Genomic DNA, 288,358 nt, shown 5'->3' with positions numbered 1-288,358 from the left:
AACTATTCCGTAGAGACGCCACATTCCTTATCAGTAGTCCGTTCTTATCAGCTTTTCACACCCATGAAAGATCTGTTGCTGAGAAAAGAGGCTATTAAGCGAATAAAACTATCTGGAAAATTGAGAGTGATTAGTTTGTAAATAAGTCCTCGATGCCATACCCTGTCAAAAGCTTTCGCGATATCGAGAAATATAGCACCGGTCGGAAGCGGCGGACCAGAATCGAAGAAAGCGGATCATAAAGGTAAGCAACCTTTCTTTATTTGCTTATCTAGAATTTTGAATGATCTGTTTTTTTCTGAATTGAAACGATAGTTTCAGTAAATGTTTTCAACTCTCTAAAAAAAGTTTAATGCACTTTTCCTATGCAATGTCTCATTCATCAAATTGGAGAAGGAAACTTCGCTTCTTCGAAACTTCAAACATCGTATTCGCTGTTTACTATCAACACGAGAAATCCAAAAGAAACCCTGACACGGAATATTCAGATAAGTAACATTCATTTCTCTATACAATATCTTATTCTCTATCAGTAAAGTGCCATTAAATTTCTTTATTTATTATTTTCATAAGATAGTAACATTATACAATAGTTAGTAATAGCAGCAAGTCATGTGGTTCTTTTCTTCGTAACTATTCCGTAGAGACGCCACATTCCTTATCAGTAGTCCGTTCTTATCAGCTTTTCACACCCATGAAAGATCTGTTGCTGAGAAAAGAGGCTATTAAGCGAATAAAATTATCTGGAAAATTGAGAGTGATTAGTTTGTAAATAAGTCCTCGATGCCATACCCTGTCAAAAGCTTTCGCGATATCGAGAAATATAGCACCGGTCGGAAGCGGCGGACCAGAATCGAAGAAAGCGGATCATAAAGGTAAGCAACCTTTCTTTATTTGCTTATCTAGAATTTTGAATGATCTGTTTTTTTCTGAATTGAAACGATAGTTTCAGTAAATGTTTTCAACTCTCTAAAAAAGTTTAATGCACTTTTCCTATGCAATGTCTCATTCATCAAATTGGAGAAGGAAACTTCGCTTCTTCGAAACTTCAAACATCGTATTCGCTGTTTACTATCAACACGAGAAATCCAAAAGAAACCCTGACACGGAATATTCAGATAAGTAACATTCTGTTCTCTATACAATATCTTATTCTCTATCATTAAAGTGCCATTAAATTTCTTTATTTATTATTTTCATAAGATAGTAACATTATACAATAGTTAGTAATAGCAGCAAGTCATGTGGTTCTTTTCTTCGTAACTATTCCGTAGAGACGCCACATTCCTTATCAGTAGTCCGTTCTTATCAGCTTTTCACGCCCATGAAAGATCTGTTGCTGAGAAAAGAGGCTATTAAGCGAATAAAATTATCTGGAAAATTGAGAGTGATTAGTTTGTAAATAAGTCCTCGATGCCATACCCTGTCAAAAGCTTTCGCGATATCGAGAAATATAGCACCGGTCGGAAGCGGCGGACCAGAATTGAAGAAAGCGGATCATAAAGGTAAGCAACCTTTCTTTATTTGCTTATCTAGAATTTTGAATGATCTGTTTTTTTCTGAATTGAAACGATAGTTTCAGTAAATGTTTTCAACTCTCTAAAAAAGTTTAATGCACTTTTCCTATGCAATGTCTCATTCATCAAATTGGAGAAGGAAACTTCGCTTCTTCGAAACTTCAAACATCGTATTCGCTGTTTACTATCAACACGAGAAATCCAAAAGAAACCCTGACACGGAATATTCAGATAAGTAACATTCTGTTCTCTATACAATATCTTATTCTCTATCATTAAAGTGCCATTAAATTTCTTTATTTATTATTTTCATAAGATAGTAACATTATACAATAGTTAGTAATAGCAGCAAGTCATGTGGTTCTTTTCTTCGTAACTATTCCGTAGAGACGCCACATTCCTTATCAGTAGTCCGTTCTTATCAGCTATTCACACCCATGAAATATCTGTTGCTGTGAAAAGAGGCTATTAAGCGAATAAAATTATCTGGAAAATTGAGAGTGATTAGTTTGTAAATAAGTCCTCGATGCCATACCCTGTCAAAAGCTTTCGCGATATCGAGAAATATAGCACCGGTCGGAAGCGGCGGACCAGAATCGAAGAAAGCGGATCATAAAGGTAAGCAACCTTTCTTTATTTGCTTATCTAGAATTTTGAATGATCTGTTCTTTTCTGAATTGAAACGATAGTTTCAGTAAATGTTTTCAACTCTCTAAAAAGTTTAATGCACTTTTCCTATGCAATGTCTCATTCATCAAATTATAGAAGGAAACTTCGCTTCTTCGAAACTTCAAACATCGTATTTAGGCTTTAGCAAGTATGGCGGTGTCATCGGCAAAGAGTGCAAGATGAACAGAATGGTCTTTAGGGATATTTTGTGTATAAATATTAAAAAGGTACGGCGAAAGTGCCGACCCCTGTGGGACACCAGCATTGATTACTCTGGTGGTAGAGTAAGCAGTACCGATTTTGATTCTGAAAGATCTGTTGCTGAGAAAAGAGGCTATTAAGCGAATAAAATTATCTGGAAAATTGAGAGTGATTAGTTTGTAAATAAGTCCTCGATGCCATACCCTGTCAAAAGCTTTCGCGATATCGACAAATATAGCACCGGTCGGAAGCGGCGGACCAGAATCGAAGAAAGCGGATCATAAAGGTAAGCAACCTTTCTTTATTTGCTTATCTAGAATTTTGAATGATCTGTTTTTTTCTGAATTGAAACGATAGTTTCAGTAAATGTTTTCAACTCTCTAAAAAAGTTTAATGCACTTTTCCTATGCAATGTCTCATTCATCAAATTGGAGAAGGAAACTTCGCTTCTTCGAAACTTCAAACATCGTATTCGCTGTTTACTATCAACACGAGAAATCCAAAAGAAACCCTGACACGGAATATTCAGATAAGTAACATTCTGTTCTCTATACAATATCTTATTCTCTATCACTAAAGTGCCATTAAATTTCTTTATTTATTATTTTCATAAGATTGTAACATTATACAATAGTTAGTAATAGCAGCAAGTCATGTGGTTCTTTTCTTCGTAACTATTCCGTAGAGACGCCACATTCCTTATCAGTAGTCCGTTCTTATCAGCTATTCACACCCATGAAAGATCTGTTGCTGTGAAAAGAGGCTATTAAGGGAATAAAATTATCTGGAAAATTGAGAGTGATTAGTTTGTAAATAAGTCCTCGATGCCATACCCTGTCAAAAGCTTTCGCGATATCGAGAAATGTAGCACCGGTCGGAAGCGGCGGACCAGAATCGAAGAAAGCGGATCATAAAGGTAAGCAACTTTCTTTATTTGCTTATCTAGAATTTTGAATGATCTGTTCTTTTCTGAATTGAAACGATAGTTTCAGTAAATGTTTTCAACTCTCTAAAATGTTTAATGCACTTTTCCTATGCAATGTCTCATTCATCAAATTGGAGAAGGAAACTTCGCTTCTTCGAAACTTCAAACATCGTATTTAGGCTTTAGCAAGTATGGCGGTGTCATCGGCAAAGATTGCAAGATGAACAGAAGGGTCTTTAGGGATATCTTGTGTATAAATATTAGAAACGTAAGGCGAAAGTGCCGACCCCTGAGGGACACCAGCATTGATTACTCTGGTGGTAGAGTAAGCAGTACCGATTTTGATTCTGAAAGATCTGTTGCTGAGAAAAGAGGCTATTAAGCGAATAAAATTATCTGGAAAATTGAGAGTGATTAGTTTGTAAATAAGTCCTCGATGCCATACCCTGTCAAAAGCTTTCGCGATATCGAGAAATATAGCACCGGTCGGAAGCGGCGGACCAGAATCGAAGAAAGCGGATCATAAAGGTAAGCAACCTTTCTTTATTTGCTTATCTAGAATTTTGAATGATCTGTTTTTTTCTGAATTGAAACGATAGTATCAGTAAATGTTTTCAACTCTCTAAAAAAAGTTTAATGCACTTTTCCTATGCAATGTCTCATTCATCAAATTGGAGAAGGAAACTTCGCTTCTTCGAAACTTCAAACATCGTATTCGCTGTTTACTATCAACACGAGAAATCCAAAAGAAACCCTGACACGGAATATTCAGATAAGTAACATTCATTTCTCTATACAATATCTTATTCTCTATCACTAAAGTGCCATTAAATTTCTTTATTTATTATTTTCATAAGATAGTAACATTATACAATAGTTAGTAATAGCAGCAAGTCATGTGGTTCTTTTCTTCGTAACTATTCCGTAGAGACGCCACATTCCTTATCAGTAGTCCGTTCTTATCAGCTTTTCACACCCATGAAAGATCTTTTGCTGAGAAAAGAGGCTATTAAGCGAATAAAATTATCTGGAAAATTGAGAGTGATTAGTTTGTAAATAAGTCCTCGATGCCATACCCTGTCAAAAGCTTTCGCGATATCGAGAAATATAGCACCGGTCGGAAGCGGCGGACCAGAATCGAAGAAAGCGGATCATAAAGGTAAGCAACCTTTCTTTATTTGCTTATCTAGAATTTTGAATGATCTGTTTTTTTTCTGAATTGAAACGATAGTTTCAGTAAATGTTTTCAACTCTCTAAAAAAAGTTTAATGCACTTTTCCTATGCAATGTCTCATTCATCAAATTGGAGAAGGAAACTTCGCTTCTTCGAAACTTCAAACATCGTATTCGCTGTTTACTATCAACACGAGAAATCCAAAAGAAACCCTGACACGGAATATTCAGATAAGTAACATTCATTTCTCTATACAATATCTTATTCTCTATCAGTAAAGTGCCATTAAATTTCTTTATTTATTATTTTCATAAGATAGTAACATTATACAATAGTTAGTAATAGCAGCAAGTCATGTGGTTCTTTTCTTCGTAACTATTCCGTAGAGACGCCACATTCCTTATCAGTAGTCCGTTCTTATCAGCTTTTCACACCCATGAAAGATCTGTTGCTGAGAAAAGAGGGTATTAAGCGAATAAAATTATCTGGAAAATTGAGAGTGATTAGTTTGTAAATAAGTCCTCGATGCCATACCCTGTCAAAAGCTTTCGCGATATCGAGAAATATAGCACCGGTCGGAAGCGGCGGACCAGAATCGAAGAAAGCGGATCATAAAGGTAAGCAACCTTTCTTTATTTGCTTATCTAGAATTTTGAATGATCTGTTTTTTTCTGAATTGAAACGATAGTTTCAGTAAATGTTTTCAACTCTCTAAAAAAGTTTAATGCACTTTTCCTATGCAATGTCTCATTCATCAAATTGGAGAAGGAAACTTCGCTTCTTCGAAACTTCAAACATCGTATTCGCTGTTTACTATCAACACGAGAAATCCAAAAGAAACCCTGACACGGAATATTCAGATAAGTAACATTCATTTCTCTATACAATATCTTATTCTCTATCACTAAAGTGCCATTAAATTTCTTTATTTATTATTTTCATAAGATTGTAACATTATACAATAGTTAGTAATAGCAGCAAGTCATGTGGTTCTTTTCTTCGTAACTATTCCGTAGAGACGCCACATTCCTTATCAGTAGTCCGTTCTTATCAGCTTTTCACACCCATGAAAGATCTGTTGCTGAGAAAAGAGGCTATTAAGCGAATAAAATTATCTGGAAAATTGAGAGTGATTAGTTTGTAAATAAGTCCTCGATGCCATACCCTGTCAAAAGCTTTCGCGATATCGAGAAATATAGCACCGGTCGGAAGCGGCGGACCAGAATCGAAGAAAGCGGATCATAAAGGTAAGCAACTTTCTTTATTTGCTTATCTAGAATTTTGAATGATCTGTTCTTTTCTGAATTGAAACGATAGTTTCAGTAAATGTTTTCAACTCTCTAAAAAGTTTAATGCACTTTTCCTATGCAATGTCTCATTCATCAAATTGGAGAAGGAAACTTCGCTTCTTCGAAACTTCAAACATCGTATTTAGGCTTTAGCAAGTATGGCGGTGTCATCGGCAAAGAGTGCAAGATGAACAGAAGGGTCTTTAGGGATATCTTGTGTATAAATATTAAAAAGGTACGGCGAAAGTGCCGACCCCTGTGGGACACCAGCATTGATTACTCTGGTGGTAGAGTAAGCAGTACCGATTTTGATTCTGAAAGATCTGTTGCTGAGAAAAGAGGCTATTAAGCGAATAAAATTATCTGGAAAATTGAGAGTGATTAGTTTGTAAATAAGTCCTCGATGCCATACCCTGTCAAAAGCTTTCGCGATATCGACAAATATAGCACCGGTCGGAAGCGGCGGACCAGAATCGAAGAAAGCGGATCATAAAGGTAAGCAACCTTTCTTTATTTGCTTATCTAGAATTTTGAATGATCTGTTTTTTTCTGAATTGAAACGATAGTTTCAGTAAATGTTTTCAACTCTCTAAAAAAGTTTAATGCACTTTTCCTATGCAATGTCTCATTCATCAAATTGGAGAAGGAAACTTCGCTTCTTCGAAACTTCAAACATCGTATTCGCTGTTTACTATCAACACGAGAAATCCAAAAGAAACCCTGACACGGAATATTCAGATAAGTAACATTCTGTTCTCTATACAATATCTTATTCTCTATCACTAAAGTGCCATTAAATTTCTTTATTTATTATTTTCATAAGATTGTAACATTATACAATAGTTAGTAATAGCAGCAAGTCATGTGGTTCTTTTCTTCGTAACTATTCCGTAGAGACGCCACATTCCTTATCAGTAGTCCGTTCTTATCAGCTGTTCACACCCATGAAAGATCTGTTGCTGAGAAAAGAGGCTATTAAGCGAATAAAATTATCTGGAAAATTGAGAGTGATTAGTTTGTAAATAAGTCCTCGATGCCATACCCTGTCAAAAGCTTTCGCGATATCGAGAAATATAGCACCGGTCGGAAGCGGCGGACCAGAATCGAAGAAAGCGAATCATAAAGGTAAGCAACCTTTCTTTATTTGCTTATCTAGAATTTTGAATGATCTGTTTTTTTCTGAATTGAAACGATAGTTTCAGTAAATGTTTTCAACTCTCTAAAAAAGTTTAATGCACTTTTCCTATGCAATGTCTCATTCATCAAATTGGAGAAGGAAACTTCGCTTCCTCGAAACTTCAAACATCGTATTCGCTGTTTACTATCAACACGAGAAATCCAAAAGAAACCCTGACACGGAATATTCAGATAAGTAACATTCATTTCTCTATACAATATCTTATTCTCTATCACTAAAGTGCCATTAAATTTCTTTATTTATTATTTTCATAAGATAGTAACATTATACAATAGTTAGTAATAGCAGCAAGTCATGTGGTTCTTTTCTTCGTAACTATTCCGTAGAGACGCCACATTCCTTATCAGTAGTCCGTTCTTATCAGCTTTTCACACCCATGAAAGATCTGTTGCTGAGAAAAGAGGCTATTAAGCGAATAAAATTATCTGGAAAATTGAGAGTGATTAGTTTGTAAATAAGTCCTCGATGCCATACCCTGTCAAAAGCTTTCGCGATATCGAGAAATATAGCACCGGTCGGAAGCGGCGGACCAGAATCGAAGAAAGCGGATCATAAAGGTAAGCAACTTTCTTTATTTGCTTATCTAGAATTTTGAATGATCTGTTCTTTTCTGAATTGAAACGATAGTTTCAGTAAATGTTTTCAACTCTCTAAAAAGTTTAATGCACTTTTCCTATGCAATGTCTCATTCATCAAATTGGAGAAGGAAACTTCGCTTCTTCGAAACTTCAAACATCGTATTTAGGCTTTAGCAAGTATGGCGGTGTCATCGGCAAAGAGTGCAAGATGAACAGAAGGGTCTTTAGGGATATCTTGTGTATAAATATTAAAAAGGTACGGCGAAAGTGCCGACCCCTGTGGGACACCAGCATTGATTACTCTGGTGGTAGAGTAAGCAGTACCGATTTTGATTCTGAAAGATCTGTTGCTGAGAAAAGAGGCTATTAAGCGAATAAAATTATCTGGAAAATTGAGAGTGATTAGTTTGTAAATAAGTCCTCGATGCCATACCCTGTCAAAAGCTTTCGCGATATCGACAAATATAGCACCGGTCGGAAGCGGCGGACCAGAATCGAAGAAAGCGGATCATAAAGGTAAGCAACCTTTCTTTATTTGCTTATCTAGAATTTTGAATGATCTGTTTTTTTCTGAATTGAAACGATAGTTTCAGTAAATGTTTTCAACTCTCTAAAAAAGTTTAATGCACTTTTCCTATGCAATGTCTCATTCATCAAATTGGAGAAGGAAACTTCGCTTCTTCGAAACTTCAAACATCGTATTCGCTGTTTACTATCAACACGAGAAATCCAAAAGAAACCCTGACACGGAATATTCAGATAAGTAACATTCTGTTCTCTATACAATATCTTATTCTCTATCACTAAAGTGCCATTAAATTTCTTTATTTATTATTTTCATAAGATTGTAACATTATACAATAGTTAGTAATAGCAGCAAGTCATGTGGTTCTTTTCTTCGTAACTATTCCGTAGAGACGCCACATTCCTTATCAGTAGTCCGTTCTTATCAGCTGTTCACACCCATGAAAGATCTGTTGCTGTGAAAAGAGGCTATTAAGCGAATAAAATTATCTGGAAAATTGAGAGTGATTAGTTTGTAAATAAGTCCTCGATGCCATACCCTGTCAAAAGCTTTCGCGATATCGAGAAATATAGCACCTGTCGGAAGCGGCGGACCAGAATCGAAGAAAGCGGATCATAAAGGTAAGCAACCTTTCTTTATTTGTTTATCTAGAATTTTGAATGATCTGTTTTTTTTCTGAATTGAAACGATAGTTTCAGTAAATGTTTTCAACTCTCTAAAAAAGTTTAATGCACTTTTCCTATGCAATGTCTCATTCATCAAATTGGAGAAGGAAACTTCGCTTCTTCGAAACTTCAAACATCGTATTCGCTGTTTACTATCAACACGAGAAATCCAAAAGAAACCCTGACACGGAATATTCAGATAAGTAACATTCTGTTCTCTATACAATATCTTATTCTCTATCACTAAAGTGCCATTAAATTTCTTTATTTATTATTTTCATAAGATTGTAACATTATACAATAGTTAGTAATAGCAGCAAGTCATGTGGTTCTTTTCTTCGTAACTATTCCGTAGAGACGCCACATTCCTTATCAGTAGTCCGTTCTTATCAGCTATTCACACCCATGAAAGATCTGTTGCTGTGAAAAGAGGCTATTAAGGGAATAAAATTATCTGGAAAATTGAGAGTGATTAGTTTGTAAATAAGTCCTCGATGCCATACCCTGTCAAAAGCTTTCGCGATATCGAGAAATGTAGCACCGGTCGGAAGCGGCGGACCAGAATCGAAGAAAGCGGATCATAAAGGTAAGCAACTTTCTTTATTTGCTTATCTAGAATTTTGAATGATCTGTTCTTTTCTGAATTGAAACGATAGTTTCAGTAAATGTTTTCAACTCTCTAAAATGTTTAATGCACTTTTCCTATGCAATGTCTCATTCATCAAATTGGAGAAGGAAACTTCGCTTCTTCGAAACTTCAAACATCGTATTTAGGCTTTAGCAAGTATGGCGGTGTCATCGGCAAAGATTGCAAGATGAACAGAAGGGTCTTTAGGGATATCTTGTGTATAAATATTAAAAAGGTACGGCGAAAGTGCCGACCCCTGTGGGACACCAGCATTGATTACTCTGGTGGTAGAGTAAGCAGTACCGATTTTGATTCTGAAAGATCTGTTGCTGAGAAAAGAGGCTATTAAGCGAATAAAATTATCTGGAAAATTGAGAGTGATTAGTTTGTAAATAAGTCCTCGATGCCATACCCTGTCAAAAGCTTTCGCGATATCGAGAAATATAGCACCGGTCGGAAGCGGCGGACCAGAATCGAAGAAAGCGGATCATAAAGGTAAGCAACCTTTCTTTATTTGTTTATCTAGAATTTTGAATGATCTGTTTTTTTCTGAATTGAAACGATAGTTTCAGTAAATGTTTTCAACTCTCTAAAAAAGTTTAATGCACTTTTCCTATGCAATGTCTCATTCATCAAATTGGAGAAGGAAACTTCGCTTCTTCGAAACTTCAAACATCGTATTCGCTGTTTACTATCAACACGAGAAATCCAAAAGAAACCCTGACACGGAATATTCAGATAAGTAACATTCTGTTCTCTATACAATATCTTATTCTCTATCACTAAAGTGCCATTAAATTTCTTTATTTATTATTTTCATAAGATTGTAACATTATACAATAGTTAGTAATAGCAGCAAGTCATGTGGTTCTTTTCTTCGTAACTATTCCGTAGAGACGCCACATTCCTTATCAGTAGTCCGTTCTTATCAGCTTTTCACACCCATGAAAGATCTGTTGCTGAGAAAAGAGGCTATTAAGCGAATAAAATTATCTGGAAAATTGAGAGTGATTAGTTTGTAAATAAGTCCTCGATGCCATACCCTGTCAAAAGCTTTCGCGATATCGAGAAATATAGCACCGGTCGGAAGCGGCGGACCAGAATCGAAGAAAGCGGATCATAAAGGTAAGCAACTTTCTTTATTTGCTTATCTAGAATTTTGAATGATCTGTTCTTTTCTGAATTGAAACGATAGTTTCAGTAAATGTTTTCAACTCTCTAAAAAGTTTAATGCACTTTTCCTATGCAATGTCTCATTCATCAAATTGGAGAAGGAAACTTCGCTTCTTCGAAACTTCAAACATCGTATTTAGGCTTTAGCAAGTATGGCGGTGTCATCGGCAAAGAGTGCAAGATGAACAGAAGGGTCTTTAGGGATATCTTGTGTATAAATATTAAAAAGGTACGGCGAAAGTGCCGACCCCTGTGGGACACCAGCATTGATTACTCTGGTGGTAGAGTAAGCAGTACCGATTTTGATTCTGAAAGATCTGTTGCTGAGAAAAGAGGCTATTAAGCGAATAAAATTATCTGGAAAATTGAGAGTGATTAGTTTGTAAATAAGTCCTCGATGCCATACCCTGTCAAAAGCTTTCGCGATATCGACAAATATAGCACCGGTCGGAAGCGGCGGACCAGAATCGAAGAAAGCGGATCATAAAGGTAAGCAACCTTTCTTTATTTGCTTATCTAGAATTTTGAATGATCTGTTTTTTTCTGAATTGAAACGATAGTTTCAGTAAATGTTTTCAACTCTCTAAAAAAGTTTAATGCACTTTTCCTATGCAATGTCTCATTCATCAAATTGGAGAAGGAAACTTCGCTTCTTCGAAACTTCAAACATCGTATTCGCTGTTTACTATCAACACGAGAAATCCAAAAGAAACCCTGACACGGAATATTCAGATAAGTAACATTCTGTTCTCTATACAATATCTTATTCTCTATCACTAAAGTGCCATTAAATTTCTTTATTTATTATTTTCATAAGATTGTAACATTATACAATAGTTAGTAATAGCAGCAAGTCATGTGGTTCTTTTCTTCGTAACTATTCCGTAGAGACGCCACATTCCTTATCAGTAGTCCGTTCTTATCAGCTGTTCACACCCATGAAAGATCTGTTGCTGTGAAAAGAGGCTATTAAGCGAATAAAATTATCTGGAAAATTGAGAGTGATTAGTTTGTAAATAAGTCCTCGATGCCATACCCTGTCAAAAGCTTTCGCGATATCGAGAAATATAGCACCTGTCGGAAGCGGCGGACCAGAATCGAAGAAAGCGGATCATAAAGGTAAGCAACCTTTCTTTATTTGTTTATCTAGAATTTTGAATGATCTGTTTTTTTCTGAATTGAAACGATAGTTTCAGTAAATGTTTTCAACTCTCTAAAAAAGTTTAATGCACTTTTCCTATGCAATGTCTCATTCATCAAATTGGAGAAGGAAACTTCGCTTCTTCGAAACTTCAAACATCGTATTCGCTGTTTACTATCAACACGAGAAATCCAAAAGAAACCCTGACACGGAATATTCAGATAAGTAACATTCTGTTCTCTATACAATATCTTATTCTCTATCACTAAAGTGCCATTAAATTTCTTTATTTATTATTTTCATAAGATTGTAACATTATACAATAGTTAGTAATAGCAGCAAGTCATGTGGTTCTTTTCTTCGTAACTATTCCGTAGAGACGCCACATTCCTTATCAGTAGTCCGTTCTTATCAGCTATTCACACCCATGAAAGATCTGTTGCTGTGAAAAGAGGCTATTAAGGGAATAAAATTATCTGGAAAATTGAGAGTGATTAGTTTGTAAATAAGTCCTCGATGCCATACCCTGTCAAAAGCTTTCGCGATATCGAGAAATGTAGCACCGGTCGGAAGCGGCGGACCAGAATCGAAGAAAGCGGATCATAAAGGTAAGCAACTTTCTTTATTTGCTTATCTAGAATTTTGAATGATCTGTTCTTTTCTGAATTGAAACGATAGTTTCAGTAAATGTTTTCAACTCTCTAAAATGTTTAATGCACTTTTCCTATGCAATATCTCATTCATCAAATTGGAGAAGGAAACTTCGCTTCTTCGAAACTTCAAACATCGTATTTAGGCTTTAGCAAGTATGGCGGTGTCATCGGCAAAGATTGCAAGATGAACAGAAGGGTCTTTAGGGATATCTTGTGTATAAATATTAAAAAGGTACGGCGAAAGTGCCGACCCCTGTGGGACACCAGCATTGATTACTCTGGTGGTAGAGTAAGCAGTACCGATTTTGATTCTGAAAGATCTGTTGCTGAGAAAAGAGGCTATTAAGCGAATAAAATTATCTGGAAAATTGAGAGTGATTAGTTTGTAAATAAGTCCTCGATGCCATACCCTGTCAAAAGCTTTCGCGATATCGAGAAATATAGCACCTGTCGGAAGCGGCGGACCAGAATCGAAGAAAGCGGATCATAAAGGTAAGCAACCTTTCTTTATTTGTTTATCTAGAATTTTGAATGATCTGTTTTTTTCTGAATTGAAACGATAGTTTCAGTAAATGTTTTCAACTCTCTAAAAAAGTTTAATGCACTTTTCCTATGCAATGTCTCATTCATCAAATTGGAGAAGGAAACTTCGCTTCTTCGAAACTTCAAACATCGTATTCGCTGTTTACTATCAACACGAGAAATCCAAAAGAAACCCTGACACGGAATATTCAGATAAGTAACATTCTGTTCTCTATACAATATCTTATTCTCTATCACTAAAGTGCCATTAAATTTCTTTATTTATTATTTTCATAAGATTGTAATATTATACAATAGTTAGTAATAGCAGCAAGTCATGTGGTTCTTTTCTTCGTAACTATTCCGTAGAGACGCCACATTCCTTATCAGTAGTCCGTTCTTATCAGCTATTCACACCCATGAAAGATCTGTTGCTGTGAAAAGAGGCTATTAAGGGAATAAAATTATCTGGAAAATTGAGAGTGATTAGTTTGTAAATAAGTCCTCGATGCCATACCCTGTCAAAAGCTTTCGCGATATCGAGAAATATAGCACCGGTCGGAAGCGGCGGACCAGAATCGAAGAAAGCGGATCATAAAGGTAAGCAACCTTTCTTTATTTGCTTATCTAGAATTTTGAATGATCTGTTTTTTTCTGAATTGAAACGATAGTATCAGTAAATGTTTTCAACTCTCTAAAAAAAGTTTAATGCACTTTTCCTATGCAATGTCTCATTCATCAAATTGGAGAAGGAAACTTCGCTTCTTCGAAACTTCAAACATCGTATTCGCTGTTTACTATCAACACGAGAAATCCAAAAGAAACCCTGACACGGAATATTCAGATAAGTAACATTCATTTCTCTATACAATATCTTATTCTCTATCACTAAAGTGCCATTAAATTTCTTTATTTATTATTTTCATAAGATAGTAACATTATACAATAGTTAGTAATAGCAGCAAGTCATGTGGTTCTTTTCTTCGTAACTATTCCGTAGAGACGCCACATTCCTTATCAGTAGTCCGTTCTTATCAGCTTTTCACACCCATGAAAGATCTTTTGCTGAGAAAAGAGGCTATTAAGCGAATAAAATTATCTGGAAAATTGAGAGTGATTAGTTTGTAAATAAGTCCTCGATGCCATACCCTGTCAAAAGCTTTCGCGATATCGAGAAATATAGCACCGGTCGGAAGCGGCGGACCAGAATCGAAGAAAGCGGATCATAAAGGTAAGCAACCTTTCTTTATTTGCTTATCTAGAATTTTGAATGATCTGTTTTTTTCTGAATTGAAACGATAGTTTCAGTAAATGTTTTCAACTCTCTAAAAAAAGTTTAATGCACTTTTCCTATGCAATGTCTCATTCATCAAATTGGAGAAGGAAACTTCGCTTCTTCGAAACTTCAAACATCGTATTCGCTGTTTACTATCAACACGAGAAATCCAAAAGAAACCCTGACACGGAATATTCAGATAAGTAACATTCATTTCTCTATACAATATCTTATTCTCTATCAGTAAAGTGCCATTAAATTTCTTTATTTATTATTTTCATAAGATAGTAACATTATACAATAGTTAGTAATAGCAGCAAGTCATGTGGTTCTTTTCTTCGTAACTATTCCGTAGAGACGCCACATTCCTTATCAGTAGTCCGTTCTTATCAGCTTTTCACACCCATGAAAGATCTGTTGCTGAGAAAAGAGGCTATTAAGCGAATAAAATTATCTGGAAAATTGAGAGTGATTAGTTTGTAAATAAGTCCTCGATGCCATACCCTGTCAAAAGCTTTCGCGATATCGAGAAATATAGCACCGGTCGGAAGCGGCGGACCAGAATCGAAAAAAGCGGATCATAAAGGTAAGCAACCTTTCTTTATTTGCTTATCTAGAATTTTGAATGATCTGTTTTTTTCTGAATTGAAACGATAGTTTCAGTAAATGTTTTCAACTCTCTAAAAAAGTTTAATGCACTTTTCCTATGCAATGTCTCATTCATCAAATTGGAGAAGGAAACTTCGCTTCTTCGAAACTTCAAACATCGTATTCGCTGTTTACTATCAACACGAGAAATCCAAAAGAAACCCTGACACGGAATATTCAGATAAGTAACATTCATTTCTCTATACAATATCTTATTCTCTATCACTAAAGTGCCATTAAATTTCTTTATTTATTATTTTCATAAGATAGTAACATTATACAATAGTTAGTAATAGCAGCAAGTCATGTGGTTCTTTTCTTCGTAACTATTCCGTAGAGACGCCACATTCCTTATCAGTAGTCCGTTCTTATCAGCTTTTCACACCCATGAAAGATCTGTTGCTGAGAAAAGAGGCTATTAAGCGAATAAAATTATCTGGAAAATTGAGAGTGATTACTTTGTAAATAAGTCCTCGATGCCATACCCTGTCAAAAGCTTTCGCGATATCGAGAAATATAGCACCGGTCGGAAGCGGCGGACCAGAATCGAAGAAAGCGGATCATAAAGGTAAGCAACTTTCTTTATTTGCTTATCTAGAATTTTGAATGATCTGTTCTTTTCTGAATTGAAACGATAGTTTCAGTAAATGTTTTCAACTCTCTAAAAAGTTTAATGCACTTTTCCTATGCAATGTCTCATTCATCAAATTGGAGAAGGAAACTTCGCTTCTTCGAAACTCCAAACATCGTATTTAGGCTTTAGCAAGTATGGCGGTGTCATCGGCAAAGAGTGCAAGATGAACAGAAGGGTCTTTAGGGATATCTTGTGAATAAATATTAAAAAGGTACGGCGAAAGTGCCGACCCCTGTGGGACACCAGCATTGATTACTCTGGTGGTAGAGTAAGCAGTACCGATTTTGATTCCGAAAGATCTGTTGCTGAGAAAAGAGGCTATTAAGCGAATAAAATTATCTGGAAAATTGAGAGTGATTAGTTTGTAAATAAGTCCTCGATGCCATACCCTGTCAAAAGCTTTCGCGATATCGACAAATATAGCACCGGTCGGAAGCGGCGGACCAGAATCGAAGAAAGCGGATCATAAAGGTAAGCAACCTTTCTTTATTTGCTTATCTAGAATTTTGAATGATCTGTTTTTTTCTGAATTGAAACGATAGTTTCAGTAAATGTTTTCAACTCTCTAAAAAAGTTTAATGCACTTTTCCTGTGCAATGTCTCATTCATCAAATTGGAGAAGGAAACTTCGCTTCTTCGAAACTTCAAACATCGTATTCGCTGTTTACTATCAACACGAGAAATCCAAAAGAAACCCTGACACGGAATATTCAGATAAGTAACATTCTGTTCTCTATACAATATCTTATTCTCTATCACTAAAGTGCCATTAAATTTCTTTATTTATTATTTTCATAAGATTGTAACATTATACAATAGTTAGTAATAGCAGCAAGTCATGTGGTTCTTTTCTTCGTAACTATTCCGTAGAGACGCCACATTCCTTATCAGTAGTCCGTTCTTATCAGCTGTTCACACCCATGAAAGATCTGTTGCTGTGAAAAGAGGCTATTAAGCGAATAAAATTATCTGGAAAATTGAGAGTGATTAGTTTGTAAATAAGTCCTCGATGCCATACCCTGTCAAAAGCTTTCGCGATATCGAGAAATATAGCACCTGTCGGAAGCGGCGGACCAGAATCGAAGAAAGCGGATCATAAAGGTAAGCAACCTTTCTTTATTTGTTTATCTAGAATTTTGAATGATCTGTTTTTTTCTGAATTGAAACGATAGTTTCAGTAAATGTTTTCAACTCTCTAAAAAAGTTTAATGCACTTTTCCTATGCAATGTCTCATTCATCAAATTGGAGAAGGAAACTTCGCTTCTTCGAAACTTCAAACATCGTATTCGCTGTTTACTATCAACACGAGAAATCCAAAAGAAACCCTGACACGGAATATTCAGATAAGTAACATTCTGTTCTCTATACAATATCTTATTCTCTATCACTAAAGTGCCATTAAATTTCTTTATTTATTATTTTCATAAGATTGTAACATTATACAATAGTTAGTAATAGCAGCAAGTCATGTGGTTCTTTTCTTCGTAACTATTCCGTAGAGACGCCACATTCCTTATCAGTAGTCCGTTCTTATCAGCTATTCACACCCATGAAAGATCTGTTGCTGTGAAAAGAGGCTATTAAGGGAATAAAATTATCTGGAAAATTGAGAGTGATTAGTTTGTAAATAAGTCCTCGATGCCATACCCTGTCAAAAGCTTTCGCGATATCGAGAAATATAGCACCGGTCGGAAGCGGCGGACCAGAATCGAAGAAAGCGGATCATAAAGGTAAGCAACCTTTCTTTATTTGCTTATCTAGAATTTTGAATGATCTGTTTTTTTCTGAATTGAAACGATAGTATCAGTAAATGTTTTCAACTCTCTAAAAAAAGTTTAATGCACTTTTCCTATGCAATGTCTCATTCATCAAATTGGAGAAGGAAACTTCGCTTCTTCGAAACTTCAAACATCGTATTCGCTGTTTACTATCAACACGAGAAATCCAAAAGAAACCCTGACACGGAATATTCAGATAAGTAACATTCATTTCTCTATACAATATCTTATTCTCTATCACTAAAGTGCCATTAAATTTCTTTATTTATTATTTTCATAAGATAGTAACATTATACAATAGTTAGTAATAGCAGCAAGTCATGTGGTTCTTTTCTTCGTAACTATTCCGTAGAGACGCCACATTCCTTATCAGTAGTCCGTTCTTATCAGCTTTTCACACCCATGAAAGATCTGTTGCTGAGAAAAGAGGCTATTAAGCGAATAAAATTATCTGGAAAATTGAGAGTGATTAGTTTGTAAATAAGTCCTCGATGCCATACCCTGTCAAAAGCTTTCGCGATATCGAGAAATATAGCACCGGTCGGAAGCGGCGGACCAGAATCGAAGAAAGCGGATCATAAAGGTAAGCAACCTTTCTTTATTTGCTTATCTAGAATTTTGAATGATCTGTTTTTTTCTGAATTGAAACGATAGTTTCAGTAAATGTTTTCAACTCTCTAAAAAAGTTTAATGCACTTTTCCTATGCAATGTCTCATTCATCAAATTGGAGAAGGAAACTTCGCTTCTTCGAAACTTCAAACATCGTATTCGCTGTTTACTATCAACACGAGAAATCCAAAAGAAACCCTGACACGGAATATTCAGATAAGTAACATTCATTTCTCTATACAATATCTTATTCTCTATCACTAAAGTGCCATTAAATTTCTTTATTTATTATTTTCATAAGATAGTAACATTATACAATAGTTAGTAATAGCAGCAAGTCATGTGGTTCTTTTCTTCGTAACTATTCCGTAGAGACGCCACATTCCTTATCAGTAGTCCGTTCTTATCAGCTTTTCACACCCATGAAAGATCTGTTGCTGAGAAAAGAGGCTATTAAGCGAATAAAATTATCTGGAAAATTGAGAGTGATTAGTTTGTAAATAAGTCCTCGATGCCATACCCTGTCAAAAGCTTTCGCGATATCGAGAAATATAGCACCGGTCGGAAGCGGCGGACCAGAATCGAAGAAAGCGGATCATAAAGGTAAGCAACTTTCTTTATTTGCTTATCTAGAATTTTGAATGATCTGTTCTTTTCTGAATTGAAACGATAGTTTCAGTAAATGTTTTCAACTCTCTAAAAAGTTTAATGCACTTTTCCTATGCAATGTCTCATTCATCAAATTGGAGAAGGAAACTTCGCTTCTTCGAAACTTCAAACATCGTATTTAGGCTTTAGCAAGTATAGCGGTGTCATCGGCAAAGAGTGCAAGATGAACAGAAGGGTCTTTAGGGATATCTTGTGTATAAATATTAAAAAGGTACGGCGAAAGTGCCGACCCCTGTGGGACACCAGCATTGATTACTCTGGTGGTAGAGTAAGCAGTACCGATTTTGATTCTGAAAGATCTGTTGCTGAGAAAAGAGGCTATTAAGCGAATAAAATTATCTGGAAAATTGAGAGTGATTAGTTTGTAAATAAGTCCTCGATGCCATACCCTGTCAAAAGCTTTCGCGATATCGAGAAATATAGCACCGGTCGGAAGCGGCGGACCAAAATCGAAGAAAGCGGATCATAAAGGTAAGCAACCTTTCTTTATTTGCTTATCTAGAATTTTGAATGATCTGTTTTTTTCTGAATTGAAACGATAGTTTCAGTAAATGTTTTCAACTCTCTAAAAAAGTTTAATGCACTTTTCCTATGCAATGTCTCATTCATCAAATTGGAGAAGGAAGCTTCGCTTCTTCGAAACTTCAAACATCGTATTCGCTGTTTACTATCAACACGAGAAATCCAAAAGAAACCCTGACACGGAATATTCAGATAAGTAACATTCATTTCTCTATACAATATCTTATTCTCTATCACTAAAGTGCCATTAAATTTCTTTATTTATTATTTTCATAAGATAGTAACATTATACAATAGTTAGTAATAGCAGCAAGTCATGTGGTTCTTTTCTTCGTAACTATTCCGTAGAGACGCCACATTCCTTATCAGTAGTCCGTTCTTATCAGCTTTTCACACCCATGAAAGATCTGTTGCTGAGAAAAGAGGCTATTAAGCGAATAAAATTATCTGGAAAATTGAGAGTGATTAGTTTGTAAATAAGTCCTCGATGCCATACCCTGTCAAAAGCTTTCGCGATATCGAGAAATATAGCACCGGTCGGAAGCGGCGGACCAGAATCGAAGAAAGCGGATCATAAAAGTAAGCAACCTTTCTTTATTTGCTTATCTAGAATTTTGAATGATCTGTTCTTTTCTGAATTGAAACGATAGTTTCAGTAAATGTTTTCAACTCTCTAAAAAGTTTAATTCACTTTTCCTATGCAATGTCTCATTCATCAAATTGGAGAAGGAAACTTCGCTTCTTCGAAACTTCAAACATCGTATTCGCTGTTTACTATCAACACGAGAAATCCAAAAGAAACCCTGACACGGAATATTCAGATAAGTAACATTCTGTTATCTATACAATATCTTATTCTCTATCACTAAAGTGCCATTAAATTTCTTTATTTATTATTTTCATAAGATTGTAACATTATACAATAGTTAGTAATAGCAGCAAGTCATGTGGTTCTTTTCTTCGTAACTATTCCGTAGAGACGCCACATTCCTTATCAGTAGTCCGTTCTTATCAGCTGTTCACACCCATGAAAGATCTGTTGCTGTGAAAAGAGGCTATTAAGCGAATAAAATTATCTGGAAAATTGAGAGTGATTAGTTTGTAAATAAGTCCTCGATGCCATACCCTGTCAAAAGCTTTCGCGATATCGAGAAATATAGCACCTGTCGGAAGCGGCGGACCAGAATCGAAGAAAGCGGATCATAAAGGTAAACAACCTTTCTTTATTTGTTTATCTAGAATTTTGAATGATCTGTTTTTTTCTGAATTGAAACGATAGTTTCAGTAAATGTTTTCAACTCTCTAAAAAAGTTTAATGCACTTTTCCTATGCAATGTCTCATTCATCAAATTGGAGAAGGAAACTTCGCTTCTTCGAAACTTCAAACATCGTATTCGCTGTTTACTATCAACACGAGAAATCCAAAAGAAACCCTGACACGGAATATTCAGATAAGTAACATTCTGTTCTCTATACAATATCTTATTCTCTATCATTAAAGTGCCATTAAATTTCTTTATTTATTATTTTCATAAGATTGTAACATTATACAATAGTTAGTAATAGCAGCAAGTCATGTGGTTCTTTTCTTCGTAACTATTCCGTAGAGACGCCACATTCCTTATCAGTAGTCCGTTCTTATCAGCTGTTCACACCCATGAAAGATCTGTTGCTGTGAAAAGAGGCTATTAAGCGAATAAAATTATCTGGAAAATTGAGAGTGATTAGTTTGTAAATAAGTCCTCGATGCCATACCCTGTCAAAAGCTTTCGCGATATCGAGAAATATAGCACCTGTCGGAAGCGGCGGACCAGAATCGAAGAAAGCGGATCATAAAGGTAAACAACCTTTCTTTATTTGCTTATCTAGAATTTTGAATGATCTGTTTTTTTCTGAATTGAAACGATAGTTTCAGTAAATGTTTTCAACTCTCTAAAAAAGTTTAATGCACTTTTCCTATGCAATGTCTCATTCATCAAATTGGAGAAGGAAACTTCGCTTCTTCGAAACTTCAAACATCGTATTCGCTGTTTACTATCAACACGAGAAATCCAAAAGAAACCCTGACACGGAATATTCAGATAAGTAACATTCTGTTCTCTATACAATATCTTATTCTCTATCATTAAAGTGCCATTAAATTTCTTTATTTATTATTTTCATAAGATTGTAACATTATACAATAGTTAGTAATAGCAGCAAGTCATGTGGTTCTTTTCTTCGTAAGTATTCCGTAGAGACGCCACATTCCTTATCAGTAGTCCGTTCTTATCAGCTTTTCACACCCATGAAAGATCTGTTGCTGAGAAAAGAGGCTATTAAGCGAATAAAATTATCTGGAAAATTGAGAGTGATTAGTTTGTAAATAAGTCCTCGATGCCATACCCTGTCAAAAGCTTTCGCGATATCGAGAAATATAGCACCGGTCGGAAGCGGCGGACCAGAATCGAAGAAAGCGGATCATAAAAGTAAGCAACCTTTCTTTATTTGCTTATCTAGAATTTTGAATGATCTGTTCTTTTCTGAATTGAAACGATAGTTTCAGTAAATGTTTTCAACTCTCTAAAAAGTTTAATTCACTTTTCCTATGCAATGTCTCATTCATCAAATTGGAGAAGGAAACTTCGCTTCTTCGAAACTTCAAACATCGTATTCGCTGTTTACTATCAACACGAGAAATCCAAAAGAAACCCTGACACGGAATATTCAGATAAGTAACATTCTGTTATCTATACAATATCTTATTCTCTATCACTAAAGTGCCATTAAATTTCTTTATTTATTATTTTCATAAGATTGTAACATTATACAATAGTTAGTAATAGCAGCAAGTCATGTGGTTCTTTTCTTCGTAACTATTCCGTAGAGACGCCACATTCCTTATCAGTAGTCCGTTCTTATCAGCTGTTCACACCCATGAAAGATCTGTTGCTGTGAAAAGAGGCTATTAAGCGAATAAAATTATCTGGAAAATTGAGAGTGATTAGTTTGTAAATAAGTCCTCGATGCCATACCCTGTCAAAAGCTTTCGCGATATCGAGAAATATAGCACCTGTCGGAAGCGGCGGACCAGAATCGAAGAAAGCGGATCATAAAGGTAAACAACCTTTCTTTATTTGTTTATCTAGAATTTTGAATGATCTGTTTTTTTCTGAATTGAAACGATAGTTTCAGTAAATGTTTTCAACTCTCTAAAAAAGTTTAATGCACTTTTCCTATGCAATGTCTCATTCATCAAATTGGAGAAGGAAACTTCGCTTCTTCGAAACTTCAAACATCGTATTCGCTGTTTACTATCAACACGAGAAATCCAAAAGAAACCCTGACACGGAATATTCAGATAAGTAACATTCTGTTCTCTATACAATATCTTATTCTCTATCACTAAAGTGCCATTAAATTTCTTTATTTCTTATTTTCATAAGATTGTAACATTATACAATAGTTAGTAATAGCAGCAAGTCATGTGGTTCTTTTCTTCGTAACTATTCCGTAGAGACGCCACATTCCTTATCAGTAGTCCGTTCTTATCAGCTTTTCACACCCATGAAAGATCTGTTGCTGAGAAAAGAGGCTATTAAGCGAATAAAATTATCTGGAAAATTGAGAGTGATTAGTTTGTAAATAAGTCCTCGATGCCATACCCTGTCAAAAGCTTTCGCGATATCGAGAAATGTAGCACCGGTCGGAAGCGGCGGACCAGAATCGAAGAAAGCGGATCATAAAGGTAAGCAACTTTCTTTATTTGCTTATCTAGAATTTTGAATGATCTGTTCTTTTCTGAATTGAAACGATAGTTTCAGTAAATGTTTTCAACTCTCTAAAAAGTTTAATGCACTTTTCCTATGCAATGTCTCATTCATCAAATTGGAGAAGGAAACTTCGCTTCTTCGAAACTTCAAACATCGTATTTAGGCTTTAGCAAGTATGGCGGTGTCATCGGCAAAGAGTGCAAGATGAACAGAAGGGTCTTTAGGGATATCTTGTGTATAAATATTAAAAAGGTACGGCGAAAGTGCCGACCCCTGTGGGACACCAGCATTGATTACTCTGGTGGTAGAGTAAGCAGTACCGATTTTGATTCTGAAAGATCTGTTGCTGAGAAAAGAGGCTATTAAGCGAATAAAATTATCTGGAAAATTGAGAGTGATTAGTTTGTAAATAAGTCCTCGATGCCATACCCTGTCAAAAGCTTTCGCGATATCGACAAATATAGCACCGGTCGGAAGCGGCGGGCCAGAATCGAAGAAAGCGGATCATAAAGGTAAGCAACCTTTCTTTATTTGCTTATCTAGAATTTTGAATGATCTGTTTTTTTCTGAATTGAAACGATAGTTTCAGTAAATGTTTTCAACTCTCTAAAAAAGTTTAATGCACTTTTCCTATGCAATGTCTCATTCATCAAATTGGAGAAGGAAACTTCGCTTCTTCGAAACTTCAAACATCGTATTCGCTGTTTACTATCAACACGAGAAATCCAAAAGAAACCCTGACACGGAATATTCAGATAAGTAACATTCTGTTCTCTATACAATATCTTATTCTCTATCACTAAAGTGCCATTAAATTTCTTTATTTATTATTTTCATAAGATTGTAACATTATACAATAGTTAGTAATAGCAGCAAGTCATGTGGTTCTTTTCTTCGTAACTATTCCGTAGAGACGCCACATTCCTTATCAGTAGTCCGTTCTTATCAGCTGTTCACACCCATGAAAGATCTGTTGCTGTGAAAAGAGGCTATTAAGCGAATAAAATTATCTGGAAAATTGAGAGTGATTAGTTTGTAAATAAGTCCTCGATGCCATACCCTGTCAAAAGCTTTCGCGATATCGAGAAATATAGCACCTGTCGGAAGCGGCGGACCAGAATCGAAGAAAGCGGATCATAAAGGTAAGCAACCTTTCTTTATTTGTTTATCTAGAATTTTGAATGATCTGTTTTTTTCTGAATTGAAACGATAGTTTCAGTAAATGTTTTCAACTCTCTAAAAAAGTTTAATGCACTTTTCCTATGCAATGTCTCATTCATCAAATTGGAGAAGGAAACTTCGCTTCTTCGAAACTTCAAACATCGTATTCGCTGTTTACTATCAACACGAGAAATCCAAAAGAAACCCTGACACGGAATATTCAGATAAGTAACATTCTGTTCTCTATACAATATCTTATTCTCTATCACTAAAGTGCCATTAAATTTCTTTATTTATTATTTTCATAAGATTGTAACATTATACAATAGTTAGTAATAGCAGCAAGTCATGTGGTTCTTTTCTTCGTAACTATTCCGTAGAGACGCCACATTCCTTATCAGTAGTCCGTTCTTATCAGCTATTCACACCCATGAAAGATCTGTTGCTGTGAAAAGAGGCTATTAAGGGAATAAAATTATCTGGAAAATTGAGAGTGATTAGTTTGTAAATAAGTCCTCGATGCCATACCCTGTCAAAAGCTTTCGCGATATCGAGAAATGTAGCACCGGTCGGAAGCGGCGGACCAGAATCGAAGAAAGCGGATCATAAAGGTAAGCAACTTTCTTTATTTGCTTATCTAGAATTTTGAATGATCTGTTCTTTTCTGAATTGAAACGATAGTTTCAGTAAATGTTTTCAACTCTCTAAAATGTTTAATGCACTTTTCCTATGCAATGTCTCATTCATCAAATTGGAGAAGGAAACTTCGCTTCTTCGAAACTTCAAACATCGTATTTAGGCTTTAGCAAGTATGGCGGTGTCATCGGCAAAGATTGCAAGATGAACAGAAGGGTCTTTAGGGATATCTTGTGTATAAATATTAGAAACGTAAGGCGAAAGTGCCGACCCCTGAGGGACACCAGCATTGATTACTTTGGTGGTAGAGTAAGCAGTACCGATTTTGATTCTGAAAGATCTGTTGCTGAGAAAAGAGGCTATTAAGCGAATAAAATTATCTGGAAAATTGAGAGTGATTAGTTTGTAAATAAGTCCTCGATGCCATACCCTGTCAAAAGCTTTCGCGATATCGAGAAATATAGCACCGGTCGGAAGCGGCGGACCAGAATCGAAGAAAGCGGATCATAAAGGTAAGCAACCTTTCTTTATTTGCTTATCTAGAATTTTGAATGATCTGTTTTTTTCTGAATTGAAACGATAGTTTCAGTAAATGTTTTCAACTCTCTAAAAAAAGTTTAATGCACTTTTCCTATGCAATGTCTCATTCATCAAATTGGAGAAGGAAACTTCGCTTCTTCGAAACTTCAAACATCGTATTCGCTGTTTACTATCAACACGAGAAATCCAAAAGAAACCCTGACACGGAATATTCAGATAAGTAACATTCATTTCTCTATACAATATCTTATTCTCTATCACTAAAGTGCCATTAAATTTCTTTATTTATTATTTTCATAAGATAGTAACATTATACAATAGTTAGTAATAGCAGCAAGTCATGTGGTTCTTTTCTTCGTAACTATTCCGTACAGACGCCACATTCCTTATCAGTAGTCCGTTCTTATCAGCTGTTCACACCCATGAAAGATCTGTTGCTGTGAAAAGAGGCTATTAAGCGAATAAAATTATCTGGAAAATTGAGAGTGATTAGTTTGTAAATAAGTCCTCGATGCCATACCCTGTCAAAAGCTTTCGCGATATCGAGAAATATAGCACCTGTCGGAAGCGGCGGACCAGAATCGAAGAAAGCGGATCATAAAGGTAAACAACCTTTCTTTATTTGTTTATCTAGAATTTTGAATGATCTGTTTTTTTCTGAATTGAAACGATAGTTTCAGTAAATGTTTTCAACTCTCTAAAAAAGTTTAATGCACTTTTCCTATGCAATGTCTCATTCATCAAATTGGAGAAGGAAACTTCGCTTCTTCGAAACTTCAAACATCGTATTCGCTGTTTACTATCAACACGAGAAATCCAAAAGAAACCCTGACACGGAATATTCAGATAAGTAACATTCTGTTCTCTATACAATATCTTATTCTCTATCACTAAAGTGCCATTAAATTTCTTTATTTCTTATTTTCATAAGATTGTAACATTATACAATAGTTAGTAATAGCAGCAAGTCATGTGGTTCTTTTCTTCGTAACTATTCCGTAGAGACGCCACATTCCTTATCAGTAGTCCGTTCTTATCAGCTTTTCACACCCATGAAAGATCTGTTGCTGAGAAAAGAGGCTATTAAGCGAATAAAATTATCTGGAAAATTGAGAGTGATTAGTTTGTAAATAAGTCCTCGATGCCATACCCTGTCAAAAGCTTTCGCGATATCGAGAAATGTAGCACCGGTCGGAAGCGGCGGACCAGAATCGAAGAAAGCGGATCATAAAGGTAAGCAACTTTCTTTATTTGCTTATCTAGAATTTTGAATGATCTGTTCTTTTCTGAATTGAAACGATAGTTTCAGTAAATGTTTTCAACTCTCTAAAAAGTTTAATGCACTTTTCCTATGCAATGTCTCATTCATCAAATTGGAGAAGGAAACTTCGCTTCTTCGAAACTTCAAACATCGTATTTAGGCTTTAGCAAGTATGGCGGTGTCATCGGCAAAGAGTGCAAGATGAACAGAAGGGTCTTTAGGGATATCTTGTGTATAAATATTAAAAAGGTACGGCGAAAGTGCCGACCCCTGTGGGACACCAGCATTGATTACTCTGGTGGTAGAGTAAGCAGTACCGATTTTGATTCTGAAAGATCTGTTGCTGAGAAAAGAGGCTATTAAGCGAATAAAATTATCTGGAAAATTGAGAGTGATTAGTTTGTAAATAAGTCCTCGATGCCATACCCTGTCAAAAGCTTTTGCGATATCGACAAATATAGCACCGGTCGGAAGCGGCGGGCCAGAATCGAAGAAAGCGGATCATAAAGGTAAGCAACCTTTCTTTATTTGCTTATCTAGAATTTTGAATGATCTGTTTTTTTCTGAATTGAAACGATAGTTTCAGTAAATGTTTTCAACTCTCTAAAAAAGTTTAATGCACTTTTCCTATGCAATGTCTCATTCATCAAATTGGAGAAGGAAACTTCGCTTCTTCGAAACTTCAAACATCGTATTCGCTGTTTACTATCAACACGAGAAATCCAAAAGAAACCCTGACACGGAATATTCAGATAAGTAACATTCTGTTCTCTATACAATATCTTATTCTCTATCACTAAAGTGCCATTAAATTTCTTTATTTATTATTTTCATAAGATTGTAACATTATACAATAGTTAGTAATAGCAGCAAGTCATGTGGTTCTTTTCTTCGTAACTATTCCGTAGAGACGCCACATTCCTTATCAGTAGTCCGTTCTTATCAGCTGTTCACACCCATGAAAGATCTGTTGCTGTGAAAAGAGGCTATTAAGCGAGTAAAATTATCTGGAAAATTGAGAGTGATTAGTTTGTAAATAAGTCCTCGATGCCATACCCTGTCAAAAGCTTTCGCGATATCGAGAAATATAGCACCTGTCGGAAGCGGCGGACCAGAATCGAAGAAAGCGGATCATAAAGGTAAGCAACCTTTCTTTATTTGTTTATCTAGAATTTTGAATGATCTGTTTTTTTCTGAATTGAAACGATAGTTTCAGTAAATGTTTTCAACTCTCTAAAAAAGTTTAATGCACTTTTCCTATGCAATGTCTCATTCATCAAATTGGAGAAGGAAACTTCGCTTCTTCGAAACTTCAAACATCGTATTCGCTGTTTACTATCAACACGAGAAATCCAAAAGAAACCCTGACACGGAATATTCAGATAAGTAACATTCTGTTCTCTATACAATATCTTATTCTCTATCACTAAAGTGCCATTAAATTTCTTTATTTATTATTTTCATAAGATTGTAACATTATACAATAGTTAGTAATAGCAGCAAGTCATGTGGTTCTTTTCTTCGTAACTATTCCGTAGAGACGCCACATTCCTTATCAGTAGTCCGTTCTTATCAGCTATTCACACCCATGAAAGATCTGTTGCTGTGAAAAGAGGCTATTAAGGGAATAAAATTATCTGGAAAATTGAGAGTGATTAGTTTGTAAATAAGTCCTCGATGCCATACCCTGTCAAAAGCTTTCGCGATATCGAGAAATGTAGCACCGGTCGGAAGCGGCGGACCAGAATCGAAGAAAGCGGATCATAAAGGTAAGCAACTTTCTTTATTTGCTTATCTAGAATTTTGAATGATCTGTTCTTTTCTGAATTGAAACGATAGTTTCAGTAAATGTTTTCAACTCTCTAAAATGTTTAATGCACTTTTCCTATGCAATGTCTCATTCATCAAATTGGAGAAGGAAACTTCGCTTCTTCGAAACTTCAAACATCGTATTTAGGCTTTAGCAAGTATGGCGGTGTCATCGGCAAAGATTGCAAGATGAACAGAAGGGTCTTTAGGGATATCTTGTGTATAAATATTAGAAACGTAAGGCGAAAGTGCCGACCCCTGAGGGACACCAGCATTGATTACTCTGGTGGTAGAGTAAGCAGTACCGATTTTGATTCTGAAAGATCTGTTGCTGAGAAAAGAGGCTATTAAGCGAATAAAATTATCTGGAAAATTGAGAGTGATTAGTTTGTAAATAAGTCCTCGATGCCATACCCTGTCAAAAGCTTTCGCGATATCGAGAAATATAGCACCGGTCGGAAGCGGCGGACCAGAATCGAAGAAAGCGGATCATAAAGGTAAGCAACCTTTCTTTATTTGCTTATCTAGAATTTTGAATGATCTGTTTTTTTCTGAATTGAAACGATAGTTTCAGTAAATGTTTTCAACTCTCTAAAAAAAGTTTAATGCACTTTTCCTATGCAATGTCTCATTCATCAAATTGGAGAAGGAAACTTCGCTTCTTCGAAACTTCAAACATCGTATTCGCTGTTTACTATCAACACGAGAAATCCAAAAGAAACCCTGACACGGAATATTCAGATAAGTAACATTCATTTCTCTATACAATATCTTATTCTCTATCACTAAAGTGCCATTAAATTTCTTTATTTATTATTTTCATAAGATAGTAACATTATACAATAGTTAGTAATAGCAGCAAGTCATGTGGTTCTTTTCTTCGTAACTATTCCGTAGAGACGCCACATTCCTTATCAGTAGTCCGTTCTTATCAGCTTTTCACACCCATGAAAGATCTGTTGCTGAGAAAAGAGGCTATTAAGCGAATAAAATTATCTGGAAAATTGAGAGTGATTAGTTTGTAAATAAGTCCTCGATGCCATACCCTGTCAAAAGCTTTCGCGATATCGAGAAATATAGCACCGGTCGGAAGCGGCGGACCAGAATCGAAGAAAGCGGATCATAAAAGTAAGCAACCTTTCTTTATTTGCTTATCTAGAATTTTGAATGATCTGTTCTTTTCTGAATTGAAACGATAGTTTCAGTAAATGTTTTCAACTCTCTAAAAAGTTTAATTCACTTTTCCTATGCAATGTCTCATTCATCAAATTGGAGAAGGAAACTTCGCTTCTTCGAAACTTCAAACATCGTATTCGCTGTTTACTATCAACACGAGAAATCCAAAAGAAACCCTGACACGGAATATTCAGATAAGTAACATTCTGTTCTCTATACAATATCTTATTCTCTATCACTAAAGTGCCATTAAATTTCTTTATTTATTATTTTCATAAGATTGTAACATTATACAATAGTTAGTAATAGCAGCAAGTCATGTGGTTCTTTTCTTCGTAACTATTCCGTAGAGACGCCACATTCCTTATCAGTAGTCCGTTCTTATCAGCTATTCACACCCATGAAATATCTGTTGCTGTGAAAAGAGGCTATTAAGCGAATAAAATTATCTGGAAAATTGAGAGTGATTAGTTTGTAAATAAGTCCTCGATGACATACCCTGTCAAAAGCTTTCGCGATATCGAGAAATATAGCACCGGTCGGAAGCGGCGGACCAGAATCGAAGAAAGCGGATCATAAAGGTAAGCAACCTTTCTTTATTTGCTTATCTAGAATTTTGAATGATCTGTTCTTTTCTGAATTGAAACGATAGTTTCAGTAAATGTTTTCAACTCTCTAAAAAAGTTTAATGCACTTTTCCTATGCAATGTCTCATTCATCAAATTGGAGAAGGAAACTTCGCTTCTTCGAAACTTCAAACATCGTATTCGCTGTTTACTATCAACACGAGAAATCCAAAAGAAACCCTGACACGGAATATTCAGATAAGTAACATTCTGTTCTCTATACAATATCTTATTCTCTATCACTAAAGTGCCATTAAATTTCTTTATTTATTATTTTCATAAGATTGTAACATTATACAATAGTTAGTAATAGCAGCAAGTCATGTGGTTCTTTTCTTCGTAACTATTCCGTAGAGACGCCACATTCCTTATCAGTAGTCCGTTCTTATCAGCTGTTCACACCCATGAAAGATCTGTTGCTGTGAAAAGAGGCTATTAAGCGAATAAAATTATCTGGAAAATTGAGAGTGATTAGTTTGTAAATAAGTCCTCGATGCCATACCCTGTCAAAAGCTTTCGCGATATCGAGAAATATAGCACCTGTCGGAAGCGGCGGACCAGAATCGAAGAAAGCGGATCATAAAGGTAAGCAACCTTTCTTTATTTGTTTATCTAGAATTTTGAATGATCTGTTTTTTTCTGAATTGAAACGATAGTTTCAGTAAATGTTTTCAACTCTCTAAAAAAGTTTAATGCACTTTTCCTATGCAATGTCTCATTCATCAAATTGGAGAAGGAAACTTCGCTTCTTCGAAACTTCAAACATCGTATTCGCTGTTTACTATCAACACGAGAAATCCAAAAGAAACCCTGACACGGAATATTCAGATAAGTAACATTCTGTTCTCTATACAATATCTTATTCTCTATCACTAAAGATCCATTAAATTTCTTTATTTATTATTTTCATAAGATTGTAACATTATACAATAGTTAGTAATAGCAGCAAGTCATGTGGTTCTTTTCTTCGTAACTATTCCGTAGAGACGCCACATTCCTTATCAGTAGTCCGTTCTTATCAGCTATTCACACCCATGAAAGATCTGTTGCTGTGAAAAGAGGCTATTAAGGGAATAAAATTATCTGGAAAATTGAGAGTGATTAGTTTGTAAATAAGTCCTCGATGCCATACCCTGTCAAAAGCTTTCGCGATATCGAGAAATGTAGCACCGGTCGGAAGCGGCGGACCAGAATCGAAGAAAGCGGATCATAAAGGTAAGCAACTTTCTTTATTTGCTTATCTAGAATTTTGAATGATCTGTTCTTTTCTGAATTGAAACGATAGTTTCAGTAAATGTTTTCAACTCTCTAAAATGTTTAATGCACTTTTCCTATGCAATGTCTCATTCATCAAATTGGAGAAGGAAACTTCGCTTCTTCGAAACTTCAAACATCGTATTTAGGCTTTAGCAAGTATGGCGGTGTCATCGGCAAAGATTGCAAGATGAACAGAAGGGTCTTTAGGGATATCTTGTGTATAAATATTAGAAACGTAAGGCGAAAGTGCCGACCCCTGAGGGACACCAGCATTGATTACTCTGGTGGTAGAGTAAGCAGTACCGATTTTGATTCTGAAAGATCTGTTGCTGAGAAAAGAGGCTATTAAGCGAATAAAATTATCTGGAAAATTGAGAGTGATTAGTTTGTAAATAAGTCCTCGATGCCATACCCTGTCAAAAGCTTTCGCGATATCGAGAAATATAGCACCGGTCGGAAGCGGCGGACCAGAATCGAAGAAAGCGGATCATAAAGGTAAGCAACCTTTCTTTATTTGCTTATCTAGAATTTTGAATGATCTGTTTTTTTCTGAATTGAAACGATAGTTTCAGTAAATGTTTTCAACTCTCTAAAAAAAGTTTAATGCACTTTTCCTATGCAATGTCTCATTCATCAAATTGGAGAAGGAAACTTCGCTTCTTCGAAACTTCAAACATCGTATTCGCTGTTTACTATCAACACGAGAAATCCAAAAGAAACCCTGACACGGAATATTCAGATAAGTAACATTCATTTCTCTATACAATATCTTATTCTCTATCACTAAAGTGCCATTAAATTTCTTTATTTATTATTTTCATAAGATAGTAACATTATACAATAGTTAGTAATAGCAGCAAGTCATGTGGTTCTTTTCTTCGTAACTATTCCGTAGAGACGCCACATTCCTTATCAGTAGTCCGTTCTTATCAGCTTTTCACACCCATGAAAGATCTGTTGCTGAGAAAAGAGGCTATTAAGCGAATAAAATTATCTGGAAAATTGAGAGTGATTAGTTTGTAAATAAGTCCTCGATGCCATACCCTGTCAAAAGCTTTCGCGATATCGAGAAATATAGCACCGGTCGGAAGCGGCGGACCAGAATCGAAGAAAGCGGATCATAAAAGTAAGCAACCTTTCTTTATTTGCTTATCTAGAATTTTGAATGATCTGTTCTTTTCTGAATTGAAACGATAGTTTCAGTAAATGTTTTCAACTCTCTAAAAAGTTTAATTCACTTTTCCTATGCAATGTCTCATTCATCAAATTGGAGAAGGAAACTTCGCTTCTTCGAAACTTCAAACATCGTATTCGCTGTTTACTATCAACACGAGAAATCCAAAAGAAACCCTGACACGGAATATTCAGATAAGTAACATTCTGTTCTCTATACAATATCTTATTCTCTATCACTAAAGTGCCATTAAATTTCTTTATTTATTATTTTCATAAGATTGTAACATTATACAATAGTTAGTAATAGCAGCAAGTCATGTGGTTCTTTTCTTCGTAACTATTCCGTAGAGACGCCACATTCCTTATCAGTAGTCCGTTCTTATCAGCTGTTCACACCCATGAAAGATCTGTTGCTGTGAAAAGAGGCTATTAAGCGAATAAAATTATCTGGAAAATTGAGAGTGATTAGTTTGTAAATAAGTCCTCGATGCCATACCCTGTCAAAAGCTTTCGCGATATCGAGAAATATAGCACCTGTCGGAAGCGGCGGACCAGAATCGAAGAAAGCGGATCATAAAGGTAAACAACCTTTCTTTATTTGTTTATCTAGAATTTTGAATGATCTGTTTTTTTCTGAATTGAAACGATAGTTTCAGTAAATGTTTTCAACTCTCTAAAAAAGTTTAATGCACTTTTCCTATGCAATGTCTCATTCATCAAATTGGAGAAGGAAACTTCGCTTCTTCGAAACTTCAAACATCGTATTCGCTGTTTACTATCAACACGAGAAATCCAAAAGAAACCCTGACACGGAATATTCAGATAAGTAACATTCTGTTCTCTATACAATATCTTATTCTCTATCACTAAAGTGCCATTAAATTTCTTTATTTCTTATTTTCATAAGATTGTAACATTATACAATAGTTAGTAATAGCAGCAAGTCATGTGGTTCTTTTCTTCGTAACTATTCCGTAGAGACGCCACATTCCTTATCAGTAGTCCGTTCTTATCAGCTTTTCACACCCATGAAAGATCTGTTGCTGAGAAAAGAGGCTATTAAGCGAATAAAATTATCTGGAAAATTGAGAGTGATTAGTTTGTAAATAAGTCCTCGATGCCATACCCTGTCAAAAGCTTTCGCGATATCGAGAAATGTAGCACCGGTCGGAAGCGGCGGACCAGAATCGAAGAAAGCGGATCATAAAGGTAAGCAACTTTCTTTATTTGCTTATCTAGAATTTTGAATGATCTGTTCTTTTCTGAATTGAAACGATAGTTTCAGTAAATGTTTTCAACTCTCTAAAAAGTTTAATGCACTTTTCCTATGCAATGTCTCATTCATCAAATTGGAGAAGGAAACTTCGCTTCTTCGAAACTTCAAACATCGTATTTAGGCTTTAGCAAGTATGGCGGTGTCATCGGCAAAGAGTGCAAGATGAACAGAAGGGTCTTTAGGGATATCTTGTGTATAAATATTAAAAAGGTACGGCGAAAGTGCCGACCCCTGTGGGACACCAGCATTGATTACTCTGGTGGTAGAGTAAGCAGTACCGATTTTGATTCTGAAAGATCTGTTGCTGAGAAAAGAGGCTATTAAGCGAATAAAATTATCTGGAAAATTGAGAGTGATTAGTTTGTAAATAAGTCCTCGATGCCATACCCTGTCAAAAGCTTTCGCGATATCGACAAATATAGCACCGGTCGGAAGCGGCGGGCCAGAATCGAAGAAAGCGGATCATAAAGGTAAGCAACCTTTCTTTATTTGCTTATCTAGAATTTTGAATGATCTGTTTTTTTCTGAATTGAAACGATAGTTTCAGTAAATGTTTTCAACTCTCTAAAAAAGTTTAATGCACTTTTCCTATGCAATGTCTCATTCATCAAATTGGAGAAGGAAACTTCGCTTCTTCGAAACTTCAAACATCGTATTCGCTGTTTACTATCAACACGAGAAATCCAAAAGAAACCCTGACACGGAATATTCAGATAAGTAACATTCTGTTCTCTATACAATATCTTATTCTCTATCACTAAAGTGCCATTAAATTTCTTTATTTATTATTTTCATAAGATTGTAACATTATACAATAGTTAGTAATAGCAGCAAGTCATGTGGTTCTTTTCTTCGTAACTATTCCGTAGAGACGCCACATTCCTTATCAGTAGTCCGTTCTTATCAGCTGTTCACACCCATGAAAGATCTGTTGCTGTGAAAAGAGGCTATTAAGCGAATAAAATTATCTGGAAAATTGAGAGTGATTAGTTTGTAAATAAGTCCTCGATGCCATACCCTGTCAAAAGCTTTCGCGATATCGAGAAATATAGCACCTGTCGGAAGCGGCGGACCAGAATCGAAGAAAGCGGATCATAAAGGTAAGCAACCTTTCTTTATTTGTTTATCTAGAATTTTGAATGATCTGTTTTTTTCTGAATTGAAACGATAGTTTCAGTAAATGTTTTCAACTCTCTAAAAAAGTTTAATGCACTTTTCCTATGCAATGTCTCATTCATCAAATTGGAGAAGGAAACTTCGCTTCTTCGAAACTTCAAACATCGTATTCGCTGTTTACTATCAACACGAGAAATCCAAAAGAAACCCTGACACGGAATATTCAGATAAGTAACATTCTGTTCTCTATACAATATCTTATTCTCTATCACTAAAGTGCCATTAAATTTCTTTATTTATTATTTTCATAAGATTGTAACATTATACAATAGTTAGTAATAGCAGCAAGTCATGTGGTTCTTTTCTTCGTAACTATTCCGTAGAGACGCCACATTCCTTATCAGTAGTCCGTTCTTATCAGCTATTCACACCCATGAAAGATCTGTTGCTGTGAAAAGAGGCTATTAAGGGAATAAAATTATCTGGAAAATTGAGAGTGATTAGTTTGTAAATAAGTCCTCGATGCCATACCCTGTCAAAAGCTTTCGCGATATCGAGAAATGTAGCACCGGTCGGAAGCGGCGGACCAGAATCGAAGAAAGCGGATCATAAAGGTAAGCAACTTTCTTTATTTGCTTATCTAGAATTTTGAATGATCTGTTCTTTTCTGAATTGAAACGATAGTTTCAGTAAATGTTTTCAACTCTCTAAAATGTTTAATGCACTTTTCCTATGCAATGTCTCATTCATCAAATTGGAGAAGGAAACTTCGCTTCTTCGAAACTTCAAACATCGTATTTAGGCTTTAGCAAGTATGGCGGTGTCATCGGCAAAGATTGCAAGATGAACAGAAGGGTCTTTAGGGATATCTTGTGTATAAATATTAGAAACGTAAGGCGAAAGTGCCGACCCCTGAGGGACACCAGCATTGATTACTCTGGTGGTAGAGTAAGCAGTACCGATTTTGATTCTGAAAGATCTGTTGCTGAGAAAAGAGGCTATTAAGCGAATAAAATTATCTGGAAAATTGAGAGTGATTAGTTTGTAAATAAGTCCTCGATGCCATACCCTGTCAAAAGCTTTCGCGATATCGAGAAATATAGCACCGGTCGGAAGCGGCGGACCAGAATCGAAGAAAGCGGATCATAAAGGTAAGCAACCTTTCTTTATTTGCTTATCTAGAATTTTGAATGATCTGTTTTTTTCTGAATTGAAACGATAGTTTCAGTAAATGTTTTCAACTCTCTAAAAAAAGTTTAATGCACTTTTCCTATGCAATGTCTCATTCATCAAATTGGAGAAGGAAACTTCGCTTCTTCGAAACTTCAAACATCGTATTCGCTGTTTACTATCAACACGAGAAATCCAAAAGAAACCCTGACACGGAATATTCAGATAAGTAACATTCATTTCTCTATACAATATCTTATTCTCTATCACTAAAGTGCCATTAAATTTCTTTATTTATTATTTTCATAAGATAGTAACATTATACAATAGTTAGTAATAGCAGCAAGTCATGTGGTTCTTTTCTTCGTAACTATTCCGTAGAGACGCCACATTCCTTATCAGTAGTCCGTTCTTATCAGCTTTTCACACCCATGAAAGATCTGTTGCTGAGAAAAGAGGCTATTAAGCGAATAAAATTATCTGGAAAATTGAGAGTGATTAGTTTGTAAATAAGTCCTCGATGCCATACCCTGTCAAAAGCTTTCGCGATATCGAGAAATATAGCACCGGTCGGAAGCGGCGGACCAGAATCGAAGAAAGCGGATCATAAAAGTAAGCAACCTTTCTTTATTTGCTTATCTAGAATTTTGAATGATCTGTTCTTTTCTGAATTGAAACGATAGTTTCAGTAAATGTTTTCAACTCTCTAAAAAGTTTAATTCGCTTTTCCTATGCAATGTCTCATTCATCAAATTGGAGAAGGAAACTTCGCTTCTTCGAAACTTCAAACATCGTATTCGCTGTTTACTATCAACACGAGAAATCCAAAAGAAACCCTGACACGGAATATTCAGATAAGTAACATTCTGTTCTCTATACAATATCTTATTCTCTATCACTAAAGTGCCATTAAATTTCTTTATTTATTATTTTCATAAGATTGTAACATTATACAATAGTTAGTAATAGCAGCAAGTCATGTGGTTCTTTTCTTCGTAACTATTCCGTAGAGACGCCACATTCCTTATCAGTAGTCCGTTCTTATCAGCTGTTCACACCCATGAAAGATCTGTTGCTGTGAAAAGAGGCTATTAAGCGAATAAAATTATCTGGAAAATTGAGAGTGATTAGTTTGTAAATAAGTCCTCGATGCCATACCCTGTCAAAAGCTTTCGCGATATCGAGAAATATAGCACCTGTCGGAAGCGGCGGACCAGAATCGAAGAAAGCGGATCATAAAGGTAAACAACCTTTCTTTATTTGTTTATCTAGAATTTTGAATGATCTGTTTTTTTCTGAATTGAAACGATAGTTTCAGTAAATGTTTTCAACTCTCTAAAAAAGTTTAATGCACTTTTCCTATGCAATGTCTCATTCATCAAATTGGAGAAGGAAACTTCGCTTCTTCGAAACTTCAAACATCGTATTCGCTGTTTACTATCAACACGAGAAATCCAAAAGAAACCCTGACACGGAATATTCAGATAAGTAACATTCTGTTCTCTATACAATATCTTATTCTCTATCACTAAAGTGCCATTAAATTTCTTTATTTCTTATTTTCATAAGATTGTAACATTATACAATAGTTAGTAATAGCAGCAAGTCATGTGGTTCTTTTCTTCGTAACTATTCCGTAGAGACGCCACATTCCTTATCAGTAGTCCGTTCTTATCAGCTTTTCACACCCATGAAAGATCTGTTGCTGAGAAAAGAGGCTATTAAGCGAATAAAATTATCTGGAAAATTGAGAGTGATTAGTTTGTAAATAAGTCCTCGATGCCATACCCTGTCAAAAGCTTTCGCGATATCGAGAAATGTAGCACCGGTCGGAAGCGGCGGACCAGAATCGAAGAAAGCGGATCATAAAGGTAAGCAACTTTCTTTATTTGCTTATCTAGAATTTTGAATGATCTGTTCTTTTCTGAATTGAAACGATAGTTTCAGTAAATGTTTTCAACTCTCTAAAAAGTTTAATGCACTTTTCCTATGCAATGTCTCATTCATCAAATTGGAGAAGGAAACTTCGCTTCTTCGAAACTTCAAACATCGTATTTAGGCTTTAGCAAGTATGGCGGTGTCATCGGCAAAGAGTGCAAGATGAACAGAAGGGTCTTTAGGGATATCTTGTGTATAAATATTAAAAAGGTACGGCGAAAGTGCCGACCCCTGTGGGACACCAGCATTGATTACTCTGGTGGTAGAGTAAGCAGTACCGATTTTGATTCTGAAAGATCTGTTGCTGAGAAAAGAGGCTATTAAGCGAATAAAATTATCTGGAAAATTGAGAGTGATTAGTTTGTAAATAAGTCCTCGATGCCATACCCTGTCAAAAGCTTTCGCGATATCGACAAATATAGCACCGGTCGGAAGCGGCGGGCCAGAATCGAAGAAAGCGGATCATAAAGGTAAGCAACCTTTCTTTATTTGCTTATCTAGAATTTTGAATGATCTGTTTTTTTCTGAATTGAAACGATAGTTTCAGTAAATGTTTTCAACTCTCTAAAAAAGTTTAATGCACTTTTCCTATGCAATGTCTCATTCATCAAATTGGAGAAGGAAACTTCGCTTCTTCGAAACTTCAAACATCGTATTCGCTGTTTACTATCAACACGAGAAATCCAAAAGAAACCCTGACACGGAATATTCAGATAAGTAACATTCTGTTCTCTATACAATATCTTATTCTCTATCACTAAAGTGCCATTAAATTTCTTTATTTATTATTTTCATAAGATTGTAACATTATACAATAGTTAGTAATAGCAGCAAGTCATGTGGTTCTTTTCTTCGTAACTATTCCGTAGAGACGCCACATTCCTTATCAGTAGTCCGTTCTTATCAGCTGTTCACACCCATGAAAGATCTGTTGCTGTGAAAAGAGGCTATTAAGCGAATAAAATTATCTGGAAAATTGAGAGTGATTAGTTTGTAAATAAGTCCTCGATGCCATACCCTGTCAAAAGCTTTCGCGATATCGAGAAATATAGCACCTGTCGGAAGCGGCGGACCAGAATCGAAGAAAGCGGATCATAAAGGTAAGCAACCTTTCTTTATTTGTTTATCTAGAATTTTGAATGATCTGTTTTTTTCTGAATTGAAACGATAGTTTCAGTAAATGTTTTCAACTCTCTAAAAAAGTTTAATGCACTTTTCCTATGCAATGTCTCATTCATCAAATTGGAGAAGGAAACTTCGCTTCTTCGAAACTTCAAACATCGTATTCGCTGTTTACTATCAACACGAGAAATCCAAAAGAAACCCTGACACGGAATATTCAGATAAGTAACATTCTGTTCTCTATACAATATCTTATTCTCTATCACTAAAGTGCCATTAAATTTCTTTATTTATTATTTTCATAAGATTGTAACATTATACAATAGTTAGTAATAGCAGCAAGTCATGTGGTTCTTTTCTTCGTAACTATTCCGTAGAGACGCCACATTCCTTATCAGTAGTCCGTTCTTATCAGCTATTCACACCCATGAAAGATCTGTTGCTGTGAAAAGAGGCTATTAAGGGAATAAAATTATCTGGAAAATTGAGAGTGATTAGTTTGTAAATAAGTCCTCGATGCCATACCCTGTCAAAAGCTTTCGCGATATCGAGAAATGTAGCACCGGTCGGAAGCGGCGGACCAGAATCGAAGAAAGCGGATCATAAAGGTAAGCAACTTTCTTTATTTGCTTATCTAGAATTTTGAATGATCTGTTCTTTTCTGAATTGAAACGATAGTTTCAGTAAATGTTTTCAACTCTCTAAAATGTTTAATGCACTTTTCCTATGCAATGTCTCATTCATCAAATTGGAGAAGGAAACTTCGCTTCTTCGAAACTTCAAACATCGTATTTAGGCTTTAGCAAGTATGGCGGTGTCATCGGCAAAGATTGCAAGATGAACAGAAGGGTCTTTAGGGATATCTTGTGTATAAATATTAGAAACGTAAGGCGAAAGTGCCGACCCCTGAGGGACACCAGCATTGATTACTCTGGTGGTAGAGTAAGCAGTACCGATTTTGATTCTGAAAGATCTGTTGCTGAGAAAAGAGGCTATTAAGCGAATAAAATTATCTGGAAAATTGAGAGTGATTAGTTTGTAAATAAGTCCTCGATGCCATACCCTGTCAAAAGCTTTCGCGATATCGACAAATATAGCACCGGTCGGAAGCGGCGGGCCAGAATCGAAGAAAGCGGATCATAAAGGTAAGCAACCTTTCTTTATTTGCTTATCTAGAATTTTGAATGATCTGTTTTTTTCTGAATTGAAACGATAGTTTCAGTAAATGTTTTCAACTCTCTAAAAAAGTTTAATGCACTTTTCCTATGCAATGTCTCATTCATCAAATTGGAGAAGGAAACTTCGCTTCTTCGAAACTTCAAACATCGTATTCGCTGTTTACTATCAACACGAGAAATCCAAAAGAAACCCTGACACGGAATATTCAGATAAGTAACATTCTGTTCTCTATACAATATCTTATTCTCTATCACTAAAGTGCCATTAAATTTCTTTATTTATTATTTTCATAAGATTGTAACATTATACAATAGTTAGTAATAGCAGCAAGTCATGTGGTTCTTTTCTTCGTAACTATTCCGTAGAGACGCCACATTCCTTATCAGTAGTCCGTTCTTATCAGCTGTTCACACCCATGAAAGATCTGTTGCTGTGAAAAGAGGCTATTAAGCGAATAAAATTATCTGGAAAATTGAGAGTGATTAGTTTGTAAATAAGTCCTCGATGCCATACCCTGTCAAAAGCTTTCGCGATATCGAGAAATATAGCACCTGTCGGAAGCGGCGGACCAGAATCGAAGAAAGCGGATCATAAAGGTAAGCAACCTTTCTTTATTTGTTTATCTAGAATTTTGAATGATCTGTTTTTTTCTGAATTGAAACGATAGTTTCAGTAAATGTTTTCAACTCTCTAAAAAAGTTTAATGCACTTTTCCTATGCAATGTCTCATTCATGAAATTGGAGAAGGAAACTTCGCTTCTTCGAAACTTCAAACATCGTATTCGCTGTTTACTATCAACACGAGAAATCCAAAAGAAACCCTGACACGGAATATTCAGATAAGTAACATTCTGTTCTCTATACAATATCTTATTCTCTATCACTAAAGTGCCATTAAATTTCTTTATTTATTATTTTCATAAGATTGTAACATTATACAATAGTTAGTAATAGCAGCAAGTCATGTGGTTCTTTTCTTCGTAACTATTCCGTAGAGACGCCACATTCCTTATCAGTAGTCCGTTCTTATCAGCTATTCACACCCATGAAAGATCTGTTGCTGTGAAAAGAGGCTATTAAGGGAATAAAATTATCTGGAAAATTGAGAGTGATTAGTTTGTAAATAAGTCCTCGATGCCATACCCTGTCAAAAGCTTTCGCGATATCGAGAAATGTAGCACCGGTCGGAAGCGGCGGACCAGAATCGAAGAAAGCGGATCATAAAGGTAAGCAACTTTCTTTATTTGCTTATCTAGAATTTTGAATGATCTGTTCTTTTCTGAATTGAAACGATAGTTTCAGTAAATGTTTTCAACTCTCTAAAATGTTTAATGCACTTTTCCTATGCAATGTCTCATTCATCAAATTGGAGAAGGAAACTTCGCTTCTTCGAAACTTCAAACATCGTATTTAGGCTTTAGCAAGTATGGCGGTGTCATCGGCAAAGATTGCAAGATGAACAGAAGGGTCTTTAGGGATATCTTGTGTATAAATATTAGAAACGTAAGGCGAAAGTGCCGACCCCTGAGGGACACCAGCATTGATTACTCTGGTGGTAGAGTAAGCAGTACCGATTTTGATTCTGAAAGATCTGTTGCTGAGAAAAGAGGCTATTAAGCGAATAAAATTATCTGGAAAATTGAGAGTGATTAGTTTGTAAATAAGTCCTCGATGCCATACCCTGTCAAAAGCTTTCGCGATATCGAGAAATATAGCACCGGTCGGAAGCGGCGGACCAGAATCGAAGAAAGCGGATCATAAAGGTAAGCAACCTTTCTTTATTTGCTTATCTAGAATTTTGAATGATCTGTTTTTTTCTGAATTGAAACGATAGTTTCAGTAAATGTTTTCAACTCTCTAAAAAAAGTTTAATGCACTTTTCCTATGCAATGTCTCATTCATCAAATTGGAGAAGGAAACTTCGCTTCTTCGAAACTTCAAACATCGTATTCGCTGTTTACTATCAACACGAGAAATCCAAAAGAAACCCTGACACGGAATATTCAGATAAGTAACATTCATTTCTCTATACAATATCTTATTCTCTATCACTAAAGTGCCATTAAATTTCTTTATTTATTATTTTCATAAGATAGTAACATTATACAATAGTTAGTAATAGCAGCAAGTCATGTGGTTCTTTTCTTCGTAACTATTCCGTAGAGACGCCACATTCCTTATCAGTAGTCCGTTCTTATCAGCTTTTCACACCCATGAAAGATCTGTTGCTGAGAAAAGAGGCTATTAAGCGAATAAAATTATCTGGAAAATTGAGAGTGATTAGTTTGTAAATAAGTCCTCGATGCCATACCCTGTCAAAAGCTTTCGCGATATCGAGAAATATAGCACCGGTCGGAAGCGGCGGACCAGAATCGAAGAAAGCGGATCATAAAGGTAAGCAACCTTTCTTTATTTGCTTATCTAGAATTTTGAATGATCTGTTTTTTTCTGAATTGAAACGATAGTTTCAGTAAATGTTTTCAACTCTCTAAAAAAAGTTTAATGCACTTTTCCTATGCAATGTCTCATTCATCAAATTGGAGAAGGAAACTTCGCTGCTTCGAAACTTCAAACATCGTATTCGCTGTTTACTATCAACACGAGAAATCCAAAAGAAACCCTGACACGGAATATTCAGATAAGTAACATTCATTTCTCTATACAATATCTTATTCTCTATCACTAAAGCGCCATTAAATTTCTTTATTTATTATTTTCATAAGATAGTAACATTATACAATAGTTAGTAATAGCAGCAAGTCATGTGGTTCTTTTCTTCGTAACTATTCCGTAGAGACGCCACATTCCTTATCAGTAGTCCGTTCTTATCAGCTTTTCACACCCATGAAAGATCTGTTGCTGAGAAAAGAGGCTATTAAGCGAATAAAATTATCTGGAAAATTGAGAGTGATTAGTTTGTAAATAAGTCCTCGATGCCATACCCTGTCAAAAGCTTTCGCGATATCGAGAAATATAGCACCGGTCGGAAGCGGCGGACCAAAATCGAAGAAAGCGGATCATAAAGGTAAGCAACCTTTCTTTATTTGCTTATCTAGAATTTTGAATGATCTGTTTTTTTCTGAATTGAAACGATAGTTTCAGTAAATGTTTTCAACTCTCTAAAAAAGTTTAATGCACTTTTCCTATGCAATGTCTCATTCATCAAATTGGAGAAGGAAACTTCGCTTCTTCGAAACTTCAAACATCGTATTCGCTGTTTACTATCAACACGAGAAATCCAAAAGAAACCCTGACACGGAATATTCAGATAAGTAACATTCTGTTCTCTATACAATATCTTATTCTCTATCATTAAAGTGCCATTAAATTTCTTTATTTATTATTTTCATAAGATAGTAACATTATACAATAGTTAGTAATAGCAGCAAGTCATGTGGTTCTTTTCTTCGTAACTATTCCGTAGAGACGCCACATTCCTTATCAGTAGTCCGTTCTTATCAGCTTTTCACACCCATGAAAGATCTGTTGCTGAGAAAAGAGGCTATTAAGCGAATAAAATTATCTGGAAAATTGAGAGTGATTAGTTTGTAAATAAGTCCTCGATGCCATACCCTGTCAAAAGCTTTCGCGATATCGAGAAATATAGCACCGGTCGGAAGCGGCGGACCAGAATCGAAGAAAGCGGATCATAAAGGTAAGCAACCTTTCTTTATTTGCTTATCTAGAATTTTGAATGATCTGTTTTTTTCTGAATTGAAACGATAGTTTCAGTAAATGTTTTCAACTCTCTAAAAAAGTTTAATGCACTTTTCCTATGCAATGTCTCATTCATCAAATTGGAGAAGGAAACTTCGCTTCTTCGAAACTTCAAACATCGTATTCGCTGTTTACTATCAACACGAGAAATCCAAAAGAAACCCTGACACGGAATATTCAGATAAGTAACATTCTGTTCTCTATACAATATCTTATTCTCTATCACTAAAGTGCCATTAAATTTCTTTATTTATTATTTTCATAAGATTGTAACATTATACAATAGTTAGTAATAGCAGCAAGTCATGTGGTTCTTTTCTTCGTAACTATTCCGTAGAGACGCCACATTCCTTATCAGTAGTCCGTTCTTATCAGCTGTTCACACCCATGAAAGATCTGTTGCTGTGAAAAGAGGCTATTAAGCGAATAAAATTATCTGGAAAATTGAGAGTGATTAGTTTGTAAATAAGTCCTCGATGCCATACCCTGTCAAAAGCTTTCGCGATATCGAGAAATATAGCACCTGTCGGAAGCGGCGGACCAGAATCGAAGAAAGCGGATCATAAAGGTAAGCAATTTTTCTTTATTTGTTTATCTAGAATTTTGAATGATCTGTTTTTTTCTGAATTGAAACGATAGTTTCAGTAAATGTTTTCAACTCTCTAAAAAAGTTTAATGCACTTTTCCTATGCAATGTCTCATTCATCAAATTGGAGAAGGAAACTTCGCTTCTTCGAAACTTCAAACATCGTATTCGCTGTTTACTATCAACACGAGAAATCCAAAAGAAACCTGACACGGAATATTCAGATAAGTAACATTCTGTTCTCTATACAATATCTTATTCTCTATCACTAAAGTGCCATTAAATTTCTTTATTTATTATTTTCATAAGATTGTAACATTATACAATAGTTAGTAATAGCAGCAAGTCATGTGGTTCTTTTCTTCGTAACTATTCCGTAGAGACGCCACATTCCTTATCAGTAGTCCGTTCTTATCAGCTATTCACACCCATGAAAGATCTGTTGCTGTGAAAAGAGGCTATTAAGGGAATAAAATTATCTGGAAAATTGAGAGTGATTAGTTTGTAAATAAGTCCTCGATGCCATACCCTGTCAAAAGCTTTCGCGATATCGAGAAATGTAGCACCGGTCGGAAGCGGCGGACCAGAATCGAAGAAAGCGGATCATAAAGGTAAGCAACTTTCTTTATTTGCTTATCTAGAATTTTGAATGATCTGTTCTTTTCTGAATTGAAACGATAGTTTCAGTAAATGTTTTCAACTCTCTAAAAAGTTTAATGCACTTTTCCTATGCAATGTCTCATTCATCAAATTGGAGAAGGAAACTTCGCTTCTTCGAAACTTCAAACATCGTATTCGCTGTTTACTATCAACACGAGAAATCCAAAAGAAACCCTGACACGGAATATTCAGATAAGTAACATTCTGTTCTCTATACAATATCTTATTCTCTATCACTAAAGTGCCATTAAATTTCTTTATTTATTATTTTCATAAGATTGTAACATTATACAATAGTTAGTAATAGCAGCAAGTCATGTGGTTCTTTTCTTCGTAACTATTCCGTAGAGACGCCACATTCCTTATCAGTAGTCCGTTCTTATCAGCTGTTCACACCCATGAAAGATCTGTTGCTGTGAAAAGAGGCTATTAAGCGAATAAAATTATCTGGAAAATTGAGAGTGATTAGTTTGTAAATAAGTCCTCGATGCCATACCCTGTCAAAAGCTTTCGCGATATCGAGAAATATAGCACCGGTCGGAAGCGGCGGACCAGAATCGAAGAAAGCGGATCATAAAGGTAAGCAACCTTTCTTTATTTGCTTATCTAGAATTTTGAATGATCTGTTTTTTTCTGAATTGAAACGATAGTTTCAGTAAATGTTTTCAACTCTCTAAAAAAAGTTTAATGCACTTTTCCTATGCAATGTCTCATTCATCAAATTGGAGAAGGAAACTTCGCTGCTTCGAAACTTCAAACATCGTATTCGCTGTTTACTATCAACACGAGAAATCCAAAAGAAACCCTGACACGGAATATTCAGATAAGTAACATTCATTTCTCTATACAATATCTTATTCTCTATCACTAAAGTGCCATTAAATTTCTTTATTTATTATTTTCATAAGATAGTAACATTATACAATAGTTAGTAATAGCAGCAAGTCATGTGGTTCTTTTCTTCGTAACTATTCCGTAGAGACGCCACATTCCTTATCAGTAGTCCGTTCTTATTAGCTTTTCACACCCATGAAAGATCTGTTGCTGAGAAAAGAGGCTATTAAGCGAATAAAATTATCTGGAAAATTGAGAGTGATTAGTTTGTAAATAAGTCCTCGATGCCATACCCTGTCAAAAGCTTTCGCGATATCGAGAAATATAGCACCGGTCGGAAGCGGCGGACCAAAATCGAAGAAAGCGGATCATAAAGGTAAGCAACCTTTCTTTATTTGCTTATCTAGAATTTTGAATGATCTGTTTTTTTCTGAATTGAAACGATAGTTTCAGTAAATGTTTTCAACTCTCTAAAAAAGTTTAATGCACTTTTCCTATGCAATGTCTCATTCATCAAATTGGAGAAGGAAACTTCGCTTCTTCGAAACTTCAAACATCGTATTCGCTGTTTACTATCAACACGAGAAATCCAAAAGAAACCCTGACACGGAATATTCAGATAAGTAACATTCTGTTCTCTATACAATATCTTATTCTCTATCATTAAAGTGCCATTAAATTTCTTTATTTATTATTTTCATAAGATAGTAACATTATACAATAGTTAGTAATAGCAGCAAGTCATGTGGTTCTTTTCTTCGTAACTATTCCGTAGAGACGCCACATTCCTTATCAGTAGTCCGTTCTTATCAGCTTTTCACACCCATGAAAGATCTGTTGCTGAGAAAAGAGGCTATTAAGCGAATAAAATTATCTGGAAAATTGAGAGTGATTAGTTTGTAAATAAGTCCTCGATGCCATACCCTGTCAAAAGCTTTCGCGATATCGAGAAATATAGCACCGGTCGGAAGCGGCGGACCAGAATCGAAGAAAGCGGATCATAAAGGTAAGCAACCTTTCTTTATTTGCTTATCTAGAATTTTGAATGATCTGTTTTTTTCTGAATTGAAACGATAGTTTCAGTAAATGTTTTCAACTCTCTAAAAAAGTTTAATGCACTTTTCCTATGCAATGTCTCATTCATCAAATTGGAGAAGGAAACTTCGCTTCTTCGAAACTTCAAACATCGTATTCGCTGTTTACTATCAACACGAGAAATCCAAAAGAAACCCTGACACGGAATATTCAGATAAGTAACATTCTGTTCTCTATACAATATCTTATTCTCTATCACTAAAGTGCCATTAAATTTCTTTATTTATTATTTTCATAAGATTGTAACATTATACAATAGTTAGTAATAGCAGCAAGTCATGTGGTTCTTTTCTTCGTAACTATTCCGTAGAGACGCCACATTCCTTATCAGTAGTCCGTTCTTATCAGCTGTTCACACCCATGAAAGATCTGTTGCTGTGAAAAGAGGCTATTAAGCGAATAAAATTATCTGGAAAATTGAGAGTGATTAGTTTGTAAATAAGTCCTCGATGCCATACCCTGTCAAAAGCTTTCGCGATATCGAGAAATATAGCACCTGTCGGAAGCGGCGGACCAGAATCGAAGAAAGCGGATCATAAAGGTAAGCAATTTTTCTTTATTTGTTTATCTAGAATTTTGAATGATCTGTTTTTTTCTGAATTGAAACGATAGTTTCAGTAAATGTTTTCAACTCTCTAAAAAAGTTTAATGCACTTTTCCTATGCAATGTCTCATTCATCAAATTGGAGAAGGAAACTTCGCTTCTTCGAAACTTCAAACATCGTATTCGCTGTTTACTATCAACACGAGAAATCCAAAAGAAACCCTGACACGGAATATTCAGATAAGTAACATTCTGTTCTCTATACAATATCTTATTCTCTATCACTAAAGTGCCATTAAATTTCTTTATTTATTATTTTCATAAGATTGTAACATTATACAATAGTTAGTAATAGCAGCAAGTCATGTGGTTCTTTTCTTCGTAACTATTCCGTAGAGACGCCACATTCCTTATCAGTAGTCCGTTCTTATCAGCTATTCACACCCATGAAAGATCTGTTGCTGTGAAAAGAGGCTATTAAGGGAATAAAATTATCTGGAAAATTGAGAGTGATTAGTTTGTAAATAAGTCCTCGATGCCATACCCTGTCAAAAGCTTTCGCGATATCGAGAAATGTAGCACCGGTCGGAAGCGGCGGACCAGAATCGAAGAAAGCGGATCATAAAGGTAAGCAACTTTCTTTATTTGCTTATCTAGAATTTTGAATGATCTGTTCTTTTCTGAATTGAAACGATAGTTTCAGTAAATGTTTTCAACTCTCTAAAAAGTTTAATGCACTTTTCCTATGCAATGTCTCATTCATCAAATTGGAGAAGGAAACTTCGCTTCTTCGAAACTTCAAACATCGTATTCGCTGTTTACTATCAACACGAGAAATCCAAAAGAAACCCTGACACGGAATATTCAGATAAGTAACATTCTGTTCTCTATACAATATCTTATTCTCTATCACTAAAGTGCCATTAAATTTCTTTATTTATTATTTTCATAAGATTGTAACATTATACAATAGTTAGTAATAGCAGCAAGTCATGTGGTTCTTTTCTTCGTAACTATTCCGTAGAGACGCCACATTCCTTATCAGTAGTCCGTTCTTATCAGCTGTTCACACCCATGAAAGATCTGTTGCTGTGAAAAGAGGCTATTAAGCGAATAAAATTATCTGGAAAATTGAGAGTGATTAGTTTGTAAATAAGTCCTCGATGCCATACCCTGTCAAAAGCTTTCGCGATATCGAGAAATATAGCACCGGTCGGAAGCGGCGGACCAGAATCGAAGAAAGCGGATCATAAAGGTAAGCAACCTTTCTTTATTTGCTTATCTAGAATTTTGAATGATCTGTTTTTTTCTGAATTGAAACGATAGTTTCAGTAAATGTTTTCAACTCTCTAAAAAAAGTTTAATGCACTTTTCCTATGCAATGTCTCATTCATCAAATTGGAGAAGGAAACTTCGCTTCTTCGAAACTTCAAACATCGTATTCGCTGTTTACTATCAACACGAGAAATCCAAAAGAAACCCTGACACGGAATATTCAGATAAGTAACATTCATTTCTCTATACAATATCTTATTCTCTATCACTAAAGTGCCATTAAATTTCTTTATTTATTATTTTCATAAGATAGTAACATTATACAATAGTTAGTAATAGCAGCAAGTCATGTGGTTCTTTTCTTCGTAACTATTCCGTAGAGACGCCACATTCCTTATCAGTAGTCCGTTCTTATCAGCTTTTCACACCCATGAAAGATCTTTTGCTGAGAAAAGAGGCTATTAAGCGAATAAAATTATCTGGAAAATTGAGAGTGATTAGTTTGTAAATAAGTCCTCGATGCCATACCCTGTCAAAAGCTTTCGCGATATCGAGAAATATAGCACCGGTCGGAAGCGGCGGACCAGAATCGAAGAAAGCGGATCATAAAGGTAAGCAACCTTTCTTTATTTGCTTATCTAGAATTTTGAATGATCTGTTTTTTTCTGAATTGAAACGATAGTTTCAGTAAATGTTTTCAACTCTCTAAAAAAAGTTTAATGCACTTTTCCTATGCAATGTTTCATTCATCAAATTGGAGAAGGAAACTTCGCTTCTTCGAAACTTCAAACATCGTATTCGCTGTTTACTATCAACACGAGAAATCCAAAAGAAACCCTGACACGGAATATTCAGATAAGTAACATTCATTTCTCTATACAATATCTTATTCTCTATCACTAAAGTGCCATTAAATTTCTTTATTTATTATTTTCATAAGATAGTAACATTATACAATAGTTAGTAATAGCAGCAAGTCATGTGGTTCTTTTCTTCGTAACTATTCCGTAGAGACGCCACATTCCTTATCAGTAGTCCGTTCTTATCAGCTTTTCACACCCATGAAAGATCTGTTGCTGAGAAAAGAGGCTATTAAGCGAATAAAATTATCTGGAAAATTGAGAGTGATTAGTTTGTAAATAAGTCCTCGATGCCATACCCTGTCAAAAGCTTTCGCGATATCGAGAAATATAGCACCGGTCGGAAGCGGCGGACCAGAATCGAAGAAAGCGGATCATAAAGGTAAGCAACCTTTCTTTATTTGCTTATCTAGAATTTTGAATGATCTGTTTTTTTCTGAATTGAAACTATAGTTTCAGTAAATGTTTTCAACTCTCTAAAAAAGTTTAATGCACTTTTCCTATGCAATGTCTCATTCATCAAATTGGAGAAGGAAACTTCGCTTCTTCGAAACTTCAAACATCGTATTCGCTGTTTACTATCAACACGAGAAATCCAAAAGAAACCCTGACACGGAATATTCAGATAAGTAACATTCATTTCTCTATACAATATCTTATTCTCTATCACTAAAGTGCCATTAAATTTCTTTATTTATTATTTTCATAAGATAGTAACATTATACAATAGTTAGTAATAGCAGCAAGTCATGTGGTTCTTTTCTTCGTAACTATTCCGTAGAGACGCCACATTCCTTATCAGTAGTCCGTTCTTATCAGCTTTTCACACCCATGAAAGATCTGTTGCTGAGAAAAGAGGCTATTAAGCGAATAAAATTATCTGGAAAATTGAGAGTGATTAGTTTGTAAATAAGTCCTCGATGCCATACCCTGTCAAAAGCTTTCGCGATATCGAGAAATATAGCACCGGTCGGAAGCGGCGGATCAGAATCGAAGAAAGCGGATCATAAAGGTAAGCAACCTTTCTTTATTTGCTTATCTAGAATTTTGAATGATCTGTTTTTTTCTGAATTGAAACGATAGTTTCAGTAAATGTTTTCAACTCTCTAAAAAAAGTTTAATGCACTTTTCCTATGCAATGTCTCATTCATCAAATTGGAGAAGGAAACTTCGCTTCTTCGAAACTTCAAACATCGTATTCGCTGTTTACTATGAACACGAGAAATCCAAAAGAAACCCTGACACGGAATATTCAGATAAGTAACATTCATTTCTCTATACAATATCTTATTCTCTATCACTAAAGTGCCATTAAATTTCTTTATTTATTATTTTCATAAGATAGTAACATTATACAATAGTTAGTAATAGCAGCAAGTCATGTGGTTCTTTTCTTCGTAACTATTCCGTAGAGACGCCACATTCCTTATCAGTAGTCCGTTCTTATCAGCTTTTCACACCCATGAAAGATCTGTTGCTGAGAAAAGAGGCTATTAAGCGAATAAAATTATCTGGAAAATTGAGAGTGATTAGTTTGTAAATAAGTCCTCGATGCCATACCCTGTCAAAAGCTTTCGCGATATCGAGAATATAGCACCGGTCGGAAGCGGCGGACCAAAATCGAAGAAAGCGGATCATAAAGGTAAGCAACCTTTCTTTATTTGCTTATCTAGAATTTTGAATGATCTGTTTTTTTCTGAATTGAAACGATAGTTTCAGCAAATGTTTTCAACTCTCTAAAAAAGTTTAATGCACTTTTCCTATGCAATGTCTCATTCATCAAATTGGAGAAGGAAACTTCGCTTCTTCGAAACTTCAAACATCGTATTCGCTGTTTACTATCAACACGAGAAATCCAAAAGAAACCCTGACACGGAATATTCAGATAAGTAACATTCTGTTCTCTATACAATATCTTATTCTCTATCATTAAAGTGCCATTAAATTTCTTTATTTATTATTTTCATAAGATAGTAACATTATACAATAGTTAGTAATAGCAGCAAGTCATGTGGTTCTTTTCTTCGTAACTATTCCGTAGAGACGCCACATTCCTTATCAGTAGTCCGTTCTTATCAGCTTTTCACACCCATGAAAGATCTGTTGCTGAGAAAAGAGGCTATTAAGCGAATAAAATTATCTGGAAAATTGAGAGTGATTAGTTTGTAAATAAGTCCTCGATGCCATACCCTGTCAAAAGCTTTCGCGATATCGAGAAATATAGCACCGGTCGGAAGCGGCGGACCAGAATCGAAGAAAGCGGATCATAAAGGTAAGCAACCTTTCTTTATTTGCTTATCTAGAATTTTGAATGATCTGTTTTTTTCTGAATTGAAACGATAGTTTCAGTAAATGTTTTCAACTCTCTAAAAAAGTTTAATGCACTTTTCCTATGCAATGTCTCATTCATCAAATTGGAGAAGGAAACTTCGCTTCTTCGAAACTTCAAACATCGTATTCGCTGTTTACTATCAACACGAGAAATCCAAAAGAAACCCTGACACGGAATATTCAGATAAGTAACATTCATTTCTCTATACAATATCTTATTCTCTATCACTAAAGTGCCATTAAATTTCTTTATTTATTATTTTCATAAGATAGTAACATTATACAATAGTTAGTAATAGCAGCAAGTCATGTGGTTCTTTTCTTCGTAACTATTCCGTAGAGACGCCACATTCCTTATCAGTAGTCCGTTCTTATCAGCTTTTCACACCCATGAAAGATCTGTTGCTGAGAAAAGAGGCTATTAAGCGAATAAAATTATCTGGAAAATTGAGAGTGATTAGTTTGTAAATAAGTCCTCGATGCCATACCCTGTCAAAAGCTTTCGCGATATCGAGAAATATAGCACCGGTCGGAAGCGGCGGATCAGAATCGAAGAAAGCGGATCATAAAGGTAAGCAACCTTTCTTTATTTGCTTATCTAGAATTTTGAATGATCTGTTTTTTTCTGAATTGAAACGATAGTTTCAGTAAATGTTTTCAACTCTCTAAAAAAAGTTTAATGCACTTTTCCTATGCAATGTCTCATTCATCAAATTGGAGAAGGAAACTTCGCTTCTTCGAAACTTCAAACATCGTATTCGCTGTTTACTATCAACACGAGAAATCCAAAAGAAACCCTGACACGGAATATTCAGATAAGTAACATTCATTTCTCTATACAATATCTTATTCTCTATCACTAAAGTGCCATTAAATTTCTTTATTTATTATTTTCATAAGATAGTAACATTATACAATAGTTAGTAATAGCAGCAAGTCATGTGGTTCTTTTCTTCGTAACTATTCCGTAGAGACGCCACATTCCTTATCAGTAGTCCGTTCTTATCAGCTTTTCACACCCATGAAAGATCTGTTGCTGAGAAAAGAGGCTATTAAGCGAATAAAATTATCTGGAAAATTGAGAGTGATTAGTTTGTAAATAAGTCCTCGATGCCATACCCTGTCAAAAGCTTTCGCGATATCGAGAATATAGCACCGGTCGGAAGCGGCGGACCAAATCGAAGAAAGCGGATCATAAAGGTAAGCAACCTTTCTTTATTTGCTTATCTAGAATTTTGAATGATCTGTTTTTTTCTGAATTGAAACGATAGTTTCAGCAAATGTTTTCAACTCTCTAAAAAAGTTTAATGCACTTTTCCTATGCAATGTCTCATTCATCAAATTGGAGAAGGAAACTTCGCTTCTTCGAAACTTCAAACATCGTATTCGCTGTTTACTATCAACACGAGAAATCCAAAAGAAACCCTGACACGGAATATTCAGATAAGTAACATTCTGTTCTCTATACAATATCTTATTCTCTATCATTAAAGTGCCATTAAATTTCTTTATTTATTATTTTCATAAGATAGTAACATTATACAATAGTTAGTAATAGCAGCAAGTCATGTGGTTCTTTTCTTCGTAACTATTCCGTAGAGACGCCACATTCCTTATCAGTAGTCCGTTCTTATCAGCTTTTCACACCCATGAAAGATCTGTTGCTGAGAAAAGAGGCTATTAAGCGAATAAAATTATCTGGAAAATTGAGAGTGATTAGTTTGTAAATAAGTCCTCGATGCCATACCCTGTCAAAAGCTTTCGCGATATCGAGAAATATAGCACCGGTCGGAAGCGGCGGACCAGAATCGAAGAAAGCGGATCATAAAGGTAAGCAACCTTTCTTTATTTGCTTATCTAGAATTTTGAATGATCTGTTCTTTTCTGAATTGAAACGATAGTTTCAGTAAATGTTTTCAACTCTCTAAAAAGTTTAATTCACTTTTCCTATGCAATGTCTCATTCATCAAATTGGAGAAGGAAACTTCGCTTCTTCGAAACTTCAAACATCGTATTCGCTGTTTACTATCAACACGAGAAATCCAAAAGAAACCCTGACACGGAATATTCAGATAAGTAACATTCTGTTCTCTATACAATATCTTATTCTCTATCACTAAAGTGCCATTAAATTTCTTTATTTATTATTTTCATAAGATTGTAACATTATACAATAGTTAGTAATAGCAGCAAGTCATGTGGTTCTTTTCTTCGTAACTATTCCGTAGAGACGCCACATTCCTTATCAGTAGTCCGTTCTTATCAGCTGTTCACACCCATGAAAGATCTGTTGCTGTGAAAAGAGGCTATTAAGCGAATAAAATTATCTGGAAAATTGAGAGTGATTAGTTTGTAAATAAGTCCTCGATGCCATACCCTGTCAAAAGCTTTCGCGATATCGAGAAATGTAGCACCGGTCGGAAGCGGCGGACCAGAATCGAAGAAAGCGGATCATAAAGGTAAGCAACTTTCTTTATTTGCTTATCTAGAATTTTGAATGATCTGTTCTTTTCTGAATTGAAACGATAGTTTCAGTAAATGTTTTCAACTCTCTAAAAAAGTTTAATGCACTTTTCCTATGCAATGTCTCATTCATCAAATTGGAGAAGGAAACTTCGCTTCTTCGAAACTTCAAACATCGTATTCGCTGTTTACTATCAACACGAGAAATCCAAAAGAAACCCTGACACGGAATATTCAGATAAGTAACATTCTGTTCTCTATACAATATCTTATTCTCTATCACTAAAGTGCCATTAAATTTCTTTATTTATTATTTTCATAAGATTGTAACATTATACAATAGTTAGTAATAGCAGCAAGTCATGTGGTTCTTTTCTTCGTAACTATTCCGTAGAGACGCCACATTCCTTATCAGTAGTCCGTTCTTATCAGCTGTTCACACCCATGATAGATCTGTTGCTGTGAAAAGAGGCTATTAAGCGAATAAAATTATCTGGAAAATTGAGAGTGATTAGTTTGTAAATAAGTCCTCGATGCCATACCCTGTCAAAAGCTTTCGCGATATCGAGAAATATAGCACCTGTCGGAAGCGGCGGACCAGAATCGAAGAAAGCGGATCATAAAGGTAAGCAACCTTTCTTTATTTGTTTATCTAGAATTTTGAATGATCTGTTTTTTTCTGAATTGAAACGATAGTTTCAGTAAATGTTTTCAACTCTCTAAAAAAGTTTAATGCACTTTTCCTATGCAATGTCTCATTCATCAAATTGGAGAAGGAAACTTCGCTTCTTCGAAACTTCAAACATCGTATTCGCTGTTTACTATCAACACGAGAAATCCAAAAGAAACCCTGACACGGAATATTCAGATAAGTAACATTCTGTTCTCTATACAATATCTTATTCTCTATCACTAAAGTGCCATTAAATTTCTTTATTTATTATTTTCATAAGATTGTAACATTATACAATAGTTAGTAATAGCAGCAAGTCATGTGGTTCTTTTCTTCGTAACTATTCCGTAGAGACGCCACATTCCTTATCAGTAGTCCGTTCTTATCAGCTATTCACACCCATGAAAGATTTGTTGCTGTGAAAAGACGCTATTAAGGGAATAAAATTATCTGGAAAATTGAGAGTGATTAGTTTGTAAATAAGTCCTCGATGCCATACCCTGTCAAAAGCTTTCGCGATATCGAGAAATATAGCACCGGTCGGAAGCGGCGGACCAAAATCGAAGAAAGCGGATCATAAAGGTAAGCAACTTTCTTTATTTGCTTATCTAGAATTTTGAATGATCTGTTCTTTTCTGAATTGAAACGATAGTTTCAGTAAATGTTTTCAACTCTCTAAAATGTTTAATGCACTTTTCCTATGGAATGTCTCATTCATCAAATTGGAGAAGGAAACTTCGCTTCTTCGAAACTTCAAACATCGTATTTAGGCTTTAGCAAGTATGGCGGTGTCATCGGCAAAGATTGCAAGATGAACAGAAGGGTCTTTAGGGATATCTTGTGTATAAATATTAGAAACGTAAGGCGAAAGTGCCGACCCCTGAGGGACACCAGCATTGATTACTCTGGTGGTAGAGTAAGCAGTACCGATTTTGATTCTGAAAGATCTGTTGCTGAGAAAAGAGGCTATTAAGCGAATAAAATTATCTGGAAAATTGAGAGTGATTAGTTTGTAAATAAGTCCTCGATGCCATACCCTGTCAAAAGCTTTCGCGATATCGAGAAATATAGCACCGGTCGGAAGCGGCGGACCAGAATCGGAGAAAGCGGATCATAAAGGTAAGCAACCTTTCTTTATTTGCTTATCTAGAATTTTGAATGATCTGTTTTTTTCTGAATTGAAACGATAGTTTCAGTAAATGTTTTCAACTCTCTAAAAAAAGTTTAATGCACTTTTCCTATGCAATGTCTCATTCATCAAATTGGAGAAGGAAACTTCGCTTCTTCGAAACTTCAAACATCGTATTCGCTGTTTACTATCAACACGAGAAATCCAAAAGAAACCCTGACACGGAATATTCAGATAAGTAACATTCATTTCTCTACACAATATCTTATTCTCTATCACTAAAGTGCCATTAAATTTCTTTATTTATTATTTTCATAAGATAGTAACATTATACAATAGTTAGTAATAGCAGCAAGTCATGTGGTTCTTTTCTTCGTAACTATTCCGTAGAGACGCCACATTCCTTATCAGTAGTCCGTTCTTATCAGCTTTTCACACCCATGAAAGATCTGTTGCTGAGAAAAGAGGCTATTAAGCGAATAAAATTATCTGGAAAATTGAGAGTGATTAGTTTGTAAATAAGTCCTCGATGCCATACCCTGTCAAAAGCTTTCGCGATATCGAGAAATATAGCACCGGTCGGAAGCGGCGGACCAGAATCGAAGAAAGCGGATCATAAAGGTAAGCAACCTTTCTTTATTTGCTTATCTAGAATTTTGAATGATCTGTTTTTTCTGAATTGAAACGATAGTTTCAGTAAATGTTTTCAACTCTCTAAAAAAAGTTTAATGCACTTTTCCTATGCAATGTCTCATTCATCAAATTGGAGAAGGAAACTTCGCTTCTTCGAAACTTCAAACATCGTATTCGCTGTTTACTATCAACACGAGAAATCCAAAAGAAACCCTGACACGGAATATTCAGATAAGTAACATTCATTTCTCTATACAATATCTTATTCTCTATCACTAAAGTGCCATTAAATTTCTTTATTTATTATTTTCATAAGATAGTAACATTATACAATAGTTAGTAATAGCAGCAAGTCATGTGGTTCTTTTCTTCGTAACTATTCCGTAGAGACGCCACATTCCTTATCAGTAGTCCGTTCTTATCAGCTTTTCACACCCATGAAAGATCTGTTGCTGAGAAAAGAGGCTATTAAGCGAATAAAATTATCTGGAAAATTGAGAGTGATTAGTTTGTAAATAAGTCCTCGATGCCATACCCTGTCAAAAGCTTTCGCGATATCGAGAAATATAGCACCGGTCGGAAGCGGCGGACCAAAATCGAAGAAAGCGGATCATAAAGGTAAGCAACCTTTCTTTATTTGCTTATCTAGAATTTTGAATGATCTGTTCTTTTCTGAATTGAAACGATAGTTTCAGTAAATGTTTTCAACTCTCTAAAAAGTTTAATTCACTTTTCCTATGCAATGTCTCATTCATCAAATTGGAGAAGGAAACTTCGCTTCTTCGAAACTTCAAACATCGTATTCGCTGTTTACTATCAACACGAGAAATCCAAAAGAAACCCTGACACGGAATATTCAGATAAGTAACATTCTGTTCTCTATACAATATCTTATTCTCTATCACTAAAGTGCCATTAAATTTCTTTATTTATTATTTTCATAAGATTGTAACATTATACAATAGTTAGTAATAGCAGCAAGTCATGTGGTTCTTTTCTTCGTAACTATTCCGTAGAGACGCCACATTCCTTATCAGTAGTCCGTTCTTATCAGCTGTTCACACCCATGAAAGATCTGTTGCTGTGAAAAGAGGCTATTAAGCGAATAAAATTATCTGGAAAATTGAGAGTGATTAGTTTGTAAATAAGTCCTCGATGCCATACCCTGTCAAAAGCTTTCGCGATATCGAGAAATATAGCACCTGTCGGAAGCGGCGGACCAGAATCGAAGAAAGCGTATCATAAAGGTAAGCAACCTTTCTTTATTTGTTTATCTAGAATTTTGAATGATCTGTTTTTTTCTGAATTGAAACGATAGTTTCAGTAAATGTTTTCAACTCTCTAAAAAAGTTTAATGCACTTTTCCTATGCAATGTCTCATTCATCAAATTGGAGAAGGAAACTTCGCTTCTTCGAAACTTCAAACATCGTATTCGCTGTTTACTATCAACACGAGAAATCCAAAAGAAACCCTGACACGGAATATTCAGATAAGTAACATTCTGTTCTCTATACAATATCTTATTCTCTATCACTAAAGTGCCATTAAATTTCTTTATTTATTATTTTCATAAGATTGTAACATTATACAATAGTTAGTAATAGCAGCAAGTCATGTGGTTCTTTTCTTCGTAACTATTCCGTAGAGACGCCACATTCCTTATCAGTAGTCCGTTCTTATCAGCTATTCACACCCATGAAAGATCTGTTGCTGTGAAAAGAGGCTATTAAGGGAATAAAATTATCTGGAAAATTGAGAGTGATTAGTTTGTAAATAAGTCGTCGATGCCATACCCTGACAAAAGCTTTCGCGATATCGAGAAATGTAGCACCGGTCGGAAGCGGCGGACCAGAATCGAAGAAAGCGGATCATAAAGGTAAGCAACTTTCTTTATTTGCTTATCTAGAATTTTGAATGATCTGTTCTTTTCTGAATTGAAACGATAGTTTCAGTAAATGTTTTCAACTCTCTAAAAAGTTTAATGCAGTTTTCCTATGCAATGTCTCATTCATCAAATTGGAGAAGGAAACTTCGCTTCTTCGAAACTTCAAACATCGTATTTAGGCTTTAGCAAGTATGGCGGTGTCATCGGCAAAGAGTGCAAGATGAACAGAAGGGTCTTTAGGGATATCTTGTGTATAAATATTAAAAAGGTACGGCGAAAGTGCCGACCCCTGTGGGACACCAGCATTGATTACTCTGGTGGTAGAGTAAGCAGTACCGATTTTGATTCTGAAAGATCTGTTGCTGAGAAAAGAGGCTATTAAGCGAATAAAATTATCTGGAAAATTGAGAGTGATTAGTTTGTAAATAAGTCCTCGATGCCATACCCTGTCAAAAGCTTTCGCGTTATCGACAAATATAGCACCGGTCGGAAGCGGCGGACCAGAATCGAAGAAAGCGGATCATAAAGGTAAGCAACCTTTCTTTATTTGCTTATCTAGAATTTTGAATGATCTGTTTTTTTCTGAATTGAAACGATAGTTTCAGTAAATGTTTTCAACTCTCTAAAAAAGTTTAATGCACTTTTCCTATGCAATGTCTCATTCATCAAATTGGAGAAGGAAACTTCGCTTCTTCGAAACTTCAAACATCGTATTCGCTGTTTACTATCAACACGAGAAATCCAAAAGAAACCCTGACACGGAATATTCAGATAAGTAACATTCTGTTCTCTATACAATATCTTATTCTCTATCACTAAAGTGCCATTAAATTTCTTTATTTATTATTTTCATAAGATTGTAACATTATACAATAGTTAGTAATAGCAGCAAGTCATGTGGTTCTTTTCTTCGTAACTATTCCGTAGAGACGCCGCATTCCTTATCAGTAGTCCGTTCTTATCAGCTGTTCACACCCATGAAAGATCTGTTGCTGTGAAAAGAGGCTATTAAGCGAATAAAATTATCTGGAAAATTGAGAGTGATTAGTTTGTAAATAAGTCCTCGATGCCATACCCTGTCAAAAGCTTTCGCGATATCGAGAAATATAGCACCTGTCGGAAGCGGCGGACCAGAATCGAAGAAAGCGGATCATAAAGGTAAGCAACCTTTCTTTATTTGTTTATCTAGAATTTTGAATGATCTGTTTTTTTCTGAATTGAAACGATAGTTTCAGTAAATGTTTTCAACTCTCTAAAAAAGTTTAATGCACTTTTCCTATGCAATGTCTCATTCATCAAATTGGAGAAGGAAACTTCGCTTCTTCGAAACTTCAAACATCGTATTTAGGCTTTAGCAAGTATGGCGGTGTCATCGGCAAAGATTGCAAGATGAACAGAAGGGTTTTTAGGGATATCTTGTGTATAAATATTAGAAACGTAAGGCGAAAGTGCCGACCCCTGAGGGACACCAGCATTGATTACTCTGGTGGTAGAGTAAGCAGTACCGATTTTGATTCTGAAAGATCTGTTGCTGAGAAAAGAGGCTATTAAGCGAATAAAATTATCTGGAAAATTGAGAGTGATTAGTTTGTAAATAAGTCCTCGATGCCATACCCTGTCAAAAGCTTTCGCGATATCGAGAAATATAGCACCGGTCGGAAGCGGCGGACCAGAATCGAAGAAAGCGGATCATAAAGGTAAGCAACCTTTCTTTATTTGCTTATCTAGAATTTTGAATGATCTGTTTTTTTCTGAATTGAAACGATAGTTTCAGTAAATGTTTTCAACTCTCTAAAAAAAGTTTAATGCACTTTTCCTATGCAATGTCTCATTCATCAAATTGGAGAAGGAAACTTCGCTTCTTCGAAACTTCAAACATCGTATTCGCTGTTTACTATCAACACGAGAAATCCAAAAGAAACCCTGACACGGAATATTCAGATAAGTAACATTCATTTCTCTATACAATATCTTATTCTCTATCACTAAAGTGCCATTAAATTTCTTTATTTATTATTTTCATAAGATAGTAACATTATACAATAGTTAGTAATAGCAGCAAGTCAAGTGGTTCTTTTCTTCGTAACTATTCCGTAGAGACGCCACATTCCTTATCAGTAGTCCGTTCTTATCAGCTTTTCACACCCATGAAAGATCTGTTGCTGAGGAAAGAGGCTATTAAGCGAATAAAATTATCTGGAAAATTGAGAGTGATTAGTTTGTAAATAAGTCCTCGATGCCATACCCTGTCAAAAGCTTTCGCGATATCGAGAAATATAGCACCGGTCGGAAGCGGCGGACCAGAATCGAAGAAAGCGGATCATAAAGGTAAGCAACCTTTCTTTATTTGCTTATCTAGAATTTTGAATGATCTGTTTTTTTCTGAATTGAAACGATAGTTTCAGTAAATGTTTTCAACTCTCTAAAAAAGTTTAATGCACTTTTCCTATGCAATGTCTCATTCATCAAATTGGAGAAGGAAACTTCGCTTCTTCGAAACTTCAAACATCGTATTCGCTGTTTACTATCAACACGAGAAATCCAAAAGAAACCCTGACACGGAATATTCAGATAAGTAACATTCATTTCTCTATACAATATCTTATTCTCTATCACTAAAGTGCCATTAAATTTCTTTATTTATTATTTTCATAAGATAGTAACATTATACAATAGTTAGTAATAGCAGCAAGTCATGTGGTTCTTTTCTTCGTAACTATTCCGTAGAGACGCCACATTCCTTATCAGTAGTCCGTTCTTATCAGCTTTTCACACCCATGAAAGATCTGTTGCTGAGAAAAGAGGCTATTAAGCGAATAAAATTATCTGGAAAATTGAGAGTGATTAGTTTGTAAATAAGTCCTCGATGCCATACCCTGTCAAAAGCTTTCGCGATATCGAGAAATATAGCACCGGTCGGAAGCGGCGGACCAGAATCGAAGAAAGCGGATCATAAAGGTAAGCAACTTTCTTTATTTGCTTATCTAGAATTTTGAATGACCTGTTCTTTTCTGAATTGAAACGATAGTTTCAGTAAATGTTTTCAACTCTCTAAAAAGTTTAATGCACTTTTCCTATGCAATGTCTCATTCATCAAATTGGAGAAGGAAACTTCGCTTCTTCGAAACTTCAAACATCGTATTTAGGCTTTAGCAAGTATGGCGGTGTCATCGGCAAAGAGTGCAAGATGAACAGAAGGGTCTTTAGGGATATCTTGTGTATAAATATTAAAAAGGTACGGCGAAAGTGCCGACCCCTGTGGGACACCAGCATTGATTACTCTGGTGGTAGAGTAAGCAGTACCGATTTTGATTCTGAAAGATCTGTTGCTGAGAAAAGAGGCTATTAAGCGAATAAAATTATCTGGAAAATTGAGAGTGATTAGTTTGTAAATAAGTCCTCGATGCCATACCCTGTCAAAAGCTTTCGCGATATCGACAAATATAGCACCGGTCGGAAGCGGCGGACCAGAATCGAAGAAAGCGGATCATAAAGGTAAGCAACCTTTCTTTATTTGCTTATCTAGAATTTTGAATGATCTGTTTTTTTCTGAATTGAAACGATAGTTTCAGTAAATGTTTTCAACTCTCTAAAAAGTTTAATGCACTTTTCCTATGCAATGTCTCATTCATCAAATTGGAGAAGGAAACTTCGCTTCTTCGAAACTTCAAACATCGTATTCGCTGTTTACTATCAACACGAGAAATCCAAAAGAAACCCTGACACGGAATATTCAGATAAGTAACATTCTGTTCTCTATACAATATCTTATTCTCTATCACTAAAGTGCCATTAAATTTCTTTATTTATTATTTTCATAAGATTGTAACATTATACAATAGTTAGTAATAGCAGCAAGTCATGTGGTTCTTTTCTTCGTAACTATTCCGTAGAGACGCCACATTCCTTATCAGTAGTCCGTTCTTATCAGCTGTTCACACCCATGAAAGATCTGTTGCTGTGAAAAGAGGCTATTAAGCGAATAAAATTATCTGGAAAATTGAGAGTGATTAGTTTGTAAATAAGTCCTCGATGCCATACCCTGTCAAAAGCTTTCGCGATATCGAGAAATATAGCACCTGTCGGAAGCGGCGGACCAGAATCGAAGAAAGCGGATCATAAAGGTAAGCAACCTTTCTTTATTTGTTTATCTAGAATTTTGAATGATCTGTTTTTTTCTGAATTGAAACGATAGTTTCAGTAAATGTTTTCAACTCTCTAAAAAAGTTTAATGCACTTTTCCTATGCAATGTCTCATTCATCAAATTGGAGAAGGAAACTTCGCTTCTTCGAAACTTCAAACATCGTATTCGCTGTTTACTATCAACACGAGAAATCCAAAAGAAACCCTGACACGGAATATTCAGATAAGTAACATTCTGTTCTCTATACAATATCTTATTCTCTATCACTAAAGTGCCATTAAATTTCTTTATTTATTATTTTCATAAGATTGTAACATTATACAATAGTTAGTAATAGCAGCAACTCATGTGGTTCTTTTCTTCGTAACTATTCCGTAGAGACGCCACATTCCTTATCAGTAGTCCGTTCTTATCAGCTATTCACACCCATGAAAGATCTGTTGCTGTGAAAAGAGGCTATTAAGGGAATAAAATTATCTGGAAAATTGAGAGTGATTAGTTTGTAAATAAGTCCTCGATGCCATACCCTGTCAAAAGCTTTCGCGATATCGAGAAATGTAGCACCGGTCGGAAGCGGCGGACCAGAATCGAAGAAAGCGGATCATAAAGGTAAGCAACTTTCTTTATTTGCTTATCTAGAATTTTGAATGATCTGTTCTTTTCTGAATTGAAACGATAGTTTCAGTAAATGTTTTCAACTCTCTAAAATGTTTAATGCACTTTTCCTATGCAATGTCTCATTCATCAAATTGGAGAAGGAAACTTCGCTTCTTCGAAACTTCAAACATCGTATTTAGGCTTTAGCAAGTATGGCGGTGTCATCGGCAAAGATTGCAAGATGAACAGAAGGGTCTTTAGGGATATCTTGTGTATAAATATTAGAAACGTAAGGCGAAAGTGCCGACCCCTGAGGGACACCAGCATTGATTACTCTGGTGGTAGAGTAAGCAGTACCGATTTTGATTCTGAAAGATCTGTTGCTGAGAAAAGAGGCTATTAAGCGAATAAAATTATCTGGAAAATTGAGAGTGATTAGTTTGTAAATAAGTCCTCGATGCCATACCCTGTCAAAAGCTTTCGCGATATCGAGAAATATAGCACCGGTCGGAAGCGGCGGACCAGAATCGAAGAAAGCGGATCATAAAGGTAAGCAACCTTTCTTTATTTGCTTATCTAGAATTTTGAATGATCTGTTTTTTTCTGAATTGAAACGATAGTTTCAGTAAATGTTTTCAACTCTCTAAAAAAAGTTTAATGCACTTTTCCTATGCAATGTCTCATTCATCAAATTGGAGAAGGAAACTTCGCTTCTTCGAAACTTCAAACATCGTATTCGCTGTTTACTATCAACACGAGAAATCCAAAAGAAACCCTGACACGGAATATTCAGATAAGTAACATTCATTTCTCTATACAATATCTTATTCTCTATCACTAAAGTGCCATTAAATTTCTTTATTTATTATTTTCATAAGATAGTAACATTATACAATAGTTAGTAATAGCAGCAAGTCATGTGGTTCTTTTCTTCGTAACTATTCCGTAGAGACGCCACATTCCTTATCAGTAGTCCGTTCTTATCAGCTTTTCACACCCATGAAAGATCTGTTGCTGAGAAAAGAGGCTATTAAGCGAATAAAATTATCTGGAAAATTGAGAGTGATTAGTTTGTAAATAAGTCCTCGATGCCATACCCTGTCAAAAGCTTTCGCGATATCGAGAAATATAGCACCGGTCGGAAGCGGCGGACCAGAATCGAAGAAAGCGGATCATAAAGGTAAGCAACCTTTCTTTATTTGCTTATCTAGAATTTTGAATGATCTGTTTTTTTCTGAATTGAAACGATAGTTTCAGTAAATGTTTTCAACTCTCTAAAAAAGTTTAATGCACTTTTCCTATGCAATGTCTCATTCATCAAATTGGAGAAGGAAACTTCGCTTCTTCGAAACTTCAAACATCGTATTCGCTGTTTACTATCAACACGAGAAATCCAAAAGAAACCCTGACACGGAATATTCAGATAAGTAACATTCATTTCTCTATACAATATCTTATTCTCTATCACTAAAGTGCCATTAAATTTCTTTATTTATTATTTTCATAAGATAGTAACATTATACAATAGTTAGTAATAGCAGCAAGTCATGTGGTTCTTTTCTTCGTAACTATTCCGTAGAGACGCCACATTCCTTATCAGTAGTCCGTTCTTATCAGCTTTTCACACCCATGAAAGATCTGTTGCTGAGAAAAGAGGCTATTAAGCGAATAAAATTATCTGGAAAATTGAGAGTGATTAGTTTGTAAATAAGTCCTCGATGCCATACCCTGTCAAAAGCTTTCGCGATATCGAGAAATATAGCACCGGTCGGAAGCGGCGGACCAGAATCGAAGAAAGCGGATCATAAAGGTAAGCAACTTTCTTTATTTGCTTATCTAGAATTTTGAATGATCTGTTCTTTTCTGAATTGAAACGATAGTTTCAGTAAATGTTTTCAACTCTCTAAAAAGTTTAATTCACTTTTCCTATGCAATGTCTCATTCATCAAATTGGAGAAGGAAACTTCGCTTCTTCGAAACTTCAAACATCGTATTCGCTGTTTACTATCAACACGAGAAATCCAAAAGAAACCCTGACACGGAATATTCAGATAAGTAACATTCTGTTCTCTATACAATATCTTATTCTCTATCACTAAAGTGCCATTAAATTTCTTTATTTATTATTTTCATAAGATAGTAACATTATACAATAGTTAGTAATAGCAGCAAGTCATGTGGTTCTTTTCTTCGTAACTATTCCGTAGAGACGCCACATTCCTTATCAGTAGTCCGTTCTTATCAGCTTTTCACACCCATGAAAGATCTGTTGCTGAGAAAAGAGGCTATTAAGCGAATAAAATTATCTGGAAAATTGAGAGTGATTAGTTTGTAAATAAGTCCTCGATGCCATACCCTGTCAAAAGCTTTCGCGATATCGAGAAATATAGCACCGGTCGGAAGCGGCGGACCAGAATCGAAGAAAGCGGATCATAAAGGTAAGCAACCTTTCTTTATTTGCTTATCTAGAATTTTGAATGATCTGTTTTTTTCTGAATTGAAACGATAGTTTCAGTAAATGTTTTCAACTCTCTAAAAAAGTTTAATGCACTTTTCCTATGCAATGTCTCATTCATCAAATTGGAGAAGGAAACTTCGCTTCTTCGAAACTTCAAACATCGTATTCGCTGTTTACTATCAACACGAGAAATCCAAAAGAAACCCTGACACGGAATATTCAGATAAGTAACATTCATTTCTCTATACAATATCTTATTCTCTATCACTAAAGTGCCATTAAATTTCTTTATTTATTATTTTCATAAGATAGTAACATTATACAATAGTTAGTAATAGCAGCAAGTCATGTGGTTCTTTTCTTCGTAACTATTCCGTAGAGACGCCACATTCCTTATCAGTAGTCCGTTCTTATCAGCTTTTCACACCCATGAAAGATCTGTTGCTGAGAAAAGAGGCTATTAAGCGAATAAAATTATCTGGAAAATTGAGAGTGATTAGTTTGTAAATAAGTCCTCGATGCCATACCCTGTCAAAAGCTTTCGCGATATCGAGAAATATAGCACCGGTCGGAAGCGGCGGACCAGAATCGAAGAAAGCGGATCATAAAGGTAAGCAACTTTCTTTATTTGCTTATCTAGAATTTTGAATGACCTGTTCTTTTCTGAATTGAAACGATAGTTTCAGTAAATGTTTTCAACTCTCTAAAAAGTTTAATGCACTTTTCCTATGCAATGTCTCATTCATCAAATTGGAGAAGGAAACTTCGCTTCTTCGAAACTTCAAACATCGTATTCGCTGTTTACTATCAACACGAGAAATCCAAAAGAAACCCTGACACGGAATATTCAGATAAGTAACATTCTGTTCTCTATACAATATCTTATTCTCTATCACTAAAGTGCCATTAAATTTCTTTATTTATTATTTTCATAAGATTGTAACATTATACAATAGTTAGTAATAGCAGCAAGTCATGTGGTTCTTTTCTTCGTAACTATTCCGTAGAGACGCCACATTCCTTATCAGTAGTCCGTTCTTATCAGCTATTCACACCCATGAAAGATCTGTTGCTGTGAAAAGAGGCTATTAAGGGAATAAAATTATCTGGAAAATTGAGAGTGATTAGTTTGTAAATAAGTCGTCGATGCCATACCCTGACAAAAGCTTTCGCGATATCGAGAAATGTAGCACCGGTCGGAAGCGGCGGACCAGAATCGAAGAAAGCGGATCATAAAGGTAAGCAACTTTCTTTATTTGCTTATCTAGAATTTTGAATGATCTGTTCTTTTCTGAATTGAAACGATAGTTTCAGTAAATGTTTTCAACTCTCTAAAAAGTTTAATGCAGTTTTCCTATGCAATGTCTCATTCATCAAATTGGAGAAGGAAACTTCGCTTCTTCGAAACTTCAAACATCGTATTTAGGCTTTAGCAAGTATGGCGGTGTCATCGGCAAAGAGTGCAAGATGAACAGAAGGGTCTTTAGGGATATCTTGTGTATAAATATTAAAAAGGTACGGCGAAAGTGCCGACCCCTGTGGGACACCAGCATTGATTACTCTGGTGGTAGAGTAAGCAGTACCGATTTTGATTCTGAAAGATCTGTTGCTGAGAAAAGAGGCTATTAAGCGAATAAAATTATCTGGAAAATTGAGAGTGATTAGTTTGTAAATAAGTCCTCGATGCCATACCCTGTCAAAAGCTTTCGCGTTATCGACAAATATAGCACCGGTCGGAAGCGGCGGACCAGAATCGAAGAAAGCGGATCATAAAGGTAAGCAACCTTTCTTTATTTGCTTATCTAGAATTTTGAATGATCTGTTTTTTTCTGAATTGAAACGATAGTTTCAGTAAATGTTTTCAACTCTCTAAAAAAGTTTAATGCACTTTTCCTATGCAATGTCTCATTCATCAAATTGGAGAAGGAAACTTCGCTTCTTCGAAACTTCAAACATCGTATTCGCTGTTTACTATCAACACGAGAAATCCAAAAGAAACCCTGACACGGAATATTCAGATAAGTAACATTCTGTTCTCTATACAATATCTTATTCTCTATCACTAAAGTGCCATTAAATTTCTTTATTTATTATTTTCATAAGATTGTAACATTATACAATAGTTAGTAATAGCAGCAAGTCATGTGGTTCTTTTCTTCGTAACTATTCCGTAGAGACGCCGCATTCCTTATCAGTAGTCCGTTCTTATCAGCTGTTCACACCCATGAAAGATCTGTTGCTGTGAAAAGAGGCTATTAAGCGAATAAAATTATCTGGAAAATTGAGAGTGATTAGTTTGTAAATAAGTCCTCGATGCCATACCCTGTCAAAAGCTTTCGCGATATCGAGAAATATAGCACCTGTCGGAAGCGGCGGACCAGAATCGAAGAAAGCGGATCATAAAGGTAAGCAACCTTTCTTTATTTGTTTATCTAGAATTTTGAATGATCTGTTTTTTTCTGAATTGAAACGATAGTTTCAGTAAATGTTTTCAACTCTCTAAAAAAGTTTAATGCACTTTTCCTATGCAATGTCTCATTCATCAAATTGGAGAAGGAAACTTCGCTTCTTCGAAACTTCAAACATCGTATTTAGGCTTTAGCAAGTATGGCGGTGTCATCGGCAAAGATTGCAAGATGAACAGAAGGGTTTTTAGGGATATCTTGTGTATAAATATTAGAAACGTAAGGCGAAAGTGCCGACCCCTGAGGGACACCAGCATTGATTACTCTGGTGGTAGAGTAAGCAGTACCGATTTTGATTCTGAAAGATCTGTTGCTGAGAAAAGAGGCTATTAAGCGAATAAAATTATCTGGAAAATTGAGAGTGATTAGTTTGTAAATAAGTCCTCGATGCCATACCCTGTCAAAAGCTTTCGCGATATCGAGAAATATAGCACCGGTCGGAAGCGGCGGACCAGAATCGAAGAAAGCGGATCATAAAGGTAAGCAACCTTTCTTTATTTGCTTATCTAGAATTTTGAATGATCTGTTTTTTTCTGAATTGAAACGATAGTTTCAGTAAATGTTTTCAACTCTCTAAAAAAAGTTTAATGCACTTTTCCTATGCAATGTCTCATTCATCAAATTGGAGAAGGAAACTTCGCTTCTTCGAAACTTCAAACATCGTATTCGCTGTTTACTATCAACACGAGAAATCCAAAAGAAACCCTGACACGGAATATTCAGATAAGTAACATTCATTTCTCTATACAATATCTTATTCTCTATCACTAAAGTGCCATTAAATTTCTTTATTTATTATTTTCATAAGATAGTAACATTATACAATAGTTAGTAATAGCAGCAAGTCAAGTGGTTCTTTTCTTCGTAACTATTCCGTAGAGACGCCACATTCCTTATCAGTAGTCCGTTCTTATCAGCTTTTCACACCCATGAAAGATCTGTTGCTGAGGAAAGAGGCTATTAAGCGAATAAAATTATCTGGAAAATTGAGAGTGATTAGTTTGTAAATAAGTCCTCGATGCCATACCCTGTCAAAAGCTTTCGCGATATCGAGAAATATAGCACCGGTCGGAAGCGGCGGACCAGAATCGAAGAAAGCGGATCATAAAGGTAAGCAACCTTTCTTTATTTGCTTATCTAGAATTTTGAATGATCTGTTTTTTTCTGAATTGAAACGATAGTTTCAGTAAATGTTTTCAACTCTCTAAAAAAGTTTAATGCACTTTTCCTATGCAATGTCTCATTCATCAAATTGGAGAAGGAAACTTCGCTTCTTCGAAACTTCAAACATCGTATTCGCTGTTTACTATCAACACGAGAAATCCAAAAGAAACCCTGACACGGAATATTCAGATAAGTAACATTCATTTCTCTATACAATATCTTATTCTCTATCACTAAAGTGCCATTAAATTTCTTTATTTATTATTTTCATAAGATAGTAACATTATACAATAGTTAGTAATAGCAGCAAGTCATGTGGTTCTTTTCTTCGTAACTATTCCGTAGAGACGCCACATTCCTTATCAGTAGTCCGTTCTTATCAGCTTTTCACACCCATGAAAGATCTGTTGCTGAGAAAAGAGGCTATTAAGCGAATAAAATTATCTGGAAAATTGAGAGTGATTAGTTTGTAAATAAGTCCTCGATGCCATACCCTGTCAAAAGCTTTCGCGATATCGAGAAATATAGCACCGGTCGGAAGCGGCGGACCAGAATCGAAGAAAGCGGATCATAAAGGTAAGCAACTTTCTTTATTTGCTTATCTAGAATTTTGAATGACCTGTTCTTTTCTGAATTGAAACGATAGTTTCAGTAAATGTTTTCAACTCTCTAAAAAGTTTAATGCACTTTTCCTATGCAATGTCTCATTCATCAAATTGGAGAAGGAAACTTCGCTTCTTCGAAACTTCAAACATCGTATTTAGGCTTTAGCAAGTATGGCGGTGTCATCGGCAAAGAGTGCAAGATGAACAGAAGGGTCTTTAGGGATATCTTGTGTATAAATATTAAAAAGGTACGGCGAAAGTGCCGACCCCTGTGGGACACCAGCATTGATTACTCTGGTGGTAGAGTAAGCAGTACCGATTTTGATTCTGAAAGATCTGTTGCTGAGAAAAGAGGCTATTAAGCGAATAAAATTATCTGGAAAATTGAGAGTGATTAGTTTGTAAATAAGTCCTCGATGCCATACCCTGTCAAAAGCTTTCGCGATATCGACAAATATAGCACCGGTCGGAAGCGGCGGACCAGAATCGAAGAAAGCGGATCATAAAGGTAAGCAACCTTTCTTTATTTGCTTATCTAGAATTTTGAATGATCTGTTTTTTTCTGAATTGAAACGATAGTTTCAGTAAATGTTTTCAACTCTCTAAAAAGTTTAATGCACTTTTCCTATGCAATGTCTCATTCATCAAATTGGAGAAGGAAACTTCGCTTCTTCGAAACTTCAAACATCGTATTCGCTGTTTACTATCAACACGAGAAATCCAAAAGAAACCCTGACACGGAATATTCAGATAAGTAACATTCTGTTCTCTATACAATATCTTATTCTCTATCACTAAAGTGCCATTAAATTTCTTTATTTCTTATTTTCATAAGATTGTAACATTATACAATAGTTAGTAATAGCAGCAAGTCATGTGGTTCTTTTCTTCGTAACTATTCCGTAGAGACGCCACATTCCTTATCAGTAGTCCGTTCTTATCAGCTGTTCACACCCATGAAAGATCTGTTGCTGTGAAAAGAGGCTATTAAGCGAATAAAATTATCTGGAAAATTGAGAGTGATTAGTTTGTAAATAAGTCCTCGATGCCATACCCTGTCAAAAGCTTTCGCGATATCGAGAAATATAGCACCTGTCGGAAGCGGCGGACCAGAATCGAAGAAAGCGGATCATAAAGGTAAGCAACCTTTCTTTATTTGTTTATCTAGAATTTTGAATGATCTGTTTTTTTCTGAATTGAAACGATAGTTTCAGTAAATGTTTTCAACTCTCTAAAAAAGTTTAATGCACTTTTCCTATGCAATGTCTCATTCATCAAATTGGAGAAGGAAACTTCGCTTCTTCGAAACTTCAAACATCGTATTCGCTGTTTACTATCAACACGAGAAATCCAAAAGAAACCCTGACACGGAATATTCAGATAAGTAACATTCTGTTCTCTATACAATATCTTATTCTCTATCACTAAAGTGCCATTAAATTTCTTTATTTATTATTTTCATAAGATTGTAACATTATACAATAGTTAGTAATAGCAGCAAGTCATGTGGTTCTTTTCTTCGTAACTATTCCGTAGAGACGCCACATTCCTTATCAGTAGTCCGTTCTTATCAGCTATTCACACCCATGAAAGATCTGTTGCTGTGAAAAGAGGCTATTAAGGGAATAAAATTATCTGGAAAATTGAGAGTGATTAGTTTGTAAATAAGTCCTCGATGCCATACCCTGTCAAAAGCTTTCGCGATATCGAGAAATGTAGCACCGGTCGGAAGCGGCGGACCAGAATCGAAGAAAGCGGATCATAAAGGTAAGCAACTTTCTTTATTTGCTTATCTAGAATTTTGAATGATCTGTTCTTTTCTGAATTGAAACGATAGTTTCAGTAAATGTTTTCAACTCTCTAAAATGTTTAATGCACTTTTCCTATGCAATGTCTCATTCATCAAATTGGAGAAGGAAACTTCGCTTCTTCGAAACTTCAAACATCGTATTTAGGCTTTAGCAAGTATGGCGGTGTCATCGGCAAAGATTGCAAGATGAACAGAAGGGTCTTTAGGGATATCTTGTGTATAAATATTAGAAACGTAAGGCGAAAGTGCCGACCCCTGAGGGACACCAGCATTGATTACTCTGGTGGTAGAGTAAGCAGTACCGATTTTGATTCTGAAAGATCTGTTGCTGAGAAAAGAGGCTATTAAGCGAATAAAATTATCTGGAAAATTGAGAGTGATTAGTTTGTAAATAAGTCCTCGATGCCATACCCTGTCAAAAGCTTTCGCGATATCGAGAAATATAGCACCGGTCGGAAGCGGCGGACCAGAATCGAAGAAAGCGGATCATAAAGGTAAGCAACCTTTCTTTATTTGCTTATCTAGAATTTTGAATGATCTGTTTTTTTCTGAATTGAAACGATAGTTTCAGTAAATGTTTTCAACTCTCTAAAAAAAGTTTAATGCACTTTTCCTATGCAATGTCTCATTCATCAAATTGGAGAAGGAAACTTCGCTTCTTCGAAACTTCAAACATCGTATTCGCTGTTTACTATCAACACGAGAAATCCAAAAGAAACCCTGACACGGAATATTCAGATAAGTAACATTCATTTCTCTATACAATATCTTATTCTCTATCACTAAAGTGCCATTAAATTTCTTTATTTATTATTTTCATAAGATAGTAACATTATACAATAGTTAGTAATAGCAGCAAGTCATGTGGTTCTTTTCTTCGTAACTATTCCGTAGAGACGCCACATTCCTTATCAGTAGTCCGTTCTTATCAGCTTTTCACACCCATGAAAGATCTGTTGCTGAGAAAAGAGGCTATTAAGCGAATAAAATTATCTGGAAAATTGAGAGTGATTAGTTTGTAAATAAGTCCTCGATGCCATACCCTGTCAAAAGCTTTCGCGATATCGAGAAATATAGCACCGGTCGGTAGCGGCGGACCAGAATCGAAGAAAGCGGATCATAAAGGTAAGCAACCTTTCTTTATTTGCTTATCTAGAATTTTGAATGATCTGTTTTTTTCTGAATTGAAACGATAGTTTCAGTAAATGTTTTCAACTCTCTAAAAAAGTTTAATGCACTTTTCCTATGCAATGTCTCATTCATCAAATTGGAGAAGGAAACTTCGCTTCTTCGAAACTTCAAACATCGTATTCGCTGTTTACTATCAACACGAGAAATCCAAAAGAAACCCTGACACGGAATATTCAGATAAGTAACATTCATTTCTCTATACAATATCTTATTCTCTATCACTAAAGTGCCATTAAATTTCTTTATTTATTATTTTCATAAGATAGTAACATTATACAATAGTTAGTAATAGCAGCAAGTCATGTGGTTCTTTTCTTCGTAACTATTCCGTAGAGACGCCACATTCCTTATCAGTAGTCCGTTCTTATCAGCTTTTCACACCCATGAAAGATCTGTTGCTGAGAAAAGAGGCTATTAAGCGAATAAAATTATCTGGAAAATTGAGAGTGATTAGTTTGTAAATAAGTCCTCGATGCCATACCCTGTCAAAAGCTTTCGCGATATCGAGAAATATAGCACCGGTCGGAAGCGGCGGACCAGAATCGAAGAAAGCGGATCATAAAGGTAAGCAACTTTCTTTATTTGCTTATCTAGAATTTTGAATGATCTGTTCTTTTCTGAATTGAAACGATAGTTTCAGTAAATGTTTTCAACTCTCTAAAAAGTTTAATTCACTTTTCCTATGCAATGTCTCATTCATCAAATTGGAGAAGGAAACTTCGCTTCTTCGAAACTTCAAACATCGTATTCGCTGTTTACTATCAACACGAGAAATCCAAAAGAAACCCTGACACGGAATATTCAGATAAGTAACATTCTGTTCTCTATACAATATCTTATTCTCTATCACTAAAGTGCCATTAAATTTCTTTATTTATTATTTTCATAAGATAGTAACATTATACAATAGTTAGTAATAGCAGCAAGTCATGTGGTTCTTTTCTTCGTAACTATTCCGTAGAGACGCCACATTCCTTATCAGTAGTCCGTTCTTATCAGCTTTTCACACCCATGAAAGATCTGTTGCTGAGAAAAGAGGCTATTAAGCGAATAAAATTATCTGGAAAATTGAGAGTGATTAGTTTGTAAATAAGTCCTCGATGCCATACCCTGTCAAAAGCTTTCGCGATATCGAGAAATATAGCACCGGTCGGAAGCGGCGGACCAGAATCGAAGAAAGCGGATCATAAAGGTAAGCAACCTTTCTTTATTTGCTTATCTAGAATTTTGAATGATCTGTTTTTTTCTGAATTGAAACGATAGTTTCAGTAAATGTTTTCAACTCTCTAAAAAAGTTTAATGCACTTTTCCTATGCAATGTCTCATTCATCAAATTGGAGAAGGAAACTTCGCTTCTTCGAAACTTCAAACATCGTATTCGCTGTTTACTATCAACACGAGAAATCCAAAAGAAACCCTGACACGGAATATTCAGATAAGTAACATTCATTTCTCTATACAATATCTTATTCTCTATCACTAAAGTGCCATTAAATTTCTTTATTTATTATTTTCATAAGATAGTAACATTATACAATAGTTAGTAATAGCAGCAAGTCATGTGGTTCTTTTCTTCGTAACTATTCCGTAGAGACGCCACATTCCTTATCAGTAGTCCGTTCTTATCAGCTTTTCACACCCATGAAAGATCTGTTGCTGAGAAAAGAGGCTATTAAGCGAATAAAATTATCTGGAAAATTGAGAGTGATTAGTTTGTAAATAAGTCCTCGATGCCATACCCTGTCAAAAGCTTTCGCGATATCGAGAAATATAGCACCGGTCGGAAGCGGCGGACCAGAATCGAAGAAAGCGGATCATAAAGGTAAGCAACTTTCTTTATTTGCTTATCTAGAATTTTGAATGACCTGTTCTTTTCTGAATTGAAACGATAGTTTCAGTAAATGTTTTCAACTCTCTAAAAAGTTTAATGCACTTTTCCTATGCAATGTCTCATTCATCAAATTGGAGAAGGAAACTTCGCTTCTTCGAAACTTCAAACATCGTATTCGCTGTTTACTATCAACACGAGAAATCCAAAAGAAACCCTGACACGGAATATTCAGATAAGTAACATTCTGTTCTCTATACAATATCTTATTCTCTATCACTAAAGTGCCATTAAATTTCTTTATTTATTATTTTCATAAGATTGTAACATTATACAATAGTTAGTAATAGCAGCAAGTCATGTGGTTCTTTTCTTCGTAACTATTCCGTAGAGACGCCACATTCCTTATCAGTAGTCCGTTCTTATCAGCTATTCACACCCATGAAAGATCTGTTGCTGTGAAAAGAGGCTATTAAGGGAATAAAATTATCTGGAAAATTGAGAGTGATTAGTTTGTAAATAAGTCCTCGATGCCATACCCTGTCAAAAGCTTTCGCGATATCGAGAAATGTAGCACCGGTCGGAAGCTGCGGACCAGAATCGAAGAAAGCGGATCATAAAGGTAAGCAACTTTCTTTATTTGCTTATCTAGAATTTTGAATGATCTGTTCTTTTCTGAATTGAAACGATAGTTTCAGTAAATGTTTTCAACTCTCTAAAATGTTTAATGCACTTTTCCTATGCAATGTCTCATTCATCAAATTGGAGAAGGAAACTTCGCTTCTTCGAAACTTCAAACATCGTATTTAGGCTTTAGCAAGTATGGCGGTGTCATCGGCAAAGATTGCAAGATGAACAGAAGGGTCTTTAGGGATATCTTGTGTATAAATATTAGAAACGTAAGGCGAAAGTGCCGACCCCTGAGGGACACCAGCATTGATTACTCTGGTGGTAGAGTAAGCAGTACCGATTTTGATTCTGAAAGATCTGTTGCTGAGAAAAGAGGCTATTAAGCGAATAAAATTATCTGGAAAATTGAGAGTGATTAGTTTGTAAATAAGTCCTCGATGCCATACCCTGTCAAAAGCTTTCGCGATATCGAGAAATATAGCACCGGTCGGAAGCGGCGGACCAGAATCGAAGAAAGCGGATCATAAAAGTAAGCAACCTTTCTTTATTTGCTTATCTAGAATTTTGAATGATCTGTTTTTTTCTGAATTGAAACGATAGTTTCAGTAAATGTTTTCAACTCTCTAAAAAAAGTTTAATGCACTTTTCCTATGCAATGTCTCATTCATCAAATTGGAGAAGGAAACTTCGCTTCTTCGAAACTTCAAACATCGTATTCGCTGTTTACTATCAACACGAGAAATCCAAAAGAAACCCTGACACGGAATATTCAGATAAGTAACATTCATTTCTCTATACAATATCTTATTCTCTATCACTAAAGTGCCATTAAATTTCTTTATTTATTATTTTCATAAGATAGTAACATTATACAATAGTTAGTAATAGCAGCAAGTCATGTGGTTCTTTTCTTCGTAACTATTCCGTAGAGACGCCACATTCCTTATCAGTAGTCCGTTCTTATCAGCTTTTCACACCCATGAAAGATCTGTTGCTGAGAAAAGAGGCTATTAAGCGAATAAAATTATCTGGAAAATTGAGAGTGATTAGTTTGTAAATAAGTCCTCGATGCCATACCCTGTCAAAAGCTTTCGCGATATCGAGAAATATAGCACCGGTCGGAAGCGGCGGACCAGAATCGAAGAAAGCGGATCATAAAGGTAAGCAACCTTTCTTTATTTGCTTATCTAGAATTTTGAATGATCTGTTTTTTTCTGAATTGAAACGATAGTTTCAGTAAATGTTTTCAACTCTCTAAAAAAAGTTTAATGGACTTTTCCTATGCAATGTCTCATTCATCAAATTGGAGAAGGAAACTTCGCTTCTTCGAAACTTCAAACATCGTATTCGCTGTTTACTATCAACACGAGAAATCCAAAAGAAACCCTGACACGGAATATTCAGATAAGTAACATTCATTTCTCTATACAATATCTTATTCTCTATCACTAAAGTGCCATTAAATTTCTTTATTTATTATTTTCATAAGATAGTAACATTATACAATAGTTAGTAATAGCAGCAAGTCATGTGGTTCTTTTCTTCGTAACTATTCCGTAGAGACGCCACATTCCTTATCAGTAGTCCGTTCTTATCAGCTTTTCACACCCATGAAAGATCTGTTGCTGAGAAAAGAGGCTATTAAGCGAATAAAATTATCTGGAAAATTGAGAGTGATTAGTTTGTAAATAAGTCCTCGATGCCATACCCTGTCAAAAGCTTTCGCGATATCGAGAAATATAGCACCGGTCGGAAGCGGCGGACCAGAATCGAAGAAAGCGGATCATAAAGGTAAGCAACTTTCTTTATTTGCTTATCTAGAATTTTGAATGATCTGTTCTTTTCTGAATTGAAACGATAGTTTCAGTAAATGTTTTCAACTCTCTAAAAAGTTTAATTCACTTTTCCTATGCAATGTCTCATTCATCAAATTGGAGAAGGAAACTTCGCTTCTTCGAAACTTCAAACATCGTATTCGCTGTTTACTATCAACACGAGAAATCCAAAAGAAACCCTGACACGGAATATTCAGATAAGTAACATTCTGTTCTCTATACAATATCTTATTCTCTATCACTAAAGTGCCATTAAATTTCTTTATTTATTATTTTCATAAGATAGTAACATTATACAATAGTTAGTAATAGCAGCAAGTCATGTGGTTCTTTTCTTCGTAACTATTCCGTAGAGACGCCACATTCCTTATCAGTAGTCCGTTCTTATCAGCTTTTCACACCCATGAAAGATCTGTTGCTGAGAAAAGAGGCTATTAAGCGAATAAAATTATCTGGAAAATTGAGAGTGATTAGTTTGTAAATAAGTCCTCGATGCCATACCCTGTCAAAAGCTTTCGCGATATCGAGAAATATAGCACCGGTCGGAAGCGGCGGACCAGAATCGAAGAAAGCGGATCATAAAGGTAAGCAACCTTTCTTTATTTGCTTATCTAGAATTTTGAATGATCTGTTTTTTTCTGAATTGAAACGATAGTTTCAGTAAATGTTTTCAACTCTCTAAAAAAGTTTAATGCACTTTTCCTATGCAATGTCTCATTCATCAAATTGGAGAAGGAAACTTCGCTTCTTCGAAACTTCAAACATCGTATTCGCTGTTTACTATCAACACGAGAAATCCAAAAGAAACCCTGACACGGAATATTCAGATAAGTAACATTCATTTCTCTATACAATATCTTATTCTCTATCACTAAAGTGCCATTAAATTTCTTTATTTATTATTTTCATAAGAGAGTAACATTATACAATAGTTAGTAATAGCAGCAAGTCATGTGGTTCTTTTCTTCGTAACTATTCCGTAGAGACGCCACATTCCTTATCAGTAGTCCGTTCTTATCAGCTTTTCACACCCATGAAAGATCTGTTGCTGAGAAAAGAGGCTATTAAGCGAATAAAATTATCTGGAAAATTGAGAGTGATTAGTTTGTAAATAAGTCCTCGATGCCATACCCTGTCAAAAGCTTTCGCGATATCGAGAAATATAGCACCGGTCGGAAGCGGCGGACCAGAATCGAAGAAAGCGGATCATAAAGGTAAGCAACTTTCTTTATTTGCTTATCTAGAATTTTGAATGACCTGTTCTTTTCTGAATTGAAACGATAGTTTCAGTAAATGTTTTCAACTCTCTAAAAAGTTTAATGCACTTTTCCTATGCAATGTCTCATTCATCAAATTGGAGAAGGAAACTTCGCTTCTTCGAAACTTCAAACATCGTATTCGCTGTTTACTATCAACACGAGAAATCCAAAAGAAACCCTGACACGGAATATTCAGATAAGTAACATTCTGTTCTCTATACAATATCTTATTCTCTATCACTAAAGTGCCATTAAATTTCTTTATTTATTATTTTCATAAGATTGTAACATTATACAATAGTTAGTAATAGCAGCAAGTCATGTGGTTCTTTTCTTCGTAACTATTCCGTAGAGACGCCACATTCCTTATCAGTAGTCCGTTCTTATCAGCTATTCACACCCATGAAAGATCTGTTGCTGTGAAAAGAGGCTATTAAGGGAATAAAATTATCTGGAAAATTGAGAGTGATTAGTTTGTAAATAAGTCCTCGATGCCATACCCTGTCAAAAGCTTTCGCGATATCGAGAAATGTAGCACCGGTCGGAAGCTGCGGACCAGAATCGAAGAAAGCGGATCATAAAGGTAAGCAACTTTCTTTATTTGCTTATCTAGAATTTTGAATGATCTGTTCTTTTCTGAATTGAAACGATAGTTTCAGTAAATGTTTTCAACTCTCTAAAATGTTTAATGCACTTTTCCTATGCAATGTCTCATTCATCAAATTGGAGAAGGAAACTTCGCTTCTTCGAAACTTCAAACATCGTATTTAGGCTTTAGCAAGTATGGCGGTGTCATCGGCAAAGATTGCAAGATGAACAGAAGGGTCTTTAGGGATATCTTGTGTATAAATATTAGAAACGTAAGGCGAAAGTGCCGACCCCTGAGGGACACCAGCATTGATTACTCTGGTGGTAGAGTAAGCAGTACCGATTTTGATTCTGAAAGATCTGTTGCTGAGAAAAGAGGCTATTAAGCGAATAAAATTATCTGGAAAATTGAGAGTGATTAGTTTGTAAATAAGTCCTCGATGCCATACCCTGTCAAAAGCTTTCGCGATATCGAGAAATATAGCACCGGTCGGAAGCGGCGGACCAGAATCGAAGAAAGCGGATCATAAAAGTAAGCAACCTTTCTTTATTTGCTTATCTAGAATTTTGAATGATCTGTTTTTTTCTGAATTGAAACGATAGTTTCAGTAAATGTTTTCAACTCTCTAAAAAAAGTTTAATGCACTTTTCCTATGCAATGTCTCATTCATCAAATTGGAGAAGGAAACTTCGCTTCTTCGAAACTTCAAACATCGTATTCGCTGTTTACTATCAACACGAGAAATCCAAAAGAAACCCTGACACGGAATATTCAGATAAGTAACATTCATTTCTCTATACAATATCTTATTCTCTATCACTAAAGTGCCATTAAATTTCTTTATTTATTATTTTCATAAGATAGTAACATTATACAATAGTTAGTAATAGCAGCAAGTCATGTGGTTCTTTTCTTCGTAACTATTCCGTAGAGACGCCACATTCCTTATCAGTAGTCCGTTCTTATCAGCTTTTCACACCCATGAAAGATCTGTTGCTGAGAAAAGAGGCTATTAAGCGAATAAAATTATCTGGAAAATTGAGAGTGATTAGTTTGTAAATAAGTCCTCGATGCCATACCCTGTCAAAAGCTTTCGCGATATCGAGAAATATAGCACCGGTCGGAAGCGGCGGACCAGAATCGAAGAAAGCGGATCATAAAGGTAAGCAACCTTTCTTTATTTGCTTATCTAGAATTTTGAATGATCTGTTTTTTTCTGAATTGAAACGATAGTTTCAGTAAATGTTTTCAACTCTCTAAAAAAAGTTTAATGGACTTTTCCTATGCAATGTCTCATTCATCAAATTGGAGAAGGAAACTTCGCTTCTTCGAAACTTCAAACATCGTATTCGCTGTTTACTATCAACACGAGAAATCCAAAAGAAACCCTGACACGGAATATTCAGATAAGTAACATTCATTTCTCTATACAATATCTTATTCTCTATCACTAAAGTGCCATTAAATTTCTTTATTTATTATTTTCATAAGATAGTAACATTATACAATAGTTAGTAATAGCAGCAAGTCATGTGGTTCTTTTCTTCGTAACTATTCCGTAGAGACGCCACATTCCTTATCAGTAGTCCGTTCTTATCAGCTTTTCACACCCATGAAAGATCTGTTGCTGAGAAAAGAGGCTATTAAGCGAATAAAATTATCTGGAAAATTGAGAGTGATTAGTTTGTAAATAAGTCCTCGATGCCATACCCTGTCAAAAGCTTTCGCGATATCGAGAAATATAGCACCGGTCGGAAGCGGCGGACCAGAATCGAAGAAAGCGGATCATAAAGGTAAGCAACCTTTCTTTATTTGCTTATCTAGAATTTTGAATGATCTGTTTTTTTCTGAATTGAAACGATAGTTTCAGTAAATGTTTTCAACTCTCTAAAAAAGTTTAATGCACTTTTCCTATGCAATGTCTCATTCATCAAATTGGAGAAGGAAACTTCGCTTCTTCGAAACTTCAAACATCGTATTCGCTGTTTACTATCAACACGAGAAATCCAAAAGAAACCCTGACACGGAATATTCAGATAAGTAACATTCTGTTCTCTATACAATATCTTATTCTCTATCATTAAAGTGCCATTAAATTTCTTTATTTATTATTTTCATAAGATAGTAACATTATACAATAGTTAGTAATAGCAGCAAGTCATGTGGTTCTTTTCTTCGTAACTATTCCGTAGAGACGCCACATTCCTTATCAGTAGTCCGTTCTTATCAGCTTTTCACACCCATGAAAGATCTGTTGCTGAGAAAAGAGGCTATTAAGCGAATAAAATTATCTGGAAAATTGAGAGTGATTAGTTTGTAAATAAGTCCTCGATGCCATACCCTGTCAAAAGCTTTCGCGATATCGAGAAATATAGCACCGGTCGGAAGCGGCGGACCAGAATCGAAGAAAGCGGATCATAAAGGTAAGCAACCTTTCTTTATTTGCTTATCTAGAATTTTGAATGATCTGTTCTTTTCTGAATTGAAACGATAGTTTCAGTAAATGTTTTCAACTCTCTAAAAAGTTTAATGCACTTTTCCTATGCAATGTCTCATTCATCAAATTGGAGAAGGAAACTTCGCTTCTTCGAAACTTCAAACATCGTATTTAGGCTTTAGCAAGTATGGCGGTGTCATCGGCAAAGAGTGCAAGATGAACAGAAGGGTCTTTAGGGATATCTTGTGTATAAATATTAAAAAGGTACGGCGAAAGTGCCGACCCCTGTGGGACACCAGCATTGATTACTCTGGTGGTAGAGTAAGCAGTACCGATTTTGATTCTGAAAGATCTGTTGCTGAGAAAAGAGGCTATTAAGCGAATAAAATTATCTGGAAAATTGAGAGTGATTAGTTTGTAAATAAGTCCTCGATGCCATACCCTGTCAAAACCTTTCGCGATATCGACAAATATAGCACCGGTCGGAAGCGGCGGACCAGAATCGAAGAAAGCGGATCATAAAGGTAAGCAACCTTTCTTTATTTGCTTATCTAGAATTTTGAATGATCTGTTTTTTTCTGAATTGAAACGATAGTTTCAGTAAATGTTTTCAACTCTCTAAAAGAAGTTTAATGCACTTTTCCTATGCAATGTCTCATTCATCAAATTGGAGAAGGAAACTTCGCTTCTTCGAAACTTCAAACATCGTATTCGCTGTTTACTATCAACACGAGAAATCCAAAAGAAACCCTGACACGGAATATTCAGATAAGTAACATTCATTTCTCTATACAATATCTTATTCTCTATCACTAAAGTGCCATTAAATTTCTTTATTTATTATTTTCATAAGATTGTAACATTATACAATAGTTAGTAATAGCAGCAAGTCATGTGGTTCTTTTCTTCGTAACTATTCCGTAGAGACGCCACATTCCTTATCAGTAGTCCGTTCTTATCAGCTATTCACACCCATGAAAGATCTGTTGCTGTGAAAAGAGGCTATTAAGCGAATAAAATTATCTGGAAAATTGAGAGTGATTAGTTTGTAAATAAGTCCTCGATGCCATACCCTGTCAAAAGCTTTCGCGATATCGAGAAATGTAGCACCGGTCGGAAGCGGCGGACCAGAATCGAAGAAAGCGGATCATAAAGGTAAGCAACCTTTCTTTATTTGCTTATCTAGAATTTTGAATGATCTGTTTTTTTCTGAATTGAAACGATAGTTTCAGTAAATGTTTTCAACTCTCTAAAAAAGTTTAATGCACTTTTCCTATGCAATGTCTCATTCATCAAATTGGAGAAGGAAACTTCGCTTCTTCGAAACTTCAAACATCGTATTCGCTGTTTACTATCAACACGAGAAATCCAAAAGAAACCCTGACACGGAATATTCAGATAAGTAACATTCATTTCTCTATACAATATCTTATTCTCTATCACTAAAGTGCCATTAAATTTCTTTATTTATTATTTTCATAAGATAGTAACATTATACAATAGTTAGTAATAGCAGCAAGTCATGTGGTTCTTTTCTTCGTAACTATTCCGTAGAGACGCCACATTCCTTATCAGTAGTCCGTTCTTATCAGCTTTTCACACCCATGAAAGATCTGTTGCTGAGAAAAGAGGCTATTAAGCGAATAAAATTATCTGGAAAATTGAGAGTGATTAGTTTGTAAATAAGTCCTCGATGCCATACCCTGTCAAAAGCTTTCGCGATATCGAGAAATATAGCACCGGTCGGAAGCGGCGGACCAGAATCGAAGAAAGCGGATCATAAAGGTAAGCAACCTTTCTTTATTTGCTTATCTAGAATTTTGAATGATCTGTTTTTTTCTGAATTGAAACGATAGTTTCAGTAAATGTTTTCAACTCTCTAAAAAAAGTTTAATGCACTTTTCCTATGCAATGTCTCATTCATCAAATTGGAGAAGGAAACTTCGCTTCTTCGAAACTTCAAACATCGTATTCGCTGTTTACTATCAACACGAGAAATCCAAAAGAAACCCTGACACGGAATATTCAGATAAGTAACATTCATTTCTCTATACAATATCTTATTCTCTATCACTAAAGTGCCATTAAATTTCTTTATTTATTATTTTCATAAGATAGTAACATTATACAATAGTTAGTAATAGCAGCAAGTCATGTGGTTCTTTTCTTCGTAACTATTCCGTAGAGACGCCACATTCCTTATCAGTAGTCCGTTCTTATCAGCTTTTCACACCCATGAAAGATCTGTTGCTGAGAAAAGAGGCTATTAAGCGAATAAAATTATCTGGAAAATTGAGAGTGATTAGTTTGTAAATAAGTCCTCGATGCCATACCCTGTCAAAAGCTTTCGCGATATCGAGAAATATAGCACCGGTCGGAAGCGGCGGACCAGAATCGAAGAAAGCGGATCATAAAGGTAAGCAACCTTTCTTTATTTGCTTATCTAGAATTTTGAATGATCTGTTCTTTTCTGAATTGAAACGATAGTTTCAGTAAATGTTTTCAACTCTCTAAAAAGTTTAATGCACTTTTCCTATGCAATGTCTCATTCATCAAATTGGAGAAGGAAACTTCGCTTCTTCGAAACTTCAAACATCGTATTTAGGCTTTAGCAAGTATGGCGGTGTCATCGGCAAAGAGTGCAAGATGAACAGAAGGGTCTTTAGGGATATCTTGTGTATAAATATTAAAAAGGTACGGCGAAAGTGCCGACCCCTGTGGGACACCAGCATTGATTACTCTGGTGGTAGAGTAAGCAGTACCGATTTTGATTCTGAAAGATCTGTTGCTGAGAAAAGAGGCTATTAAGCGAATAAAATTATCTGGAAAATTGAGAGTGATTAGTTTGTAAATAAGTCCTCGATGCCATACCCTGTCAAAACCTTTCGCGATATCGACAAATATAGCACCGGTCGGAAGCGGCGGACCAGAATCGAAGAAAGCGGATCATAAAGGTAAGCAACCTTTCTTTATTTGCTTATCTAGAATTTTGAATGATCTGTTTTTTTCTGAATTGAAACGATAGTTTCAGTAAATGTTTTCAACTCTCTAAAAGAAGTTTAATGCACTTTTCCTATGCAATGTCTCATTCATCAAATTGGAGAAGGAAACTTCGCTTCTTCGAAACTTCAAACATCGTATTCGCTGTTTACTATCAACACGAGAAATCCAAAAGAAACCCTGACACGGAATATTCAGATAAGTAACATTCATTTCTCTATACAATATCTTATTCTCTATCACTAAAGTGCCATTAAATTTCTTTATTTATTATTTTCATAAGATTGTAACATTATACAATAGTTAGTAATAGCAGCAAGTCATGTGGTTCTTTTCTTCGTAACTATTCCGTAGAGACGCCACATTCCTTATCAGTAGTCCGTTCTTATCAGCTATTCACACCCATGAAAGATCTGTTGCTGTGAAAAGAGGCTATTAAGCGAATAAAATTATCTGGAAAATTGAGAGTGATTAGTTTGTAAATAAGTCCTCGATGCCATACCCTGTCAAAAGCTTTCGCGATATCGAGAAATGTAGCACCGGTCGGAAGCGGCGGACCAGAATCGAAGAAAGCGGATCATAAAGGTAAGCAACCTTTCTTTATTTGCTTATCTAGAATTTTGAATGATCTGTTTTTTTCTGAATTGAAACGATAGTTTCAGTAAATGTTTTCAACTCTCTAAAAAAGTTTAATGCACTTTTCCTATGCAATGTCTCATTCATCAAATTGGAGAAGGAAACTTCGCTTCTTCGAAACTTCAAACATCGTATTCGCTGTTTACTATCAACACGAGAAATCCAAAAGAAACCCTGACACGGAATATTCAGATAAGTAACATTCATTTCTCTATACAATATCTTATTCTCTATCACTAAAGTGCCATTAAATTTCTTTATTTATTATTTTCATAAGATAGTAACATTATACAATAGTTAGTAATAGCAGCAAGTCATGTGGTTCTTTTCTTCGTAACTATTCCGTAGAGACGCCACATTCCTTATCAGTAGTCCGTTCTTATCAGCTTTTCACACCCATGAAAGATCTGTTGCTGAGAAAAGAGGCTATTAAGCGAATAAAATTATCTGGAAAATTGAGAGTGATTAGTTTGTAAATAAGTCCTCGATGCCATACCCTGTCAAAAGCTTTCGCGATATCGAGAAATATAGCACCGGTCGGAAGCGGCGGACCAGAATCGAAGAAAGCGGATCATAAAGGTAAGCAACCTTTCTTTATTTGCTTATCTAGAATTTTGAATGATCTGTTTTTTTCTGAATTGAAACGATAGTTTCAGTAAATGTTTTCAACTCTCTAAAAAAAGTTTAATGCACTTTTCCTATGCAATGTCTCATTCATCAAATTGGAGAAGGAAACTTCGCTTCTTCGAAACTTCAAACATCGTATTCGCTGTTTACTATCAACACGAGAAATCCAAAAGAAACCCTGACACGGAATATTCAGATAAGTAACATTCATTTCTCTATACAATATCTTATTCTCTATCACTAAAGTGCCATTAAATTTCTTTATTTATTATTTTCATAAGATAGTAACATTATACAATAGTTAGTAATAGCAGCAAGTCATGTGGTTCTTTTCTTCGTAACTATTCCGTAGAGACGCCACATTCCTTATCAGTAGTCCGTTCTTATCAGCTTTTCACACCCATGAAAGATCTGTTGCTGAGAAAAGAGGCTATTAAGCGAATAAAATTATCTGGAAAATTGAGAGTGATTAGTTTGTAAATAAGTCCTCGATGCCATACCCTGTCAAAAGCTTTCGCGATATAGAGAAATATAGCACCGGTCGGAAGCGGCGGACCAGAATCGAAGAAAGCGGATCATAAAGGTAAGCAACCTTTCTTTATTTGCTTATCTAGAATTTTGAATGATCTGTTTTTTTCTGAATTGAAACGATAGTTTCAGTAAATGTTTTCAACTCTCTAAAAAAGTTTAATGCACTTTTCCTATGCAATGTCTCATTCATCAAATTGGAGAAGGAAACTTCGCTTCTTCGAAACTTCAAACATCGTATTCGCTGTTTACTATCAACACGAGAAATCCAAAAGAAACCCTGACACGGAATATTCAGATAAGTAACATTCTGTTCTCTATACAATATCTTATTCTCTATCATTAAAGTGCCATTAAATTTCTTTATTTATTATTTTCATAAGATAGTAACATTATACAATAGTTAGTAATAGCAGCAAGTCATGTGGTTCTTTTCTTCGTAACTATTCCGTAGAGACGCCACATTCCTTATCAGTAGTCCGTTCTTATCAGCTTTTCACACCCATGAAAGATCTGTTGCTGAGAAAAGAGGCTATTAAGCGAATAAAATTATCTGGAAAATTGAGAGTGATTAGTTTGTAAATAAGTCCTCGATGCCATACCCTGTCAAAAGCTTTCGCGATATCGAGAAATATAGCACCGGTCGGAAGCGGCGGACCAGAATCGAAGAAAGCGGATCATAAAGGTAAGCAACCTTTCTTTATTTGCTTATCTAGAATTTTGAATGATCTGTTTTTTTCTGAATTGAAACGATAGTTTCAGTAAATGTTTTCAACTCTCTAAAAAAGTTTAATGCACTTTTCCTATGCAATGTCTCATTCATCAAATTGGAGAAGGAAACTTCGCTTCTTCGAAACTTCAAACATCGTATTCGCTGTTTACTATCAACACGAGAAATCCAAAAGAAACCCTGACACGGAATATTCAGATAAGTAACATTCTGTTCTCTATACAATATCTTATTCTCTATCACTAAAGTGCCATTAAATTTCTTTATTTATTATTTTCATAAGATTGTAACATTATACAATAGTTAGTAATAGCAGCAAGTCATGTGGTTCTTTTCTTCGTAACTATTCCGTAGAGACGCCACATTCCTTATCAGTAGTCCGTTCTTATCAGCTATTCACACCCATGAAAGATCTGTTGCTGTGAAAAGAGGCTATTAAGCGAATAAAATTATCTGGAAAATTGAGAGTGATTAGTTTGTAAATAAGTCCTCGATGCCATACCCTGTCAAAAGCTTTCGCGATATCGAGAAATATAGCACCGGTCGGAAGCGGCGGACCAGAATCGAAGAAAGCGGATCATAAAGGTAAGCAACCTTTCTTTATTTGCTTATCTAGAATTTTGAATGATCTGTTTTTTTCTGAATTGAAACGATAGTTTCAGTAAATGTTTTCAACTCTCTAAAAAAAGTTTAATGCACTTTTCCTATGCAATGTCTCATTCATCAAATTGGAGAAGGAAACTTCGCTTCTTCGAAACTTCAAACATCGTATTCGCTGTTTACTATCAACACGAGAAATCCAAAAGAAACCCTGACACGGAATATTCAGATAAGTAACATTCATTTCTCTATACAATATCTTATTCTCTATCACTAAAGTGCCATTAAATTTCTTTATTTATTATTTTCATAAGATAGTAACATTATACAATAGTTAGTAATAGCAGCAAGTCATGTGGTTCTTTTCTTCGTAACTATTCCGTAGAGACGCCACATTCCTTATCAGTAGTCCGTTCTTATCAGCTATTCACACCCATGAAAGATCTGTTGCTGTGAAAAGAGGCTATTAAGCGAATAAAATTATCTGGAAAATTGAGAGTGATTAGTTTGTAAATAAGTCCTCGATGCCATACCCTGTCAAAAGCTTTCGCGATATCGAGAAATATAGCACCGGTCGGAAGCGGCGGACCAGAATCGAAGAAAGCGGATCATAAAGGTAAGCAACCTTTCTTTATTTGCTTATCTAGAATTTTGAATGATCTGTTCTTTTCTGAATTGAAACGATAGTTTCAGTAAATGTTTTCAACTCTCTAAAAAGTTTAATGCACTTTTCCTATGCAATGTCTCATTCATCAAATTGGAGAAGGAAACTTCGCTTCTTCGAAACTTCAAACATCGTATTTAGGCTTTAGCAAGTATGGCGGTGTCATCGGCAAAGAGTGCAAGATGAACAGAAGGGTCTTTAGGGATATCTTGTGTATAAATATTAAAAAGGTACGGCGAAAGTGCCGACCCCTGTGGGACACCAGCATTGATTACTCTGGTGGTAGAGTAAGCAGTACCGATTTTGATTCTGAAAGATCTGTTCCTGAGAAAAGAGGCTATTAAGCGAATAAAATTATCTGGAAAATTGAGAGTGATTAGTTTGTAAATAAGTCCTCGATGCCATACCCTGTCAAAAGCTTTCGCGATATCGACAAATATAGCACCGGTCGGAAGCGGCGGACCAGAATCGAAGAAAGCGGATCATAAAGGTAAGCAACCTTTCTTTATTTGCTTATCTAGAATTTTGAATGATCTGTTTTTTTCTGAATTGAAACGATAGTTTCAGTAAATGTTTTCAACTCTCTAAAAAAGTTTAATGCACTTTTCCTATGCAATGTCTCATTCATCAAATTGGAGAAGGAAACTTCGCTTCTTCGAAACTTCAAACATCGTATTCGCTGTTTACTATCAACACGAGAAATCCAAAAGAAACCCTGACACGGAATATTCAGATAAGTAACATTCATTTCTCTATACAATATCTTATTCTCTATCACTAAAGTGCCATTAAATTTCTTTATTTATTATTTTCATAAGATAGTAACATTATACAATAGTTAGTAATAGCAGCAAGTCATGTGGTTCTTTTCTTCGTAACTATTCCGTAGAGACGCCACATTCCTTATCAGTAGTCCGTTCTTATCAGCTTTTCACACCCATGAAAGATCTGTTGCTGAGAAAAGAGGCTATTAAGCGAATAAAATTATCTGGAAAATTGAGAGTGATTAGTTTGTAAATAAGTCCTCGATGCCATACCCTGTCAAAAGCTTTCGCGATATCGAGAAGTATAGCACCGGTCGGAAGCGGCGGACCAGAATCGAAGAAAGCGGATCATAAAGGTAAGCAACCTTTCTTTATTTGCTTATCTAGAATTTTGAATGATCTGTTTTTTTCTGAATTGAAACGATAGTTTCAGTAAATGTTTTCAACTCTCTAAAAAAAGTTTAATGCACTTTTCCTATGCAATGTCTCATTCATCAAATTGGAGAAGGAAACTTCGCTTCTTCGAAACTTCAAACATCGTATTCGCTGTTTACTATCAACACGAGAAATCCAAAAGAAACCCTGACACGGAATATTCAGATAAGTAACATTCATTTCTCTATACAATATCTTATTCTCTATCACTAAAGTGCCATTAAATTTCTTTATTTATTATTTTCATAAGATAGTAACATTATACAATAGTTAGTAATAGCAGCAAGTCATGTGGTTCTTTTCTTCGTAACTATTCCGTAGAGACGCCACATTCCTTATCAGTAGTCCGTTCTTATCAGCTTTTCACACCCATGAAAGATCTGTTGCTGAGAAAAGAGGCTATTAAGCGAATAAAATTATCTGGAAAATTGAGAGTGATTAGTTTGTAAATAAGTCCTCGATGCCATACCCTGTCAAAAGCTTTCGCGATATCGAGAAATATAGCACCGGTCGGAAGCGGCGGACCAGAATCGAAGAAAGCGGATCATAAAGGTAAGCAACCTTTCTTTATTTGCTTATCTAGAATTTTGAATGATCTGTTTTTTTCTGAATTGAAACGATAGTTTCAGTAAATGTTTTCAACTCTCTAAAAAAGTTTAATGCACTTTTCCTATGCAATGTCTCATTCATCAAATTGGAGAAGGAAACTTCGCTTCTTCGAAACTTCAAACATCGTATTCGCTGTTTACTATCAACACGAAAAATCCAAAAGAAACCCTGACACGGAATATTCAGATAAGTAACATTCTGTTCTCTATACAATATCTTATTCTCTATCATTAAAGTGCCATTAAATTTCTTTATTTATTATTTTCATAAGATAGTAACATTATACAATAGTTAGTAATAGCAGCAAGTCATGTGGTTCTTTTCTTCGTAACTATTCCGTAGAGACGCCACATTCCTTATCAGTAGTCCGTTCTTATCAGCTTTTCACACCCATGAAAGATCTGTTGCTGAGAAAAGAGGCTATTAAGCGAATAAAATTATCTGGAAAATTGAGAGTGATTAGTTTGTAAATAAGTCCTCGATGCCATACCCTGTCAAAAGCTTTCGCGATATCGAGAAATATAGCACCGGTCGGAAGCGGCGGACCAGAATCGAAGAAAGCGGATCATAAAGGTAAGCAACCTTTCTTTATTTGCTTATCTAGAATTTTGAATGATCTGTTTTTTTCTGAATTGAAACGATAGTTTCAGTAAATGTTTTCAACTCTCTAAAAAAGTTTAATGCACTTTTCCTATGCAATGTCTCATTCATCAAATTGGAGAAGGAAACTTCGCTTCTTCGAAACTTCAAACATCGTATTCGCTGTTTACTATCAACACGAGAAATCCAAAAGAAACCCTGACACGGAATATTCAGATAAGTAACATTCTGTTCTCTATACAATATCTTATTCTCTATCACTAAAGTGCCATTAAATTTCTTTATTTATTATTTTCATAAGATTGTAACATTATACAATAGTTAGTAATAGCAGCAAGTCATGTGGTTCTTTTCTTCGTAACTATTCCGTAGAGACGCCACATTCCTTATCAGTAGTCCGTTCTTATCAGCTATTCACACCCATGAAAGATCTGTTGCTGTGAAAAGAGGCTATTAAGCGAATAAAATTATCTGGAAAATTGAGAGTGATTAGTTTGTAAATAAGTCCTCGATGCCATACCCTGTCAAAAGCTTTCGCGATATCGAGAAATATAGCACCGGTCGGAAGCGGCGGACCAGAATCGAAGAAAGCGGATCATAAAGGTAAGCAACCTTTCTTTATTTGCTTATCTAGAATTTTGAATGATCTGTTCTTTTCTGAATTGAAACGATAGTTTCAGTAAATGTTTTCAACTCTCTAAAAAGTTTAATGCACTTTTCCTATGCAATGTCTCATTCATCAAATTGGAGAAGGAAACTTCGCTTCTTCGAAACTTCAAACATCGTATTTAGGCTTTAGCAAGTATGGCGGTGTCATCGGCAAAGAGTGCAAGATGAACAGAAGGGTCTTTAGGGATATCTTGTGTATAAATATTAAAAAGGTACGGCGAAAGTGCCGACCCCTGTGGGACACCAGCATTGATTACTCTGGTGGTAGAGTAAGCAGTACCGATTTTGATTCTGAAAGATCTGTTCCTGAGAAAAGAGGCTATTAAGCGAATAAAATTATCTGGAAAATTGAGAGTGATTAGTTTGTAAATAAGTCCTCGATGCCATACCCTGTCAAAAGCTTTCGCGATATCGACAAATATAGCACCGGTCGGAAGCGGCGGACCAGAATCGAAGAAAGCGGATCATAAAGGTAAGCAACCTTTCTTTATTTGCTTATCTAGAATTTTGAATGATCTGTTTTTTTCTGAATTGAAACGATAGTTTCAGTAAATGTTTTCAACTCTCTAAAAAAGTTTAATGCACTTTTCCTATGCAATGTCTCATTCATCAAATTGGAGAAGGAAACTTCGCTTCTTCGAAACTTCAAACATCGTATTCGCTGTTTACTATCAACACGAGAAATCCAAAAGAAACCCTGACACGGAATATTCAGATAAGTAACATTCTGTTCTCTATACAATATCTTATTCTCTATCACTAAAGTGCCATTAAATTTCTTTATTTATTATTTTCATAAGATTGTAACATTATACAATAGTTAGTAATAGCAGCAAGTCATGTGGTTCTTTTCTTCGTAACTATTCCGTAGAGACGCCACATTCCTTATCAGTAGTCCGTTCTTATCAGCTATTCACACCCATGAAAGATGTTGCTGTGAAAAGAGGCAATTAAGCGAATAAAATTATCTGGAAAATTGAGAGTGATTAGTTTGTAAATAAGTCCTCGATGCCATACCCTGTCAAAAGCTTTCGCGATATCGAGAAATATAGCACCGGTCGGAAGCGGCGGACCAGAATCGAAGAAAGCGGATCATAAAGGTAAGCAACCTTTCTTTATTTGCTTATCTAGAATTTTGAATGATCTGTTCTTTTCTGAATTGAAACGATAGTTTCAGTAAATGTTTTCAACTCTCTAAAAAAGTTTAATGCACTTTTCCTATGCAATGTCTCATTCATCAAATTGGAGAAGGAAACTTCGCTTCTTCGAAACTTCAAACATCGTATTCGCTGTTTACTATCAACACGAGAAATCCAAAAGAAACCCTGACACGGAATATTCAGATAAGTAACATTCTGTTCTCTATACAATATCTTATTCTCTATCACTAAAGTGCCATTAAATTTCTTTATTTATTATTTTCATAAGATAGTAACATTATACAATAGTTAGTAATAGCAGCAAGTCATGTGGTTCTTTTCTTCGTAACTATTCCGTAGAGACGCCACATTCCTTATCAGTAGTCCGTTCTTATCAGCTTTTCACACCCATGAAAGATCTGTTGCTGAGAAAAGAGGCTATTAAGCGAATAAAATTATCTGGAAAATTGAGAGTGATTAGTTTGTAAATAAGTCCTCGATGCCATACCCTGTCAAAAGCTTTCGCGATATCGAGAAATATAGCACCGGTCGGAAGCGGCGGACCAGAATCGAAGAAAGCGGATCATAAAGGTAAGCAACCTTTCTTTATTTGCTTATCTAGAATTTTGAATGATCTGTTTTTTTCTGAATTGAAACGATAGTTTCAGTAAATGTTTTCAACTCTCTAAAAAAGTTTAATGCACTTTTCCTATGCAATGTCTCATTCATCAAATTGGAGAAGGAAACTTCGCTTCTTCGAAACTTCAAACATCGTATTCGCTGTTTACTATCAACACGAGAAATCCAAAAGAAACCCTGACACGGAATATTCAGATAAGTAACATTCTGTTCTCTATACAATATCTTATTCTCTATCATTAAAGTGCCATTAAATTTCTTTATTTATTATTTTCATAAGATAGTAACATTATACAATAGTTAGTAATAGCAGCAAGTCATGTGGTTCTTTTCTTCGTAACTATTCCGTAGAGACGCCACATTCCTTATCAGTAGTCCGTTCTTATCAGCTTTTCACACCCATGAAAGATCTGTTGCTGAGAAAAGAGGCTATTAAGCGAATAAAATTATCTGGAAAATTGAGAGTGATTAGTTTGTAAATAAGTCCTCGATGCCATACCCTGTCAAAAGCTTTCGCGATATCGAGAAATATAGCACCGGTCGGAAGCGGCGGACCAGAATCGAAGAAAGCGGATCATAAAGGTAAGCAACCTTTCTTTATTTGCTTATCTAGAATTTTGAATGATCTGTTTTTTTCTGAATTGAAACGATAGTTTCAGTAAATGTTTTCAACTCTCTAAAAAAGTTTAATGCACTTTTCCTATGCAATGTCTCATTCATCAAATTGGAGAAGGAAACTTCGCTTCTTCGAAACTTCAAACATCGTATTCGCTGTTTACTATCAACACGAGAAATCCAAAAGAAACCCTGACACGGAATATTCAGATAAGTAACATTCTGTTCTCTATACAATATCTTATTCTCTATCACTAAAGTGCCATTAAATTTCTTTATTTATTATTTTCATAAGATTGTAACATTATACAATAGTTAGTAATAGCAGCAAGTCATGTGGTTCTTTTCTTCGTAACTATTCCGTAGAGACGCCACATTCCTTATCAGTAGTCCGTTCTTATCAGCTATTCACACCCATGAAAGATCTGTTGCTGTGAAAAGAGGGTATTAAGCGAATAAAATTATCTGGAAAATTGAGAGTGATTAGTTTGTAAATAAGTCCTCGATGCCATACCCTGTCAAAAGCTTTCGCGATATCGAGAAATATAGCACCGGTCGGAAGCGGCGGACCAGAATCGAAGAAAGCGGATCATAAAGGTAAGCAACCTTTCTTTATTTGCTTATCTAGAATTTTGAATGATCTGTTCTTTTCTGAATTGAAACGATAGTTTCAGTAAATGTTTTCAACTCTCTAAAAAGTTTAATGCACTTTTCCTATGCAATGTCTCATTCATCAAATTGGAGAAGGAAACTTCGCTTCTTCGAAACTTCAAACATCGTATTTAGGCTTTAGCAAGTATGGCGGTGTCATCGGCAAAGAGTGCAAGATGAACAGAAGGGTCTTTAGGGATATCTTGTGTATAAATATTAAAAAGGTACGGCGAAAGTGCCGACCCCTGTGGGACACCAGCATTGATTACTCTGGTGGTAGAGTAAGCAGTACCGATTTTGATTCTGAAAGATCTGTTGCTGAGAAAAGAGGCTATTAAGCGAATAAAATTATCTGGAAAATTGAGAGTGATTAGTTTGTAAATAAGTCCTCGATGCCATACCCTGTCAAAAGCTTTCGCGATATCGACAAATATAGCACCGGTCGGAAGCGGCGGACCAGAATCGAAGAAAGCGGATCATAAAGGTAAGCAACCTTTCTTTATTTGCTTATCTAGAATTTTGAATGATCTGTTTTTTTCTGAATTGAAACGATAGTTTCAGTAAATGTTTTCAACTCTCTAAAAAAGTTTAATGCACTTTTCCTATGCAATGTCTCATTCATCAAATTGGAGAAGGAAACTTCGCTTCTTCGAAACTTCAAACATCGTATTCGCTGTTTACTATCAACACGAGAAATCCAAAAGAAACCCTGACACGGAATATTCAGATAAGTAACATTCTGTTCTCTATACAATATCTTATTCTCTATCACTAAAGTGCCATTAAATTTCTTTATTTATTATTTTCATAAGATTGTAACATTATACAATAGTTAGTAATAGCAGCAAGTCATGTGGTTCTTTTCTTCGTAACTATTCCGTAGAGACGCCACATTCCTTATCAGTAGTCCGTTCTTATCAGCTATTCACACCCATGAAAGATGTTGCTGTGAAAAGAGGCAATTAAGCGAATAAAATTATCTGGAAAATTGAGAGTGATTAGTTTGTAAATAAGTCCTCGATGCCATACCCTGTCAAAAGCTTTCGCGATATCGAGAAATATAGCACCGGTCGGAAGCGGCGGACCAGAATCGAAGAAAGCGGATCATAAAGGTAAGCAACCTTTCTTTATTTGCTTATCTAGAATTTTGAATGATCTGTTCTTTTCTGAATTGAAACGATAGTTTCAGTAAATGTTTTCAACTCTCTAAAAAAGTTTAATGCACTTTTCCTATGCAATGTCTCATTCATCAAATTGGAGAAGGAAACTTCGCTTCTTCGAAACTTCAAACATCGTATTCGCTGTTTACTATCAACACGAGAAATCCAAAAGAAACCCTGACACGGAATATTCAGATAAGTAACATTCTGTTCTCTATACAATATCTTATTCTCTATCACTAAAGTGCCATTAAATTTCTTTATTTATTATTTTCATAAGATAGTAACATTATACAATAGTTAGTAATAGCAGCAAGTCATGTGGTTCTTTTCTTCGTAACTATTCCGTAGAGACGCCACATTCCTTATCAGTAGTCCGTTCTTATCAGCTTTTCACACCCATGAAAGATCTGTTGCTGAGAAAAGAGGCTATTAAGCGAATAAAATTATCTGGAAAATTGAGAGTGATTAGTTTGTAAATAAGTCCTCGATGCCATACCCTGTCAAAAGCTTTCGCGATATCGAGAAATATAGCACCGGTCGGAAGCGGCGGACCAGAATCGAAGAAAGCGGATCATAAAGGTAAGCAACCTTTCTTTATTTGCTTATCTAGAATTTTGAATGATCTGTTCTTTTGTGAATTGAAACGATAGTTTCAGTAAATGTTTTCAACTCTCTAAAAAAGTTTAATGCACTTTTCCTATGCAATGTCTCATTCATCAAATTGGAGAAGGAAACTTCGCTTCTTCGAAACTTCAAACATCGTATTCGCTGTTTACTATCAACACGAGAAATCCAAAAGAAACCCTGACACGGAATATTCAGATAAGTAACATTCTGTTCTCTATACAATATCTTATTCTCTATCACTAAAGTGCCATTAAATTTCTTTATTTATTATTTTCATAAGATTGTAACATTATACAATAGTTAGTAATAGCAGCAAGTCATGTGGTTCTTTTCTTCGTAACTATTCCGTAGAGACGCCACATTCCTTATCAGTAGTCCGTTCTTATCAGCTATTCACACCCATGAAAGATCTGTTGCTGTGAAAAGAGGCTATTAAGCGAATAAAATTATCTGGAAAATTGAGAGTGATTAGTTTGTAAATAAGTCCTCGATGCCATACCCTGTCAAAAGCTTTCGCGATATCGAGAAATATAGCACCTGTCGGAAGCGGCGGACCAGAATCGAAGAAAGCGGATCATAAAGGTAAGCAACCTTTCTTTATTTGCTTATCTAGAATTTTGAATGATCTGTTCTTTTCTGAATTGAAACGATAGTTTCAGTAAATGTTTTCAACTCTCTAAAAAGTTTAATGCACTTTTCCTATGCAATGTCTCATTCATCAAATTGGAGAAGGAAACTTCGCTTCTTCGAAACTTCAAACATCGTATTCGCTGTTTACTATCAACACGAGAAATCCAAAAGAAACCCTGACACGGAATATTCAGATAAGTAACATTCTGTTCTCTATACAATATCTTATTCTCTATCACTAAAGTGCCATTAAATTTCTTTATTTATTATTTTCATAAGATTGTAACATTATACAATAGTTAGTAATAGCAGCAAGTCATGTGGTTCTTTTCTTCGTAACTATTCCGTAGAGACGCCACATTCCTTATCAGTAGTCCGTTCTTATCAGCTATTCACACCCATGAAAGATCTGTTGCTGTGAAAAGAGGCTATTAAGGGAATAAAATTATCTGGAAAATTGAGAGTGATTAGTTTGTAAATAAGTCCTCGATGCCATACCCTGTCAAAAGCTTTCGCGATATCGAGAAATGTAGCACCGGTCGGAAGCGCCGGACCAGAATCGAAGAAAGCGGATCATAAAGGTAAGCAACTTTCTTTATTTGCTTATCTAGAATTTTGAATGATCTGTTCTTTTCTGAATTGAAACGATAGTTTCAGTAAATGTTTTCAACTCTCTAAAATGTTTAATGCACTTTTCCTATGCAATGTCTCATTCATCAAATTGGAGAAGGAAACTTCGCTTCTTCGAAACTTCAAACATCGTATTTAGGCTTTAGCAAGTATGGCGGTGTCATCGGCAAAGATTGCAAGATGAACAGAAGGGTCTTTAGGGATATCTTGTGTATAAATATTAGAAACGTAAGGCGAAAGTGCCGACCCCTGAGGGACACCAGCATTGATTACTCTGGTGGTAGAGTAAGCAGTACCGATTTTGATTCTGAAAGATCTGTTGCTGAGAAAAGAGGCTATTAAGCGAATAAAATTATCTGGAAAATTGAGAGTGATTAGTTTGTAAATAAGTCCTCGATGCCATACCCTGTCAAAAGCTTTCGCGATATCGAGAATTATAGCACCGGTCGGAAGCGGCGGACCAGAATCGAAGAAAGCGGATCATAAAGGTAAGCAACCTTTCTTTATTTGCTTATCTAGAATTTTGAATGATCTGTTTTTTTCTGAATTGAAACGACAGTTTCAGTAAATGTTTTCAACTCTCTAAAAAAAGTTTAATGCACTTTTCCTATGCAATGTCTCATTCATCAAATTGGAGAAGGAAACTTCGCTTCTTCGAAACTTCAAACATCGTATTCGCTGTTTACTATCAACACGAGAAATCCAAAAGAAACCCTGACACGGAATATTCAGATAAGTAACATTCATTTCTCTATACAATATCTTATTCTCTATCACTAAAGTGCCATTAAATTTCTTTATTTATTATTTTCATAAGATAGTAACATTATACAATAGTTAGTAATAGCAGCAAGTCATGTGGTTCTTTTCTTCGTAACTATTCCGTAGAGACGCCACATTCCTTATCAGTAGTCCGTTCTTATCAGCTTTTCACACCCATGAAAGATCTGTTGCTGAGAAAAGAGGCTATTAAGCGAATAAAATTATCTGGAAAATTGAGAGTGATTAGTTTGTAAATAAGTCCTCGATGCCATACCCTGTCAAAAGCTTTCGCGATATCGAGAAATATAGCACCGGTCGGAAGCGGCGGACCAGAATCGAAGAAAGCGGATCATAAAGGTAAGCAACCTTTCTTTATTTGCTTATCTAGAATTTTGAATGATCTGTTTTTTTCTGAATTGAAACGATAGTTTCAGTAAATGTTTTCAACTCTCTAAAAAAGTTTAATGCACTTTTCCTATGCAATGTCTCATTCATCAAATTGGAGAAGGAAACTTCGCTTCTTCGAAACTTCAAACATCGTATTCGCTGTTTACTATCAACACGAGAAATCCAAAAGAAACCCTGACACGGAATATTCAGATAAGTAACATTCTGTTCTCTATACAATATCTTATTCTCTATCACTAAAGTGCCATTAAATTTCTTTATTTATTATTTTCATAAGATTGTAACATTATACAATAGTTAGTAATAGCAGCAAGTCATGTGGTTCTTTTCTTCGTAACTATTCCGTAGAGACGCCACATTCCTTATCAGTAGTCCGTTCTTATCAGCTGTTCACACCCATGAAAGATCTGTTGCTGTGAAAAGAGGCTATTAAGCGAATAAAATTATCTGGAAAATTGAGAGTGATTAGTTTGTAAATAAGTCCTCGATGCCATACCCTGTCAAAAGCTTTCGCGATATCGAGAAATATAGCACCGGTCGGAAGCGGCGGACCAGAATCGAAGAAAGCGGATCATAAAGGTAAGCAACCTTTCTTTATTTGCTTATCTAGAATTTTGAATGATCTGTTCTTTTCTGAATTGAAACGATAGTTTCAGTAAATGTTTTCAACTCTCTAAAAAGTTTAATGCACTTTTCCTATGCAATGTCTCATTCATCAAATTGGAGAAGGAAACTTCGCTTCTTCGAAACTTCAAACATCGTATTCGCTGTTTACTATCAACACGAGAAATCCAAAAGAAACCCTGACACGGAATATTCAGATAAGTAACATTCTGTTCTCTATACAATATCTTATTCTCTATCACTAAAGTGCCATTAAATTTCTTTATTTATTATTTTCATAAGATTGTAACATTATACAATAGTTAGTAATAGCAGCAAGTCATGTGGTTCTTTTCTTCGTAACTATTCCGTAGAGACGCCACATTCCTTATCAGTAGTCCGTTCTTATCAGCTGTTCACACCCATGAAAGATCTGTTGCTGTGAAAAGAGGCTATTAAGCGAATAAAATTATCTGGAAAATTGAGAGTGATTAGTTTGTAAATAAGTCCTCGATGCCATACCCTGTCAAAAGCTTTCGCGATATCGAGAAATATAGCACCGGTCGGAAGCGGCGGACCAGAATCGAAGAAAGCGGATCATAAAGGTAAGCAACCTTTCTTTATTTGCTTATCTAGAATTTTGAATGATCTGTTCTTTTCTGAATTGAAACGATAGTTTCAGTAAATGTTTTCAACTCTCTAAAAAGTTTAATGCACTTTTCCTATGCAATGTCTCATTCATCAAATTGGAGAAGGAAACTTCGCTTCTTCGAAACTTCAAACATCGTATTCGCTGTTTACTATCAACACGAGAAATCCAAAAGAAACCCTGACACGGAATATTCAGATAAGTAACATTCATTTCTCTATACAATATCTTATTCTCTATCACTAAAGTGCCATTAAATTTCTTTATTTATTATTTTCATAAGATAGTAACATTATACAATAGTTAGTAATAGCAGCAAGTCATGTGGTTCTTTTCTTCGTAACTATTCCGTAGAGACGCCACTTATCAGTAGTCCGTTCTTATCAGCTTTTCACACCCATGAAAGATCTGTTGCTGAGAAAAGAGGCTATTAAGCGAATAAAATTATCTGGAAAATTGAGAGTGATTAGTTTGTAAATAAGTCCTCGATGCCATACCCTGTCAAAAGCTTTCGCGATATCGAGAAATATAGCACCGGTCGGAAGCGGCGGACCAGAATCGAAGAAAGCGGATCATAAAGGTAAGCAACCTTTCTTTATTTGCTTATCTAGAATTTTGAATGATCTGTTTTTTTCTGAATTGAAACGATAGTTTCAGTAAATGTTTTCAACTCTCTAAAAAAGTTTAATGCACTTTTCCTATGCAATGTCTCATTCATCAAATTGGAGAAGGAAACTTCGCTTCTTCGAAACTTCAAACATCGTATTCGCTGTTTACTATCAACACGAGAAATCCAAAAGAAACCCTGACACGGAATATTCAGATAAGTAACATTCTGTTCTCTATACAATATCTTATTCTCTATCACTAAAGTGCCATTAAATTTCTTTATTTATTATTTTCATAAGATTGTAACATTATACAATAGTTAGTAATAGCAGCAAGTCATGTGGTTCTTTTCTTCGTAACTATTCCGTAGAGACGCCACATTCCTTATCAGTAGTCCCTTCTTATCAGCTATTCACACCCATGAAAGATCTGTTGCTGTGAAAAGAGGCTATTAAGCGAATAAAATTATCTGGAAAATTGAGAGTGATTAGTTTGTAAATAAGTCCTCGATGCCATACCCTGTCAAAAGCTTTCGCGATATCGAGAAATATAGCACCTGTCGGAAGCGGCGGACCAGAATCGAAGAAAGCGGATCATAAAGGTAAGCAACCTTTCTTTATTTGCTTATCTAGAATTTTGAATGATCTGTTTTTTTCTGAATTGAAACGATAGTTTCAGTAAATGTTTTCAACTCTCTAAAAAAGTTTAATGCACTTTTCCTATGCAATGTCTCATTCATCAAATTGGAGAAGGAAACTTCGCTTCTTCGAAACTTCAAACATCGTATTCGCTGTTTACTATCAACACGAGAAATCCAAAAGAAACCCTGACACGGAATATTCAGATAAGTAACATTCTGTTCTCTATACAATATCTTATTCTCTATCACTAAAGTGCCATTAAATTTCTTTATTTATTATTTTCATAAGATTGTAACATTATACAATAGTTAGTAATAGCAGCAAGTCATGTGGTTCTTTTCTTCGTAACTATTCCGTAGAGACGCCACATTCCTTATCAGTAGTCCGTTCTTATCAGCTGTTCACACCCATGAAAGATCTGTTGCTGTGAAAAGAGGCTATTAAGCGAATAAAATTATCTGGAAAATTGAGAGTGATTAGTTTGTAAATAAGTCCTCGATGCCATACCCTGTCAAAAGCTTTCGCGATATCGAGAAATATAGCACCGGTCGGAAGCGGCGGACCAGAATCGAAGAAAGCGGATCATAAAGGTAAGCAACCTTTCTTTATTTGCTTATCTAGAATTTTGAATGATCTGTTCTTTTCTGAATTGAAACGATAGTTTCAGTAAATGTTTTCAACTCTCTAAAAAGTTTAATGCACTTTTCCTATGCAATGTCTCATTCATCAAATTGGAGAAGGAAACTTCGCTTCTTCGAAACTTCAAACATCGTATTCGCTGTTTACTATCAACACGAGAAATCCAAAAGAAACCCTGACACGGAATATTCAGATAAGTAACATTCTGTTCTCTATACAATATCTTATTCTCTATCACTAAAGTGCCATTAAATTTCTTTATTTATTATTTTCATAAGATTGTAACATTATACAATAGTTAGTAATAGCAGCAAGTCATGTGGTTCTTTTCTTCGTAACTATTCCGTAGAGACGCCACATTCCTTATCAGTAGTCCGTTCTTATCAGCTGTTCACACCCATGAAAGATCTGTTGCTGTGAAAAGAGGCTATTAAGCGAATAAAATTATCTGGAAAATTGAGAGTGATTAGTTTGTAAATAAGTCCTCGATGCCATACCCTGTCAAAAGCTTTCGCGATATCGAGAAATATAGCACCGGTCGGAAGCGGCGGACCAGAATCGAAGAAAGCGGATCATAAAGGTAAGCAACCTTTCTTTATTTGCTTATCTAGAATTTTGAATGATCTGTTCTTTTCTGAATTGAAACGATAGTTTCAGTAAATGTTTTCAACTCTCTAAAAAGTTTAATGCACTTTTCCTATGCAATGTCTCATTCATCAAATTGGAGAAGGAAACTTCGCTTCTTCGAAACTTCAAACATCGTATTCGCTGTTTACTATCAACACGAGAAATCCAAAAGAAACCCTGACACGGAATATTCAGATAAGTAACATTCATTTCTCTATACAATATCTTATTCTCTATCACTAAAGTGCCATTAAATTTCTTTATTTATTATTTTCATAAGATAGTAACATTATACAATAGTTAGTAATAGCAGCAAGTCATGTGGTTCTTTTCTTCGTAACTATTCCGTAGAGACGCCACATTCCTTATCAGTAGTCCGTTCTTATCAGCTTTTCACACCCATGAAAGATCTGTTGCTGAGAAAAGAGGCTATTAAGCGAATAAAATTATCTGGAAAATTGAGAGTGATTAGTTTGTAAATAAGTCCTCGATGCCATACCCTGTCAAAAGCTTTCGCGATATCGAGAAATATAGCACCGGTCGGAAGCGGCGGACCAGAATCGAAGAAAGCGGATCATAAAGGAAAGCAACCTTTCTTTATTTGCTTATCTAGAATTTTGAATGATCTGTTTTTTTCTGAATTGAAACGATAGTTTCAGTAAATGTTTTCAACTCTCTAAAAATGTTTAATGCACTTTTCCTATGCAATGTCTCATTCATCAAATTGGAGAAGGAAACTTCGCTTCTTCGAAACTTCAAACATCGTATTCGCTGTTTACTATCAACACGAGAAATCCAAAAGAAATTCTGACACGGAATATTCAGATAAGTAACATTCTGTTCTCTATACAATATCTTATTCTCTATCACTAAAGTGCCATTAAATTTCTTTATTTATTATTTTCATAAGATTGTAACATTATACAATAGTTAGTAATAGCAGCAAGTCATGTGGTTCTTTTCTTCGTAACTATTCCGTAGAGACGCCACATTCCTTATCAGTAGTCCGTTCTTATCAGCTGTTCACACCCATGAAAGATCTGTTGCTGTGAAAAGAGGCTATTAAGCGAATAAAATTATCTGGAAAATTGAGAGTGATTAGTTTGTAAATAAGTCCTCGATGCCATACCCTGTCAAAAGCTTTCGCGATATCGAGAAATATAGCACCGGTCGGAAGCGGCGGACCAGAATCGAAGAAAGCGGATCATAAAGGTAAGCAACCTTTCTTTATTTGCTTATCTAGAATTTTGAATGATCTGTTCTTTTCTGAATTGAAACGATAGTTTCAGTAAATGTTTTCAACTCTCTAAAAAGTTTAATGCACTTTTCCTATGCAATGTCTCATTCATCAAATTGGAGAAGGAAACTTCGCTTCTTCGAAACTTCAAACATCGTATTCGCTGTTTACTATCAACACGAGAAATCCAAAAGAAACCCTGACACGGAATATTCAGATAAGTAACATTCTGTTCTCTATACAATATCTTATTCTCTATCACTAAAGTGCCATTAAATTTCTTTATTTATTATTTTCATAAGATTGTAACATTATACAATAGTTAGTAATAGCAGCAAGTCATGTGGTTCTTTTCTTCGTAACTATTCCGTAGAGACGCCACATTCCTTATCAGTAGTCCCTTCTTATCAGCTATTCACACCCATGAAAGATCTGTTGCTGTGAAAAGAGGCTATTAAGCGAATAAAATTATCTGGAAAATTGAGAGTGATTAGTTTGTAAATAAGTCCTCGATGCCATACCCTGTCAAAAGCTTTCGCGATATCGAGAAATATAGCACCTGTCGGAAGCGGCGGACCAGAATCGAAGAAAGCGGATCATAAAGGTAAGCAACCTTTCTTTATTTGTTTATCTAGAATTTTGAATGATCTGTTTTTTTCTGAATTGAAACGATAGTTTCAGTAAATGTTTTCAACTCTCTAAAAAAGTTTAATGCACTTTTCCTATGCAATGTCTCATTCATCAAATTGGAGAAGGAAACTTCGCTTCTTCGAAACTTCAAACATCGTATTCGCTGTTTACTATCAACACGAGAAATCCAAAAGAAACCCTGACACGGAATATTCAGATAAGTAACATTCTGTTCTCTATACAATATCTTATTCTCTATCACTAAAGTGCCATTAAATTTCTTTATTTATTATTTTCATAAGATTGTAACATTATACAATAGTTAGTAATAGCAGCAAGTCATGTGGTTCTTTTCTTCGTAACTATTCCGTAGAGACGCCACATTCCTTATCAGTAGTCCGTTCTTATCAGCTATTCACACCCATGAAAGATCTGTTGCTGTGAAAAGAGGCTATTAAGGGAATAAAATTATCTGGAAAATTGAGAGTGATTAGTTTGTAAATAAGTCCTCGATGCCATACCCTGTCAATAGCTTTCGCGATATCGAGAAATGTAGCACCGGTCGGAAGCGGCGGACCAGAATCGAAGAAAGCGGATCATAAAGGTAAGCAACTTTCTTTATTTGCTTATCTAGAATTTTGAATGATCTGTTCTTTTCTGAATTGAAACGATAGTTTCAGTAAATGTTTTCAACTCTCTAAAATGTTTAATGCACTTTTCCTATGCAATGTCTCATTCATCAAATTGGAGAAGGAAACTTCGCTTCTTCGAAACTTCAAACATCGTATTTAGGCTTTAGCAAGTATGGCGGTGTCATCGGCAAAGATTGCAAGATGAACAGAAGGGTCTTTAGGGATATCTTGTGTATAAATATTAGAAACGTAAGGCGAAAGTGCCGACCCCTGAGGGACACCAGCATTGATTACTCTGGTGGTAGAGTAAGCAGTACCCATTTTGATTCTGAAAGATCTGTTGCTGAGAAAAGAGGCTATTAAGCGAATAAAATTATCTGGAAAATTGAGAGTGATTAGTTTGTAAATAAGTCCTCGATGCCATACCCTGTCAAAAGCTTTCGCGATATCGAGAAATATAACACCGGTCGGAAGCGGCGGACCAGAATCGAAGAAAGCGGATCATAAAGGTAAGCAACCTTTCTTTATTTGCTTATCTAGAATTTTGAATGATCTGTTTTTTTCTGAATTGAAACGATAGTTTCAGTAAATGTTTTCAACTCTCTAAAAAAAGTTTAATGCACTTTTCCTATGCAATGTCTCATTCATCAAATTGGAGAAGGAAACTTCGCTTCTTCGAAACTTCAAACATCGTATTCGCTGTTTACTATCAACACGAGAAATCCAAAAGAAACCCTGACACGGAATATTCAGATAAGTAACATTCATTTCTCTATACAATATCTTATTCTCTATCACTAAAGTGCCATTAAATTTCTTTATTTATTATTTTCATAAGATAGTAACATTATACAATAGTTAGTAATAGCAGCAAGTCATGTGGTTCTTTTCTTCGTAACTATTCCGTAGAGACGCCACATTCCTTATCAGTAGTCCGTTCTTATCAGCTTTTCACACCCATGAAAGATCTGTTGCTGAGAAAAGAGGCTATTAAGCGAATAAAATTATCTGGAAAATTGAGAGTGATTAGTTTGTAAATAAGTCCTCGATGCCATACCCTGTCAAAAGCTTTCGCGATATCGAGAAATATAGCACCTGTCGGAAGCGGCGGACCAGAATCGAAGAAAGCGGATCATAAAGGTAAGCAACCTTTCTTTATTTGCTTATCTAGAATTTTGAATGATCTGTTCTTTTCTGAATTGAAACGATAGTTTCAGTAAATGTTTTCAACTCTCTAAAAAGTTTAATGCACTTTTCCTATGCAATGTCTCATTCATCAAATTGGAGAAGGAAACTTCGCTTCTTCGAAACTTCAAACATCGTATTCGCTGTTTACTATCAACACGAGAAATCCAAAAGAAACCCTGACACGGAATATTCAGATAAGTAACATTCTGTTCTCTATACAATATCTTATTCTCTATCACTAAAGTGCCATTAAATTTCTTTATTTATTATTTTCATAAGATTGTAACATTATACAATAGTTAGTAATAGCAGCAAGTCATGTGGTTCTTTTCTTCGTAACTATTCCGTAGAGACGCCACATTCCTTATCAGTAGTCCCTTCTTATCAGCTATTCACACCCATGAAAGATCTGTTGCTGTGAAAAGAGGCTATTAAGCGAATAAAATTATCTGGAAAATTGAGAGTGATTAGTTTGTAAATAAGTCCTCGATGCCATACCCTGTCAAAAGCTTTCGCGATATCGAGAAATATAGCACCTGTCGGAAGCGGCGGACCAGAATCGAAGAAAGCGGATCATAAAGGTAAGCAACCTTTCTTTATTTGTTTATCTAGAATTTTGAATGATCTGTTTTTTTCTGAATTGAAACGATAGTTTCAGTAAATGTTTTCAACTCTCTAAAAAAGTTTAATGCACTTTTCCTATGCAATGTCTCATTCATCAAATTGGAGAAGGAAACTTCGCTTCTTCGAAACTTCAAACATCGTATTCGCTGTTTACTATCAACACGAGAAATCCAAAAGAAACCCTGACACGGAATATTCAGATAAGTAACATTCTGTTCTCTATACAATATCTTATTCTCTATCACTAAAGTGCCATTAAATTTCTTTATTTATTATTTTCATAAGATTGTAACATTATACAATAGTTAGTAATAGCAGCAAGTCATGTGGTTCTTTTCTTCGTAACTATTCCGTAGAGACGCCACATTCCTTATCAGTAGTCCGTTCTTATCAGCTATTCACACCCATGAAAGATCTGTTGCTGTGAAAAGAGGCTATTAAGGGAATAAAATTATCTGGAAAATTGAGAGTGATTAGTTTGTAAATAAGTCCTCGATGCCATACCCTGTCAAAAGCTTTCGCGATATCGAGAAATGTAGCACCGGTCGGAAGCGGCGGACCAGAATCGAAGAAAGCGGATCATAAAGGTAAGCAACTTTCTTTATTTGCTTATCTAGAATTTTGAATGATCTGTTCTTTTCTGAATTGAAACGATAGTTTCAGTAAATGTTTTCAACTCTCTAAAATGTTTAATGCACTTTTCCTATGCAATGTCTCATTCATCAAATTGGAGAAGGAAACTTCGCTTCTTCGAAACTTCAAACATCGTATTTAGGCTTTAGCAAGTATGGCGGTGTCATCGGCAAAGATTGCAAGATGAACAGAAGGGTCTTTAGGGATATCTTGTGTATAAATATTAGAAACGTAAGGCGAAAGTGCCGACCCCTGAGGGACACCAGCATTGATTACTCTGGTGGTAGAGTAAGCAGTACCGATTTTGATTCTGAAAGATCTGTTGCTGAGAAAAGAGGCTATTAAGCGAATAAAATTATCTGGAAAATTGAGAGTGATTAGTTTGTAAATAAGTCCTCGATGCCATACCCTGTCAAAAGCTTTCGCGATATCGAGAAATATAGCACCGGTCGGAAGCGGCGGACCAGAATCGAAGAAAGCGGATCATAAAGGTAAGCAACCTTTCTTTATTTGCTTATCTAGAATTTTGAATGATCTGTTTTTTTCTGAATTGAAACGATAGTTTCAGTAAATGTTTTCAACTCTCTAAAAAAAGTTTAATGCACTTTTCCTATGCAATGTCTCATTCATCAAATTGGAGAAGGAAACTTCGCTTCTTCGAAACTTCAAACATCGTATTCGCTGTTTACTATCAACACGAGAAATCCAAAAGAAACCCTGACACGGAATATTCAGATAAGTAACATTCATTTCTCTATACAATATCTTATTCTCTATCACTAAAGTGCCATTAAATTTCTTTATTTATTATTTTCATAAGATAGTAACATTATACAATAGTTAGTAATAGCAGCAAGTCATGTTGTTCTTTTCTTCGTAACTATTCCGTAGAGACGCCACATTCCTTATCAGTAGTCCGTTCTTATCAGCTTTTCACACCCATGAAAGATCTGTTGCTGAGAAAAGAGGCTATTAAGCGAATAAAATTATCTGGAAAATTGAGAGTGATTAGTTTGTAAATAAGTCCTCGATGCCATACCCTGTCAAAAGCTTTCGCGATATCGAGAAATATAGCACCGGTCGGAAGCGGCGGACCAGAATCGAAGAAAGCGGATCATAAAGGTAAGCAACCTTTCTTTATTTGCTTATCTAGAATTTTGAATGATCTGTTTTTTTCTGAATTGAAACGATAGTTTCAGTAAATGTTTTCAACTCTCTAAAAAAGTTTAATGCACTTTTCCTATGCAATGTCTCATTCATCAAATTGGAGAAGGAAACTTCGCTTCTTCGAAACTTCAAACATCGTATTCGCTGTTTACTATCAACACGAGAAATCCAAAAGAAACCCTGACACGGAATATTCAGATAAGTAACATTCTGTTCTCTATACAATATCTTATTCTCTATCACTAAAGTGCCATTAAATTTCTTTATTTATTATTTTCATAAGATTGTAACATTATACAATAGTTAGTAATAGCAGCAAGTCATGTGGTTCTTTTCTTCGTAACTATTCCGTAGAGACGCCACATTCCTTATCAGTAGTCCGTTCTTATCAGCTGTTCACACCCATGAAAGATCTGTTGCTGTGAAAAGAGGCTATTAAGCGAATAAAATTATCTGGAAAATTGAGAGTGATTAGTTTGTAAATAAGTCCTCGATGCCATACCCTGTCAAAAGCTTTCGCGATATCGAGAAATATAGCACCGGTCGGAAGCGGCGGACCAGAATCGAAGAAAGCGGATCATAAAGGTAAGCAACCTTTCTTTATTTGCTTATCTAGAATTTTGAATGATCTGTTCTTTTCTGAATTGAAACGATAGTTTCAGTAAATGTTTTCAACTCTCTAAAAAGTTTAATGCACTTTTCCTATGCAATGTCTCATTCATCAAATTGGAGAAGGAAACTTCGCTTCTTCGAAACTTCAAACATCGTATTCGCAGTTTACTATCAACACGAGAAATCCAAAAGAAACCCTGACACGGAATATTCAGATAAGTAACATTCTGTTCTCTATACAATATCTTATTCTCTATCACTAAAGTGCCATTAAATTTCTTTATTTATTATTTTCATAAGATTGTAACATTATACAATAGTTAGTAATAGCAGCAAGTCATGTGGTTCTTTTCTTCGTAACTATTCCGTAGAGACGCCACATTCCTTATCAGTAGTCCCTTCTTATCAGCTATTCACACCCATGAAAGATCTGTTGCTGTGAAAAGAGGCTATTAAGCGAATAAAATTATCTGGAAAATTGAGAGTGATTAGTTTGTAAATAAGTCCTCGATGCCATACCCTGTCAAAAGCTTTCGCGATATCGAGAAATATAGCACCTGTCGGAAGCGGCGGACCAGAATCGAAGAAAGCGGATCATAAAGGTAAGCAACCTTTCTTTATTTGTTTATCTAGAATTTTGAATGATCTGTTTTTTTCTGAATTGAAACGATAGTTTCAGTAAATGTTTTCAACTCTCTAAAAAAGTTTAATGCACTTTTCCTATGCAATGTCTCATTCATCAAATTGGAGAAGGAAACTTCGCTTCTTCGAAACTTCAAACATCGTATTCGCTGTTTACTATCAACACGAGAAATCCAAAAGAAACCCTGACACGGAATATTCAGATAAGTAACATTCTGTTCTCTATACAATATCTTATTCTCTATCACTAAAGTGCCATTAAATTTCTTTATTTATTATTTTCATAAGATTGTAACATTATACAATAGTTAGTAATAGCAGCAAGTCATGTGGTTCTTTTCTTCGTAACTATTCCGTAGAGACGCCACATTCCTTATCAGTAGTCCGTTCTTATCAGCTATTCACACCCATGAAAGATCTGTTGCTGTGAAAAGAGGCTATTAAGGGAATAAAATTATCTGGAAAATTGAGAGTGATTAGTTTGTAAATAAGTCCTCGATGCCATACCCTGTCAAAAGCTTTCGCGATATCGAGAAATGTAGCACCGGTCGGAAGCGGCGGACCAGAATCGAAGAAAGCGGATCATAAAGGTAAGCAACTTTCTTTATTTGCTTATCTAGAATTTTGAATGATCTGTTCTTTTCTGAATTGAAACGATAGTTTCAGTAAATGTTTTCAACTCTCTAAAATGTTTAATGCACTTTTCCTATGCAATGTCTCATTCATCAAATTGGAGAAGGAAACTTCGCTTCTTCGAAACTTCAAACATCGTATTTAGGCTTTAGCAAGTATGGCGGTGTCATCGGCAAAGATTGCAAGATGAACAGAAGGGTCTTTAGGGATATCTTGTGTATAAATATTAGAAACGTAAGGCGAAAGTGCCGACCCCTGAGGGACACCAGCATTGATTACTCTGGTGGTAGAGTAAGCAGTACCCATTTTGATTCTGAAAGATCTGTTGCTGAGAAAAGAGGCTATTAAGCGAATAAAATTATCTGGAAAATTGAGAGTGATTAGTTTGTAAATAAGTCCTCGATGCCATACCCTGTCAAAAGCTTTCGCGATATCGAGAAATATAGCACCGGTCGGAAGCGGCGGACCAGAATCGACGAAAGCGGATCATAAAGGTAAGCAACCTTTCTTTATTTGCTTATCTAGAATTTTGAATGATCTGTTTTTTTCTGAATTGAAACGATAGTTTCAGTAAATGTTTTCAACTCTCTAAAAAAAGTTTAATGCACTTTTCCTATGCAATGTCTCATTCATCAAATTGGAGAAGGAAACTTCGCTTCTTCGAAACTTCAAACATCGTATTCGCTGTTTACTATCAACACGAGAAATCCAAAAGAAACCCTGACACGGAATATTCAGATAAGTAACATTCATTTCTCTATACAATATCTTATTCTCTATCACTAAAGTGCCATTAAATTTCTTTATTTATTATTTTCATAAGATAGTAACATTATACAATAGTTAGTAATAGCAGCAAGTCATGTGGTTCTTTTCTTCGTAACTATTCCGTAGAGACGCCACATTCCTTATCAGTAGTCCGTTCTTATCAGCTTTTCACACCCATGAAAGATCTGTTGCTGAGAAAAGAGGCTATTAAGCGAATAAAATTATCTGGAAAATTGAGAGTGATTAGTTTGTAAATAAGTCCTCGATGCCATACCCTGTCAAAAGCTTTCGCGATATCGAGAAATATAGCACCTGTCGGAAGCGGCGGACCAGAATCGAAGAAAGCGGATCATAAAGGTAAGCAACCTTTCTTTATTTGCTTATCTAGAATTTTGAATGATCTGTTCTTTTCTGAATTGAAACGATAGTTTCAGTAAATGTTTTCAACTCTCTAAAAAGTTTAATGCACTTTTCCTATGCAATGTCTCATTCATCAAATTGGAGAAGGAAACTTCGCTTCTTCGAAACTTCAAACATCGTATTCGCTGTTTACTATCAACACGAGAAATCCAAAAGAAACCCTGACACGGAATATTCAGATAAGTAACATTCTGTTCTCTATACAATATCTTATTCTCTATCACTAAAGTGCCATTAAATTTCTTTATTTATTATTTTCATAAGATTGTAACATTATACAATAGTTAGTAATAGCAGCAAGTCATGTGGTTCTTTTCTTCGTAACTATTCCGTAGAGACGCCACATTCCTTATGAGTAGTCCCTTCTTATCAGCTATTCACACCCATGAAAGATCTGTTGCTGTGAAAAGAGGCTATTAAGCGAATAAAATTATCTGGAAAATTGAGAGTGATTAGTTTGTAAATAAGTCCTCGATGCCATACCCTGTCAAAAGCTTTCGCGATATCGAGAAATATAGCACCTGTCGGAAGCGGCGGACCAGAATCGAAGAAAGCGGATCATAAAGGTAAGCAACCTTTCTTTATTTGTTTATCTAGAATTTTGAATGATCTGTTTTTTTCTGAATTGAAACGATAGTTTCAGTAAATGTTTTCAACTCTCTAAAAAAGTTTAATGCACTTTTCCTATGCAATGTCTCATTCATCAAATTGGAGAAGGAAACTTCGCTTCTTCGAAACTTCAAACATCGTATTCGCTGTTTACTATCAACACGAGAAATCCAAAAGAAACCCTGACACGGAATATTCAGATAAGTAACATTCTGTTCTCTATACAATATCTTATTCTCTATCACTAAAGTGCCATTAAATTTCTTTATTTATTATTTTCATAAGATTGTAACATTATACAATAGTTAGTAATAGCAGCAAGTCATGTGGTTCTTTTCTTCGTAACTATTCCGTAGAGACGCCACATTCCTTATCAGTAGTCCGTTCTTATCAGCTATTCACACCCATGAAAGATCTGTTGCTGTGAAAAGAGGCTATTAAGGGAATAAAATTATCTGGAAAATTGAGAGTGATTAGTTTGTAAATAAGTCCTCGATGCCATACCCTGTCAAAAGCTTTCGCGATATCGAGAAATGTAGCACCGGTCGGAAGCGGCGGACCAGAATCGAAGAAAGCGGATCATAAAGGTAAGCAACTTTCTTTATTTGCTTATCTAGAATTTTGAATGATCTGTTCTTTTCTGAATTGAAACGATAGTTTCAGTAAATGTTTTCAACTCTCTAAAATGTTTAATGCACTTTTCCTATGCAATGTCTCATTCATCAAATTGGAGAAGGAAACTTCGCTTCTTCGAAACTTCAAACATCGTATTTAGGCTTTAGCAAGTATGGCGGTGTCATCGGCAAAGATTGCAAGATGAACAGAAGGGTCTTTAGGGATATCTTGTGTATAAATATTAGAAACGTAAGGCGAAAGTGCCGACCCCTGAGGGACACCAGCATTGATTACTCTGGTGGTAGAGTAAGCAGTACCGATTTTGATTCTGAAAGATCTGTTGCTGAGAAAAGAGGCTATTAAGCGAATAAAATTATCTGGAAAATTGAGAGTGATTAGTTTGTAAATAAGTCCTCGATGCCATACCCTGTCAAAAGCTTTCGCGATATCGAGAAATATAGCACCGGTCGGAAGCGGCGGACCAGAATCGAAGAAAGCGGATCATAAAGGTAAGCAACCTTTCTTTATTTGCTTATCTAGAATTTTGAATGATCTGTTTTTTTCTGAATTGAAACGATAGTTTCAGTAAATGTTTTCAACTCTCTAAAAAAAGTTTAATGCACTTTTCCTATGCAATGTCTCATTCATCAAATTGGAGAAGGAAACTTCGCTTCTTCGAAACTTCAAACATCGTATTCGCTGTTTACTATCAACACGAGAAATCCAAAAGAAACCCTGACACGGAATATTCAGATAAGTAACATTCATTTCTCTATACAATATCTTATTCTCTATCACTAAAGTGCCATTAAATTTCTTTATTTATTATTTTCATAAGATAGTAACATTATACAATAGTTAGTAATAGCAGCAAGTCATGTGGTTCTTTTCTTCGTAACTATTCCGTAGAGACGCCACATTCCTTATCAGTAGTCCGTTCTTATCAGCTTTTCACACCCATGAAAGATCTGTTGCTGAGAAAAGAGGCTATTAAGCGAATAAAATTATCTAGAAAATTGAGAGTGATTAGTTTGTAAATAAGTCCTCGATGCCATACCCTGTCAAAAGCTTTCGCGATATCGAGAAATATAGCACCGGTCGGAAGCGGCGGACCAGAATCGAAGAAAGCGGATCATAAAGGTAAGCAACCTTTCTTTATTTGCTTATCTAGAATTTTGAATGATCTGTTTTTTTCTGAATTGAAACGATAGTTTCAGTAAATGTTTTCAACTCTCTAAAAAAGTTTAATGCACTTTTCCTATGCAATGTCTCATTCATCAAATTGGAGAAGGAAACTTCGCTTCTTCGAAACTTCAAACATCGTATTCGCTGTTTACTATCAACACGAGAAATCCAAAAGAAACCCTGACACGGAATATTCAGATAAGTAACATTCTGTTCTCTATACAATATCTTATTCTCTATCACTAAAGTGCCATTAAATTTCTTTATTTATTATTTTCATAAGATTGTAACATTATACAATAGTTAGTAATAGCAGCAAGTCATGTGGTTCTTTTCTTCGTAACTATTCCGTAGAGACGCCACATTCCTTATCAGTAGTCCGTTCTTATCAGCTGTTCACACCCATGAAAGATCTGTTGCTGTGAAAAGAGGCTATTAAGCGAATAAAATTATCTGGAAAATTGAGAGTGATTAGTTTGTAAATAAGTCCTCGATGCCATACCCTGTCAAAAGCTTTCGCGATATCGAGAAATATAGCACCGGTCGGAAGCGGCGGACCAGAATCGAAGAAAGCGGATCATAAAGGTAAGCAACCTTTCTTTATTTGCTTATCTAGAATTTTGAATGATCTGTTTTTTTCTGAATTGAAACGATAGTTTCAGTAAATGTTTTCAACTCTCTAAAAAAGTTTAATGCACTTTTCCTATGCAATGTCTCATTCATCAAATTGGAGAAGGAAACTTCGCTTCTTCGAAACTTCAAACATCGTATTCGCTGTTTACTATCAACACGAGAAATCCAAAAGAAACCCTGACACGGAATATTCAGATAAGTAACATTCTGTTCTCTATACAATATCTTATTCTCTATCACTAAAGTGCCATTAAATTTCTTTATTTATTATTTTCATAAGATTGTAACATTATACAATAGTTAGTAATAGCAGCAAGTCATGTGGTTCTTTTCTTCGTAACTATTCCGTAGAGACGCCACATTCCTTATCAGTAGTCCGTTCTTATCAGCTGTTCACACCCATGAAAGATCTGTTGCTGTGAAAAGAGGCTATTAAGCGAATAAAATTATCTGGAAAATTGAGAGTGATTAGTTTGTAAATAAGTCCTCGATGCCATACCCTGTCAAAAGCTTTCGCGATATCGAGAAATATAGCACCGGTCGGAAGCGGCGGACCAGAATCGAAGAAAGCGGATCATAAAGGTAAGCAACCTTTCTTTATTTGCTTATCTAGAATTTTGAATGATCTGTTCTTTTCTGAATTGAAACGATAGTTTCAGTAAATGTTTTCAACTCTCTAAAAAGTTTAATGCACTTTTCCTATGCAATGTCTCATTCATCAAATTGGAGAAGGAAACTTCGCTTCTTCGAAACTTCAAACATCGTATTCGCTGTTTACTATCAACACGAGAAATCCAAAAGAAACCCTGACACGGAATATTCAGATAAGTAACATTCTGTTCTCTATACAATATCTTATTCTCTATCACTAAAGTGCCATTAAATTTCTTTATTTATTATTTTCATAAGATTGTAACATTATACAATAGTTAGTAATAGCAGCAAGTCATGTGGTTCTTTTCTTCGTAACTATTCCGTAGAGACGCCACATTCCTTATCAGTAGTCCCTTCTTATCAGCTATTCACACCCATGAAAGATCTGTTGCTGTGAAAAGAGGCTATTAAGCGAATAAAATTATCTGGAAAATTGAGAGTGATTAGTTTGTAAATAAGTCCTCGATGCCATACCCTGTCAAAAGCTTTCGCGATATCGAGAAATATAGCACCTGTCGGAAGCGGCGGACCAGAATCGAAGAAAGCGGATCATAAAGGTAGGCAACCTTTCTTTATTTGTTTATCTAGAATTTTGAATGATCTGTTTTTTTCTGAATTGAAACGATAGTTTCAGTAAATGTTTTCAACTCTCTAAAAAAGTTTAATGCACTTTTCCTATGCAATGTCTCATTCATCAAATTGGAGAAGGAAACTTCGCTTCTTCGAAACTTCAAACATCGTATTCGCTGTTTACTATCAACACGAGAAATCCAAAAGAAACCCTGACACGGAATATTCAGATAAGTAACATTCTGTTCTCTATACAATATCTTATTCTCTATCACTAAAGTGCCATTAAATTTCTTTATTTATTATTTTCATAAGATTGTAACATTATACAATAGTTAGTAATAGCAGCAAGTCATGTGGTTCTTTTCTTCGTAACTATTCCGTAGAGACGCCACATTCCTTATCAGTAGTCCGTTCTTATCAGCTATTCACACCCATGAAAGATCTGTTGCTGTGAAAAAAGGCTATTAAGGGAACAAAATTATCTGGAAAATTGAGAGTGATTAGTTTGTAAATAAGTCCTCGATGCCATACCCTGTCAAAAGCTTTCGCGATATCGAGAAATGTAGCACCGGTCGGAAGCGGCGGACCAGAATCGAAGAAAGCGGATCATAAAGGTAAGCAACTTTCTTTATTTGCTTATCTAGAATTTTGAATGATCTGTTCTTTTCTGAATTGAAACGATAGTTTCAGTAAATGTTTTCAACTCTCTAAAATGTTTAATGCACTTTTCCTATGCAATGTCTCATTCATCAAATTGGAGAAGGAAACTTCGCTTCTTCGAAACTTCAAACATCGTATTTAGGCTTTAGCAAGTATGGCGGTGTCATCGGCAAAGATTGCAAGATGAACAGAAGGGTCTTTAGGGATATCTTGTGTATAAATATTAGAAACGTAAGGCGAAAGTGCCGACCCCTGAGGGACACCAGCATTGATTACTCTGGTGGTAGAGTAAGCAGTACCCATTTTGATTCTGAAAGATCTGTTGCTGAGAAAAGAGGCTATTAAGCGAATAAAATTATCTGGAAAATTGAGAGTGATTAGTTTGTAAATAAGTCCTCGATGCCATACCCTGTCAAAAGCTTTCGCGATATCGAGAAATATAGCACCGGTCGGAAGCGGCGGACCAGAATCGACGAAAGCGGATCATAAAGGTAAGCAACCTTTCTTTATTTGCTTATCTAGAATTTTGAATGATCTGTTTTTTTCTGAATTGAAACGATAGTTTCAGTAAATGTTTTCAACTCTCTAAAAAAAGTTTAATGCACTTTTCCTATGCAATGTCTCATTCATCAAATTGGAGAAGGAAACTTCGCTTCTTCGAAACTTCAAACATCGTATTCGCTGTTTACTATCAACACGAGAAATCCAAAAGAAACCCTGACACGGAATATTCAGATAAGTAACATTCATTTCTCTATACAATATCTTATTCTCTATCACTAAAGTGCCATTAAATTCCTTTATTTATTATTTTCATAAGATAGTAACATTATACAATAGTTAGTAATAGCAGCAAGTCATGTGGTTCTTTTCTTCGTAACTATTCCGTAGAGACGCCACATTCCTTATCAGTAGTCCGTTCTTATCAGCTTTTCACACCCATGAAAGATCTGTTGCTGAGAAAAGAGGCTATTAAGCGAATAAAATTATCTGGAAAATTGAGAGTGATTAGTTTGTAAATAAGTCCTCGATGCCATACCCTGTCAAAAGCTTTCGCGATATCGAGAAATATAGCACCGGTCGGAAGCGGCGGACCAGAATCGATGAAAGCGGATCATAAAGGTAAGCAACCTTTCTTTATTTGCTTATCTAGAATTTTGAATGATCTGTTTTTTTCTGAATTGAAAAGATAGTTTCAGTAAATGTTTTCAACTCTCTAAAAAAAGTTTAATGCACTTTTCCTATGCAATGTCTCATTCATCAAATTGGAGAAGGAAACTTCGCTTCTTCGAAACTTCAAACATCGTATTCGCTGTTTACTATCAACACGAGAAATCCAAAAGAAACCCTGACACGGAATATTCAGATAAGTAACATTCTGTTCTCTATACAATATCTTATTCTCTATCACTAAAGTGCCATTAAATTTCTTTATTTATTATTTTCATAAGATTGTAACATTATACAATAGTTAGTAATAGCAGCAAGTCATGTGGTTCTTTTCTTCGTAACTATTCCGTAGAGACGCCACATTCCTTATCAGTAGTCCGTTCTTATCAGCTATTCACACCCATGAAAGATCTGTTGCTGTGAAAAGAGGCTATTAAGGGAATTAAATTATCTGGAAAATTGAGAGTGATTAGTTTGTAAATAAGTCCTCGATGCCATACCCTGTCAAAAGCTTTCGCGATATCGAGAAATGTAGCACCGGTCGGAAGCGGCGGACCAGAATCGAAGAAAGCGGATCATAAAGGTAAGCAACTTTCTTTATTTGCTTATCTAGAATTTTGAATGATCTGTTCTTTTCTGAATTGAAACGATAGTTTCAGTAAATGTTTTCAACTCTCTAAAATGTTTAATGCACTTTTTCTATGCAATGTCTCATTCATCAAATTGGAGAAGGAAACTTCGCTTCTTCGAAACTTCAAACATCGTATTTAGGCTTTAGCAAGTATGGCGGTGTCATCGGCAAAGATTGCAAGATGAACAGAAGGGTCTTTAGGGATATCTTGTGTATAAATATTAGAAACGTAAGGCGAAAGTGCCGACCCCTGAGGGACACCAGCATTGATTACTCTGGTGGTAGAGTAAGCAGTACCGATTTGATTCTGAAAGATCTGTTGCTGAGAAAAGAGGCTATTAAGCGAATAAAATTATCTGGAAAATTGAGAGTGATTAGTTTGTAAATAAGTCCTCGATGCCATACCCTGTCAAAAGCTTTCGCGATATCGAGAAATATAGCACCGGTCGGAAGCGGCGGACCAGAATCGAAGAAAGCGGATCATAAAGGTAAGCAACCTTTCTTTATTTGCTTATCTAGAATTTTGAATGATCTGTTTTTTTCTGAATTGAAACGATAGTTTCAGTAAATGTTTTCAACTCTCTAAAAAAAGTTTAATGCACTTTTCCTATGCAATGTCTCATTCATCAAATTGGAGAAGGAAACTTCGCTTCTTCGAAACTTCAAACATCGTATTCGCTGTTTACTATCAACACGAGAAATCCAAAAGAAACCCTGACACGGAATATTCAGATAAGTAACATTCATTTCTCTATACAATATCTTATTCTCTATCACTAAAGTGCCATTAAATTTCTTTATTTATTATTTTCATAAGATAGTAACATTATACAATAGTTAGTAATAGCAGCAAGTCATGTGGTTCTTTTCTTCGTAACTATTCCGTAGAGACGCCACATTCCTTATCAGTAGTCCGTTCTTATCAGCTTTTCACACCCATGAAAGATCTGTTGCTGAGAAAAGAGGCTATTAAGCGAATAAAATTATCTGGAAAATTGAGAGTGATTAGTTTGTAAATAAGTCCTCGATGCCATACCCTGTCAAAAGCTTTCGCGATATCGAGAAATATAGCACCGGTCGGAAGCGGCGGACCAGAATCGAAGAAAGCGGATCATAAAGGTAAGCAACCTTTCTTTATTTGCTTATCTAGAATTTTGAATGATCTGTTTTTTCTGAATTCAAACGATAGTTTCAGTAAATGTTTTCAACTCTCTAAAAAAGTTTAATGCACTTTTCCTATGCAATGTCTCATTCATCAAATTGGAGAAGGAAACTTCGCTTCTTCGAAACTTCAAACATCGTATTCGCTGTTTACTATCAACACGAGAAATCCAAAAGAAACCCTGACACGGAATATTCAGATAAGTAACATTCTGTTCTCTATACAATATCTTATTCTCTATCATTAAAGTGCCATTAAATTTCTTTATTTATTATTTTCATAAGATAGTAACATTATACAATAGTTAGTAATAGCAGCAAGTCATGTGGTTCTTTTCTTCGTAACTATTCCGTAGAGACGCCACATTCCTTATCAGTAGTCCGTTCTTATCAGCTTTTCACACCCATGAAAGATCTGTTGCTGAGAAAAGAGGCTATTAAGCGAATAAAATTATCTGGAAAATTGAGAGTGATTAGTTCGTAAATAAGTCCTCGATGCCATACCCTGTCAAAAGCTTTCGCGATATCGAGAAATATAGCACCGGTCGGAAGCGGCGGACCAGAATCGAAGAAAGCGGATCATAAAGGTAAGCAACCTTTCTTTATTTGCTTATCTAGAATTTTGAATGATCTGTTTTTTTCTGAATTGAAACGATAGTTTCAGTAAATGTTTTCAACTCTCTAAAAAAGTTTAATGCACTTTTCCTATGCAATGTCTCATTCATCAAATTGGAGAAGGAAGCTTCGCTTCTTCGAAACTTCTAACATCGTATTCGCTGTTTACTATCAACACGAGAAATCCAAAAGAAACCCTGACACGGAATATTCAGATAAGTAACATTCTGTTCTCTATACAATATCTTATTCTCTATCACTAAAGTGCCATTAAATTTCTTTATTTATTATTTTCATAAGATTGTAACATTATACAATAGTTAGTAATAGCAGCAAGTCATGTGGTTCTTTTCTTCGTAACTATTCCGTAGAGACGCCACATTCCTTATCAGTAGTCCGTTCTTATCAGCTATTCACACCCATGAAAGATCTGTTGCTGTGAAAAGAGGCTACTAAGCGAATAAAATTATCTGGAAAATTGAGAGTGATTAGTTTGTAAATAAGTCCTCGATGCCATACCCTGTCAAAAGCTTTCGCGATATCGAGAAATATAGCACCGGTCGGAAGCGGCGGACCAGAATCGAAGAAAGCGGATCATAAAGGTAAGCAACCTTTCTTTATTTGCTTATCTAGAATTTTGAATGATCTGTTCTTTTCTGAATTGAAACGATAGTTTCAGTAAATGTTTTCAACTCTCTAAAAAGTTTAATGCACTTTTCCTATGCAATGTCTCATTCATCAAATTGGAGAAGGAAACTTCGCTTCTTCGAAACTTCAAACATCGTATTTAGGCTTTAGCAAGTATGGCGGTGTCATCGGCAAAGAGTGCAAGATGAACAGAAGGGTCTTTAGGGATATCTTGTGTATAAATATTAAAAAGGTACGGCGAAAGTGCCGACCCCTGTGGGACACCAGCATTGATTACTCTGGTGGTAGAGTAAGCAGTACCGATTTTGATTCTGAAAGATCTGTTGCTGAGAAAAGAGGCTATTAAGCGAATAAAATTATCTGGAAAATTGAGAGTGATTAGTTTGTAAATAAGTCCTCGATGCCATACCCTGTCAAAAGCTTTCGCGATATCGACAAATATAGCACCGGTCGGAAGCGGCGGACCAGAATCGAAGAAAGCGGATCATAAAGGTAAGCAACCTTTCTTTATTTGCTTATCTAGAATTTTGAATGATCTGTTTTTTTCTGAATTGAAACGATAGTTTCAGTAAATGTTTTCAACTCTCTAAAAAAGTTTAATGCACTTTTCCTATGCAATGTCTCATTCATCAAATTGGAGAAGGAAACTTCGCTTCTTCGAAACTTCTAACATCGTATTCGCTGTTTACTATCAACACGAGAAATCCAAAAGAAACCCTGACACGGAATATTCAGATAAGTAACATTCTGTTCTCTATACAATATCTTATTCTCTATCACTAAAGTGCCATTAAATTTCTTTATTTATTATTTTCATAAGATTGTAACATTATACAATAGTTAGTAATAGCAGCAAGTCATGTGGTTCTTTTCTTCGTAACTATTCCGTAGAGACGCCACATTCCTTATCAGTAGTCCGTTCTTATCAGCTATTCACACCCATGAAAGATCTGTTGCTGTGAAAAGAGGCTATTAAGCGAAAAAAATTATCTGGAAAATTGAGAGTGATTAGTTTGTAAATAAGTCCTCGATGCCATACCCTGTCAAAAGCTTTCGCGATATCGAGAAATATAGCACCGGTCGGAAGCGGCGGACCAGAATCGAAGAAAGCGGATAATAAAGGTAAGCAACCTTTCTTTATTTGCTTATCTAGAATTTTGAATGATCTGTTCTTTTCTGAATTGAAACGATAGTTTCAGTAAATGTTTTCAACTCTCTAAAAAAGTTTAATGCACTTTTCCTATGCAATGTCTCATTCATCAAATTGGAGAAGGAAACTTCGCTTCTTCGAAACTTCAAACATCGTATTCGCTGTTTACTATCAACACGAGAAATCCAAAAGAAACCCTGACACGGAATATTCAGATAAGTAACATTCTGTTCTCTATACAATATCTTATTCTCTATCACTAAAGTGCCATTAAATTTCTTTATTTATTATTTTCATAAGATTGTAACATTATACAATAGTTAGTAATAGCAGCAAGTCATGTGGTTCTTTTCTTCGTAACTATTCCGTAGAGACGCCACATTCCTTATCAGTAGTCCGTTCTTATCAGCTATTCACACCCATGAAAGATCTGTTGCTGTGAAAAGAGGCTATTAAGCGAATAAAATTATCTGGAAAATTGAGAGTGATTAGTTTGTAAATAAGTCCTCGATGCCATACCCTGTCAAAAGCTTTCGCGATATCGAGAAATATAGCACCGGTCGGAAGCGGCGGACCAGAATCGAAGAAAGCGGATCATAAAGGTAAGCAACCTTTCTTTATTTGCTTATCTAGAATTTTGAATGATCTGTTCTTTTCTGAATTGAAACGATAGTTTCAGTAAATGTTTTCAACTCTCTAAAAAGTTTAATGCACTTTTCCTATGCAATGTCTCATTCATCAAATTGGAGAAGGAAACTTCGCTTCTTCGAAACTTCAAACGTATTTAGGCTTTAGCAAGTATGGCGGTGTCATCGGCAAAGAGTGCAAGATGAACAGAAGGGTCTTTAGGGATATCTTGTGTATAAATATTAAAAAGGTACGGCGAAAGTGCCGACCCCTGTGGGACACCAGCATTGATTACTCTGGTGGTAGAGTAAGCAGTACCGATTTTGATTCTGAAAGATCTGTTCCTGAGAAAAGAGGCTATTAAGCGAATAAAATTATCTGGAAAATTGAGATTGATTAGTTTGTAAATAAGTCCTCGATGCCATACCCTGTCAAAAGCTTTCGCGATATCGAGAAATATAGCACCGGTCGGAAGCGGCGGACCAGAATCGAAGAAAGCGGATCATAAAGGTAAGCAACCTTTCTTTATTTGCTTATCTAGAATTTTGAATGATCTGTTTTTTCTGAATTGAAACGATAGTTTCAGTAAATGTTTTCAACTCTCTAAAAAAGTTTAATGCACTTTTCCTATGCAATGTCTCATTCATCAAATTGGAGAAGGAAACTTCGCTTCTTCGAAACTTCAAACATCGTATTCGCTGTTTACTATCAACACGAGAAATCCAAAAGAAACCCTGACACGGAATATTCAGATAAGTAACATTCTGTTCTCTATACAATATCTTATTCTCTATCACTAAAGTGCCATTAAATTTCTTTATTTATTATTTTCATAAGATTGTAACATTATACAATAGTTAGTAATAGCAGCAAGTCATGTGGTTCTTTTCTTCGTAACTATTCCGTAGAGACGCCACATTCCTTATCAGTAGTCCGTTCTTATCAGCTATTCACACCCATGAAAGATCTGTTGCTGTGAAAAGAGGTATTAAGCGAATAAAATTATCTGGAAAATTGAGAGTGATTAGTTTGTAAATAAGTCCTCGATGCCATACCCTGTCAAAAGCTTTCGCGATATCGAGAAATATAGCACCGGTCGGAAGCGGCGGACCAGAATCGAAGAAAGCGGATCATAAAGGTAAGCAACCTTTCTTTATTTGCTTATCTAGAATTTTGAATGATCTGTTCTTTTCTGAATTGAAACGATAGTTTCAGTAAATGTTTTCAACTCTCTAAAAAGTTTAATGCACTTTTCCTATGCAATGTCTCATTCATCAAATTGGAGAAGGAAACTTCGCTTCTTCGAAACTTCAAATATCGTATTTAGGCTTTAGCAAGTATGGCGGTGTCATCGGCAAAGAGTGCAAGATGAACAGAAGGGTATTTAGGGATATCTTGTGTATAAATATTAAAAAGGTACGGCGAAAGTGCCGACCCCTGTGGGACACCAGCATTGATTACTCTGGTGGTAGAGTAAGCAGTACCGATTTTGATTCTGAAAGATCTGTTGCTGAGAAAAGAGGCTATTAAGCGAATAAAATTATCTGGAAAATTGAGAGTGATTAGTTTGTAAATAAGTCCTCGATGCCATACCCTGTCAAAAGCTTTCGCGATATCGAGAAATATAGCACCGGTCGGAAGCGGCGGACCAGAATCGAAGAAAGCGGATCATAAAGGTAAGCAACCTTTCTTTATTTGCTTATCTAGAATTTTGAATGATCTGTTTTTTTCTGAATTGAAACGATAGTTTCAGTAAATGTTTTCAACTCTCTAAAAAAGTTTAATGCACTTTTCCTATGCAATGTCTCATTCATCAAATTGGAGAAGGAAACTTCGCTTCTTCGAAACTTCAAACATCGTATTCGCTGTTTACTATCAACACGAGAAATCCAAAAGAAACCCTGACACGGAATATTCAGATAAGTAACATTCTGTTCTCTATACAATATCTTATTCTCTATCACTAAAGTGCCATTAAATTTCTTTATTTATTATTTTCATAAGATTGTAACATTATACAATAGTTAGTAATAGCAGCAAGTCATGTGGTTCTTTTCTTCGTAACTATTCCGTAGAGACGCCACATTCCTTATCAGTAGTCCGTTCTTATCAGCTATTCACACCCATGAAAGATCTGTTGCTGTGAAATGAGGCAATTAACCGAATAAAATTATCTGGAAAATTGAGAGTGATTAGTTTGTAAATAAGTCCTCGATGCCATACCCTGTCAAAAGCTTTCGCGATATCGAGAAATATAGCACCGGTCGGAAGCGGCGGACCAGAATCGAAGAAAGCGGATCATAAAGGTAAGCAACCTTTCTTTATTTGCTTATCTAGAATTTTGAATGATCTGTTCTTTTCTGAATTGAAACGATAGTTTCAGTAAATGTTTTCAACTCTCTAAAAAAGTTTAATGCACTTTTCCTATGCAATGTCTCATTCATCAAATTGGAGAAGGAAACTTCGCTTCTTCGAAACTTCAAACATCGTATTCGCTGTTTACTATCAACACGAGAAATCCAAAAGAAACCCTGACACGGAATATTCAGATAAGTAACATTCTGTTCTCTATACAATATCTTATTCTCTATCACTAAAGTGCCATTAAATTTCTTTATTTATTATTTTCATAAGATTGTAACATTATACAATAGTTAGTAATAGCAGCAAGTCATGTGGTTCTTTTCTTCGTAACTATTCCGTAGAGACGCCACATTCCTTATCAGTAGTCCGTTCTTATCAGCTATTCACACCCATGAAAGATCTGTTGCTGTGAAAAGAGGCTATTAAGCGAATAAAATTATCTGGAAAATTGAGAGTGATTAGTTTGTAAATAAGTCCTCGATGCCATACCCTGTCAAAAGCTTTCGCGATATCGAGAAATATAGCACCTGTCGGAAGCGGCGGACCAGAATCGAAGAAAGCGGATCATAAAGGTAAGCAACCTTTCTTTATTTGCTTATCTACAATTTTGAATGATCTGTTCTTTTCTGAATTGAAACGATAGTTTCAGTAAATGTTTTCAACTCTCTAAAAAAGTTTAATACACTTTTCCTATGCAATGTCTCATTCATCAAATTGGAGAAGGAAACTTCGCTTCTTCGAAACTTCAAACATCGTATTCGCTGTTTACTATCAACACGAGAAATCCAAAAGAAACCCTGACACGGAATATTCAGATAAGTAACATTCTGTTCTCTATACAATATCTTATTCTCTATCACTAAAGTGCCATTAAATTTCTTTATTTATTATTTTCATAAGATTGTAACATTATACAATAGTTAGTAATAGCAGCAAGTCATGTGGTTCTTTTCTTCGTAACTATTCCGTAGAGACGCCACATTCCTTATCAGTAGTCCGTTCTTATCAGCTATTCACACCCATGAAAGATCTGTTGCTGTGAAAAGAGGCAATTAACCGAATAAAATTATCTGGAAAATTGAGAGTGATTAGTTTGTAAATAAGTCCTCGATGCCATACCCTGTCAAAAGCTTTCGCGATATCGAGAAATATAGCACCGGTCGGAAGCGGCGGACCAGAATCGAAGAAAGCGGATCATAAAGGTAAGCAACCTTTCTTTATTTGCTTATCTAGAATTTTGAATGATCTGTTCTTTTCTGAATTGAAACGATAGTTTCAGTAAATGTTTTCAACTCTCTAAAAAAGTTTAATGCACTTTTCCTATGCAATGTCTCATTCATCAAATTGGAGAAGGAAACTTCGCTTCTTCGAAACTTCAAACATCGTATTCGCTGTTTACTATCAACACGAGAAATCCAAAAGAAACCCTGACACGGAATATTCAGATAAGTAACATTCTGTTCTCTATACAATATCTTATTCTCTATCACTAAAGTGCCATTAAATTTCTTTATTTATTATTTTCATAAGATTGTAACATTATACAATAGTTAGTAATAGCAGCAAGTCATGTGGTTCTTTTCTTCGTAACTATTCCGTAGAGACGCCACATTCCTTATCAGTAGTCCGTTCTTATCAGCTATTCACACCCATGAAAGATCTGTTGCTGTGAAAAGAGGCTATTAAGCGAATAAAATTATCTGGAAAATTGAGAGTGATTAGTTTGTAAATAAGTCCTCGATGCCATACCCTGTCAAAAGCTTTCGCGATATCGAGAAATATAGCACCTGTCGGAAGCGGCGGACCAGAATCGAAGAAAGCGGATCATAAAGGTAAGCAACCTTTCTTTATTTGCTTATCTACAATTTTGAATGATCTGTTCTTTTCTGAATTGAAACGATAGTTTCAGTAAATGTTTTCAACTCTCTAAAAAAGTTTAATACACTTTTCCTATGCAATGTCTCATTCATCAAATTGGAGAAGGAAACTTCGCTTCTTCGAAACTTCAAACATCGTATTCGCTGTTTACTATCAACACGAGAAATCCAAAAGAAACCCTGACACGGAATATTCAGATAAGTAACATTCTGTTCTCTATACAATATCTTATTCTCTATCACTAAAGTGCCATTAAATTTCTTTATTTATTATTTTCATAAGATTGTAACATTATACAATAGTTAGTAATAGCAGCAAGTCATGTGGTTCTTTTCTTCGTAACTATTCCGTAGAGACGCCACATTCCTTATCAGTAGTCCGTTCTTATCAGCTATTCACACCCATGAAAGATCTGTTGCTGTGAAAAGAGGCTATTAAGGGAATAAAATTATCTGGAAAATTGAGAGTGATTAGCTTGTAAAAAAGTCCTCGATGCCATACCCTGTCAAAAGCTTTCGCGATATCGAGAAATGTAGCACCGGTCGGAAGCGGCGGACCAGAATCGAAGAAAGCGGATCATAAAGGTAAGCAACTTTCTTTATTTGCTTATCTAGAATTTTGAATGATCTGTTCTTTTCTGAATTGAAACGATAGTTTCAGTAAATGTTTTCAACTCTCTAAAATGTTTAATGCACTTTTCCTATGCAATGTCTCATTCATCAAATTGGAGAAGGAAACTTCGTTCTTCGAAACTTCAAACATCGTATTTAGGCTTTAGCAAGTATGGCGGTGTCATCGGCAAAGATTGCAAGATGAACAGAAGGGTCTTTAGGGATATCTTGTGTATAAATATTAGAAACGTAAGGCGAAAGTGCCGACCCCTGAGGGACACCAGCATTGATTACTCTGGTGGTAGAGTAAGCAGTACCGATTTTGATTCTGAAAGATCTGTTGCTGAGAAAAGAGGCTATTAAGCGAATAAAATTATCTGGAAAATTGAGATTGATTAGTTTGTAAATAAGTCCTCGATGCCATACCCTGTCAAAAGCTTTCGCGATATCGAGAAATATAGCACCGGTCGGAAGCAGCGGACCAGAATCGAAGAAAGCGGATCATAAAGGTAAGCAACCTTTCTTTATTTGCTTATCTAGAATTTTGAATGATCTGTTTTTTTCTGAATTGAAACGATAGTTTCAGTAAATGTTTTCAACTCTCTAAAAAAGTTTAATGCACTTTTCCTATGCAATGTCTCATTCATCAAATTGGAGAAGGAAACTTCGCTTCTTCGAAACTTCAAATATCGTATTCGCTGTTTACTATCAACACGAGAAATCCAAAAGAAACCCTGACACGGAATATTCAGATAAGTAACATTCTGTTCTCTATACAATATCTTATTCTCTATCACTAAAGTGCCATTAAATTTCTTTATTTATTATTTTCATAAAATTGTAACATTATACAATAGTTATTAATAGCAGCAAGTCATGTGGTTCTTTTCTTCGTAACTATTCCGTAGAGACGCCACATTCCTTATCAGTAGTCCGTTCTTATCAGCTATTCACACCCACGAAAGATCTGTTGCTGTGAAAAGAGGCAATTAAGCGAATAAAATTATCTGGAAAATTGAGAGTGATTAGTTTGTAAATAAGTCCTCGATGCCATACCCTGTCAAAAGCTTTCGCGATATCGAGAAATATAGCACCGGTCGGAAGCGGCGGACCAGAATCGAAGAAAGCGGATCATAAAGGTAAGCAACCTTTCTTTATTTGCTTATCTAGAATTTTTAATGATCTGTTCTTTTCTGAATTGAAACGATAGTTTCAGTAAATGTTTTCAACTCTCTAAAAAAGTTTAATGCACTTTTCCTATGCAATGTCTCATTCATCAAATTGGAGAAGGAAACTTCGCTTCTTCGAAACTTCAAACATCGTATTCGCTGTTTACTATCAACACGAGAAATCCAAAAGAAACCCTGACACGGAATATTCAGATAAGTAACATTCTGTTCTCTATACAATATCTTATTCTCTATCACTAAAGTGCCATTAAATTTCTTTATTTATTATTTTCATAAGATTGTAACATTATACAATAGTTAGTAATAGCAGCAAGTCATGTGGTTCTTTTCTTCGTAACTATTCCGTAGAGACGCCACATTCCTTATCAGTAGTCCGTTCTTATCAGCTATTCACACCCATGAAAGATCTGTTGCTGTGAAAAGAGGCTATTAAGCGAATAAAATTATCTGGAAAATTGAGAGTGATTAGTTTGTAAATAAGTCCTCGATGCCATACCCTGTCAAAAGCTTTCGCGATATCGAGAAATATAGCACCTGTCGGAAGCGGCGGACCAGAATCGAAGAAAGCGGATCATAAAGGTAAGCAACCTTTCTTTATTTGCTTATCTACAATTTTGAATGATCTGTTCTTTTCTGAATTGAAACGATAGTTTCAGTAAATGTTTTCAACTCTCTAAAAAAGTTTAATACACTTTTCCTATGCAATGTCTCATTCATCAAATTGGAGAAGGAAACTTCGCTTCTTCGAAACTTCAAACATCGTATTCGCTGTTTACTATCAACACGAGAAATCCAAAAGAAACCCTGACACGGAATATTCAGATAAGTAACATTCTGTTCTCTATACAATATCTTATTCTCTATCACTAAAGTGCCATTAAATTTCTTTATTTATTATTTTCATAAGATTGTAACATTATACAATAGTTAGTAATAGCAGCAAGTCATGTGGTTCTTTTCTTCGTAACTATTCCGTAGAGACGCCACATTCCTTATCAGTAGTCCGTTCTTATCAGCTATTCACACCCATGAAAGATCTGTTGCTGTGAAAAGAGGCAATTAACCGAATAAAATTATCTGGAAAATTGAGAGTGATTAGTTTGTAAATAAGTCCTCGATGCCATACCCTGTCAAAAGCTTTCGCGATATCGAGAAATATAGCACCGGTCGGAAGCGGCGGACCAGAATCGAAGAAAGCGGATCATAAAGGTAAGCAACCTTTCTTTATTTGCTTATCTAGAATTTTGAATGATCTGTTCTTTTCTGAATTGAAACGATAGTTTCAGTAAATGTTTTCAACTCTCTAAAAAAGTTTAATGCACTTTTCCTATGCAATGTCTCATTCATCAAATTGGAGAAGGAAACTTCGCTTCTTCGAAACTTCAAACATCGTATTCGCTGTTTACTATCAACACGAGAAATCCAAAAGAAACCCTGACACGGAATATTCAGATAAGTAACATTCTGTTCTCTATACAATATCTTATTCTCTATCACTAAAGTGCCATTAAATTTCTTTATTTATTATTTTCATAAGATTGTAACATTATACAATAGTTAGTAATAGCAGCAAGTCATGTGGTTCTTTTCTTCGTAACTATTCCGTAGAGACGCCACATTCCTTATCAGTAGTCCGTTCTTATCAGCTATTCACACCCATGAAAGATCTGTTGCTGTGAAAAGAGGCTATTAAGCGAATAAAATTATCTGGAAAATTGAGAGTGATTAGTTTGTAAATAAGTCCTCGATGCCATACCCTGTCAAAAGCTTTCGCGATATCGAGAAATATAGCACCTGTCGGAAGCGGCGGACCAGAATCGAAGAAAGCGGATCATAAAGGTAAGCAACCTTTCTTTATTTGCTTATCTACAATTTTGAATGATCTGTTCTTTTCTGAATTGAAACGATAGTTTCAGTAAATGTTTTCAACTCTCTAAAAAAGTTTAATACACTTTTCCTATGCAATGTCTCATTCATCAAATTGGAGAAGGAAACTTCGCTTCTTCGAAACTTCAAACATCGTATTCGCTGTTTACTATCAACACGAGAAATCCAAAAGAAACCCTGACACGGAATATTCAGATAAGTAACATTCTGTTCTCTATACAATATCTTATTCTCTATCACTAAAGTGCCATTAAATTTCTTTATTTATTATTTTCATAAGATTGTAACATTATACAATAGTTAGTAATAGCAGCAAGTCATGTGGTTCTTTTCTTCGTAACTATTCCGTAGAGACGCCACATTCCTTATCAGTAGTCCGTTCTTATCAGCTATTCACACCCATGAAAGATCTGTTGCTGTGAAAAGAGGCTATTAAGGGAATAAAATTATCTGGAAAATTGAGAGTGATTAGCTTGTAAAAAAGTCCTCGATGCCATACCCTGTCAAAAGCTTTCGCGATATCGAGAAATGTAGCACCGGTCGGAAGCGGCGGACCAGAATCGAAGAAAGCGGATCATAAAGGTAAGCAACTTTCTTTATTTGCTTATCTAGAATTTTGAATGATCTGTTCTTTTCTGAATTGAAACTATAGTTTCAGTAAATGTTTTCAACTCTCTAAAAAAGTTTAATGCACTTTTCCTATGCAATGTCTCATTCATCAAATTGGAGAAGGAAACTTCGCTTCTTCGAAACTTCAAACATCGTATTCGCTGTTTACTATCAACACGAGAAATCCAAAAGAAACCCTGACACGGAATATTCAGATAAGTAACATTCTGTTCTCTATACAATATCTTATTCTCTATCACTAAAGTGCCATTAAATTTCTTTATTTATTATTTTCATAAGATTGTAACATTATACAATAGTTAGTAATAGCAGCAAGTCATGTGGTTCTTTTCTTCGTAACTATTCCGTAGAGACGCCACATTCCTTATCAGTAGTCCGTTCTTATCAGCTATTCACACCCATGAAAGATCTGTTGCTGTGAAAAGAGGCAATTAACCGAATAAAATTATCTGGAAAATTGAGAGTGATTAGTTTGTAAATAAGTCCTCGATGCCATACCCTGTCAAAAGCTTTCGCGATATCGAGAAATATAGCACCGGTCGGAAGCGGCGGACCAGAATCGAAGAAAGCGGATCATAAAGGTAAGCAACCTTTCTTTATTTGCTTATCTAGAATTTTGAATGATCTGTTCTTTTCTGAATTGAAACGATAGTTTCAGTAAATGTTTTCAACTCTCTAAAAAAGTTTAATGCACTTTTCCTATGCAATGTCTCATTCATCAAATTGGAGAAGGAAACTTCGCTTCTTCGAAACTTCAAACATCGTATTCGCTGTTTACTATCAACACGAGAAATCCAAAAGAAACCCTGACACGGAATATTCAGATAAGTAACATTCTGTTCTCTATACAATATCTTATTCTCTATCACTAAAGTGCCATTAAATTTCTTTATTTATTATTTTCATAAGATTGTAACATTATACAATAGTTAGTAATAGCAGCAAGTCATGTGGTTCTTTTCTTCGTAACTATTCCGTAGAGACGCCACATTCCTTATCAGTAGTCCGTTCTTATCAGCTATTCACACCCATGAAAGATCTGTTGCTGTGAAAAGAGGCAATTAACCGAATAAAATTATCTGGAAAATTGAGAGTGATTAGTTTGTAAATAAGTCCTCGATGCCATACCCTGTCAAAAGCTTTCGCGATATCGAGAAATATAGCACCGGTCGGAAGCGGCGGACCAGAATCGAAGAAAGCGGATCATAAAGGTAAGCAACCTTTCTTTATTTGCTTATCTAGAATTTTGAATGATCTGTTCTTTTCTGAATTGAAACGATAGTTTCAGTAAATGTTTTCAACTCTCTAAAAAAGTTTAATGCACTTTTCCTATGCAATGTCTCATTCATCAAATTGGAGAAGGAAACTTCGCTTCTTCGAAACTTCAAACATCGTATTCGCTGTTTACTATCAACACGAGAAATCCAAAAGAAACCCTGACACGGAATATTCAGATAAGTAACATTCTGTTCTCTATACAATATCTTATTCTCTATCACTAAAGTGCCATTAAATTTCTTTATTTATTATTTTCATAAGATTGTAACATTATACAATAGTTAGTAATAGCAGCAAGTCATGTGGTTCTTTTCTTCGTAACTATTCCGTAGAGACGCCACATTCCTTATCAGTAGTCCGTTCTTATCAGCTATTCACACCCATGAAAGATCTGTTGCTGTGAAAAGAGGCTATTAAGCGAATAAAATTATCTGGAAAATTGAGAGTGATTAGTTTGTAAATAAGTCCTCGATGCCATACCCTGTCAAAAGCTTTCGCGATATCGAGAAATATAGCACCTGTCGGAAGCGGCGGACCAGAATCGAAGAAAGCGGATCATAAAGGTAAGCAACCTTTCTTTATTTGCTTATCTACAATTTTGAATGATCTGTTCTTTTCTGAATTGAAACGATAGTTTCAGTAAATGTTTTCAACTCTCTAAAAAAGTTTAATACACTTTTCCTATGCAATGTCTCATTCATCAAATTGGAGAAGGAAACTTCGCTTCTTCGAAACTTCAAACATCGTATTCGCTGTTTACTATCAACACGAGAAATCCAAAAGAAACCCTGACACGGAATATTCAGATAAGTAACATTCTGTTCTCTATACAATATCTTATTCTCTATCACTAAAGTGCCATTAAATTTCTTTATTTATTATTTTCATAAGATTGTAACATTATACAATAGTTAGTAATAGCAGCAAGTCATGTGGTTCTTTTCTTCGTAACTATTCCGTAGAGACGCCACATTCCTTATCAGTAGTCCGTTCTTATCAGCTATTCACACCCATGAAAGATCTGTTGCTGTGAAAAGAGGCTATTAAGGGAATAAAATTATCTGGAAAATTGAGAGTGATTAGCTTGTAAAAAAGTCCTCGATGCCATACCCTGTCAAAAGCTTTCGCGATATCGAGAAATGTAGCACCGGTCGGAAGCGGCGGACCAGAATCGAAGAAAGCGGATCATAAAGGTAAGCAACTTTCTTTATTTGCTTATCTAGAATTTTGAATGATCTGTTCTTTTCTGAATTGAAACTATAGTTTCAGTAAATGTTTTCAACTCTCTAAAAAAGTTTAATGCACTTTTCCTATGCAATGTCTCATTCATCAAATTGGAGAAGGAAACTTCGCTTCTTCGAAACTTCAAACATCGTATTCGCTGTTTACTATCAACACGAGAAATCCAAAAGAAACCCTGACACGGAATATTCAGATAAGTAACATTCTGTTCTCTATACAATATCTTATTCTCTATCACTAAAGTGCCATTAAATTTCTTTATTTATTATTTTCATAAGATTGTAACATTATACAATAGTTAGTAATAGCAGCAAGTCATGTGGTTCTTTTCTTCGTAACTATTCCGTAGAGACGCCACATTCCTTATCAGTAGTCCGTTCTTATCAGCTATTCACACCCATGAAAGATCTGTTGCTGTGAAAAGAGGCAATTAACCGAATAAAATTATCTGGAAAATTGAGAGTGATTAGTTTGTAAATAAGTCCTCGATGCCATACCCTGTCAAAAGCTTTCGCGATATCGAGAAATATAGCACCGGTCGGAAGCGGCGGACCAGAATCGAAGAAAGCGGATCATAAAGGTAAGCAACCTTTCTTTATTTGCTTATCTAGAATTTTGAATGATCTGTTCTTTTCTGAATTGAAACGATAGTTTCAGTAAATGTTTTCAACTCTCTAAAAAAGTTTAATGCACTTTTCCTATGCAATGTCTCATTCATCAAATTGGAGAAGGAAACTTCGCTTCTTCGAAACTTCAAACATCGTATTCGCTGTTTACTATCAACACGAGAAATCCAAAAGAAACCCTGACACGGAATATTCAGATAAGTAACATTCTGTTCTCTATACAATATCTTATTCTCTATCACTAAAGTGCCATTAAATTTCTTTATTTATTATTTTCATAAGATTGTAACATTATACAATAGTTAGTAATAGCAGCAAGTCATGTGGTTCTTTTCTTCGTAACTATTCCGTAGAGACGCCACATTCCTTATCAGTAGTCCGTTCTTATCAGCTATTCACACCCATGAAAGATCTGTTGCTGTGAAAAGAGGCAATTAACCGAATAAAATTATCTGGAAAATTGAGAGTGATTAGTTTGTAAATAAGTCCTCGATGCCATACCCTGTCAAAAGCTTTCGCGATATCGAGAAATATAGCACCGGTCGGAAGCGGCGGACCAGAATCGAAGAAAGCGGATCATAAAGGTAAGCAACCTTTCTTTATTTGCTTATCTAGAATTTTGAATGATCTGTTCTTTTCTGAATTGAAACGATAGTTTCAGTAAATGTTTTCAACTCTCTAAAAAAGTTTAATGCACTTTTCCTATGCAATGTCTCATTCATCAAATTGGAGAAGGAAACTTCGCTTCTTCGAAACTTCAAACATCGTATTCGCTGTTTACTATCAACACGAGAAATCCAAAAGAAACCCTGACACGGAATATTCAGATAAGTAACATTCTGTTCTCTATACAATATCTTATTCTCTATCACTAAAGTGCCATTAAATTTCTTTATTTATTATTTTCATAAGATTGTAACATTATACAATAGTTAGTAATAGCAGCAAGTCATGTGGTTCTTTTCTTCGTAACTATTCCGTAGAGACGCCACATTCCTTATCAGTAGTCCGTTCTTATCAGCTATTCACACCCATGAAAGATCTGTTGCTGTGAAAAGAGGCTATTAAGCGAATAAAATTATCTGGAAAATTGAGAGTGATTAGTTTGTAAATAAGTCCTCGATGCCATACCCTGTCAAAAGCTTTCGCGATATCGAGAAATATAGCACCTGTCGGAAGCGGCGGACCAGAATCGAAGAAAGCGGATCATAAAGGTAAGCAACCTTTCTTTATTTGCTTATCTACAATTTTGAATGATCTGTTCTTTTCTGAATTGAAACGATAGTTTCAGTAAATGTTTTCAACTCTCTAAAAAAGTTTAATACACTTTTCCTATGCAATGTCTCATTCATCAAATTGGAGAAGGAAACTTCGCTTCTTCGAAACTTCAAACATCGTATTCGCTGTTTACTATCAACACGAGAAATCCAAAAGAAACCCTGACACGGAATATTCAGATAAGTAACATTCTGTTCTCTATACAATATCTTATTCTCTATCACTAAAGTGTCATTAAATTTCTTTATTTATTATTTTCATAAGATTGTAACATTATACAATAGTTAGTAATAGCAGCAAGTCATGTGGTTCTTTTCTTCGTAACTATTCCGTAGAGACGCCACATTCCTTATCAGTAGTCCGTTCTTATCAGCTATTCACACCCATGAAAGATCTGTTGCTGTGAAAAGAGGCTATTAAGGGAATAAAATTATCTGGAAAATTGAGAGTGATTAGCTTGTAAAAAAGTCCTCGATGCCATACCCTGTCAAAAGCTTTCGCGATATCGAGAAATGTAGCACCGGTCGGAAGCGGCGGACCAGAATCGAAGAAAGCGGATCATAAAGGTAAGCAACTTTCTTTATTTGCTTATCTAGAATTTTGAATGATCTGTTCTTTTCTGAATTGAAACGATAGTTTCAGTAAATGTTTTCAACTCTCTAAAATGTTTAATGCACTTTTCCTATGCAATGTCTCATTCATCAAATTGGAGAAGGAAACTTCGTTCTTCGAAACTTCAAACATCGTATTTAGGCTTTAGCAAGTATGGCGGTGTCATCGGCAAAGATTGCAAGATGAACAGAAGGGTCTTTAGGGATATCTTGTGTATAAATATTAGAAACGTAAGGCGAAAGTGCCGACCCCTGAGGGACACCAGCATTGATTACTCTGGTGGTAGAGTAAGCAGTACCGATTTTGATTCTGAAAGATCTGTTGCTGAGAAAAGAGGCTATTAAGCGAATAAAATTATCTGGAAAATTGAGAGTGATTAGTTTGTAAATAAGTCCTCGATGCCATACCCTGTCAAAAGCTTTCGCGATATCGAGAAATATAGCACCGGTCGGAAGCAGCGGACCAGAATCGAAGAAAGCGGATCATAAAGGTAAGCAACCTTTCTTTATTTGCTTATCTAGAATTTTGAATGATCTGTTTTTTTCTGAATTGAAACGATAGTTTCAGTAAATGTTTTCAACTCTCTAAAAACGTTTAATGCACTTTTCCTATGCAATGTCTCATTCATCAAATTGGAGAAGGAAACTTCGCTTCTTCGAAACTTCAAATATCGTATTCGCTGTTTACTATCAACACGAGAAATCCAAAAGAAACCCTGACACGGAATATTCAGATAAGTAACATTCTGTTCTCTATACAATATCTTATTCTCTATCACTAAAGTGCCATTAAATTTCTTTATTTATTATTTTCATAAAATTGTAACATTATACAATAGTTAGTAATAGCAGCAAGTCATGTGGTTCTTTTCTTCGTAACTATTCCGTAGAGACGCCACATTCCTTATCAGTAGTCCGTTCTTATCAGCTATTCACACCCACGAAAGATCTGTTGCTGTGAAAAGAGGCAATTAAGCGAATAAAATTATCTGGAAAATTGAGAGTGATTAGTTTGTAAATAAGTCCTCGATGCCATACCCTGTCAAAAGCTTTCGCGATATCGAGAAATATAGCACCGGTCGGAAGCGGCGGACCAGAATCGAAGAAAGCGGATCATAAAGGTAAGCAACCTTTCTTTATTTGCTTATCTAGAATTTTTAATGATCTGTTCTTTTCTGAATTGAAACGATAGTTTCAGTAAATGTTTTCAACTCTCTAAAAAAGTTTAATGCACTTTTCCTATGCAATGTCTCATTCATCAAATTGGAGAAGGAAACTTCGCTTCTTCGAAACTTCAAACATCGTATTCGCTGTTTACTATCAACACGAGAAATCCAAAAGAAACCCTGACACGGAATATTCAGATAAGTAACATTCTGTTCTCTATACAATATCTTATTCTCTATCACTAAAGTGCCATTAAATTTCTTTATTTATTATTTTCATAAGATTGTAACATTATACAATAGTTAGTAATAGCAGCAAGTCATGTGGTTCTTTTCTTCGTAACTATTCCGTAGAGACGCCACATTCCTTATCAGTAGTCCGTTCTTATCAGCTATTCACACCCATGAAAGATCTGTTGCTGTGAAAAGAGGCTATTAAGCGAATAAAATTATCTGGAAAATTGAGAGTGATTAGTTTGTAAATAAGTCCTCGATGCCATACCCTGTCAAAAGCTTTCGCGATATCGAGAAATATAGCACCTGTCGGAAGCGGCGGACCAGAATCGAAGAAAGCGGATCATAAAGGTAAGCAACCTTTCTTTATTTGCTTATCTAGAATTTTGAATGATCTGTTCTTTTCTGAATTGAAACGATAGTTTCAGTAAATGTTTTCAACTCTCTAAAAAGTTTAATGCACTTTTCCTATGCAATGTCTCATTCATCAAATTGGAGAAGGAAACTTCGCTTCTTCGAAACTTCAAATATCGTATTTAGGCTTTAGCAAGTATGGCGGTGTCATCGGCAAAGAGTGCAAGATGAACAGAAGGGTATTTAGGGATATCTTGTGTATAAATATTAAAAAGGTACGGCGAAAGTGCCGACCCCTGTGGGACACCAGCATTGATTACTCTGGTGGTAGAGTAAGCAGTACCGATTTTGATTCTGAAAGATCTGTTGCTGAGAAAAGAGGCTATTAAGCGAATAAAATTATCTGGAAAATTGAGAGTGATTAGTTTGTAAATAAGTCCTCGATGCCATACCCTGTCAAAAGCTTTCGCGATATCGAGAAATATAGCACCGGTCGGAAGCGGCGGACCAGAATCGAAGAAAGCGGATCATAAAGGTAAGCAACCTTTCTTTATTTGCTTATCTAGAATTTTGAATGATCTGTTTTTTTCTGAATTGAAACGATAGTTTCAGTAAATGTTTTCAACTCTCTAAAAAAGTTTAATGCACTTTTCCTATGCAATGTCTCATTCATCAAATTGGAGAAGGAAACTTCGCTTCTTCGAAACTTCAAACATCGTATTCGCTGTTTACTATCAACACGAGAAATCCAAAAGAAACCCTGACACGGAATATTCAGATAAGTAACATTCTGTTCTCTATACAATATCTTATTCTCTATCACTAAAGTGCCATTAAATTTCTTTATTTATTATTTTCATAAGATTGTAACATTATACAATAGTTAGTAATAGCAGCAAGTCATGTGGTTCTTTTCTTCGTAACTATTCCGTAGAGACGCCACATTCCTTATCAGTAGTCCGTTCTTATCAGCTATTCACACCCATGAAAGATCTGTTGCTGTGAAAAGAGGCAATTAACCGAATAAAATTATCTGGAAAATTGAGAGTGATTAGTTTGTAAATAAGTCCTCGATGCCATACCCTGTCAAAAGCTTTCGCGATATCGAGAAATATAGCACCGGTCGGAAGCGGCGGACCAGAATCGAAGAAAGCGGATCATAAAGGTAAGCAACCTTTCTTTATTTGCTTATCTAGAATTTTGAATGATCTGTTCTTTTCTGAATTGAAACGATAGTTTCAGTAAATGTTTTCAACTCTCTAAAAAAGTTTAATGCACTTTTCCTATGCAATGTCTCATTCATCAAATTGGAGAAGGAAACTTCGCTTCTTCGAAACTTCAAACATCGTATTCGCTGTTTACTATCAACACGAGAAATCCAAAAGAAACCCTGACACGGAATATTCAGATAAGTAACATTCTGTTCTCTATACAATATCTTATTCTCTATCACTAAAGTGCCATTAAATTTCTTTATTTATTATTTTCATAAGATTGTAACATTATACAATAGTTAGTAATAGCAGCAAGTCATGTGGTTCTTTTCTTCGTAACTATTCCGTAGAGACGCCACATTCCTTATCAGTAGTCCGTTCTTATCAGCTATTCACACCCATGAAAGATCTGTTGCTGTGAAAAGAGGCTATTAAGCGAATAAAATTATCTGGAAAATTGAGAGTGATTAGTTTGTAAATAAGTCCTCGATGCCATACCCTGTCAAAAGCTTTCGCGATATCGAGAAACATAGCACCTGTCGGAAGCGGCGGACCAGAATCGAAGAAAGCGGATCATAAAGGTAAGCAACCTTTCTTTATTTGCTTATCTACAATTTTGAATGATCTGTTCTTTTCTGAATTGAAACGATAGTTTCAGTAAATGTTTTCAACTCTCTAAAAAAGTTTAATACACTTTTCCTAAGCAATGTCTCATTCATCAAATTGGAGAAGGAAACTTCGTTCTTCGAAACTTCAAACATCGTATTTAGGCTTTAGCAAGTATGGCGGTGTCATCGGCAAAGATTGCAAGATGAACAGAAGGGTCTTTAGGGATATCTTGTGTATAAATATTAGAAACGTAAGGCGAAAGTGCCGACCCCTGAGGGACACCAGCATTGATTACTCTGGTGGTAGAGTAAGCAGTACCGATTTTGATTCTGAAAGATCTGTTGCTGAGAAAAGAGGCTATTAAGCGAATAAAATTATCTGGAAAATTGAGAGTGATTAGTTTGTAAATAAGTCCTCGATGCCATACCCTGTCAAAAGCTTTCGCGATATCGAGAAATATAGCACCGGTCGGAAGCAGCGGACCAGAATCGAAGAAAGCGGATCATAAAGGTAAGCAACCTTTCTTTATTTGCTTATCTAGAATTTTGAATGATCTGTTTTTTTCTGAATTGAAACGATAGTTTCAGTAAATGTTTTCAACTCTCTAAAAAAGTTTAATGCACTTTTCCTATGCAATGTCTCATTCATCAAATTGGAGAAGGAAACTTCGCTTCTTCGAAACTTCAAATATCGTATTCGCTGTTTACTATCAACACGAGAAATCCAAAAGAAACCCTGACACGGAATATTCAGATAAGTAACATTCTGTTCTCTATACAATATCTTATTCTCTATCACTAAAGTGCCATTAAATTTCTTTATTTATTATTTTCATAAAATTGTAACATTATACAATAGTTAGTAATAGCAGCAAGTCATGTGGTTCTTTTCTTCGTAACTATTCCGTAGAGACGCCACATTCCTTATCAGTAGTCCGTTCTTATCAGCTATTCACACCCACGAAAGATCTGTTGCTGTGAAAAGAGGCAATTAAGCGAATAAAATTATCTGGAAAATTGAGAGTGATTAGTTTGTAAATAAGTCCTCGATGCCATACCCTGTCAAAAGCTTTCGCGATATCGAGAAATATAGCACCGGTCGGAAGCGGCGGACCAGAATCGAAGAAAGCGGATCATAAAGGTAAGCAACCTTTCTTTATTTGCTTATCTAGAATTTTTAATGATCTGTTCTTTTCTGAATTGAAACGATAGTTTCAGTAAATGTTTTCAACTCTCTAAAAAGGTTTAATGCACTTTTCCTATGCAATGTCTCATTCATCAAATTGGAGAAGGAAACTTCGCTTCTTCGAAACTTCAAACATCGTATTCGCTGTTTACTATCAACACGAGAAATCCAAAAGAAACCCTGACACGGAATATTCAGATAAGTAACATTCTGTTCTCTATACAATATCTTATTCTCTATCACTAAAGTGCCATTAAATTTCTTTATTTATTATTTTCATAAGATTGTAACATTATACAATAGTTAGTAATAGCAGCAAGTCATGTGGTTCTTTTCTTCGTAACTATTCCGTAGAGACGCCACATTCCTTATCAGTAGTCCGTTCTTATCAGCTATTCACACCCATGAAAGATCTGTTGCTGTGAAAAGAGGCTATTAAGCGAATAAAATTATCTGGAAAATTGAGAGTGATTAGTTTGTAAATAAGTCCTCGATGCCATACCCTGTCAAAAGCTTTCGCGATATCGAGAAATATAGCACCTGTCGGAAGCGGCGGACCAGAATCGAAGAAAGCGGATCATAAAGGTAAGCAACCTTTCTTTATTTGCTTATCTAGAATTTTGAATGATCTGTTCTTTTCTGAATTGAAACGATAGTTTCAGTAAATGTTTTCAACTCTCTAAAAAGTTTAATGCACTTTTCCTATGCAATGTCTCATTCATCAAATTGGAGAAGGAAACTTCGCTTCTTCGAAACTTCAAATATCGTATTTAGGCTTTAGCAAGTATGGCGGTGTCATCGGCAAAGAGTGCAAGATGAACAGAAGGGTATTTAGGGATATCTTGTGTATAAATATTAAAAAGGTACGGCGAAAGTGCCGACCCCTGTGGGACACCAGCATTGATTACTCTGGTGGTAGAGTAAGCAGTACCGATTTTGATTCTGAAAGATCTGTTGCTGAGAAAAGAGGCTATTAAGCGAATAAAATTATCTGGAAAATTGAGAGTGATTAGTTTGTAAATAAGTCCTCGATGCCATACCCTGTCAAAAGCTTTCGCGATATCGAGAAATATAGCACCGGTCGGAAGCGGCGGACCAGAATCGAAGAAAGCGGATCATAAAGGTAAGCAACCTTTCTTTATTTGCTTATCTAGAATTTTTAATGATCTGTTCTTTTCTGAATTGAAACGATAGTTTCAGTAAATGTTTTCAACTCTCTAAAAAAGTTTAATGCACTTTTCCTATGCAATGTCTCATTCATCAAATTGGAGAAGGAAACTTCGCTTCTTCGAAACTTCAAACATCGTATTCGCTGTTTACTATCAACACGAGAAATCCAAAAGAAACCCTGACACGGAATATTCAGATAAGTAACATTCTGTTCTCTATACAATATCTTATTCTCTATCACTAAAGTGCCATTAAATTTCTTTATTTATTATTTTCATAAGATTGTAACATTATACAATAGTTAGTAATAGCAGCAAGTCATGTGGTTCTTTTCTTCGTAACTATTCCGTAGAGACGCCACATTCCTTATCAGTAGTCCGTTCTTATCAGCTATTCACACCCATGAAAGATCTGTTGCTGTGAAAAGAGGATATTAAGCGAATAAAATTATCTGGAAAATTGAGAGTGATTAGTTTGTAAATAAGTCCTCGATGCCATACCCTGTCAAAAGCTTTCGCGATATCGAGAAATATAGCACCTGTCGGAAGCGGCGGACCAGAATCGAAGAAAGCGGATCATAAAGGTAAGCAACCTTTCTTTATTTGCTTATCTACAATTTTGAATGATCTGTTCTTTTCTGAATTGAAACGATAGTTTCAGTAAATGTTTTCAACTCTCTAAAAAAGTTTAATACACTTTTCCTATGCAATGTCTCATTCATCAAATTGGAGAAGGAAACTTCGCTTCTTCGAAACTTCAAACATCGTATTCGCTGTTTACTATCAACACGAGAAATCCAAAAGAAACCCTGACACGGAATATTCAGATAAGTAACATTCTGTTCTCTATACAATATCTTATTCTCTATCACTAAAGTGCCATTAAATTTCTTTATTTATTATTTTCATAAGATTGTAACATTATACAATAGTTAGTAATAGCAGCAAGTCATGTGGTTCTTTTCTTCGTAACTATTCCGTAGAGACGCCACATTCCTTATCAGTAGTCCGTTCTTATCAGCTATTCACACCCATGAAAGATCTGTTGCTGTGAAAAGAGGCAATTAACCGAATAAAATTATCTGGAAAATTGAGAGTGATTAGATTGTAAATAAGTCCTCGATGCCATACCCTGTCAAAAGCTTTCGCGATATCGAGAAATATAGCACCGGTCGGAAGCGGCGGACCAGAATCGAAGAAAGCGGATCATAAAGGTAAGCAACCTTTCTTTATTTGCTTATCTAGAATTTTGAATGATCTGTTCTTTTCTGAATTGAAACGATAGTTTCAGTAAATGTTTTCAACTCTCTAAAAAAGTTTAATGCACTTTTCCTATGCAATGTCTCATTCATCAAATTGGAGAAGGAAACTTCGCTTCTTCGAAACTTCAAACATCGTATTCGCTGTTTACTATCAACACGAGAAATCCAAAAGAAACCCTGACACGGAATATTCAGATAAGTAACATTCTGTTCTCTATACAATATCTTATTCTCTATCACTAAAGTGCCATTAAATTTCTTTATTTATTATTTTCATAAGATTGTAACATTATACAATAGTTAGTAATAGCAGCAAGTCATGTGGTTCTTTTCTTCGTAACTATTCCGTAGAGACGCCACATTCCTTATCAGTAGTCCGTTCTTATCAGCTATTCACACCCATGAAAGATCTGTTGCTGTGAAAAGAGGCTATTAAGCGAATAAAATTATCTGGAAAATTGAGAGTGATTAGTTTGTAAATAAGTCCTCGATGCCATACCCTGTCAAAAGCTTTCGCGATATCGAGAAATATAGCACCTGTCGGAAGCGGCGGACCAGAATCGAAGAAAGCGGATCATAAAGGTAAGCAACCTTTCTTTATTTGCTTATCTACAATTTTGAATGATCTGTTCTTTTCTGAATTGAAACGATAGTTTCAGTAAATGTTTTCAACTCTCTAAAAAAGTTTAATACACTTTTCCTATGCAATGTCTCATTCATCAAATTGGAGAAGGAAACTTCGCTTCTTCGAAACTTCAAACATCGTATTCGCTGTTTACTATCAACACGAGAAATCCAAAAGAAACCCTGACACGGAATATTCAGATAAGTAACATTCTGTTCTCTATACAATATCTTATTCTCTATCACTAAAGTGCCATTAAATTTCTTTATTTATTATTTTCATAAGATTGTAACATTATACAATAGTTAGTAATAGCAGCAAGTCATGTGGTTCTTTTCTTCGTAACTATTCCGTAGAGACGCCACATTCCTTATCAGTAGTCCGTTCTTATCAGCTATTCACACCCATGAAAGATCTGTTGCTGTGAAAAGAGGCTATTAAGGGAATAAAATTATCTGGAAAATTGAGAGTGATTAGCTTGTAAAAAAGTCCTCGATGCCATACCCTGTCAAAAGCTTTCGCGATATCGAGAAATGTAGCACCGGTCGGAAGCGGCGGACCAGAATCGAAGAAAGCGGATCATAAAGGTAAGCAACTTTCTTTATTTGCTTATCTAGAATTTTGAATGATCTGTTCTTTTCTGAATTGAAACGATAGTTTCAGTAAATGTTTTCAACTCTCTAAAATGTTTAATGCACTTTTCCTATGCAATGTCTCATTCATCAAATTGGAGAAGGAAACTTCGTTCTTCGAAACTTCAAACATCGTATTTAGGCTTTAGCAAGTATGGCGGTGTCATCGGCAAAGATTGCAAGATGAACAGAAGGGTCTTTAGGGATATCTTGTGTATAAATATTAGAAACGTAAGGCGAAAGTGCCGACCCCTGAGGGACACCAGCATTGATTACTCTGGTGGTAGAGTAAGCAGTACCGATTTTGATTCTGAAAGATCTGTTGCTGAGAAAAGAGGCTATTAAGCGAATAAAATTATCTGGAAAATTGAGAGTGATTAGTTTGTAAATAAGTCCTCGATGCCATACCCTGTCAAAAGCTTTCGCGATATCGAGAAATATAGCACCGGTCGGAAGCAGCGGACCAGAATCGAAGAAAGCGGATCATAAAGGTAAGCAACCTTTCTTTATTTGCTTATCTAGAATTTTGAATGATCTGTTTTTTTCTGAATTGAAACGATAGTTTCAGTAAATGTTTTCAACTCTCTAAAAAAGTTTAATGCACTTTTCCTATGCAATGTCTCATTCATCAAATTGGAGAAGGAAACTTCGCTTCTTCGAAACTTCAAATATCGTATTCGCTGTTTACTATCAACACGAGAAATCCAAAAGAAACCCTGACACGGAATATTCAGATAAGTAACATTCTGTTCTCTATACAATATCTTATTCTCTATCACTAAAGTGCCATTAAATTTCTTTATTTATTATTTTCATAAAATTGTAACATTATACAATAGTTAGTAATAGCAGCAAGTCATGTGGTTCTTTTCTTCGTAACTATTCCGTAGAGACGCCACATTCCTTATCAGTAGTCCGTTCTTATCAGCTATTCACACCCACGAAAGATCTGTTGCTGTGAAAAGAGGCAATTAAGCGAATAAAATTATCTGGAAAATTGAGAGTGATTAGTTTGTAAATAAGTCCTCGATGCCATACCCTGTCAAAAGCTTTCGCGATATCGAGAAATATAGCACCGGTCGGAAGCGGCGGACCAGAATCGAAGAAAGCGGATCATAAAGGTAAGCAACCTTTCTTTATTTGCTTATCTAGAATTTTTAATGATCTGTTCTTTTCTGAATTGAAACGATAGTTTCAGTAAATGTTTTCAACTCTCTAAAAAAGTTTAATGCACTTTTCCTATGCAATGTCTCATTCATCAAATTGGAGAAGGAAACTTCGCTTCTTCGAAACTTCAAACATCGTATTCGCTGTTTACTATCAACACGAGAAATCCAAAAGAAACCCTGACACGGAATATTCAGATAAGTAACATTCTGTTCTCTATACAATATCTTATTCTCTATCACTAAAGTGCCATTAAATTTCTTTATTTATTATTTTCATAAGATTGTAACATTATACAATAGTTAGTAATAGCAGCAAGTCATGTGGTTCTTTTCTTCGTAACTATTCCGTAGAGACGCCACATTCCTTATCAGTAGTCCGTTCTTATCAGCTATTCACACCCATGAAAGATCTGTTGCTGTGAAAAGAGGCTATTAAGCGAATAAAATTATCTGGAAAATTGAGAGTGATTAGTTTGTAAATAAGTCCTCGATGCCATACCCTGTCAAAAGCTTTCGCGATATCGAGAAATATAGCACCTGTCGGAAGCGGCGGACCAGAATCGAAGAAAGCGGATCATAAAGGTAAGCAACCTTTCTTTATTTGCTTATCTAGAATTTTGAATGATCTGTTCTTTTCTGAATTGAAACGATAGTTTCAGTAAATGTTTTCAACTCTCTAAAAAGTTTAATGCACTTTTCCTATGCAATGTCTCATTCATCAAATTGGAGAAGGAAACTTCGCTTCTTCGAAACTTCAAATATCGTATTTAGGCTTTAGCAAGTATGGCGGTGTCATCGGCAAAGAGTGCAAGATGAACAGAAGGGTATTTAGGGATATCTTGTGTATAAATATTAAAAAGGTACGGCGAAAGTGCCGACCCCTGTGGGACACCAGCATTGATTACTCTGGTGGTAGAGTAAGCAGTACCGATTTTGATTCTGAAAGATCTGTTGCTGAGAAAAGAGGCTATTAAGCGAATAAAATTATCTGGAAAATTGAGAGTGATTAGTTTGTAAATAAGTCCTCGATGCCATACCCTGTCAAAAGCTTTCGCGATATCGAGAAATATACCACCGGTCGGAAGCGGCGGACCAGAATCGAAGAAAGCGGATCATAAAGGTAAGCAACCTTTCTTTATTTGCTTATCTAGAATTTTGAATGATCTGTTTTTTTCTGAATTGAAACGATAGTTTCAGTAAATGTTTTCAACTCTCTAAAAATGTTTAATGCACTTTTCCTATGCAATGTCTCATTCATCAAATTGGAGAAGGAAACTTCGCTTCTTCGAAACTTCAAACATCGTATTCGCTGTTTACTATCAACACGAGAAATCCAAAAGAAACCCTGACACGGAATATTCAGATAAGTAACATTCTGTTCTCTATACAATATCTTATTCTCTATCACTAAAGTGCCATTAAATTTCTTTATTTATTATTTTCATAAGATTGTAACATTATACAATAGTTAGTAATAGCAGCAAGTCATGTGGTTCTTTTCTTCGTAACTATTCCGTAGAGACGCCACATTCCTTATCAGTAGTCCGTTCTTATCAGCTATTCACACCCATGAAAGATCTGTTGCTGTGAAAAGAGGCAATTAACCGAATAAAATTATCTGGAAAATTGAGAGTGATTAGTTTGTAAATAAGTCCTCGATGCCATACCCTGTCAAAAGCTTTCGCGATATCGAGAAATATAGCACCGGTCGGAAGCGGCGGACCAGAATCGAAGAAAGCGGATCATAAAGGTAAGCAACCTTTCTTTATTTGCTTATCTAGAATTTTGAATGATCTGTTCTTTTCTGAATTGAAACGATAGTTTCAGTAAATGTTTTCAACTCTCTAAAAAAGTTTAATGCACTTTTCCTATGCAATGTCTCATTCATCAAATTGGAGAAGGAAACTTCGCTTCTTCGAAACTTCAAACATCGTATTCGCTGTTTACTATCAACACGAGAAATCCAAAAGAAACCCTGACACGGAATATTCAGATAAGTAACATTCTGTTCTCTATACAATATCTTATTCTCTATCACTAAAGTGCCATTAAATTTCTTTATTTATTATTTTCATAAGATTGTAACATTATACAATAGTTAGTAATAGCAGCAAGTCATGTGGTTCTTTTCTTCGTAACTATTCCGTAGAGACGCCACATTCCTTATCAGTAGTCCGTTCTTATCAGCTATTCACACCCATGAAAGATCTGTTGCTGTGAAAAGAGGCTATTAAGCGAATAAAATTATCTGGAAAATTGAGAGTGATTAGTTTGTAAATAAGTCCTCGATGCCATACCCTGTCAAAAGCTTTCGCGATATCGAGAAACATAGCACCTGTCGGAAGCGGCGGACCAGAATCGAAGAAAGCGGATCATAAAGGTAAGCAACCTTTCTTTATTTGCTTATCTACAATTTTGAATGATCTGTTCTTTTCTGAATTGAAACGATAGTTTCAGTAAATGTTTTCAACTCTCTAAAAAAGTTTAATACACTTTTCCTAAGCAATGTCTCATTCATCAAATTGGAGAAGGAAACTTCGTTCTTCGAAACTTCAAACATCGTATTTAGGCTGTAGCAAGTATGGCGGTGTCATCGGCAAAGATTGCAAGATGAACAGAAGGGTCTTTAGGGATATCTTGTGTATAAATATTAGAAACGTAAGGCGAAAGTGCCGACCCCTGAGGGACACCAGCATTGATTACTCTGGTGGTAGAGTAAGCAGTACCGATTTTGATTCTGAAAGATCTGTTGCTGAGAAAAGAGGCTATTAAGCGAATAAAATTATCTGGAAAATTGAGAGTGATTAGTTTGTAAATAAGTCCTCGATGCCATACCCTGTCAAAAGCTTTCGCGATATCGAGAAATATAGCACCGGTCGGAAGCAGCGGACCAGAATCGAAGAAAGCGGATCATAAAGGTAAGCAACCTTTCTTTATTTGCTTATCTAGAATTTTGAATGATCTGTTTTTTTCTGAATTGAAACGATAGTTTCAGTAAATGTTTTCAACTCTCTAAAAAAGTTTAATGCACTTTTCCTATGCAATGTCTCATTCATCAAATTGGAGAAGGAAACTTCGCTTCTTCGAAACTTCAAATATCGTATTCGCTGTTTACTATCAACACGAGAAATCCAAAAGAAACCCTGACACGGAATATTCAGATAAGTAACATTCTGTTCTCTATACAATATCTTATTCTCTATCACTAAAGTGCCATTAAATTTCTTTATTTATTATTTTCATAAAATTGTAACATTATACAATAGTTAGTAATAGCAGCAAGTCATGTGGTTCTTTTCTTCGTAACTATTCCGTAGAGACGCCACATTCCTTATCAGTAGTCCGTTCTTATCAGCTATTCACACCCACGAAAGATCTGTTGCTGTGAAAAGAGGCAATTAAGCGAATAAAATTATCTGGAAAATTGAGAGTGATTAGTTTGTAAATAAGTCCTCGATGCCATACCCTGTCAAAAGCTTTCGCGATATCGAGAAATATAGCACCGGTCGGAAGCGGCGGACCAGAATCGAAGAAAGCGGATCATAAAGGTAAGCAACCTTTCTTTATTTGCTTATCTAGAATTTTTAATGATCTGTTCTTTTCTGAATTGAAACGATAGTTTCAGTAAATGTTTTCAACTCTCTAAAAAAGTTTAATGCACTTTTCCTATGCAATGTCTCATTCATCAAATTGGAGAAGGAAACTTCGCTTCTTCGAAACTTCAAACATCGTATTCGCTGTTTACTATCAACACGAGAAATCCAAAAGAAACCCTGACACGGAATATTCAGATAAGTAACATTCTGTTCTCTATACAATATCTTATTCTCTATCACTAAAGTGCCATTAAATTTCTTTATTTATTATTTTCATAAGATTGTAACATTATACAATAGTTAGTAATAGCAGCAAGTCATGTGGTTCTTTTCTTCGTAACTATTCCGTAGAGACGCCACATTCCTTATCAGTAGTCCGTTCTTATCAGCTATTCACACCCATGAAAGATCTGTTGCTGTGAAAAGAGGCTATTAAGCGAATAAAATTATCTGGAAAATTGAGAGTGATTAGTTTGTAAATAAGTCCTCGATGCCATACCCTGTCAAAAGCTTTCGCGATATCGAGAAATATAGCACCTGTCGGAAGCGGCGGACCAGAATCGAAGAAAGCGGATCATAAAGGTAAGCAACCTTTCTTTATTTGCTTATCTAGAATTTTGAATGATCTGTTCTTTTCTGAATTGAAACGATAGTTTCAGTAAATGTTTTCAACTCTCTAAAAAGTTTAATGCACTTTTCCTATGCAATGTCTCATTCATCAAATTGGAGAAGGAAACTTCGCTTCTTCGAAACTTGAAATATCGTATTTAGGCTTTAGCAAGTATGGCGGTGTCATCGGCAAAGAGTGCAAGATGAACAGAAGGGTATTTAGGGATATCTTGTGTATAAATATTAAAAAGGTACGGCGAAAGTGCCGACCCCTGTGGGACACCAGCATTGATTACTCTGGTGGTAGAGTAAGCAGTACCGATTTTGATTCTGAAAGATCTGTTGCTGAGAAAAGAGGCTATTAAGCGAATAAAATTATCTGGAAAATTGAGAGTGATTAGTTTGTAAATAAGTCCTCGATGCCATACCCTGTCAAAAGCTTTCGCGATATCGAGAAATATAGCACCGGTCGGAAGCGGCGGACCAGAATCGAAGAAAGCGGATCATAAAGGTAAGCAACCTTTCTTTATTTGCTTATCTAGAATTTTGAATGATCTGTTTTTTTCTGAATTGAAACGATAGTTTCAGTAAATGTTTTCAACTCTAAAAAAGTTTAATGCACTTTTCCTATGCAATGTCTCATTCATCAAATTGGAGAAGGAAACTTCGCTTCTTCGAAACTTCAAACATCGTATTCGCTGTTTACTATCAACACGAGAAATCCAAAAGAAACCCTGACACGGAATATTCAGATAAGTAACATTCTGTTCTCTATACAATATCTTATTCTCTATCACTAAAGTGCCATTAAATTTCTTTATTTATTATTTTCATAAGATTGTAACATTATACAATAGTTAGTAATAGCAGCAAGTCATGTGGTTCTTTTCTTCGTAACTATTCCGTAGAGACGCCACATTCCTTATCAGTAGTCCGTTCTTATCAGCTATTCACACCCATGAAAGATCTGTTGCTGTGAAAAGAGGCTATTAAGCGAATAAAATTATCTGGAAAATTGAGAGTGATTAGTTTGTAAATAAGTCCTCGATGCCATACCCTGTCAAAAGCTTTCGCGATATCGAGAAATATAGCACCTGTCGGAAGCGGCGGACCAGAATCGAAGAAAGCGGATCATAAAGGTAAGCAACCTTTCTTTATTTGCTTATCTAGAATTTTGAATGATCTGTTCTTTTCTGAATTGAAACGATAGTTTCAGTAAATGTTTTCAACTCTCTAAAAAGTTTAATGCACTTTTCCTATGCAATGTCTCATTCATCAAATTGGAGAAGGAAACTTCGCTTCTTCGAAACTTCAAATATCGTATTTAGGCTTTAGCAAGTATGGCGGTGTCATCGGCAAAGAGTGCAAGATGAACAGAAGGGTATTTAGGGATATCTTGTGTATAAATATTAAAAAGGTACGGCGAAAGTGCCGACCCCTGTGGGACACCAGCATTGATTACTCTGGTGGTAGAGTAAGCAGTACCGATTTTGATTCTGAAAGATCTGTTGCTGAGAAAAGAGGCTATTAAGCGAATAAAATTATCTGGAAAATTGAGAGTGATTAGTTTGTAAATAAGTCCTCGATGCCATACCCTGTCAAAAGCTTTCGCGATATCGAGAAATATAGCACCGGTCGGAAGCGGCGGACCAGAATCGAAGAAAGCGGATCATAAAGGTAAGCAACCTTTCTTTATTTGCTTATCTAGAATTTTGAATGATCTGTTTTTTTCTGAATTGAAACGATAGTTTCAGTAAATGTTTTCAACTCTAAAAAAGTTTAATGCACTTTTCCTATGCAATGTCTCATTCATCAAATTGGAGAAGGAAACTTCGCTTCTTCGAAACTTCAAACATCGTATTCGCTGTTTACTATCAACACGAGAAATCCAAAAGAAACCCTGACACGGAATATTCAGATAAGTAACATTCTGTTCTCTATACAATATCTTATTCTCTATCACTAAAGTGCCATTAAATTTCTTTATTTATTATTTTCATAAGATTGTAACATTATACAATAGTTAGTAATAGCAGCAAGTCATGTGGTTCTTTTCTTCGTAACTATTCCGTAGAGACGCCACATTCCTTATCAGTAGTCCGTTCTTATCAGCTATTCACACCCATGAAAGATCTGTTGCTGTGAAAAGAGGCAATTAACCGAATAAAATTATCTGGAAAATTGAGAGTGATTAGTTTGTAAATAAGTCCTCGATGCCATACCCTGTCAAAAGCTTTCGCGATATCGAGAAATATAGCACCGGTCGGAAGCGGCGGACCAGAATCGAAGAAAGCGGATCATAAAGGTAAGCAACCTTTCTTTATTTGCTTATCTAGAATTTTGAATGATCTGTTCTTTTCTGAATTGAAACGATAGTTTCAGTAAATGTTTTCAACTCTCTAAAAAAGTTTAATGCACTTTTCCTATGCAATGTCTCATTCATCAAATTGGAGAAGGAAACTTCGCTTCTTCGAAACTTCAAACATCGTATTCGCTGTTTACTATCAACACGAGAAATCCAAAAGAAACCCTGACACGGAATATTCAGATAAGTAACATTCTGTTCTCTATACAATATCTTATTCTCTATCACTAAAGTGCCATTAAATTTCTTTATTTATTATTTTCATAAGATTGTAACATTATACAATAGTTAGTAATAGCAGCAAGTCATGTGGTTCTTTTCTTCGTAACTATTCCGTAGAGACGCCACATTCCTTATCAGTAGTCCGTTCTTATCAGCTATTCACACCCATGAAAGATCTGTTGCTGAGAAAAGAGGCTATTAAGCGAATAAAATTATCTGGAAAATTGAGAGTGATTAGTTTGTAAATAAGTCCTCGATGCCATACCCTGTCAAAAGCTTTCGCGATATCGAGAAATATAGCACCGGTCGGAAGCGGCGGACCAGAATCGAAGAAAGCGGATCATAAAGGTAAGCAACCTTTCTTTATTTGCTTATCTAGAATTTTGAATGATCTGTTTTTTTCTGAATTGAAACGATAGTTTCAGTAAATGTTTTCAACTCTCTAAAAAAGTTTAATGCACTTTTCCTATGCAATGTCTCATTCATCAAATTGGAGAAGGAAACTTCGCTTCTTCGAAACTTCAAATATCGTATTCGCTGTTTACTATCAACACGAGAAATCCAAAAGAAACCCTGACACGGAATATTCAGATAAGTAACATTCTGTTCTCTATACAATATCTTATTCTCTATCACTAAAGTGCCATTAAATTTCTTTATTTATTATTTTCATAAAATTGTAACATTATACAATAGTTAGTAATAGCAGCAAGTCATGTGGTTCTTTTCTTCGTAACTATTGAGTAGAGACGCCACATTCCTTATCAGTAGTCCGTTCTTATCAGCTATTCACACCCACGAAAGATCTGTTGCTGTGAAAAGAGGCAATTAAGCGAATAAAATTATCTGGAAAATTGAGAGTGATTAGTTTGTAAATAAGTCCTCGATGCCATACCCTGTCAAAAGCTTTCGCGATATCGAGAAATATAGCACCGGTCGGAAGCGGCGGACCAGAATCGAAGAAAGCGGATCATAAAGGTAAGCAACCTTTCTTTATTTGCTTATCTAGAATTTTGAATGATCTGTTCTTTTCTGAATTGAAACGATAGTTTCAGTAAATGTTTTCAACTCTCTAAAAAAGTTTAATGCACTTTTCCTATGCAATGTCTCATTCATCAAATTGGAGAAGGAAACTTCGCTTCTTCGAAACTTCAAACATCGTATTCGCTGTTTACTATCAACACGAGAAATCCAAAAGAAACCCTGACACGGAATATTCAGATAAGTAACATTCTGTTCTCTATACAATATCTTATTCTCTATCACTAAAGTGCCATTAAATTTCTTTATTTATTATTTTCATAAGATTGTAACATTATACAATAGTTAGTAATAGCAGCAAGTCATGTGGTTCTTTTCTTCGTAACTATTCCGTAGAGACGCCACATTCCTTATCAGTAGTCCGTTCTTATCAGCTATTCACACCCATGAAAGATCTGTTGCTGTGAAAAGAGGCTATTAAGCGAATAAAATTATCTGGAAAATTGAGAGTGATTAGTTTGTAAATAAGTCCTCGATGCCATACCCTGTCAAAAGCTTTCGCGATATCGAGAAATATAGCACCTGTCGGAAGCGGCGGACCAGAATCGAAGAAAGCGGATCATAAAGGTAAGCAACCTTTCTTTATTTGCTTATCTACAATTTTGAATGATCTGTTCTTTTCTGAATTGAAACGATAGTTTCAGTAAATGTTTTCAACTCTCTAATAAAGTTTAATGCACTTTTCCTATGCAATGTCTCATTCATCAAATTGGAGAAGGAAACTTCGCTTCTTCGAAACTTCAAACATCGTATTCGCTGTTTACTATCAACACGAGAAATCCAAAAGAAACCCTGACACGGAATATTCAGATAAGTAACATTCTGTTCTCTATACAATATCTTATTCTCTATCACTAAAGTGCCATTAAATTTCTTTATTTATTATTTTCATAAGATTGTAACATTATACAATAGTTAGTAATAGCAGCAAGTCATGTGGTTCTTTTCTTCGTAACTATTCCGTAGAGACGCCACATTCCTTATCAGTAGTCCGTTCTTATCAGCTATTCACACCCATGAAAGATCTGTTGCTGTGAAAAGAGGCTATTAAGGGAATAAAATTATCTGGAAAATTGAGAGTGATTAGTTTGTAAAAAAGTCCTCGATGCCATACCCTGTCAAAAGCTTTAGCGATATCGAGAAATGTAGCACCGGTCGGAAGCGGCGGACCAGAATCGAAGAAAGCGGATCATAAAGGTAAGCAACTTTCTTTATTTGCTTATCTAGAATTTTGAATGATCTGTTCTTTTCTGAATTGAAACGATAGTTTCAGTAAATGTTTTCAACTCTCTAAAATGTTTAATGCACTTTTCCTATGCAATGTCTCATTCATCAAATTGGAGAAGGAAACTTCGCTTCTTCGAAACTTCAAACATCGTATTTAGGCTTTAGCAAGTATGGCGGTGTCATCGGCAAAGATTGCAAGATGAACAGAAGGGTCTTTAGGGATATCTTGTGTATAAATATTAGAAACGTAAGGCGAAAGTGCCGACCCCTGAGGGACACCAGCATTGATTACTCTGGTGGTAGAGTAAGCAGTACCGATTTTGATTCTGAAAGATCTGTTGCTGAGAAAAGAGGCTATTAAGCGAATAAAATTATCTGGAAAATTGAGAGTGATTAGTTTGTAAATAAGTCCTCGATGCCATACCCTGTCAAAAGCTTTCGCGATATCGAGAAATATAGCACCGGTCGGAAGCGGCGGACCACAATCGAAGAAAGCGGATCATAAAGGTAAGCAACCTTTCTTTATTTGCTTATCTAGAATTTTGAATGATCTGTTTTTTTCTGAATTGAAACGATAGTTTCAGTAAATGTTTTCAACTCTCTAAAAAGTTTAATGCACTTTTCCTATGCAATGTCTCATTCATCAAATTGGAGAAGGAAACTTCGCTTCTTCGAAACTTCAAACATCGTATTCGCTGTTTACTATCAACACGAGAAATCCAAAAGAAACCCTGACACGGAATATTCAGATAAGTAACATTCTGTTCTCTATACAATATCTTATTCTCTATCACTAAAGTGCCATTAAATTTCTTTATTTATTATTTTCATAAGATTGTAACATTATACAATAGTTAGTAATAGCAGCAAGTCATGTGGTTCTTTTCTTCGTAACTATTCCGTAGAGACGCCACATTCCTTATCAGTAGTCCGTTCTTATCAGCTATTCACACCCACGAAAGATCTGTTGCTGTGAAAAGAGGCAATTAAGCGAATAAAATTATCTGGAAAATTGAGAGTGATTAGTTTGTAAATAAGTCCTCGATGCCATACCCTGTCAAAAGCTTTCGCGATATCGAGAAATATAGCACCGGTCGGAAGCGGCGGACCAGAATCGAAGAAAGCGGATCATAAAGGTAAGCAACCTTTCTTTATTTGCTTATCTAGAATTTTGAATGATCTGTTCTTTTCTAAATTGAAACGATAGTTTCAGTAAATGTTTTCAACTCTCTAAAAAAGTTTAATGCACTTTTCCTATGCAATGTCTCATTCATCAAATTGGAGAAGGAAACTTCGCTTCTTCGAAACTTCAAACATCGTATTCGCTGTTTACTATCAACACGAGAAATCCAAAAGAAACCCTGACACGGAATATTCAGATAAGTAACATTCTGTTCTCTATACAATATCTTATTCTCTATCACTAAAGTGCCATTAAATTTCTTTATTTATTATTTTCATAAGATTGTAACATTATACAATAGTTAGTAATAGCAGCAAGTCATGTGGTTCTTTTCTTCGTAACTATTCCGTAGAGACGCCACATTCCTTATCAGTAGTCCGTTCTTATCAGCTATTCACACCCATGAAAGATCTGTTGCTGTGAAAAGAGGCTATTAAGCGAATAAAATTTTCTGGAAAATTGAGAGTGATTAGTTTGTAAATAAGTCCTCGATGCCATACCCTGTCAAAAGCTTTCGCGATATCGAGAAATATAGCACCTGTCGGAAGCGGCGGACCAGAATCGAAGAAAGCGGATCATAAAGGTAAGCAACCTTTCTTTATTTGCTTATCTAGAATTTTGAATGATCTGTTCTTTTGTGAGTTGAAACGATAGTTTCAGTAAATGTTTTCAACTCTCTAAAAAAGTTTAATGCACTTTTCCTATGCAATGTCTCATTCATCAAATTGGAGAAGGAAACTTCGCTTCTTCGAAACTTCAAACATCGTATTCGCTGTTTACTATCAACACGAGAAATCCAAAAGAAACCCTGACACGGAATATTCAGATAAGTAACATTCTGTTCTCTATACAATAACTTATTCTCTATCACTAAAGTGCCATTAAATTTCTTTATTTATTATTTTCATAAGATTGTAACATTATACAATAGTTAGTAATAGCAGCAAGTCATGTGGTTCTTTTCTTCGTAACTATTCCGTAGAGACGCCACATTCCTTATCAGTAGTCCGTTCTTATCAGCTATTCACACCCATGAAAGATCTGTTGCTGTGAAAAGAGGCTATTAAGGGAATAAAATTATCTGGAAAATTGAGAGTGATTAGTTTGTAAATAAGTCCTCGATGCCATACCCTGTCAAAAGCTTTCGCGATATCGAGAAATGTAGCACCGGTCGGAAGCGGCGGACCAGAATCGAAGAAAGCGGATCATAAAGGTAAGCAACTTTCTTTATTTGCTTATCTAGAATTTTGAATGATCTGTTCTTTTCTGAATTGAAACGATAGTTTCAGTAAATGTTTTCAACTCTCTAAAATGTTTAATGCACTTTTCCTATGCAATGTCTCATTCATCAAATTGGAGAAGGAAACTTCGCTTCTTCGAAACTTCAAACATCGTATTTAGGCTTTAGCAAGTATGGCGGTGTCATCGGCAAAGATTGCAAGATGAACAGAAGGGTCTTTAGGGATATCTTGTGTATAAATATTAGAAACGTAAGGCGAAAGTGCCGACCCCTGAGGGACACCAGCATTGATTACTCTGGTGGTAGAGTAAGCAGTACCGATTTTGATTCTGAAAGATCTGTTGCTGAGAAAAGAGGCTATTAAGCGAATAAAATTATCTGGAAAATTGAGAGTGATTAGTTTGTAAATAAGTCCTCGATGCCATACCCTGTCTAAAGCTTTCGCGATATCGAGAAATATAGCACCCGTCGGAAGCGGCGGACCAGAATCGAAGAAAGCGGATCATAAAGGTAAGCAACCTTTCTTTATTTGCTTATCTACAATTTTGAATGATCTGTTCTTTTGTGAATTGAAACGATAGTTTCAGTAAATGTTTTCAACTCTCTAAAAAAGTTTAATGCACTTTTCCTATGCAATGTCTCATTCATCAAATTGGAGAAGGAAACTTCGCTTCTTCGAAACTTCAAACATCGTATTCGCTGTTTACTATCAACACGAGAAATCCAAAAGAAACCCTGACACGGAATATTCAGATAAGTAACATTCTGTTCTCTATACAATATCTTATTCTCTATCACTAAAGTGCCATTAAATTTCTTTATTTATTATTTTCATAAGATTGTAACATTATACAATAGTTAGTAATAGCAGCAAGTCATGTGGTTCTTTTCTTCGTATCTATTCCGTAGAGACGCCACATTCCTTATCAGTAGTCCGTTCTTATCAGCTATTCACACCCATGAAAGATCTGTTGCTGTGAAAAGAGGCTATTAAGGGAATAAAATTATCTGGAAAATTGAGAGTGATTAGTTTGTAAAAAAGTCCTCGATGCCATACCCTGTCAAAAGCTTTCGCGATATCGAGAAATGTAGCACCGGTCGGAAGCGGCGGACCAGAATCGAAGAAAGCGGATCATAAAGGTAAGCAACTTTCTTTATTTGCTTATCTAGAATTTTGAATGATCTGTTCTTTTCTGAATTGAAACGATAGTTTCAGTAAATGTTTTCAACTCTCTAAAATGTTTAATGCACTTTTCCTATGCAATGTCTCATTCATCAAATTGGAGAAGGAAACTTCGCTTCTTCGAAACTTCAAACATCGTATTTAGGCTTTAGCAAGTATGGCGGTGTCATCGGCAAAGATTGCAAGATGAACAGAAGGGTCTTTAGGGATATCTTGTGTATAAATATTAGAAACGTAAGGCGAAAGTGCCGACCCCTGAGGGACACCAGCATTGATTACTCTGGTGGTAGAGTAAGCAGTACCGATTTTGATTCTGAAAGATCTGTTGCTGAGAAAAGAGGCTATTAAGCGAATAAAATTATCTGGAAAATTGAGAGTGATTAGTTTGTAAATAAGTCCTCGATGCCATACCCTGTCAAAAGCTTTCGCGATATCGAGAAATATAGCACCGGTCGGAAGCGGCGGACCAGAATCGAAGAAAGCGGATCATAAAGGTAAGCAACCTTTCTTTATTTGCTTATCTAGAATTTTGAATGATCTGTTTTTTTCTGAATTGAAACGATAGTTTCAGTAAATGTTTTCAACTCTCTAAAAAAGTTTAATGCACTTTTCCTATGCAATGTCTCATTCATCAAATTGGAGAAGGAAACTTCGCTTCTTCGAAACTTCAAACATCGTATTCGCTGTTTACTATCAACACGAGAAATCCAAAAGAAACCCTGACACGGAATATTCAGATAAGTAACATTCTGTTCTCTATACAATATCTTATTCTCTATCACTAAAGTGCCATTAAATTTCTTTATTTATTATTTTCATAAGATTGTAACATTATACAATAGTTAGTAATAGCAGCAAGTCATGTGGTTCTTTTCTTCGTAACTATTCCGTAGAGACGCCACATTCCTTATCAGTAGTACGTTCTTATCAGCTATTCACACCCACGAAAGATCTGTTGCTGTGAAAAGAGGCAATTAAGCGAATAAAATTATCTGGAAAATTGAGAGTGATTAGTTTGTAAATAAGTCCTCGATGCCATACCCTGTCAAAAGCTTTCGCGATATCGAGAAATATAGCACCGGTCGGAAGCGGCGGACCAGAATCGAAGAAAGCGGATCATAAAGGTAAGCAACCTTTCTTTATTTGCTTATCTAGAATTTTGAATGATCTGTTCTTTTCTGAATTGAAACGATAGTTTCAGTAAATGTTTTCAACTCTCTAAAAAAGTTTAATGCACTTTTCCTATGCAATGTCTCATTCATCAAATTGGAGAAGGAAACTTCGCTTCTTCGAAACTTCAAACATCGTATTCGCTGTTTACTATCAACACGAGAAATCCAAAAGAAACCCTGACACGGAATATTCAGATAAGTAACATTCTGTTCTCTATACAATATCTTATTCTCTATCACTAAAGTGCCATTAAATTTATTTATTATTTTCATAAGATTGTAACATTATACAATAGTTAGTAATAGCAGCAAGTCATGTGGTTCTTTTCTTCGTAACTATTCCGTAGAGACGCCACATTCCTTATCAGTAGTCCGTTCTTATCAGCTATTCACACCCACGAAAGATCTGTTGCTGTGAAAAGAGGCAATTAAGCGAATAAAATTATCTGGAAAATTGAGAGTGATTAGTTTGTAAATAAGTCCTCGATGCCATACCCTGTCAAAAGCTTTCGCGATATCGAGAAATATAGCACCGGTCGGAAGCGGCGGACCAGAATCGAAGAAAGCGGATCATAAAGGTAAGCAACCTTTCTTTATTTGCTTATCTAGAATTTTGAATGATCTGTTCTTTTCTGAATTGAAACGATAGTTTCAGTAAATGTTTTCAACTCTCTAAAAAAGTTTAATGCACTTTTCCTATGCAATGTCTCATTCATCAAATTGGAGAAGGAAACTTCGCTTCTTCGAAACTTCAAACATCGTATTCGCTGTTTACTATCAACACGAGAAATCCAAAAGAAACCCTGACACGGAATATTCAGATAAGTAACATTCTGTTCTCTATACAATATCTTATTCTCTATCACTAAAGTGCCATTAAATTTCTTTATTTATTATTTTCATAAGATTGTAACATTATACAATAGTTAGTAATAGCAGCAAGTCATGTGGTTCTTTTCTTCGTAACTATTCCGTAGAGACGCCACATTCCTTATCAGTAGTCCGTTCTTATCAGCTATTCACACCCATGAAAGATCTGTTGCTGTGAAAAGAGGCTATTAAGCGAATAAAATTTTCTGGAAAATTGAGAGTGATTAGTTTGTAAATAAGTCCTCGATGCCATACCCTGTCAAAAGCTTTCGCGATATCGAGAAATATAGCACCTGTCGGAAGCGGCGGACCAGAATCGAAGAAAGCGGATCATAAAGGTAAGCAACCTTTCTTTATTTGCTTATCTAGAATTTTGAATGATCTGTTCTTTTGTGAGTTGAAACGATAGTTTCAGTAAATGTTTTCAACTCTCTAAAAAAGTTTAATGCACTTTTCCTATGCAATGTCTCATTCATCAAATTGGAGAAGGAAACTTCGCTTCTTCGAAACTTCAAACATCGTATTCGCTGTTTACTATCAACACGAGAAATCCAAAAGAAACCCTGACACGGAATATTCAGATAAGTAACATTCTGTTCTCTATACAATATCTTATTCTCTATCACTAAAGTGCCATTAAATTTCTTTATTTATTATTTTCATAAGATTGTAACATTATACAATAGTTAGTAATAGCAGCAAGTCATGTGGTTCTTTTCTTCGTAACTATTCCGTAGAGACGCCACATTCCTTATCAGTAGTCCGTTCTTATCAGCTATTCACACCCATGAAAGATCTGTTGCTGTGAAAAGAGGCTATTAAGGGAATAAAATTATCTGGAAAATTGAGAGTGATTAGTTTGTAAATAAGTCCTCGATGCCATACCCTGTCAAAAGCTTTCGCGATATCGAGAAATGTAGCACCGGTCGGAAGCGGCGGACCAGAATCGAAGAAAGCGGATCATAAAGGTAAGCAACTTTCTTTATTTGCTTATCTAGAATTTTGAATGATCTGTTCTTTTCTGAATTGAAACGATAGTTTCAGTAAATGTTTTCAACTCTCTAAAATGTTTAATGCACTTTTCCTATGCAATGTCTCATTCATCAAATTGGAGAAGGAAACTTCGCTTCTTCGAAACTTCAAACATCGTATTTAGGCTTTAGCAAGTATGGCGGTGTCATCGGCAAAGATTGCAAGATGAACAGAAGGGTCTTTAGGGATATCTTGTGTATAAATATTAGAAACGTAAGGCGAAAGTGCCGACCCCTGAGGGACACCAGCATTGATTACTCTGGTGGTAGAGTAAGCAGTACCGATTTTGATTCTGAAAGATCTGTTGCTGAGAAAAGAGGCTATTAAGCGAATAAAATTATCTGGAAAATTGAGAGTGATTAGTTTGTAAATAAGTCCTCGATGCCATACCCTGTCAAAAGCTTTCGCGATATCGAGAAATATAGCACCCGTCGGAAGCGGCGGACCAGAATCGAAGAAAGCGGATCATAAAGGTAAGCAACCTTTCTTTATTTGCTTATCTACAATTTTGAATGATCTGTTCTTTTGTGAATTGAAACGATAGTTTCAGTAAATGTTTTCAACTCTCTAAAAAAGTTTAATGCACTTTTCCTATGCAATGTCTCATTCATCAAATTGGAGAAGGAAACTTCGCTTCTTCGAAACTTCAAACATCGTATTCGCTGTTTACTATCAACACGAGAAATCCAAAAGAAACCCTGACACGGAATATTCAGATAAGTAACATTCTGTTCTCTATACAATATCTTATTCTCTATCACTAAAGTGCCATTAAATTTCTTTATTTATTATTTTCATAAGATTGTAACATTATACAATAGTTAGTAATAGCAGCAAGTCATGTGGTTCTTTTCTTCGTAACTATTCCGTAGAGACGCCACATTCCTTATCAGTAGTCCGTTCTTATCAGCTATTCACACCCATGAAAGATGTGTTGCTGTGAAAAGAGGCTATTAAGGGAATAAAATTATCTGGAAAATTGAGAGTGATTAGTTTGTAAAAAAGTCCTCGATGCCATACCCTGTCAAAAGCTTTCGCGATATCGAGAAATGTAGCACCGGTCGGAAGCGGCGGACCAGAATCGAAGAAAGCGGATCATAAAGGTAAGCAACTTTCTTTATTTGCTTATCTAGAATTTTGAATGATGTGTTCTTTTCTGAATTGAAACGATAGTTTCAGTAAATGTTTTCAACTCTCTAAAATGTTTAATGCACTTTTCCTATGCAATGTCTCATTCATCAAATTGGAGAAGGAAACTTCGCTTCTTCGAAACTTCAAACATCGTATTTAGGCTTTAGCAAGTATGGCGGTGTCATCGGCAAAGATTGCAAGATGAACAGAAGGGTCTTTAGGGATATCTTGTGTATAAATATTAGAAACGTAAGGCGAAAGTGCCGACCCCTGAGGGACACCAGCATTGATTACTCTGGTGGTAGAGTAAGCAGTACCGATTTTGATTCTGAAAGATCTGTTGCTGAGAAAAGAGGCTATTAAGCGAATAAAATTATCTGGAAAACTGAGAGTGATTAGTTTGTAAATAAGTCCTCGATGCCATACCCAGTCAAAAGCTTTCGCGATATCGAGAAATATAGCACCGGTCGGAAGCGGCGGACCAGAATCGAAGAAAGCGGATCATAAAGGTAAGCAACCTTTCTTTATTTGCTTATCTAGAATTTTGAATGATCTGTTCTTTTCTGAATTGAAACGATAGTTTCAGTAAATGTTTTCAACTCTCTAAAAAAGTTTAATGCACTTTTCCTATGCAATGTCTCATTCATCAAATTGGAGAAGGAAACTTCGCTTCTTCGAAACTTCAAACATCGTATTCGCTGTTTACTATCAACACGAGAAATCCAAAAGAAACCCTGACACGGAATATTCAGATAAGTAACATTCTGTTCTCTATACAATATCTTATTCTCTATCACTAAAGTGCCATTAAATTTCTTTATTTATTATTTTCATAAGATTGTAACATTATACAATAGTAAGTAATAGCAGCAAGTCATGTGGTTCTTTTCTTCGTAACTATTCCGTAGAGACGCCACATTCCTTATCAGTAGTCCGTTCTTATCAGCTATTCACACCCACGAAAGATCTGTTGCTGTGAAAAGAGGCAATTAAGCGAATAAAATTATCTGGAAAATTGAGAGTGATTAGTTTGTAAATAAGTCCTCGATGCCATACCCTGTCAAAAGCTTTCGCGATATCGAGAAATATAGCACCGGTCGGAAGCGGCGGACCAGAATCGAAGAAAGCGGATCATAAAGGTAAGCAACCTTTCTTTATTTGCTTATCTAGAATTTTGAATGATCTGTTCTTTTCTGAATTGAAACGATAGTTTCAGTAAATGTTTTCAACTCTCTAAAAAAGTTTAATGCACTTTTCCTATGCAATGTCTCATTCATCAAATTGGAGAAGGAAACTTCGCTTCTTCGAAACTTCAAACATCGTATTCGCTGTTTACTATCAACACGAGAAATCCAAAAGAAACCCTGACACGGAATATTCAGATAAGTAACATTCTGTTCTCTATACAATATCTTATTCTCTATCACTAAAGTGCCATTAAATTTCTTTATTTATTATTTTCATAAGATTGTAACATTATACAATAGTTAGTAATAGCAGCAAGTCATGTGGTTCTTTTCTTCGTAACTATTCCGTAGAGACGCCACATTCCTTATCAGTAGTCCGTTCTTATCAGCTATTCACACCCATGAAAGATCTGTTGCTGTGAAAAGAGGCTATTAAGCGAATAAAATTATCTGGAAAATTGAGAGTGATTAGTTTGTAAATAAGTCCTCGATGCCATACCCTGTCAAAAGCTTTCGCGATATCGAGAAATATAGCACCTGTCGGAAGCGGCGGACCAGAATCGAAGAAAGCGGATCATAAAGGTAAGCAACCTTTCTTTATTTGCTTATCTAGAATTTTGAATGATCTGTTCTTTTGTGAGTTGAAACGATAGTTTCAGTAAATGTTTTCAACTCTCTAAAAAAGTTTAATGCACTTTTCCTATGCAATGTCTCATTCATCAAATTGGAGAAGGAAACTTCGCTTCTTCGAAACTTCAAACATCGTATTCGCTGTTTACTATCAACACGAGAAATCCAAAAGAAACCCTGACACGGAATATTCAGATAAGTAACATTCTGTTCTCTATACAATATCTTATTCTCTATCACTAAAGTGCCATTAAATTTCTTTATTTATTATTTTCATAAGATTGTAACATTATACAATAGTTAGTAATAGCAGCAAGTCATGTGGTTCTTTTCTTCGTAACTATTCCGTAGAGACGCCACATTCCTTATCAGTAGTCCGTTCTTATCAGCTATTCACACCCATGAAAGATCTGTTGCTGTGAAAAGAGGCTATTAAGGGAATAAAATTATCTGGAAAATTGAGAGTGATTAGTTTGTAAATAAGTCCTCGATGCCATACCCTGTCAAAAGCTTTCGCGATATCGAGAAATGTAGCACCGGTCGGAAGCGGCGGACCAGAATCGAAGAAAGCGGATCATAAAGGTAAGCAACTTTCTTTATTTGCTTATCTAGAATTTTGAATGATCTGTTCTTTTCTGAATTGAAACGATAGTTTCAGTAAATGTTTTCAACTCTCTAAAATGTTTAATGCACTTTTCCTATGCAATGTCTCATTCATCAAATTGGAGAAGGAAACTTCGCTTCTTCGAAACTTCAAACATCGTATTCGCTGTTTACTATCAACACGAGAAATCCAAAAGAAACCCTGACACGGAATATTCAGATAAGTAACATTCTGTTCTCTATACAATATCTTATTCTCTATCACTAAAGTGCCATTAAATTTCTTTATTTATTATTTTCATAAGATTGTAACATTATACAATAGTTAGTAATAGCAGCAAGTCATGTGGTTCTTTTCTTCGTAACTATTCCGTAGAGACGCCACATTCCTTATCAGTAGTCCGTTCTTATCAGCTATTCACACCCATGAAAGATCTGTTGCTGTGAAAAGAGGCTATTAAGGGAATAAAATTATCTGGAAAATTGAGAGTGATTAGTTTGTAAATAAGTCCTCGATGCCATACCCTGTCAAAAGCTTTCGCGATATCGAGAAATGTAGCACCGGTCGGAAGCGGCGGACCAGAATCGAAGAAAGCGGATCATAAAGGTAAGCAACTTTCTTTATTTGCTTATCTAGAATTTTGAATGATCTGTTCTTTTCTGAATTGAAACGATAGTTTCAGTAAATGTTTTCAACTCTCTAAAATGTTTAATGCACTTTTCCTATGCAATGTCTCATTCATCAAATTGGAGAAGGAAACTTCGCTTCTTCGAAACTTCAAACATCGTATTTAGGCTTTAGCAAGTATGGCGGTGTCATCGGCAAAGATTGCAAGATGAACAGAAGGGTCTTTAGGGATATCTTGTGTATAAATATTAGAAACGTAAGGCGAAAGTGCCGACCCCTGAGGGACACCAGCATTGATTACTCTGGTGGTAGAGTAAGCAGTACCGATTTTGATTCTGAAAGATCTGTTGCTGAGAAAAGAGGCTATTAAGCGAATAAAATTATCTGGAAAATTGAGAGTGATTAGTTTGTAAATAAGTCCTCGATGCCATACCCTGTCAAAAGCTTTCGCGATATCGAGAAATATAGCACCCGTCGGAAGCGGCGGACCAGAATCGAAGAAAGCGGATCATAAAGGTAAGCAACCTTTCTTTATTTGCTTATCTAGAATTTTGAATGATCTGTTTTTTTCTGAATTGAAACGATAGTTTCAGTAAATGTTTTCAACTCTCTAAAAAAAGTTTAATGCACTTTTCCTATGCAATGTCTCATTCATCAAATTGGAGAAGGAAACTTCGCTTCTTCGAAACTTCAAACATCGTATTCCCTGTTTACTATCAACACGAGAAATCCAAAAGAAACCCTGACACGGAATATTCAGATAAGTAACATTCATTTCTCTATACAATATCTTATTCTCTATCACTAAAGTGCCATTAAATTTCTTTATTTATTATTTTCATAAGATAGTAACATTATACAATAGTTAGTAATAGCAGCAAGTCATGTGGTTCTTTTCTTCGTAACTATTCCGTAGAGACGCCACATTCCTTATCAGTAGTCCGTTCTTATCAGCTTTTCACACCCATGAAAGATCTGTTGCTGAGAAAAGAGGCTATTAAGCGAATAAAATTATCTGGAAAATTGAGAGTGATTAGTTTGTCAATAAGTCCTCGATGCCATACCCTGTCAAAAGCTTTCGCGATATCGAGAAATATAGCACCGGTCGGAAGCGGCGGACCAGAATCGAAGAAAGCGGATCATAAAGGTAAGCAACCTTTCTTTATTTGCTTATCTAGAATTTTGAATGTTCTGTTTTTTTCTGAATTGAAACGATAGTTTCAGTAAATGTTTTCAACTCTCTAAAAAAGTTTAATGCACTTTTCCTATGCAATGTCTCATTCATCAAATTGGAGAAGGAAACTTCGCTTCTTCGAAACTTCAAACATCGTATTCGCTGTTTACTATCAACACGAGAAATCCAAAAGAAACCCTGACACGGAATATTCAGATAAGTAACATTCTGTTCTCTATACAATATCTTATTCTCTATCATTAAAGTGCCATTAAATTTCTTTATTTATTATTTTCATAAGATAGTAACATTATACAATAGTTAGTAATAGCAGCAAGTCATGTGGTTCTTTTCTTCGTAACTATTCCGTAGAGACGCCACATTCCTTATCAGTAGTCCGTTCTTATCAGCTATTCACACCCACGAAAGATCTGTTGCTGTGAAAAGAGGCAATTAAGCGAATAAAATTATCTGGAAAATTGAGAGTGATTAGTTTGTAAATAAGTCCTCGATGCCATACCCTGTCAAAAGCTTTCGCGATATCGAGAAATATAGCACCGGTCGGAAGCGGCGGACCAGAATCGAAGAAAGCGGATCATAAAGGTAAGCAACCTTTCTTTATTTGCTTATCTAGAATTTTGAATGATCTGTTCTTTTCTGAATTGAAACGATAGTTTCAGTAAATGTTTTCAACTCTCTAAAAAAGTTTAATGCACTTTTCCTATGCAATGTCTCATTCATCAAATTGGAGAAGGAAACTTCGCTTCTTCGAAACTTCAAACATCGTATTCGCTGTTTACTATCAACACGAGAAATCCAAAAGAAACCCTGACACGGAATATTCAGATAAGTAACATTCTGTTCTCTATACAATATCTTATTCTCTATCACTAAAGTGCCATTAAATTTCTTTATTTATTATTTTCATAAAATTGTAACATTATACAATAGTTAGTAATAGCAGCAAGTCATGTGGTTCTTTTCTTCGTAACTATTCCGTAGAGACGCCACATTCCTTATCAGTAGTCCGTTCTTATCAGCTATTCACACCCATGAAAGATCTGTTGCTGTGAAAAGAGGCTATTAAGCGAATAAAATTATCTGGAAAATTGAGAGTGATTAGTTTGTAAATAAGTCCTCGATGCCATACCCTGTCAAAAGCTTTCGCGATATCGAGAAATATAGCACCTGTCGGAAGCGGCGGACCAGAATCGAAGAAAGCGGATCATAAAGGTAAGCAACCTTTCTTTATTTGCTTATCTAGAATTTTGAATGATCTGTTCTTTTGTGAGTTGAAACGATAGTTTCAGTAAATGTTTTCAACTCTCTAAAAAAGTTTAATGCACTTTTCCTATGCAATGTCTCATTCATCAAATTGGAGAAGGAAACTTCGCTTCTTCGAAACTTCAAACATCGTATTCGCTGTTTACTATCAACACGAGAAATCCAAAAGAAACCCTGACACGGAATATTCAGATAAGTAACATTCTGTTCTCTATACAATATCTTATTCTCTATCACTAAAGTGCCATTAAATTTCTTTATTTATTATTTTCATAAGATTGTAACATTATACAATAGTTAGTAATAGCAGCAAGTCATGTGGTTCTTTTCTTCGTAACTATTCCGTAGAGACGCCACATTCCTTATCAGTAGTCCGTTCTTATCAGCTATTCACACCCATGAAAGATCTGTTGCTGTGAAAAGAGGCTATTAAGGGAATAAAATTATCTGGAAAATTGAGAGTGATTAGTTTGTAAATAAGTCCTCGATGCCATACCCTGTCAAAAGCTTTCGCGATATCGAGAAATGTAGCACCGGTCGGAAGCGGCGGACCAGAATCGAAGAAAGCGGATCATAAAGGTAAGCAACTTTCTTTATTTGCTTATCTAGAATTTTGAATGATCTGTTCTTTTCTGAATTGAAACGATAGTTTCAGTAAATGTTTTCAACTCTCTAAAATGTTTAATGCACTTTTCCTATGCAATGTCTCATTCATCAAATTGGAGAAGGAAACTTCGCTTCTTCGAAACTTCAAACATCGTATTTAGGCTTTAGCAAGTATGGCGGTGTCATCGGCAAAGATTGCAAGATGAACAGAAGGGTCTTTAGGGATATCTTGTGTATAAATATTAGAAACGTAAGGCGAAAGTGCCGACCCCTGAGGGACACCAGCATTGATTACTCTGGTGGTAGAGTAAGCAGTACCGATTTTGATTCTGAAAGATCTGTTGCTGAGAAAAGAGGCTATTAAGCGAATAAAATTATCTGGAAAATTGAGAGTGATTAGTTTGTAAATAAGTCCTCGATGCCATACCCTGTCAAAAGCTTTCGCGATATCGAGAAATATAGCACCCGTCGGAAGCGGCGGACCAGAATCGAAGAAAGCGGATCATAAAGGTAAGCAACCTTTCTTTATTTGCTTATCTAGAATTTTGAATGATCTGTTTTTTTCTGAATTGAAACGATAGTTTCAGTAAATGTTTTCAACTCTCTAAAAACGTTTAATGCACTTTTCCTATGCAATGTCTCATTCATCAAATTGGAGAAGGAAACTTCGCTTCTTCGAAACTTCAAACATCGTATTCGCTGTTTACTATCAACACGAGAAATCCAAAAGAAACCCTGACACGGAATATTCAAATAAGTAACATTCTGTTCTCTATACAATATCTTATTCTCTATCACTAAAGTGCCATTAAATTTCTTTATTTATTATTTTCATAAGATTGTAACATTATACAATAGTTAGTAATAGCAGCAAGTCATGTGGTTCTTTTCTTCGTAACTATTCCGTAGAGACGCCACATTCCTTATCAGTAGTCCGTTCTTATCAGCTATTCACACCCATGAAAGATCTGTTGCTGTGAAAAGAGGCTATTAAGGGAATAAAATTATCTGGAAAATTGAGAGTGATTAGTTTGTAAATAAGTCCCCGATGCCATACCCTGTCAAAAGCTTTCGCGATATCGAGAAATATAGCACCGGTCGGAAGCGGCGGACCAGAATCGAAGAAAGCGGATCATAAAGGTAAGCAACCTTTCTTTATTTGCTTATCTAGAATTTTGAATGATCTGTTCTTTTCTGAATTGAAACGATAGTTTCAGTAAATGTTTTCAACTCTCTAAAAAGTTTAATGCACTTTTCCTATGCAATGTCTCATTCATCAAATTGGAGAAGGAAACTTCGCTTCTTCGAAACTTCAAACATCGTATTTAGGCTTTAGCAAGTATGGCGGTGTCATCGGCAAAGAGTGCAAGATGAACAGAAGGGTCTTTAGGGATATCTTGTGTATAAATATTAGAAACGTAAGGCGAAAGTGCCGACCCCTGAGGGACACCAGCATTGATTACTCTGGTGGTAGAGTAAGCAGTACCGATTTTGATTCTGAAAGATCTGTTGCTGAGAAAAGAGGCTATTAAGCGAATAAAATTATCTGGAAAATTGAGAGTGATTAGTTTGTAAATAAGTCCTCGATGCCATACCCTGTCAAAAGCTTTCGCGATATCGAGAAATATAGCACCCGTCGGAAGCGGCGGACCAGAATCGAAGAAAGCGGATCATAAAGGTAAGCAACCTTTCTTTATTTGCTTATCTAGAATTTTGAATGATCTGTTTTTTTCTGAATTGAAACGATAGTTTCAGTAAATGTTTTCAACTCTCTAAAAAAGTTTAATGCACTTTTCCTATGCAATGTCTCATTCATCAAATTGGAGAAGGAAACTTCGCTTCTTCGAAACTTCAAACATCGTATTCGCTGTTTACTATCAACACGAGAAATCCAAAAGAAACCCTGACACGGAATATTCAGATAAGTAACATTCTGTTCTCTATACAATATCTTATTCTCTATCATTAAAGTGCCATTAAATTTCTTTATTTATTATTTTCATAAGATAGTAACATTATACAATAGTTAGTAATAGCAGCAAGTCATGTGGTTCTTTTCTTCGTAACTATTCCGTAGAGACGCCACATTCCTTATCAGTAGTCCGTTCTTATCAGCTTTTCACACCCATGAAAGATCTGTTGCTGAGAAAAGAGGCTATTAAGCGAATAAAATTATCTGGAAAATTGAGAGTGATTAGTTTGTAAATAAGTCCTCGATGCCATACCCTGTCAAAAGCTTTCGCGATATCGAGAAATATAGCACCGGTCGGAAGCGGCGGACCAGAATCGAAGAAAGCGGATCATAAAGGTAAGCAACCTTTCTTTATTTGCTTATCTAGAATTTTGAATGATCTGTTTTTTTCTGAATTGAAACGATAGTTTCAGTAAATGTTTTCAACTCTCTAAAAAAGTTTAATGCACTTTTCCTATGCAATGTCTCATTCATCAAATTGGAGAAGGAAACTTCGCTTCTTCGAAACTTCAAACATCGTATTCGCTGTTTACTATCAACACGAGAAATCCAAAAGAAACCCTGACACGGAATATTCAGATAAGTAACATTCTGTTCTCTATACAATATCTTATTCTCTATCATTAAAGTGCCATTAAATTTCTTTATTTATTATTTTCATAAGATAGTAACATTATACAATAGTTAGTAATAGCAGCAAGTCATGTGGTTCTTTTCTTCGTAACTATTCCGTAGAGACGCCACATTCCTTATCAGTAGTCCGTTCTTATCAGCTATTCACACCCACGAAAGATCTATTGCTGTGAAAAGAGGCAATTAAGCGAATAAAATTATCTGGAAAATTGAGAGTGATTAGTTTGTAAATAAGTCCTCGATGCCATACCCTGTCAAAAGCTTTCGCGATATCGAGAAATATAGCACCGGTCGGAAGCGGCGGACCAGAATCGAAGAAAGCGGATCATAAAGGTAAGCAACCTTTCTTTATTTGCTTATCTAGAATTTTGAATGATCTGTTCTTTTCTGAATTGAAACGATAGTTTCAGTAAATGATTTCAACTCTCTAAAAAGTTTAATGCACTTTTCCTATGCAATGTCTCATTCATCAAATTGGAGAAGGAAACTTCGCTTCTTCGAAACTTCAAACATCGTATTTAGGCTTTAGCATGTATGGCGGTGTCATCGGCAAAGAGTGCAAGATGAACAGAAGGGTCTTTAGGGATATCTTGTGTATAAATATTAAAAAGGTACGGCGAAAGTGCCGACCCCTGTGGGACACCAGCATTGATTACTCTGGTGGTAGAGTAAGCAGTACCGATTTTGATTCTGAAAGATCTGTTGCTGAGAAAAGAGGCTATTAAGCGAATAAAATTATCTGGAAAATTGAGAGTGATTAGTTTGTAAATAAGTCCTCGATGCCATACCCTGTCAAAAGCTTTCGCGATATCGAGAAATATAGCACCGGTCGGAAGCGGCGGACCAGAATCGAAGAAAGCGGATCATAAAGGTAAGCAACCTTTCTTTATTTGCTTATCTAGAATTTTGAATGATCTGTTTTTTTCTGAATTGAAACGATAGTTTCAGTAAATGTTTTCAACTCTCTAAAAAAGTTTAATGCACTTTTCCTATGCAATGTCTCATTCATCAAATTGGAGAAGGAAACTTCGCTTCTTCGAAACTTCAAACATCGTATTCGCTGTTTACTATCAACACGAGAAATCCAAAAGAAACCCTGACACGGAATATTCAGATAAGTAACATTCTGTTCTCTATACAATATCTTATTCTCTATCATTAAAGTGCCATTAAATTTCTTTATTTATTATTTTCATAAGATAGTAACATTATACAATAGTTAGTAATAGCAGCAAGTCATGTGGTTCTTTTCTTCGTAACTATTCCGTAGAGACGCCACATTCCTTATCAGTAGTCCGTTCTTATCAGCTATTCACACCCACGAAAGATCTATTGCTGTGAAAAGAGGCAATTAAGCGAATAAAATTATCTGGAAAATTGAGAGTGATTAGTTTGTAAATAAGTCCTCGATGCCATACCCTGTCAAAAGCTTTCGCGATATCGAGAAATATAGCACCGGTCGGAAGCGGCGGACCAGAATCGAAGAAAGCGGATCATAAAGGTAAGCAACCTTTCTTTATTTGCTTATCTAGAATTTTGAATGATCTGTTCTTTTCTGAATTGAAACGATAGTTTCAGTAAATGTTTTCAACTCTCTAAAAAAGTTTAATGCACTTTTCCTATGCAATGTCTCATTCATCAAATTGGAGAAGGAAACTTCGCTTCTTCGAAACTTCAAACATCGTATTCGCTGTTTACTATCAACACGAGAAATCCAAAAGAAACCCTGACACGGAATATTCAGATAAGTAACATTCTGTTCTCTATACAATATCTTATTCTCTATCACTAAAGTGCCATTAAATTTCTTTATTTATTATTTTCATAAGATTGTAACATTATACAATAGTTAGTAATAGCAGCAAGTCATGTGGTTCTTTTCTTCGTAACTATTCCGTAGAGACGCCACATTCCTTATCAGTAGTCCGTTCTTATCAGCTATTCACACCCATGAAAGATGTGTTGCTGTGAAAAGAGGCTATTAAGCGAATAAAATTATCTGGAAAATTGAGAGTGATTAGTTTGTAAATAAGTCCTCGATGCCATACCCTGTCAAAAGCTTTCGCGATATCGAGAAATATAGCAGCCGTCGGAAGCGGCGGACCAGAATCGAAGAAAGCGGATCATAAAGGTAAGCAACCTTTCTTTATTTGCTTATCTAGAATTTTGAATGATCTGTTTTTTTCTGAATTGAAACGATAGTTTCAGTAAATGTTTTCAACTCTCTAAAAAAGTTTAATGCACTTTTCCTATGCAATGTCTCATTCATCAAATTGGAGAAGGAAACTTCGCTTCTTCGAAACTTCAAACATCGTATTCGCTGTTTACTATCAACACGAGAAATCCAAAAGAAACCCTGACACGGAATATTCAGATAAGTAACATTCTGTTCTCTATACAATATCTTATTCTCTATCATTAAAGTGCCATTAAATTTCTTTATTTATTATTTTCATAAGATAGTAACATTATACAATAGTTAGTAATAGCAGCAAGTCATGTGGTTCTTTTCTTCGTAACTATTCCGTAGAGACGCCACATTCCTTATCAGTAGTCCGTTCTTATCAGCTTTTCGCACCCATGAAAGATCTGTTTCTGAGAAAAGAGGCTATTAAGCGAATAAAATTATCTGGAAAATTGAGAGTGATTAGTTTGTAAATAAGTCCTCGATGCCATACCCTGTCAAAAGCTTTCGCGATATCGAGAAATATAGCACCGGTCGGAAGCGGCGGACCAGAATCGAAGAAAGCGGATCATAAAGGTAAGCAACCTTTCTTTATTTGCTTATCTAGAATTTTGAATGATCTGTTTTTTTCTGTATTGAAACGATAGTTTCAGTAAATGTTTTCAACTCTCTAAAAAAGTTTAATGCACTTTTCCTATGCAATGTCTCATTCATCAAATTGGAGAAGGAAACTTCGCTTCTTCGAAACTTCAAACATCGTATTCGCTGTTTACTATCAACACGAGAAATCCAAAAGAAACCCTGACACGGAATATTCAGATAAGTAACATTCTGTTCTCTATACAATATCTTATTCTCTATCACTAAAGTGCCATTAAATTTCTTTATTTATTATTTTCATAAGATTGTAACATTATACAATAGTTAGTAATAGCAGCAAGTCATGTGGTTCTTTTCTTCGTAACTATTCCGTAGAGACGCCACATTCCTTATCAGTAGTCCGTTCTTATCAGCTATTCACACCCATGAAAGATCTGTTGCTGTGAAAAGAGGCTATTAAGCGAATAAAATTATCTGGAAAATTGAGAGTGATTAGTTTGTAAATAAGTCCTCGATGCCATACCCTGTCAAAAGCTTTCGCGATATCGAGAAATATAGCACCGGTCGGAAGCGGCGGACCAGAATCGAAGAAAGCGGATCATAAAGGTAAGCAACCTTTCTTTATTTGCTTATCTAGAATTTTGAATGATCTGTTCTTTTCTGAATTGAAACGATAGTTTCAGTAAATGTTTTCAACTCTCTAAAAAGTTTAATGCACTTTTCCTATGCAATGTCTCATTCATCAAATTGGAGAAGGAAACTTCGCTTCTTCGAAACTTCAAACATCGTATTTAGGCTTTAGCAAGTATGGCGGTGTCATCGGCAAAGAGTGCAAGATGAACAGAAGGGTCTTTAGGGATATCTTGTGTATAAATATTAAAAAGGTACGGCGAAAGTGCCGACCCCTGTGGGACACCAGCATTGATTACTCTGGTGGTAGAGTAAGCAGTACCGATTTTGATTCTGAAAGATCTGTTCCTGAGAAAAGAGGCTATTAAGCGAATAAAATTATCTGGAAAATTGAGAGTGATTAGTTTGTAAATAAGTCCTCGATGCCATACCCTGTCAAAAGCTTTCGCGATATCGAGAAATATAGCAGCCGTCGGAAGCGGCGGACCAGAATCGAAGAAAGCGGATCATAAAGGTAAGCAACCTTTCTTTATTTGCTTATCTAGAATTTTGAATGATCTGTTTTTTTCTGAATTGAAACGATAGTTTCAGTAAATGTTTTCAACTCTCTAAAAAAGTTTAATGCACTTTTCCTATGCAATGTCTCATTCATCAAATTGGAGAAGGAAACTTCGCTTCTTCGAAACTTCAAACATCGTATTCGCTGTTTACTATCAACACGAGAAATCCAAAAGAAACCCTGACACGGAATATTCAGATAAGTAACATTCTGTTCTCTATACAATATCTTATTCTCTATCATTAAAGTGCCATTAAATTTCTTTATTTATTATTTTCATAAGATAGTAACATTATACAATAGTTAGTAATAGCAGCAAGTCATGTGGTTCTTTTCTTCGTAACTATTCCGTAGAGACGCCACATTCCTTATCAGTAGTCCGTTCTTATCAGCTTTTCGCACCCATGAAAGATCTGTTTCTGAGAAAAGAGGCTATTAAGCGAATAAAATTATCTGGAAAATTGAGAGTGATTAGTTTGTAAATAAGTCCTCGATGCCATACCCTGTCAAAAGCTTTCGCGATATCGAGAAATATAGCACCCGTCGGAAGCGGCGGACCAGAATCGAAGAAAGCGGATCATAAAGGTAAGCAACCTTTCTTTATTTGCTTATCTAGAATTTTGAATGATCTGTTTTTTTCTGAATTGAAACGATAGTTTCAGTAAATGTTTTCAACTCTCTAAAAAAAGTTTAATGCACTTTTCCTATGCAATGTCTCATTCATCAAATTGGAGAAGGAAACTTCGCTTCTTCGAAACTTCAAACATCGTATTCCCTGTTTACTATCAACACGAGAAATCCAAAAGAAACCCTGACACGGAATATTCAGATAAGTAACATTCATTTCTCTATACAATATCTTATTCTCTATCACTAAAGTGCCATTAAATTTCTTTATTTATTATTTTCATAAGATAGTAACATTATACAATAGTTAGTAATAGCAGCAAGTCATGTGGTTCTTTTCTTCGTAACTATTCCGTAGAGACGCCACATTCCTTATCAGTAGTCCGTTCTTATCAGCTTTTCACACCCATGAAAGATCTGTTGCTGAGAAAAGAGGCTATTAAGCGAATAAAATTATCTGGAAAATTGAGAGTGATTAGTTTGTCAATAAGTCCTCGATGCCATACCCTGTCAAAAGCTTTCGCGATATCGAGAAATATAGCACCGGTCGGAAGCGGCGGACCAGAATCGAAGAAAGCGGATCATAAAGGTAAGCAACCTTTCTTTATTTGCTTATCTAGAATTTTGAATGTTCTGTTTTTTTCTGAATTGAAACGATAGTTTCAGTAAATGTTTTCAACTCTCTAAAAAAGTTTAATGCACTTTTCCTATGCAATGTCTCATTCATCAAATTGGAGAAGGAAACTTCGCTTCTTCGAAACTTCAAACATCGTATTCGCTGTTTACTATCAACACGAGAAATCCAAAAGAAACCCTGACACGGAATATTCAGATAAGTAACATTCTGTTCTCTATACAATATCTTATTCTCTATCATTAAAGTGCCATTAAATTTCTTTATTTATTATTTTCATAAGATAGTAACATTATACAATAGTTAGTAATAGCAGCAAGTCATGTGGTTCTTTTCTTCGTAACTATTCCGTAGAGACGCCACATTCCTTATCAGTAGTCCGTTCTTATCAGCTATTCACACCCACGAAAGATCTGTTGCTGTGAAAAGAGGCAATTAAGCGAATAAAATTATCTGGAAAATTGAGAGTGATTAGTTTGTAAATAAGTCCTCGATGCCATACCCTGTCAAAAGCTTTCGCGATATCGAGAAATATAGCACCGGTCGGAAGCGGCGGACCAGAATCGAAGAAAGCGGATCATAAAGGTAAGCAACCTTTCTTTATTTGCTTATCTAGAATTTTGAATGATCTGTTCTTTTCTGAATTGAAACGATAGTTTCAGTAAATGTTTTCAACTCTCTAAAAAAGTTTAATGCACTTTTCCTATGCAATGTCTCATTCATCAAATTGGAGAAGGAAACTTCGCTTCTTCGAAACTTCAAACATCGTATTCGCTGTTTACTATCAACACGAGAAATCCAAAAGAAACCCTGACACGGAATATTCAGATAAGTAACATTCTGTTCTCTATACAATATCTTATTCTCTATCATTAAAGTGCCATTAAATTTCTTTATTTATTATTTTCATAAGATAGTAACATTATACAATAGTTAGTAATAGCAGCAAGTCATGTGGTTCTTTTCTTCGTAACTATTCCGTAGAGACGCCACATTCCTTATCAGTAGTCCGTTCTTATCAGCTTTTCGCACCCATGAAAGATCTGTTTCTGAGAAAAGAGGCTATTAAGCGAATAAAATTATCTGGAAAATTGAGAGTGATTAGTTTGTAAATAAGTCCTCGATGCCATACCCTGTCAAAAGCTTTCGCGATATCGAGAAATATAGCACCGGTCGGAAGCGGCGGACCAGAATCGAAGAAAGCGGATCATAAAGGTAAGCAACCTTTCTTTATTTGCTTATCTAGAATTTTGAATGATCTGTTTTTTTCTGTATTGAAACGATAGTTTCAGTAAATGTTTTCAACTCTCTAAAAAAGTTTAATGCACTTTTCCTATGCAATGTCTCATTCATCAAATTGGAGAAGGAAACTTCGCTTCTTCGAAACTTCAAACATCGTATTCGCTGTTTACTATCAACACGAGAAATCCAAAAGAAACCCTGACACGGAATATTCAGATAAGTAACATTCTGTTCTCTATACAATATCTTATTCTCTATCACTAAAGTGCCATTAAATTTCTTTATTTATTATTTTCATAAGATTGTAACATTATACAATAGTTAGTAATAGCAGCAAGTCATGTGGTTCTTTTCTTCGTAACTATTCCGTAGAGACGCCACATTCCTTATCAGTAGTCCGTTCTTATCAGCTATTCACACCCATGAAAGATCTGTTGCTGTGAAAAGAGGCTATTAAGCGAATAAAATTATCTGGAAAATTGAGAGTGATTAGTTTGTAAATAAGTCCTCGATGCCATACCCTGTCAAAAGCTTTCGCGATATCGAGAAATATAGCACCGGTCGGAAGCGGCGGACCAGAATCGAAGAAAGCGGATCATAAAGGTAAGCAACCTTTCTTTATTTGCTTATCTAGAATTTTGAATGATCTGTTCTTTTCTGAATTGAAACGATAGTTTCAGTAAATGTTTTCAACTCTCTAAAAAGTTTAATGCACTTTTCCTATGCAATGTCTCATTCATCAAATTGGAGAAGGAAACTTCGCTTCTTCGAAACTTCAAACATCGTATTTAGGCTTTAGCAAGTATGGCGGTGTCATCGGCAAAGAGTGCAAGATGAACAGAAGGGTCTTTAGGGATATCTTGTGTATAAATATTAAAAAGGTACGGCGAAAGTGCCGACCCCTGTGGGACACCAGCATTGATTACTCTGGTGGTAGAGTAAGCAGTACCGATTTTGATTCTGAAAGATCTGTTCCTGAGAAAAGAGGCTATTAAGCGAATAAAATTATCTGGAAAATTGAGAGTGATTAGTTTGTAAATAAGTCCTCGATGCCATACCCTGTCAAAAGCTTTCGCGATATCGAGAAATATAGCAGCCGTCGGAAGCGGCGGACCAGAATCGAAGAAAGCGGATCATAAAGGTAAGCAACCTTTCTTTATTTGCTTATCTAGAATTTTGAATGATCTGTTTTTTTCTGAATTGAAACGATAGTTTCAGTAAATGTTTTCAACTCTCTAAAAAAGTTTAATGCACTTTTCCTATGCAATGTCTCATTCATCAAATTGGAGAAGGAAACTTCGCTTCTTCGAAACTTCAAACATCGTATTCGCTGTTTACTATCAACACGAGAAATCCAAAAGAAACCCTGACACGGAATATTCAGATAAGTAACATTCTGTTCTCTATACAATATCTTATTCTCTATCATTAAAGTGCCATTAAATTTCTTTATTTATTATTTTCATAAGATAGTAACATTATACAATAGTTAGTAATAGCAGCAAGTCATGTGGTTCTTTTCTTCGTAACTATTCCGTAGAGACGCCACATTCCTTATCAGTAGTCCGTTCTTATCAGCTTTTCGCACCCATGAAAGATCTGTTTCTGAGAAAAGAGGCTATTAAGCGAATAAAATTATCTGGAAAATTGAGAGTGATTAGTTTGTAAATAAGTCCTCGATGCCATACCCTGTCAAAAGCTTTCGCGATATCGAGAAATATAGCACCGGTCGGAAGCGGCGGACCAGAATCGAAGAAAGCGGATCATAAAGGTAAGCAACCTTTCTTTATTTGCTTATCTAGAATTTTGAATGATCTGTTTTTTTCTGTATTGAAACGATAGTTTCAGTAAATGTTTTCAACTCTCTAAAAAAGTTTAATGCACTTTTCCTATGCAATGTCTCATTCATCAAATTGGAGAAGGAAACTTCGCTTCTTCGAAACTTCAAACATCGTATTCGCTGTTTACTATCAACACGAGAAATCCAAAAGAAACCCTGACACGGAATATTCAGATAAGTAACATTCTGTTCTCTATACAATATCTTATTCTCTATCACTAAAGTGCCATTAAATTTCTTTATTTATTATTTTCATAAGATTGTAACATTATACAATAGTTAGTAATAGCAGCAAGTCATGTGGTTCTTTTCTTCGTAACTATTCCGTAGAGACGCCACATTCCTTATCAGTAGTCCGTTCTTATCAGCTATTCACACCCATGAAAGATCTGTTGCTGTGAAAAGAGGCTATTAAGCGAATAAAATTATCTGGAAAATTGAGAGTGATTAGTTTGTAAATAAGTCCTCGATGCCATACCCTGTCAAAAGCTTTCGCGATATCGAGAAATATAGCACCGGTCGGAAGCGGCGGACCAGAATCGAAGAAAGCGGATCATAAAGGTAAGCAACCTTTCTTTATTTGCTTATCTAGAATTTTGAATGATCTGTTCTTTTCTGAATTGAAACGATAGTTTCAGTAAATGTTTTCAACTCTCTAAAAAAGTTTAATGCACTTTTCCTATGCAATGTCTCATTCATCAAATTGGAGAAGGAAACTTCGCTTCTTCGAAACTTCAAACATCGTATTCGCTGTTTACTATCAACACGAGAAATCCAAAAGAAACCCTGACACGGAATATTCAGATAAGTAACATTCTGTTCTCTATACAATATCTTATTCTCTATCACTAAAGTGCCATTAAATTTCTTTATTTATTATTTTCATAAGATTGTAACATTATACAATAGTTAGTAATAGTAGCAAGTCATGTGGTTCTTTTCTTCGTAACTATTCCGTAGAGACGCCACATTCCTTATCAGTAGTCCGTTCTTATCAGCTATTCACACCCATGAAAGATCTGTTGCTGTGAAAAGAGGCTATTAAGCGAATAAAATTATCTGGAAAATTGAGAGTGATTAGTTTGTAAATAAGTCCTCGATGCCATACCCTGTCAAAAGCTTTCGCGATATCGAGAAATATAGCACCGGTCGGAAGCGGCGGACCAGAATCGAAGAAAGCGGATCATAAAGGTAAGCAACCTTTCTTTATTTGCTTATCTAGAATTTTGAATGATCTGTTCTTTTCTGAATTGAAACGATAGTTTCAGTAAATGTTTTCAACTCTCTAAAAAAGTTTAATGCACTTTTCCTATGCAATGTCTCATTCATCAAATTGGAGAAGGAAACTTCGCTTCTTCGAAACTTCAAACATCGTATTCGCTGTTTACTATCAACACGAGAAATCCAAAAGAAACCCTGACACGGAATATTCAGATAAGTAACATTCTGTTCTCTATACAATATCTTATTCTCTATCACTAAAGTGCCATTAAATTTCTTTATTTATTATTTTCAACGGATTGTAACATTATACAATAGTTAGTAATAGCAGCAAGTCATGTGGTTCTTTTCTTCGTAACTATTCCGTAGAGACGCCACATTCCTTATCAGTAGTCCGTTCTTATCAGCTATTCACACCCATGAAAGATCTGTTGCTGTGAAAAGAGGCTATTATAGGAATAAAATTATCTGGAAAATTGAGAGTGATTAGTTTGTAAATAAGTCCTCGATGCCATACCCTGTCAAAAGCTTTCGCGATATCGAGAAATATAGCACCTGTCGGAAGCGGCGGACCAGAATCGAAGAAAGCGGATCATAAACGTAAGCAACCTTTCTTTATTTGCTTATCTAGAATTTTGAATGATCTATTTTTTCTGAATTGAAACGATAGTTTCAGTAAATGTTTTCAACTCTCTAAAAAAGTTTAATGCACTTTTCCTATGCAATGTCTCATTCATCAAATTGGAGAAGGAAACTTCGCTTCTTCGAAACTTCAAACATCGTATTCGCTGTTTACTATCAACACGAGAAATCCAAAAGAAACCCTGACACGGAATATTCAGATAAGTAACATTCTGTTCTCTATACAATATCTTATTCTCTATCACTAAAGTGCCATTAAATTTCTTTATTTATTATTTTCATAAGATTGTAACATTATACAATAGTTAGTAATAGTAGCAAGTCATGTGGTTCTTTTCTTCGTAACTATTCCGTAGAGACGCCACATTCCTTATCAGTAGTCCGTTCTTATCAGCTATTCACACCCATGAAAGATCTGTTGCTGTGAAAAGAGGCTATTAAGCGAATAAAATTATCTGGAAAATTGAGAGTGATTAGTTTGTAAATAAGTCCTCGATGCCATACCCTGTCAAAAGCTTTCGCGATATCGAGAAATATAGCACCGGTCGGAAGCGGCGGACCAGAATCGAAGAAAGCGGATCATAAAGGTAAGCAACCTTTCTTTATTTGCTTATCTAGAATTTTGAATGATCTGTTCTTTTCTGAATTGAAACGATAGTTTCAGTAAATGTTTTCAACTCTCTAAAATAGTTTAATGCACTTTTCCTATGCAATGTCTCATTCATCAAATTGGAGAAGGAAACTTCGCTTCTTCGAAACTTCAAACATCGTATTCGCTGTTTACTATCAACACGAGAAATCCAAAAGAAACCCTGACACGGAATATTCAGATAAGTAACATTCTGTTCTCTATACAATATCTTATTCTCTATCACTAAAGTGCCATTAAATTTCTTCACTTATTATTTTCATAAGATTGTAACATTATACAATAGTTAGTAATAGCAGCAAGTCATGTGGTTCTTTTCTTCGTAACTATTCCGTAGAGACGCCACATTCCTTATCAGTAGTCCGTTCTTATCAGCTATTCACACCCATGAAAGATCTGTTGCTGTGAAAAGAGGCTATTAAGCGAATAAAATTATCTGGAAAATTGAGAGTGATTAGTTTGTAAATAAGTCCTCGATGCCATACCCTGTCAAAAGCTTTCGCGATATCGAGAAATATAGCACCTGTCGGAAGCGGCGGACCAGAATCGAAGAAAGCGGATCATAAAGGTAAGCAACCTTTCTTTATTTGCTTATCTAGAATTTTGAATGATCTGTTCTTTTGTGAGTTGAAACGATAGATTCAGTAAATGTTTTCAACTCTCTAAAAAAGTTTAATGCACTTTTCCTATGCAATGTCTCATTCATCAAATTGGAGAAGGAAACTTCGCTTCTTCGAAACTTCAATTATCGTATTCGCTGTTTACTATCAACACGAGAAATCCAAAAGAAACCCTGACACGGAATATTCAGATAAGTAACATTCTGTTCTCTATACAATATCTTATTCTCTATCACTAAAGTGCCATTAAATTTCTTTATTTATTATTTTCATAAGATTGTAACATTATACAATAGTTAGTAATAGCAGCAAGTCATGTGGTTCTTTTCTTCGTAACTATTCCGTAGAGACGCCACATTCCTTATCAGTAGTCCGTTCTTATCAGCTATTCACACCCATGAAAGATCTGTTGCTGTGAAAAGAGGCTATTAAGCGAATAAAATTATCTGGAAAATTGAGAGTGATTAGTTTGTAAATAAGTCCTCGATGCCATACCCTGTCAAAAGCTTTCGCGATATCGAGAAATATAGCACCTGTCGGAAGCGGCGGACCAGAATCGAAGAAAGCGGATCATAAAGGTAAGCAACCTTTCTTTATTTGCTTATCTAGAATTTTGAATGATCTGTTCTTTTGTGAGTTGAAACGATAGTTTCAGTAAATGTTTTCAACTCTCTAAAAAAGTTTAATGCACTTTTCCTATGCAATGTCTCATTCATCAAATTGGAGAAGGAAACTTCGCTTCTTCGAAACTTCAATTATCGTATTCGCTGTTTACTATCAACACGAGAAATCCAAAAGAAACCCTGACACGGAATATTCAGATAAGTAACATTCTGTTCTCTATACAATATCTTATTCTCTATCACTAAAGTGCCATTAAATTTCTTTATTTATTATTTTCATAAGATTGTAACATTATACAATAGTTAGTAATAGCAGCAAGTCATGTGGTTCTTTTCTTCGTAACTATTCCGTAGAGACGCCACATTCCTTATCAGTAGTCCGTTCTTATCAGCTATTCACACCCATGAAAGATCTGTTGCTGTGAAAAGAGGCTATTAAGCGAATAAAATTATCTGGAAAATTGAGAGTGATTAGTTTGTAAATAAGTCCTCGATGCCATACCCTGTCAAAAGCTTTCGCGATATCGAGAAATATAGCACCTGTCGGAAGCGGCGGACCAGAATCGAAGAAAGCGGATCATAAAGGTAAGCAACCTTTCTTTATTTGCTTATCTAGAATTTTGAATGATCTGTTCTTTTGTGAGTTGAAACGATAGTTTCAGTAAATGTTTTCAACTCTCTAAAAAAGTTTAATGCACTTTTCCTATGCAATGTCTCATTCATCAAATTGGAGAAGGAAACTTCGCTTCTTCGAAACTTCAAACATCGTATTCGCTGTTTACTATCAACACGAGAAATCCAAAAGAAACCCTGACACGGAATATTCAGATAAGTAACATTCTGTTCTCTATACAATATCTTATTCTCTATCACTAAAGTGCCATTAAATTTCTTTATTTATTATTTTCATAAGATTGTAACATTATACAATAGTTAGTAATAGCAGCAAGTCATGTGGTTCTTTTCTTCGTAACTATTCCGTAGAGACGCCACATTCCTTATCAGTAGTCCGTTCTTATCAGCTATTCACACCCATGAAAGATCTGTTGCTGTGAAAAGAGGCTATTATAGGAATAAAATTATCTGGAAAATTGAGAGTGATTAGTTTGTAAATAAGTCCTCGATGCCATACCCTGTCAAAAGCTTTCGCGATATCGAGAAATATAGCACCTGTCGGAAGCGGCGGACCAGAATCGAAGAAAGCGGATCATAAAGGTAAGCAACCTTTCTTTATTTGCTTATCTAGAATTTTGAATGATCTGTTCTTTTGTGAGTTGAAACGATAGTTTCAGTAAATGTTTTCAACTCTCTAAAAAAGTTTAATGCACTTTTCCTATGCAATGTCTCATTCATCAAATTGGAGAAGGAAACTTCGCTTCTTCGAAACTTCAATTATCGTATTCGCTGTTTACTATCAACACGAGAAATCCAAAAGAAACCCTGACACGGAATATTCAGATAAGTAACATTCTGTTCTCTATACAATATCTTATTCTCTATCACTAAAGTGCCATTAAATTTCTTTATTTATTATTTTCATAAGATTGTAACATTATACAATAGTTAGTAATAGCAGCAAGTCATGTGGTTCTTTTCTTCGTAACTATTCCGTAGAGACGCCACATTCCTTATCAGTAGTCCGTTCTTATCAGCTATTCACACCCATGAAAGATCTGTTGCTGTGAAAAGAGGCTATTAAGCGAATAAAATTATCTGGAAAATTGAGAGTGATTAGTTTGTAAATAAGTCCTCGATGCCATACCCTGTCAAAAGCTTTCGCGATATCGAGAAATATAGCACCTGTCGGAAGCGGCGGACCAGAATCGAAGAAAGCGGATCATAAAGGTAAGCAACCTTTCTTTATTTGCTTATCTAGAATTTTGAATGATCTGTTCTTTTGTGAGTTGAAACGATAGTTTCAGTAAATGTTTTCAACTCTCTAAAAAAGTTTAATGCACTTTTCCTATGCAATGTCTCATTCATCAAATTGGAGAAGGAAACTTCGCTTCTTCGAAACTTCAAACATCGTATTCGCTGTTTACTATCAACACGAGAAATCCAAAAGAAACCCTGACACGGAATATTCAGATAAGTAACATTCTGTTCTCTATACAATATCTTATTCTCTATCACTAAAGTGCCATTAAATTTCTTTATTTATTATTTTCATAAGATTGTAACATTATACAATAGTTAGTAATAGCAGCAAGTCATGTGGTTCTTTTCTTCGTAACTATTCCGTAGAGACGCCACATTCCTTATCAGTAGTCCGTTCTTATCAGCTATTCACACCCATGAAAGATCTGTTGCTGTGAAAAGAGGCTATTATAGGAATAAAATTATCTGGAAAATTGAGAGTGATTAGTTTGTAAATAAGTCCTCGATGCCATACCCTGTCAAAAGCTTTCGCGATATCGAGAAATATAGCACCTGTCGGAAGCGGCGGACCAGAATCGAAGAAAGCGGATCATAAACGTAAGCAACCTTTCTTTATTTGCTTATCTAGAATTTTGAATGATCTATTTTTTCTGAATTGAAACGATAGTTTCAGTAAATGTTTTCAACTCTCTAAAAAAGTTTAATGCACTTTTCCTATGCAATGTCTCATTCATCAAATTGGAGAAGGAAACTTCGCTTCTTCGAAACTTCAAACATCGTATTCGCTGTTTACTATCAACACGAGAAATCCAAAAGAAACCCTGACACGGAATATTCAGATAAGTAACATTCTGTTCTCTATACAATATCTTATTCTCTATCACTAAAGTGCCATTAAATTTCTTTATTTATTATTTTCATAAGATTGTAACATTATACAATAGTTAGTAATAGCAGCAAGTCATGTGGTTCTTTTCTTCGTAACTATTCCGTAGAGACGCCACATTCCTTATCAGTAGTCCGTTCTTATCAGCTATTCACACCCATGAAAGATCTGTTGCTGTGAAAAGAGGCTATTAAGCGAATAAAATTATCTGGAAAATTGAGAGTGATTAGTTTGTAAATAAGTCCTCGATGCCATACCCTGTCAAAAGCTTTCGCGATATCGAGAAATATAGCACCTGTCGGAAGCGGCGGACCAGAATCGAAGAAAGCGGATCATAAAGGTAAGCAACCTTTCTTTATTTGCTTATCTAGAATTTTGAATGATCTGTTCTTTTGTGAGTTGAAACGATAGTTTCAGTAAATGTTTTCAACTCTCTAAAAAAGTTTAATGCACTTTTCCTATGCAATGTCTCATTCATCAAATTGGAGAAGGAAACTTCGCTTCTTCGAAACTTCAAACATCGTATTCGCTGTTTACTATCAACACGAGAAATCCAAAAGAAACCCTGACACGGAATATTCAGATAAGTAACATTCTGTTCTCTATACAATATCTTATTCTCTATCACTAAAGTGCCATTAAATTTCTTTATTTATTATTTTCAACGGATTGTAACATTATACAATAGTTAGTAATAGCAGCAAGTCATGTGGTTCTTTTCTTCGTAACTATTCCGTAGAGACGCCACATTCCTTATCAGTAGTCCGTTCTTATCAGCTATTCACACCCATGAAAGATCTGTTGCTGTGAAAAGAGGCTATTATAGGAATAAAATTATCTGGAAAATTGAGAGTGATTAGTTTGTAAATAAGTCCTCGATGCCATACCCTGTCAAAAGCTTTCGCGATATCGAGAAATATAGCACCTGTCGGAAGCGGCGGACCAGAATCGAAGAAAGCGGATCATAAATGTAAGCAACCTTTCTTTATTTGCTTATCTAGAATTTTGAATGATCTATTTTTTCTGAATTGAAACGATAGTTTCAGTAAATGTTTTCAACTCTCTAAAAAAGTTTAATGCACTTTTCCTATGCAATGTCTCATTCATCAAATTGGAGAAGGAAACTTCGCTTCTTCGAAACTTCAAACATCGTATTCGCTGTTTACTATCAACACGAGAAATCCAAAAGAAACCCTGACACGGAATATTCAGATAAGTAACATTCTGTTCTCTATACAATATCTTATTCTCTATCACTAAAGTGCCATTAAATTTCTTCACTTATTATTTTCATAAGATTGTAACATTATACAATAGTTAGTAATAGCAGCAAGTCATGTGGTTCTTTTCTTCGTAACTATTCCGTAGAGACGCCACATTCCTTATCAGTAGTCCGTTCTTATCAGCTATTCACACCCATGAAAGATCTGTTGCTGTGAAAAGAGGCTATTATGCGAATAAAATTATCTGGAAAATTGAGAGTGATTAGTTTGTAAATAAGTCCTCGATGCCATACCCTGTCAAAAGCTTTCGCGATATCGAGAAATATAGCACCTGTCGGAAGCGGCGGACCAGAATCGAAGAAAGCGGATCATAAAGGTAAGCAACCTTTCTTTATTTGCTTATCTAGAATTTTGAATGATCTGTTCTTTTGTGAGTTGAAACGATAGATTCAGTAAATGTTTTCAACTCTCTAAAAAAGTTTAATGCACTTTTCCTATGCAATGTCTCATTCATCAAATTGGAGAAGGAAACTTCGCTTCTTCGAAACTTCAATTATCGTATTCGCTGTTTACTATCAACACGAGAAATCCAAAAGAAACCCTGACACGGAATATTCAGATAAGTAACATTCTGTTCTCTATACAATATCTTATTCTCTATCACTAAAGTGCCATTAAATTTCTTTATTTATTATTTTCATAAGATTGTAACATTATACAATAGTTAGTAATAGCAGCAAGTCATGTGGTTCTTTTCTTCGTAACTATTCCGTAGAGACGCCACATTCCTTATCAGTAGTCCGTTCTTATCAGCTATTCACACCCATGAAAGATCTGTTGCTGTGAAAAGAGGCTATTAAGCGAATAAAATTATCTGGAAAATTGAGAGTGATTAGTTTGTAAATAAGTCCTCGATGCCATACCCTGTCAAAAGCTTTCGCGATATCGAGAAATATAGCACCTGTCGGAAGCGGCGGACCAGAATCGAAGAAAGCGGATCATAAAGGTAAGCAACCTTTCTTTATTTGCTTATCTAGAATTTTGAATGATCTGTTCTTTTGTGAGTTGAAACGATAGTTTCAGTAAATGTTTTCAACTCTCTAAAAAAGTTTAATGCACTTTTCCTATGCAATGTCTCATTCATCAAATTGGAGAAGGAAACTTCGCTTCTTCGAAACTTCAAACATCGTATTCGCTGTTTACTATCAACACGAGAAATCCAAAAGAAACCCTGACACGGAATATTCAGATAAGTAACATTCTGTTCTCTATACAATATCTTATTCTCTATCACTAAAGTGCCATTAAATTTCTTTATTTATTATTTTCATAAGATTGTAACATTATACAATAGTTAGTAATAGCAGCAAGTCATGTGGTTCTTTTCTTCGTAACTATTCCGTAGAGACGCCACATTCCTTATCAGTAGTCCGTTCTTATCAGCTATTCACACCCATGAAAGATCTGTTGCTGTGAAAAGAGGCTATTAAGCGAATAAAATTATCTGGAAAATTGAGAGTGATTAGTTTGTAAATAAGTCCTCGATGCCATACCCTGTCAAAAGCTTTCGCGATATCGAGAAATATAGCACCTGTCGGAAGCGGCGGACCAGAATCGAAGAAAGCGGATCATAAAGGTAAGCAACCTTTCTTTATTTGCTTATCTAGAATTTTGAATGATCTGTTTTTTTCTGAATTGAAACGATAGTTTCAGTAAATGTTTTCAACTCTCTAAAAAAGTTTAATGCACTTTTCCTATGCAATGTCTCATTCATCAAATTGGAGAAGGAAACTTCGCTTCTTCGAAACTTCAAACATCGTATTCGCTGTTTACTATCAACACGAGAAATCCAAAAGAAACCCTGACACGGAATATTCAGATAAGTAACATTCTGTTGTCTATACAATATCTTATTCTCTATCACTAAAGTGCCATTAAATTTCTTTATTTATTATTTTCATAAGATTGTAACATTATACAATAGTTAGTAATAGCAGCAAGTCATGTGGTTCTTTTCTTCGTAACTATTCCGTAGAGACGCCACATTCCTTATCAGTAGTCCGTTCTTATCAGCTATTCACACCCATGAAAGATCTGTTGCTGTGAAAAGAGGCTATTAAGCGAATAAAATTATCTGGAAAATTGAGAGTGATTAGTTTGTAAATAAGTCCTCGATGCCATACCCTGTCAAAAGCTTTCGCGATATCGAGAAATATAGCACCTGTCGGAAGCGGCGGACCAGAATCGAAGAAAGCGGATCATAAACGTAAGCAACCTTTCTTTATTTGCTTATCTAGAATTTTGAATGATCTGTTCTTTTGTGAGTTGAAACGATAGATTCAGTAAATGTTTTCAACTCTCTAAAAAAGTTTAATGCACTTTTCCTATGCAATGTCTCATTCATCAAATTGGAGAAGGAAACTTCGCTTCTTCGAAACTTCAAACATCGTATTCGCTGTTTACTATCAACACGAGAAATCCAAAAGAAACCCTGACACGGAATATTCAGATAAGTAACATTCTGTTCTCTATACAATATCTTATTATCTATCACTAAAGTGCCATTAAATTTCTTTATTTATTATTTTCATAAGATTGTAACATTATACAATAGTTAGTAATAGCAGCAAGTCATGTGGTTCTTTTCTTCGTAACTATTCCGTAGAGACGCCACATTCCTTATCAGTAGTCCGTTCTTATCAGCTATTCACACCCATGAAAGATCTGTTGCTGTGAAAAGAGGCTATTAAGCGAATAAAATTATCTGGAAAATTGAGAGTGATTAGTTTGTAAATAAGTCCTCGATGCCATACCCTGTCAAAAGCTTTCGCGATATCGAGAAATATAGCACCTGTCGGAAGCGGCGGACCAGAATCGATGAAAGCGGATCATAAAGGTAAGCAACCTTTCTTTATTTGCTTATCTAGAATTTTGAATGATCTGTTTTTTTCTGAATTGAAACGATAGTTTCAGTAAATGTTTTCAACTCTCTAAAAAAGTTTAATGCACTTTTCCTATGCAATGTCTCATTCATCAAATTGGAGAAGGAAACTTCGCTTCTTCGAAACTTCAAACATCGTATTCGCTGTTTACTATCAACACGAGAAATCCAAAAGAAACCCTGACACGGAATATTCAGATAAGTAACATTCTGTTCTCTATACAATATCTTATTCTCTATCACTAAAGTGCCATTAAATTTCTTTATTTATTATTTTCATAAGATTGTAACATTATACAATAGTTAGTAATAGCAGCAAGTCATGTGGTTCTTTTCTTCGTAACTATTCCGTAGAGACGCCACATTCCTTATCAGTAGTCCGTTCTTATCAGCTATTCACACCCATGAAAGATCTGTTGCTGTGAAAAGAGGCTATTAAGCGAATAAAATTATCTGGAAAATTGAGAGTGATTAGTTTGTAAATAAGTCCTCGATGCCATACCCTGTCAAAAGCTTTCGCGATATCGAGAAATATAGCACCTGTCGGTAGCGGCGGACCAGAATCGAAGAAAGCGGATCATAAAGGTAAGCAACCTTTCTTTATTTGCTTATCTAGAATTTTGAATGATCTGTTCTTTTGTGAGTTGAAACGATAGTTTCAGTAAATGTTTTCAACTCTCTAAAAAAGTTTAATGCACTTTTCCTATGCAATGTCTCATTCATCAAATTGGAGAAGGAAACTTCGCTTCTTCGAAACTTCAATTATCGTATTCGCTGTTTACTATCAACACGAGAAATCCAAAAGAAACCCTGACACGGAATATTCAGATAAGTAACATTCTGTTCTCTATACAATATCTTATTCTCTATCACTAAAGTGCCATTAAATTTCTTTATTTATTATTTTCATAAGATTGTAACATTATACAATAGTTAGTAATAGCAGCAAGTCATGTGGTTCTTTTCTTCGTAACTATTCCGTAGAGACGCCACATTCCTTATCAGTAGTCCGTTCTTATCAGCTATTCACACCCATGAAAGATCTGTTGCTGTGAAAAGAGGCTATTAAGCGAATAAAATTATCTGGAAAATTGAGAGTGATTAGTTTGTAAATAAGTCCTCGATGCCATACCCTGTCAAAAGCTTTCGCGATATCGAGAAATATAGCACCTGTCGGAAGCGGCGGACCAGAATCGAAGAAAGCGGATCATAAAGGTAAGCAACCTTTCTTTATTTGCTTATCTAGAATTTTGAATGATCTGTTCTTTTGTGAGTTGAAACGATAGTTTCAGTAAATGTTTTCAACTCTCTAAAAAAGTTTAATGCACTTTTCCTATGCAATGTCTCATTCATCAAATTGGAGAAGGAAACTTCGCTTCTTCGAAACTTCAAACATCGTATTCGCTGTTTACTATCAACACGAGAAATCCAAAAGAAACCCTGACACGGAATATTCAGATAAGTAACATTCTGTTCTCTATACAATATCTTATTCTCTATCACTAAAGTGCCATTAAATTTCTTTATTTATTATTTTCATAAGATTGTAACATTATACAATAGTTAGTAATAGCAGCAAGTCATGTGGTTCTTTTCTTCGTAACTATTCCGTAGAGACGCCACATTCCTTATCAGTAGTCCGTTCTTATCAGCTATTCACACCCATGAAAGATCTGTTGCTGTGAAAAGAGGCTATTATAGGAATAAAATTATCTGGAAAATTGAGAGTGATTAGTTTGTAAATAAGTCCTCGATGCCATACCCTGTCAAAAGCTTTCGCGATATCGAGAAATATAGCACCTGTCGGAAGCGGCGGACCAGAATCGAAGAAAGCGGATCATAAACGTAAGCAACCTTTCTTTATTTGCTTATCTAGAATTTTGAATGATCTATTTTTTCTGAATTGAAACGATAGTTTCAGTAAATGTTTTCAACTCTCTAAAAAAGTTTAATGCACTTTTCCTATGCAATGTCTCATTCATCAAATTGGAGAAGGAAACTTCGCTTCTTCGAAACTTCAAACATCGTATTCGCTGTTTACTATCAACACGAGAAATCCAAAAGAAACCCTGACACGGAATATTCAGATAAGTAACTTTCTGTTCTCTATACAATATCTTATTCTCTATCACTAAAGTGCCATTAAATTTCTTTATTTATTATTTTCATAAGATTGTAACATTATACAATAGTTAGTAATAGCAGCAAGTCATGTGGTTCTTTTCTTCGTAACTATTCCGTAGAGACGCCACATTCCTTATCAGTAGTCCGTTCTTATCAGCTATTCACACCCATGAAAGATCTGTTGCTGTGAAAAGAGGCTATTAAGCGAATAAAATTATCTGGAAAATTGAGAGTGATTAGTTTGTAAATAAGTCCTCGATGCCATACCCTGTCAAAAGCTTTCGCGATATCGAGAAATATAGCACCTGTCGGTAGCGGCGGACCAGAATCGAAGAAAGCGGATCATAAAGGTAAGCAACCTTTCTTTATTTGCTTATCTAGAATTTTGAATGATCTGTTCTTTTGTGAGTTGAAACGATAGTTTCAGTAAATGTTTTCAACTCTCTAAAAAAGTTTAATGCACTTTTCCTATGCAATGTCTCATTCATCAAATTGGAGAAGGAAACTTCGCTTCTTCGAAACTTCAATTATCGTATTCGCTGTTTACTATCAACACGAGAAATCCAAAAGAAACCCTGACACGGAATATTCAGATAAGTAACATTCTGTTCTCTATACAATATCTTATTCTCTATCACTAAAGTGCCATTAAATTTCTTTATTTATTATTTTCATAAGATTGTAACATTATACAATAGTTAGTAATAGCAGCAAGTCATGTGGTTCTTTTCTTCGTAACTATTCCGTAGAGACGCCACATTCCTTATCAGTAGTCCGTTCTTATCAGCTATTCACACCCATGAAAGATCTGTTGCTGTGAAAAGAGGCTATTAAGCGAATAAAATTATCTGGAAAATTGAGAGTGATTAGTTTGTAAATAAGTCCTCGATGCCATACCCTGTCAAAAGCTTTCGCGATATCGAGAAATATAGCACCTGTCGGAAGCGGCGGACCAGAATCGAAGAAAGCGGATCATAAAGGTAAGCAACCTTTCTTTATTTGCTTATCTAGAATTTTGAATGATCTGTTCTTTTGTGAGTTGAAACGATAGTTTCAGTAAATGTTTTCAACTCTCTAAAAAAGTTTAATGCACTTTTCCTATGCAATGTCTCATTCATCAAATTGGAGAAGGAAACTTCGCTTCTTCGAAACTTCAAACATCGTATTCGCTGTTTACTATCAACACGAGAAATCCAAAAGAAACCCTGACACGGAATATTCAGATAAGTAACATTCTGTTCTCTATACAATATCTTATTCTCTATCACTAAAGTGCCATTAAATTTCTTTATTTATTATTTTCATAAGATTGTAACATTATACAATAGTTAGTAATAGCAGCAAGTCATGTGGTTCTTTTCTTCGTAACTATTCCGTAGAGACGCCACATTCCTTATCAGTAGTCCGTTCTTATCAGCTATTCACACCTATGAAAGATCTGTTGCTGTGAAAAGAGGCTATTATAGGAATAAAATTATCTGGAAAATTGAGAGTGATTAGTTTGTAAATAAGTCCTCGATGCCATACCCTGTCAAAAGCTTTCGCGATATCGAGAAATATAGCACCTGTCGGAAGCGGCGGACCAGAATCGAAGAAAGCGGATCATAAAGGTAAGCAACCTTTCTTTATTTGCTTATCTAGAATTTTGAATGATCTGTTCTTTTGTGAGTTGAAACGATAGTTTCAGTAAATGTTTTCAACTCTCTAAAAAAGTTTAATGCACTTTTCCTATGCAATGTCTCATTCATCAAATTGGAGAAGGAAACTTCGCTTCTTCGAAACTTCAATTATCGTATTCGCTGTTTACTATCAACACGAGAAATCCAAAAGAAACCCTGACACGGAATATTCAGATAAGTAACATTCTGTTCTCTATACAATATCTTATTCTCTATCACTAAAGTGCCATTAAATTTCTTTATTTATTATTTTCATAAGATTGTAACATTATACAATAGTTAGTAATAGCAGCAAGTCATGTGGTTCTTTTCTTCGTAACTATTCCGTAGAGACGCCACATTCCTTATCAGTAGTCCGTTCTTATCAGCTATTCACACCCATGAAAGATCTGTTGCTGTGAAAAGAGGCTATTAAGCGAATAAAATTATCTGGAAAATTGAGAGTGATTAGTTTGTAAATAAGTCCTCGATGCCATACCCTGTCAAAAGCTTTCGCGATATCGAGAAATATAGCACCTGTCGGAAGCGGCGGACCAGAATCGAAGAAAGCGGATCATAAAGGTAAGCAACCTTTCTTTATTTGCTTATCTAGAATTTTGAATGATCTGTTCTTTTGTGAGTTGAAACGATAGTTTCAGTAAATGTTTTCAACTCTCTAAAAAAGTTTAATGCACTTTTCCTATGCAATGTCTCATTCATCAAATTGGAGAAGGAAACTTCGCTTCTTCGAAACTTCAAACATCGTATTCGCTGTTTACTATCAACACGAGAAATCCAAAAGAAACCCTGACACGGAATATTCAGATAAGTAACATTCTGTTCTCTATACAATATCTTATTCTCTATCACTAAAGTGCCATTAAATTTCTTTATTTATTATTTTCATAAGATTGTAACATTATACAATAGTTAGTAATAGCAGCAAGTCATGTGGTTCTTTTCTTCGTAACTATTCCGTAGAGACGCCACATTCCTTATCAGTAGTCCGTTCTTATCAGCTATTCACACCCATGAAAGATCTGTTGCTGTGAAAAGAGGCTATTATAGGAATAAAATTATCTGGAAAATTGAGAGTGATTAGTTTGTAAATAAGTCCTCGATGCCATACCCTGTCAAAAGCTTTCGCGATATCGAGAAATATAGCACCTGTCGGAAGCGGCGGACCAGAATCGAAGAAAGCGGATCATAAACGTAAGCAACCTTTCTTTATTTGCTTATCTAGAATTTTGAATGATCTATTTTTTCTGAATTGAAACGATAGTTTCAGTAAATGTTTTCAACTCTCTAAAAAAGTTTAATGCACTTTTCCTATGCAATGTCTCATTCATCAAATTGGAGAAGGAAACTTCGCTTCTTCGAAACTTCAAACATCGTATTCGCTGTTTACTATCAACACGAGAAATCCAAAAGAAACCCTGACACGGAATATTCAGATAAGTAACATTCTGTTCTCTATACAATATCTTATTCTCTATCACTAAAGTGCCATTAAATTTCTTTATTTATTATTTTCATAAGATTGTAACATTATACAATAGTTAGTAATAGCAGCAAGTCATGTGGTTCTTTTCTTCGTAACTATTCCGTAGAGACGCCACATTCCTTATCAGTAGTCCGTTCTTATCAGCTATTCACACCCATGAAAGATCTGTTGCAGTGAAAAGAGGCTATTAAGCGAATAAAATTATCTGGAAAATTGAGAGTGATTAGTTTGTAAATAAGTCCTCGATGCCATACCCTGTCAAAAGCTTTCGCGATATCGAGAAATATAGCACCTGTCGGAAGCGGCGGACCAGAATCGAAGAAAGCGGATCATAAAGGTAAGCAACCTTTCTTTATTTGCTTATCTAGAATTTTGAATGATCTGTTTTTTTCTGAATTGAAACGATAGTTTCAGTAAATGTTTTCAACTCTCTAAAAAAGTTTAATGCACTTTTCCTATGCAATGTCTCATTCATCAAATTGGAGAAGGAAACTTCGCTTCTTCGAAACTTCAAACATCGTATTCGCTGTTTACTATCAACACGAGAAATCCAAAAGAAACCCTGACACGGAATATTCAGATAAGTAACATTCTGTTCTCTATACAATATCTTATTCTCTATCACTAAAGTGCCATTAAATTTCTTCACTTATTATTTTCATAAGATTGTAACATTATACAATAGTTAGTAATAGCAGCAAGTCATGTGGTTCTTTTCTTCGTAACTATTCCGTAGAGACGCCACATTCCTTATCAGTAGTCCGTTCTTATCAGCTATTCACACCCATGAAAGATCTGTTGCTGTGAAAAGAGGCTATTAAGCGAATAAAATTATCTGGAAAATTGAGAGTGATTAGTTTGTAAATAAGTCCTCGATGCCATACCTTGTCAAAAGCTTTCGCGATATCGAGAAATATAGCACCTGTCGGAAGCGGCGGACCAGAATCGAAGAAAGCGGATCATAAAGGTAAGCAACCTTTCTTTATTTGCTTATCTAGAATTTTGAATGATCTGTTCTTTTGTGAGTTGAAACGATAGATTCAGTAAATGTTTTCAACTCTCTAAAAAAGTTTAATGCACTTTTCCTATGCAATGTCTCATTCATCAAATTGGAGAAGGAAACTTCGCTTCTTCGAAACTTCAAACATCGTATTCGCTGTTTACTATCAACACGAGAAATCCAAAAGAAACCCTGACACGGAATATTCAGATAAGTAACATTCTGTTCTCTATACAATATCTTATTCTCTATCACTAAAGTGCCATTAAATTTCTTTATTTATTATTTTCATAAGATTGTAACATTATACAATAGTTAGTAATAGCAGCAAGTCATGTGGTTCTTTTCTTCGTAACTATTCCGTAGAGACGCCACATTCCTTATCAGTAGTCCGTTCTTATCAGCTATTCACACCCATGAAAGATCTGTTGCTGTGAAAAGAGGCTATTAAGCGAATAAAATTATCTGGAAAATTGAGAGTGATTAGTTTGTAAATAAGTCCTCGATGCCATACCCTGTCAAAAGCTTTCGCGATATCGAGAAATATAGCACCGGTCGGAAGCGGCGGACCAGAATCGAAGAAAGCGGATCATAAAGGTAAGCAACCTTTCTTTATTTGCTTATCTAGAATTTTGACTGATCTGTTCTTTTCTGAATTGAAACGATAGTTTCAGTAAATGTTTTCAACTCTCTAAAAAAGTTTAATGCACTTTTCCTATGCAATGTCTCATTCATCAAATTGGAGAAGGAAACTTCGCTTCTTCGAAACTTCAATTATCGTATTCGCTGTTTACTATCAACACGAGAAATCCAAAAGAAACCCTGACACGGAATATTCAGATAAGTAACATTCTGTTCTCTATACAATATCTTATTCTCTATCACTAAAGTGCCATTAAATTTCTTCACTTATTATTTTCATAAGATTGTAACATTATACAATAGTTAGTAATAGCAGCAAGTCATGTGGTTCTTTTCTTCGTAACTATTCCGTAGAGACGCCACATTCCTTATCAGTAGTCCGTTCTTATCAGCTATTCACACCCATGAAAGATCTGTTGCTGTGAAAAGAGGCTATTAAGGGAATAAAATTATCTGGAAAATTGAGAGTGATTAGTTTGTAAATAAGTCCTCGATGCCATACCCTGTCAAAAGCTTTCGCGATATCGAGAAATGTAGCACCGGTCGGAAGCGGCGGACCAGAATCGAAGAAAGCGGATCATAAAGGTAAGCAACTTTCTTTATTTGCTTATCTAGAAATTTGAATGATCTGTTCTTTTCTGAATTGAAACGATAGTTTCAGTAAATGTTTTCAACTCTCTAAAATGTTTAATGCACTTTTCCTATGCAATGTCTCATTCATCAAATTGGAGAAGGAAACTTCGCTTCTTCGAAACTTCAAACATCGTATTTAGGCTTTAGCAAGTATGGCGGTGTCATCGGCAAAGATTGCAAGATGAACAGAAGGGTCTTTAGGGATATCTTGTGTATAAATATTAGAAACGTAAGGCGAAAGTGCCGACCCCTGAGGGACACCAGCATTGATTACTCTGGTGGTAGAGTAAGCAGTACCGATTTTGATTCTGAAAGATCTGTTGCTGAGAAAAGAGGCTATTAAGCGAATAAAATTATCTGGAAATTTGAGAGTGATTAGTTTGTAAATATGTCCTCGATGCCATACCCTGTCAAAAGCTTTCGCGATATCGAGAAATATAGCACCGGTCGGAAGCGGCGGACCAGAATCGAAGAAAGCGGATCATAAAGGTAAGCAACCTTTCTTTATTTGCTTATCTAGAATTTTGAATGATCTGTTCTTTTCTGAAATGAAACGATAGTTTCAGTAAATGTTTTCAACTCTCTAAAAAAGTTTAATGCACTTTTCCTATGCAATGTCTCATTCATCAAATTGGAGAAGGAAACTTCGCTTCTTCCAAACTTCAAACATCGTATTCGCTGTTTACTATCAACACGAGAAATCCAAAAGAAACCCTGACACGGAATATTCAGATAAGTAACATTCTGTTCTCTATACAATATCTTATTCTCTATCACTAAAGTGCCATTAAATTTCTTTATTTATTATTTTCATAAGATTGTAACATTATACAATAGTTAGTAATAGCAGCAAGTCATGTGGTTCTTTTCTTCGTAACTATTCCGTAGAGACGCCACATTCCTTATCAGTAGTCCGTTCTTATCAGCTATTCACACCCATGAAAGATCTGTTGCTGTGAAAAGAGGCTATTAAGCGAATAAAATTATCTGGAAAATTGAGAGTGATTAGTTTGTAAATAAGTCCTCGATGCCATACCCTGTCAAAAGCTTTCGCGATATCGAGAAATATAGCACCTGTCGGAAGCGGCGGACCAGAATCGAAGAAAGCGGATCATAAAGGTAAGCAACCTTTCTTTATTTGCTTATCTAGAATTTTGAATGATCTGTTCTTTTGTGAATTGAAACGATAGTTTCAGTAAATGTTTTCAACTCTCTAAAAAAGTTTAATGCACTTTTCCTATGCAATGTCTCATTCATCAAATTGGAGAAGGAAACTTCGCTTCTTCGAAACTTCAAACATCGTATTCGCTGTTTACTATCAACACGAGAATTCCAAAAGAAACCCTGACACGGAATATTCAGATAAGTAACATTCTGTTCTCTACACAATATCTTATTCTCTATCACTAAAGTGCCATTAAATTTCTTTATTTATTATTTTCATAAGATTGTAACATTATACAATAGTTAGTAATAGCAGCAAGTCATGTGGTTCTTTTCTTCGTAACTATTCCGTAGAGACGCCACATTCCTTATCAGTAGTCCGTTCTTATCAGCTATTCACACCCATGAAAGATCTGTTGCTGTGAAAAGAGGCAATTAAGCGAATAAAATTATCTGGAAAATTGAGAGTGATTAGTTTGTAAATAAGTCCTCGATGCCATACCCTGTCAAAAGCTTTCGCGATATCGAGAAATATAGCACCGGTCGGAAGCGGCAGACCAGAATCGAAGAAAGCGGATCATAAAGGTAAGCAACCTTTCTTTATTTGCTTATCTAGAATTTTGAATGATCTGTTCTTTTCTGAATTGAAACGATAGTTTCAGTAAATGTTTTCAACTCTCTAAAATGTTTAATGCACTTTTCCTATGCAATGTCTCATTCATCAAATTGGAGAAGGAAACTTCGCTTCTTCGAAACTTCAAACATCGTATTTAGGCTTTAGCAAGTATGGCGGTGTCATCGGCAAAGATTGCAAGATGAACAGAAGGGTCTTTAGGGATATCTTGTATATAAATATTAGAAACGTAAGGCGAAAGTGCCGACCCCTGAGGGACACCAGCATTGATTACTCTGGTGGTAGAGTAAGCAGTACCGATTTTGATTCTGAAAGATCTGTTGCTGAGAAAAGAGGCTATTAAGCGAATAAAATTATCTGGAAAATTGAGAGTGATTAGTTTGTAAATATGTCCTCGATGCCATACCCTGTCAAAAGCTTTCGCGATATCGAGAAATATAGCACCGGTCGGAAGCGGCGGACCAGAATCGAAGAAAGCGGATCATAAAGGTAAGCAACCTTTCTTTATTTGCTTATCTAGAATTTTGAATGATCTGTTCTTTTCTGAATTGAAACGATAGTTTCAGTAAATGTTTTCAACTCTCTAAAAAAGTTTAATGCACTTTTCCTATGCAATGTCTCATTCATCAAATTGGAGAAGGAAACTTCGCTTCTTCGAAACTTCAAACATCGTATTCGCTGTTTACTATCAACACGAGAAATCCAAAAGAAACCCTGACACGGAATATTCAGATAAGTAACATTCTGTTCTCTATACAATATCTTATTCTCTATCACTAAAGTGCCATTAAATTTCTTTATTTATTATTTTCATAAGATTGTAACATTATACAATAGTTAGTAATAGCAGCAAGTCATGTGGTTCTTTTCTTCGTAACTATTCCGTAGAGACGCCACATTCCTTATCAGTAGTCCGTTCTTATCAGCTATTCACACCCATGAAAGATCTGTTGCTGTGAAAAGAGGCTATTAAGCGAATAAAATTATCTGGAAAATTGAGAGTGATTAGTTTGTAAATAAGTCCTCGATGCCATACCCTGTCAAAAGCTTTCGCGATATCGAGAAATATAGCACCGGTCGGAAGCGGCGGACCAGAATCGAAGAAAGCGGATCATAAAGGTAAGCAACCTTTCTTTATTTGCTTATCTAGAATTTTGAATGATCTGTTCTTTTCTGAATTGAAACGATAGTTTCAGTAAATGTTTTCAACTCTCTAAAAAAGTTTAATGCACTTTTCCTATGCAATGTCTCATTCATCAAATTGGAGAAGGAAACTTCGCTTCTTCGAAACTTCAAACATCGTATTCGCTGTTTACTATCAACACGAGAAATCCAAAAGAAACCCTGACACGGAATATTCAGATAAGTAACATTCTGTTCTCTATACAATATCTTATTCTCTATCACTAAAGTGCCATTAAATTTCTTTATTTATTATTTTCATAAGATTGTAACATTATACAATAGTTAGTAATAGCAGCAAGTCATGTGGTTCTTTTCTTCGTAACTATTCCGTAGAGACGCCACATTCCTTATCAGTAGTCCGTTCTTATCAGCTATTCACACCCATGAAAGATCTGTTGCTGTGAAAAGAGGCTATTAAGCGAATAAAATTATCTGGAAAATTGAGAGTGATTAGTTTGTAAATAAGTCCTCGATGCCATACCCTGTCAAAAGCTTTCGCGATATCGAGAAATATAGCACCGGTCGGAAGCGGCGGACCAGAATCGAAGAAAGCGGATCATAAAGGTAAGCAACCTTTCTTTATTTGCTTATCTAGAATTTTGAATGATCTGTTCTTTTCTGAATTGAAACGATAGTTTCAGTAAATGTTTTCAACTCTCTAAAAAAGTTTAATGCACTTTTCCTATGCAATGTCTCATTCATCAAATTGGAGAAGGAAACTTCGCTTCTTCGAAACTTCAAACATCGTATTCGCTGTTTACTATCAACACGAGAAATCCAAAAGAAACCCTGACACGGAATATTCAGATAAGTAACATTCTGTTCTCTATACAATATCTTATTCTCTATCACTAAAGTGCCATTAAATTTCTTCACTTATTATTTTCATAAGATTGTAACATTATACAATAGTTAGTAATAGCAGCAAGTCATGTGGTTCTTTTCTTCGTAACTATTCCGTAGAGACGCCACATTCCTTATCAGTAGTCCGTTCTTATCAGCTATTCACACCCATGAAAGATCTGTTGCTGTGAAAAGAGGCTATTAAGCGAATAAAATTATCTGGAAAATTGAGAGTGATTAGTTTGTAAATAAGTCCTCGATGCCATACCCTGTCAAAAGCTTTCGCGATATCGAGAAATATAGCACCTGTCGGAAGCGGCGGACCAGAATCGAAGAAAGCGGATCATAAAGGTAAGCAACCTTTCTTTATTTGCTTATCTAGAATTTTGAATGATCTGTTCTTTTGTGAGTTGAAACGATAGATTCAGTAAATGTTTTCAACTCTCTAAAAAAGTTTAATGCACTTTTCCTATGCAATGTCTCATTCATCAAATTGGAGAAGGAAACTTCGCTTCTTCGAAACTTCAATTATCGTATTCGCTGTTTACTATCAACACGAGAAATCCAAAAGAAACCCTGACACGGAATATTCAGATAAGTAACATTCTGTTCTCTATACAATATCTTATTCTCTATCACTAAAGTGCCATTAAATTTCTTTATTTATTATTTTCATAAGATTGTAACATTATACAATAGTTAGTAATAGCAGCAAGTCATGTGGTTCTTTTCTTCGTAACTATTCCGTAGAGACGCCACATTCCTTATCAGTAGTCCGTTCTTATCAGCTATTCACACCCATGAAAGATCTGTTGCTGTGAAAAGAGGCTATTAAGGGAATAAAATTATCTGGAAAATTGAGAGTGATTAGTTTGTAAATAAGTCCTCGATGCCATACCCTGTCAAAAGCTTTCGCGATATCGAGAAATGTAGCACCGGTCGGAAGCGGCGGACCAGAATCGAAGAAAGCGGATCATAAAGGTAAGCAACTTTCTTTATTTGCTTATCTAGAAATTTGAATGATCTGTTCTTTTCTGAATTGAAACGATAGTTTCAGTAAATGTTTTCAACTCTCTAAAATGTTTAATGCACTTTTCCTATGCAATGTCTCATTCATCAAATTGGAGAAGGAAACTTCGCTTCTTCGAAACTTCAAACATCGTATTTAGGCTTTAGCAAGTATGGCGGTGTCATCGGCAAAGATTGCAAGATGAACAGAAGGGTCTTTAGGGATATCTTGTGTATAAATATTAGAAACGTAAGGCGAAAGTGCCGACCCCTGAGGGACACCAGCATTGATTACTCTGGTGGTAGAGTAAGCAGTACCGATTTTGATTCTGAAAGATCTGTTGCTGAGAAAAGAGGCTATTAAGCGAATAAAATTATCTGGAAATTTGAGAGTGATTAGTTTGTAAATATGTCCTCGATGCCATACCCTGTCAAAAGCTTTCGCGATATCGAGAAATATAGCACCGGTCGGAAGCGGCGGACCAGAATCGAAGAAAGCGGATCATAAAGGTAAGCAACCTTTCTTTATTTGCTTATCTAGAATTTTGAATGATCTGTTCTTTTCTGAATTGAAACGATAGTTTCAGTAAATGTTTTCAACTCTCTAAAAAAGTTTAATGCACTTTTCCTATGCAATGTCTCATTCATCAAATTGGAGAAGGAAACTTCGCTTCTTCGAAACTTCAAACATCGTATTCGCTGTTTACTATCAACACGAGAAATCCAAAAGAAACCCTGACACGGAATATTCAGATAAGTAACATTCTGTTCTCTATACAATATCTTATTCTCTATCACTAAAGTGCCATTAAATTTCTTTATTTATTATTTTCATAAGATTGTAACATTATACAATAGTTAGTAATAGCAGCAAGTCATGTGGTTCTTTTCTTCGTAACTATTCCGTAGAGACGCCACATTCCTTATCAGTAGTCCGTTCTTATCAGCTATTCACACCCATGAAAGATCTGTTGCTGTGAAAAGAGGCTATTAAGCGAATAAAATTATCTGGAAAATTGAGAGTGATTAGTTTGTAAATAAGTCCTCGATGCCATACCCTGTCAAAAGCTTTCGCGATATCGAGAAATATAGCACCTGTCGGAAGCGGCGGACCAGAATCGAAGAAAGCGGATCATAAAGGTAAGCAACCTTTCTTTATTTGCTTATCTAGAATTTTGAATGATCTGTTCTTTTGTGAATTGAAACGATAGTTTCAGTAAATGTTTTCAACTCTCTAAAAAAGTTTAATGCACTTTTCCTATGCAATGTCTCATTCATCAAATTGGAGAAGGAAACTTCGCTTCTTCGAAACTTCAAACATCGTATTCGCTGTTTACTATCAACACGAGAATTCCAAAAGAAACCCTGACACGGAATATTCAGATAAGTAACATTCTGTTCTCTACACAATATCTTATTCTCTATCACTAAAGTGCCATTAAATTTCTTTATTTATTATTTTCATAAGATTGTAACATTATACAATAGTTAGTAATAGCAGCAAGTCATGTGGTTCTTTTCTTCGTAACTATTCCGTAGAGACGCCACATTCCTTATCAGTAGTCCGTTCTTATCAGCTATTCACACCCATGAAAGATCTGTTGCTGTGAAAAGAGGCAATTAAGCGAATAAAATTATCTGGAAAATTGAGAGTGATTAGTTTGTAAATAAGTCCTCGATGCCATACCCTGTCAAAAGCTTTCGCGATATCGAGAAATATAGCACCGGTCGGAAGCGGCAGACCAGAATCGAAGAAAGCGGATCATAAAGGTAAGCAACCTTTCTTTATTTGCTTATCTAGAATTTTGAATGATCTGTTTTTTTCTGAATTGAAACGATAGTTTCAGTAAATGTTTTCAACTCTCTAAAAAAAGTTTAAAGCACTTTTCCTATGCAATGTCTCATTCATCAAATTGGAGAAGGAAACTTCGCTTCTTCGAAACTTCAAACATCGTATTCGCTGTTTACTATCAACACGAGAAATCCAAAAGAAACCCTGACATGGAATATTCAGATAAGTAACATTCATTTCTCTATACAATATCTTATTCTCTATCACTAAAGTGCCATTAAATTTCTTTATTTATTATTTTCATAAGATAGTAACATTATACAATAGTTAGTAATAGCAGCAAGTCATGTGGTTCTTTCCTTCGTAACTATTCCGTAGAGACGCCACATTCCTTATCAGTAGTCCGTTCTTATCAGCTTTTCACACCCATGAAAGATCTGTTGCTGAGAAAAGAGGCTATTAAGCGAATAAAATTATCTGGAAAATTGAGAGTGATTAGTTTGTAAATAAGTCCTCGATGCCATACCCTGTCAAAAGCTTTCGCGATATCGAGAAATATAGCACCTGTCGGAAGCGGCGGACCAGAATCGAAGAAAGCGGATCATAAAGGTAAGCAACCTTTCTTTATTTGCTTATCTAGAATTATGAATGATCTGTTCTTTTGTGAGTTGAAACGATAGTTTCAGTAAACGTTTTCAACTCTCTAAAAAAGTTTAATGCACTTTTCCTATGCAATGTCTGATTCATCAAATTGGAGAAGGAAACTTCGCTTCTTCGAAACTTCAATTATCGTATTCGCTGTTTACTATCAACACGAGAAATCCAAAAGAAACCCTGACACGGAATATTCAGATAAGTAACATTCTGTTCTCTATACAATATCTTATTCTCTATCACTAAAGTGCCATTAAATTTCTTTATTTATTATTTTCATAAGATTGTAACATTATACAATAGTTAGTAATAGCAGCAAGTCATGTGGTTCTTTTCTTCGTAACTATTCCGTAGAGACGCCACATTCCTTATCAGTAGTCCGTTCTTATCAGCTATTCACACCCATGAAAGATCTGTTGCTGTGAAAAGAGGCTATTAAGGGAATAAAATTATCTGGAAAATTTAGAGTGATTAGTTTGTAAATAAGTCCTCGATGCCATACCCTGTCAAAAGCTTTCGCGATATCGAGAAATGTAGCACCGGTCGGAAGCGGCGGACCAGAATCGAAGAAAGCGGATCATAAAGGTAAGCAACTTTCTTTATTTGCTTATCTAGAATTTTGAATGATCTGTTCTTTTCTGAATTGAAACGATAGTTTCAGTAAATGTTTTCAACTCTCTAAAATGTTTAATGCACTTTTCCTATGCAATGTCTCATTCATCAAATTGGAGAAGGAAACTTCGCTTCTTCGAAACTTCAAATATCGTATTTAGGCTTTAGCAAGTATGGCGGTGTCATCGGCAAAGATTGCAAGATGAACAGAAGGGTCTTTAGGGATATCTTGTGTATAAATATTAGAAACGTAAGGCGAAAGTGCCGACCCCTGAGGGACACCAGCATTGATTACTCTGGTGGTAGAGTAAGCAGTACCGATTTTGATTCTGAAAGATCTGTTGCTGAGAAAAGAGGCTATTAAGCGAATAAAATTATCTGGAAAATTGAGAGTGATTAGTTTGTAAATAAGTCCTCGATGCCATACCCTGTCAAAAGCTTTCGCGATATCGAGAAATATAGCACCGGTCGGAAGCGGCGGACCAGAATCGAAGAAAGCGGATCATAAAGGTAAGCAACCTTTCTTTATTTGCTTATCTAGAATTTTGAATGATCTGTTCTTTTGTGAGTTGAAACGATAGTTTCAGTAAACGTTTTCAACTCTCTAAAAAAGTTTAATGCACTTTTCCTATGCAATGTCTGATTCATCAAATTGGAGAAGGAAACTTCGCTTCTTCGAAACTTCAATTATCGTATTCGCTGTTTACTATCAACACGAGAAATCCAAAAGAAACCCTGACACGGAATATTCAGATAAGTAACATTCTGTTCTCTATACAATATCTTATTCTCTATCACTAAAGTGCCATTAAATTTCTTTATTTATTATTTTCATAAGATTGTAACATTATACAATAGTTAGTAATAGCAGCAAGTCATGTGGTTCTTTTCTTCGTAACTATTCCGTAGAGACGCCACATTCCTTATCAGTAGTCCGTTCTTATCAGCTATTCACACCCATGAAAGATCTGTTGCTGTGAAAAGAGGCTATTAAGGGAATAAAATTATCTGGAAAATTGAGAGTGATTAGTTTGTAAATAAGTCCTCGATGCCATACCCTGTCAAAAGCTTTCGCGATATCGAGAAATGTAGCACCGGTCGGAAGCGGCGGACCAGAATCGAAGAAAGCGGATCATAAAGGTAAGCAACTTTCTTTATTTGCTTATCTAGAATTTTGAATGATCTGTTCTTTTCTGAATTGAAACGATAGTTTCAGTAAATGTTTTCAACTCTCTAAAATGTTTAATGCACTTTTCCTATGCAATGTCTCATTCATCAAATTGGAGAAGGAAACTTCGCTTCTTCGAAACTTCAAATATCGTATTTAGGCTTTAGCAAGTATGGCGGTGTCATCGGCAAAGATTGCAAGATGAACAGAAGGGTCTTTAGGGATATCTTGTGTATAAATATTAGAAACGTAAGGCGAAAGTGCCGACCCCTGAGGGACACCAGCATTGATTACTCTGGTAGTAGAGTAAGCAGTACCGATTTTGATTCTGAAAGATCTGTTGCTGAGAAAAGAGGCTATTAAGCGAATAAAATTATCTGGAAAATTGAGAGTGATTAGTTTGTAAATAAGTCCTCGATGCCATACCCTGTCAAAAGCTTTCGCGATATCGAGAAATATAGCACCGGTCGGAAGCGGCGGACCAGAATCGAAGAAAGCGGATCATAAAGGTAAGCAACCTTTCTTTATTTGCTTATCTAGAATTTTGAATGATCTGTTCTTTTCTGAATTGAAACGATAGTTTCAGTAAATGTTTTCAACTCTCTAAAAAAGTTTAATGCACTTTTCCTATGCAATGTCTCATTCATCAAATTGGAGAAGGAAACTGCGCTTCTTCGAAACTTCAAACATCGTATTCGCTGTTTACTATCAACACGAGAAATCCAAAAGAAACCCTGACACGGAATATTCAGATAAGTAACATTCTGTTCTCTATACAATATCTTATTCTCTATCACTAAAGTGCCATTAAATTTCTTTATTTATTATTTTCATAAGATTGTAACATTATACAATAGTTAGTAATAGCAGCAAGTCATGTGGTTCTTTTCTTCGTAACTATTCCGTAGAGACGCCACATTCCTTATCAGTAGTCCGTTCTTATCAGCTATTCACACCCATGAAAGATCTGTTGCTGTGAAAAGAGGCTATTAAGCGAATAAAATTATCTGGAAAATTGAGAGTGATTAGTTTGTAAATAAGTCCTCGATGCCATACCCTGTCAAAAGCTTTCGCGATATCGAGAAATATAGCACCGGTCGGAAGCGGCGGACCAGAATCGAAGAAAGCGGATCATAAAGGTAAGCAACCTTTCTTTATTTGCTTATCTAGAATTTTGAATGATCTGTTCTTTTCTGAATTGAAACGATAGTTTCAGTAAATGTTTTCAACTCTCTAAAAAAGTTTAATGCACTTTTCCTATGCAATGTCTCATTCATCAAATTGGAGAAGGAAACTTCGCTTCTTCGAAACTTCAAACATCGTATTCGCTGTTTACTATCAACACGAGAAATCCAAAAGAAACCCTGACACGGAATATTCAGATAAGTAACATTCTGTTCTCTATACAATATCTTATTCTCTATCACTAAAGTGCCATTAAATTTCTTTATTTATTATTTTCATAAGATTGTAACATTATACAATAGTTAGTAATAGCAGCAAGTCATGTGGTTCTTTTCTTCGTAACTATTCCGTAGAGACGCCACATTCCTTATCAGTAGTCCGTTCTTATCAGCTATTCACACCCATGAAAGATCTGTTGCTGTGAAAAGAGGCTATTAAGCGAATAAAATTATCTGGAAAATTGAGAGTGATTAGTTTGTAAATAAGTCCTCGATGCCATACCCTGTCAAAAGCTTTCGCGATATCGAGAAATATAGCACCGGTCGGAAGCGGCGGACCAGAATCGAAGAAAGCGGATCATAAAGGTAAGCAACCTTTCTTTATTTGCTTATCTAGAATTTTGAATGATCTGTTCTTTTCTGAATTGAAACGATAGTTTCAGTAAATGTTTTCAACTCTCTAAAAAAGTTTAATGCACTTTTCCTATGCAATGTCTCATTCATCAAATTGGAGAAGGAAACTTCGCTTCTTCGAAACTTCAAACATCGTATTCGCTGTTTACTATCAACACGAGAAATCCAAAAGAAACCCTGACACGGAATATTCAGATAAGTAACATTCTGTTCTCTATACAATATCTTATTCTCTATCACTAAAGTGCCATTAAATTTCTTCACTTATTATTTTCATAAGATTGTAACATTATACAATAGTTAGTAATAGCAGCAAGTCATGTGGTTCTTTTCTTCGTAACTATTCCGTAGAGACGCCACATTCCTTATCAGTAGTCCGTTCTTATCAGCTATTCACACCCATGAAAGATCTGTTGCTGTGAAAAGAGGCTATTAAGCGAATAAAATTATCTGGAAAATTGAGAGTGATTAGTTTGTAAATAAGTCCTCGATGCCATACCCTGTCAAAAGCTTTCGCGATATCGAGAAATATAGCACCTGTCGGAAGCGGCGGACCAGAATCGAAGAAAGCGGATCATAAAGGTAAGCAACCTTTCTTTATTTGCTTATCTAGAATTTTGAATGATCTGTTCTTTTGTGAGTTGAAACGATAGATTCAGTAAATGTTTTCAACTCTCTAAAAAAGTTTAATGCACTTTTCCTATGCAATGTCTCATTCATCAAATTGGAGAAGGAAACTTCGCTTCTTCGAAACTTCAATTATCGTATTCGCTGTTTACTATCAACACGAGAAATCCAAAAGAAACCCTGACACGGAATATTCAGATAAGTAACATTCTGTTCTCTATACAATATCTTATTCTCTATCACTAAAGTGCCATTAAATTTCTTTATTTATTATTTTCATAAGATTGTAACATTATACAATAGTTAGTAATAGCAGCAAGTCATGTGGTTCTTTTCTTCGTAACTATTCCGTAGAGACGCCACATTCCTTATCAGTAGTCCGTTCTTATCAGCTATTCACACCCATGAAAGATCTGTTGCTGTGAAAAGAGGCTATTAAGGGAATAAAATTATCTGGAAAATTGAGAGTGATTAGTTTGTAAATAAGTCCTCGATGCCATACCCTGTCAAAAGCTTTCGCGATATCGAGAAATGTAGCACCGGTCGGAAGCGGCGGACCAGAATCGAAGAAAGCGGATCATAAAGGTAAGCAACTTTCTTTATTTGCTTATCTAGAAATTTGAATGATCTGTTCTTTTCTGAATTGAAACGATAGTTTCAGTAAATGTTTTCAACTCTCTAAAATGTTTAATGCACTTTTCCTATGCAATGTCTCATTCATCAAATTGGAGAAGGAAACTTCGCTTCTTCGAAACTTCAAACATCGTATTTAGGCTTTAGCAAGTATGGCGGTGTCATCGGCAAAGATTGCAAGATGAACAGAAGGGTCTTTAGGGATATCTTGTGTATAAATATTAGAAACGTAAGGCGAAAGTGCCGACCCCTGAGGGACACCAGCATTGATTACTCTGGTGGTAGAGTAAGCAGTACCGATTTTGATTCTGAAAGATCTGTTGCTGAGAAAAGAGGCTATTAAGCGAATAAAATTATCTGGAAATTTGAGAGTGATTAGTTTGTAAATATGTCCTCGATGCCATACCCTGTCAAAAGCTTTCGCGATATCGAGAAATATAGCACCGGTCGGAAGCGGCGGACCAGAATCGAAGAAAGCGGATCATAAAGGTAAGCAACCTTTCTTTATTTGCTTATCTAGAATTTTGAATGATCTGTTCTTTTCTGAATTGAAACGATAGTTTCAGTAAATGTTTTCAACTCTCTAAAAAAGTTTAATGCACTTTTCCTATGCAATGTCTCATTCATCAAATTGGAGAAGGAAACTTCGCTTCTTCGAAACTTCAAACATCGTATTCGCTGTTTACTATCAACACGAGAAATCCAAAAGAAACCCTGACACGGAATATTCAGATAAGTAACATTCTGTTCTCTATACAATATCTTATTCTCTATCACTAAAGTGCCATTAAATTTCTTTATTTATTATTTTCATAAGATTGTAACATTATACAATAGTTAGTAATAGCAGCAAGTCATGTGGTTCTTTTCTTCGTAACTATTCCGTAGAGACGCCACATTCCTTATCAGTAGTCCGTTCTTATCAGCTATTCACACCCATGAAAGATCTGTTGCTGTGAAAAGAGGCTATTAAGCGAATAAAATTATCTGGAAAATTGAGAGTGATTAGTTTGTAAATAAGTCCTCGATGCCATACCCTGTCAAAAGCTTTCGCGATATCGAGAAATATAGCACCTGTCGGAAGCGGCGGACCAGAATCGAAGAAAGCGGATCATAAAGGTAAGCAACCTTTCTTTATTTGCTTATCTAGAATTTTGAATGATCTGTTCTTTTGTGAATTGAAACGATAGTTTCAGTAAATGTTTTCAACTCTCTAAAAAAGTTTAATGCACTTTTCCTATGCAATGTCTCATTCATCAAATTGGAGAAGGAAACTTCGCTTCTTCGAAACTTCAAACATCGTATTCGCTGTTTACTATCAACACGAGAATTCCAAAAGAAACCCTGACACGGAATATTCAGATAAGTAACATTCTGTTCTCTACACAATATCTTATTCTCTATCACTAAAGTGCCATTAAATTTCTTTATTTATTATTTTCATAAGATTGTAACATTATACAATAGTTAGTAATAGCAGCAAGTCATGTGGTTCTTTTCTTCGTAACTATTCCGTAGAGACGCCACATTCCTTATCAGTAGTCCGTTCTTATCAGCTATTCACACCCATGAAAGATCTGTTGCTGTGAAAAGAGGCAATTAAGCGAATAAAATTATCTGGAAAATTGAGAGTGATTAGTTTGTAAATAAGTCCTCGATGCCATACCCTGTCAAAAGCTTTCGCGATATCGAGAAATATAGCACCGGTCGGAAGCGGCAGACCAGAATCGAAGAAAGCGGATCATAAAGGTAAGCAACCTTTCTTTATTTGCTTATCTAGAATTTTGAATGATCTGTTTTTTTCTGAATTGAAACGATAGTTTCAGTAAATGTTTTCAACTCTCTAAAAAAAGTTTAAAGCACTTTTCCTATGCAATGTCTCATTCATCAAATTGGAGAAGGAAACTTCGCTTCTTCGAAACTTCAAACATCGTATTCGCTGTTTACTATCAACACGAGAAATCCAAAAGAAACCCTGACATGGAATATTCAGATAAGTAACATTCATTTCTCTATACAATATCTTATTCTCTATCACTAAAGTGCCATTAAATTTCTTTATTTATTATTTTCATAAGATAGTAACATTATACAATAGTTAGTAATAGCAGCAAGTCATGTGGTTCTTTCCTTCGTAACTATTCCGTAGAGACGCCACATTCCTTATCAGTAGTCCGTTCTTATCAGCTTTTCACACCCATGAAAGATCTGTTGCTGAGAAAAGAGGCTATTAAGCGAATAAAATTATCTGGAAAATTGAGAGTGATTAGTTTGTAAATAAGTCCTCGATGCCATACCCTGTCAAAAGCTTTCGCGATATCGAGAAATATAGCACCTGTCGGAAGCGGCGGACCAGAATCGAAGAAAGCGGATCATAAAGGTAAGCAACCTTTCTTTATTTGCTTATCTAGAATTATGAATGATCTGTTCTTTTGTGAGTTGAAACGATAGTTTCAGTAAACGTTTTCAACTCTCTAAAAAAGTTTAATGCACTTTTCCTATGCAATGTCTGATTCATCAAATTGGAGAAGGAAACTTCGCTTCTTCGAAACTTCAATTATCGTATTCGCTGTTTACTATCAACACGAGAAATCCAAAAGAAACCCTGACACGGAATATTCAGATAAGTAACATTCTGTTCTCTATACAATATCTTATTCTCTATCACTAAAGTGCCATTAAATTTCTTTATTTATTATTTTCATAAGATTGTAACATTATACAATAGTTAGTAATAGCAGCAAGTCATGTGGTTCTTTTCTTCGTAACTATTCCGTAGAGACGCCACATTCCTTATCAGTAGTCCGTTCTTATCAGCTATTCACACCCATGAAAGATCTGTTGCTGTGAAAAGAGGCTATTAAGGGAATAAAATTATCTGGAAAATTTAGAGTGATTAGTTTGTAAATAAGTCCTCGATGCCATACCCTGTCAAAAGCTTTCGCGATATCGAGAAATGTAGCACCGGTCGGAAGCGGCGGACCAGAATCGAAGAAAGCGGATCATAAAGGTAAGCAACTTTCTTTATTTGCTTATCTAGAATTTTGAATGATCTGTTCTTTTCTGAATTGAAACGATAGTTTCAGTAAATGTTTTCAACTCTCTAAAATGTTTAATGCACTTTTCCTATGCAATGTCTCATTCATCAAATTGGAGAAGGAAACTTCGCTTCTTCGAAACTTCAAATATCGTATTTAGGCTTTAGCAAGTATGGCGGTGTCATCGGCAAAGATTGCAAGATGAACAGAAGGGTCTTTAGGGATATCTTGTGTATAAATATTAGAAACGTAAGGCGAAAGTGCCGACCCCTGAGGGACACCAGCATTGATTACTCTGGTGGTAGAGTAAGCAGTACCGATTTTGATTCTGAAAGATCTGTTGCTGAGAAAAGAGGCTATTAAGCGAATAAAATTATCTGGAAAATTGAGAGTGATTAGTTTGTAAATAAGTCCTCGATGCCATACCCTGTCAAAAGCTTTCGCGATATCGAGAAATATAGCACCGGTCGGAAGCGGCGGACCAGAATCGAAGAAAGCGGATCATAAAGGTAAGCAACCTTTCTTTATTTGCTTATCTAGAATTTTGAATGATCTGTTCTTTTCTGAATTGAAACGATAGTTTCAGTAAATGTTTTCAACTCTCTAAAAAAGTTTAATGCACTTTTCCTATGCAATGTCTCATTCATCAAATTGGAGAAGGAAACTTCGCTTCTTCGAAACTTCAAACATCGTATTCGCTGTTTACTATCAACACGAGAAATCCAAAAGAAACCCTGACACGGAATATTCAGATAAGTAACATTCTGTTCTCTATACAATATCTTATTCTCTATCACTAAAGTGCCATTAAATTTCTTTATTTATTATTTTCATAAGATTGTAACATTATACAATAGTTAGTAATAGCAGCAAGTCATGTGGTTCTTTTCTTCGTAACTATTCCGTAGAGACGCCACATTCCTTATCAGTAGTCCGTTCTTATCAGCTATTCACACCCATGAAAGATCTGTTGCTGTGAAAAGAGGCTATTAAGGGAATAAAATTATCTGGAAAATTGAGAGTGATTAGTTTGTAAATAAGTCCTCGATGCCATACCCTGTCAAAAGCTTTCGCGATATCGAGAAATGTAGCACCGGTCGGAAGCGGCGGACCAGAATCGAAGAAAGCGGATCATAAAGGTAAGCAACTTTCTTTATTTGCTTATCTAGAATTTTGAATGATCTGTTCTTTTCTGAATTGAAACGATAGTTTCAGTAAATGTTTTCAACTCTCTAAAATGTTTAATGCACTTTTCCTATGCAATGTCTCATTCATCAAATTGGAGAAGGAAACTTCGCTTCTTCGAAACTTCAAATATCGTATTTAGGCTTTAGCAAGTATGGCGGTGTCATCGGCAAAGATTGCAAGATGAACAGAAGGGTCTTTAGGGATATCTTGTGTATAAATATTAGAAACGTAAGGCGAAAGTGCCGACCCCTGAGGGACACCAGCATTGATTACTCTGGTGGTAGAGTAAGCAGTACCGATTTTGATTCTGAAAGATCTGTTGCTGAGAAAAGAGGCTATTAAGCGAATAAAATTATCTGGAAAATTGAGAGTGATTAGTTTGTAAATAAGTCCTCGATGCCATACCCTGTCAAAAGCTTTCGCGATATCGAGAAATATAGCACCGGTCGGAAGCGGCGGACCAGAATCGAAGAAAGCGGATCATAAAGGTAAGCAACCTTTCTTTATTTGCTTATCTAGAATTTTGAATGATCTGTTCTTTTCTGAATTGAAACGATAGTTTCAGTAAATGTTTTCAACTCTCTAAAAAAGTTTAATGCACTTTTCCTATGCAATGTCTCATTCATCAAATTGGAGAAGGAAACTGCGCTTCTTCGAAACTTCAAACATCGTATTCGCTGTTTACTATCAACACGAGAAATCCAAAAGAAACCCTGACACGGAATATTCAGATAAGTAACATTCTGTTCTCTATACAATATCTTATTCTCTATCACTAAAGTGCCATTAAATTTCTTTATTTATTATTTTCATAAGATTGTAACATTATACAATAGTTAGTAATAGCAGCAAGTCATGTGGTTCTTTTCTTCGTAACTATTTTGTAGAGACGCCACATTCCTTATCAGTAGTCCGTTCTTATCAGCTATTCACACCCATGAAAGATCTGTTGCTGTGAAAAGAGGCTATTAAGCGAATAAAATTATCTGGAAAATTGAGAGTGATTAGTTTGTAAATAAGTCCTCGATGCCATACCCTGTCAAAAGCTTTCGCGATATCGAGAAATGTAGCACCGGTCGGAAGCGGCGGACCAGAATCGAAGAAAGCGGATCATAAAGGTAAGCAACTTTCTTTATTTGCTTATCTAGAATTTTGAATGATCTGTTCTTTTCTGAATTGAAACGATAGTTTCAGTAAATGTTTTCAACTCTCTAAAATGTTTAATGCACTTTTCCTATGCAATGTCTCATTCATCAAATTGGAGAAGGAAACTTCGCTTCTTCGAAACTTCAAACATCGTATTTAGGCTTTAGCAAGTATGGCGGTGTCATCGGCAAAGATTGCAAGATGAAAAGAAGGGTCTTTAGGGATATCTTGTGTATAAATATTAGAAACGTAAGGCGAAAGTGCCGACCCCTGAGGGACAACAGCATTGATTACTCTGGTGGTAGAGTAAGCAGTACCGATTTTGATTCTGAAAGATCTGTTGCTGAGAAAAGAGGCTATTAAGCGAATAAAATTATCTGGAAAATTGAGAGTGATTAGTTTGTAAATAAGTCCTCGATGCCATACCCTGTCAAAAGCTTTCGCGATATCGAGAAATATAGCACCGGTCGGAAGCGGCGGACCAGAATCGAAGAAGCGGATCATAAAGGTAAGCAACCTTTCTTTATTTGCTTATCTAGAATTTTGAATGATCTGTTTTTTTCTGAATTGAAACGATAGTTTCAGTAAATGTTTTCAACTCTCTAAAAAAAGTTTAAAGCACTTTTCCTATGCAATGTCTCATTCATCAAATTGGAGAAGGAAACTTCGCTTCTTCGAAACTTCAAACATCGTATTCGCTGTTTACTATCAACACGAGAAATCCAAAAGAAACCCTGACATGGAATATTCAGATAAGTAACATTCATTTCTCTATACAATATCTTATTCTCTATCACTAAAGTGCCATTAAATTTCTTTATTTATTATTTTCATAAGATAGTAACATTATACAATAGTTAGTAATAGCAGCAAGTCATGTGGTTCTTTCCTTCGTAACTATTCCGTAGAGACGCCACATTCCTTATCAGTAGTCCGTTCTTATCAGCTTTTCACACCCATGAAAGATCTGTTGCTGAGAAAAGAGGCTATTAAGCGAATAAAATTATCTGGAAAATTGAGAGTGATTAGTTTGTAAATAAGTCCTCGATGCCATACCCTGTCAAAAGCTTTCGCGATATCGAGAAATATAGCACCGGTCGGAAGCGGCGGACCAGAATCGAAGAAAGCGGATCATAAAGGTAAGCAACCTTTCTTTATTTGCTTATCTAGAATTTTGAATGATCTGTTTTTTTCTGAATTGAAACGATAGTTTCAGTAAATGTTTTCAACTCTCTAAAAAAGCTTAATGCACTTTTCCTATGCAATGTCTCATTCATCAAATTGGAGAAGGAAACTTCGCTTCTTCGAAACTTCAAACATCGTATTCGCTGTTTACTATCAACACGAGAAATCCAAAAGAAACCCTGACACGGAATATTCAGATAAGTAACATTCTGCTCTCTATACAATATCTTATTCTCTATCATTAAAGTGCCATTAAATTTCTTTATTTATTATTTTCATAAGATAGTAACATTATACAATAGTTAGTAATAGCAGCAAGTCATGTGGTTCTTTTCTTCGTAACTATTCCGTAGAGACGCCACATTCCTTATCAGTAGTCCGTTCTTATCAGCTTTTCACACCCATGAAAGATCTGTTGCTGAGAAAAGAGGCTATTAAGCGAATAAAATTATCTGGAAAATTGAGAGTGATTAGTTTGTAAATAAGTCCTCGATGCCATACCCTGTCAAAAGCTTTCGCGATATCGAGAAATATAGCACCGGTCGGAAGCGGCGGACCAGAATCGAAGAAAGCGGATCATAAAGGTAAGCAACCTTTCTTTATTTGCTTATCTAGAATTTTGAATGATCTGTTTTTTTCTGAATTGAAACGATAGTTTCAGTAAATGTTTTCAACTCTCTAAAAAAGTTTAATGCACTTTTCCTATGCAATGTCTCATTCATCAAATTGGAGAAGGAAACTTCGCTTCTTCGAAACTTCAAACATCGTATTCGCTGTTTACTATCAACACGAGAAATCCAAAAGAAACCCTGACACGGAATATTCAGATAAGTAACATTCTGTTCTCTATACAATATCTTATTCTCTATCACTAAAGTGCCATTAAATTTCTTTATTTATTATTTTCATAAGATTGTAACATTATACAATAGTTAGTAATAGCAGCAAGTCATGTGGTTCTTTTCTTCGTAACTATTCCGTAGAGACGCCACATTCCTTATCAGTAGTCCGTTCTTATCAGCTATTCACACCCACGAAAGATCTGTTGCTGTGAAAAGAGGCAATTAAGCGAATAAAATTATCTGGAAAATTGAGAGTGATTAGTTTGTAAATAAGTCCTCGATGCCATACCCTGTCAAAAGCTTTCCCGATATCGAGAAATATAGCACCGGTCGGAAGCGGCGGACCAGAATCGAAGAAAGCGGATCATAAAGGTAAGCAACCTTTGTTTATTTGCTTATCTAGAATTTTGAATGATCTGTTCTTTTCTGAATTGAAACGATAGTTTCAGTAAATGTTTTCAACTCTCTAAAATGTTTAATGCACTTTTCCTATGCAATGTCTCATTCATCAAATTGGAGAAGGAAACTTCGCTTCTTCGAAACTTCAAATATCGTATTTAGGCTTTAGCAAGTATGGCGGTGTCATCGGCAAAGATTGCAAGATGAACAGAAGGGTCTTTAGGGATATCTTGTGTATAAATATTAGAAACGTAAGGCGAAAGTGCCGACCCCTGAGGGACACCAGCATTGATTACTCTGGTGGTAGAGTAAGCAGTACCGATTTTGATTCTGAAAGATCTGTTGCTGAGAAAAGAGGCTATTATGCGAATAAAATTATCTGGAAAATTGAGAGTGATTAGTTTGTAAATAAGTCCTCGATGCCATACCCTGTCAAAAGCTTTCGCGATATCGAGAAATGTAGCACCGGTCGGAAGCGGCGGACCAGAATCGAAGAAAGCGGATCATAAAGGTAAGCAACTTTCTTTATTTGCTTATCTAGAATTTTGAATGATCTGTTCTTTTCTGAATTGAAACGATAGTTTCAGTAAATGTTTTCAACTCTCTAAAATGTTTAATGCACTTTTCCTATGCAATGTCTCATTCATCAAATTGGAGAAGGAAACTTCGCTTCTTCGAAACTTCAAACATCGTATTCGCTGTTTACTATCAACACGAGAAATCCAAAAGAAACCCTGACACGGAATATTCAGATAAGTAACATTCTGCTCTCTATACAATATCTTATTCTCTATCATTAAAGTGCCATTAAATTTCTTTATTTATTATTTTCATAAGATAGTAACATTATACAATAGTTAGTAATAGCAGCAAGTCATGTGGTTCTTTTCTTCGTAACTATTCCGTAGAGACGCCACATTCCTTATCAGTAGTCCGTTCTTATCAGCTTTTCACACCCATGAAAGATCTGTTGCTGAGAAAAGAGGCTATTAAGCGAATAAAATTATCTGGAAAATTGAGAGTGATTAGTTTGTAAATAAGTCCTCGATGCCATACCCTGTCAAAAGCTTTCGCGATATCGAGAAATATAGCACCGGTCGGAAGCGGCGGACCAGAATCGAAGAAAGCGGATCATAAAGGTAAGCAACCTTTCTTTATTTGCTTATCTAGAATTTTGAATGATCTGTTTTTTTCTGAATTGAAACGATAGTTTCAGTAAATGTTTTCAACTCTCTAAAAAAGTTTAATGCACTTTTCCTATGCAATGTCTCATTCATCAAATTGGAGAAGGAAACTTCGCTTCTTCGAAACTTCAAACATCGTATTCGCTGTTTACTATCAACACGAGAAATCCAAAAGAAACCCTGACACGGAATATTCAGATAAGTAACATTCTGTTCTCTATACAATATCTTATTCTCTATCACTAAAGTGCCATTAAATTTCTTTATTTATTATTTTCATAAGATTGTAACATTATACAATAGTTAGTAATAGCAGCAAGTCATGTGGTTCTTTTCTTCGTAACTATTCCGTAGAGACGCCACATTCCTTATCAGTAGTCCGTTCTTATCAGCTATTCACACCCACGAAAGATCTGTTGCTGTGAAAAGAGGCAATTAAGCGAATAAAATTATCTGGAAAATTGAGAGTGATTAGTTTGTAAATAAGTCCTCGATGCCATACCCTGTCAAAAGCTTTCCCGATATCGAGAAATATAGCACCGGTCGGAAGCGGCGGACCAGAATCGAAGAAAGCGGATCATAAAGGTAAGCAACCTTTGTTTATTTGCTTATCTAGAATTTTGAATGATCTGTTCTTTTCTGAATTGAAACGATAGTTTCAGTAAATGTTTTCAACTCTCTAAAATGTTTAATGCACTTTTCCTATGCAATGTCTCATTCATCAAATTGGAGAAGGAAACTTCGCTTCTTCGAAACTTCAAATATCGTATTTAGGCTTTAGCAAGTATGGCGGTGTCATCGGCAAAGATTGCAAGATGAACAGAAGGGTCTTTAGGGATATCTTGTGTATAAATATTAGAAACGTAAGGCGAAAGTGCCGACCCCTGAGGGACACCAGCATTGATTACTCTGGTGGTAGAGTAAGCAGTACCGATTTTGATTCTGAAAGATCTGTTGCTGAGAAAAGAGGCTATTATGCGAATAAAATTATCTGGAAAATTGAGAGTGATTAGTTTGTAAATAAGTCCTCGATGCCATACCCTGTCAAAAGCTTTCGCGATATCGAGAAATATAGCACCGGTCGGAAGCGGCGGACCAGAATCGAAGAAAGCGGATCATAAAGGTAAGCAACCTTTCTTTATTTGCTTATCTAGAATTTTGAATGATCTGTTCTTTTCTGAATTGAAACGATAGTTTCAGTAAATGTTTTCAACTCTCTAAAAAAGTTTAATGCACTTTTCCTATGCAATGTCTCATTCATCAAATTGGAGAAGGAAACTTCGCTTCTTCGAAACTTCAAACATCGTATTCGCTGTTTACTATCAACACGAGAAATCCAAAAGAAACCCTGACACGGAATATTCAGATAAGTAACATTCTGTTCTCTATACAATATCTTATTCTCTATCACTAAAGTGCCATTAAATTTCTTTATTTATTATTTTCATAAGATTGTAACATTATACAATAGTTAGTAATAGCAGCAAGTCATGTGGTTCTTTTCTTCGTAACTATTCCGTAGAGACGCCACATTCCTTATGAGTAGTCCGTTCTTATCAGCTATTCACACCCATGAAAGATCTGTTGCTGTGAAAAGAGGCTATTAAGGGAATAAAATTATCTGGAAAATTGAGAGTGATTAGTTTGTAAATAAGTCCTCGATGCCATACCCTGTCAAAAGCTTTCGCGATATCGAGAAATGTAGCACCGGTCGGAAGCGGCGGACCAGAATCGAAGAAAGCGGATCATAAAGGTAAGCAACTTTCTTTATTTGCTTATCTAGAATTTTGAATGATCTGTTCTTTTCTGAATTGAAACGATAGTTTCAGTAAATGTTTTCAACTCTCTAAAATGTTTAATGCACTTTTCCTATGCAATGTCTCATTCATCAAATTGAAGAAGGAAACTTCGCTTCTTCGAAACTTCAAACATCGTATTTAGGCTTTAGCAAGTATGGCGGTGTCATCGGCAAAGATTGCAAGATGAACAGAAGAGTCTTTAGGGATATCTTGTGTATAAATATTAGAAACGTAAGGCGAAAGTGCCGACCCCTGAGGGACAACAGCATTGATTACTCTGGTGGTAGAGTAAGCAGTACCGATTTTGATTCTGAAAGATCTGTTGCTGAGAAAAGAGGCTATTAAGCGAATAAAATTATCTGGAAAATTGAGAGTGATTAGTTTGTAAATAAGTCATCGATGCCATACCCTGTCAAAAGCTTTCGCGATATCGAGAAATATAGCACCGGTCGGAAGCGGCGGACCAGAATCGAAGAAAGCGGATCATAAAGGTAAGCAACCTTTCTTTATTTGCTTATCTAGAATTTTGAATGATCTGTTTTTTTCTGAATTGAAACGATAGTTTCAGTAAATGTTTTCAACTCTCTAAAAAAAGTTTAAAGCACTTTTCCTATGCAATGTCTCATTCATCAAATTGGAGAAGGAAACTTCGCTTCTTCGAAACTTCAAACATCGTATTCGCTGTTTACTATCAACACGAGAAATCCAAAAGAAACCCTGACACGGAATATTCAGATAAGTAACATTCATTTCTCTATACAATATCTTATTCTCTATCACTAAAGTGCCATTAAATTTCTTTATTTATTATTTTCATAAGATAGTAACATTATACAATAGTTAGTAATAGCAGCAAGTCATGTGGTTCTTTCCTTCGTAACTATTCCGTAGAGACGCCACATTCCTTATCAGTAGTCCGTTCTTATCAGCTTTTCACACCCATGAAAGATCTGTTGCTGAGAAAAGAGGCTATTAAGCGAATAAAATTATCTGGAAAATTGAGAGTGATTAGTTTGTAAATAAGTCCTCGATGCCATACCCTGTCAAAAGCTTTCGCGATATCGAGAAATATAGCACCGGTCGGAAGCGGCGGACCAGAATCGAAGAAAGCGGATCATAAAGGTAAGCAACCTTTCTTTATTTGCTTATCTAGAATTTTGAATGATCTGTTTTTTTCTGAATTGAAACGATAGTTTCAGTAAATGTTTTCAACTCTCTAAAAAAGTTTAATGCACTTTTCCTATGCAATGTCTCATTCATCAAATTGGAGAAGGAAACTTCGCTTCTTCGAAACTTCAAACATCGTATTCGCTGTTTACTATCAACACGAGAAATCCAAAAGAAACCCTGACACGGAATATTCAGATAAGTAACATTCTGTTCTCTATACAATATCTTATTCTCTATCACTAAAGTGCCATTAAATTTCTTTATTTATTATTTTCATAAGATTGTAACATTATACAATAGTTAGTAATAGCAGCAAGTCATGTGGTTCTTTTCTTCGTAACTATTCCGTAGAGACGCCACATTCCTTATCAGTAGTCCGTTCTTATCAGCTATTCACACCCACGAAAGATCTGTTGCTGTGAAAAGAGGCAATTAAGCGAATAAAATTATCTGGAAAATTGAGAGTGATTAGTTTGTAAATAAGTCCTCGATGCCATACCCTGTCAAAAGCTTTCCCGATATCGAGAAATATAGCACCGGTCGGAAGCGGCGGACCAGAATCGAAGAAAGCGGATCATAAAGGTAAGCAACCTTTGTTTATTTGCTTATCTAGAATTTTGAATGATCTGTTCTTTTCTGAATTGAAACGATAGTTTCAGTAAATGTTTTCAACTCTCTAAAAAAGTTTAATGCACTTTTCCTATGCAATGTCTCATTCATCAAATTGGAGAAGGAAACTGCGCTTCTTCGAAACTTCAAACATCGTATTCGCTGTTTACTATCAACACGAGAAATCCAAAAGAAACCCTGACACGGAATATTCAGATAAGTAACATTCTGTTCTCTATACAATATCTTATTCTCTATCACTAAAGTGCCATTAAATTTCTTTATTTATTATTTTCATAAGATTGTAACATTATACAATAGTTAGTAATAGCAGCAAGTCATGTGGTTCTTTTCTTCGTAACTATTTTGTAGAGACGCCACATTCCTTATCAGTAGTCCGTTCTTATCAGCTATTCACACCCATGAAAGATCTGTTGCTGTGAAAAGAGGCTATTAAGCGAATAAAATTATCTGGAAAATTGAGAGTGATTAGTTTGTAAATAAGTCCTCGATGCCATACCCTGTCAAAAGCTTTCGCGATATCGAGAAATGTAGCACCGGTCGGAAGCGGCGGACCAGAATCGAAGAAAGCGGATCATAAAGGTAAGCAACTTTCTTTATTTGCTTATCTAGAATTTTGAATGATCTGTTCTTTTCTGAATTGAAACGATAGTTTCAGTAAATGTTTTCAACTCTCTAAAATGTTTAATGCACTTTTCCTATGCAATGTCTCATTCATCAAATTGGAGAAGGAAACTTCGCTTCTTCGAAACTTCAAACATCGTATTTAGGCTTTAGCAAGTATGGCGGTGTCATCGGCAAAGATTGCAAGATGAAAAGAAGGGTCTTTAGGGATATCTTGTGTATAAATATTAGAAACGTAAGGCGAAAGTGCCGACCCCTGAGGGACAACAGCATTGATTACTCTGGTGGTAGAGTAAGCAGTACCGATTTTGATTCTGAAAGATCTGTTGCTGAGAAAAGAGGCTATTAAGCGAATAAAATTATCTGGAAAATTGAGAGTGATTAGTTTGTAAATAAGTCCTCGATGCCATACCCTGTCAAAAGCTTTCGCGATATCGAGAAATATAGCACCGGTCGGAAGCGGCGGACCAGAATCGAAGAAGCGGATCATAAAGGTAAGCAACCTTTCTTTATTTGCTTATCTAGAATTTTGAATGATCTGTTTTTTTCTGAATTGAAACGATAGTTTCAGTAAATGTTTTCAACTCTCTAAAAAAGTTTAATGCACTTTTCCTATGCAATGTCTCATTCATCAAATTGGAGAAGGAAACTTCGCTTCTTCGAAACTTCAAACATCGTATTCGCTGTTTACTATCAACACGAGAAATCCAAAAGAAACCCTGACACGGAATATTCAGATAAGTAACATTCTGTTCTCTATACAATATCTTATTCTCTATCACTAAAGTGCCATTAAATTTCTTTATTTATTATTTTCATAAGATTGTAACATTATACAATAGTTAGTAATAGCAGCAAGTCATGTGGTTCTTTTCTTCGTAACTATTCCGTAGAGACGCCACATTCCTTATGAGTAGTCCGTTCTTATCAGCTATTCACACCCATGAAAGATCTGTTGCTGTGAAAAGAGGCTATTAAGGGAATAAAATTATCTGGAAAATTGAGAGTGATTAGTTTGTAAATAAGTCCTCGATGCCATACCCTGTCAAAAGCTTTCGCGATATCGAGAAATGTAGCACCGGTCGGAAGCGGCGGACCAGAATCGAAGAAAGCGGATCATAAAGGTAAGCAACTTTCTTTATTTGCTTATCTAGAATTTTGAATGATCTGTTCTTTTCTGAATTGAAACGATAGTTTCAGTAAATGTTTTCAACTCTCTAAAATGTTTAATGCACTTTTCCTATGCAATGTCTCATTCATCAAATTGAAGAAGGAAACTTCGCTTCTTCGAAACTTCAAACATCGTATTTAGGCTTTAGCAAGTATGGCGGTGTCATCGGCAAAGATTGCAAGATGAACAGAAGAGTCTTTAGGGATATCTTGTGTATAAATATTAGAAACGTAAGGCGAAAGTGCCGACCCCTGAGGGACAACAGCATTGATTACTCTGGTGGTAGAGTAAGCAGTACCGATTTTGATTCTGAAAGATCTGTTGCTGAGAAAAGAGGCTATTAAGCGAATAAAATTATCTGGAAAATTGAGAGTGATTAGTTTGTAAATAAGTCATCGATGCCATACCCTGTCAAAAGCTTTCGCGATATCGAGAAATATAGCACCGGTCGGAAGCGGCGGACCAGAATCGAAGAAAGCGGATCATAAAGGTAAGCAACCTTTCTTTATTTGCTTATCTAGAATTTTGAATGATCTGTTTTTTTCTGAATTGAAACGATAGTTTCAGTAAATGTTTTCAACTCTCTAAAAAAAGTTTAAAGCACTTTTCCTATGCAATGTCTCATTCATCAAATTGGAGAAGGAAACTTCGCTTCTTCGAAACTTCAAACATCGTATTCGCTGTTTACTATCAACACGAGAAATCCAAAAGAAACCCTGACACGGAATATTCAGATAAGTAACATTCATTTCTCTATACAATATCTTATTCTCTATCACTAAAGTGCCATTAAATTTCTTTATTTATTATTTTCATAAGATAGTAACATTATACAATAGTTAGTAATAGCAGCAAGTCATGTGGTTCTTTCCTTCGTAACTATTCCGTAGAGACGCCACATTCCTTATCAGTAGTCCGTTCTTATCAGCTTTTCACACCCATGAAAGATCTGTTGCTGAGAAAAGAGGCTATTAAGCGAATAAAATTATCTGGAAAATTGAGAGTGATTAGTTTGTAAATAAGTCCTCGATGCCATACCCTGTCAAAAGCTTTCGCGATATCGAGAAATATAGCACCGGTCGGAAGCGGCGGACCAGAATCGAAGAAAGCGGATCATAAAGGTAAGCAACCTTTCTTTATTTGCTTATCTAGAATTTTGAATGATCTGTTTTTTTCTGAATTGAAACGATAGTTTCAGTAAATGTTTTCAACTCTCTAAAAAAGTTTAATGCACTTTTCCTATGCAATGTCTCATTCATCAAATTGGAGAAGGAAACTTCGCTTCTTCGAAACTTCAAACATCGTATTCGCTGTTTACTATCAACACGAGAAATCCAAAAGAAACCCTGACACGGAATATTCAGATAAGTAACATTCTGTTCTCTATACAATATCTTATTCTCTATCACTAAAGTGCCATTAAATTTCTTTATTTATTATTTTCATAAGATTGTAACATTATACAATAGTTAGTAATAGCAGCAAGTCATGTGGTTCTTTTCTTCGTAACTATTCCGTAGAGACGCCACATTCCTTATCAGTAGTCCGTTCTTATCAGCTATTCACACCCACGAAAGATCTGTTGCTGTGAAAAGAGGCAATTAAGCGAATAAAATTATCTGGAAAATTGAGAGTGATTAGTTTGTAAATAAGTCCTCGATGCCATACCCTGTCAAAAGCTTTCCCGATATCGAGAAATATAGCACCGGTCGGAAGCGGCGGACCAGAATCGAAGAAAGCGGATCATAAAGGTAAGCAACCTTTGTTTATTTGCTTATCTAGAATTTTGAATGATCTGTTCTTTTCTGAATTGAAACGATAGTTTCAGTAAATGTTTTCAACTCTCTAAAAAAGTTTAATGCACTTTTCCTATGCAATGTCTCATTCATCAAATTGGAGAAGGAAACTGCGCTTCTTCGAAACTTCAAACATCGTATTCGCTGTTTACTATCAACACGAGAAATCCAAAAGAAACCCTGACACGGAATATTCAGATAAGTAACATTCTGTTCTCTATACAATATCTTATTCTCTATCACTAAAGTGCCATTAAATTTCTTTATTTATTATTTTCATAAGATTGTAACATTATACAATAGTTAGTAATAGCAGCAAGTCATGTGGTTCTTTTCTTCGTAACTATTTTGTAGAGACGCCACATTCCTTATCAGTAGTCCGTTCTTATCAGCTATTCACACCCATGAAAGATCTGTTGCTGTGAAAAGAGGCTATTAAGCGAATAAAATTATCTGGAAAATTGAGAGTGATTAGTTTGTAAATAAGTCCTCGATGCCATACCATGTCAAAAGCTTTCGCGATATCGAGAAATATAGCACCTGTCGGAAGCGGCGGACCAGAATCGAAGAAAGCGGATCATAAAGGTAAGCAACCTTTCTTTATTTGCTTATCTAGAATTTTGAATGATCTGTTCTTTTCTGAATTGAAACGATAGTTTCAGTAAATGTTTTCAACTCTCTAAAATGTTTAATGCACTTTTCCTATGCAATGTCTCATTCATCAAATTGGAGAAGGAAACTTCGCTTCTTCGAAACTTCAAATATCGTATTTAGGCTTTAGCAAGTATGGCGGTGTCATCGGCAAAGATTGCAAGATGAACAGAAGGGTCTTTAGGGATATCTTGTGTATAAATATTAGAAACGTAAGGCGAAAGTGCCGACCCCTGAGGGACACCAGCATTGATTACTCTGGTGGTAGAGTAAGCAGTACCGATTTTGATTCTGAAAGATCTGTTGCTGAGAAAAGAGGCTATTAAGCGAATAAAATTATCTGGAAAATTGAGAGTGATTAATTTGTAAATAAGTCCTCGATGCCATACCCTGTCAAAAGCTTTCGCGATATCGAGAAATATAGCACCGGTCGGAAGCGGCGGACCAGAATCGAAGAAAGCGGATCATAAAGGTAAGCAACCTTTCTTTATTTGCTTATCTAGAATTTTGAATGATCTGTTCTTTTCTGAATTGAAACGATAGTTTCAGTAAATGTTTTCAACTCTCTAAAAAAGTTTAATGCACTTTTCCTATGCAATGTCTCATTCATCAAATTGGAGAAGGAAACTTCGCTTCTTCGAAACTTCAAACATCGTATTCGCTGTTTACTATCAACACGAGAAATCCAAAAGAAACCCTGACACGGAATATTCAGATAAGTAACATTCTGTTCTCTATACAATATCTTATTCTCTATCACTAAAGTGCCATTAAATTTCTTTATTTATTATTTTCATAAGATTGTAACATTATACAATAGTTAGTAATAGCAGCAAGTCATGTGGTTCTTTTCTTCGTAACTATTCCGTAGAGACGCCACATTCCTTATCAGTAGTCCGTTCTTATCAGCTATTCACACCCATGAAAGATCTGTTGCTGTGAAAAGAGGCTATTAAGGGAATAAAATTATCTGGAAAATTGAGAGTGATTAGTTTGTAAATAAGTCCTCGATGCCATACCCTGTCAAAAGCTTTCGCGATATCGAGAAATGTAGCACCGGTCGGAAGCGGCGGACCAGAATCGAAGAAAGCGGATCATAAAGGTAAGCAACTTTCTTTATTTGCTTATCTAGAATTTTGAATGATCTGTTCTTTTCTGAATTGAAACGATAGTTTCAGTAAATGTTTTCAACTCTCTAAAATGTTTAATGCACTTTTGCTATGCAATGTCTCATTCATCAAATTGGAGAAGGAAACTTCGCTTCTTCGAAACTTCAAACATCGTATTTAGGCTTTAGCAAGTATGGCGGTGTCATCGGCAAAGATTGCAAGATGAACAGAAGGGTCTTTAGGGATATCTTGTGTATAAATATTAGAAACGTAAGGCGAAAGTGCCGACCCCTGAGGGACAACAGCATTGATTACTCTGGTGGTAGAGTAAGCAGTACCGATTTTGATTCTGAAAGATCTGTTGCTGAGAAAAGAGGCTATTAAGCGAATAAAATTATCTGGAAAATTGAGAGTGATTAGTTTGTAAATAAGTCCTCGATGCCATACCCTGTCAAAAGCTTTCGCGATATCGAGAAATATAGCACCGGTCGGAAGCGGCGGACCAGAATCGAAGAAAGCGGATCATAAAGGTAAGCAACCTTTCTTTATTTGCTTATCTAGAATTTTGAATGATCTGTTTTTTTCTGAATTGAAACGATAGTTTCAGTAAATGTTTTCAACTCTCTAAAAAAAGTTTAAAGCACTTTTCCTATGCAATGTCTCATTCATCAAATTGGAGAAGGAAACTTCGCTTCTTCGAAACTTCAAACATCGTATTCGCTGTTTACTATCAACACGAGAAATCCAAAAGAAACCCTGACACGGAATATTCAGATAAGTAACATTCATTTCTCTATACAATATCTTATTCTCTATCACTAAAGTGCCATTAAATTTCTTTATTTATTATTTTCATAAGATAGTAACATTATACAATAGTTAGTAATAGCAGCAAGTCATGTGGTTCTTTCCTTCGTAACTATTCCGTAGAGACGCCACATTCCTTATCAGTAGTCCGTTCTTATCAGCTTTTCACACCCATGAAAGATCTGTTGCTGAGAAAAGAGGCTATTAAGCGAATAAAATTATCTGGAAAATTGAGAGTGATTAGTTTGTAAATAAGTCCTCGATGCCATACCCTGTCAAAAGCTTTCGCGATATCGAGAAATATAGCACCGGTCCGAAGCGGCGGACCAGAATCGAAGAAAGCGGATCATAAAGGTAAGCAACCTTTCTTTATTTGCTTATCTAGAATTTTGAATGATCTGTTTTTTTCTGAATTGAAACGATAGTTTCAGTAAATGTTTTCAACTCTCTAAAAAAGTTTAATGCACTTTTCCTATGCAATGTCTCATTCATCAAATTGGAGAAGGAAACTTCGCTTCTTCGAAACTTCAAACATCGTATTCGCTGTTTACTATCAACACGAGAAATCCAAAAGAAACCCTGACACGGAATATTCAGATAAGTAACATTCTGTTCTCTATACAATATCTTATTCTCTATCATTAAAGTGCCATTAAATTTCTTTATTTATTATTTTCATAAGATAGTAACATTATACAATAGTTAGTAATAGCAGCAAGTCATGTGGTTCTTTTCTTCGTAACTATTCCGTAGAGACGCCACATTCCTTATCAGTAGTCCGTTCTTATCAGCTTTTCACACCCATGAAAGATCTGTTGCTGAGAAAAGAGGCTATTAAGCGAATAAAATTATCTGGAAAATTGAGAGTGATTAGTTTGTAAATAAGTCCTCGATGCCATACCCTGTCAAAAGCTTTCGCGATATCGAGAAATATAGCACCGGTCGGAAGCGGCGGACCAGAATCGAAGAAAGCGGATCATAAAGGTAAGCAACCTTTCTTTATTTGCTTATCTAGAATTTTGAATGATCTGTTTTTTTCTGAATTGAAACGATAGTTTCAGTAAATGTTTTCAACTCTCTAAAAAAGTTTAATGCACTTTTCCTATGCAATGTCTCATTCATCAAATTGGAGAAGGAAACTTCGCTTCTTCGAAACTTCAAACATCGTATTCGCTGTTTACTATCAACACGAGAAATCCAAAAGAAACCCTGACACGGAATATTCAGATAAGTAACATTCTGTTCTCTATACAATATCTTATTCTCTATCACTAAAGTGCCATTAAATTTCTTTATTTATTATTTTCATAAGATTGTAACATTATACAATAGTTAGTAATAGCAGCAAGTCATGTGGTTCTTTTCTTCGTAACTATTCCGTAGAGACGCCACATTCCTTATCAGTAGTCCGTTCTTATCAGCTATTCACACCCACGAAAGATCTGTTGCTGTGAAAAGAGGCAATTAAGCGAATAAAATTATCTGGAAAATTGAGAGTGATTAGTTTGTAAATAAGTCCTCGATGCCATACCCTGTCAAAAGCTTTCCCGATATCGAGAAATATAGCACCGGTCGGAAGCGGCGGACCAGAATCGAAGAAAGCGGATCATAAAGGTAAGCAACCTTTGTTTATTTGCTTATCTAGAATTTTGAATGATCTGTTCTTTTCTGAATTGAAACGATAGTTTCAGTAAATGTTTTCAACTCTCTAAAAAAGTTTAATGCACTTTTCCTATGCAATGTCTCATTCATCAAATTGGAGAAGGAAACTGCGCTTCTTCGAAACTTCAAACATCGTATTCGCTGTTTACTATCAACACGAGAAATCCAAAAGAAACCCTGACACGGAATATTCAGATAAGTAACATTCTGTTCTCTATACAATATCTTATTCTCTATCACTAAAGTGCCATTAAATTTCTTTATTTATTATTTTCATAAGATTGTAACATTATACAATAGTTAGTAATAGCAGCAAGTCATGTAGTTCTTTTCTTCGTAACTATTTTGTAGAGACGCCACATTCCTTATCAGTAGTCCGTTCTTATCAGCTATTCACACCCATGAAAGATCTGTTGCTGTGAAAAGAGGCTATTAAGCGAATAAAATTATCTGGAAAATTGAGAGTGATTAGTTTGTAAATAAGTCCTCGATGCCATACCATGTCAAAAGCTTTCGCGATATCGAGAAATATAGCACCTGTCGGAAGCGGCGGACCAGAATCGAAGAAAGCGGATCATAAAGGTAAGCAACCTTTCTTTATTTGCTTATCTAGAATTTTGAATGATCTGTTCTTTTGTGAGTTGAAACGATAGTTTCAGTAAATGTTTTCAACTCTCTAAAAAAGTTTAATGCACTTTTCCTATGCAATGTCTCATTCATCAAATTGGAGAAGGAAACTTCGCTTCTTCGAAACTTCAAACATCGTATTCGCTGTTTACTATCAACACGAGAAATCCAAAAGAAACCCTGACACGGAATATTCAGATAAGTAACATTCTGTTCTCTATACAATATCTTATTCTCTATCACTAAAGTGCCATTAAATTTCTTTATTTATTATTTTCATAAGATTGTAACATTATACAATAGTTCGTAATAGCAGCAAGTCATGTGGTTCTTTTCTTCGTAACTATTCCGTAGAGACGCCACATTCCTTATCAGTAGTCCGTTCTTATCAGCTATTCACACCCACGAAAGATCTGTTGCTGTGAAAAGAGGCAATTAAGCGAATAAAATTATCTGGAAAATTGAGAGTGATTAGTTTGTAAATAAGTCCTCGATGCCATACCTTGTCAAAAGCTTTCCCGATATCGAGAAATATAGCACCGGTCGGAAGCGGCGGACCAGAATCGAAGAAAGCGGATCATAAAGGTAAGCAACCTTTGTTTATTTGCTTATCTAGAATTTTGAATGATCTGTTCTTTTCTGAATTGAAACGATAGTTTCAGTAAATGTTTTCAACTCTCTAAAAAAGTTTAATGCACTTTTCCTATGCAATGTCTCATTCATCAAATTGGAGAAGGAAACTGCGCTTCTTCGAAACTTCAAACATCGTATTCGCTGTTTACTATCAACACGAGAAATCCAAAAGAAACCCTGACACGGAATATTCAGATAAGTAACATTCTGTTCTCTATACAATATCTTATTCTCTATCACTAAAGTGCCATTAAATTTCTTTATTTATTATTTTCATAAGATTGTAACATTATACAATAGTTAGTAATAGCAGCAAGTCATGTAGTTCTTTTCTTCGTAACTATTTTGTAGAGACGCCACATTCCTTATCAGTAGTCCGTTCTTATCAGCTATTCACACCCATGAAAGATCTGTTGCTGTGAAAAGAGGCTATTAAGCGAATAAAATTATCTGGAAAATTGAGAGTGATTAGTTTGTAAATAAGTCCTCGATGCCATACCCTGTCAAAAGCTTTCGCGATATCGAAAAATGTAGCACCGGTCGGAAGCGGCGGACCAGAATCGAAGAAAGCGGATCATAAAGGTAAGCAACTTTCTTTATTTGCTTATCTAGAATTTTGAATGATCTGTTCTTTTGTGAGTTGAAACGATAGTTTCAGTAAATGTTTTCAACTCTCTAAAAAAGTTTAATGCACTTTTCCTATGCAATGTCTCATTCATCAAATTGGAGAAGGAAACTTCGCTTCTTCGAAACTTCAAACATCGTATTCGCTGTTTACTATCAACACGAGAAATCCAAAAGAAACCCTGACACGGAATATTCAGATAAGTAACATTCTGTTCTCTATACAATATCTTATTCTCTATCACTAAAGTGCCATTAAATTTCTTTATTTATTATTTTCATAAGATTGTAACATTATACAATAGTTAGTAATAGCAGCAAGTCATGTGGTTCTTTTCTTCGTAACTATTCCGTAGAGACGCCACATTCCTTATCAGTAGTCCGTTCTTATCAGCTATTCACACCCACGAAAGATCTGTTGCTGTGAAAAGAGGCAATTAAGCGAATAAAATTATTTGGAAAATTGAGAGTGATTAGTTTGTAAATAAGTCCTCGATGCCATACCTTGTCAAAAGCTTTCCCGATATCGAGAAATATAGCACCGGTCGGAAGCGGCGGACCAGAATCGAAGAAAGCGGATCATAAAGGTAAGCAACCTTTGTTTATTTGCTTATCTAGAATTTTGAATGATCTGTTCTTTTCTGAATTGAAACGATAGTTTCAGTAAATGTTTTCAACTCTCTAAAAAAGTTTAATGCACTTTTCCTATGCAATGTCTCATTCATCAAATTGGAGAAGGAAACTGCGCTTCTTCGAAACTTCAAACATCGTATTCGCTGTTTACTATCAACACGAGAAATCCAAAAGAAACCCTGACACGGAATATTCAGATAAGTAACATTCTGTTCTCTATACAATATCTTATTCTCTATCACTAAAGTGCCATTAAATTTCTTTATTTATTATTTTCATAAGATTGTAACATTATACAATAGTTAGTAATAGCAGCAAGTCATGTAGTTCTTTTCTTCGTAACTATTTTGTAGAGACGCCACATTCCTTATCAGTAGTCCGTTCTTATCAGCTATTCACACCCATGAAAGATCTGTTGCTGTGAAAAGAGGCTATTAAGCGAATAAAATTATCTGGAAAATTGAGAGTGATTAGTTTGTAAATAAGTCCTCGATGCCATACCATGTCAAAAGCTTTCGCGATATCGAGAAATATAGCACCTGTCGGAAGCGGCGGACCAGAATCGAAGAAAGCGGATCATAAAGGTAAGCAACCTTTCTTTATTTGCTTATCTAGAATTTTGAATGATCTGTTCTTTTGTGAGTTGAAACGATAGTTTCAGTAAATGTTTTCAACTCTCTAAAAAAGTTTAATGCACTTTTCCTATGCAATGTCTCATTCATCAAATTGGAGAAGGAAACTTCGCTTCTTTGAAACTTCAAACATCGTATTCGCTGTTTACTATCAACACGAGAAATCCAAAAGAAACCCTGACACGGAATATTCAGATAAGTAACATTCTGTTCTCTATACAATATCTTATTCTCTATCACTAAAGTGCCATTAAATTTCTTTATTTATTATTTTCATAAGATTGTAACATTATACAATAGTTAGTAATAGCAGCAAGTCATGTGGTTCTTTTCTTCGTAACTATTCCGTAGAGACGCCACATTCCTTATCAGTAGTCCGTTCTTATCAGCTATTCACACCCATGAAAGATCTGTTGCTGTGAAAAGAGGCTATTAAGGGAATAAAATTATCTGGAAAATTGAGAGTGATTAGTTTGTAAATAAGTCCTCGATGCCATACCCTGTCAAAAGCTTTCGCGATATCGAAAAATGTAGCACCGGTCGGAAGCGGCGGACCAGAATCGAAGAAAGCGGATCATAAAGGTAAGCAACTTTCTTTATTTGCTTATCTAGAATTTTGAATGATCTGTTCTTTTCTGAATTGAAACGATAGTTTCAGTAAATGTTTTCAACTCTCTAAAATGTTTAATGCACTTTTCCTATGCAATGTCTCATTCATCAAATTGGAGAAGGAAACTTCGCTTCTTCGAAACTTCAAACATCGTATTTAGGCTTTAGCAAGTATGGCGGTGTCATCGGCAAAGATTGCAAGATGAACAGAAGGGTCTTTAGGGATATCTTGTGTATAAATATTAGAAACGTAAGGCGAAAGTGCCGACCCCTGAGGGACACCAGCATTGATTACTCTGGTGGTAGAGTAAGCAGTACCGATTTTGATTCTGAAAGATCTGTTGCTGAGAAAAGAGGCTATTAAGCGAATAAAATTATCTGAAAAATTGAGAGTGATTAGTTTGTAAATAAGTCCTCGATGCCATACCCTGTCAAAAGCTTTCGCGATATCGAGAAATATAGCACCGGTCGGAAGCGGCGGACCAGAATCGAAGAAAGCGGATCATAAAGGTAAGCAACCTTTCTTTATTTGCTTATCTAGAATTTTGAATGATCTGTATTTTTCTGAATTGAAACGATAGTTTCAGTAAATGTTTTCAACTCTCTAAAAAAGTTTAATGCACTTTTCCTATGCAATGTCTCATTCATCAAATTGGAGAAGGAAACTTCGCTTCTTCGAAACTTCAAACATCGTATTCGCTGTTTACTATCAACACGAGAAATCCAAAAGAAACCCTGACACGGAATATTCAGATAAGTAACATTCATTTCTCTATACAATATCTTATTCTCTATCACTAAAGTGCCATTAAATTTCTTTATTTATTATTTTCATAAGATAGTAACATTATACAATAGTTAGTAATAGCAGCAAGTCATGTGGTTCTTTTCTTCGTAACTATTCCGTAGAGACGCCACATTCCTTATCAGTAGTCCGTTCTTATCAGCTTTTCACACCCATGAAAGATCTGTTGCTGAGAAAAGAGGCTATTAAGCGAATAAAATTATCTGAAAAATTGAGAGTGATTAGTTTGTAAATAAGTCCTCGATGCCATACCCTGTCAAAAGCTTTCGCGATATCGAGAAATATAGCACCGGTCGGAAGCGGCGGACCAGAATCGAAGAAAGCGGATCATAAAGGTAAGCAACCTTTCTTTATTTGCTTATCTAGAATTTTGAATGATCTGTATTTTTCTGAATTGAAACGATAGTTTCAGTAAATGTTTTCAACTCTCTAAAAAAGTTTAATGCACTTTTCCTATGCAATGTCTCATTCATCAAATTGGAGAAGGAAACTTCGCTTCTTCGAAACTTCAAACATCGTATTCGCTGTTTACTATCAACACGAGAAATCCAAAAGAAACCCTGACACGGAATATTCAGATAAGTAACATTCTGTTCTCTATACAATATCTTATTCTCTATCACTAAAGTGCCATTAAATTTCTTTATTTATTATTTTCATAAGATTGTAACATTATACAATAGTTAGTAATAGCAGCAAGTCATGTAGTTCTTTTCTTCGTAACTATTTTGTAGAGACGCCACATTCCTTATCAGTAGTCCGTTCTTATCAGCTATTCACACCCATGAAAGATCTGTTGCTGTGAAAAGAGGCTATTAAGCGAATAAAATTATCTGGAAAATTGAGAGTGATTAGTTTGTAAATAAGTCCTCGATGCCATACCATGTCAAAAGCTTTCGCGATATCGAGAAATATAGCACCTGTCGGAAGCGGCGGACCAGAATCGAAGAAAGCGGATCATAAAGGTAAGCAACCTTTCTTTATTTGCTTATCTAGAATTTTGAATGATCTGTTCTTTTGTGAGTTGAAACGATAGTTTCAGTAAATGTTTTCAACTCTCTAAAAAAGTTTAATGCACTTTTCCTATGCAATGTCTCATTCATCAAATTGGAGAAGGAAACTTCGCTTCTTCGAAACTTCAAACATCGTATTCGCTGTTTACTATCAACACGAGAAATCCAAAAGAAACCCTGACACGGAATATTCAGATAAGTAACATTCTGTTCTCTATACAATATCTTATTCTCTATCACTAAAGTGCCATTAAATTTCTTTATTTATTATTTTCATAAGATTGTAACATTATACAATAGTTCGTAATAGCAGCAAGTCATGTGGTTCTTTTCTTCGTAACTATTCCGTAGAGACGCCACATTCCTTATCAGTAGTCCGTTCTTATCAGCTATTCACACCCACGAAAGATCTGTTGCTGTGAAAAGAGGCAATTAAGCGAATAAAATTATCTGGAAAATTGAGAGTGATTAGTTTGTAAATAAGTCCTCGATGCCATACCTTGTCAAAAGCTTTCCCGATATCGAGAAATATAGCACCGGTCGGAAGCGGCGGACCAGAATCGAAGAAAGCGGATCATAAAGGTAAGCAACCTTTGTTTATTTGCTTATCTAGAATTTTGAATGATCTGTTCTTTTCTGAATTGAAACGATAGTTTCAGTAAATGTTTTCAACTCTCTAAAAAAGTTTAATGCACTTTTCCTATGCAATGTCTCATTCATCAAATTGGAGAAGGAAACTGCGCTTCTTCGAAACTTCAAACATCGTATTCGCTGTTTACTATCAACACGAGAAATCCAAAAGAAACCCTGACACGGAATATTCAGATAAGTAACATTCTGTTCTCTATACAATATCTTATTCTCTATCACTAAAGTGCCATTAAATTTCTTTATTTATTATTTTCATAAGATTGTAACATTATACAATAGTTAGTAATAGCAGCAAGTCATGTAGTTCTTTTCTTCGTAACTATTTTGTAGAGACGCCACATTCCTTATCAGTAGTCCGTTCTTATCAGCTATTCACACCCATGAAAGATCTGTTGCTGTGAAAAGAGGCTATTAAGCGAATAAAATTATCTGGAAAATTGAGAGTGATTAGTTTGTAAATAAGTCCTCGATGCCATACCCTGTCAAAAGCTTTCGCGATATCGAAAAATGTAGCACCGGTCGGAAGCGGCGGACCAGAATCGAAGAAAGCGGATCATAAAGGTAAGCAACTTTCTTTATTTGCTTATCTAGAATTTTGAATGATCTGTTCTTTTGTGAGTTGAAACGATAGTTTCAGTAAATGTTTTCAACTCTCTAAAAAAGTTTAATGCACTTTTCCTATGCAATGTCTCATTCATCAAATTGGAGAAGGAAACTTCGCTTCTTCGAAACTTCAAACATCGTATTCGCTGTTTACTATCAACACGAGAAATCCAAAAGAAACCCTGACACGGAATATTCAGATAAGTAACATTCTGTTCTCTATACAATATCTTATTCTCTATCACTAAAGTGCCATTAAATTTCTTTATTTATTATTTTCATAAGATTGTAACATTATACAATAGTTAGTAATAGCAGCAAGTCATGTGGTTCTTTTCTTCGTAACTATTCCGTAGAGACGCCACATTCCTTATCAGTAGTCCGTTCTTATCAGCTATTCACACCCACGAAAGATCTGTTGCTGTGAAAAGAGGCAATTAAGCGAATAAAATTATTTGGAAAATTGAGAGTGATTAGTTTGTAAATAAGTCCTCGATGCCATACCTTGTCAAAAGCTTTCCCGATATCGAGAAATATAGCACCGGTCGGAAGCGGCGGACCAGAATCGAAGAAAGCGGATCATAAAGGTAAGCAACCTTTGTTTATTTGCTTATCTAGAATTTTGAATGATCTGTTCTTTTCTGAATTGAAACGATAGTTTCAGTAAATGTTTTCAACTGTCTAAAAAAGTTTAATGCACTTTTCCTATGCAATGTCTCATTCATCAAATTGGAGAAGGAAACTGCGCTTCTTCGAAACTTCAAACATCGTATTCGCTGTTTACTATCAACACGAGAAATCCAAAAGAAACCCTGACACGGAATATTCAGATAAGTAACATTCTGTTCTCTATACAATATCTTATTCTCTATCACTAAAGTGCCATTAAATTTCTTTATTTATTATTTTCATAAGATTGTAACATTATACAATAGTTAGTAATAGCAGCAAGTCATGTAGTTCTTTTCTTCGTAACTATTTTGTAGAGACGCCACATTCCTTATCAGTAGTCCGTTCTTATCAGCTATTCACACCCATGAAAGATCTGTTGCTGTGAAAAGAGGCTATTAAGCGAATAAAATTATCTGGAAAATTGAGAGTGATTAGTTTGTAAATAAGTCCTCGATGCCATACCATGTCAAAAGCTTTCGCGATATCGAGAAATATAGCACCTGTCGGAAGCGGCGGACCAGAATCGAAGAAAGCGGATCATAAAGGTAAGCAACCTTTCTTTATTTGCTTATCTAGAATTTTGAATGATCTGTTCTTTTGTGAGTTGAAACGATAGTTTCAGTAAATGTTTTCAACTCTCTAAAAAAGTTTAATGCACTTTTCCTATGCAATGTCTCATTCATCAAATTGGAGAAGGAAACTTCGCTTCTTTGAAACTTCAAACATCGTATTCGCTGTTTACTATCAACACGAGAAATCCAAAAGAAACCCTGACACGGAATATTCAGATAAGTAACATTCTGTTCTCTATACAATATCTTATTCTCTATCACTAAAGTGCCATTAAATTTCTTTATTTATTATTTTCATAAGATTGTAACATTATACAATAGTTAGTAATAGCAGCAAGTCATGTGGTTCTTTTCTTCGTAACTATTCCGTAGAGACGCCACATTCCTTATCAGTAGTCCGTTCTTATCAGCTATTCACACCCATGAAAGATCTGTTGCTGTGAAAAGAGGCTATTAAGGGAATAAAATTATCTGGAAAATTGAGAGTGATTAGTTTGTAAATAAGTCCTCGATGCCATACCCTGTCAAAAGCTTTCGCGATATCGAAAAATGTAGCACCGGTCGGAAGCGGCGGACCAGAATCGAAGAAAGCGGATCATAAAGGTAAGCAACTTTCTTTATTTGCTTATCTAGAATTTTGAATGATCTGTTCTTTTCTGAATTGAAACGATAGTTTCAGTAAATGTTTTCAACTCTCTAAAATGTTTAATGCACTTTTCCTATGCAATGTCTCATTCATCAAATTGGAGAAGGAAACTTCGCTTCTTCGAAACTTCAAACATCGTATTTAGGCTTTAGCAAGTATGGCGGTGTCATCGGCAAAGATTGCAAGATGAACAGAAGGGTCTTTAGGGATATCTTGTGTATAAATATTAGAAACGTAAGGCGAAAGTGCCGACCCCTGAGGGACACCAGCATTGATTACTCTGGTGGTAGAGTAAGCAGTACCGATTTTGATTCTGAAAGATCTGTTGCTGAGAAAAGAGGCTATTAAGCGAATAAAATTATCTGAAAAATTGAGAGTGATTAGTTTGTAAATAAGTCCTCGATGCCATACCCTGTCAAAAGCTTTCGCGATATCGAGAAATATAGCACCGGTCGGAAGCGGCGGACCAGAATCGAAGAAAGCGGATCATAAAGGTAAGCAACCTTTCTTTATTTGCTTATCTAGAATTTTGAATGATCTGTATTTTTCTGAATTGAAACGATAGTTTCAGTAAATGTTTTCAACTCTCTAAAAAAGTTTAATGCACTTTTCCTATGCAATGTCTCATTCATCAAATTGGAGAAGGAAACTTCGCTTCTTCGAAACTTCAAACATCGTATTCGCTGTTTACTATCAACACGAGAAATCCAAAAGAAACCCTGACACGGAATATTCAGATAAGTAACATTCATTTCTCTATACAATATCTTATTCTCTATCACTAAAGTGCCATTAAATTTCTTTATTTATTATTTTCATAAGATAGTAACATTATACAATAGTTAGTAATAGCAGCAAGTCATGTGGTTCTTTTCTTCGTAACTATTCCGTAGAGACGCCACATTCCTTATCAGTAGTCCGTTCTTATCAGCTTTTCACACCCATGAAAGATCTGTTGCTGAGAAAAGAGGCTATTAAGCGAATAAAATTATCTGAAAAATTGAGAGTGATTAGTTTGTAAATAAGTCCTCGATGCCATACCCTGTCAAAAGCTTTCGCGATATCGAGAAATATAGCACCGGTCGGAAGCGGCGGACCAGAATCGAAGAAAGCGGATCATAAAGGTAAGCAACCTTTCTTTATTTGCTTATCTAGAATTTTGAATGATCTGTATTTTTCTGAATTGAAACGATAGTTTCAGTAAATGTTTTCAACTCTCTAAAAAAGTTTAATGCACTTTTCCTATGCAATGTCTCATTCATCAAATTGGAGAAGGAAACTTCGCTTCTTCGAAACTTCAAACATCGTATTCGCTGTTTACTATCAACACGAGAAATCCAAAAGAAACCCTGACACGGAATATTCAGATAAGTAACATTCTGTTCTCTATACAATATCTTATTCTCTATCATTAAAGTGCCATTAAATTTCTTTATTTATTATTTTCATAAGATAGTAACATTATACTATAGTTAGTAATAGCAGCAAGTCATGTGGTTCTTTTCTTCGTAACTATTCCGTAGAGACGCCACATTCCTTATCAGTAGTCCGTTCTTATCAGCTTTTCACACCCATGAAAGATCTGTTGCTGAGAAAAGAGGCTATTAAGCGAATAAAATTATCTGGAAAATTGAGAGTGATTAGTTTGTAAATAAGTCCTCGATGCCATACCCTGTCAAAAGCTTTCGCGATATCGAGAAATATAGCACCGATCGGAAGCGGCGGACCAGAATCGAAGAAAGCGGATCATAAAGGTAAGCAACCTTTCTTTATTTGCTTATCTAGAATTTTGAATGATCTGTTTTTTTCTGAATTGAAACGATAGTTTCAGTAAATGTTTTCAACTCTCTAAAAAAGTTTAATGCACTTTTCCTATGCAATGTCTCATTCATCAAATTGGAGAAGGAAACTTCGCTTCTTCGAAACTTCAAACATCGTATTCGCTGTTTACTATCAACACGAGAAATCCAAAAGAAACCCTGACACGGAATATTCAGATAAGTAACATTCTGTTCTCTATACAATATCTTATTCTCTATCATTAAAGTGCCATTAAATTTCTTTATTTATTATTTTCATAAGATTGTAACATTATACAATAGTTAGTAATAGCAGCAAGTCATGTGGTTCTTTTCTTCGTAACTATTCCGTAGAGACGCCACATTCCTTATCAGTAGTCCGTTCTTATCAGCTATTCACACCCATGAAAGATCTGTTGCTGTGAAAAGAGGCTATTAACGGAATAAAATTATCTGGAAAATTGAGAGTGATTAGTTTGTAAATAAGTCCTCGATGCCATACCCTGTCAAAAGCTTTCGCGATATCGAGAAATGTAGCACCGGTCGGAAGCGGCGGACCAGAATCGAAGAAAGCGGATCATAAAGGTAAGCAACTTTCTTTATTTGCTTATCTAGAATTTTGAATGATCTGTTCTTTTCTGAATTGAAACGATAGTTTCAGTAAATGTTTTCAACTCTCTAAAATGTTTAATGCACTTTTCCTATGCAATGTCTCATTCATCAAATTGGAGAAGGAAACTTCGCTTCTTCGAAACTTCAAACATCGTATTTAGGCTTTAGCAAGTATGGCGGTGTCATCGGCAAAGATTGCAAGATGAACAGAAGGGTCTTTAGGGATATCTTGTGTATAAATATTAGAAACGTAAGGCGAAAGTGCCGACCCCTGAGGGACACCAGCATTGATTACTCTGGTGGTAGAGTAAGCAGTACCGATTTTGATTCTGAAAGATCTGTTGCTGAGAAAAGAGGCTATTAAGCGAATAAAATTATCTGGAAAATTGAGAGTGATTAGTTTGTAAATAAGTCCTCGATGCCATACCCTGTCAAAAGCTTTCGCGATATCGAGAAATATAGCACCCGTCGGATGCGGTGGACCAGAATCGAAGAAAGCGGATCATAAAGGTAAGCAACCTTTCTTTATTTGCTTATCTAGAATTTTGAATGATCTGTTTTTTTCTGAATTGAAACGATAGTTTCAGTAAATGTTTTCAACTCTCTAAAAAAGTTTAATGCACTTTTCCTATGCAATGTCTCATTCATCAAATTGGAGAAGGAAACTTCGCTTCTTCGAAACTTCAAACATCGTATTCGCTGTTTACTATCAACACGAGAAATCCAAAAGAAACCCTGACACGGAATATTCAGATAAGTAACATTCATTTCTCTATACAATATCTTATTCTCTATCACTAAAGTGCCATTAAATTTCTTTATTTATTATTTTCATAAGATTGTAACATTATACAATAGTTAGTAATAGCAGCAAGTCATGTGGTTCTTTTCTTCGTAACTATTCCGTAGAGACGCCACATTCCTTATCAGTAGTCCGTTCTTATCAGCTTTTCACACCCATGAAAGATCTGTTGCTGAGAAAAGAGGCTATTAAGCGAATAAAATTATCTGAAAAATTGAGAGTGATTAGTTTGTAAATAAGTCCTCGATGCCATATCCTGTCAAAAGCTTTCGCGATATCGAGAAATATAGCACCGGTCGGAAGCGGCGGACCAGAATCGAAGAAAGCGGATCATAAAGGTAAGCAACCTTTCTTTATTTGCTTATCTAGAATTTTGAATGATCTGTTTTTTTCTGAATTGAAACGATAGTTTCAGTAAATGTTTTCAACTCTCTAAAAAAGTTTAATGCACTTTTCCTATGCAATGTCTCATTCATCAAATTGGAGAAGGAAACTTCGCTTCTTCGAAACTTCAAACATCGTATTCGCTGTTTACTATCAACACGAGAAATCCAAAAGAAACCCTGACACGGAATATTCAGATAAGTAACATTCTGTTCTCTATACAATATCTTATTCTCTATCACTAAAGTGCCATTAAATTTCTTTATTTATTATTTTCATAAGATTGTAACATTATACAATAGTTAGTAATAGCAGCAAGTCATGTGGTTCTTTTCTTCGTAACTATTCCGTAGAGACGCCACATTCCTTATCAGTAGTCCGTTCTTATCAGCTATTCACACCCATGAAAGATCTGTTGCTGTGAAAAGAGGCTATTAAGCGAATAAAATTATCTGGAAAATTGAGAGTGATTAGTTTGTAAATAAGTCCTCGATGCCATACCCTGTCAAAAGCTTTCGCGATATCGAGAAATATAGCACCGGTCGGAAGCGGCGGACCAGAATCGAAGAAAGCGGATCATAAAGGTAAGCAACCTTTCTTTATTTGCTTATCTAGAATTTTGAATGATCTGTTCTTTTCTGAATTGAAACGATAGTTTCAGTAAATGTTTTCAACTCTCTAAAAAGTTTAATGCACTTTTCCTATGCAATGTCTCATTCATCAAATTGGAGAAGGAAACTTCGCTTCTTCGAAACTTCAAACATCGTATTTAGGATTTAGCAAGTATGGCGGTGTCATCGGCAAAGATTGCAAGATGAACAGAAGGGTCTTTAGGGATATCTTGTGTATAAATATTAGAAACGTAAGGCGAAAGTGCCGACCCCTGAGGGACACCAGCATTGATTACTCTGGTGGTAGAGTAAGCAGTACCGATTTTGATTCTGAAAGATCTGTTGCTGAGAAAAGAGGCTATTAAGCGAATAAAATTATCTGGAAAATTGAGAGTGATTAGTTTGTAAATAAGTCCTCGATGCCATACCCTGTCAAAAGCTTTCGCGATATCGAGAAATATAGCACCGGTCGGAAGCGGCGGACCAGAATCGAAGAAAGCGGATCATAAAGGTAAGCAACCTTTCTTTATTTGCTTATCTAGAATTTTGAATGATCTGTTTTTTTCTGAATTGAAACGATAGTTTCAGTAAATGTTTTCAACTCTCTAAAAAAGTTTAATGCACTTTTCCTATGCAATGTCTCATTCATCAAATTGGAGAAGGAAACTTCGCTTCTTCGAAACTTCAAACATCCTATTCGCTGTTTACTATCAACACGAGAAATCCAAAAGAAACCATGACACGGAATATTCAGATAAGTAACATTGTGTTCTCTATACAATATCTTATTCTCTATCACTAAAGTGCCATTAAATTTCTTTATTTATTATTTTCATAAGATTGTAACATTATACAATAGTTAGTAATAGCAGCAAGTCATGTGGTTCTTTTCTTCGTAACTATTCCGTAGAGACGCCACATTCCTTATCAGTAGTCCGTTCTTATCAGCTATTCACACCCATGAAAGATCTGTTGCTGTGAAAAGAGGCTATTAACGGAATAAAATTATCTGGAAAATTGAGAGTGATTAGTTTGTAAATAAGTCCTCGATGCCATACCCTGTCAAAAGCTTTCGCGATATCGAGAAATGTAGCACCGGTCGGAAGCGGCGGACCAGAATCGAAGAAAGCGGATCATAAAGGTAAGCAACTTTCTTTATTTGCTTATCTAGAATTTTGAATGATCTGTTCTTTTCTGAATTGAAACGATAGTTTCAGTAAATGTTTTCAACTCTCTAAAATGTTTAATGCACTTTTCCTATGCAATGTCTCATTCATCAAATTGGAGAAGGAAACTTCGCTTCTTCGAAACTTCAAACATCGTATTTAGGCTTTAGCAAGTATGGCGGTGTCATCGGCAAAGATTGCAAGATGAACAGAAGGGTCTTTAGGGATATCTTGTGTATAAATATTAGAAACGTAAGGCGAAAGTGCCGACCCCTGAGGGACACCAGCATTGATTACTCTGGTGGTAGAGTAAGCAGTACCGATTTTGATTCTGAAAGATCTGTTGCTGAGAAAAGAGGCTATTAAGCGAATAAAATTATCTGGAAAATTGAGAGTGATTAGTTTGTAAATAAGTCCTCGATGCCATACCCTGTCAAAAGCTTTCGCGATATCGAGAAATATAGCACCGGTCGGAAGCGGCGGACCAGAATCGAAGAAAGCGGATCCTAAATGTAAGCAACCTTTCTTTATTTGCTTATCTAGAATTTTGAATGATCTGTTTTTTTCTGAATTGAAACGATAGTTTCAGTAAATGTTTTCAACTCTCTAAAAAAGTTTAATGCACTTTTCCTATGCAATGTCTCATTCATCAAATTGGAGAAGGAAACTTCGCTTCTTCGAAACTTCAAACATCGTATTCGCTGTTTACTATCAACACGAGAAATCCAAAAGAAACCCTGACACGGAATATTCAGATAAGTAACATTCTGTTCTCTACACAATATCTTATTCTCTATCATTAAAGTGCCATTAAATTTTTTATTTATTATTTTCATAAGATAGTAACATTATACAATAGTTAGTAATAGCAGCAAGTCATGTGGTTCTTTTCTTCGTAACTATTCCGTAGAGACGCCACATTCCTTATCAGTAGTCCGTTCTTATCAGCTTTTCACACCCATGAAAGATCTGTTGCTGAGAAAAGAGGCTATTAAGCGAATAAAATTATCTGGAAAATTGAGAGTGATTAGTTTGTAAATAAGTCCTCGATGCCATACCCTGTCAAAAGCTTTCGCGATATCGAGAAATATAGCACCGGTCGGAAGCGGCGGACCAGAATCGAAGAAAGCGGATCATAAAGGTAAGCAACCTTTCTTTATTTGCTTATCTAGAATTTTGAATGATCTGTTTTTTTCTGAATTGAAACGATAGTTTCAGTAAATGTTTTCAACTCTCTAAAAAAGTTTAATGCACTTTTCCTATGCAATGTCTCATTCATCAAATTGGAGAAGGAAACTTCGCTTCTTCGAAACTTCAAACATCGTATTCGCTGTTTACTATCAACACGAGAAATCCAAAAGAAACCCTGACACGGAATATTCAGATAAGTAACATTCTGTTCCCTATACAATATCTTATTCTCTATCACTAAAGTGCCATTAAATTTCTTTATTTATTATTTTCATAAGATTGTAACATTATACATTAGTTAGTAATAGCAGCAAGTCATGTGGTTCTTTTCTTCGTAACTATTCCGTAGAGACGCCACATTCCTTATCAGTAGTCCGTTCTTATCAGCTATTCACACCCATGAAAGATCTGTTGCTGTGAAAAGAGGCTATTAAGCGAATATAATTATCTGGAAAATTGAGAGTGATTAGTTTGTAAATAAGTCCTCGATGCCATACCCTGTCAAAAGCTTTCGCGATATCGAGAAATATAGCACCGGTCGGAAGCGGCGGACCAGAATCGAAGAAAGCGGATCATAAAGGTAAGCAACCTTTCTTTATTTGCTTATCTAGAATTTTGAATGATCTGTTCTTTTCTGAATTGAAACGATAATTTCAGTAAATGTTTTCAACTCTCTAAAAAAGTTTAATGCACTTTTCCTATGCAATGTCTCATTCATCAAATTGGAGAAGGAAACTTCGCTTCTTCGAAACTTCAAACATCGTATTCGCTGTTTACTATCAACACGAGAAATCCAAAAGAAACCCTGACACGGAATATTCAGATAAGTAACATTCTGTTCTCTATACAATATCTTATTCTCTATCACTAAAGTGCCATTAAATTTCTTTATTTATTATTTTCATAAGATTGTAACATTATACAATAGTTAGTAATAGCAGCAAGTCATGTGGTTCTTTTCTTCGTAACTATTCCGTAGAGACGCCACATTCCTTATCAGTAGTCCGTTCTTATCAGCTATTCACACCCATGAAAGATCTGTTGCTGTGAAAAGAGGCTATTAAGCGAATAAAATTATCTGGAAAATTGAGAGTGATTAGTTTGTAAATAAGTCCTCGATGCCATACCCTGTCAAAAGCTTTCGCGATATCGAGAAATATAGCACCTGTCGGAAGCGGCGGACCAGAATCGAAGAAAGCGGATCATAAAGGTAAGCAACCTTTCTTTATTTGCTTATCTAGAATTGTGAATGATCTATTTTTTCTGAATTGAAACGATAGTTTCAGTAAATGTTTTCAACTCTCTAAAAAAGTTTAATGCACTTTTCCTATGCAATGTCTCATTCATCAAATTGGAGAAGGAAACTTCGCTTCTTCGAAACTTCAAACATCGTATTCGCTGTTTACTATCAACACGAGAAATCCAAAAGAAACCCTGACACGGAATATTCAGATAAGTAACATTCTGTTCTCTATACAATATCTTATTCTCTATCACTAAAGTGCCATTAAATTTCTTTATTTATTATTTTCATAAGATTGTAACATTATACAATAGTTAGTAATACCAGCAAGTCATGTGGTTCTTTTCTTCGTAACTATTCCGTAGAGACGCCACATTCCTTATCAGTAGTCCGTTCTTATCAGCTATTCACACCCATGAAAGATCTGTTGCTGTGAAAAGAGGCTATTAAGCGAATAAAATTATCTGGAAAATTGAGAGTGATTAGTTTGTAAATAAGTCCTCGATGCCATACCCTGTCAAAAGCTTTCGCGATATCGAGAAATGTAGCACCGGTCGGAAGCGGCGGACCAGAATCGAAGAAAGCGGATCATAAAGGTAAGCAACCTTTCTTTATTTGCTTATCTAGAATTTTGAATGATCTGTTCTTTTCTGAATTGAAACGATAGTTTCAGTAAATGTTTTCAACTCTCTAAAAAGTTTAATGCACTTTTCCTATGCAATGTCTCATTCATCAAATTGGAGAAGGAAACTTCGCTTCTTCGAAACTTCAAACATCGTATTTAGGCTTTAGCAAGTATGGCGGTGTCATCGGCAAAGATTGCAAGATGAACAGAAGGGTCTTTAGGGATATCTTGTGTATAAATATTAGAAACGTAAGGCGAAAGTGCCGACCCCTGAGGGACACCAGCATTGATTACTCTGGTGGTAGAGTAAGCAGTACCGATTTTGATTCTGAAAGATCTGTTGCTGAGAAAAGAGGCTATTAAGCGAATAAAATTATCTGGAAAATTGAGAGTGATTAGTTTGTAAATAAGTCCTCGATGCCATACCCTGTCAAAAGCTTTCGCGATATCGAGAAATATAGCACCGGTCGGAAGCGGCGGACCAGAATCGAAGAAAGCGGATCATAAAGGAAAGCAGCCTTTCTTTATTTGCTTATCTAGAATTTTGAATGATCTGTTTTTTTCTGAATTGAAACGATAGTTTCAGTAAATGTTTTCAACTCTCTAAAAAAGTTTAATGCACTTTTCCTATGCAATGTCTCATTCATCAAATTGGAGAAGGAAACTTCGCTTCTTCGAAACTTCAAACATGGTATTCGCTGTTTACTATCAACACGAGAAATCCAAAAGAAACCCTGACACGGAATATTCAGATAAGTAACATTCTGTTCTCTATACAATATCTTATTCTCTATCAATAAAGTGCCATTAAATTTCTTTATTTATTATTTTCATAAGATTGTAACATTATACAATAGTTAGTAATAGCAGCAAGTCATGTTGTTCTTTTCTTCGTAACTATTCCGTAGAGACGCCACATTCCTTATCAGTAGTCCGTTCTTATCAGCTATTCACACCCATGAAAGATCTGTTGCTGTGAAAAGAGGCTATTAAGCGAATAAAATTATCTGGAAAATTGAGAGTGATTAGTTTGTAAATAAGTCCTCGATGCCATACCCTGTCAAAAGCTTTCGCGATATCGAGAAATATAGCACCTGTCGGAAGCGGCGGACCAGAATCGAAGAAAGCGGATCATAAAGGTAAGCAACCTTTCTTTATTTGCTTATCTAGAATTTTGAATGATCTATTTTTTCTGAATTGAAACGATAGTTTCAGTAAATGTTTTCAACTCTCTAAAAAAGTTTAATGCACTTTTCCTATGCAATGTCTCATTCATCAAATTGGAGAAGGAAACTTCGCTTCTTCGAAACTTCAAACATCGTATTCGCTGTTTACTATCAACACGAGAAATCCAAAAGAAACCCTGACACGGAATATTCAGATAAGTAACATTCTGTTCTCTATACAATATCTTATTCTCTATCACTAAAGTGCCATTAAATTTCTTTATTTATTATTTTCATAAGATTGTAACATTATGCAATAGTTAGTAATAGCAGCAAGTCATGTGGTTCTTTTCTTCGTAACTATTCCGTAGAGACGCCACATTCCTTATCAGTAGTCCGTTCTTATCAGCTATTCACACCCATGAAAGATCTGTTGCTGTGAAAAGAGGCTATTAAGCGAATAAAATTATCTGGAAAATTGAGAGTGATTAGTTTGTAAATAAGTCCTCGATGCCATACCCTGTCAAAAGCTTTCGCGATATCGAGAAATGTAGCACCGGTCGGAAGCGGCGGACCAGAATCGAAGAAAGCGGATCATAAAGGTAAGCAACCTTTCTTTATTTGCTTATCTAGAATTTTGAATGATCTATTTTTTCTGAATTGAAACGATAGTTTCAGTAAATGTTTTCAACTCTCTAAAAAAGTTTAATGCACTTTTCCTATGCAATGTCTCATTCATCAAATTGGAGAAGGAAACTTCGCTTCTTCGAAACTTCAAACATCGTATTCGCTGTTTACTATCAACACGAGAAATCCAAAAGAAACCCTGACACGGAATATTCAGATAAGTAACATTCTGTTCTCTATACAATATCTTATTCTCTATCACTAAAGTGCCATTAAATTTCTTTATTTATTATTTTCATAAGATTGTAACATTATGCAATAGTTAGTAATAGCAGCAAGTCATGTGGTTCTTTTCTTCGTAACTATTCCGTAGAGACGCCACATTCCTTATCAGTAGTCCGTTCTTATCAGCTATTCACACCCATGAAAGATCTGTTGCTGTGAAAAGAGGCTATTAAGCGAATAAAATTATCTGGAAAATTGAGAGTGATTAGTTTGTAAATAAGTCCTCGATGCCATACCCTGTCAAAAGCTTTCGCGATATCGAGAAATGTAGCACCGGTCGGAAGCGGCGGACCAGAATCGAAGAAAGCGGATCATAAAGGTAAGCAACCTTTCTTTATTTGCTTATCTAGAATTTTGAATGATCTGTTCTTTTCTGAATTGAAACGATAGTTTCAGTAAATGTTTTCAACTCTCTAAAAAGTTTAATGCACTTTTCCTATGCAATGTCTCATTCATCAAATTGGAGAAGGAAACTTCGCTTCTTCGAAACTTCAAACATCGTATTTAGGCTTTAGCAAGTATGGCGGTGTCATCGGCAAAGATTGCAAGATGAACAGAAGGGTCTTTAGGGATATCTTGTGTATAAATATTAGAAACGTAAGGCGAATGTGCCGACCCCTGAGGGACACCAGCATTGATTACTCTGGTGGTAGAGTAAGCAGTACCGATTTTGATTCTGAAAGATCTGTTGCTGAGAAAAGAGGCTATTAAGCGAATAAAATTATCTGGAAAATTGAGAGTGATTAGTTTGTAAATAAGTCCTCGATGCCATACCCTGTCAAAAGCTTTCGCGATATCGAGAAATATAGCACCGGTCGGAAGCGGCGGACCAGAATCGAAGAAAGCGGATCATAAAGGTAAGCAACCTTTCTTTATTTGCTTATCTAGAATTTTGAATGATCTGTTTTTTTCTGAATTGAAACGATAGTTTCAGTAAATGTTTTCAACTCTCTAAAAAAGTTTAATGCACTTTTCCTATGCAATGTCTCATTCATCAAATTGGAGAAGGAAACTTCGCTTCTTCGAAACTTCAAACATGGTATTCGCTGTTTACTATCAACACGAGAAATCCAAAAGAAACCCTGACACGGAATATTCAGATAAGTAACATTCTGTTCTCTATACAATATCTTATTCTCTATCACTAAAGTGCCATTAAATTTCTTTATTTATTATTTTCATAAGATTGTAACATTATACAATAGTTAGTAATAGCAGCAAGTCATGTGGTTCTTTTCTTCGTAACTATTCCGTAGAGACGCCACATTCCTTATCAGTAGTCCGTTCTTATCAGCTATTCACACCCATGAAAGATCTGTTGCTGTGAAAAGAGGCTATTAAGCGAATAAAATTATCTGGAAAATTGAGAGTGATTAGTTTGTAAATAAGTCCTCGATGCCATACCCTGTCAAACGCTTTCGCGATATCGAGAAATATAGCACCGGTCGGAAGCGGCGGACCAGAATCGAAGAAAGCGGATCATAAAGGTAAGCAACCTTTCTTTATTTGCTTATCTAGAATTTTGAATGATCTGTTCTTTTCTGAATTGAAACGATAGTTTCAGTAAATGTTTTCAAATCTCTAAAAAAGTTTAATGCACTTTTCCTATGCAATGTCTCATTCATCAAATTGGAGAAGGAAACTTCGCTTCTTCGAAACTTCAAACATCGTATTCGCTGTTTACTATCAACACGAGAAATCCAAAAGAAACCCTGACACGGAATATTCAGATAAGTAACATTCTGTTCTCTATACAATATCTTATTCTCTATCACTAAAGTGCCATTAAATTTCTTTATTTATTATTTTCATAAGATTGTAACATTATACAATAGTTAGTAATAGCAGCAAGTCATGTGGTTCTTTTCTTCGTAACTATTCCGTAGAGACGCCACATTCCTTATCAGTAGTCCGTTCTTATCAGCTATTCACACCCATGAAAGATCTGTTGCTGTGAAAAGAGGCTATTAAGCGAATAAAATTATCTGGAAAATTGAGAGTGATTAGTTTGTAAATAAGTCCTCGATGCCATACCCTGTCAAAAGCTTTCGCGATATCGAGAAATATAGCACCGGTCGGAAGCGGCGGACCAGAATCGAAGAAAGCGGATCATAAAGGTAAGCAACCTTTCTTTATTTGCTTATCTAGAATTTTGAATGATCTGTTCTTTTCTGAATTGAAACGATAATATCAGTAAATGTTTTCAAATCTCTAAAAAAGTTTAATGCACTTTTCCTATGCAATGTCTCATTCATCAAATTGGAGAAGGAAACTTCGCTTCTTCGAAACTTCAAACATCGTATTCGCTGTTTACTATCAACACGAGAAATCCAAAAGAAACCCTGACACGGAATATTCAGATAAGTAACATTCTGTTCTCTATACAATATCTTATTCTCTATCACTAAAGTGCCATTAAATTTCTTTATTTATTATTTTCATAAGATTGTAACATTATACAATAGTTAGTAATAGCAGCAAGTCATGTGGTTCTTTTCTTCGTAACTATTCCGTAGAGACGCCACATTCCTTATCAGTAGTCCGTTCTTATCAGCTATTCACACCCATGAAAGATCTGTTGCTGTGAAAAGAGGCTATAAAGCGAATAAAATTATCTGGAAAATTGAGAGTGATTAGTTTGTAAATAAGTCCTCGATGCCATACCCTGTCAAAAGCTTTCGCGATATCGAGAAATATAGCACCGGTCGGAAGCGGCGGACCAGAATCGAAGAAAGCGGATCATAAAGGTAAGCAACCTTTCTTTATTTGCTTATCTAGAATTTTGAATGATCTGTTCTTTTCTGAATTGAAACGATAGTTTCAGTAAATGTTTTCAAATCTCTAAAAAATTTAATGCACTTTTCCTATGCAATGTCTCATTCATCAAATTGGAGAAGGAAACTTCGCTTCTTCGAAACTTCAAACATCGTATTCGCTGTTTACTATCAACACGAGAAATCCAAAAGAAACCCTGACACGGAATATTCAGATAAGTAACATTTTGTTCTCTATACAATATCTTATTCTCTATCACTAAAGTGCCATTAAATTTCTTTATTTATTATTTTCATAAGATTGTAACATTATACAATAGTTAGTAATAGCAGCAAGTCATGTGGTTCTTTTCTTCGTAACTATTCCGTAGAGACGCCACATTCCTTATCAGTAGTCCGTTCTTATCAGCTATTCACACCCATGAAAGATCTGTTGCTGTGAAAAGAGGCTATTAAGCGAATAAAATTATCTGGAAAATTGAGAGTGATTAGTTTGTAAATAAGTCCTCGATGCCATACCCTGTCAAAAGCTTTCGCGATATCGAGAAATATAGCACCTTTCGGAAGCGGCGGACCAGAATCGAAGAAAGCGGATCATAAAGGTAAGCAACCTTTCTTTATTTGCTTATCTAGAATTTTGAATGATCTGTTTTTTTCTGAATTGAAACGATAGTTTCAGTAAATGTTTTCAACTCTCTAAAAAAGTTTAATGCACTTTTCCTATGCAATGTCTCATTCATCAAATTGGAGAAGGAAACTTCGCTTCTTCGAAACTTCAAACATCGTATTCGCTGTTTACTATCAACACGAGAAATCCAAAAGAAACCCTGACACGGAATATTCAGATAAGTAACATTCTGTTCTCTATACAATATCTTATTCTCTATCACTAAAGTGCCATTAAATTTCTTTATTTATTATTTTCATAAGATTGTAACATTATACAATAGTTAGTAATAGCAGCAAGTCATGTGGTTCTTTTCTTCGTAACTATTCCGTAGAGACGCCACATTCCTTATCAGTAGTCCGTTCTTATCAGCTATTCACACCCATGAAAGATCTGTTGCTGTGAAAAGAGGCTATTAAGGGAATAAAATTATCTGGAAAATTGAGAGTGATTAGTTTGTAAATAAGTCCTCGATGCCATACCCTGTCAAAAGCTTTCGCGATATCGAGAAATGTAGCACCGGTCGGAAGCGGCGGACCAGAATCGAAGAAAGCGGATCATAAAGGTAAGCAACTTTCTTTATTTGCTTATCTAGAATTTTGAATGATCTGTTCTTTTGTGAATTGAAACGATAGTTTCAGTAAATGTTTTCAACTCTCTAAAAAAGTTTAATGCACTTTTCCTATGCAATGTCTCATTCATCAAATTGGAGAAGGAAACTTCGCTTCTTCGAAACTTCAAACATCGTATTCGCTGTTTACTATCAACACGAGAAATCCAAAAGAAACCCTGACACGGAATATTCAGATAAGTAACATTCTGTTCTCTATACAATATCTTATTCTCTATCACTAAAGTGCCATTAAATTTCTTTATTTATTATTTTCATAAGATTGTAACATTATACAATAGTTAGTAATAGCAGCAAGTCATGTGGTTCTTTTCTTCGTAACTATTCCGTAGAGACGCCACATTCCTTATCAGTAGTCCGTTCTTATCAGCTATTCACACCCATGAAAGATCTGTTGCTGTGAAAAGAGGCTATTAAGGGAATAAAATTATCTGGAAAATTGAGAGTGATTAGTTTGTAAATAAGTCCTCGATGCCATACCCTGTCAAAAGCTTTCGCGATATCGAGAAATGTAGCACCGGTCGGAAGCGGCGGACCAGAATCGAAGAAAGCGGATCATAAAGGTAAGCAACTTTCTTTATTTGCTTATCTAGAATTTTGAATGATCTGTTCTTTTGTGAATTGAAACGATAGTTTCAGTAAATGTTTTCAACTCTCTAAAAAAGTTTAATGCACTTTTCCTATGCAATGTCTCATTCATCAAATTGGAGAAGGAAACTTCGCTTCTTCGAAACTTCAAACATGGTATTCGCTGTTTACTATCAACACGAGAAATCCAAAAGAAACCCTGACACGGAATATTCAGATAAGTAACATTCTGTTCTCTATACAATATCTTATTCTCTATCACTAAAGTGCCATTAAATTTCTTTATTTATTATTTTCATAAGATTGTAACATTATACAATAGTTAGTAATAGCAGCAAATCATGTGGTTCTTTTCTTCGTAACTATTCCGTAGAGACGCCACATTCCTTATCAGTAGTCCGTTCTTATCAGCTATTCACACCCATGAAAGATCTGTTGCTGTGAAAAGAGGCTATTAAGCGAATAAAATTATCTGGAAAATTGAGAGTGATTAGTTTGTAAATAAGTCCTCGATGCCATACCCTGTCAAACGCTTTCGCGATATCGAGAAATATAGCACCGGTCGGAAGCGGCGGACCAGAATCGAAGAAAGCGGATCATAAAGGTAAGCAACCTTTCTTTATTTGCTTATCTAGAATTTTGAATGATCTGTTCTTTTCTGAATTGAAACGATAGTTTCAGTAAATGTTTTCAAATCTCTAAAAAAGTTTAATGCACTTTTCCTATGCAATGTCTCATTCATCAAATTGGAGAAGGAAACTTCGCTTCTTCGAAACTTCAAACATCGTATTCGCTGTTTACTATCAACACGAGAAATCCAAAAGAAACCCTGACACGGAATATTCAGATAAGTAACATTCTGTTCTCTATACAATATCTTATTCTCTATCACTAAAGTGCCATTAAATTTCTTTATTTATTATTTTCATAAGATTGTAACATTATACAATAGTTAGTAATAGCAGCAAGTCATGTGGTTCTTTTCTTCGTAACTATTCCGTAGAGACGCCACATTCCTTATCAGTAGTCCGTTCTTATCAGCTATTCACACCCATGAAAGATCTGTTGCTGTGAAAAGAGGCTATTAAGCGAATAAAATTATCTGGAAAATTGAGAGTGATTAGTTTGTAAATAAGTCCTCGATGCCATACCCTGTCAAAAGCTTTCGCGATATCGAGAAATATAGCACCGGTCGGAAGCGGCGGACCAGAATCGAAGAAAGCGGATCATAAAGGTAAGCAACCTTTCTTTATTTGCTTATCTAGAATTTTGAATATCTGTTCTTTTCTGAATTGAAACGATAATATCAGTAAATGTTTTCAAATCTCTAAAAAAGTTTAATGCACTTTTCCTATGCAATGTCTCATTCATCAAATTGGAGAAGGAAACTTCGCTTCTTCGAAACTTCAAACATCGTATTCGCTGTTTACTATCAACACGAGAAATCCAAAAGAAACCCTGACACGGAATATTCAGATAAGTAACATTCTGTTCTCTATACAATATCTTATTCTCTATCACTAAAGTGCCATTAAATTTCTTTATTTATTATTTTCATAAGATTGTAACATTATACAATAGTTAGTAATAGCAGCAAGTCATGTGGTTCTTTTCTTCGTAACTATTCCGTAGAGACGCCACATTCCTTATCAGTAGTCCGTTCTTATCAGCTATTCACACCCATGAAAGATCTGTTGCTGTGAAAAGAGGCTATAAAGCGAATAAAATTATCTGGAAAATTGAGAGTGATTAGTTTGTAAATAAGTCCTCGATGCCATACCCTGTCAAAAGCTTTCGCGATATCGAGAAATATAGCACCGGTCGGAAGCGGCGGACCAGAATCGAAGAAAGCGGATCATAAAGGTAAGCAACCTTTCTTTATTTGCTTATCTAGAATTTTGAATGATCTGTTCTTTTCTGAATTGAAACGATAGTTTCAGTAAATGTTTTCAAATCTCTAAAAAATTTAATGCACTTTTCCTATGCAATGTCTCATTCATCAAATTGGAGAAGGAAACTTCGCTTCTTCGAAACTTCAAACATCGTATTCGCTGTTTACTATCAACACGAGAAATCCAAAAGAAACCCTGACACGGAATATTCAGATAAGTAACATTTTGTTCTCTATACAATATCTTATTCTCTATCACTAAAGTGCCATTAAATTTCTTTATTTATTATTTTCATAAGATTGTAACATTATACAATAGTTAGTAATAGCAGCAAGTCATGTGGTTCTTTTCTTCGTAACTATTCCGTAGAGACGCCACATTCCTTATCAGTAGTCCGTTCTTATCAGCTATTCACACCCATGAAAGATCTGTTGCTGTGAAAAGAGGCTATTAAGCGAATAAAATTATCTGGAAAATTGAGAGTGATTAGTTTGTAAATAAGTCCTCGATGCCATACCCTGTCAAAAGCTTTCGCGATATCGAGAAATATAGCACCTTTCGGAAGCGGCGGACCAGAATCGAAGAAAGCGGATCATAAAGGTAAGCAACCTTTCTTTATTTGCTTATCTAGAATTTTGAATGATCTGTTTTTTTCTGAATTGAAACGATAGTTTCAGTAAATGTTTTCAACTCTCTAAAAAAGTTTAATGCACTTTTCCTATGCAATGTCTCATTCATCAAATTGGAGAAGGAAACTTCGCTTCTTCGAAACTTCAAACATCGTATTCGCTGTTTACTATCAACACGAGAAATCCAAAAGAAACCCTGACACGGAATATTCAGATAAGTAACATTCTGTTCTCTATACAATATCTTATTCTCTATCACTAAAGTGCCATTAAATTTCTTTATTTATTATTTTCATAAGATTGTAACATTATACAATAGTTAGTAATAGCAGCAAGTCATGTGGTTCTTTTCTTCGTAACTATTCCGTAGAGACGCCACATTCCTTATCAGTAGTCCGTTCTTATCAGCTATTCACACCCATGAAAGATCTGTTGCTGTGAAAAGAGGCTATTAAGGGAATAAAATTATCTGGAAAATTGAGAGTGATTAGTTTGTAAATAAGTCCTCGATGCCATACCCTGTCAAAAGCTTTCGCGATATCGAGAAATGTAGCACCGGTCGGAAGCGGCGGACCAGAATCGAAGAAAGCGGATCATAAAGGTAAGCAACTTTCTTTATTTGCTTATCTAGAATTTTGAATGATCTGTTCTTTTGTGAATTGAAACGATAGTTTCAGTAAATGTTTTCAACTCTCTAAAAAAGTTTAATGCACTTTTCCTATGCAATGTCTCATTCATCAAATTGGAGAAGGAAACTTCGCTTCTTCGAAACTTCAAACATCGTATTCGCTGTTTACTATCAACACGAGAAATCCAAAAGAAACCCTGACACGGAATATTCAGATAAGTAACATTCTGTTCTCTATACAATATCTTATTCTCTATCACTAAAGTGCCATTAAATTTCTTTATTTATTATTTTCATAAGATTGTAACATTATACAATAGTTAATAATAGCAGCAAGTCATGTGGTTCTTTTCTTCGTAACTATTCCGTAGAGACGCCACATTCCTTATCAGTAGTCCGTTCTTATCAGCTATTCACACCCATGAAAGATCTGTTGCTGTGAAAAGAGGCTATTAAGGGAATAAAATTATCTGGAAAATTGAGAGTGATTAGTTTGTAAATAAGTCCTCGATGCCATACCCTGTCAAAAGCTTTCGCGATATCGAGAAATGTAGCACCGGTCGGAAGCGGCGGACCAGAATCGAAGAAAGCGGATCATAAAGGTAAGCAACTTTCTTTATTTGCTTATCTAGAATTTTGAATGATCTGTTCTTTTGTGAATTGAAACGATAGTTTCAGTAAATGTTTTCAACTCTCTAAAAAAGTTTAATGCACTTTTCCTATGCAATGTCTCATTCATCAAATTGGAGAAGGAAACTTCGCTTCTTCGAAACTTCAAACATCGTATTCGCTGTTTACTATCAACACGAGAAATCCAAAAGAAACCCTGACACGGAATATTCAGATAAGTAACATTCTGTTCTCTATACAATATCTTATTCTCTATCACTAAAGTGCCATTAAATTTCTTTATTTATTATTTTCATAAGATTGTAACATTATACAATAGTTAGTAATAGCAGCAAGTCATGTGGTTCTTTTCTTCGTAACTATTCCGTAGAGACGCCACATTCCTTATCAGTAGTCCGTTCTTATCAGCTATTCACACCCATAAAAGATCTGTTGCTGTGAAAAGAGGCTATTAAGCGAATAACATTATCTGGAAAATTGAGAGTGAATAGTTTGTAAATAAGTCCTCGATGCCATACCCTGTCAAAAGCTTTCGCGATATCGAGAAATATAGCACCGGTCGGAAGCGGCGGACCAGAATCGAAGAAAGCGGATCATAAAGGTAAGCAACCTTTCTTTATTTGCTTATCTAGAATTTTGAATGATCTGTTCTTTTGTGAATTGAAACGATAGTTTCAGTAAATGTTTTCAACTCTCTAAAAAAGTTTAATGCACTTTTCCTATGCAATGTCTCATTCATCAAATTGGAGAAGGAAACTTCGCTTCTTCGAAACTTCAAACATCGTATTCGCTGTTTACTATCAACACGAGAATTCCAAAAGAAACCCTGACACGGAATATTCAGATAAGTAACATTCTGTTCTCTATACAATATCTTATTCTCTATCATTAAAGTGCCATTAAATTTCTTTATTTATTATTTTCATAAGATAGTAACATTATACAATAGTTAGTAATAGCAGCAAGTCATGTGGTTCTTTTCTTCGTAACTATTCCGTAGAGACGCCACATTCCTTATCAGTAGTCCGTTCTTATCAGCTTTTCACACCCATGAAAGATCTGTTGCTGAGAAAAGAGGCTATTAAGCGAATAAAATTATCTGGAAAATTGAGAGTGATTAGTTTGTAAATAAGTCCTCGATGCCATACCCTGTCAAAAGCTTTCGCGATATCGAGAAATATAGCACCGGTCGGAAGCGGCGGACCAGAATCGAAGAAAGCGGATCATAAAGGTAAGCAACCTTTCTTTATTTGCTTATCTAGAATTTTGAATGATCTGTTTTTTTCTGAATTGAAACGATAGTTTCAGTAAATGTTTTCAACTCTCTAAAAAAGTTTAATGCACTTTTCCTATGCAATGTCTCATTCATCAAATTGGAGAAGGAAACTTCGCTTCTTCGAAACTTCAAACATCGTATTCGCTGTTTACTATCAACACGAGAAATCCAAAAGAAACCCTGACACGGAATATTCAGATAAGTAACATTCTGTTCTCTATACAATATCTTATTCTCTATCACTAAAGTGCCATTAAATTTCTTTATTTATTATTTTCATAAGATTGTAACATTATACAATAGTTAGTAATAGCAGCAAGTCATGTGGTTCTTTTCTTCGTAACTATTCCGTAGAGACGCCACATTCCTTATCAGTAGTCCGTTCTTATCAGCTATTCACACCCATGAAAGATCTGTTGCTGTGAAAAAGAGGCTATTAAGCGAATAAAATTATCTGGAAAATTGAGAGTGATTAGTTTGTAAATAAGTCCTCGATGCCATACCCTGTCAAAAGCTTTCGCGATATCGAGAAATGTAGCACCGGTCGGAAGCGGCGGACCAGAATCGAAGAAAGCGGATCATAAAGGTAAGCAACTTTCTTTATTTGCTTATCTAGAATTTTGAATGATCTGTTCTTTTCTGAATTGAAACGATAGTTTCAGTAAATGTTTTCAACTCTCTAAAATGTTTAATGCACTTTTCCTATGCAATGTCTCATTCATCAAATTGGAGAAGGAAACTTCGCTTCTTCGAAACTTCAAACATCGTATTTAGGCTTTAGCAAGTATGGCGGTGTCATCGGCAAAGATTGCAAGATGAACAGAAGGGTCTTTAGGGATATCTTGTGTATAAATATTAGAAACGTAAGGCGAAAGTGCCGACCCCTGAGGGACACCAGCATTGATTACTCTGGTGGTAGAGTAAGCAGTACCGATTTTGATTCTGAAAGATCTGTTGCTGAGAAAAGAGGCTATTAAGCGAATAAAATTATCTGGAAAATTGAGAGTGATTAGTTTGTAAATAAGTCCTCGATGCCATACCCTGTCAAAAGCTTTCGCGATATCGAGAAATATAGCACCGGTCGGAAGCGGCGGACCAGAATCGAAGAAAGCGGATCATAAAGGTAAGCAACCTTTCTTTATTTGCTTATCTAGAATTTTGAATGATCTGTTTTTTTCTGAATTGAAACGATAGTTTCAGTAAATGTTTTCAACTCTCTAAAAAAAATTTAATGCACTTTTCCTATGCAATGTCTCATTCATCAAATTGGAGAAGGAAACTTCGCTTCTTCGAAACTTCAAACATCGTATTCGCTGTTTACTTTCAACACGAGAAATCCAAAAGAAACCCTGACACGGAATATTCAGATAAGTAACATTCTGTTCTCTATACAATATCTTATTCTCTATCACTAAAGTGCCATTAAATTTCTTTATTTATTATTTTCATAAGATTGTAACATTATACAATAGTTAGTAATAGCAGCAAGTCATGTGGTTCTTTTCTTCGTAACTATTCCGTAGAGACGCCACATTCCTTATCAGTAGTCCGTTCTTATCAGCTATTCACACCCATGAAAGATCTGTTGCTGTGAAAAGAGGCTATTAAGGGAATAAAATTATCTGGAAAATTGAGAGTGATTAGTTTGTAAATAAGTCCTCGATGCCATACCCTGTCAAAAGCTTTCGCGATATCGAGAAATGTAGCACCGGTCGGAAGCGGCGGACCAGAATCGAAGAAAGCGGATCATAAAGGTAAGCAACCTTTCTTTATTTGCTTATCTAGAATTTTGAATGATCTGTTTTTTTCTGAATTGAAACGATAGTTTCAGTAAATGTTTTCAACTCTCTAAAAAAGTTTAATGCACTTTTCCTATGCAATGTCTCATTCATCAAATTGGAGAAGGAAACTTCGCTTCTTCGAAACTTCAAACATCGTATTCGCTGTTTACTATCAACACGAGAAATCCAAAAGAAACCCTGACACGGAATATTCAGATAAGTAACATTCTGTTCTCTATACAATATCTTATTCTCTATCATTAAAGTGCCATTAAATTTCTTTATTTATTATTTTCATAAGATAGTAACATTATACAATAGTTAGTAATAGCAGCAAGTCATGTGGTTCTTTTCTTCGTAACTATTCCGTAGAGACGCCACATTCCTTATCAGTAGTCCGTTCTTATCAGCTTTTCACACCCATGAAAGATCTGTTGCTGAGAAAAGAGGCTATTAAGCGAATAAAATTATCTGGAAAATTGAGAGTGATTAGTTTGTAAATAAGTCCTCGATGCCATACCCTGTCAAAAGCTTTCGCGATATCGAGAAATATAGCACCGGTCGGAAGCGGCGGACCAGAATCGAAGAAAGCGGATCATAAAGGTAAGCAACCTTTCTTTATTTGCTTATCTAGAATTTTGAATGATCTGTTTTTTTCTGAATTGAAACGATAGTTTCAGTAAATGTTTTCAACTCTCTAAAAAAGTTTAATGCACTTTTCCTATGCAATGTCTCATTCATCAAATTGGAGAAGGAAACTTCGCTTCTTCGAAACTTCAAACATCGTATTCGCTGTTTACTATCAACACGAGAAATCCAAAAGAAACCCTGACACGGAATATTCAGATAAGTAACATTCTGTTCTCTATACAATATCTTATTCTCTATCACTAAAGTGCCATTAAATTTCTTTATTTATTATTTTCATAAGATTGTAACATTATACAATAGTTAGTAATAGCAGCAAGTCATGTGGTTCTTTTCTTCGTAACTATTCCGTAGAGACGCCACATTCCTTATCAGTAGTCCGTTCTTATCAGCTATTCACACCCATGAAAGATCTGTTGCTGTGAAAAGAGGCTATTAAGCGAATAAAATTATCTGGAAAATTGAGAGTGATTAGTTTGTAAATAAGTCCTCGATGCCATACCCTGTCAAAAGCTTTCGCGATATCGAGAAATGTAGCACCGGTCGGAAGCGGCGGACCAGAATCGAAGAAAGCGGATCATAAAGGTAAGCAACTTTCTTTATTTGCTTATCTAGAATTTTGAATGATCTGTTCTTTTCTGAATTGAAACGATAGTTTCAGTAAATGTTTTCAACTCTCTAAAATGTTTAATGCACTTTTCCTATGCAATGTCTCATTCATCAAATTGGAGAAGGAAACTTCGCTTCTTCGAAACTTCAAACATCGTATTTAGGCTTTAGCAAGTATGGCGGTGTCATCGGCAAAGATTGCAAGATGAACAGAAGGGTCTTTAGGGATATCTTGTGTATAAATATTAGAAACGTAAGGCGAAAGTGCCGACCCCTGAGGGACACCAGCATTGATTACTCTGGTGGTAGAGTAAGCAGTACCGATTTTGATTCTGAAAGATCTGTTGCTGAGAAAAGAGGCTATTAAGCGAATAAAATTATCTGGAAAATTGAGAGTGATTAGTTTGTAAATAAGTCCTCGATGCCATACCCTGTCAAAAGCTTTCGCGATATCGAGAAATATAGCACCGGTCGGAAGCGGCGGACCAGAATCGAAGAAAGCGGATCATAAAGGTAAGCAACCTTTCTTTATTTGCTTATCTAGAATTTTGAATGATCTGTTTTTTTCTGAATTGAAACGATAGTTTCAGTAAATGTTTTCAACTCTCTAAAAAAGTTTAATGCACTTTTCCTATGCAATGTCTCATTCATCAAATTGGAGAAGGAAACTTCGCTTCTTCGAAACTTCAAACATCGTATTCGCTGTTTACTTTCAACACGAGAAATCCAAAAGAAACCCTGACACGGAATATTCAGATAAGTAACATTCTGTTCTCTATACAATATCTTATTCTCTATCACTAAAGTGCCATTAAATTTCTTTATTTATTATTTTCATAAGATTGTAACATTATACAATAGTTAGTAATAGCAGCAAGTCATGTGGTTCTTTTCTTCGTAACTATTCCGTAGAGACGCCACATTCCTTATCAGTAGTCCGTTCTTATCAGCTATTCACACCCATGAAAGATCTGTTGCTGTGAAAAGAGGCTATTAAGGGAATAAAATTATCTGGAAAATTGAGAGTGATTAGTTTGTAAATAAGTCCTCGATGCCATACCCTGTCAAAAGCTTTCGCGATATCGAGAAATGTAGCACCGGTCGGAAGCGGCGGACCAGAATCGAAGAAAGCGGATCATAAAGGTAAGCAACTTTCTTTATTTGCTTATCTAGAATTTTGAATGATCTGTTCTTTTGTGAATTGAAACGATAGTTTCAGTAAATGTTTTCAACTCTCTAAAAAAGTTTAATGCACTTTTCCTATGCAATGTCTCATTCATCAAATTGGAGAAGGAAACTTCGCTTCTTCGAAACTTCAAACATCGTATTCGCTGTTTACTATCAACACGAGAATTCCAAAAGAAACCCTGACACGGAATATTCAGATAAGTAACATTCTGTTCTCTATACAATATCTTATTCTCTATCATTAAAGTGCCATTAAATTTCTTTATTTATTATTTTCATAAGATAGTAACATTATACAATAGTTAGTAATAGCAGCAAGTCATGTGGTTCTTTTCTTCGTAACTATTCCGTAGAGACGCCACATTCCTTATCAGTAGTCCGTTCTTATCAGCTTTTCACACCCATGAAAGATCTGTTGCTGAGAAAAGAGGCTATTAAGCGAATAAAATTATCTGGAAAATTGAGAGTGATTAGTTTGTAAATAAGTCCTCGATGCCATACCCTGTCAAAAGCTTTCGCGATATCGAGAAATATAGCACCGGTCGGAAGCGGCGGACCAGAATCGAAGAAAGCGGATCATAAAGGTAAGCAACCTTTCTTTATTTGCTTATCTAGAATTTTGAATGATCTGTTTTTTTCTGAATTGAAACGATAGTTTCAGTAAATGTTTTCAACTCTCTAAAAAAGTTTAATGCACTTTTCCTATGCAATGTCTCATTCATCAAATTGGAGAAGGAAACTTCGCTTCTTCGAAACTTCAAACATCGTATTCGCTGTTTACTATCAACACGAGAAATCCAAAAGAAACCCTGACACGGAATATTCAGATAAGTAACATTCTGTTCTCTATACAATATCTTATTCTCTATCACTAAAGTGCCATTAAATTTCTTTATTTATTATTTTCATAAGATTGTAACATTATACAATAGTTAGTAATAGCAGCAAATCATGTGGTTCTTTTCTTCGTAACTATTCCGTAGAGACGCCACATTCCTTATCAGTAGTCCGTTCTTATCAGCTATTCACACCCATGAAAGATCTGTTGCTGTGAAAAGAGGCTATTAAGCGAATAAAATTATCTGGAAAATTGAGAGTGATTAGTTTGTAAATAAGTCCTCGATGCCATACCCTGTCAAAAGCTTTCGCGATATCGAGAAATGTAGCACCGGTCGGAAGCGGCGGACCAGAATCGAAGAAAGCGGATCATAAAGGTAAGCAACTTTCTTTATTTGCTTATCTAGAATTTTGAATGATCTGTTCTTTTCTGAATTGAAACGATAGTTTCAGTAAATGTTTTCAACTCTCTAAAATGTTTAATGCACTTTTCCTATGCAATGTCTCATTCATCAAATTAGAGAAGGAAACTTCGCTTCTTCGAAACTTCAAACATCGTATTTAGGCTTTAGCAAGTATGGCGGTGTCATCGGCAAAGATTGCAAGATGAACAGAAGGGTCTTTAGGGATATCTTGTGTATAAATATTAGAAACGTAAGGCGAAAGTGCCGACCCCTGAGGGACACCAGCATTGATTACTCTGGTGGTAGAGTAAGCAGTACCGATTTTGATTCTGAAAGATCTGTTGCTGAGAAAAGAGGCTATTAAGCGAATAAAATTATCTGGAAAATTGAGAGTGATTAGTTTGTAAATAAGTCCTCGATGCCATACCCTGTCAAAAGCTTTCGCGATATCGAGAAATATAGCACCGGTCGGAAGCGGCGGACCAGAATCGAAGAAAGCGGATCATAAAGGTAAGCAACCTTTCTTTATTTGCTTATCTAGAATTTTGAATGATCTGTTTTTTTCTGAATTGAAACGATAGTTTCAGTAAATGTTTTCAACTCTCTAAAAAAGTTTAATGCACTTTTCCTATGCAATGTCTCATTCATCAAATTGGAGAAGGAAACTTCGCTTCTTCGAAACTTCAAACATCGTATTCGCTGTTTACTATCAACACGAGAAATCCAAAAGAAACCCTGACACGGAATATTCAGATAAGTAACATTCTGTTCTCTATACAATATCTTATTCTCTATCACTAAAGTGCCATTAAATTTCTTTATTTATTATTTTCATAAGATTGTAACATTATACAATAGTTAGTAATAGCAGCAAGTCATGTGGTTCTTTTCTTCGTAACTATTCCGTAGATACGCCACATTCCTTATCAGTAGTCCGTTCTTATCAGCTATTCACACCCATGAAAGATCTGTTGCTGTGAAAAGAGGCTATTAAGGGAATAAAATTATCTGGAAAATTGAGAGTGATTAGTTTGTAAATAAGTCCTCGATGCCATACCCTGTCAAAAGCTTCCGCGATATCGAGAAATGTAGCACCGGTCGGAAGCGGCGGACCAGAATCGAAGAAAGCGGATCATAAAGGTAAGCAACTTTCTTTATTTGCTTATCTAGAATTTTGAATGATCTGTTCTTTTGTGAATTGAAACGATAGTTTCAGTAAATGTTTTCAACTCTCTAAAAAAGTTTAATGCACTTTTCCTATGCAATGTCTCATTCATCAAATTGGAGAAGGAAACTTCGCTTCTTCGAAACTTCAAACATCGTATTCGCTGTTTACTATCAACACGAGAAATCCAAAAGAAACCCTGACACGGAATATTCAGATAAGTAACATTCTGTTCTCTATACAATATCTTATTCTCTATCACTAAAGTGCCATTAAATTTCTTTATTTATTATTTTCATAAGATTGTAACATTATACAATAGTTAGTAATAGCAGCAAGTCATGTGGTTCTTTTCTTCGTAACTATTCCGTAGAGACGCCACATTCCTTATCAGTAGTCCGTTCTTATCAGCTATTCACACCCATGAAAGATCTGTTGCTGTGAAAAGAGGCTATTAAGCGAATAACATTATCTGGAAAATTGAGAGTGAATAGTTTGTAAATAAGTCCTCGATGCCATACCCTGTCAAAAGCTTTCGCGATATCGAGAAATATAGCACCGGTCGGAAGCGGCGGACCAGAATCGAAGAAAGCGGATCATAAAGGTAAACAACCTTTCTTTATTTGCTTATCTAGAATTTTGAATGATCTGTTCTTTTGTGAATTGAAACGATAGTTTCAGTAAATGTTTTCAACTCTCTAAAAAAGTTTAATGCACTTTTCCTATGCAATGTCTCATTCATCAAATTGGAGAAGGAAACTTCGCTTCTTCGAAACTTCAAACATCGTATTCGCTGTTTACTATCAACACGAGAATTCCAAAAGAAACCCTGACACGGAATATTCAGATAAGTAACATTCTGTTCTCTATACAATATCTTATTCTCTATCATTAAAGTGCCATTAAATTTCTTTATTTATTATTTTCATAAGATAGTAACATTATACAATAGTTAGTAATAGCAGCAAGTCATGTGGTTCTTTTCTTCGTAACTATTCCGTAGAGACGCCACATTCCTTATCAGTAGTCCGTTCTTATCAGCTTTTCACACCCATGAAAGATCTGTTGCTGAGAAAAGAGGCTATTAAGCGAATAAAATTATCTGGAAAATTGAGAGTGATTAGTTTGTAAATAAGTCCTCGATGCCATACCCTGTCAAAAGCTTTCGCGATATCGAGAAATATAGCACCGGTCGGAAGCGGCGGACCAGAATCGAAGAAAGCGGATCATAAAGGTAAGCAACCTTTCTTTATTTGCTTATCTAGAATTTTGAATGATCTGTTTTTTTCTGAATTGAAACGATAGTTTCAGTAAATGTTTTCAACTCTCTAAAAAAGTTTAATGCACTTTTCCTATGCAATGTCTCATTCATCAAATTGGAGAAGGAAACTTCGCTTCTTCGAAACTTCAAACATCGTATTCGCTGTTTACTATCAACACGAGAAATCCAAAAGAAACCCTGACACGGAATATTCAGATAAGTAACATTCTGTTCTCTATACAATATCTTATTCTCTATCACTAAAGTGCCATTAAATTTCTTTATTTATTATTTTCATAAGATTGTAACATTATACAATAGTTAGTAATAGCAGCAAGTCATGTGGTTCTTTTCTTCGTAACTATTCCGTAGAGACGCCACATTCCTTATCAGTAGTCCGTTCTTATCAGCTATTCACACCCATGAAAGATCTGTTGCTGTGAAAAGAGGCTATTAAGCGAATAAAATTATCTGGAAAATTGAGAGTGATTAGTTTGTAAATAAGTCCTCGATGCCATACCCTGTCAAAAGCTTTCGCGATATCGAGAAATGTAGCACCGGTCGGAAGCGGCGGACCAGAATCGAAGAAAGCGGATCATAAAGGTAAGCAACTTTCTTTATTTGCTTATCTAGAATTTTGAATGATCTGTTCTTTTCTGAATTGAAACGATAGTTTCAGTAAATGTTTTCAACTCTCTAAAATGTTTAATGCACTTTTCCTATGCAATGTCTCATTCATCAAATTGGAGAAGGAAACTTCGCTTCTTCGAAACTTCAAACATCGTATTTAGGCTTTAGCAAGTATGGCGGTGTCATCGGCAAAGATTGCAAGATGAACAGAAGGGTCTTTAGGGATATCTTGTGTATAAATATTAGAAACGTAAGGCGAAAGTGCCGACCCCTGAGGGACACCAGCATTGATTACTCTGGTGGTAGAGTAAGCAGTACCGATTTTGATTCTGAAAGATCTGTTGCTGAGAAAAGAGGCTATTAAGCGAATAAAATTATCTGGAAAATTGAGAGTGATTAGTTTGTAAATAAGTCCTCGATGCCATACCCTGTCAAAAGCTTTCGCGATATCGAGAAATATAGCACCGGTCGGAAGCGGCGGACCAGAATCGAAGAAAGCGGATCATAAAGGTAAGCAACCTTTCTTTATTTGCTTATCTAGAATTTTGAATGATCTGTTTTTTTCTGAATTGAAACGATAGTTTCAGTAAATGTTTTCAACTCTCTAAAAATGTTTAATGCACTTTTCCTATGCAATGTCTCATTCATCAAATTGGAGAAGGAAACTTCGCTTCTTCGAAACTTCAAACATCGTATTTAGGCTTTAGCAAGTATGGCGGTGTCATCGGCAAAGATTGCAAGATGAACAGAAGGGTCTTTAGGGATATCTTGTGTATAAATATTAGAAACGTAAGGCGAAAGTGCCGACCCCTGAGGGACACCAGCATTGATTACTCTGGTGGTAGAGTAAGCAGTACCGATTTTGATTCTGAAAGATCTGTTGCTGAGAAAAGAGGCTATTAAGCGAATAAAATTATCTGGAAAATTGAGAGTGATTAGTTTGTAAATAAGTCCTCGATGCCATACCCTGTCAAAAGCTTTCGCGATATCGAGAAATATAGCACCGGTCGGAAGCGGCGGACCAGAATCGAAGAAAGCGGATCATAAAGGTAAGCAACCTTTCTTTATTTGCTTATCTAGAATTTTGAATGATCTGTTTTTTTCTGAATTGAAACGATAGTTTCAGTAAATGTTTTCAACTCTCTAAAAAAGTTTAATGCACTTTTCCTATGCAATGTCTCATTCATCAAATTGGAGAAGGAAACTTCGCTTCTTCGAAACTTCAAACATCGTATTCGCTGTTTACTATCAACACGAGAAATCCAAAAGAAACCCTGACACGGAATATTCAGATAAGTAACATTCTGTTCTCTATACAATATCTTATTCTCTATCACTAAAGTGCCATTAAATTTCTTTATTTATTATTTTCATAAGATTGTAACATTATACAATAGTTAGTAATAGCAGCAAGTCATGTGGTTCTTTTCTTCGTAACTATTCCGTAGAGACGCCACATTCCTTATCAGTAGTCCGTTCTTATCAGCTATTCACACCCATGAAAGATCTGTTGCTGTGAAAAGAGGCTATTAAGCGAATAAAATTATCTGGAAAATTGAGAGTGAATAGTTTGTAAATAAGTCCTCGATGCCATACCCTGTCAAAAGCTTTCGCGATATCGAGAAATGTAGCACCGGTCGGAAGCGGCGGACCAGAATCGAAGAAAGCGGATCATAAAGGTAAGCAACTTTCTTTATTTGCTTATCTAGAATTTTGAATGATCTGTTCTTTTCTGAATTGAAACGATAGTTTCAGTAAATGTTTTCAACTCTCTAAAATGTTTAATGCACTTTTCCTATGCAATGTCTCATTCATCAAATTGGAGAAGGAAACTTCGCTTCTTCGAAACTTCAAACATCGTATTTAGGCTTTAGCAAGTATGGCGGTGTCATCGGCAAAGATTGGCAGATGAACAGAAGGGTCTTTAGGGATATCTTGTGTATAAATATTAGAAACGTAAGGCGAAAGTGCCGACCCCTGAGGGACACCAGCATTGATTACTCTGGTGGTAGAGTAAGCAGTACCGATTTTGATTCTGAAAGATCTGTTGCTGAGAAAAGAGGCTATTAAGCGAATAAAATTATCTGGAAAATTGAGAGTGATTAGTTTGTAAATAAGTCCTCGATGCCATACCCTGTCAAAAGCTTTCGCGATATCGAGAAATATAGCACCGGTCGGAAGCGGCGGACAAGAATCGAAGAAAGCGGATCATAAAGGTAAGCAACCTTTCTTTATTTGCTTATCTAGAATTTTGAATGATCTGTTTTTTTCTGAATTGAAACGATAGTTTCAGTAAATGTTTTCAACTCTCTAAAAAAAGTTTAATGCACTTTTCCTATGCAATGTCTCATTCATCAAATTGGAGAAGGAAACTTCGCTTCTTCGAAACTTCAAACATCGTATTCGCTGTTTACTATCAACACGAGAAATCCAAAAGAAACCCTGACACGGAATATTCAGATAAGTAACATTCATTTCTCTATACAATATCTTATTCTCTATCACTAAAGTGCCATTAAATTTCTTTATTTATTATTTTCATAAGATAGTAACATTATACAATAGTTAGTAATAGCAGCAAGTCATGTGGTTCTTTTCTTCGTAACTATTCCGTAGAGACGCCACATTCCTTATCAGTAGTCCGTTCTTATCAGCTTTTCACACCCATGAAAGATCTGTTGCTGAGAAAAGAGGCTATTAAGCGAATAAAATTATCTGGAAAATTGAGAGTGAATAGTTTGTAAATAAGTCCTCGATGCCATACCCTGTCAAAAGCTTTCGCGATATCGAGAAATATAGCACCGGTCGGAAGCGGCGGACCAGAATCGAAGAAAGCGGATCATAAAGGTAAGCAACCTTTCTTTATTTGCTTATCTAGAATTTTGAATGATCTGTTTTTTTCTGAATTGAAACGATAGTTTCAGTAAGTGTTTTCAACTCTCTAAAAAAGTTTAATGCACTTTTCCTATGCAATGTCTCATTCATCAAATTGGAGAAGGAAACTTCGCTTCTTCGAAACTTCAAACATCGTATTCGCTGTTTACTATCAACACGAGAAATCCAAAAGAAACCCTGACACGGAATATTCAGATAAGTAACATTCTGTTCTCTATACAATATCTTATTCTCTATCACTAAAGTGCCATTAAATTTCTTTATTTATTATTTTCATAAGATTGTAACATTATACAATAGTTAGTAATAGCAGCAAGTCATGTGGTTCTTTTCTTCGTAACTATTCCGTAGAGACGCCACATTCCTTATCAGTAGTCCGTTCTTATCAGCTATTCACACCCATGAAAGATCTGTTGCTGTGAAAAGAGGCTATTAAGCGAATAAAATTATCTGGAAAATTGAGAGTGATTAGTTTGTAAATAAGTCCTCGATGCCATACCCTGTCAAAAGCTTTCGCGATATCGAGAAATATAGCACCGGTCGGAAGCGGCGGACCAGAATCGAAGAAAGCGGATCATAAAGGTAAGCAACCTTTCTTTATTTGCTTATCTAGAATTTTGAATGATCTGTTCTTTTCTGAATTGAAACGATAGTTTCAGTAAATGTTTTCAACTCTCTAAAAAGTTTAATGCACTTTTCCTATGCAATGTCTCATTCATCAAATTGGAGAAGGAAACTTCGCTTCTTCGAAACTTCAAACATCGTATTTAGGCTTTAGCAAGTATGGCGGTGTCATCGGCAAAGAGTGCAAGATGAACAGAAGGGTCTTTAGGGATATCTTGTGTATAAATATTAAAAAGGTACGGCGAAAGTGCCGACCCCTGTGGGACACCAGCATTGATTACTCTGGTGATAGAGTAAGCAGTACCGATTTTGATTCTGAAAGATCTGTTGCTGAGAAAAGAGGCTATTAAGCGAATAAAATTATCTGGAAAATTGAGAGTGATTAGTTTGTAAATAAGTCCTCGATGCCATACCCTGTCAAAAGCTTTCGCGATATCGAGAAATATAGCACCGGTCGGAAGCGGCGGACCAGAATCGAAGAAAGCGGATCATAAAGGTAAGCAACCTTTCTTTATTTGCTTATCTAGAATTTTGAATGATCTGTTCTTTTCTGAATTGAAACGATAGTTTCAGTAAATGTTTTCAACTCTCTAAAATGTTTAATGCACTTTTCCTATGCAATGTCTCATTCATCAAATTGGAGAAGGAAACTTCGCTTCTTCGAAACTTCAAACATCGTATTTAGGGTTTAGCAAGTATGGCGGTGTCATCGGCAAAGATTGCAAGATGAACAGAAGGGTCTTTAGGGATATCTTGTGTATAAATATTAGAAACGTAAGGCGAAAGTGCCGACCCCTGAGGGACACCAGCATTGATTACTCTGGTGGTAGAGTAAGCAGTACCGATTTTGATTCTGAAAGATCTGTTGCTGAGAAAAGAGGCTATTAAGCGAATAAAATTATCTGGAAAATTGAGAGTGATTAGTTTGTAAATAAGTCCTCGATGCCATACCCTGTCAAAAGCTTTCGCGATATCGAGAAATATAGCACCGGTCGGAAGCGGCGGACCAGAATCGAAGAAAGCGGATCATAAAGGTAAGCAACCTTTCTTTATTTGCTTATCTAGAATTTTGAATGATCTGTTCTTTTGTGAATTGAAACGATAGTTTCAGTAAATGTTTTCAACTCTCTAAAAAAGTTTAATGCACTTTTCCTATGCAATGTCTCATTCATCAAATTGGAGAAGGAAACTTCGCTTCTTCGAAACTTCAAACATCGTATTCGCTGTTTACTATCAACACGAGAATTCCAAAAGAAACCCTGACACGGAATATTCAGATAAGTAACATTCTGTTCTCTATACAATATCTTATTCTCTATCATTAAAGTGCCATTAAATTTCTTTATTTATTATTTTCATAAGATAGTAACATTATACAATAGTTAGTAATAGCAGCAAGTCATGTGGTTCTTTTCTTCGTAACTATTCCGTAGAGACGCCACATTCCTTATCAGTAGTCCGTTCTTATCAGCTTTTCACACCCATGAAAGATCTGTTGCTGAGAAAAGAGGCTATTAAGCGAATAAAATTATCTGGAAAATTGAGAGTGATTAGTTTGTAAATAAATCCTCGATGCCATACCCTGTCAAAAGCTTTCGCGATATCGAGAAATATAGCACCGGTCGGAAGCGGCGGACCAGAATCGAAGAAAGCGGATCATAAAGGTAAGCAACCTTTCTTTATTTGCTTATCTAGAATTTTGAATGATCTGTTCTTTTCTGAATTGAAACGATAGTTTCAGTAAATGTTTTCAACTCTCTAAAAAAGTTTAATGCACTTTTCCTATGCAATGTCTCATTCATCAAATTGGAGAAGGAAACTTCGCTTCTTCGAAACTTCAAACATCGTATTCGCTGTTTACTATCAACACGAGAAATCCAAAAGAAACCCTGACACGGAATATTCAGATAAGTAACATTCTGTTCTCTATACAATATCTTATTCTCTATCACTAAAGTGCCATTAAATTTCTTTATTTATTATTTTCATAAGATTGTAACATTATACAATAGTTAGTAATAGCAGCAAGTCATGTGGTTCTTTTCTTCGTAACTATTCCGTAGAGACGCCACATTCCTTATCAGTAGTCCGTTCTTATCAGCTATTCACACCCATGAAAGATCTGTTGCTGTGAAAAGAGGCTATTAAGCGAATAAAATTATCTGGAAAATTGAGAGTGATTAGTTTGTAAATAAGTCCTCGATGCCATACCCTGTCAAAAGCTTTCGCGATATCGAGAAATGTAGCACCGGTCGGAAGCGGCGGACCAGAATCGAAGAAAGCGGATCATAAAGGTAAGCAACTTTCTTTATTTGCTTATCTAGAATTTTGAATGATCTGTTCTTTTCTGAATTGAAACGATAGTTTCAGTAAATGTTTTCAACTCTCTAAAATGTTTAATGCACTTTTCCTATGCAATGTCTCATTCATCAAATTGGAGAAGGAAACTTCGCTTCTTCGAAACTTCAAACATCGTATTTAGGCTTTAGCAAGTATGGCGGTGCCATCGGCAAAGATTGCAAGATGAACAGAAGGGTCTTTAGGGATATCTTGTGTATAAATATTAGAAACGTAAGGCGAAAGTGCCGACCCCTGAGGGACACCAGCATTGATTACTCTGGTGGTAGAGTAAGCAGTACCGATTTTGATTCTGAAAGATCTGTTGCTGAGAAAAGAGGCTATTAAGCGAATAAAATTATCTGGAAAATTGAGAGTGATTAGTTTGTAAATAAGTCCTCGATGCCATACCCTGTCAAAAGCTTTCGCGATATCGAGAAATATAGCACCGGTCGGAAGCGGCGGACCAGAATCGAAGAAAGCGGATCATAAAGGTAAGCAACCTTTCTTTATTTGCTTATCTAGAATTTTGAATGATCTGTTTTTTTCTGAATTGAAACTATAGTTTCAGTAAATGTTTTCAACTCTCTAAAAAAAGTTTAATGCACTTTTCCTATGCAATGTCTCATTCATCAAATTGGAGAAGGAAACTTCGCTTCTTCGAAACTTCAAACATCGTATTCGCTGTTTACTATCAACACGAGAAATCCAAAAGAAACCCTGACACGGAATATTCAGATAAGTAACATTCATTTCTCTATACAATATCTTATTCTCTATCACTAAAGTGCCATTAAATTTCTTTATTTATTATTTTCATAAGATAGTAACATTATACAATAGTTAGTAATAGCAGCAAGTCATGTGGTTCTTTTCTTCGTAACTATTCCGTAGAGACGCCACATTCCTTATCAGTAGTCCGTTCTTATCAGCTTTTCACACCCATGAAAGATCTGTTGCTGAGAAAAGAGGCTATTAAGCGAATAAAATTATCTGGAAAATTGAGAGTGAATAGTTTGTAAATAAGTCCTCGATGCCATACCCTGTCAAAAGCTTTCGCGATATCGAGAAATATAGCACCGGTCGGAAGCGGCGGACCAGAATCGAAGAAAGCGGATCATAAAGGTAAGCAACCTTTCTTTATTTGCTTATCTAGAATTTTGAATGATCTGTTTTTTTCTGAATTGAAACGATAGTTTCAGTAAATGTTTTCAACTCTCTAAAAAAGTTTAATGCACTTTTCCTATGCAATGTCTCATTCATCAAATTGGAGAAGGAAACTTCGCTTCTTCGAAACATCAAACATCGTATTCGCTGTTTACTATCAACACGAGAAATCCAAAAGAAACCCTGACACGGAATATTCAGATAAGTAACATTCTGTTCTCTATACAATATCTTATTCTCTATCACTAAAGTGCCATTAAATTTCTTTATTTATTAGTTTCATAAGATTGTAACATTATACAATAGTTAGTAATAGCAGCAAGTCATGTGGTTCTTTTCTTCGTAACTATTCCGTAGAGACGCCACATTCCTTATCAGTAGTCCGTTCTTATCAGCTATTCACACCCATGAAAGATCTGTTGCTGTGAAAAGAGGCTATTAAGCGAATAAAATTATCTGGAAAATTGAGAGTGATTAGTTTGTAAATAAGTCCTCGATGCCATACCCTGTCAAAAGCTTTCGCGATATCGAGAAATATAGCACCGGTCGGAAGCGGCGGACCAGAATCGAAGAAAGCGGATCATAAAGGTAAGCAACCTTTCTTTATTTGCTTATCTAGAATTTTGAATGATCTGTTCTTTTCTGAATTGAAACGATAGTTTCAGTAAATGTTTTCAACTCTCTAAAAAGTTTAATGCACTTTTCCTATGCAATGTCTCATTCATCAAATTGGAGAAGGAAACTTCGCTTCTTCGAAACTTCAAACATCGTATTTAGGCTTTAGCAAGTATGGCGGTGTCATCGGCAAAGAGTGCAAGATGAACAGAAGGGTCTTTAGGGATATCTTGTGTATAAATATTAAAAAGGTACGGCGAAAGTGCCGACCCCTGTGGGACACCAGCATTGATTACTCTGGTGGTAGAGTAAGCAGTACCGATTTTGATTCTGAAAGATCTGTTGCTGAGAAAAGAGGCTATTAAGCGAATAAAATTATCTGGAAAATTGAGAGTGATTAGTTTGTAAATAAGTCCTCGATGCCATACCCTGTCAAAAGCTTTCGCGATATCGAGAAATATAGCACCGGTCGGAAGCGGCGGACCAGAATCGAAGAAAGCGGATCATAAAGGTAAGCAACCTTTCTTTATTTGCTTATCTAGAATTTTGAATGATCTGTTCTTTTCTGAATTGAAACGATAGTTTCAGTAAAGGTTTTCAACTCTCTAAAATAGTTTAATGCACTTTTCCTATGCAATGTCTCATTCATCAAATTGGAGAAGGAAATTTCGCTTCTTCGAAACTTCAAACATCGTATTCGCTGTTTACTATCAAAACGAGAAATCCAAAAGAAACCCTGACACGGAATATTCAGATAAGTAACATTCTGTTCTCTATACAATATCTTATTCTCTATCACTAAAGTGCCATTAAATTTCTTTATTTATTATTTTCATAAGATAGTAACATTATACAATAGTTAGTAATAGCAGCAAGTCATGTGGTTCTTTTCTTCGTAACTATTCCGTAGAGACGCCACATTCCTTATCAGTAGTCCGTTCTTATCAGCTTTTCACACCCATGAAAGATCTGTTGCTGAGAAAAGAGGCTATTAAGCGAATAAAATTATCTGGAAAATTGAGAGTGAATAGTTTGTAAATAAGTCCTCGATGCCATACCCTGTCAAAAGCTTTCGCGATATCGAGAAATATAGCACCTGTCGGAAGCGGCGGACCAGAATCGAAGAAAGCGGATCATAAAGGTAAGCAACCTTTCTTTATTTGCTTATCTAGAATTTTGAATGATCTGTTCTTTTGTGAATTGAAACGATAGTTTCAGTAAATGTTTTCAACTCTCTAAAAAAGTTTAATGCACTTTTCCTATGCAATGTCTCATTCATCAAATTGGAGAAGGAAACTTCGCTTCTTCGAAACTTCAAACATCGTATTCGCTGTTTACTATCAACACGAGAATTCCAAAAGAAACCCTGACACGGAATATTCAGATAAGTAACATTCTGTTCTCTATACAATATCTTATTCTCTATCATTAAAGTGCCATTAAATTTCTTTATTTATTATTTTCATAAGATAGTAACATTATACAATAGTTAGTAATAGCAGCAAGTCATGTGGTTCTTTTCTTCGTAACTATTCCGTAGAGACGCCACATTCCTTATCAGTAGTCCGTTCTTATCAGCTTTTCACACCCATGAAAGATCTGTTGCTGAGAAAAGAGGCTATTAAGCGAATAAAATTATCCGGAAATTTGAGAGTGATTAGTTTGTAAATAAGTCCTCGATGCCATACCCTGTCGAAAGCTTTCGCGATATCGAGAAATATAGCACCGGTCGGAAGCGGCGGACCAGAATCGAAGAAAGCGGATCATAAAGGTAAGCAACCTTTCTTTATTTGCTTATCTAGAATTTTGAATGATCTGTTCTTTTCTGAATTGAAACGATAGTTTCAGTAAATGTTTTCAACTCTCTAAAAAGTTTAATGCACTTTTCCTATGCAATGTCTCATTCATCAAATTGGAGAAGGAAACTTCGCTTCTTCGAAACTTCAAACATCGTATTTAGGCTTTAGCAAGTATGGCGGTGTCATCGGCAAAGAGTGCAAGATGAACAGAAGGGTCTTTAGGGATATCTTGTGTATAAATATTAAAAAGGTACGGCGAAAGTGCCGACCCCTGTGGGACACCAGCATTGATTACTCTGGTGGTAGAGTAAGCAGTACCGATTTTGATTCTGAAAGATCTGTTGCTGAGAAAAGAGGCTATTAAGCGAATAAAATTATCTGGAAAATTGAGAGTGATTAGTTTGTAAATAAGTCCTCGATGCCATACCCTGTCAAAAGCTTTCGCGATATCGAGAAATATAGCACCGGTCGGAAGCGGCGGACCAGAATCGAAGAAAGCGGATCATAAAGGTAAGCAACCTTTCTTTATTTGCTTATCTAGAATTTTGAATGATCTGTTCTTTTCTGAATTGAAACGATAGTTTCAGTAAAGGTTTTCAACTCTCTAAAAAAGTTTAATGCACTTTTCCTATGCAATGTCTCATTCATCAAATTGGAGAAGGAAATTTCGCTTCTTCGAAACTTCAAACATCGTATTCGCTGTTTACTATCAAAACGAGAAATCCAAAAGAAACCCTGACACGGAATATTCAGATAAGTAACATTCTGTTCTCTATACAATATCTTATTCTCTATCACTAAAGTGCCATTAAATTTCTTTATTTATTATTTTCATAAGATTGTAACATTATACAATAGTTAGTAATAGCAGCAAGTCATGTGGTTCTTTTCTTCGTAACTATTCCGTAGAGACGCCACATTCCTCATCAGTAGTCCGTTCTTATCAGCTATTCACACCCATGAAAGATCTGTTGCTGTGAAAAGAGGCTATTAACCGAATAAAATTATCTGCAAAATTGAGAGTGATTAGTTTGTAAATAAGTCCTCGATGCCATACCCTGTCAAAAGCTTTCGCGATATCGAGAAATATAGCACATGTCGGAAGCGGCGGACCAGAATCGAAGAAAGCGGATCATAAAGGTAAGCAACCTTTCTTTATTTGCTTATCTAGAATTTTGAATGATCTGTTTTTTTCTGAATTGAAACGATAGTTTCAGTAAATGTTTTCAACTCTCTAAAAAAGTTTAATGCACTTTTCCTATGCAATGTCTCATTCATCAAATTGGAGAAGGAAATTTCGCTTCTTCGAAACTTCAAACATCGTATTCGCTGTTTACTATCAAAACGAGAAATCCAAAAGAAACCCTGACACGGAATATTCAGATAAGTAACATTCTGTTCTCTATACAATATCTTATTCTCTATCACTAAAGTGCCATTAAATTTCTTTATTTATTATTTTCATAAGATTGTAACATTATACAATAGTTAGTAATAGCAGCAAGTCATGTGGTTCTTTTCTTCGTAACTATTCCGTAGAGACGCCACATTCCTTATCAGTAGTCCGTTCTTATCAGCTATTCACACCCATGAAAGATCTGTTGCTGTGAAAAGAGGCTATTAAGCGAATAAAATTATCTGCAAAATTGAGAGTGATTAGTTTGTAAATAAGTCCTCGATGCCATACCCTGTCAAAAGCTTTCGCGATATCGAGAAATATAGCACATGTCGGAAGCGGCGGACCAGAATCGAAGAAAGCGGATCATAAAGGTAAGCAACCTTTCTTTATTTGCTTATCTAGAATTTTGAATGATCTGTTTTTTTCTGAATTGAAACGATAGTTTCAGTAAATGTTTTCAACTCTCTAAAAAAGTTTAATGCACTTTTCCTATGCAATGTCTCATTCATCAAATTGGAGAAGGAAACTTCGCTTCTTCGAAACTTCAAACATCGTATTCGCTGTTTACTATCAACACGAGAAATCCAAAAGAAACCCTGACACGGAATATTCAGATAAGTAACATTCTGTTCTCTATACAATATCTTATTCTCTATCACTAAAGTGCCATTAAATTTCTTTATTTATTATTTTCATAAGATTGTAACATTATACAATAGTTAGTAATAGCAGCAAGTCATGTGGTTCTTTTCTTCGTAACTATTCCGTAGAGACGCCACATTCCTTATCAGTAGTCCGTTCTTATCAGCTATTCACACCCATGAAAGATCTGTTGCTGTGAAAAGAGGCTATTAAGCGAATAAAATTATCTGGAAAATTGAGAGTGATTAGTTTGTAAATAAGTCCTCGATGCCATACCCTGTCAAAAGCTTTCGCGATATCGAGAAATGTAGCACCGGTCGGAAGCGGCGGACCAGAATCGAAGAAAGCGGATCATAAAGGTAAGCAACCTTTCTTTATTTGCTTATCTAGAATTTTGAATGATCTGTTCTTTTCTGAATTTAAACGATAGTTTCAGTAAATGCTTTCAACTCTCTAAAAAGTTTAATGCACTTTTCCTATGCAATGTCTCATTCATCAAATTGGAGAAAGAAACTTCGCTTCTTCGAAACTTCAAACATCGTATTTAGGCTTTAGCAAGTATGGCGGTGTCATCGGCAAAGATTGCAAGATGAACAGAAGGGTCTTTAGGGATATCTTGTGTATAAATATTAGAAACGTAAGGCGAAAGTGCCGACCCCTGAGGGACACCAGCATTGATTACTCTGGTGGTAGAGTAAGCAGTACCGATTTTGATTCTGAAAGATCTGTTGCTGAGAAAAGAGGCTATTAAGCGAATAAAATTATCTGGAAAATTGAGAGTGATTAGTTTGTAAATAAGTCCTCGATGCCATACCCTGTCAAAAGCTTTCGCGATATCGAGAAATATAGCACCGGTCGGAAGCGGCGGACCAGAATCGAAGAAAGCGGATCATAAAGGTAAGCAACCTTTCTTTATTTGCTTATCTAGAATTTTGAATGATCTGTTCTTTTGTGAATTGAAACGATAGTTTCAGTAAATGTTTTCAACTCTCTAAAAAAGTTTAATGCACTTTTCCTATGCAATGTCTCATTCATCAAATTGGAGAAGGAAACTTCGCTTCTTCGAAACTTCAAACATCGTATTCGCTGTTTACTATCAACACGAGAAATCCAAAAGAAACCCTGACACGGAATATTCAGATAAGTAACATTCTGTTCTCTATACAATATCTTATTCTCTATCATTAAAGTGCCATTAAATTTCTTTATTTATTATTTTCATAAGATAGTAACATTATACAATAGTTAGTAATAGCAGCAAGTCATGTGGTTCTTTTCTTCGTAACTATTCCGTAGAGACGCCACATTCCTTATCAGTAGTCCGTTCTTATCAGCTTTTCACACCCATGAAAGATCTGTTGCTGAGAAAAGAGGCTATTAAGCGAATAAAATTATCTGGAAAATTGAGAGTGATTAGTTTGTAAATAAGTCCTCGATGCCATACCCTGTCAAAAGCTTTCGCGATATCGAGAAATGTAGCACCGGTCGGAAGCGGCGGACCAGAATCGAAGAAAGCGGATCATAAAGGTAAGCAACCTTTCTTTATTTGCTTATCTAGAATTTTGAATGATCTGTTCTTTTCTGAATTTAAACGATAGTTTCAGTAAATGTTTTCAACTCTCTAAAAAGTTTAATGCACTTTTCCTATGCAATGTCTCATTCATCAAATTGGAGAAAGAAACTTCGCTTCTTCGAAACTTCAAACATCGTATTTAGGCTTTAGCAAGTATGGCGGTGTCATCGGCAAAGATTGCAAGATGAACAGAAGGGTCTTTAGGGATATCTTGTGTATAAATATTAGAAACGTAAGGCGAAAGTGCCGACCCCTGAGGGACACCAGCATTGATTACTCTGGTGGTAGAGTAAGCAGTACCGATTTTGATTCTGAAAGATCTGTTGCTGAGAAAAGAGGCTATTAAGCGAATAAAATTATCTGGAAAATTGAGAGTGATTAGTTTGTAAATAAGTCCTCGATGCCATACCCTGTCAAAAGCTTTCGCGATATCGAGAAATATAGCACCGGTCGGAAGCGGCGGACCAGAATCGAAGAAAGCGGATCATAAAGGTAAGCAACCTTTCTTTATTTGCTTATCTAGAATTTTGAATGATCTGTTTTTTTCTGAATTGAAACGATAGTTTCAGTAAATGTTTTCAACTCTCTAAAAAAGTTTAATGCACTTTTCCTATGCAATGTCTCATTCATCAAATTGGAGAAGGAAACTTCGCTTCTTCGAAACTTCAAACATCGTATTCGCTGTTTACTATCAACACGAGAAATCCAAAAGAAACCCTGACACGGAATATTCAGATAAGTAACATTCTGTTCTCTATACAATATCTTATTCTCTATCACTAAAGTGCCATTAAATTTCTTTATTTATTATTTTCATAAGATTGTAACATTATACAATAGTTAGTAATAGCAGCAAGTCATGTGGTTCTTTTCTTCGTAACTATTCCGTAGAGACGCCACATTCCTTATCAGTAGTCCGTTCTTATCAGCTATTCACACCCATGAAAGATCTGTTGCTGTGAAAAGAGGCTATTAAGCGAATAAAATTATCTGGAAAATTGAGAGTGAATAGTTTGAAAATAAGTCCTCGATGCCATACCCTGTCAAAAGCTTTCGCGATATCGAGAAATATAGCACCGGTCGGAAGCGGCGGACCAGAATCGAAGAAAGCGGATCATAAAGGTAAGCAACCTTTCTTTATTTGCTTATCTAGAATTTTGAATAATCTGTTCTTTTCTGAATTGAAACGATAGTTTCAGTAAATGTTTTCAACTCTCTAAAAAGTTTAATGCACATTTCCTATGCAATGTCTCATTCATCAAATTGGAGAAGGAAACTTCGCTTCTTCGAAACTTCAAACATCGTATTTAGGCTTTAGCAAGTATGGCGGTGTCATCGGCAAAGAGTGCAAGATGAACAGAAGGGTCTTTAGGGATATCTTGTGTATAAATATTAAAAAGGGTACGGCGAAAGTGCCGACCCCTGTGGGACACCAGCATTGATTACTCTGGTGGTAGAGTAAGCAGTACCGATTTTGATTCTGAAAGATCTGTTGCTGAGAAAAGAGGCTATTAAGCGAATAAAATTATCTGGAAAATTGAGAGTGATTAGTTTGTAAATAAGTCCTCGATGCCATACCCTGTCAAAAGCTTTCGCGATATCGAGAAATATAGCACCGGTCGGAAGCGGCGGACCAGAATCGAAGAAAGCGGATCATAAAGGTAAGCAACCTTTCTTTATTTGCTTATCTAGAATTTTGAATGATCTGTTTTTTTCTGAATTGAAACGATAGTTTCAGTAAATGTTTTCAACTCTCTAAAAAAGTTTAATGCACTTTTCCTATGCAATGTCTCATTCATCAAATTGGAGAAGGAAACTTCGCTTCTTCGAAACTTCAAACATCGTATTCGCTGTTTACTATCAACACGAGAAATCCAAAAGAAACCCTGACACGGAATATTCAGATAAGTAACATTCTGTTCTCTATACAATATCTTATTCTCTATCACTAAAGTGCCATTAAATTTCTTTATTTATTATTTTCATAAGATTGTAACATTATACAATAGTTAGTAATAGCAGCAAGTCATGTGGTTCTTTTCTTCGTAACTATTCCGTAGAGACGCCACATTCCTTATCAGTAGTCCGTTCTTATCAGCTATTCACACCCATGAAAGATCTGTTGCTGTGAAAAGAGGCTATTAAGCGAATAAAATTATCTGGAAAATTGAGAGTGATTAGTTTGTAAATAAGTCCTCGATGCCATACCCTGTCAAAAGCTTTCGCGATATCGAGAAATATAGCACCGGTCGGAAGCGGCGGACCAGAATCGAAGAAAGCGGATCATAAAGGTAAGCAACCTTTCTTTATTTGCTTATCTAGAATTTTGAATGATCTGTTCTTTTCTGAATTTAAACGATAGTTTCAGTAAATGTTTTCAACTCTCTAAAAAGTTTAATGCACTTTTCCTATGCAATGTCTCATTCATCAAATTGGAGAAAGAAACTTCGCTTCTTCGAAACTTCAAACATCGTATTTAGGCTTTAGCAAGTATGGCGGTGTCATCGGCAAAGATTGCAAGATGAACAGAAGGGTCTTTAGGGATATCTTGTGTATAAATATTAGAAACGTAAGGCGAAAGTGCCGACCCTTGAGGGACACCAGCATTGATTACTCTGGTGGTAGAGTAAGCAGTACCGATTTTGATTCTGAAAGATCTGTTGCTGAGAAAAGAGGCTATTAAGCGAATAAAATTATCTGGAAAATTGAGAGTGATTAGTTTGTAAATAAGTCCTCGATGCCATACCCTGTCAAAAGCTTTCGCGATATCGAGAAATATAGCACCGGTCGGAAGCGGCGGACCAGAATCGAAGAAAGCGGATCATAAAGGTAAGCAACCTTTCTTTATTTGCTTATCTAGAATTTTGAATGATCTGTTTTTTTCTGAATTGAAACGATAGTTTCAGTAAATGTTTTCAACTCTCTAAAAAAGTTTAATGCACTTTTCCTATGCAATGTCTCATTCATCAAATTGGAGAAGGGAACTTCGCTTCTTCGAAACTTCAAACATCGTATTCGCTGTTTACTATCAACACGAGAAATCCAAAAGAAACCCTGACACGGAATATTCAGATAAGTAACATTCTGTTCTCTATACAATATCTTATTCTCTATCACTAAAGTGCCATTAAATTTCTTTATTTATTATTTTCATAAGATTGTAACATTATACAATAGTTAGTAATAGCAGCAAGTCATGTGGTTCTTTTCTTCGTAACTATTCCGTAGAGACGCCACATTCCTTATCAGTAGTCCGTTCTTATCAGCTATTCACACCCATGAAAGATCTGTTGCTGTGAAAAGAGGCTATTAAGCGAATAAAATTATCTGGAAAATTGAGAGTGAATAGTTTGAAAATAAGTCCTCGATGCCATACCCTGTCAAAAGCTTTCGCGATATCGAGAAATATAGCACCGGTCGGAAGCGGCGGACCAGAATCGAAGAAAGCGGATCATAAAGGTAAGCAACCTTTCTTTATTTGCTTATCTAGAATTTTGAATGATCTGTTCTTTTCTGAATTGAAACGATAGTTTCAGTAAATGTTTTCAACTCTCTAAAAAGTTTAATGCACTTTTCCTATGCAATGTCTCATTCATCAAATTGGAGAAAGAAACTTCGCTTCTTCGAAACTTCAAACATCGTATTTAGGCTTTAGCAAGTATGGCGGTGTCATCGGCAAAGAGTGCAAGATGAACAGAAGGGTCTTTAGGGATATCTTGTGTATAAATATTAAAAAGGTACGGCGAAAGTGCCGACCCCTGTGGGACACCAGCATTGATTACTCTGGTGGTAGAGTAAGCAGTACCGATTTTGATTCTGAAAGATCTGTTGCTGAGAAAAGAGGCTATTAAGCGAATAAAATTATCTGGAAAATTGAGAGTGATTAGTTTGTAAATAAGTCCTCGATGCCATACCCTGTCAAAAGCTTTCGCGATATCGAGAAATATAGCACCGGTCGGAAGCGGCGGACCAGAATCGAAGAAAGCGGATCATAAAGGTAAGCAACCTTTCTTTATTTGCTTATCTAGAATTTTGAATGATCTGTTTTTTTCTGAATTGAAACGATAGTTTCAGTAAATGTTTTCAACTCTCTAAAAAAGTTTAATGCACTTTTCCTATGCAATGTCTCATTCATCAAATTGGAGAAGGGAACTTCGCTTCTTCGAAAATTCAAACATCGTATTCGCTGTTTACTATCAACACGAGAAATCCAAAAGAAACCCTGACACGGAATATTCAGATAAGTAACATTCTGTTCTCTATACAATATCTTATTCTCTATCACTAAAGTGCCATTAAATTTCTTTATTTATTATTTTCATAAGATTGTAACATTATACAATAGTTAGTAATAGCAGCAAGTCATGTGGTTCTTTTCTTCGTAACTATTCCGTAGAGACGCCACATTCCTTATCAGTAGTCCGTTCTTATCAGCTATTCACACCCATGAAAGATCTGTTGCTGTGAAAAGAGGCTATTAAGCGAATAAAATTATCTGGAAAATTGAGAGTGATTAGTTTGTAAATAAGTCCTCGATGCCATACCCTGTCAAAAGCTTTCGCGATATCGAGAAATATAGCACCGGTCGGAAGCGGCGGACCAGAATCGAAGAAAGCGGATCATAAAGGTAAGCAACCTTTCTTTATTTGCTTATCTAGAATTTTGAATGATCTGTTTTTTTCTGAATTGAAACGATAGTTTCAGTAAATGTTTTCAACTCTCTAAAAAAGTTTAATGCACTTTTCCTATGCAATGTCTCATTCATCAAATTGGAGAAGGAAACTTCGCTTCTTCGAAACTTCAAACATCGTATTCGCTGTTTACTATCAACACGAGAAATCCAAAAGAAACCCTGACACGGAATATTCAGATAAGTAACATTCTGTTCTCTATACAATATCTTATTCTCTATCACTAAAGTGCCATTAAATTTCTTTATTTATTATTTTCATAAGATTGTAACATTATACAATAGTTAGTAATAGCAGCAAGTCATGTGGTTCTTTTCTTCGTAACTATTCCGTAGAGACGCCACATTCCTTATCAGTAGTCCGTTCTTATCAGCTATTCACACCCATGAAAGATCTGTTGCTGTGAAAAGAGGCTATTAAGCGAATAAAATTATCTGGAAAATTGAGAGTGAATAGTTTGAAAATAAGTCCTCGATGCCATACCCTGTCAAAAGCTTTCGCGATATCGAGAAATATAGCACCGGTCGGAAGCGGCGGACCAGAATCGAAGAAAGCGGATCATAAAGGTAAGCAACCTTTCTTTATTTGCTTATCTAGAATTTTGAATGATCTGTTCTTTTCTGAATTGAAACGATAGTTTCAGTAAATGTTTTCAACTCTCTAAAAAGTTTAATGCACATTTCCTATGCAATGTCTCATTCATCAAATTGGAGAAGGAAACTTCGCTTCTTCGAAACTTCAAACATCGTATTTAGGCTTTAGCAAGTATGGCGGTGTCATCGGCAAAGAGCGCAAGATGAACAGAAGGGTCTTTAGGGATATCTTGTGTATAAATATTAAAAAGGTACGGCGAAAGTGCCGACCCCTGTGGGACACCAGCATTGATTACTCTGGTGGTAGAGTAAGCAGTACCGATTTTGATTCTGAAAGATCTGTTGCTGAGAAAAGAGGCTATTAAGCGAATAAAATTATCTGGAAAATTGAGAGTGATTAGTTTGTAAATAAGTCCTCGATGCCATACCCTGTCAAAAGCTTTCGCGATATCGAGAAATATAGCACCGGTCGGAAGCGGCGGACCAGAATCGAAGAAAGCGGATCATAAAGGTAAGCAACCTTTCTTTATTTGCTTATCTAGAATTTTGAATGATCTGTTTTTTTCTGAATTGAAACGATAGTTTCAGTAAATGTTTTCAACTCTCTAAAAAAGTTTAATGCACTTTTCCTATGCAATGTCTCATTCATCAAATTGGAGAAGGAAACTTCGCTTCTTCGAAACTTCAAACATCGTATTCGCTGTTTACTATCAACACGAGAAATCCAAAAGAAACCCTGACACGGAATATTCAGATAAGTAACATTCTGTTCTCTATACAATATCATATTCTCTATCACTAAAGTGCCATTAAATTTCTTTATTTATTATTTTCATAAGATTGTAACATTATACAATAGTTAGTAATAGCAGCAAGTCATGTGGTTCTTTTCTTCGTAACTATTCCGTAGAGACGCCACATTCCTTATCAGTAGTCCGTTCTTATCAGCTATTCACACCCATGAAAGATCTGTTGCTGTGAAAAGAGGCTATTAAGCGAATAAAATTATCTGGAAAATTGAGAGTGATTAGTTTGTAAATAAGTCCTCGATGCCATACCCTGTCAAAAGCTTTCGCGATATCGAGAAATATAGCACCGGTCGGAAGCGGCGGACCAGAATCGAAGAAAGCGGATCATAAAGGTAAGCAACCTTTCTTTATTTGCTTATCTAGAATTTTGAATGATCTGTTCTTTTCTGAATTGAAACGATAGTTTCAGTAAATGTTTTCAACTCTCTAAAAAAGTTTAATGCACTTTTCCTATGCAATGTCTCATTCATCAAATTGGAGAAGGAAACTTCGCTTCTTCGAAACTTCAAACATCGTATTCGCTGTTTACTATCAACACGAGAAATCCAAAAGAAACCCTGACACGGAATATTCAGATAAGTAACATTCTGTTCTCTATACAATATCTTATTCTCTATCACTAAAGTGCCATTAAATTTCTTTATTTATTATTTTCATAAGATTGTAACATTATACAATAGTTAGTAATAGCAGCAAGTCATGTGGTTCTTTTCTTCGTAACTATTCCGTAGAGACGCCACATTCCTTATCAGTAGTCCGTTCTTATCAGCTATTCACACCCATGAAAGATCTGTTGCTGTAAAAAGAGGCTATTAAGCGAATAAAATTATCTGGAAAATTGAGAGTGATTAGTTTGTAAATAAGTCCTCGATGCCATACCCTGTCAAAAGCTTTCGCGATATCGAGAAATATAGCACCGGTCGGAAGCGGCGGACCAGAATC

Source organism: Stegodyphus dumicola, chromosome 11, assembly GCF_044657685.1.
Source record: "Stegodyphus dumicola isolate Sdum_Otavi_A_Nest chromosome 11, ASM4465768v1".
NCBI classification, from domain to species: Eukaryota; Metazoa; Arthropoda; class Arachnida; order Araneae; family Eresidae; genus Stegodyphus; species Stegodyphus dumicola.
The sequence above is the reverse complement of the archived record's forward strand: the minus strand, read 5'-3'. Positions refer to the sequence as shown.